At 36.6% G+C, this 287,158-nt stretch overlaps 19 protein-coding genes, 3 long non-coding RNA genes and 1 pseudogene across 32 annotated transcripts; 4 read left to right on the top strand and 19 right to left on the bottom strand.

The window, feature by feature from the left end:
• Window positions 1–6,136: 6,136 nt before the first annotated feature.
• LOC149690130 (uncharacterized) lies at window positions 6,137–10,652 on the bottom strand. Of its 2 annotated transcripts, XM_089869621.1 has the most exons (7): window positions 10,072–10,652; window positions 9,956–10,009; window positions 8,035–9,052; window positions 7,681–7,815; window positions 7,477–7,611; window positions 7,130–7,361; window positions 6,137–6,490 (listed from the first exon to the last, which is right to left on the bottom strand). In XM_089869621.1, exons 1-7 carry the CDS (start codon window positions 10,120–10,122, stop codon window positions 6,292–6,294), a joined length of 1,824 nt encoding a protein of 607 aa, XP_089725747.1. In that variant the 5' UTR covers window positions 10,123–10,652; the 3' UTR covers window positions 6,137–6,291. The 2 variants fall into 2 exon arrangements, with proteins under 2 accessions (XP_089725747.1, XP_089725748.1); XM_089869622.1 differs by lacking the exon at window positions 7,477–7,611 and having other exon boundaries at window positions 7,130–7,331.
• A 1,812-nt stretch (window positions 10,653–12,464) lies between these two features.
• Window positions 12,465–29,422, bottom strand: LOC149690131 (dermonecrotic toxin StSicTox-betaIB1i-like). The gene is made up of 7 exons (XM_089869623.1): window positions 28,888–29,422; window positions 21,362–21,530; window positions 15,957–16,203; window positions 14,252–14,383; window positions 14,056–14,178; window positions 13,555–13,783; window positions 12,465–13,449 (listed from the first exon to the last, which is right to left on the bottom strand). Exons 2-7 carry the CDS (start codon window positions 21,398–21,400, stop codon window positions 12,960–12,962), a joined length of 1,260 nt encoding a protein of 419 aa, XP_089725749.1. The 5' UTR covers window positions 21,401–21,530; window positions 28,888–29,422; the 3' UTR covers window positions 12,465–12,959.
• Window positions 15,648–74,629, top strand: LOC149690132 (uncharacterized). The gene is made up of 3 exons (XR_016383623.1): window positions 15,648–15,868; window positions 15,933–16,208; window positions 73,676–74,629. It is a non-coding gene; the product is annotated as an uncharacterized LOC149690132 (long non-coding RNA).
• Window positions 42,779–60,247, bottom strand: LOC149690133 (sclerostin domain-containing protein 1-like). 2 transcript variants are annotated; one of them, XR_016383622.1, is made up of 4 exons: window positions 59,531–60,247; window positions 43,229–44,454; window positions 43,124–43,162; window positions 42,779–43,070 (listed from the first exon to the last, which is right to left on the bottom strand). XR_016383622.1 is itself a non-coding variant. In XM_089869620.1 (2 exons), the coding sequence occupies exons 1-2, from the start codon at window positions 59,754–59,756 to the stop codon at window positions 44,150–44,152; spliced, it is 531 nt and encodes a 176-aa protein (XP_089725746.1). In that variant the 5' UTR covers window positions 59,757–60,247; the 3' UTR covers window positions 43,172–44,149. The 2 variants fall into 2 exon arrangements, 1 of the variants encoding a protein (XP_089725746.1); XM_089869620.1 differs by lacking the exons at window positions 42,779–43,070; window positions 43,124–43,162 and having other exon boundaries at window positions 43,172–44,454.
• A 3,544-nt stretch (window positions 74,630–78,173) lies between the features above and the next one.
• LOC149690134 (uncharacterized) lies at window positions 78,174–80,249 on the top strand. Of its 2 annotated transcripts, XM_089869628.1 has the most exons (3): window positions 78,174–78,372; window positions 78,458–79,270; window positions 79,331–80,249. In XM_089869628.1, exons 2-3 carry the CDS (start codon window positions 78,466–78,468, stop codon window positions 80,206–80,208), a joined length of 1,683 nt encoding a protein of 560 aa, XP_089725754.1. In that variant the 5' UTR covers window positions 78,174–78,372; window positions 78,458–78,465; the 3' UTR covers window positions 80,209–80,249. The 2 variants fall into 2 exon arrangements, with proteins under 2 accessions (XP_089725754.1, XP_089725753.1); XM_089869627.1 differs by having other exon boundaries at window positions 78,174–79,270.
• LOC149690135 (uncharacterized) lies at window positions 80,182–83,804 on the bottom strand. 2 transcript variants are annotated; one of them, XM_089869626.1, is made up of 4 exons: window positions 83,045–83,802; window positions 82,704–82,978; window positions 82,472–82,635; window positions 80,182–82,384 (listed from the first exon to the last, which is right to left on the bottom strand). In XM_089869626.1, the coding sequence occupies exons 1-4, from the start codon at window positions 83,559–83,561 to the stop codon at window positions 80,329–80,331; spliced, it is 3,012 nt and encodes a 1,003-aa protein (XP_089725752.1). In that variant the 5' UTR covers window positions 83,562–83,802; the 3' UTR covers window positions 80,182–80,328. The 2 variants fall into 2 exon arrangements, with proteins under 2 accessions (XP_089725752.1, XP_089725751.1); XM_089869625.1 differs by having other exon boundaries at window positions 82,704–83,804.
• A 3,186-nt stretch (window positions 83,805–86,990) lies between these two features.
• On the bottom strand, window positions 86,991–100,811 carry LOC149690136 (ATP-binding cassette sub-family C member 1-like). Its single transcript, XM_089870483.1, has 22 exons — window positions 100,764–100,811; window positions 96,555–96,735; window positions 95,848–95,999; window positions 95,672–95,785; window positions 95,455–95,592; window positions 95,253–95,393; window positions 94,614–94,672; window positions 94,124–94,240; window positions 93,890–94,051; window positions 93,648–93,822; window positions 93,257–93,511; window positions 92,470–92,673; window positions 92,145–92,312; window positions 90,156–90,246; window positions 89,721–90,085; window positions 89,468–89,635; window positions 89,203–89,405; window positions 89,008–89,089; window positions 88,423–88,947; window positions 88,090–88,289; window positions 87,899–88,025; window positions 86,991–87,764 (listed from the first exon to the last, which is right to left on the bottom strand). Exons 1-22 carry the CDS (start codon window positions 100,809–100,811, stop codon window positions 86,991–86,993), a joined length of 4,449 nt encoding a protein of 1,482 aa, XP_089726609.1.
• A 7,265-nt stretch (window positions 100,812–108,076) lies between these two features.
• LOC149690137 (ATP-binding cassette sub-family C member 1-like) lies at window positions 108,077–110,319 on the bottom strand. The gene is made up of 4 exons (XM_089869668.1): window positions 109,890–110,319; window positions 109,557–109,756; window positions 108,437–109,492; window positions 108,077–108,367 (listed from the first exon to the last, which is right to left on the bottom strand). The coding sequence occupies exons 3-4, from the start codon at window positions 108,916–108,918 to the stop codon at window positions 108,256–108,258; spliced, it is 594 nt and encodes a 197-aa protein (XP_089725794.1). The 5' UTR covers window positions 108,919–109,492; window positions 109,557–109,756; window positions 109,890–110,319; the 3' UTR covers window positions 108,077–108,255.
• A 1,496-nt stretch (window positions 110,320–111,815) lies between these two features.
• LOC149690138 (ATP-binding cassette sub-family C member 1-like) lies at window positions 111,816–124,224 on the bottom strand. 2 transcript variants are annotated; one of them, XM_089869663.1, is made up of 14 exons: window positions 124,070–124,224; window positions 121,589–121,765; window positions 121,414–121,527; window positions 121,196–121,334; window positions 120,994–121,134; window positions 115,648–115,706; window positions 115,158–115,274; window positions 114,924–115,085; window positions 114,712–114,856; window positions 114,321–114,575; window positions 113,534–113,737; window positions 113,191–113,376; window positions 111,933–112,023; window positions 111,816–111,863 (listed from the first exon to the last, which is right to left on the bottom strand). In XM_089869663.1, the coding sequence occupies exons 4-12, from the start codon at window positions 121,307–121,309 to the stop codon at window positions 113,257–113,259; spliced, it is 1,317 nt and encodes a 438-aa protein (XP_089725789.1). In that variant the 5' UTR covers window positions 121,310–121,334; window positions 121,414–121,527; window positions 121,589–121,765; window positions 124,070–124,224; the 3' UTR covers window positions 111,816–111,863; window positions 111,933–112,023; window positions 113,191–113,256. The 2 variants fall into 2 exon arrangements, with proteins under 2 accessions (XP_089725789.1, XP_089725790.1); XM_089869664.1 differs by lacking the exons at window positions 121,414–121,527; window positions 121,589–121,765; window positions 124,070–124,224 and having other exon boundaries at window positions 120,994–121,147; window positions 121,196–121,219.
• Window positions 124,225–127,756: 3,532 nt separating this feature from the next.
• LOC149690139 (ATP-binding cassette sub-family C member 1-like) lies at window positions 127,757–136,818 on the bottom strand. Its single transcript, XM_089870484.1, has 24 exons — window positions 136,693–136,818; window positions 136,156–136,278; window positions 135,112–135,276; window positions 134,801–134,968; window positions 134,627–134,740; window positions 134,409–134,546; window positions 134,060–134,188; window positions 133,933–133,991; window positions 133,741–133,866; window positions 133,518–133,673; window positions 133,288–133,462; window positions 132,926–133,180; window positions 132,647–132,850; window positions 132,437–132,583; window positions 132,274–132,367; window positions 131,845–132,209; window positions 131,136–131,303; window positions 130,894–131,069; window positions 130,409–130,502; window positions 129,825–130,349; window positions 129,257–129,456; window positions 129,069–129,198; window positions 128,238–129,007; window positions 127,757–127,941 (listed from the first exon to the last, which is right to left on the bottom strand). The coding sequence occupies exons 1-24, from the start codon at window positions 136,816–136,818 to the stop codon at window positions 127,833–127,835; spliced, it is 4,716 nt and encodes a 1,571-aa protein (XP_089726610.1). The 3' UTR covers window positions 127,757–127,832.
• A 1,527-nt stretch (window positions 136,819–138,345) lies between these two features.
• On the bottom strand, window positions 138,346–139,384 carry LOC149690140 (uncharacterized). The gene is made up of 3 exons (XR_016383869.1): window positions 138,916–139,384; window positions 138,763–138,836; window positions 138,346–138,695 (listed from the first exon to the last, which is right to left on the bottom strand). It is a non-coding gene; the product is annotated as an uncharacterized LOC149690140 (long non-coding RNA).
• Window positions 139,385–143,092: 3,708 nt separating this feature from the next.
• LOC149690141 (uncharacterized) lies at window positions 143,093–145,235 on the top strand. Its single transcript, XM_089869672.1, has 2 exons — window positions 143,093–143,804; window positions 143,886–145,235. Exons 1-2 carry the CDS (start codon window positions 143,364–143,366, stop codon window positions 145,164–145,166), a joined length of 1,722 nt encoding a protein of 573 aa, XP_089725798.1. The 5' UTR covers window positions 143,093–143,363; the 3' UTR covers window positions 145,167–145,235.
• LOC149690142 (uncharacterized) lies at window positions 145,154–148,205 on the bottom strand. Its single transcript, XM_089869671.1, has 6 exons — window positions 147,357–148,205; window positions 146,463–147,217; window positions 146,170–146,394; window positions 145,874–146,102; window positions 145,625–145,683; window positions 145,154–145,542 (listed from the first exon to the last, which is right to left on the bottom strand). Exons 1-6 carry the CDS (start codon window positions 148,072–148,074, stop codon window positions 145,222–145,224), a joined length of 2,307 nt encoding a protein of 768 aa, XP_089725797.1. The 5' UTR covers window positions 148,075–148,205; the 3' UTR covers window positions 145,154–145,221.
• Window positions 148,024–154,577, bottom strand: LOC149690143 (uncharacterized). Of its 2 annotated transcripts, XM_089869670.1 has the most exons (3): window positions 148,875–154,577; window positions 148,226–148,811; window positions 148,024–148,161 (listed from the first exon to the last, which is right to left on the bottom strand). In XM_089869670.1, the coding sequence occupies exon 1, from the start codon at window positions 154,575–154,577 to the stop codon at window positions 148,893–148,895; it is 5,685 nt and encodes a 1,894-aa protein (XP_089725796.1). In that variant the 3' UTR covers window positions 148,024–148,161; window positions 148,226–148,811; window positions 148,875–148,892. The 2 variants fall into 2 exon arrangements, with proteins under 2 accessions (XP_089725796.1, XP_089725795.1); XM_089869669.1 differs by having other exon boundaries at window positions 148,226–154,577.
• A 1,298-nt stretch (window positions 154,578–155,875) lies between these two features.
• On the bottom strand, window positions 155,876–159,311 carry LOC149690144 (uncharacterized). 3 transcript variants are annotated; one of them, XM_089869674.1, is made up of 5 exons: window positions 159,118–159,311; window positions 158,984–159,033; window positions 156,610–158,713; window positions 156,433–156,549; window positions 155,876–156,359 (listed from the first exon to the last, which is right to left on the bottom strand). In XM_089869674.1, the coding sequence occupies exons 3-5, from the start codon at window positions 156,815–156,817 to the stop codon at window positions 156,316–156,318; spliced, it is 369 nt and encodes a 122-aa protein (XP_089725800.1). In that variant the 5' UTR covers window positions 156,818–158,713; window positions 158,984–159,033; window positions 159,118–159,311; the 3' UTR covers window positions 155,876–156,315. The 3 variants fall into 3 exon arrangements, 2 of the variants coding, with proteins under 2 accessions (XP_089725800.1, XP_089725799.1); XM_089869673.1 differs by having other exon boundaries at window positions 158,984–159,053; XR_016383636.1 differs by lacking the exons at window positions 155,876–156,359; window positions 156,433–156,549; window positions 156,610–158,713 and adding an exon at window positions 158,721–158,877 and having other exon boundaries at window positions 158,984–159,125.
• A 921-nt stretch (window positions 159,312–160,232) lies between these two features.
• Window positions 160,233–163,331, bottom strand: LOC149690145 (uncharacterized). The gene is made up of 3 exons (XM_089869675.1): window positions 160,967–163,331; window positions 160,790–160,906; window positions 160,233–160,716 (listed from the first exon to the last, which is right to left on the bottom strand). Exons 1-3 carry the CDS (start codon window positions 161,172–161,174, stop codon window positions 160,673–160,675), a joined length of 369 nt encoding a protein of 122 aa, XP_089725801.1. The 5' UTR covers window positions 161,175–163,331; the 3' UTR covers window positions 160,233–160,672.
• Window positions 163,332–169,894: 6,563 nt separating this feature from the next.
• Window positions 169,895–171,390, bottom strand: LOC149690146 (uncharacterized). Its single transcript, XM_089869676.1, has 3 exons — window positions 170,629–171,390; window positions 170,452–170,568; window positions 169,895–170,378 (listed from the first exon to the last, which is right to left on the bottom strand). Exons 1-3 carry the CDS (start codon window positions 170,834–170,836, stop codon window positions 170,335–170,337), a joined length of 369 nt encoding a protein of 122 aa, XP_089725802.1. The 5' UTR covers window positions 170,837–171,390; the 3' UTR covers window positions 169,895–170,334.
• A 1,544-nt stretch (window positions 171,391–172,934) lies between these two features.
• Window positions 172,935–173,848, bottom strand: LOC149690147 (uncharacterized). Its single transcript, XR_016383870.1, has 3 exons — window positions 173,701–173,848; window positions 173,567–173,627; window positions 172,935–173,111 (listed from the first exon to the last, which is right to left on the bottom strand). It is a non-coding gene; the product is annotated as an uncharacterized LOC149690147 (long non-coding RNA).
• A 915-nt stretch (window positions 173,849–174,763) lies between these two features.
• Window positions 174,764–177,249, bottom strand: LOC149690148 (ATP-binding cassette sub-family C member 1-like). The gene is made up of 6 exons (XM_089869680.1): window positions 177,150–177,249; window positions 176,564–177,088; window positions 176,215–176,414; window positions 176,025–176,151; window positions 175,122–175,891; window positions 174,764–175,052 (listed from the first exon to the last, which is right to left on the bottom strand). Exons 2-6 carry the CDS (start codon window positions 177,080–177,082, stop codon window positions 174,941–174,943), a joined length of 1,728 nt encoding a protein of 575 aa, XP_089725806.1. The 5' UTR covers window positions 177,083–177,088; window positions 177,150–177,249; the 3' UTR covers window positions 174,764–174,940.
• A 55-nt stretch (window positions 177,250–177,304) lies between these two features.
• On the bottom strand, window positions 177,305–187,334 carry LOC149690149 (ATP-binding cassette sub-family C member 1-like). The gene is made up of 16 exons (XM_089870485.1): window positions 186,510–187,334; window positions 183,044–183,220; window positions 182,864–182,977; window positions 182,627–182,764; window positions 182,434–182,574; window positions 181,883–181,941; window positions 181,387–181,503; window positions 181,154–181,315; window positions 180,912–181,086; window positions 180,537–180,791; window positions 179,760–179,963; window positions 179,461–179,607; window positions 178,304–178,394; window positions 177,867–178,231; window positions 177,614–177,781; window positions 177,305–177,547 (listed from the first exon to the last, which is right to left on the bottom strand). Exons 1-16 carry the CDS (start codon window positions 186,552–186,554, stop codon window positions 177,305–177,307), a joined length of 2,601 nt encoding a protein of 866 aa, XP_089726611.1. The 5' UTR covers window positions 186,555–187,334.
• Window positions 187,335–189,665: 2,331 nt separating this feature from the next.
• On the bottom strand, window positions 189,666–202,219 carry LOC149690150 (ATP-binding cassette sub-family C member 1-like). Of its 3 annotated transcripts, none has more exons than XM_089869677.1 (22): window positions 202,028–202,219; window positions 197,241–197,417; window positions 197,062–197,175; window positions 196,817–196,954; window positions 196,617–196,754; window positions 196,168–196,226; window positions 195,648–195,764; window positions 195,414–195,575; window positions 195,180–195,354; window positions 194,813–195,067; window positions 194,127–194,330; window positions 193,823–193,969; window positions 193,550–193,640; window positions 193,115–193,479; window positions 192,872–193,039; window positions 192,606–192,808; window positions 192,407–192,488; window positions 191,825–192,349; window positions 191,476–191,675; window positions 191,286–191,412; window positions 190,357–191,126; window positions 189,666–190,287 (listed from the first exon to the last, which is right to left on the bottom strand). In XM_089869677.1, the coding sequence occupies exons 1-22, from the start codon at window positions 202,070–202,072 to the stop codon at window positions 190,176–190,178; spliced, it is 4,374 nt and encodes a 1,457-aa protein (XP_089725803.1). In that variant the 5' UTR covers window positions 202,073–202,219; the 3' UTR covers window positions 189,666–190,175. The 3 variants fall into 3 exon arrangements, with proteins under 3 accessions (XP_089725803.1, XP_089725804.1, XP_089725805.1); XM_089869678.1 differs by lacking the exon at window positions 202,028–202,219 and adding an exon at window positions 197,502–197,671; XM_089869679.1 differs by lacking the exon at window positions 202,028–202,219 and having other exon boundaries at window positions 189,667–190,287; window positions 197,033–197,175; window positions 197,241–197,270.
• Window positions 202,220–245,628: 43,409 nt separating this feature from the next.
• On the top strand, window positions 245,629–246,444 carry LOC149690151 (very long chain fatty acid elongase 6 pseudogene; annotated as a pseudogene).
• Window positions 246,445–255,914: 9,470 nt separating this feature from the next.
• Window positions 255,915–258,896, bottom strand: mAChR-B (muscarinic acetylcholine receptor). Its single transcript, XM_089870796.1, has one exon. It carries the CDS (start codon window positions 258,660–258,662, stop codon window positions 256,326–256,328), a length of 2,337 nt encoding a protein of 778 aa, XP_089726922.1. The 5' UTR covers window positions 258,663–258,896; the 3' UTR covers window positions 255,915–256,325.
• Window positions 258,897–287,158: the final 28,262 nt, after the last annotated feature.

Consider the following 287,158-nt stretch of genomic DNA (forward strand, 5'->3'; position numbering starts at 1 on the left):
TAACTCGAAAACAGTGGCCTGGGCGGCAAAATGTCATAGAAATTGCATTTTCAACTCAAAATCGCTCGAAGAACATCCCCCTTAATTTATGCCAGATTTATCAGAAACACCCGGTATATAGAGTTATCTAGTGTTAATAATTGAAAATCGCTGTATCGTTAAAGTTTGAGTTACGTCATTTTAGCCTGCAAATCAAGAGAGAAAAAAAAAAGCGAATTTTTATTTTCTTAAAAACTATTTTTGGTTATGATGCCAACCGGTATTATAAAAAAAGTTTAAGAACTACACTTCCTTAAATCTTTGAATCCCAGAGGAAGTTAAGTAAATAGTTTAAAGAAAGCACCAAAATATTCTTTACGTTACCTCGAGTTTACCTTCAAAAATATAACAACACAAAGTTAACGCGTTCACCGATATTACTTTGAGGAAAATAATTCTTTTTTCGTCATTTTTACCGTGAATGTCGACTATCGAGAACTTCCCGGCGGAAAACTTGAACTTTTAAGGAAATTCCAGTCGAACCAAGCTCATATAAATGACACGTCGAATAAACATTCTGTGTTTATAAATGACATAAACGCTCGATATCACTATGTGTTAAAATTACATCTATCGTGGTGGTTTTGGGAATTATAATTATAAACAGTATATTTCGTTCTGCCTCACCTACATAGGAAGAACTGTAATACGAAAAAATCAACTGACGATGCTTAACCTTACTACTACAATTTTATTCAACAATTACCTTACTGCCATAATCCTCTCCCTTAAAAAAATGAAAGAATCAACGAAAAATATCTCATTCTCAAGCCTTTCCCTTTCATCCTTCCTTGAGAGGAGAACGAAATATTTGGTGCTACTACTACTACTACTTCAAGCCAGGTCAAACTAATAGCCACATAGCAATTACACATCTTAAGATGTGGCTAAAAATTCCAGGCTTGAATTGCCCTCTGACCCCAGGTTGGGTGAAGGATAAATGATAAGCATCTTTTTGTTTTTACCTTGGGTCAAATCGAGTGGACGTCTAAAGAGGTGCAGACAAATAATTAAAACAAACTATAGCAAAAATCATTAGTTCGTAAGATAGTTCATTAAGTTTGTCACTGGTTACTAAGAGCTTGTCATGAAGTGACGTAGGTGAAACTTCACAGATTGATTGAGGCGCGGTCAAAAGCTTAATTGAACGAACGATTTAGTTTGTGTTCTTGTAAAGCCGCATCACAAATTTTCATGCACACGACCTAAGGTCAAAGAGTAATTCTGTAAGTTCATAAGAGGTGCTCCATAAGTTTGTCACTGGTTACAAACTGGAGATTGTAATGAAGTGACGTATGATAAAAGTCATAGATTCTCGTTAAGGCTTAGTACAGAGTAAATAGAGAGATGAACTGCAAAACTAACCAAGTGTAGTCAATTCTCGCTTGTCGTTCTCGAACTAGCTCTCATAATAAAGTCTCTACCATGACGAAGTATAGGTAGTGTCATGGTTTTGGAACAATCTTATAAACTTTTGAAATATATATTATAGTAGTTAGAATCTTACCCTAATGTTTGAAAACTAAAATCTTGCGCTGCTTTCGGTCCTTTTCTTAAAACCTTTAGCTGATGAAACAAGCTCTTTAATTAAGTCGTGTCATTAAGAAAGGGTTTTTTTTCTTCAAAGGGAAAATCTATTACGTGGTCTTACTCAGAAACGTACTCAACTAGATAGTAGTAGGGGTTGTTTCTTTAATGACAGTATTTGAATTTCAAAGAATTTTCGGTGTCTCTGGTTTTCTCCCAGAAATGAGATAAGCGATAAAATATTATTCATTATATTTGCTTCCCGGTATGAGGTTTTCGATTGAATAATAAGAAGTTTGACTGTTAAAGAGAGAATAAGTACTAAAATTTAGGGTGAATCACCTGATTACCACATTTTGAATCGTGTTTAACAGTTATTAACACGTGTTTAACGGATTGAGGTGACAGTTACGTTAACACCAAAACCAGGGCAATGCTGGCACGTGTGTTTTTGTCCCACAGTTTTAAATGACACCTTTTAAATAAGCTATTCCGTAATCCCAAATCATCACTAATTTCTAAAGTTATTAGTTTTTAAAATGTTTCTGTTCAGTATTTAAATATCTAAGTCCAAAAGATTATTATCTGAAATTTGCATCAGCTTGATTACTTTTTCCAAGAAGTTTATGTTGAATAATTAAGTTCTAATAGTACTAGAAAATTCGTTTCCCACATTATTTAACCAGGGATAGATGTAATTTTAGAAGCAGGAATGGAGAACGGTTAGTATTTACTTCAGTCCGACTCATAGCCCAGTATAGAGCCCCTCCCCCCAACACGTAACGAAAATTTTAAATTATCTTATTGGCTCACTTAAACTAGGTTTTGATGACGTTGCTGACGGGGACGGCGAAAAATACTTAATTCCTTTTCACCTCTGTCGCTATGACTCGCCTCTTCTTTCGTACTTCCCCCCCCCCGTCCAGTGGAAAGGGGTCCGGGACTTTGACGCGCGCCCAGATTACTCTGTTCTCCATTCCTGCTTCTAAAATTACATCTATCCCTGATTTAACATTAAGGTCTATGCGATTTAGCATCGAAAATGTTTGTTTTTCCCAAGGGCCACCGTTTTCATGTTATGATTTAATTGGTATTTTATTTTAGTTTCTTAATTAAGGGGTCATCCGTAAAACACTCAAATCTTAACTTGAAAACGTTGACCCAGATGGTAAAATGTCTACAACATTATCGACTCGAAATCGCCCAAATATCACCCCCCATAATTTCTTACAGATATTTCAAAAACACCCTGTGTAATCTAAGCTGGATGGGCAAATTTAAATATGTTAAGTATCTCATTTCATATATGCGCTTCCGGTTTTGGGTTAGGTTAAATTAGAATAAACAAGCGTGTAATTTTATCTTTTTCCACCAGATAAAATTATGTACTAAATTTTCATCTTTCTCGAGTATTGTTATATAGAGAGATAAAAATACGAGATTTGAAGTAATTGAATGAATTTAATTTAACGAACAATTAAGTATGAAATTAGTTCTCTTCTTCATATCATAGACTTTCATATTTAAATCCCTTAACCCTATATTTTTTTTAACCCTGCTGCTTGGGTTTTTCGCTAAAGGTTGCAGTTTGAATTAACAAAATTATAGTGTATACTTTTGTTATATTTATATATATTGCATTTTTTTATACAGTTTAAAGTACACCAAGAATTATTTGACTATGGAATATTTATAAATTTCAAACTGTAAAATGTTTATAGATAGATTGTCATTAAAACTATTTGAGGTTATCTTTCATTTTGACTTCATTTGCTCACATTTTACTATCATATCTTTAAATTTATCCAGACTAATTCAAGATAAGTCAATTATCTATGTTTATACAGTTAATGGTAAATTTCAAACTAAAAGAGATTTACAGGCACTTTTAGTAATACATTTTTTATCATTAAAATTATTAGAGGTTATCTCTTATTTTGACTTCATTTTCTTACTTTTTACTATCTTATCTTCAAATTCATTCAGAATTATTCATGATAAGTCAATTATCTATGTTTGTATAGTTTTAAAGTAAATTGCTAAGTACAAGTGATTTATAAATACTTTTAGTAAAAAGTGAGAAAATGAAGTCAAAATAAAAGATAGCCTCTAATAGTTTTAATGATAAAAACTATTACTATCTTGTCTTATCTATATTTATTAATGATAAGTGAATTATCTACGTTTATTGGTATCAACTCTCAAAGATAACCATTTAAATTTGCGCAACATTTAATAGAAAAGCAGTGGATTTTGCTGATATTTAATTTTCATAATATTTAATTAAAATGCACGCAAAATTTAAAATTAATTGTTTTATCTTGGATTTATAACTTTTTTTTTATATAATATTTATAACTTAAAAAAATTTTATTCTTGGAGTCTGTCCTACATATATATCAGGGTACCGCTTACCAACGCCTGTTTAAATACCATATTTTTATGCCATAAAAGCGAAAAATCAAAGATAATTAAAAAGGAAACGCAAATACCACATCATAATATGTTAAAGCAAGAATAGTTAATTATAATTTTAAAATTAGACTTAAGGTGAATATAAAAAACTAAAATACTCATGCATAAGATGGCCTAACGTACTATTAAATTAGAATAAAAAAGTACCGACTTACCATAACACTCTCACACGAGCAATTTGATGTTAGACTTGTTCCCAAATTCTTGAAGTTAACTTAGTTTAAATATAATCCAGTTTGTGTTCTTGGAAAGTGGGTTTTCACCCTGCTAAATGACTTACACGTTATTGTTAATACGAAAAACAAATTTCTCATCTACACTTTGGATAAATTTGTATTTCCACTTAATCCTTTCAAATGGTATGACGAAAAAGCGGTTGACCTTGGTCGTAAGCTAGTATCATGTCTTTAAAAATTACAAATTCACTTAATCTCTAAGGGGAGAGAAAACGCGTGTATCGCGGGGCATATAAAGAACCGAACTCTGGTCGTGCAGGGCTAGTGGAGGCGAAAAACTGGATGGTTAATACATAGAGACCTTAGTCTCGTTTAAATTAAAGCATTAGTAACTTTCTTCTGGGTCTCGCTTCCTGCAGACTGACGAAACGATTCGTTCAAACAACCGGTCCTAAAGTACGCCCCTGTATAATAATATATACATAAAGACCTTGTAGGGTTTACGCGCTACAATTTTGATTTCTTTTCCGGTCTTTTCGCGTCATTCGTAACGTCACAATTGCTTTGTATTAATCTAAACGCACTAATGCTTCCATGCGTTTCTCGAGAAGGCTTGATTCTTTGTGATATATTTGTTAAAAGATTGTTTAGTAGGTCTATAGTGCATGTTTGTAAACTAGATTTTGACCTCAGATAAATAATCAAAGCCCGCGGTCAAAGTAGAAAAACATGTAAACAAGATGAACTGGGTCAGGGATAGCGATAAAAGATATTGTTTATTTACTTTTGGTCAAAACCATTTTGCCTTCGTGTTAATTTACTTTGAGTGAAAGGTATTTTCTTGAAAAAGGGTTTTCGTTTGGAGAATATATTTTTACTTCAATAAATATTGGTTTCACCGAGATTTGGTGGAAATTAGTAATTATGAAGCTGTCAACAAAGTCGCCTACCGGTCCTTACTCGCATCGGTTCCTATCCAAGGAGATGAGGCAAACTGAATATATTGTAGCCTAGCCCTAATTATTGATTTACTTCAATTGACTGGTGAAAATTAACATTATGACATAAGTTTATAAGATGACATAAGTATGACACGACCTATACTTCGTAATGATAGAAACTGAGAGCTAGTTCGAGAACGACGCGAGAATTGACTACACGCGGATTTTGCTGTCCATCTTCCTATTTAGTCTGTACTAAGCCTTTACGAGAATCTATATCGTTTAACCTACGTCACTTCATGACAAGCTCTCGGTAATCGGCGACCGACAAATTTATGGAACATATCATATGAACTTAATGTTATGGCCATAATAGAGTTAGACTAATGAGTGAATGTCAAAATTCTTAAAGAAAACTGTCCGTTCGTTTCTTATAAATTTTCGAGATTTCGTAAGTTGATCTTACCAAGTTGCATTTTCCAAACAGCTATCTGATCTTCAGCAAATACATCGTGGGTCATTTTATTACACTCATAAGTTTATAAGATGTGTTCCATAAGTGTGACAGTACCTATACTTATTAATGCTAGAGGCTTACTGAGAGCTAGTTAGAGAACGACGTGAGAATTGACTACACTCGGTTGTTATGCAGTCCATCTTCCTATTTAGTCTGTACTAAGCCTTTGACACCGCCTCACCAGGCATCGCTTTAAGGGAATCTATGAGGTTTCGCCTACGTCACTACATGACAAGCGTTCAGTAACCAGTGACAAACTTATGGACATATCTTATGAACTTATGGTACCCTCTCATTGACATACTGTATAACCATAGATCTTATGTACGATGTGGCTAAAAAATCGCTATCGTTTCAGCTGTTCCAAACTCACATTCATGCAGTGTGAATGTAAAATAACACTTCACATTTTAACAAAAGAATTATTATTCCACTTTTCGTTTCAACCTAATTATAGCCGGTTGTTATTCTTATAAAATGAGATTTATTTTAAATACTATACACGTTTTAGGAATAAATTATATAGTAAAGTATTTTGATTCGTAATTCATCAAAATGGAGTGTTTTAGAAATAAATAAATAAATAAATAAAGACACCTGGTCAAACATTTACAATTTACAGATCGAATAACTCGTCAAAAAGTTTGAAAATAGATCCTTTCTTGCATAGCTTAGAGACGTCATTGGGGTCAATGTATTTCTCCCATGGACTATCCTCAATGGTGGCCACTCTGTATTTGGACGAAAATTCCACTTCTTTCAAGATAAATCTTGTCACTTGTGGGAAATTAGTTACGATGACGTCCACGGATTTTCTGCAAAAACCGAATGATTATGAATAGTTGATCCCTCATTCACAATGCAGTTATCAAAAGCAAATAGTTTTATCGGGATATTATTTTGTATTTAAAAAGATGTCGACAATTCGAACCCCAAAAGCCATAAGGCGCTTCAATAGGTTATAGGAAATCAGTGGTGAAATCGATTGAAACGCGGAAGTTTTTCCATAATAAAGGTTTTAACATTTTGAGCCGCCATTTTGCAAGATGACGGCGCATAAGAAATATATTTCATAATGTGTGACTATTTCTTATGTACAACGTCTCTAGGTAATGCGGTCAAGGATGGGCCTTGGTTATATCAATCAGTGATGATGTGTCATCCACTATCAGTAGGTTTTAAAAATTGTTAAGAGCTCAAGGAATACGAGGAGTTTAAACCCAGTAAGTGAGAAGAAAGACAATCAGAAAATGAACCGTCTTATAGTCATTAGAATCTTTGTTAACGCTAAGCATTTAGCTACAGACATTTCTGTTAATTAAAATTTCAAAATAAGACGCGTTTATGCTCTAGTCTGAATAAATGAGGGATATACAACTTCTATACGACTAATTACATACGTATTTTCCCACACATACATCCAAATTCAACACAGAAGTGTTTGCCTTGTTTACCTTAATAGGGTGCGAATATCTATGGGATTATCAATGGTCCAGCGCACAACTTTAGACGGGACGTTAGTCTGTTCACGGTTGCAAATAGCGTCGTCCAGAATTCCATCTCCCACTAGAAAGGCGAACATGTTTGGGGCCCCGTAACCTCGCCAAATGTTGCGGTCGATTCCAACGGCTTTCCATACAGAAGCCGCTGTTGATTCTGAAAAGCCATCTCCGTCAAAAGACCAACCTGTTGATGGTGACATTTATATTAATAACCCACATCTTGCCGAACTTGTGAATCAAAGCATCAGTTTTGTTTCTACTTAATTTTAATCTGCATATTTATAACGGTGCCTATTTACCAATGTGCTTGTAGTATAAATCATCACTAAGCAGTCTTCTCAACTCCCTTTTAAGCCCGAAGAACACTGGATGGAAACTGGGGTATTCGATTGAAAACAACACATTGACAACTGATTTTTCTTTTGGCTTAACGTCTAAACATAACAGATATGACAATTAGCAACGTGTGTTTATTAATTCATTTCTTAAAAGATAAAAATTACTTTTGCGCCATCCTAAATGATGCACTATCTTGACTGCCAAGTTTTCTCCAGCATATTCCATATGCCTCGTGTCCAAATTGTGCAGTTTTAGATCAATATAGAGCAGGACTAAACGTTTTCTGTATCGTATATTTGCTAACAACAAGAATAGTTCCTTATAACCTCACTTTATGGAATTAAAGAAAATTGGCAGTGGACGCCCACTAATTTTCTTTGAGTATACCGCCCATTTCGACTTAAGAGTGACGTTGCAGTTTCAAATTTAAGTGCATTTTTGTTTTAAGTTTTTAAGACACTGCAAAGTATTTTTACTCCGCTAAAACTTTAAGTCGAAATGGGTTATTACTTACTTACAAGGCGTTGTCATGTTAGCCAGAGCTTCCATATATAAGTCGAATTTTTCGTAGCGATCGCATATCCTTCCCAAATCACACAAATAGCCGTGAAATACGTGTGTTGGCGTTCCAGATGAGTCAAAGTTCAAATCAAACTCCAACGCATTAGCTCCCCTATCCAACATATACTTTACTTCTTCCAAGGAATTGGTCATGTGACCCACGATGTACAGAGGTCGCCTTTTATCAACATCAGTTGAGATTTGGGTAGTTTCTTGTACAACCTCAGTTGACGTTTGGGTAGTTTCTTGTACAACATCAGTTGAGGTTTGGGTAGTTTCTTGTACAACCTCGGTAATAAGTGGTGTGGTAGTGATTGGTTGAGTTGTATTATCGTCTGCATCAAACGTAGTAGTTTGGGTCGAAGCAGGTTGTTGGGTTGTAATATCTGATTCGTTGGTTTGATTTGTTAGTTCAGTTGTTTCGCTAATTAATTGGGTTGTAACGTCCAAATGGTTCTTTTCGTTAGTTATTTCGGTTGTAACATCTAGTTCGTTGGTTTCGTTAATTACTTGGGTTGTAACATCTAATTCGTGGGTTTCGTTAATTAATTGGGTTGTAACGTCTAATTCGTTGGTTTCATTTGTTAGTTGGGTTGTAACATCTACTTCGTTGGTTTCATTTGATAGTTGGGTTGTAGCTTTTGAAAGGCTAGTTTCAGTTGTCAGTTTTGCTGAAAAGTCCGATTGGTTCGTTGAATGGCTTTGAGATTGCGGTGTTGTTAATTCCATTGAAGAGGGGGATGTGTCTTCTCTTGTCATCATGTTTGAAACCTTTGTACCCACATTTACAGTTGTTGGGTAATCATCGCCATGCATAATTGTGGTTGGAACTTCAGTTGTTTCCATCATTTGCTGCGTTGTTATTTTATCTTCTCTTGATGTTACATCAGACAATGTTGGTGAAGTCTCTGTAGTACTAGTATCAATTGCTCCTAAGCTGATGAACGTCGTTGTAGGCACTTCCGTTGCCATATTCTGTAATTAGAAAAAATATTCGTTTACATTTCACTGCGGTTTTAAGTTATAATTATTATATTGGATCAAAATTCTACAATTCCTATAAATGGGCATTTTAATAAAGATTATTAGAGTATAGAAAATTGATTATATAGGCGTTGTCATTATTATTGATTCTTAATTGCAACTTCAATTATCCTTAGTGATTCTTAAGCGCAACATCAATTATCCTTAGTGATTCTTAATTGCAACGTGAATTATCCTTAGTGATTCTTAAACGCAACATTAACTGACCTTAAAGTGATTCTTAAACTCAACATCAATGATTTTTGAATATTCATGAAATCAAGTACTCCATGGCACGTAAACAAGTTTAACTCGATGACCAACAACATCGTTTTATGATTCAATTTGCGTTCTTTTAAATTTATAAGATATGTTCCACAAGTCTGACACTGGTTACTCATTACTGAGATGTATTCGTTTAGTGGTGTAGATGAATCATCACAGATTCTCGTAAAATTACGCCAGGGGAGGGTGTACAAAATCTTAGTACCGACTAAAAAAGGAAGTGGCACTCAAAACCGCGTACAGTGAATTTTCACCACTTTCTCAAACAAGCTTTCCGTAAAACTGTAGCATTACAATGTATAGGCTACCACTGTTATGGAACCTATTCTTTAACCTTATGCGTTATGAGAAAAATCTTTAATGCAAATAATTGACAGCGGTTCTTACAGCAGCGTTTTTCCTTCTTCTTTGACTCAAAAACAGCGATTGTCAACCTAACATTTGCTCATTTCAAGGTCTACTGTTATTTACAACCGCCATTTTGAGAACGATGCTGTTTTGTAAATCGCAAATCTACTAAAACGATATTCTGGCTAGATACCGATTGAATTTAATAAAATTTGCTCTCACCTTTGGTTCATCTGTTCTTATCATATCAGCTTGTGTTGAAGCATTTTCTTCACACTGAAAAGTGAAATCAAACTTCAATCACGACAACCACAATACGACTTCGAACGATTTAGTACCTTTATAAATAGAAACAGTCCAACTACTAAAACACACTTAAACGCTTTCATAGCTGTTCGCACCGATCTAATCCTCCGCAAATGAATTATAAGACAAAAGTAGTCGGTTTAATCCATGGAAAGTCTCGTTTTAAACGCTATAGCTAGTTCTTATCGCTCCCAGATACCTTCTGAGAAAAACGGTGTATCAACGTTTTAAGGAAGAGAGACATTTAGTCATAAAACTGCTTTTCAAGAGCAAAGACCTATTGATTATGCAACTACTTAAGGATAGCGAGAACTCGATCATTTCTTTCACCTGGAGGTTTTAAATTCCATATCCTGGTTTTATAGCTTGGTTATTTTGTTTGTAATCTCTTACTTAAGGAGTGGCCTCAGGAAGTAGGGCCCCCGCAGCGCTGGGTCATTGACTTTGCCATTCGATCTTCATTTAAACTCATTGTCTTGTCTATTTGAAATCTTATAATATCACTTGTAGTTTTTTTCCCTTGTCCTTGGGTTTGTTTAGAACACTGTAACGTTCTAAGTGGTTTCTGACCTCAAAGATAAATCTCGTAGAAATAATAAACACGTATATAACTGATTTAGCGTCGCAGTTAAAGAGTGGGCGTTTTGGCGAGGCTTGTAAAGCGTGTATGAAACAAATGGTGAAAGATTGGTGGAAAAGCCTTGAAATTGAAGAGTTCAGGCAGTTTGGGGGAAGTCGCATTCGAAGTTTTTCTAAGCTCCTTTCCAACAGGTGACTATAGATTGCGATCTTAGTCATACTTTAGATCAGACAAACGTGTTTCAAGCGGTTAATTTTTGGCAAATATCTGTGTGGCTTACTGGCTCAATGAAAACTTAATGTGCGGGGCCATTCTCGTATTTTCTGACTACCAAACTGCATTTTTGGGGTTATGACAGATTACTTTACATAACTGGTTTTCAGTTTTCTGTGGATGCTTTATGAGTTAGGTGCCTAAAATAAGATACTAGAACAAAATGTAGGCAATGAGTATGCTTATTCTTTGACCAAATAGGACGCCTTGGACCAGGCTTTGTCGTCCATAACCTGAATTTGCTGTCAACAGTGGCGTCAATAGGCTTTTTTCAGGGGGCTATAGCCCCCCAAATTTCAAAGTTAGCCTCCTCAAAATAATCCGTAAACTCTACCAAAAAAGTGCTCGTAGCATCCTAAAATTCTGTAGCAATATAGTGTATAAAAATTATTATGATAAGTTCGTTAAGTTTCATCTTTGTAGAGATGAACTTCAATATCAAACAGTAATGGGGACTAAAAACTAAACTAAAGACGAGTGAAATTCTTTCATCCACAATTGTCTCATAGTCAATAACTCGGTTCCGTACTTTTTATCAATAAAAGTTTGTATATTTTTAAAATACGAATAATTTCACGTTGACACAAATTTTCGGATAGTGATAAAGGTCTACACTTCTTCCAATGAACCAATTATGTTATTAATTTCATACAACAACTTTCAAATAGTTAACCCAGATTAAGCCCCTCAAATTTCAAAACCCTAGCAACGCTACTGGTTGTCAAAAACCATGAGTCATGGCACATCAAATTTCAAAACCCTAGCAACGCTACTGGCTGTCAAAAACCATGAGTCATGGCACATGGTGGCAGGCTATGAACAGGCCAATGAGTGTTCATTGAGCCTAGGGCTAAAATTTTTCTGTTACTATAGGCTTGGGGCTACAAAGTTTCTTTTGCTATCAATGCCCAAAACATTGTGATCATGGGTCTTCTTTACACGCTTTTTCATTTTTTGGGGTTGATGATGATCTCCCTTGTAGGTATAGCGTTGTGCTTTGACGACGAGACATTTCCACATATATTCTGTGTGTGCGAGAGTATTCCACAAAGAGGTAAAAAATATTTCTATAAAGCAAATTCTTACCTTCGTCTTTAACGCAAAAGACCTTTGATCTTTGCACTGACTTTCATAAAATCTGACTAACAGTATTGCTTAAAGGGGCTTGTCGGACCATGGGACAAACGACGATCTTCCTCATAGAGCTTAGCACAGCAGGGGGGTTAAAACGGAGAGGGGTTATACATTCTCGTAGTGCGACGCCTGCCGCCTGGTAAGGCGTTGTCAAAGGATTAGTACAGACTAAATAGGAAGATGGACTTCAAAACCAAGTGTACTCAATCCTCACGTAGTTCTCGAACTAGCTCTCAGTAAGTCTCTAGTATTGCAACGTATATGTAGTGTCACACTTAAGAAACATATCTTATAAACTTATGATTATACATATAGTAATCTGAATAGTTAAGGATATGAACCTTTTAGCTCGTGTTGTTCTTAAAGTACCAAAGTTTTATGTCTTCAAAGTATAGAAATTCAAACTAGGCATCGGAAAGTGGAATGTCAAGACAAAAATTTGAAACCTATGAAATCTTTAATACCATAAACAACACATGAATATTAAAATAATGGGACGAACAATAAATAAGGAAATAACTTATACACAATAATTTGAGTCTGTTGTACGTGTAATCTTAACCTAAGATAAAGTTCACGTTTGTCGCAACACTTCGGAACACATATAACCCGCATTTGTAAAAATATATGCAAATCCAAGTCTTAAATTGACACCCGGTTGTCGTGTTGCTTTTTTTTATAATTGAGAGTTCATGTGCTAAATGGTTGAGCTGTCGCTAGAGATCTTAATTATTTTATCCATTATCCATGATAATTTATCTTTTTAATTTCTGGGAAACTATTCATAAATTTAATATTGTATCCTCAACTTTGTGGACAATGTTGCAATTTGCCACAAATTTTTGAATAACGAACATTGAAAAGTTAAAGGCGAGCTCCAGCTGTTGGTATGCTTTTTGACGTAGAGATAGCTCTTCCGGTTGCGATTTGCAATTAATGCAACCTTACATTACGAAATCTATAAAAATTAATTAATCTTGGATCAAAGGTCATCATTTGTCTTGCATCTCTGGCTTCGATGTTCATGGGTCTTGGCTGTCTATTGATGAGTCTGGGATCTCTGTTCTTCGGGTCCCTTTTCATGGCATTCATGAGACGTCTGGCATTTTCCCTCAAAAACCTCAACCTTGCTTCTTGTTCAGCCTTGGCCCATTCTTCCGAGCGGAAGTAGTACCTGACTGAATCGCCAAGGAAACTACTCATTGAGTAGAAAAGTTCCATAAAGGAACTCATCAGATTGTACAAAGGGTTGGTACCGCCTCTGAATAACACGTTTCCGCTCTCTTGTTGGAACGTGACGTGAGATCTTTCAAACGGATTGTCATGGATGGTGGCTGCTCGAACTGTTGGTTGGAATTCAGATTCACCCAGAACTAAATTAACCCGTTCAGGGTGGTTGGTCACAATGGCGTCAACTCCTCTCCTGAAAAGAGTGATTGATATTATTAGTGAATTAGTTTACAACTCGATTTTTTAAAAAATACTTTTTTTTAAAAAGTGTTTTTCCATTCGTCGCAAATTAACTAACCTTAATGAATCTCTAATTTGCGACGTCAAGTCGATAGTCCATCGATAAACTTTAGTGAAAGTATCGTTATTGTTTCTATTGTCAATTGCCCTCTTCAGCCTTTCAGTTTGTCTAATCGGGTTTACGCAACTAGATGCTCCGTCCCCTTGCCATAACCTTTCTCTTACTCCAAGCGATCTCCACAATCCCGTGATTTCGCTGATTGTGTCTCCGAGTCCAATATCCCATCCTAGATAAAAATCATTTTAATTAATTTGTAAATTTAAATGCCACAAATTAAAGCAACAGGCGGCTCCATTATCACCCCTAGAATTCTGGCTGATCTTTTGAACACGAATTTTACCCTGCCAAAGGCAGGAACCAATCAGACCTATTGTATTAGGTCTGATTGGTTCCTGCCTTTAGCTTAACTAGCCTTTACCAAGCTTAGCCCCTGTGTAGTAGAAAATTCATCTTTAAGGGCAACAACGGAGCCGTCCGTTGCTTTATTATGACTCTTACCAATCCTTTTCTCCAAATGCTTCATCTTTCGTTTCTCTAACGTGTCTTTGAAGCCTTTAACGACGGGTGAGTCACTGGTGTGTCCAATGGATAGGATAACGTTCACTTGAGAAGCATTACTTCCTGTAATTAGATTCATACTTTAAGCTTGAAAGTTTTTACAGGAAAGTTTTACGGTTATTCAAATGTAAAATACCTTGTGGCCATAAGTTATCTATTAGTTTCTCAGCTAGAGTGTCTCCTGCTCTGAATTTACTGTGACCTGGAAGGTCTGATACTTGTAAGTCCAAAAACAACAGGGCCATGTCCTTCCGATATCTAGGACTAGCTGCAAAAAGAAAGATTAATAATGAGCATTTATAATTTACTCAGAGAATCTTTCAATTAATAAACTCTATAGATAAATTCGTTTATTATAAACAGAAGCCAGGCCGCCATTGGGGTATCATCCCTCTGGTAAAGAAGCTTCGCCAGAGGCAGTGCGAGTTGGTTAGCCTCCCACGTGTAATGAACTTGGGCTCCATCTGGCGTTGCTTCTTTGGCGATTGGGAGGATACCCCAATGATGGCTCGCCCCTGTGCGTTGGTTTCTCTATTTGTAATAAACGAATTTGTCTATTAACATAGTACGGGACAATTTTTAAAGGGTTCCACAGATCGCTTGCGGACCAATTTGCACACCCCCCTCCTGGTAATTACTGCTTTTAGTTCCCTGGAAATCCTCCAGTGGAAATAAATCGGTTTACTGACTTTACTCCCGTCAATCGACTTGTAGAACCCTTTAAGTGACCTATTTTGCCAATCATAAGACCCGTTCTATTTAGAAATAGACCCTGTTCAAAAGAGGGTCTCGCAGTATCGTCTGCTTCATATAGTGTTAAGACTAGATATGGATAATTGAAGAAGGATGACACTCTGTATCCTCTTAATACTTTAGTTATCTAACATGACTCTCCCCTGGCGCACCCTTTTTGTTTGCTCTCCTGTTCGTCAAACTTCAGAAGGGCATCGCACCGTGGGGTGAATTCAATAACTGTTTGGTACTAAATCCTGAGTAATAAACCCACAAATCTAGTCTTGACGTGGGGCAAAAATCCACCCGCACGCCTTGGCTAATAGAGTAATGATAAGGGAACTATTTATCGCGTACGTGATTCGGTTTAGTAACTTTGCACTAAATGTTGTGATTTTCGGAAGAATCATGTTAAAATTACCCAGCTTTGTGGTACACTTCTCTTCAAGAGAAATAGTATATACTTCTGTTAAAAGTCTTAAAAAAACGTAGTCAAACACCACACCGTATTTTCCCCCCAACGTTTGAAAACGGTCCATACTAAAAAGTATAATTAATTTTTTATTTCAAAATTCAATTTCTTCTATTTTTTAATTGACGGTGTAAGTTTTTTAGGCATTTAAAAAACTGCGGTTATGTGAGGGGAGTGATCGCTGATGAAGTAACAGCCATCGACTTCCGACATTTACTGTTTTTTAGGCGAAAATAAGCAAAAAACGAGGGGTGTAACGATATAGGTCTAATAAAATTAAAAGGGAGTAACAGCCGTTAACGGAACAGCACGTCTTCAATCTTTTACTCGGCTGTCATTTAATGAAACGTTACGAGGTCAGAAGATTCGTATTATAGCAGGATGGCTTTTTCTTAAATTAAGCGTGGATTTTAACTTTGCTTAAATTAGGGTTAATCTTTTCGAAGTTATTCAAATTTACTTCAGTTTACGCTGTATTTTTGTCAGTAAAATTCTTACAAATCAGTATTATACTAAGCCTTGGCCTTTACAAATTTTTTGGAATTTAATGTAGGTGAAGACCAAATTAATTACCGTTGTGGTATGATTGTAATTTTTAATAATTTTGAACTAGATGTTAGAAATGAGTGGACCGTACCTGGACTGGTGATTTCTCGGACGTATCTCAAGTACTTGTCGATGGTTTCCTTTTCGTTACACAAACGGAAGCAATCGCATGGGGATCCGTGGTACGTCTCTAAGGCATCGCCCTCATGGGAAAAAGTGACGTCCGCTTCGACCGCGTTGGCACCACGGTTCAAGTAGTAATTGATCTCCCGGATTGAATTCACCATATGGGCGATGTTGTAAATTGGTCTTTGGTCAGCTGATGTGAATTTCAGAACCTAGGGTGAGTCCATGGGCTTAGTCAATTTCTAATTTTTGGGTTTCATTACGTATATGGCGCTTTGTAAATTTGTCTGATATATTGAGGTTATATTTGAGACTTTAAAATTTCAAGCGAACTTGAAAGTCTTATATAATGTAAAGTTGGGTTGAATATAGAAGTACTTGCAGTTGCTAGTAAGCCCATTATCGCCTTTTTAATACTTCCTGATATTTATATGTACACATAATCACATATGATCTCTGAAACTACTGCTATTATTGTAGACCAATGACCCCCATGTCCTCGACGGTTCTATTATTGTAGACCAATGACCCCCATGTCCTCGACGGTACTAATATGGTAGACCAATGACCCCCATGTCCTCGACGGTACTATTATTGTAGACCAATGACCCCCATGTCCTCGACGGTACTATTATTGTAGACCAATGACCCCCATGTCCTCGACGGTACTATTATTGTAGACCAATGACCCCCATGTCCTCGACGGTACTATTATTGTAGACCAATGACCCCCATGTCCTCGACGGTACTATTATTGTAGACCAATGACCTCCATGTCCTCGACGGTACTATTATTGTAGACCAATGACCCCCATGTCCTCGACGGTACTATTATTGTAGACCAATGACCCCCATGTCCTCGACGGTACTATTATTGTAGACCAATGACCCCCATGTCCTCGACGGTACTATTATTGTAGACCAATGACCCCCATGTCCTCGACGGTACTATTATTGTAGACCAATGACCCCCATGTCCTCGACGGTACTATTATTGTAGACCAATGACCCCCATGTCCTCGACGGTACTATTATTGTAGACCAATGACCCCCATGTCCTCGACGGTACTATTATTCTAGACCAATGACCCCCATGTCCTCGACGGTACTATTATTCTAGACCAATGACCCCCATGTCCTCGACGGTACTATTATTGTAGACCAATGACCCCCATGTCCTCGACGGTACTATTATTGTAGACCAATGACCCCCATGTCCTCGACGGTACTATTATTGTAGACCAATGACCCCCATGTCCTCGACGGTACTATTATTGTAGACCAATGACCCCCATGTCCTCGACGGTACTATTATTGTAGACCAATGACCCCCATGTCCTCGACGGTAATATTATTGTAGACCAATGACCCCCATGTCCTCGACGGTACTATTATTGTAGACCAATGACCCCCATGTCCTCGACGGTACTATTATTGTAGACCAATGACCCCCATGTCCTCGACGGTACTATTATTGTAGACCAATGACCCCCATGTCCTCGACGGTACTATTATTGTAGACCAATGACCCCCATGTCCTCGACGGTACTATTATTGTAGACCAATGACCCCCATGTCCTCGACGGTACTATTATTGTAGACCAATGACCCCCATGTCCTCGACGGTACTATTATTGTAGACCAATGACCCCCATGTCCTCGACGGTACTATTATTGTAGACCAATGACCCCCATGTCCTCGACGGTACTATTATTGTAGACCAATGACCCCCATGTCCTCGACGGTACTATTATTCTAGACCAATGACCCCCATGTCCTCGACGGTACTGTTATTCTAGACCAATGACCCCCATGTCCTCGACGGTACTGTTATTGTAGACCAATGACCCCCATGTCCTCGACGGTACTGTTATTGTAGACCAATGACCCCCATGTCCTCGACGGTACTGTTATTGTAGACCAATGACCCCCATGTCCTCGACGGTACTGTTATTGTAGACCAATGACCCCCATGTCCTCGACGGTACTGTTATTCTAGACCAATGACCCCCATGTCCTCGACGGTACTGTTATTCTAGACCAATGACCCCCATGTCCTCGACGGTACTGTTATTCTAGACCAATGACCCCCATGTCCTCGACGGTACTGTTATTCTAGACCAATGACCCCCATGTCCTCGACGGTACTATTATTCTAGACCAATGACCCCCATGTCCTCGACGGTACTGTTATTCTAGACCAATGACCCCCATGTCCTCGACGGTACTATTATTCTAGACCAATGACCCCCATGTCCTCGACGGTACTATTATTCTAGACCAATGACCCCCATGTCCTCGACGGTATTATTATTGTAGACCAATGACCCCCATGTCCTCGACGGTACTATTATTGTAGACCAATGACCCCCATGTCCTCGACGGTACTATTATTGTAGACCAATGACCCCCATGTCCTCGACGGTACTATTATTGTAGACCAATGACCCCCATGTCCTCGACGGTACTATTATTGTAGACCAATGACCCCCATGTCCTCGACGGTACTATTATTCTAGACCAATGACCCCCATGTCCTCGACGGTACTGTTATTCTAGACCAATGACCCCCATGTCCTCGACGGTACTGTTATTGTAGACCAATGACCCCCATGTCCTCGACGGTACTGTTATTGTAGACCAATGACCCCCATGTCCTCGACGGTACTGTTATTCTAGACCAATGACCCCCATGTCCTCGACGGTACTGTTATTCTAGACCAATGACCCCCATGTCCTCGACGGTACTGTTATTCTAGACCAATGACCCCCATGTCCTCGACGGTACTGTTATTCTAGACCAATGACCCCCATGTCCTCGACGGTACTATTATTCTAGACCAATGACCCCCATGTCCTCGACGGTACTGTTATTCTAGACCAATGACCCCCATGTCCTCGACGGTACTATTATTCTAGACCAATGACCCCCATGTCCTCGACGGTACTATTATTGTAGACCAATGACCCCCATGTCCTCGACGGTACTATTATTGTAGACCAATGACCCCCATGTCCTCGACGGTACTATTATTGTAGACCAATGACCCCCATGTCCTCGACGGTACTATTATTGTAGACCAATGACCCCCATGTCCTCGACGGTAATATTATTGTAGACCAATGACCCCCATGTCCTCGACGGTACTATTATTGTAGACCAATGACCCCCATGTCCTCGACGGTACTATTATTGTAGACCAATGACCCCCATGTCCTCGACGGTACTATTATTGTAGACCAATGACCCCCATGTCCTCGACGGTACTATTATTGTAGACCAATGACCCCCATGTCCTCGACGGTACTATTATTGTAGACCAATGACCCCCATGTCCTCGACGGTACTATTATTGTAGACCAATGACCCCCATGTCCTCGACGGTACTATTATTGTAGACCAATGACCCCCATGTCCTCGACGGTACTATTATTGTAGACCAATGACCCCCATGTCCTCGACGGTACTATTATTGTAGACCAATGACCCCCATGTCCTCGACGGTACTGTTATTCTAGACCAATGACCCCCATGTCCTCGACGGTACTGTTATTCTAGACCAATGACCCCCATGTCCTCGACGGTACTGTTATTGTAGACCAATGACCCCCATGTCCTCGACGGTACTGTTATTGTAGACCAATGACCCCCATGTCCTCGACGGTACTGTTATTCTAGACCAATGACCCCCATGTCCTCGACGGTACTGTTATTCTAGACCAATGACCCCCATGTCCTCGACGGTACTGTTATTCTAGACCAATGACCCCCATGTCCTCGACGGTACTGTTATTCTAGACCAATGACCCCCATGTCCTCGACGGTACTATTATTCTAGACCAATGACCCCCATGTCCTCGACGGTACTGTTATTCTAGACCAATGACCCCCATGTCCTCGACGGTACTGTTATTCTAGACCAATGACCCCCATGTCCTCGACGGTATTATTATTCTAGACCAATGACCCCCATGTCCTCGACGGTACTATTATTCTAGACCAATGACCCCCATGTCCTCGACGGTACTATTATTCTAGATCAATGACCCCCATGTCCTCGACGGTACTATTATTCTAGACCAATGACCCCCATGTCCTCGACGGTACTATTATTCTAGACCAATGACCCCCATGTCCTCGACGGTACTATTATTCTAGACCAATGACCCCCATGTCCTCGACGGTACTATTATTCTAGACCAAATGACCCCCATGTCCTCGACGGTACTATTATTCTAGACCAATGACCCCCATGTCCTCGACGGTACTATTATTCTAGACCAATGACCCCCATGTCCTCGACGGTACTATTATTGTAGACCAATGACCCCCATGTCCTCGACGGTACTATTATTGTAGACCAATGACCCCCATGTCCTCGACGGTACTATTATTGTAGACCAATGACCCCCATGTCCTCGACGGTACTATTATTGTAGACCAATGACCCCCATGTCCTCGACGGTACTATTATTGTAGACCAATGACCCCCATGTCCTCGACGGTACTATTATTGTAGACCAATGACCCCCATGTCCTCGACGGTACTATTATTGTAGACCAATGACCCCCATGTCCTCGACGGTACTATTATTGTAGACCAATGACCCCCATGTCCTCGACGGTACTATTATTGTAGACCAATGACCCCCATGTCCTCGACGGTACTATTATTGTAGACCAATGACCCCCATGTCCTCGACGGTACTATTATTGTAGACCAATGACCCCCATGTCCTCGACGGTACTATTATTCTAGACCAATGATAGTGGAACAGTAAATTTTTCAACCTTACATTTTATACTGAGATGGTAGTCCATGACATATAAGACATAAATATTTGTATGTGGCACATAGTTTCGCCACTTTTTGTCATCACTTAGCTGTTAAACACAAGTTTTCGCTGAACCTCAAGGGTGTGGTGTCAGCTATTCCGTTTTAGCTCTGCCTTATAAAACCAAATAGATAACATTGAAACTACTTCAATTCTAGCACAAAAACTCCTGGTTCTGCACTGCGTTTCTGCTTGCCTGAACTTTTCAGTACTTCATTGCAAGTAGAATGATCCTAGAGCTTGGGACTACTTCAGTGCATGCAAGCACAACGATCCCTGAACTTGTTTTTACTTTGGTGTTAGTACAATTTCACTCATGAATTAGGTCCTACTTTAGTGTTATTAATCAACTCTAGGGTCACTAAGTGTAAGAGGATGGGTTTAAGATCTTAGTCTAGTCATTTTCTTAACAAAATTAATGTTAATTATGACATACAAATTTATAAATCTATCCATAAATATCCTTCACGTGTATACTTTTGGTTGTAGCGACCTATAAATCTACCCTAAATTACTTTAGCAAAAATTCTTACATTTAAACATCCGACCCATAACAGTAGTACTATCTTCATGCTGTCCCTCGTATACGTTAAGTTAACGGTGTTTTATAATTCCAGTCTCGTTAGCTCATTAGACCCAAATCAAATCGATCAGATTAGAAGTGTCTTGCTTCTTCAGGTGTCTTGATTACTCCTCGATAACCTGAAAAAAGGGAAACAGATTAAGACACATTAGCTTATAAACTAGACCTTTGCCATAAGCCATATCTATTTAGGTTCGTCTTAAAGACTTTTTAAAGGAAAGCTTCAGGTACAAAACATTATACTTTAAAAAGAACGGCCTTTTTCTAAGTATAAAAGGAATTAAATGTTAGAAAAATAAATTATCTTTAATTACAAAATAATTAGCATTCAATTAGTCTTAAAAACGAGGACTCTTGTCTTGTGTCACTATTGGTTTAATGGCGTCTGCTAAACCGAACCTCTTACCCCTACCTTACCCTTACATCTCTCTCAGAATGTGAGAGTTCAACCAATCCCGTAGTGCTAAGAGATTCGGGCTAGCAGACGCCACTAAGCCAATGGCGGCACAATAGTCCTCCCTTTTAAAACTAGTTAAATGCTAATTATTTTGTAATAAGAGATCATTTACTTTTTTAATAGTTTTCCTTTCATATTTAAGGTATAATGTTATGTTACGAGAAATTTTCCTTCAAATGAAATTTTAAAGGAAACTTTCAATAAAGCTAGATTTGACTCCAATGAATAAAGTATAAGAAGTGAATCGAGACGGTGTGTGTAGAGGTGGATATCGAGTGAAAAAATTGACGAAATTTTGTTAGGAATTACTAAAAGTATCCATTACTAAATAAATTTTTAGTATTAAAGCAAAATAATCGTTCTCCTAGATAATTCCCACGGCAGTCGCTCGATATGTCTCATATCGTTACCATAGAACGTCGCGTGTTATGTAATTAATAATTCAAGCGTTCTATGCGAAAACCTTTCATAAAGGTGTTTTGCTCGCATTCACTTGAATCTTTTAGCAGTCAAAAATAGGCGGTATACCATTTGGAAAAAAAGTATTATCTTTTTAATAGCTCTAAAGATTTAAGACGGAAAGTAGAAGTAGCTCACTTAAGTCCGCTATTTCTCAAAGTGCATTTTGAAGAATACGACGCCGACAAGTGTTAAAGAGGGGAATTTATTGTCAATGGCTTTCTTGAGTTTCCATAAAAAGCTAAATTAAAAGCTGTTGAAATAAACATTTCCAATGTGCTCTGGGAAAATTAGATCACGCTAGGAAACTTTCTTTCTTAAAACTGATCTCAGAAATGTGTAAGAGCTGTAGCCAGTATTATTATAATAGACAAATGTGTATAAAATAATTTTCGTGAAATCATACAAGATGTTTCACCATTACGAAACAAATAGCTTCCACGCTGTTAGTATTTTACCTACTGAGATCTAGTGATTTTTCACTATTAAGAAAGTCGACATTTAAATATAACTTCTGCTTTAAGTCAAAATAATAATTTTTGATTAACTTAGCACGTTTGTTTGATGAATATATTTCGAAAACTAATTGATACATTTTATTATTATAATTCATCGTCACTGGGGACCCGGAATCTTGACAAATATTAGATGAAAATAGTTCCATTTAGAAATTACTGGCCTCGAATAATAAATAGCCACCCGAAGTCCAAAACTCTTAAAGGAATTCGTACATTTAGAAATGTTGAACATCAGTTCAATTCTCTTTAATCTGCTAGACACGAAAAATCTGTAGACGGATGTTATTCAATAACCCTTTTTCATTCCGATTACATACAATTTATCTGATTTTTGTAGGGCACAAAACTTAATGCCTATCCTACCCCGAATTCAATATCCTTATGTATAAATTTCTTTAGAAAATAATAAAAGAAAAATGCTAGGGATGTCCCGACCTTGAAAAAGAAGTTAAGCCTGAAGCAATTTCTTGGTTTTAATTTTATTACCCGTTAATATTTATTTCTTTATCCGGTTTCCCAACTTCAATTATTATCTTTTCATCGCGTAGTTTGGTCATTAGAGCCTCTGATAATGGATTTGACTTATTTGCATATGGTCTCGCTTACCCATCTTTTAAGTATCAATTATTAGGTTTGTCACAGTTCACTTTTAATTATGGTGTTTATTTTAATTAAGATCAGGTTTTATTTTTAAACATTTTTTATAATATTGGGGTTTATGTTTTCTTGAAACATAAAAAGATAATAATTGTACATTGCACATTTTTTCTGGATTTAGGTTGGGACTTGGGGTTAGGAAAGGAAGGTTGAACGTCATTAGCTGAAGTCACGTTGGTTTTTGAGGTTATTGTAATTTGTAACTCGAAAGTTTTGGTTGTAGTGCTGGGGTCAAATAATGAATTATTTATTTATTAAATTGTGGTAGTATTTTCGACGATTTTTTATTAAATATTTATTTAGTTAAAGGGGTCTAATTTCGGCAATCATGAAGTTTCGATAGTTTAATTATAGTTCAATTTCAAAAAAAAAATTTCGGATTTCTTGGTTTTTAAATGCAAATCGAATTTACTTCGAACACTTAAAAAATTAGTGGGTAAATTATACCACTGTTTTATGATAACATAATTGCGTCGCCATCTTGGTAGATCTTAACCTTGCAAACAGCGTTTGCTTTAAACAGGGTGTTTCTGAAAACTCTTTCAGAAATTAAGGCTATTTCATTTTTTGGCAAATTACATTATGCCGTCCGGGCCACTTTTATCAAATTAAAATTTTACGGGTGACCTCATAAATCTGAAAGATAATGCCGATTTAATTAATAGATAATCTGACAGACCTTTCATAAACGCCCTGTATAATGAACTCAATCATGCGTATTAATCTCAAATGTGAACTTAAACCTGATTTACCCTCTAGTATCGACCTTCGGATAGCAATCCTCTAAATGGACAGCGAATTTATTTTCTAGTTAAAACGGCAATAGGACAGGACAATCGAGAGATTATTACTATGATTTCTATCTGTAAATCAAACAGAGCTTTCTGTTTATTCTAAGTTCGGCAACAAAAGCTTTTCACGACTGTCATTTAACTATATAGAGCACCTCGGAAGCGTGATAGAGCTTAGCAGCCTATATTCGGTACTATAGACATATTTTCTGATTTTCAGTTGGCCTAGAGCCTTTTTTCCTTAAACATCGGTCTTCACTCAGAGTTTTGTCACTGATAAAGTCGAAAGGGTTTAATGCTATCATAAGTTTGTAAGATATGTTCCGAAAATATGGCACTACCCATGCTTAGTTATGATACAGACTTACTGATTGGAGATCAACGCGAGAATTGACTACAAACGGTTTTGCAGTCATCTTCCTATTCAGTCTGTATTTTGACAGCGCCTCACCAGGCGTCGCTTTACCTCGAATCCATGACCAACGTCACTTCATCACAAGCTCTAAATAACCAGTACTTAACACATCTTACGAACTTACGATGCAATCAATAACGAAAACCCCGATATAGTACAAAAACTAAATTTAATGATCAAACCTAAGTACATAACGTGGCTTTCTACCCAATTCATTCACGTACTTCGTAAATTGAGATATGCCGTGTTATGATACAATTTGTATTGTATATCGGCGTATTAATTAACCTTGAAATCTCAATGATCTGTAACAAGTAAACTCTTATCTGTATTATCTATAAACAAGCTCGAATAGTATAGAAACCAAGTGATTCTAAGATGATTCTGGGATATATGCATACAACCCCTGTTACTTGAATGTAGTTCCGTCGGAACACGCACGCGATGATATTATATTCGTTGGGGGTGCGTCGCGACGTGCGTTGATTATCTCGTGATACAAACTTGAAAATACTCGAAAGAAGTTACTCGGTCATGCGGGTAATAATAGGGTTTCGGAACTAGCCTTCTTCGGCCTTCATCCCATGCCGCCCGCAATCTTAGCTGCATAAGTATTTCCTCCACTGTAACTATTATATTGCAAATTATGACGGGGGAGTTCCTCCAGACGATATATATTCCGATCGCCAAAAAGTACTTGTGGGTGATTTCCTCTTTCAGCTATAATTTGAAACTATCATGGTATAGGATTGCTGCTTAAACATTCAATGAACCGTAACGAGTTAGCGATACCACTTTTAAAATTCATCTCCGATGGATCTTTTAAATGAAACTACAAACTGCAGTAGTTGGTTGATTACGTAGTTAAATAATTATCTCTCTTGGTTTCCACTTTCTAGAACGTGTTACAAGAACAATAGATCACAAGAAATTCAAAGACAGATTCATCTCTCAATATATACTATTTGACAAAATTATAATTTACCACTAAATTAATCCATGGCCATAGACCTTTCTTTTGCGTAACCTCAAAGTCTTGGCGTTAACGTTTTACTAGAGCTGAGTCTACTATTTTAGAACATTTACTTAACGATTTAACTATAGCTGAGTAAAACATTTAGTAAATGATCCTGTTACATTTTAATATGGGAAGGCTTATTACAAAACCAGTTGAAAATAAAACTAACCTAGCTCATGAAGATTTTCATTACAAAATTCTCCTTTAAAAAAAACTGTTTAAGTTTTGGTTTGAAACGTTTTAAACCATTTCATATTTTTAAATGATTGTTTAAAATACGCTTATGTTTAAAAATTTGGCTTTAAAATTGCCTAAACTTTTCTCTGACTAACATTAAGTTTCCTCTTTATATTATTGTGCACTAACTGAAAATCTTTCAGCTTACCAAATAGCTAATAGTAGGTCTAACAATTAAAATTTAGGTTGGTTCTGAACATTGTACTGAAACTTGCACGCTCAAATTAGGTAAACATCAACTCTATCAATTAATATGGCAAAGAATGCTCAACATATGCATGCCGTCAGGTGTTTATACAGTTTAGAAAAGATTTAGCAAATATACACCACAGTCTACAGAGGTGACTCAACGAAGGTTATTATTGACAGGGTTACCAGACCAAAAAACCAATCTGAATTTCAAATAGCTATAGATTCCTTTGAATCTCAAAGTGTTATAATATAAGCGTTAAGCACTCTTGAAAATGATGAGCATTTGGGTTGTGGGTGCGACTTTCTGTAATAATTTAGCAGGAAGTTCCCCCGGAAGCTTTCAAAATAATGTTTAAACATAGAAGGAATGAATGCCTTCCTCGTGCTTGCCTTCTGAGTCTCGCTTTACTTCAGTGTTATTTGAAAATCGTGAACTTCTTTGACACTTTATGATGATTAAGGCGATAATTTATTATTTTCCCTTCGATTCACCTTTTTAATTCATGGAAAAGAAGTATAGTAACACGAAGTTAACGTGTCGCGTTGTTTCAATGCTAGCTAGGATCGTGGGATTGTGGGATTGAGCGAGGTATAGACTAAAAATAGACTTAGATCACCTGAATTTATGTTCAGATTCGATATGATACATGAAATGTTACGCAGAACGTGTTTGCTATGTTATAGAGGTTCTTTCTGAAATGTCGGACACAAATTAAAAGGGATGTTATATGGGCTGCTTCGTGTCGAAAATGTTAGATGACATTTTGTCGTTGCGATCACTGTTTTTGTGTTATGATTTGAGTGTTTTAGGGACGGACCCCTAAATTAAATTATCAATCATTGTCTTTCAGTTTCTTAAATAAATTTAAGGGGTCATCCGTAAAACATTCCAATCGTAACTTGAAAAAATGTCATGGAAGTTACATTTTCGACTCTAAATCGCCCAAAGAACATCCCCCTTAATTTGTGCCAGGCTTGCCAGAAACAGCCTGTAAATTCTTCACAAATCGACAATAGACTTAATAAAACAATGGTGTTCTTAGAACCTTAACAATTTTCGATCGATAAGGAGACTAGATAAACACAAACTCACCCTATATTATCAATTTCAAATTTTATAAGGTGCTCAAAATCTAAATATACCCTTTAAAAATGAAATATTGGAAACAAAAATTTATTTATCTTGGCTAGATCCATTATACCCATCCATGTGCTAAAAATGGCGCTAGTTACCTACAAAAAGAAGTTGCTGCATATACCGAAGTTTTAAAACTTCATAAAATTAACACTTATTATGAGTATAATTCGTGGTGCAGGAAGTTGCCATCTTTTTTTCTTCTAATAGTATCGCGTGAGTACCTTAAAATGTAACTGGTTTGATATATTTATTTTAACCCAAAAAAAAAGTCCCCAGGATTTTCCTTAAGAAAAATTGTTTATACTTCATTTTATATTAATATTTTAAGTAAAGATGAATGCATAAAGGTAAAAACCTTTCCAATTTTTGCTGGATAACTTTTATCTCATCTATTTCTGATGGAAGAACCAAAATGTCAAGAGCTCTTCTATTTACTCTCGTTAGGAGGTCGAGACGTGTTTTGCTTGAAGGTTTCAAGGGGAGACGCATGCACGAGGTGAAGAGGGTTTTAATTCGTGCAAGTGATTACTCGAAGACTTAAGCAAATATCCGATTGAAAACATGAATTGAACGGTGAATTAGTTAATGGGAGGTCAATGAATCTTTTTGCACTGCAATTATACTTGTATGCTTTTATTCCACAAAATGAGCACGACTGAGTTTTTCAAATATTTCAATTTATATATAATGAATCATAATGATGTGTTAGTACTTAATAGCGGTTCGCGATGTTATAACACGCCTATGCGTTTGTGATTGATATTGATATTAATATTAATATTAATTTTAAGTTGGGAAAATCAAAGGTGGGAAGTAACAATTATTTGAATAAATAGAAAACTGCAAGTTACTACAATTTGTTTCAAATTGTCTTTCACTTGGAAAATATGAATTTATCTTAAACATTTGACTAATTAAAGCATTTAATTTGTGGGAGAAGACGATCGATCGACGTACTGATTAAACGCTAAATAATCTGTGGTTAACACTTCACGCCATTGAAGTTTTAATACTTCAAGAAATTATTTTTAAAGATATTTGCGGCAAGATAAAATTAGAAAAAAAATACTGAATGACAGCAAAGCTTGTTGTAGCTATATTTAATAATTTTTATAATTTTAATTCATTTTTATTTGTTGTTAAAAATAATGATATGTTAGAGTTTGGATGCTGTCAAAATTGGTTTCTTAATTAAGCCAAGCTAGTTTCTCAATTAAAACCTTTTTCAAGAAAAAGATTTGTTCCTTCATGGATTTAATCTTTATTTTGAAGTTCATATAAAATTTCACGGTCATTTCGGTGATATATCAAATTAATCCATGAGGTAGCAGTTTTTTTTTAAAAAAAATAAGGTTTTTAATAAAGTAATTAACCATGGAACAAATTTATCACATTTACGACTAATTTCTTAAACTTTCATTAATCAAAGCGGTTTCAAGAAATATGAACCAAACTTATTCTAAGCTAATTTAAAAATACACAATATTATAATTAATGCTCCTTTATAATTAGCATCCAAGCTGATATGCAAGTTAATTTTAAACTAAATAAATTTATAAATTTATTAATTATTGAAGAGAAAATTATATCTTACCTCACTGAACTTGAATTTAAAGTCCTTTGATGTCAATATTCCGCTAAAATCCGTTAAAATAACAGTAATCCAATTGTTCCAGAAATGAATTGGAGAGAGAGAAATTATTAGATTTGGTCACTGATATAACACTTAGTAAAATTAAGCAACTGTTATGATAATTTCTTAAATATTGAAAACGTTTAAATATCGTAAGTCAGGATCGTTGTTGTTAGCTCGACTTGTTGATTTGAAGTTTAGGAAATATCTAAATAGATCTTCTATAGCGTTCTATCATTTAAAGGAAGTAAGGTGCAGTTCTCCGGCAATGTTTGGGGAAACGTCTTTTGACTTGAGTACGTTGGTGGACTCATTTTTTTTTCGGTCCCCAATTTCTTTCGGAAGAGACTTACCTATTTCGTGACGTCGTATACTCAATCTCCTCCAATAGGAGATAGGTTTTACCGGTAGCGGCAGCGGCGTACCGTTATCGCCTCAAGTTCAAGATCATGGTCGATCTTTTTAATTCTTTTATTTTTTACTTTATTTTACCCCTATATTTAAGCTATCTACGGAAAAAGGGTTATTACCAGGTATTAGTAATTATAATTGGCGGATTGTTTTAATATTAGGAATTTAGGTAATGAGATTCGGAGTAAGGCGGGGATTGAATGAATTCGTTCGTCTCTTGCATGAGCAATTAGGCAAAATTATTATATTCTAGATATTATATAAATTCATGTTTTCAAGGGAGGTTGAAAAGCCATTAATCTTTTAAAATACTCCCCAATTCAGTTGCGTATTTAGAAGAGTGTTAATTAGTTTCAAGTTTAAATTTGGCCATTAAGTTAAATGACGTTTGAGTGTATGTGCTCTGAAGGTAAAGAAACTGTTAACGTTATTTGTAAAGTGAGAATGGTAGAAATTCTCTAACGTAAGGAAAATTTAGTCTAGATCTGACGTCACGTATTTGTGTGCGTTGACCAACGTTTTCATGGTTGAATGCGTTTTGTTCGAGTTGGGAAACTTTGACATGGGCTTACCACTATTGTACAATATCTGTGAAAGTGTGTTCTTCCTTACGAACGACCATGCTCACTCATTACATGGCATAACTCTGACAGTATATTAAGTTTCAAAATTAGAAAGAAGTGCTTAACGAAAATTAATGTGAGCACAAAGAAACGTGATATTTAGTGTTCTTATATAGAAAGTTGAAAAGATCCTTTAATTATTTTAATTATTTTTATAATTTTTTTGCGCTAGAACGCATTGCATTAGCTGCAATTACCGTGAAATATGACATACCAAGTCAATGTCAGTTTGGAAACTATGACGTTTTTAGCTTTTATTAACATGCGAAAAAGTTCATTAACTAAGCCATGTTGAGCCCCATTTCTATTCCATGTATTTGTATTTACATTTCAATTCATTTGTAAAATCGCAATTGGCAAAGACTGATTCTTCATGGAATTTATTAAAATAAGTTTATTTACAAATTAAAATTGTTTTAAGATTTAAACTTTGCTGAAGAAGGACCGTCAGTGGCGTCGCTAGGCCTTTTCTGGGGGGGGGCTATAGCCCCCCAAATTCCAAACTTAGCCCCCCAAAATAATCCGTAAACCCTACCAAAAAAATTGCGGTTAGCAACCTAAAATTCTGTAGCAATATATAAAAAATTATAATGATAGATTCGTTAAGTTTCATCTCTGCAGAGATGAATTTCAATATCAAACAGTACAATTTTGAAGAAAAGAACAGATGGAGACAAGTAAAATGTTTCAGGTTCTTTCGAAGGGAGTCCCATTAGTGTGGACTAAAATCCTTCATAATAGGTTCCGTAGTTTTTATCAATAAAAGGTTGTATATCTTTAAAATACGAATAATTTCACGTTGACATTTACGGATAGTTTTAAAGGTCTACACATTTTCCAATGAACCCATTATGCAATTTTTTTTTATTAAGTTCTTATAATGACTAGTTTGCCCAGATTTAGCCCCCCCCCCCAAATTTCAAACCCTAGCGACGCTACTGAGGACCGTTGTCCAAAATATCCCACAATAATTTTATTTAGTAAATAAACTTATAATTTTAATAAATTCCATGAAGTATCAGTGGTTAATTAAGCCAAAAAAATTTAAAATTGAAACACCATGAATTAAGAAGTTAACATCTACGTGTCACCTTCCCTTCGTAGATTAAAGAGTTGATATTGTAATTTTTTTCCCTCAAAGTGTCTGCAGGTAGATAAAATTATACCTGTATTGTTGTCTCATTATTATCCAGATCGGGTAAGGAAAACCGGTAGCTATACTGGAGATTTTAATGCCGGCCTTGTCCAAATGGCAATTTTTAATTTCATTTGGAAATATTGATGTCAAAGTTAATTGAAGATCTTAAGGGGTAGAATTTGACATAGTTTAATGTTAATTTTAATAAGAGGGCGCTTTTGCTCCATTAAAATTAAAACGCATTTTTAAGGAAGTCAAGTATATTTAAATGATCTCTTTTTATGAGTAATTAAGTTTGACCAAATTGTAGCTCATTAAATCATATTTCGGCACATATACTATGAAATTTCTATTGGTATTTTTAAGCGTATGTTTTAATGCGTAAAAGAAATCGATCGCTGTTTGATATAAAAAAATTGCGAAATAAGGGACTTAATTAATTAAATTTTACAAATACAATTTGGTATATACTCTTGAAATTGTATGTTAAGAAAAATTTCTTTTATCAAATATTTTGAAGCGTTTGTCTTGAACGGAAGTAAATTGCTTATCTCTTCTCTTAAGATCATCTCAGTAAACTAAAGCCGCGTTTACACGAGACAATTTGAAACCGTGTTAAATCGTTTTGGAAAGTACAAAAACGAATATTACGCTGTTAAAAACAGGGATCTTTCACGAGATAATGGAAATATTACTTTTCAGAAAGGGTTAGGCCTGTCCAAAACGGTTCTGAAGTGTCTCGTGTAAACGCGGCTTAACACTTTCGTATTACATAAAAAGGTAAAGTTCAAAGTGCCTTGCAGTTGCAATTAAAATGGCAAGGTATAGTGTGAGGTGCAGCGCTTTTTATTGAAACCAGCGTCTCCCAACTACGCTATTGCTAGGAATTAAATTGCTGTTTATCTGTAATTTATGGTAATCCAATTTAAGTGGTATTCCTGAAACTTCTCATTGCCAAGATTTCAAAATATTGGACTATTGTTTTCCATTTAACAGTCAAAATTAGTGTGCTATAAAAGAGTAAGTTACAGTTGTAAAATCACCTTTCTATCATTGGGTAGTCTGATATAAAAATATATAATTAATTGAATAGCACGTGTTAATAACGTCAACAGATTAATATCCACTGTAGGAATTGAATTGGTTCTTGGCAAGAAGCGATATCTAGTTTACTAGGGAGAAGGTATAATTTCGCCACATTTCTAGCCTTATCTGCAGTCCAAACGTAGGTCCCGAGTTAATCCCCGCGAAATTTCAACCAGCATCTCATTGGTTCTTGGAAACTCACGTCAGCGCGACGCGAATGACGAAAATTACGTATTTTCCGACTGAGGAGAGGCGAAATAGCCCGGCCTCTTTTAACGCCCCCCCCCCCACTTGTATTTTGAAAGGGGGACTGGGACTATGGCGCGCGAATACTCCCTAATCGCTTCTTGTTCTTGGCTAGACAGGTAAATTACCATGGTAAAATTATGGTGTGCTATGGAACGCTAATTTGCCTGCCTAACATTGCATAATTTGAGAGATAACAAGTAATTAATTAAATATAACAGTGTGAAAAACGTGAACAGTTTAATATCGACTATAAGAATTGAACTGGTTCTTGGCTAGACAGTATAGATAAAAAATTGGAAGCTGGTTTATTATTAGCTTTGTCTTAGATTACGGAAACTGTCAAAGAAATCAATCAAAAAAATTACATAAATTCAACCCAAATATTGATGATGTAGGCTCCTAGAAACCCATTTTCTTTCCTAGAAAATGACACTTTGTTTTACCTATAGAAGGTATCCGATTTTAACGTTATTATTAATATAGGGCGACTTCTTTGTCGCTTCATCCACGTGTCCTCAATTGCGCAGCGACATTATATCTCAAAGGCTTGTGAAAATAATAATAAAATTTAGATCTGAAATTCATTTTTTATTTAATGTTCTCAATTGAACATGCGAAATGAATCTAAACTTGCTGGGAAAAAAATCGAAGGGAGTGGGAAATTGTATCATATTTATCCCTTAGGGTCGATGTCGATGTTATACCACTTTAGGGTTGGGGGCGAAAAGAGAAATAAACGAACAACCTTGGCCTTCCTTGCTCGAAGGCTTCTTCCCGGACTTTAACGAAATCCGACTGGAAGCTCTAGGCCACGAGGTCTCCATAAAACAAAATCAACGTAACTCCTTTTCCTACACCAATGTTTACTTGGAAGTTATGTTACTGTTCTTATAGGTTTTCATTATAACTGCAATCTAAGACCATTTAAACTGTGTTTTATGGTCTTAGCTGCAATTGAGAAAGTGCTTATTTATTGAGAAAGCTTATTTGTTATTCACAGTCACAGTTCATAACCGAATTTGACTAAACTTCATGGTTGATATCAACATAAGTTCATAAGATATGTTCCATAACTTGGGCACTGGTTACTGGGAGTTTGTTTTGAAGTGACATACGTGAATCGTGATGGACTGCAAAACCGAGTGTTGCCAATTTTGGCGTCGTTCTCGAACTATAGCTCACAGTAAGTCTCTAGCATTATGAAGTATAGGTAGTGTCATACTTATGGAACATAGTTTATAAACTTATGATATCAGAAACACCAGGATGTTTTAATTGTTTGGGTTAGTTCCAATAGGTTGCGTTCACGACCTAACTAAGCCACTAAGCCTTAAAGAACGGTTTAATTTAGACCCGACTGTTTAGCTTTATGAATAACCCCTAATTATGTATTATTTACAGATACTGATTAAAAATCAATTTTTTTTAAATTGTAGAGTGCATGCTATTTTTCAAAGATTGAAGGTTTGCAATGATATTTTTAAATTGAGCTTTAAATCTGTCGATGAATACTTCTTCTCAAAATTGATATAACACAAAGAGACGTCAAAATCATGGTAACTTGAAGTTACTATGATATCGCTCACAGGCGCTATAATCGGCCCCTTGTATTCGATAGACCATTTTGGAAATTACATACAGATAAACCAACACACAGGGACGAGGACATCATTGGGGTATTATCCCTTTCGTCAAGAATTACCGCTGGGGGGGGGCTACCATGTGTAGTGAACTCTGGGCTCCTTTGTCGTTGCTTCTTAGCGAGATGGGAAAATACCTCAATGGCGGTCTCCGCCCCAGTGTGTTCGTTTCTCTGTATGTAATTTCCGAAATAGTCTATAATGTTATTTAATAGACATGAAAATAAAAAAGTATATGAAGACTTTATATTCGGTTATATATTGAATGTAAGGAATTGTCACATGAAATTATTGCATTTTTCTCGTTGGGCAAACTTTAACTTGCAATAAACCTATGATGCTATGTCGAGGGGTCAGTCATTTATGAAATCCCGTACGCTACCCGTGAAATCCATTTTAAGAAATCCGAAATCAATGCTGATTTCGAAATCAAATAAAAAATCCGAAATCAGCAACGAAATCACAAAAACAGTAAAGAAATCATAAAATCAGTAAAAAAAATCACAAAATCAACATAGAAGTCACGAAATCAGAAGCAAAATCAGTAAAGAAATCGTGAAATCCATTATAAATTTCACGAAATCCAAAATCAAAAGAAATCACAAAATCCGACGAAATCACGGGGGAAAATCTCAAAATACGAGGAAATCACGCGAAAAACCTCAAAATCCAACGAAATCAAGGGAAATATCGCAAAATCAATCGAAACCACGGTAAAAATAGCAAAATCCGACGGAATCACGGGAAAAATCTCAAAATTCGATGAAATCCATTGGATTTTATCAAATTCTGAAATCAAACAAAATCCGACGAAATCAAACGAAATCCGACGAAATCAAACGAAATCCGACGAAATCCGACGAAATCAAACGAAATCAAACGAAATCCGACGAAATCAAACGAAATCCGACGAAATCAAACGAAATCCGACGAAATCAAACAAAATCCGACGAAATCAAACGAAATCCGACGAAATCAAACGAAATCCGACGAAATCAAACGAAATCCGACGAAAGCAAACGAAATCCGATGAAATCAAACGAAATCCGATGAAATCAAACGAAATCCGATGAAATCAAACGAAATCCGATGAAATCAAACGAAATCCGATGAAATCAAACGAAATCCGATGAAATCAAACGAAATCCGATGAAATCAAACGAAATCCGATGAAATCAAATGAAATCCGATGAAATCAAATGAAATCCGACGAAATCAAATGAAATCCGACGAAATCAAACGAAATCCGAAGAAATCAAATTGGATTTCGAAATCCCGTACCCTTTTTCCTAAACGTCCGACCCCTCGTGCTATGTTCATACCGAGAAACTAATGAAAATATTTAAAAGTCCTGGTGTTGGAGGGACTTTGTTGGTTGGAGTGTTAATTTTAAAGAAAAACTATGACGCGTAATCACTGTACTTATTAAGTAAAACGTTATCTCTTAATTTCGAAGCATACGTTTTGAGATTTTAATTAAACAGATGCACTGAAGTGCTACACTTGCTGAAGTGAAGCATAGCGGTTTTTTTGTTGTTGATGTTTTTGTTATGTATTCCCTCAAATCTGACCTAACGTCAACCCGTTTTCTCATGGTTCAAATCAAAATTTCGTGTCCAGTCCAAGCCCGAATTTTGTTTCTGACCAGTAAAAATGTCCTTAACTAAAAGTCAATCTTATAATGAGACAAACATTTAAATCGAACGCAAGAACGATCTTGTAAATTGATTTGAAATATTGACGTTTTTATATAACAATTTCTTGCCATGTAGGACTAACCTGCTCCTTTAGAAATATGATTCATTGAGTAACGTCACTTATTAGTAAGAGCATGAGTATATAAGGTATGTTCCATAAGTAGGACATTACAAATACTTGGTAATGCTAGAGATTTAGTTACTAAGAGCTAGTTCGAGAACGACAAGAGAATTGACCACACTGGTTTTTGCAGTCCATATTCTTATTTTAGTCTGTACTAAGCCTTTGACCGCGCCTCTACGGGCGTCGCGTTCCGAGAAGCTATGACGTTTCATTTTCGTCACTTCATGACAATCCCTCAGTAACCAGTCACGAACCTATGGTTAGTGTCAGTTTCACCTATCCTATCGACCTGAAACTTATCACACATACGATGACAACACAATCATCTCAGTTCATGAATATTATGCTCGGGTCGGGAACTTTCCCATGGAGAGGAAGTTACATTTCGTCATTAGTTTAATACAATTTTTAAAAAAAGGAATAATTTTAGAATCAAAACTCTCATAAATTGCGATAGCCTTCAATTCTATATTCTGGTTATAATTTCATAAATTCTTATTTTAATTTCGTATATAGTTTGGAAAAAAAAGTTTTTATGGGAATGAATGAATAGCCATACACAGTTATATTCATCCGATCGTGCTCTTGGAGTTTTGGTCCTCGGGTCATCTACCTTGGGGCTATATCATTTTAATCTTGGATTTTTATTTAGCTCAGGTGTACATGCATTTATTTTTTTTCCAAGTAGTTTGCTATCAATATTTCTCTTTGATATCTTGATAATATTTTTTTATTTTTGCTACTCGGATTTAGTGGCGGAAATAAATATAGCCCGTCCAATTTTTCAATCGATGGATTTTTTTGGCCCGGGTTAAAAAGGTTTGATTGTATCTTCAGAAAAGAGGCACTCTTCTTATAAGCTGTTCCATGGGTTTTGGCCCGTGTCATACAAATTTTCTATTTTCAGGTCGGGAATTACGGTTTAAGGGATAGTCGTAGATAATTTAGAGTAGGACTTATTTGTGGAAGAAGAAAATATATAGGGTGTTAGGACCAAAGTATTGTGGGCGTTTTGAGCCGAAAATGATCCATGAGATTTTGTCGAGTTCATGATTAGATTGTTTTACGGATGGCCCCTTAATTCAATTAGCATTGTCTTTCAGTTTCTTACTTAAACATAAGGGGTCATCCCTAAAATGGTGTTAGGATCGAAGTGCTATGGGTTGTATCAGAAGTGGTATGAGACTAGAAGTGAAGGGCTCTAGCATTGGTAATAGATCCTGGCACTAGTGAACAAATTTGAGGATTTTATGCCGCTTCCCACGCGCTAAAACTAGAGAGAGAAAAATTGGTCGAGTTCCAAAAACATTTCCCACCCCCTTCCCCTCAACCCAAAGCCGCAGAACACGGACCCGGCTCCTTGAATCTAGTTCGGCCGTCTACCACCGCGAGCGTCTCACGTTTTGGAGGGAAAATTCTGAAACCTCCACTAGAGGGCCAACCGTTTGTGTTTTATCAAGTCTTTTCACTAATGCCGAGTGAAGAATTTGGTAAGCTCAATACTTCTAGTATCATACCACTTCTGGTTGTATGAACGATTTTGAGTCGAAAATGGTCCAGGGCATTTTGCCGAGTTCATGATTAGATTGTTTTACGAATGGCCCTTTAATTAATTTAGCAATGTCTTCACGTTTCTCACTTGAACTTAAGGGGTCATCCCTAAAATGGTGTTAGGATCAAAATTCTATAGGTTGTATGAACGATTTTGAGTGGAAAATGCTCCAGGACATTTTGCCCAATTCAGGATTGGATGACTTTATGGATGGCCCGTTAGTTAAACTAGCATATTCTTTAATTTTCTTACTTATTATACTTAAGGGGTCATCCCTAAAACTAATCAGAACTGGTGATCCTAGGGAAAATTATCGTGGAACAAGCACCCAAATTTCAGTCCTAGCACCCTTTGTGAAACACCTACTACAGTTACCAATCAAAACTGCTAGTTTCGTCAAAATAATTGAAATTAATGTTTAGTAAAAATAGAACACGTAGTGCCCTTCAATAACTCTATTTCGTTCGAAACAAAATTTTCATCAACTTCTACAACTATCACTTCACTTTTGGATTAGTGAATGGATAGCTTTTCTTTTTTGAACAACTTTTAGATCCTGGGAAAATAGTTCTACGATGGTTATAAATTTACGCTATTACATGCTGTACTCCAGTGAACTTTGACTTAACGGAAGAAGTTTGACATAGTTAAAACGTTTAATTGAATTTAATATAGATAAAGCAACCTATATTGGCATTCTTCATTAAGACTAAAGCTAATTATGGAGTATAATTAATTGAGGCATGCTCAGATTATTTTTAATTCAGGTTAGGAAGGCTTGATCTTAATTGATTTTTTTTTTAGTTTAATGCATTCACGAATATATGTTTTAATCTCTCTGTGAACGTGATGGTATAATTTGCTTCAATTTATAATTAAAATAACCAACGAATATAGCTAGATAAATGTTTTAGTAAAATAATGAACTAGAGATACTGAAGTCCTATAATTAATGCCGGCCCTATTCGTGATTTACCGAGCAACACTTCAGATTTTAAGTTTAGGAAAAATTATATTTCAGTTTGGTCGATAACAACCATTTTCCAAAGAGGTTGAGAGCGCAAAAAGATACTGAAGTAATTGACAAATAATATTGCCAAATTCATAAGATATGTTCCTTAAGTTTGTCACGTGTTACTGAGAGCCAAACTTGTCATGAAGTGACGTAGGTGAAACATCGTAGCTTCTCGTAAAACGACGCCTAGTGAGGCGCTGTCAAAGGCTTAATACAGACTAAATAGGAAGGTAGACTGCATAACCGCGTGTAGTCAATTCTCGCGTCGTTCTTGAACTAGCTCTCAGCATTACGGTGGCGATAGAGAGGGGCGTAGACTGTGTATCGCCCCAACTGTACATGGCCCAGTAGAGGGATGACACTGAGCTAAGAGATAAAGGGGTGTGACGTTTGCATACGTTGTACTGCCATTAAATGTCTTACTTATGGAACATAAACTTACGGTGCTAGTTAATTAATATCGTTAAAATTTTAAGTTTCAATTATTTATGGTGGTAAGTTAATTGTCGGTAAATTACCAACGGGAAATGATTAATTTCAAATTAATAACTGATTTACTATTAGTGAAAATTTTTTAATTTAAATTGAGTACGACCACAATTTGTCTACATTTTTGAAGTAACTTTTCGATTTTTCGAGAAATGGAAATAGATATAGACCAAGGTATTTTGGATTTCTGATTATTTCTGATCCGTAGAAATTTGTGTAGATCTTAAATTCTTAGTATTGAAATTTGCATGATCCTTCTGCTTTCTTAATTATTTTAAGTGATGGAACAAGAATCCATTTAGCTCTTTTTATCGCTTAGAAATTCGTCACATTTTGAAGCGTTAAAGTGTTGAATAATTAAGTTCACCACGATGATTAACAATATATACTGACCTGAATAATACACTCGATAGGGAAAACGCGTTAATACATTCAATTTTGTCTCGCGGGAAAAGAATTTCCTGAATTTCTTCTCTCTGGCACACTAAAGATCATTGCCAAAAGTAGATTAAACCAGAAGTAGCCTGAAACTTATATTTTGTAAATTCTATTTCAGATCAGCTATTTATTCCTAGAGTGTTTTAAAATTAGCCAAGTACCCTTTTGCAATAGATGTGTTCATTTATAGAATATTTTAAGTATCCTTTTGCAGTAGGTGCGACTTAATACATGAAATCACTGTTAGAGGGACAGGTGAAATTGAAATATTATATGGTGTTGAGATTGGAAAATGAATTTAAAATCTAAGACTTTTATCGAGTGATGCACAGATTGAACCATTAAGTAGCGCGATTCATTGTTTAGCAGGGATAGATTCAATTCTAGGAGTAGGAATGGAGAACAGAGTAATGTGGGCGCGCGTCAAAGTCCCGGACCCCCTTCCACGAGACAGGAGGGGGTATGAAAGAAGAGGCGGGTCATAGCGACAGAGGTAAAAAGGAATTACGAATTTTTCGCCGTCCCCCTCAGCAACGTCAGCAAAACGTAGTTTAAGTGAGCCAATAAGATAATTTAAAATTTTCGAGGGGCTCTATACTGGGCTATGAGTCTGACTGGAGTAAATACTAGCCGTTCTCCATTCCTACTTCTAAAATTAAATCTATCCCTGACTAAAGTAAAGTACTTAGAAACCATTTTAATTATTTTCAATAACGAGATGCATTTCTTCAAGATTGATTTGGGCTGATTACGAAAAAATATAGTAAGTCTGTTTATAGCGAAAGGCACTTTATTTGTCAGCGAACGTTTCCAGTCTATTTCTGAACTACGACTTCATGTCTTGTCTTATTGTAACATATCGTGAGCCTCGTTTTGGCGTCGATGTAGAAATTCAAGGTCGAAATTTGAAATTGCTGAAATAATTTCAAAACTATGGTCCATAGACTGAAGTTTCAAAATATGTGTGTCTAAAGGCTCTTTCAGACGATCCAACTTTTTGACTTAGCTTGATGGGTCAACTCGAGTTGAATTAGGTAGTTGGATCGTATGAATAGACGCTGGATGAGTTGAGTCACCAAAAAAGTTGGCTATTAAAAATTGGATCAATGATCCAATTTTTGCTGATTCAAGTTTTTAATTTCATTTCTCCAGCCAATCAAAATGAATTACAAAAAAAGCCTTTTTCGCGGGTTATTTCGTAAGTGCCAAGGTAGGTGGCGCTTAAAAAGTTCCATTTGGCGGTAAAGGTTTAGTCGTGTGAAAAGGAAGGATTTACTTCACTTTTCCCTTCAAAAGTTGGGCAATTGGGCAAGTTGATACTACCTTTTGACCCATCGAGCTGAGTCAAAAAGTTGGATCGTCTGAAAGAGCCTTAAGTCTATTTATATATTGCCTTGAAGAAAAATACTTTAAGTGTTTCCTATTTATTTACTTCTGATAAATTTTATGTGCCTTTTCCGAGTGATATCCCTGTTAAATAACGCGGAAAAAACTCACGTTAATTTCATATTCTCGCAACGAGGTTAGTTTGCAGTGTTATTGAATTCATTTCTTAAGGATTTTAAGGTAAAATCGGGGACAACTGGCTATGTAGGTGTAATACAGACAAGCTAGTTCATCATTAAGATCTTGAGTGTTTTAGTTCAGGAAAAGATCATAGTTTGTTAGGGTTATTTCTCTGTTTTTGGGGTCAGGGCCGCGCAACAGGGTGAAATGATCGTGGGTGCCCTTTTCTTTCGATTATTTGAAGTCACGACTCTTTGTAGGTATGCTTATTTTGGGGAGGTAGATGGTACTTTTGACTTGTAAAATAGTGTGGGATATTTGGGTTTAAGGAAATGCCTTCCCTGTGTGTAAGGTGGCTTGGCTACCAAAAGCTAATATAATCTATAGTGGTTTAAAAAATTGTACATCCTTAGTTCAGTTTAGTTAATTATAAACGATATTAACCTGAAATAGCTAGAACTGCCTTGAACAACTCGTTTTTCTAAATTTCTGCGAATTTACAGTAATTGGCCAGACCCACATCTTAAGTATCGTTAAAGAATAGTTCATATCAGATTTATATATTTGACCCTTTTGGTGGCTAAGCACCTAGGATATTGATCATTTTTATATGTTAATAGACTCTGAGAGGAGCCGCCTGGTGAGCAAAGGTCTGGACTTAATTATTACTTTTTGTTTATTTAAATAAGGAGCCTAAACTTCATGAAAGGGAACAATTTTATCCCTAAGTCAGGTATTGGGAGAAAAAAAATTTGATACTGGACAGTGGAGTAGCATACTATATAGAGCTAACACTAGAGCCCCTTCTCATTCGTGGCCGTAAAATTTACCCATAGTACCCTAGTTTTCGGTTGAGCATAAGCTTCAGGTACCACCTGGTTATATCAACTAGAACCTTCATTTACACATGACTTCACAAAGTAGAAAATAAAATAATTCCACCGAGAGGTGGCTGCACTGACTGATGCTCAAAAACGGAAAGCCTTCAGGGTGTTTTGAACAGCTACAGATGGCCAACTATTCTACTCGGGAATTAGACTTTCCTCCTCCAAGGCCAGGTCAGAAATTTACAATCTACGGCCCTTTCAATCATATTACTATCAATCTCGGGAATTAAACATGTTTTACCAGGGATAGATGTAATTTTAGAAGTAGGAATGGAGAACGGTTTGTATTTACTTCAGTCCGACTCATAGCCCAGTATAGAGCCCCTCTCTGCAACACGTAACGAAAAGTTTAAATTTTCTTATTGGCTCACTTAAACTAAATTTTGATGACGTTGCTGACGGGGACGGCGAAAAATACGCAATTCCTTTTTACCTCTGTCGCTATGACCCGGCTCTTCTGTCATACCCCCCCCGGTCCCGTGGGAGGGGATCTTGAACTTTGACGCGCCCAGATTACTCTGTTCTCCATTCCTACTTCTAAAATGAAACATATCCCTGGTTTTACATTATTATTTTGAATACTATTAAATTAATACTTAAAAAAATAACCTTAATCACTGGGCTGATATTTGAGACGAAGGTTCATTATTTCTGTCTTTTGAACGTTAAAATTGAAGAATATCTCGACTTATTCTGCTTTACTATGAGGCCAGATGGCGACAGCAAAAAATACTGATAAGCAATGGCTGCCGTAAATTATTTCACTCGAAAAACGCGTCTTATTTGCAGAGTAACATTCGTAATAATAGATGTGCAAGATTAAGAAATCTCTAGATGGAGCCAGAGATCAGCTTGATTATCTTAGTCTCTGCATTTAGAGAACTCAAGCTCCGTGTAGGGTACTAGGGTTGCCTCTTCCCATATCTAATATTACCTCTAATACCAGACTTGCTGCTTTTCGAATGTTTCTCTGTATGTAGAAATTTAATATTCAAAGTTTTAGCTTTAAGATAATCAGCATTAACTGATTTATTTTTATTCTGAAAATCTATTTATTTTTATTACAAAAGATTAGAAGTTTAATGGTTAAAATTGTAGATGGCAGCGCAGAATTATCCATCAAGGAAAAACTTGTCTGAAATGCTTAAAAAAACCTGTCCTCTTGAGTTTGTATGAAACAGTGAAGAAACGAGACTCATCCATAGCTTAGTTGTATTGGAAAATTATAAAAATTCCCTTCTTAACTAATGAATATTTTAAAGGCGTATTTCCGACCAAAGAGGTGTAATCTGAAATTCATTGGTGGTAGGTAAAATGGATTTTAGTTTAATTACAAGCTTACCTGTAATTTCGCACGCCTTTCTAATTTACCCTTCAAAACCTTCGGAAACAGACTCTCAAATGAAATTTTATTTTTCAAAATACAAATCAAATACATTGTACTTACAAAAGCTCGCGACCTCATATCACGTAGCTTAATTATTTAGGCAAATAAGGGCAAATGTTTTATAAATTTAAATTGAAATGACTTAAATACATCTGAAGTTTGTTTAAAGTTTCCACGAGCGCTGTTGAATTTCGGTGCTTTCGAGATTACATTAGGAAAAATTCTTCCGGAAGAAAACAAACAAATTATTTAAATATTCATAAATCAATTTAGGTAAACTTATTAAATTACAAGTTTTTATTACGGCAAGATTTCTTTCCTTTCCTCAGTGCTCTTTAGTAACAATTTAGCTCTAAACAACTGTTATTTGTAGATTTTTATATCGAATTAAGGTATCAAGACGTTGCCTTTTGAACTGCATTTATGAGTTCACTGTAGTTTTTATTCTAGTGGTTACCAATTTGTTGAGTCATTCTCGGTAGCATAATAACCCGTTACTTTTAGGAGTATTTTATGAAAGTTTTCAACAAACTGAGTCGAGAGTACCAGATCTCGAAAATAATGGCCCTTGACTCAAGTCTGTTTTGATACAGTGTGGCTCAGTTCACAGAAACCGGTAAAACTAGCACATTAAATACAAAATCAAAACTTGTAAGGCAGGCAAGATATTAAAATATGTCCAATAACTACTTAGTTTATGTGAGCCACATAACTTAATTAAGAATCAAGCAGTAGTCAGTTCACGATTCAAGACGTATTAACGTATGGGGCAGAGAAAAAGATATACAGTAGAGTTACGTCAAGTATGCGTGTTTTAATTCTGCCTTCCAGCTCTACTGTACGAACCTTAGGTTGCTTAGAAATAACGCTATTTACACCGCGTGTCTATTTAGTGTTATATCTCTTCTTATTCAAATAATTCAAAGCACATATGGCACAAGTTTTAAATTTATATGTTCACAAAATCAACAAGACTGTTATTTATCCTTGATTTTTAACAAATTTCTTGCATTTGCACGAGCGAACAGTTCGTATTCTGTAACTCCTTCTTTCGCCATTGCGGCAAAGAAGATGCACTCTTTTACGTCTAACAACGTCGTTGACGCAACGCCATTCCGTAGTTGACCTCTTACTCCATTCGTCCACTACTTCGCTGTACCATGGTAGCTCGGAGACGGGAAGGCAAATTCCGGAGCACACTACTTCCGTGATGGGTTTTATGGAAGTACAGAATCCGTCCGAGATGTATCGTTTGGAACGTAACTCTTTGCAACCTAGTTGCACGTCTGGAAATGAAGAAATATATATTTCAGAATGTATCGAGGAATTTTAGGAACGTCAATGATTATTAATATTTAACAGTTTTCTAAATGAGATATTCATGCGGTCTTGCGAAACAGTTAAACACGGATTTTGTTATCTTCCGGTATTTGACGCCCCCATTTTGAATCTATGAATATGTAATGTTATTTTTGAGAGTATCGGATTTAAATAATGAAATATGATTAAGTTTAGGGGTGTTTGTCTATAGCCTGGTTATAGTCGGAGCGTAGGATGTTTCACTGTATATTAATGGTATATAGACACTTTCGCTGTTATCCAGCGTCGTTACCATATTACTCGTTGACCATAAATTTATGCAGGGAAATTTGTGATGCGGTTTTAGAAGCACACATAAAATAAAAGTATTTCTTAATTTACTGAAAATATTGCAAAGTAAACGACAAAATTCTAGTCGTGTTTTTCATCTTTGAGATCCTGATCGACAATATCCAAACACCTCAAAGTTAAATTCCATTTTAAATTATAGATACTAAAGTGTATGAGGCATTTGCTGGTGCAATATTGTAAAAGGAAACTGGGGTATATGGCCTATTAGTTGACTGACTCACTTATGACGTAACCATTTCTTGCCATAGATATTTAACTTCTCGAGTGGTTTTAATAATGAAAAGAGTGGCCATGACTTATGGTAAAGTTGGATAATTTGTATTGAGAACAACTGTACTGCCAAAAAAAAATTGTAAACATTTCAAGTGATATCTAAAACAAGTTTCGGAGGCAATTACGATTAAGATTTGGTAATTTACATAAATTGAGCTTCGTTCTACTGCAAATCGCCGTTAAAAGTCTGTATGACCGACTCCTCCTAACTATGGATAAGGAAAAGCATTCTGAAGAGACTATGCATTTTTTACAGTCAAGAAAATTCGATATCATTAAATGAACTAAATGCTAAAAAAGTTGATGAAAAATAGGTCGTTTTGAAAGTTACGAGACTGCGAAAAAACATTGCTTAAAAAGAGCAGAGTTTGTCTTAAAAGGAATAGTAGCTTATACAGTATATCAATAGTAACATTTTGGATCATAAAATGTTTTTAATACAATATACGGACAGAAAACAATTTTGAGAAATATAAATTTTAAAATTGTAGTTTCAATAATCTTAGGTGGCATGCATCTTGAAAAATTCTTCCCTAGCTCAATTTTCACATTTTAAGAAATTAAGACTACCGAAATTAAACGCTACTATCCCTTTTTAATCTAAGGGTCCCTCCCTTCAATCAGGAAACGATACATTTTCCGAATATAAATGGTTAATGCAATCCTCCCTAAAGCTATGTTCACACTTGCATGGGAGTCGGTTGACAACTCGTCTTGAAACACTCCTTTATTTCAACAGCCTCGGTTCCCACTTTAAAGCGCTTCTGTTAGTGCTGTCAGCTTATGTTTTCGTTGGTGATTTCTGCCAATGCAGTTGAAAATACCTTTAAGACTAGTCTCATCCCAGTTAAAATAACCCTGAAAACTTTAAACTAGCCACCAAAACCGCTTTAAGTTGGTTCGCAAGCAACTTAGAGAAACCGTGTTTGAAATTAGCTTCTCGATCGAGTATCAGTTTTGTTCACACTTAACTTTGGAACCTTGGAATGGATTTGAATTGGTTTCTAATGTGAGTGTGAACGTGGATTTATAAGCTTGTAAATCCATTCACGTTTCAAATCGCTCTGAAATATAGATAATCGATTAGGGCTGTCATTCATTTTATTCAATTAAGATAAGGGATTTAGTGGGTTCGTGTTCATATCCCTGTTTCGTTTCCCATGGACAAGTGCGAGAACGAGATAAAATCTGAACCGAATATGTAAAAAATTGTCTCCGAAGACAGTTTTAATTTATAAAATATCTGTGAATGGTTGATGGCAATTTGTTGGCTGATTTCTTCTCGTTCAATTCATTTAAGAGTCGTTCTATCATCCGCTATCGAAGCTCCCACCTGTTCTCTCAATGCAGGGCCTCTTATTTTTTATTAGGAGGCTTGTCGGGAATTACATCGTCACGCTGATTACCGATAACCAAAAATTGCCATTTGAAAATAATTTTTCACAACCCACGGATATTTTTTTTTGCTGCCTTTCTTCGTGAAACCAAAAAAAAAAAAATACTACGATGTGGCTAAAAAACGTGCTTTTCTGCATCAGTGTAGGATTTGAAAGGAAAAAGTATCTGTTTTGGTCTCGTCTCGGTTTTGGTGTTGGTGCTCTTTTTATATATGTTGCGTCATGGGTTATTTCATGGTGGAATTATTGTAAAAGATTATGTGGGCACTTATAAGTGGTTGGTAAAATAGGGGGTTTTTTTAATTCTTTTTTTTTTTCAAAACCGCATGATGCGTAATTGAGTTTAAATTTTATTAATTTTGATGAATTCATTTTATTTGTTCACTGACTTCATTTATCTAAAGAAATTGCTCAGAAATATGTTAACGAATTTCAAATAAGTTTGCAAATTTGTGCTGAAAACTGTTTAGTAATTTCGAAAATTTCCCTGAAAATTGTTTTATAATTTCGAAATATGCGCCGAAAATTGTTTTATAATTTAGGAAATTGCACCGAAAATTGTTTTATAATTTAGGAAATTGCCCTGAAAACGGTTTTATAATTTAGGAAATTGCCCTGAAAACTGTTTTATAATTTAGGAAATTGCCCTGAAAACTGTTTTATAATTTCGAAAATTGCGCCGAAAATTGTTTTATAATTTTGAAAATTGCGCCGAAAATTGTTTAATAATTCAGAAACTACCAATTAATATATTTCAAATGTTTAAGTAAAATGTTAAGAAGGATTTTAGTTACGAATAGCTGGAAAGACTAAAATAGAGCGTAATTTATTAGTTTTATCAGTTAAAAATTAGACATAGTTCTAAAACGGAAAAAACAGGCATATACAAATTGCTTAGAAACATTTCACAAAATTTAAGGAACCAATACTAGAGGGAAAATTAATCCCTTAAATTTGAAGCATCAATTAAATGACCTTAAATTTTAGATTTTTGAATAGATTTTTAAAGCTTCAGACCGCGCATTTGCATATTAACACACCCACTAAAACTCCTGTATAAAAATGTATTCATAGCAGAGCCTTTCTTTTGACAAATTAGTCTTCATTACGAGAATCTATTAATACTACTTAAAAGTTAAAGGAAATGACAGATGAAGGTTGAAGAAGTGCAGGTACCGACAAAATAATTTAATCTCGATGACGGAGTATTGTTTTAAACATCTTTCATTCTGAGCTTGGAAGGTCTTGTGTTTTTGTGTCAGCGCAAATGAAAATGAACGTGGTGGGTAACAAGTTTGAAAAATACAGGGGCGTCCTGCGGTGGGGTGTACTAACCATAGAGGTTTGCGTGGCACTGTTCCAAATATAACTTCTCATCCCCATCCCTTCTCTTAGACTGTTTCTCGAGTGCTAAAGAGTCTTTTCCAGTCTTCCAGACCTTTCAATAACAGTGGAAAACCTCAAAAACGGTTAACCCCCAGTCATAAGTCATTTCGGTAACATATTGTCGAAATCTGCGCGCAAAATATTACTTTTTTTCGCGTTAAACCCAGGAAAATCCCCTCCTTGAGCTAAATCTAAAGTTAAACGCTTAAAGGGGCAGTAAAACTTCAGAGCTTAGGTCGTTTTTTGTTCCACGCAGAACCGCGATGAGAGAGATAGAATGGGGTGGAACAGATCAGAGGGAAATTTTCCTCTTTTGTCAATTGAAAAATAATCGGTATGATAAATGTCAGACACCGTGTTTAAAGCTAGAAATAAGAATGACTGATCTGATTTCACGACGAGTACAGGAGAATATCACTGAAAATAAGTGTTCAACATATCTGTTCCACTCTGCTATAGGTTTGTCCCAAATTCTCAGGGAAAAATCTTCTTTCTCAAAGGGAATAGACACAACCAACAAATCTTTTGAATTTCTACAATGGCTCAGATCTTGTTCTCGGGTTTTGAGGAGAGGAAAAGATAACTTGAAAGGCTTTGATTTTGCCATGCGCAGAACCTGTTTCACCGCAAGAAATAGACTCTAATCCAATCAGAGAATATTTGTTGCTTGGGTCTATTTAATATGGCCAAACTCAATTTGCTTCTCGATCAGGCCTCAAGGTGAGGTAAGAGATCAAAATTCGGCCTTCGCGAATTCGATGCCAAACTCATTTGCAAACGGAATACCCTATCTTCAGGGAAAACTGGAGAACACCAGAATAATATCTTATATATTATATTTAACTTTCATTTGTACTTACGCGGTGTGACAATAGTTTTAAATGACTGAAAATGTGAAAATTAAGCCTAATAAGTTAATTATATTCGAATGTGAAACAAACACGTTATAATCCCTTCAATAAAATTAATCTATTATACAGACACCACCACTTTAAGAAATCTAGCTATTTTTAGAGTTTAAAAATAAAATAAACATGACTTCAGTTCAACCCTTTCTTGAGACTGTTTAAACATTAAGGCCTGTTACTCAGCTGTTAAACCTATTTCAACTAAATACCTAATTTTAAAACACTTTAACCCCTTTTAGCTGGGAAATCCGTATAAATTTTAGAGTGGAATGTTGATGTGTCTCGTGACGTTGGTTACTATAAATTATCAGAGTTGCTTGTGAACAGTTTATTTTTTAAACATCTGAGTAATACGTAAAGGGATAGAATCGATGTTTTGGCTACTAATGAAAAGATTTCATATTTTAAAATCAGATAGAACCTAAAATTACGTTTTCAAAAATATATATATATTGATACTTTTAATAACTTAACTATTTTTAATTAATTTTTAAAAGTATTGTTTTTTGGGACTGCTCCGATCACTACCCCCTCCTGCGTCGTTTGGCAAAAACACGGTTGAAACATCTACCCACCCCTCCATACGCTCCTCTTATTTGAAGATATGGTAGCTTTACGACTAACAGTAGTTTTCATACTATTTCACTTGTGGATCACAAATAAACTTGGCCTTAACTTTTATTTCGATTTACGTGTTTTGAGAGGCGTGAAAGAAGCTAAATAGTTTCATAGCAATTAAATCGTTTAAGTAAGAGGTTTAGCACATTTAATTTGAAAAATAAATCTTAAAAGCTTGAATTTAGGGCCACTTAGAATAAAAAAATCGATCATGGAAACTAAGCCTTTGCCAAAATGTCGTAGAAAGTGCGTTGTTTTTGACTGTACTAATACAGACTCGGACAAATCTCTGTCATTTCATAGTCTACCAAGTAACGAATTATCCGAATTTGAATTTTCCTCACTTGACTCACGAATTTCGAAAGATTCAACCGAGTCTAAACTATCGGATTCTACTACAGAGTCAGGCCCGTCTGATATTTCGGATTCCGAGCTACGACTCGACGTCGACGATGACATTTTCTATTTGGCTCCTGTAGCAGACGACGGAAAAAAAAACCTACTATCCTCAACTTGAGTTCCCCTATATACTCCTATTTCCAAACAACCAATGAATGAGTGGACGTTAGCAACGTCACTAGGGTAACAAAACAAGTTGGACGGTATTCGCGGCTAGTTTGAATTTCAAAATATCTAACGTACTTTTCTTAATTTTAAACGTTTTAATTCGATTTTTTTTTTGGCACACATAATTTTAGGCACATTTTTTTACCTAAAACTGCCCTCATCTTGTACTAGTCGGAAATCCTTGATTCTATCCCTTTAAACAACGTTTGGGACAGACCATATCATCATCCTATGTTTTTCTGTTTCAAATTGAAGACAAACACTTTTCTTCTTGAAAGACTGATACAAGAACCGGTGAAGTTTTAATTATTTTGAGACATCCGCTGACGTGACGGCAAATAATAATAATTATATAAGCTTTGTTTGAGATATTCCTTTCGGAGAGTTCCTGATTAACAAACTCCAACCGTATTTATAAGCACTGAGTTTTTAAATTTCTTGAATAGAGCGCTGGTGTTAAAAGTTTTAATGTAACGTGGAATAGGTCATTCCATGATTTCGTAAGGCTTTGTTCCAGACTGGCGTTGGCAGGTTTTCGTTTTCAAAAGTGGTGCAGGGCACTGGGACAATCGTAATAGCTGTGAACATGTTTTAGCTTATTAAAAAACCTTAAAAACGATGACAAAAAATTCATATCACATATTATAGTCATAGTTCTGATTTGCAGGTGACATTTTAGAAGTTTAAAAATTAAAGGTGAACACGATCACCTTTTTTCTGAGAGTAAAGGATTTCTCTTTGAATGTTGGAAAATACTGCTGTTGGCTATTTAGGAAGATGGAGCATTAAAATTCAACTCAAATTCTTGAATTCTGAAGTACAAGTTTTTCAATAGTAATAACTAAAGAAAAATGGTAAAATTGCCATGGTGTTCAGCATAAGATGTTGAAAATACGATGAAAGGAAATTGCGCAAGCAATCATTTATACTAATTTATATACCATATATTTTTTGGCAATTCATTTTATATATGATGTGTTTGAATAGTAAGCGCAACTTTTAATTACGTATGGTAATTTCATGGTTTTTTTCCATTTCACATTAAAACTTAATCGTTCAGAATATTTCCTATATATGAAAGTTACTAGCTAAGTTGAAAACCTTTTCCCTCGGAACATTGTTTTTAACTTTATGTGAGAGGAGCATAGAAATCATTGCATCTAGTTTAATATAGAAAACTTAATTGATATTCAACTAATAATCTAAGGTATTATCATAATATGTTCGAAAAAGATGGTATCATATGATGAAAGGCAATATAAAATTTATTTATTTATTTTTTTGAATTTCATAGTTTTGTACATTAAAATTTTTTAAAATTTAGAATATAGCAAAGTTTAAAACAATCTCCCACGGAACAATATTTTCAACTCCATAGAGAAGATATAGAACTTCATTGCTCATAGTTTAATATTAAAAATGTTAATACTCTATTCTGAAAAAAAAAATGCCTAAATTACAGAGTGTTTTAAAACATTTTTCTCGAACTATAACCATTACTATCTATCCTCTAGGGATATAGCAGCTTCGACCTAAATCGCTCGTAGACAATAAGATCTCTTTAAAAGATTTTTTAAAGCGTTCTAACAAGTATAGCGCTAATAGTTCAATTACTTTACATGAACTCGATGTTTAACTTATCGGCATGGGTTTGATCTTTAATAGCGGGGAGGAGGTTGGGTCGACTTGGGGGTCTTCGGCGTGTAATGGGTAGTTTTCTTGCCTCGGGGCCTTTTTTCAACGAGCCTAAAACGTATGTTTTCAATGGTCTACTTCCTATACCGATATATTATGGCATGACTCCTTGTAAGCAAGATGTAAAACCTTGTTTACGAAAACTTCGACGTTGAATTTCTTTGTTATAAGTAGCATTTACAGTGCATTCAACTTTTACGGTCTAACAGAATGAAGATGGCTGCCAGTCCCCTTTTCTAGTTTGTTGTCCAACTGTCCACCAGGTCAATGGTAATAGAGCCTAAGGTATGACTACATGTCTTATTGGCTGTACACGCTAGACTGAGTGTAGTTTTCAACACATAAGCTCTCGAAAGATTGCAGAGAATCGAATGAACACATTGCGAAGACCAAATACATTATAAGATTTAGTGTGCGAATTTATGTTTTGTCCTCGTGTGTTAGAATTTTAGAAACTTCCGTGTGTTGATAATAAATAACTGAATAGTGTAAAGTATAAATATTCAATATTGTATACAGACTAGCATGCGCGTAGAGGCACACCGGTCGTAATAGAAATGTCAAGATGGAGTCCGAGTTCACAAAATACAAAGATTTGGGATTGGAGCTTCTGGAAATAGCGTTGCCTCTTTGCATTTCTATTATTACCTCCAGGAATACATGTATTTCTTCTACTTGGATTATGTGAGAGTATATAGACCCCATACTTATATCTGGTTGAAGATAGTTTTTTTATTTTTCTTTTAATTCTACCAAGTTAAGATCATTAAAAGGATATTTCTTACGTCGAATCTTGTGCTATTACACTTTGAACTACTTTACATTTCCAGCTTAGGCAAACTTCTACCTTTAAAAGTACACTTCTGCCTGATAAAGACTCATTAACGTTCTTAGATTGGAGGCTAGTGAAATAGACCCAACCAACAAATCTTTGAATTTTTATAACGGCTCAGATCTCGAGCTCGGGTATTGAGGTGAGAAAGGGATAACCTGATTGGCTTTATTTTGCCATGCGCAGAACCTGTTTTACCCAAGAGTCAGACTCGAATCCAATCAGAAAAATAAGTGATTTATTTTCGTCGCTCAACGATAGATGGTACTAGAGTCAACTTTGTTAGTCACGTGATCCTATCCCTTAGATGGAGGCGAGACCAGACCAACTTGTTTATTTGTTGGTTGGGTCTATTGTCAAAACAAGATGGGCACTCTGCTGTGTTTTACTTCACATGTGTGCCAATTTCCTTGTTTTATGGGCTAAAGTTTGGGGATCGTACCTCTGATGCAATGTTTGAACCCATATTCTTGGACACTTTTCACTCAGTGTGATCCAAAAAAACTCCGTTAATTTCTGGCAGACTTATCAGAAACACCCTGTATATAAATAAATAATAGTTTGATTCCTTTAGGCTTATAAAGATCCATTAAATATATCCAATATCTGTAAGAGTTTATACGTCTTACGAAATTTAACATTTAACGAAATAAATTTCCTTATACGTCATTTAATATGAGAAGAATTAGATAATCCAGCTTATGATATGACAAGAAACCCATTTTTCCTCATCACGGACTGATGCTCTTTAAAGCTGCTTTGATAGTTAGCGCAATCCATTGACACTCCGTTTAAATCAAAAATGAATTCACCCTGCATATGGAGCCTGCATGGGCAAGTCGAGAGGTCTAATACACAGTCAGTTTTTTATTTCAAGTCTTGCGCGAAGAAATTGTGGTACTTGAAGCTCTCAAAATTATGAAATTTTAGCTTTCACCAATTGCAATTTCGTGTATAAGCGTTGAAAATCAAGAACACCACGAAACAATGGCGAGATAAATACCTTCATATCTCTAGTTTTTAATTCTGTATGATCGAATCGTGAAACTATGGCAAGGGTCTAGAAACTACTCCGACGGAATTACAGATTGCATATTAAGCAACTCATACATTATGACAATGTTTTGTGGAATCAATTACTTTTCTTTTAATATTTCAAATGAATATTGAAATATGCTGAAAAGTGTTTAACTATTCAATAATGGTTACCGGGTTTTTTTATCGCATTGTCTACTCTTTGAAACTTCGCACTGTTTGCTGGTAGTTAAGTGTGATCACGAATCTTGGGAGATGCGGATGTCATTAAGGGATTCAATTATGCACCTCAAAAAAAAAGGTGATAGAACCGAAGAACAGTTCGTACTCCGTATGGAGGAATTGGACTCAAAAATGTTTTATGTCATTTTTCTGTAGGGGACACCGTTTACGAGATATGATTGGAGAATTTTACGGATAACTAACCCTTTAGAACGATTTTAACTTCTTTGATTTGGGTCAATGTCTTTGAGGTATACGTGAGTGTCCATCCCCTCTGAACAACCGAATTTATATTTGATTGATTGATGATATTTCATAATTGACGATGAGGAATGAATACATCCCAACAATAGATACCATATTGGAAATGTATACCCTATCAGCGCTTCTCTTCTTTGACAGTTCAAATTTGCACGGGTATTAAGCGTTAGATGCCATTAGTTATGTTTTCTTCATGCCCAATTTCATGATTACTTCGCTCCATTACCCGTCCATCACAAAAGCTGGCTGGGTGTTAAGAAAACTTTTGATTGCCTGCCCAAAATATCTTCATAAGCCTATAAGATATGTTCCGTAAGTATGACGCTACCTATAGAGCTATTTCAGAGGGGGTAATGGCTACGTCACCAATGCTATTTGCCCATAGAGAAAACCCTCATAAAATGTCCGCCCTACACTCAAAGGCAGGCCCAATTTTCGTAGCAGACGAAATTTTCCCCCCACTGAAATAGCTCTATACTTCGTAATGCTACAGACCTACTGAAAGATAGTTCGAGAACAACGCGAGAATTGACTACACGCGGTTTTGCAGTCCATCTTCCCATTTAGTCTGTACTACGCCTTTGACAGCGCCTTACCAGGCGTCGCTTTACGAGAATCCATTGACGTTTTACTTTCACCTACGTCACTTCATGACAAACTCTCAGGAAACTTATGGAACATTTCTTATGAATTTATGATATCTTGTATAGAGCGATAGGGTTGGAAGTGATGATTTGGCTCTCTAAGTGAACCCTGCTTTGAAATTTATAAACCTCTTCAAGTACTTAATTTTGGAATTTTAAGTACCTTAGGGGCTCCATAATTTTTACAACACTCTACGAAACTAAAATATAGAGTGACGTTTTTGATTTATTTTCTGGTTTCAAATTGTTTGTTAAAATTCGTTACACAACCTCTTACAACGATACTTATTTGCATAAACGTGAATTTTTAATTACGGGATTATAGCAATTAAGACCCAACAGTCTTTGAGGTTACGGAAAAATTAAGAATTAAATCCTAAAAGTAGTTTGGAAAATGAAACCCTGAATGATATTAGATCATTATACTATTTCTTTAAAATTAATTGAAATTGATATTTTATAATTCCCCTACTTCTGAACGGGAGTTTGTTTTTCAGGTGGTAGTGACATCAAAGTTTGACATTCAAACTGGAATTAGTTAACGGTTAAGTAGAAGCACATCTTTTCTTTAAAGCGACTCTAAGCACTGGTAATCAAGAAACTGGATATGACGTCATTATTTCGGAAAGATACCGAAATCTTTCAGTAAAAATTAATGTGTTTTTTGCCTTAAAACAATAAACTACTAAAGTTTATTCTATAGTAAACCAACATAGCAGTATTTTCGCAATCAAAAAGATGTTCGAATCGAGGAGCTAGTCATTCGCCAAAATTTTGTACACCTGATTTTTGAATTTTTATGTGAATTCCGTTGATTACTGAAGGAATTCCTTGATTTCCGTGATTACGAATATTTTAGGTGATTTCTATAATCTTTACACCGATTTCCCGTTATCAGTTCTGATTTCTGTTCGAATTCCAATGAATTCCTGTCATTTGTTTTTGGTGAATACCGTGATTAGCACAGGATTCTTCGTGGATTAAGATGAATGCAGTGATTATTTCTATTTCAACTGATTACGATTTTTATTTTGGATTTTCTAATTCATCGATTGATTATATGTGATTTATTTCATGAAATGGGTGATTTTCTAGGTGATTACAAAAGATTACTAGTAAATCATTTGATTATTTCCGATTTTCTCAATATTTCATGTGATTTCCAGTGATTATCGGAGATTTCTGATTACCTTTGATTACCCACAAGAATGATTTTGATTACTGCTGATTTTCCAAGAATTCTAGAAATCAAGTAATCGATTTCTGCGGTTTTGTACACCTGATTATTCAAGTGACTAACTCCTCGGTTCGAACTAATTAATTGTGGTATATTTAGGACCTATTGTCCCAATATCATGAAGTCAAATCATACTCTTTTAAAGAAAAGGTGATTAGATGAAACTTGTTAACAAATTTGCTAATTATAACACTTCCAATTACAAGTCTTGTTAAAAAATTTAAATACGTTAAAGTTTTGTTGTAAGCCTATATCGGGCTAATAGAACTAGAGGTAACTATATTTATAGAGCTACTTGATAAAACGAAGTAGTAAACCTGAACAGTCCCAGAAATAATATAGTTGGGAATTTTCAAAGATGATTAAAGTTGGCATCATCTCAACTCTCTTTTTAAAATTCCAACATGAACCGGAAATAATAAATAATTTTTCGTCAAAATTTGACGTCAACACGTCGAGAAACGCCGGTTAGATAAATTTAGTTCAAATTATGTCGAAGTTAAATATGCAGTAGTATTAAAAACATTTTGATATTAACACTCAGAATTTGAAGATTTTTAAATTAGAATACTTCCCATTTTATTTTAGCAAACCTTCAAGTCATGAGTTTCAAAACTGTTTTTATAGTAAAAATGTAATTCTTAAATAATCCTTATATAAATTACCAACCTACTTTTATCATATTCATATAATTTCTATTCTCCAGAAATTTCATATTTCACGTTAAATTTCTTGATATTTTTAGCGGAATTTCATGTTTTACTGGAATTTGGTGTCCTAAATCGATTCCGTTTGTACCGTAAATAATGTTTTCATTGAAGAAAATCATTAAATATATTTCGTGTCGAAACGGGAAAACGTTAAGTGAATTATTATTTCATGAACATAATTTACATTTAGGGTCCATTTAAAAAACATTTCTTATAGCAGAAAAAAAGATTAAATCCACCTGCTTCCTTACACGAGTAAGAAAACCTCCTACAATATTTGAAATTCATTTTTATCTTGAAAACTTAAGATAAATGTATGAAAAATTATAATTTATTGCTGGTAAAAAATTATGAAGAGAAAAAAGTACAGGAGAAAACATGTATTAGAAAATCGTGGGAAAAAATCTAGGCCGCGGTGTCTTAAATTTCACTGTTATTTGGAGACGAGTTAATATCATTTTACTAAGAAAATTCAATCGCGAAATTTATAATTATACACGTGACTTTATCGTAATTTTTCAAGAAAATTGACCATTAAGTTTTGGAAAAAATTTGTTTATTTGTTGCTCGATTTTGATTAGCAAAATAAACTAATTATGGTAAAAGTAATTTAAAGTAATTATGTGTTGATCGATTTTCATGGAAGAAGTGATTTAATTACAGATTAGCATTAATTAACTTGCATATATCTAAGATTTGGTCCTTATTAAGTTCTTTTGTAATTTATTTCATATTAATACGGACCCCACTTTGGATCTGTACGGCCTCTACTTAGTATAAATATAAACCTACAGATTTCTGTTGCTTTTATTTCTTAACTTAATCTCAGTGCGGAGTTGTTCCATATAGGAGAAGCGAGTCGACGTCTATGCGTAGATTTATTAATCATGACTGAAATACCCTATAATTATGTTTAATTGCCTATTTACCGTTTTCCTGTTTTAATTTCCCCAAACAACCACTATCAGTCAGTAATCTAATTGCTCTGGCCCACCCGAACTATTAAAGTGAAGATAAACTGTATGTCTTGTTTTCAATATGTCTTGTTAGGTTTGTAATTCGTCATAAAATGATATGAGCGCTTGCCTAGGATTTTTGTATTTCAATTGCGCTGATCAAATACGCCTAAATTATCCCCTAGTAAATTTGGCTTAATTAGATCAATAAGTTCATCATAAGACATGTTCCATAAGTTTGCCACTGGTTACTGAGAGCTTGTCATGAAGTGACGTAGGTCATAGATTCTTGTAAAGCGACGCCTTTAGAGGTGCTGTCAAGGCTTTGTAAGGAGTTAATAAGAAGATGGACTACAAAACCGCGTGTAGTCAATTCTCGTGTCGTTCTCCAGCTAGCTCTCAGTAAGTCTCTGGCATTATGAAGTATAGGAATTGTCATACTTATGGAACAAGTCATATAAACTTATGTCAAAGCTTGAAATTATAAGAAAGCCATATTACTAATGTTTGTTTTGTCAATTAGGTCACGTAGAATGTTTTCTCAAATAAATATGTTGTTGTAAGAATGTTTGTTTTATTCCATATCCCATAATTATTATTAATATAATAATTATTACTACTATTCTTTCATTAGATATTTATGAGGCAGGAATGTAAATTAACATTCATGGGCTCTCACTATTTAGGATCGGGCTTTTTATGGTACAGCAGGGAAAGAGAGGCATATTTAACTTGCATTACGCAACTGGGTGGTATTTTGCCCCTTGTTTACCTCGATGTAGATTGTAATAAGGTTTGCTAAGTAATTTTTAAGTAATGGATATTGTTGGAAGACCACCAGGTAGGCTAGGCAGTCTGCTAGTATGAGATGGGATCTTGAAATTTCGCATTTTTCTCTGCTATTAAGACAATGGGAGTATTTCAAAAACACATGAATTTTTTGGGATGAAAGTCGATTGAAATGGTTTTTCGAAACAACTAGCGACCCTAGGACAGAAATATACATTTTTGGGCCGAGCCTATCATTGGAGACTCGAAAGGTCGCAGACTTAAGCATAACCGCTCTGCTGGATACAAGAGAAAGTAGATTTTGCTGCAGTTTTTTGTATTTTTAAAAAAGCAGCGACATAATAAGTTCTGACTAGTCAACTTTATCAATGGGAAAGTTTTACATGCCGAGACAGTTGTGCAAATTTCAAAATATATTTAAATATTAGTACAATTCTATAGTCTACTAACTTAACTCAACTCAATGTTAGCTTTTTAAAAACACGGTAATTGCTCAGGAATGGTAAATATTTTTTCATCTCAAGTATAACAATACTTTTGTTTTTGTAGACTTTAAATCTATATGGTAAATTTCCAAATGTAACTGACTATACGAAATTCCAATAGCATTTCTTAGCTGTATTCTGACGAATGTCGAAATTTTGTGTTGAATTATCAATCATTTTGCAAAAATAGGGAAACAAGAAACTCAATTTAACCTAAATAAACCTAATTTAATCCAAGCCAAACTAAACTAACCTTTACACACCATGAGAGGTCAGGTCTTATCCATGTTAACTGTATAACAGCGACTGGCTTTAGCAACATTCTATTAGAAATTACATTTAATAAATAATGATCTGCTAACCTTACTTTTACGAGAAATTTCATTACTGGAATGAAATATGAAATATGTAAAATTGAATAACGCTTTTAATTTCAAGGGTTATAAATAATACCTCCGTAGTTTTAACACTTCTCTTTCCTTTGCTATTAATTTTAGAGCTTCAATTATGCGAATTAAATTCAAGTGAAAAAGAGCTTGAAATCGTCTCAAACTTACAGTATTGACATAAGCAATGATGCGTTAGTTAACTGAATTAAACTTAAATGAATTGATCCCGTATTTCTTCAAATGAATTAATGAATTAGCAAAACCAACCAGCAATATTAAACTCTCACCTTTTACACTATACGAATGCGAGAAAAAATCGTCCTTTTTCCACAACTTTGTATTTAACCTGGACGTGTGATTAAACCTAGAGTGTCCAGTTGTTTCGTGAGTCCTTCCAGCACCCGGCATATTAGCTGTAGAGGGTGGCTTGACCGCTGATACCACAAGGCCTAGCACCATCACAATCGCGACGGGACACAATCCTTGACGCGCGCGTTGCATAATAGTATACATGCTGGCTACCTTTGAAAATGTCAACGAGGCAATGCCAACTTTCTAAAGTAAATGTTGCACCAGTCTCAAAGCTGATATTAAATTTTACCAATGAGAAGGCCACAAAATAATCCCGAAGATTTAGTTTTGAAAATCTTTGCTAAATCCCTTTGGGGATAAACTTGGCACTGCTGTTGGTGGATAGACACTTCTTGTCGGCATTTTCTTTTATATTAAAGAAAGATCTATGAGGTTTTGTTGTTGAGACAGGGTATACGGTACGAGGCTTTTCGCTGCCCGCTTCAATGCCGAGTGTGAATTGAGTGAGAATTTCTTTTAGCTCCAATAACTTCTTTTCCTCTCAGACTCTCGTGATGCTAAATCTTTCAGTGTGGGTTGCATCCCTCGGTCTCTCTCCGTGCCTGTAGTTAATGCTCCCTATACGTCTTACCATTACGTCTCTTCCGAAAACTTTCTTTTTTTAGGCAAAGCTAAAGGAGGGGCTGCAGCACACCCCCTGTATTTTTTTCTTCTTAAAAGTTTCTTTCTAGGAGAATCTCGGTTTGGCCAGGGTTAATTGAATAAATGGTTAAGTAACTAATAATATTCGCCTACATGATTTTATTACCAAGCGATCTAGGTTACAACTGGACGACTTAAATATTGCTTTTCTTTCTGGGGGTTTTAATGTCGATAAAATAAATTATGGTCAAGAAGCGATATCTAGTTTACTAGGGAGAAGGTATAAATTCGCCACATTTCTAGCTTTATCTCCAGTCTAAACGTAGGTCCGGAGTTTATCCCCGCCTCTAAATTGAAACCAGCATCTCATTGGTTCTTGAAAACTCACGTAAGTGTGACGAGAATGACGAAAATCGCGTATTTTCCGACTGAGAGGCTATGAAATAGCCCGGCCTCCTTTTACGACCCCCTTGTATTATGAAAGGGGACTGGGACTACGGAGCAAATACTTAGGCATCTTAGAACTTCTACCTAGTAAACTAGATATCGCTTCTTGTTATGGTAGATTCAATGCATACGTTAACAAGTTTTCCACATCAATTATTTAAATATAATTTTATTTTAATATCGTTTCAGTTATGTCTAAATTTTAACCAATTATCAAATGTTTAATAGTTAAAATGGAAACACATTATGTAAATGAGGATTTTTTGTTAAAAAATATGGAGTTTCTAACACATATGTGTGAAGTTTTCTTACACCCTGTCCATAAAAGTATAAGGGTTAACATCTCACGAAATTTCTTACTTGTTTTATCTTCAAAAGTCCGGGCCATGTGTGAAGGGCAGTTCATTATTCCGGAGTCAATTTGTACCTAAAATTAAGCTTTTCTCACTCTGCAATGCAAAATTATATGGTTATATTCTGCCTATTGATAGAAATCGACCCCTTTTAACCATAAATAAAATTTTTTTATTGGATATGTATTTGGCTTAGAAATATGGTAAATTAAAACCTAGCATATCTAAAACAAGGAAATAAAATTTAATTTAAAAATTTAAGTGATATTCAGTAATATTTGTTTTGTTTTTTTGTGAAATTCGGTTGTTCTCAGGAATATTCAGGGAATTTCAGAAATGTTTTAGTGATACTTAGGTAATCACCAGAAAAATTTAATTGTTTTAGTAATATTTAGGAATATTTTAATTTTTTAATAGTAAAATTCGTTTATTTTCAGGAATATTCAGGATTTTTTAGTGGTATTTAGGTAATTTTCAGGAAAATTTAATAGTTTTAGTAATATTCAGGGAATTTTCAGAAGTCTTTTATTTTATTATAATTATTTTTATTTTAAAATTCAGGCAATTTCAGGAATATTACATTTTTTTCAGTAACATTGAGTATTTTTGCGTCCTTGAGTAATGTTTTTTTTTTTAATGAAAACCAAACCACTCCCATTGTTGTTAATGCATCGGATAGAGACTGACAGGCCTAATATGATGATAATGAATATAAAAAATTTAGTGAAAAAAATATAGAAATAGCAAAAAATCCTCGTGACTCCATGAATTTCACTAATTGTTGTTGTGAATTTTAACTAACTGCAATAATTACTTGGATTAATTTCCATGAATTATTGCTCTGTACAAATTTCCGGTGAAGCAGAATGAATTATGACGAACCAAATAATTCTTCAACCATCTAAATAAGTAGCCATGGACAGACCCTATATAATTTTTGACAGAGTCTTTCTTCGGGTCTAGACCATTCATTGCCCTGTTTTGTAAACTTAACTTTTTCGGGCTTTGAGACTGTATGATGTAGCGTAGCTAAGGTTATAACTTAACTTTTCGTTATATAGAGCCAATCAACTGTATATATGTATGTTTCCCCGAAATGAAATACTGTTAATTACTTAGCTCATTTTTAAAAAAAAATCTTTTGAGATACACCCTAAGATAAGTAAAAAAGTAGTACTTTTTTTTGGAGTGGCTTTTAAGTTAACTTTTTAAAAATTCTAGTCGAAACCATTACCACTATAACCAGAAACTTTAACTAGAAAAATTAGTAATTTACGTTTGAATGTTGGAATTTACCGTGCAACTTAATAGTCGAGCATTAGTACTAATTCCATAAATAACCATAGAGGGTAATTATAAATTGAAATTATCTCTTGTAAATTACCGAAATTCGTATTACATCCTTCTGCTTAAGGGAAAAGATGACCTTTTTCTAAAAATAAATGGGAAAATATTAGAAAAATAAATGATCTTTCATTATAAAATAATTAGCATTTAAGTCTTAAAAACGCTGACTATTGCCACGCCATGTTTAGAGGTGTCTGCTAGCCAGAACTCGCACGGGATTGGTTCAATTTATTGGTTCTAGCTAGCAAGCGCCACAAAACCAATGGTGCGACACTAGTCCCAGTTTTTAAGACTAATTAAATAATAATTATTTTGTATTAAGAGATCATTTATATTAATTAATATTTTCCCTTTTATATTTAGAAAATATTTAGAGGCGTCTGCTAGCTAGAACCCCTTAGGCCTACCAGTACGGTAATGGTGAACTCATCCCTAAACATGGCGAGGCAGTAGTCGGCCTTTTAAAGACCAAATAAATTTTAATTACTTTTAAATAAGAGATCATTTATTCTTTCAATATTTTCCCCTTCTATTTTTAGAAATAAAGGCTGTTATTTTAAGGTAAAATGTTATGTTGCCTTAACCTGTACTTGAAAAATTGCCCATTGAAAATTTTTTTGTGTAATATCAGCTGACCTAAACATCTACCTTCTATTGAATTTTTTCATTGAGGAATTTCTGCATAGTTTAATCACGTCAAAATTGAGAAACAAAGCCTTAGTTTGACAAGAATCTTAAATTCAAAACAATCCTTAACTTACAAATAGACACTTCATACCTAGACAGACAGCATCGTATCAGGACAATGTGCCGTTTTTTTTCAGTATCTTACACTTCATAATTGAACAAGCATGCAAATGACCACTTCTGCAATAAATAAAAAAAAAATATGTATTTCCGTTAATTTGAAGAGCTTGCTAAATTTCGACTTTAATTCAGAATTACTTAGGTGACGCATTTTTAAATGCCACACTCCTTTCGCGGATTTGAATGATTTTTGATTGTAATTGGCGGATTCGGCGGCCATCTTAGGAAAATAGTTCCTTGATATATACACGTTTTCGTAACTTGATTTAATAGTTAAACAAAATCTAAACTGTGAGCCTTGCATAAAGCCATAACTCCTGCATGCACTTTGGAATTTCAGTACCCGAGATTGAAAAAGTTTAACCAGTCTTCCCGTAAGTTGTGATATTTTTGACGCTAACCATATACAAACTGTATATTACCTTTAACTATATTATTGTCGAGTGAATAAATACGTATGCCAAAGTGTACTTTGTTCTTTAAATGTCTAACGGATTTTCACTAGAAATATAAAAGGAATGGTAGACTATAGCTATTTACCATGGAGCTTTACACTGGGTGGTGCTGAGAAAGTCATGTGACACTAACGTCATAGCAACAGTATATATACTGAATTTAATTATCCCCACTAAACATGGGTACGTTCAATTATGCTCAGTTTCAAGAGTTCGGTTTCCCGAAAACCATTGACTCTTTGTCCTTGACGTACGCCTTTTCTTGTCATATCGGTTTTAAAAAATGTACTCTTAAAATTTCTGTTTTGCTTTCTGCCCCGGAAATCACTTGAAAAGAAAACTGCTTTTTCCACTATTAAATGAGTTCACTAGCAAAGAATAGTAGATTACGTTTTGGATAAAGGTATTAAGATTAAATCATTTCTGAATAAAGAAACCTTTGTTCAACAGCAGGCCTTGCTATAGAAAATAATAATAAGCATTACTTAAATAAGTAAATAGACAAGTTGTACATAAAACCACAGAAGAGTCTTCTTCCGCAGTCGGTCAGCAACCGCTGAGCAAAATGACGTCAAAACCGGAAACGCAAAAAAATCACGCAATAAGAACCCTGCGAAAGCGACTATACACAGCGATGGAATAGCTGAGTGTTTGGTGTTACCAAGAAGTGATATCTAGTTTATTAGGGAGTATAGGTATAAATTCGCCTCATTTCCAGCTTCATCTCCAGTCCAAACGTAGGTCAGGAGTTAGTCCCCGCCTATATCTCATTGGCTCTTGAAACTCACGTCAGGGCGACGTGAATGACGAAAATTACGTATTTTTCGATTGAGGGGAGGCGAAATAGCCCGGCCCTCTTTTAGTCCCCCCTTGTATTTCGAAAGGGGGACTGGGACTATGGCGCGGGAATACTTAGGCATCTTATACCTTCTCCCTAATAAACTAAATATCACTTCTTGGTGTTACTGAACTTTGCCAAAATTTCTGTGGTATTGTAGCATTTAATCGTCAGCTAATATTTGCATGTCCTCAGACAATTTAAATTGAACCGACTGCCAATGCATCGTTGCTACGGCAACAAAGGCGGGGCTTCTGAATATGTAATTCTCTTAAGCATCTTAATCCTCTTTTATTTAAAAGAAGTATGCCGAAGGTAGTTTGAAGCCCGATTCTATTAACTTTGTAGGTGGGCAGTCTAGGTTATTGTTGTCTCTGGTTTGTAAGACTCGGATTAAGTTCAGGAAATAACAATAAAAATTTCGCCATCTTATGTATACGATACGTTCAGTTCAAGACCACTACGCTTATACGCGCTGTATCTATGAAAGAACTCTTTTATTGTCTGCATGTGCCAATACACGTTTCATCCTTCTTCTAGCTTCGAAGTTAAAAAAGATCAAACAGTGCAATATGTAAAAGTCAACGGTCTTATCCATCCACGTCAGAAGTGATGCACAGCCATAATGATATATTGATGAATAGACCATTTTCTATTATAAGCGATCCTGTATTTCCGTTACAATAGAGCGTTCTTTCAATTTGAAGCACTCTTTTCAAGTTTATAACCTTTCGAGGCTAATACTCGAACTTTTTACCAAGTTCAGATTTTAAACGTTGGTGGAATAAAGGAGTGTGTTTGTTGTTGGTAGATTTTGGATATCTCTTTCACCGAATCCAAGTAATGGATATTTCTGGTGATTGACTGTTAGCGATAAAGCATTGATTTTTATCAATTTCGATAGAATATTTTGCCATCCTAAATACAGCCTTTTAGTACACTGCTAGTACCCTTTTACTGTCTCCTCGACAAAGTAATGCAGGAAAACATAACTTTGTACTAAACTTGAGAAATTGTTTATCAATACAATCGTTGTTTCTTGAGGGAAATGTTCAGGTAACATAACATTATGCCTTGAAAGAACGGCCATTTTCTAAATATAAACGGAAAATGTTTAAAAAAAATTAATGATCTCTTATTACAAAATAATTAGCATTTAATTTGTCTTAAAAACGAGTACTACTTTGACGTCATTGGTTTAGTGGCGTCTGCTGAACCGAACCTCTTACCCTTACATCTCTCAGAATGTGAGAATTCAACCAATCCCGTAGGAGTAAGAGGTTCGGTTTACCAGACGACACTAAACCAATGGCGAATGGCGTAGTAGTCCTCGTTTTAAGACGAATTGAATGCCACACTGTAAAAAATAATGGTTTGAAAATGGTGTGTTTATGGTTTTGAAAATTCAAAGAAACCGTACATGGTTTAGAAAACGACCAAACTTGGTCTAAGAAGGGTTTCTCCAAAAGTCTGAACCATGAATGGTTTTGATATTTCATTTCCAAAACCAATAATGGTTTATATAGAGTACTACCTACTTAATGGTTTAACGAAGGTTTCAAATTAATAAGAAATAATTAATTTTTTTAATATTTTTGCTAATATATTTAGAAAAAGGCAGTTGTTTTAAGGTTTAATGTCGTATAATGCTAGGTTATCTGAACTTCCCTTCATGTTTTAAGCGATGGCAATTTTTTTTATTTAATTTATACTTTAACGCTGACTTTCTCAGGTTTTAATCCGGTGTTCAAAATCGCCAAATATCAAACACAGCTCTTTATTTTCTTGCATGGAATAATTTTGAGATGTTTTGAAGATTTCGTAACATAATTATACGATACGAAGCACGATTTAACGTGTATCTTTGTACAATATTTTAAGCTATAAATCGCCCTTAAGAACTCCCTTTTTATATTCGGTATATATCTCTTTGACGTGCTTGGATATTATCCAGAACTTTAACAATAATAAGAGATTTCATTTACACGAATTTGTCCAGGGGTTTACGTTTTAAGGAAGTACTTTTCCAAGGATAAACATATTTTATTATGCAAATTCTTATAACAAAACTAGTTTCAAACTTACGTTGTTAATTGCGTATACGTAATTATGAAATGCGTCGAGTGACAAAAATAATATGAACCTTGAATAGATAACATGAAAAACAAAACAAATATTTTAGCGTCCTCGATAATGATTATTAAACTAAACTGCCTAAGCTACGTTAGCTACTCGGATCTGAAAACCGGGAAAAGCAAGTTCTTTGGGTCTAAAATCTGTATGTGTGTGGGGTTTTCTTTCTTTCTTAAAATATAACGTTCTTTTCAACTTTCAAATTCAATAAAACGATGCGTAATTACGAGTAAATCATAAGCTGCATGTTACGGGTTTATAATAGGTTAAACCAAGAAGTGATATCTAGTTTACTAGTGGGAAGGTATAAATTCGCCACATTTCTAGCTTTATCTCCAGTCCAAACCTAGGTCCGGAGTTAATCCCCGCCTCTAAATTACAACCAGCATCTCATTGGTTCTTGAAAACGCACGTCAGCGCGACGCGAATGACGAAAATTACGTATTTTCCGACTGAGGAGAGGCGAAATAGCCCGGCCTCCTTTTACGTTCCCCCTTGTATTTTGAAACGGGGACTGGAACTATGGCGCGCTAATACTTAGACATCTTATACCATCTCCATAATACACTAGATATCCCATTTTGGTCAAGCTTAACGCTAGTCCGCCAACCAAACAAGGTTTAAAACAATGTGCTAGTGTTAATGATATCAGCTAATTAGTTTCATCAAATTCAGTAACGAATTGTGACTTTGCGTAACAATCAAACATATAAAAACAAACAAACCACTTTCCCAAATACACATTAGATGGATGGTCGAATTTGGTAATGAATTTTAACTGTGCATAAAGGTGAAACATACAAAGAAACCACTTTCTCAAATACACGTAAGATTGCGAAATCTTGAAAGAGAGGGATGTAGTGGTAGACCCCATACCTATAACGTTGCCTCTGTACCCCCACCTACGGCACCGAAGTCCTCCCAGCATCATAGGGGCATGTGCAAGGTACACTGGTAGTTTCAGGTCGCTCATCATCATTTCCAGTCCATCTTACATCATTTTTCCCTGGCGAAATTCGGTAACGAATTGTAACAGTGCGAAAATGTGAAACATCCAAAAATAAAAAAATTAATGACAACAAATAGGCGTGAACTACTTGGTATAAATAATTCTAAATGATACTTTAGTGCAAGATATAGTAAAATGCAATTACTGTTGAGGACTCAAATTTCTAACGTATTTAAAGAGAAGAGCGGTGTCTAATGTATCTCTAAGATGTTACATATTTCACTTTATAAAATCTAAATAACTAAACGATTTAGTTGCTGTACTTTAATGCAAATATGTAACTAATAGCACAGTGACAATAAAATTTGGAACAGTATCTGGGTTCAAAGGTTATCTTTTTAAGCGTAAACAGAAATAAGATACACCCTTACATATTAGAGATCCATTTTCCAAGATGGCCGCCGTTTAAGAATTATATCTTAACAGAAGTTCGTAAGTTTGTCACTGGTTACTGGGAGCTTTTCATGTAGTGACACGGGTGAATCGTCATAGATTCTCGTAAAGCCACTCCTGGCGAGGCGATGTCAATGGCTTAGCACAGACTAAATAGGAAGATGGACTGCAAAACCGAGTGAAGTCAATTCTCGCGTCGTTCTCGAGCTAGCTATCATTAAGTCTCTAGCATTACGCTGAATAGGAAGTGTCATACTTATAAACTTATGACCTTAAGTACGGTGATATAGTAGTCAGTAGTTTTTACTTTTTTCGTCAAAACGCATTTACATATGTAAGAGAGTTATAATTTTTAATTTCTGCCGTATAATTAAATTAAAATCTAGTTAGTATGCGTTTTGAAGGACGTGAAAACACTATAGCGCTTCCGTCCGTCCATCTTTATGGTAATTAACATTAAAAGCGAGAGAAACATATCTATTGCGCATTTTCCAAAGACATACGGCATTTTTCCTCTAAAACTAAAATACAGTGTGGGATACAAAATTGCCTTTCTCATCCCACATATTTTTCTTAACAATACCCACTTTAACTCACGCAAGGCACCTACCTAGTTTATAGTATGTTTCACTTTTTTGGCTTCGCGCGTGTTTACGTAGGTTGTTTGTGTTATGAAGTATGTATTCAGTTTTCACACGAATAGTAAGCCCTTTTTGAGAAGATGGAAAAATTACTTCATTAACGTTATTTAGAAGTAAACGAACTATAGAGTAATGGCACCTCCCTTAATTCAGTACATAACGTTCTATTAGAAGTAAAGATGGAGTGTCACTATTCTATTACGATAGGAATATGTTTTAGCAAGCGACAAATATTGTAATATTTATCGTAAATCCTTGTAATCATATACACTTGATTTATCTCGAATGGTTAAAAATAAGATTTTGCTCTACACTTTCATTTATAATATCTAATTAAAAATGCTTTGGGCCTTTGTTAGCATATTGCTTGTTTTGCTATTACATTTACTTGATTAAATATACAAAACTATATACAACGTAAAATAAAACAAGCTGGTCCAGCAACCAGAACATTTTGCACACCCAATCAATTTATAGGACATTGGTCCAGTGAGGCAGTGACCCCTATAAGTGTCTCAAAGTTATCTTACTTCTGTCCCTGCTTAAAATAAAACCGACGAAATAAATCACAGCAAGACAAGGTTGAAAAGGGGCGGAAATAAGTCAAATACTTTGAGCCTCCTGGAAATTCGCGAGAGCGGAAATAAGCAGAACACTTGAAATGTATCCAGGGACACTATTCTCTAAAAATTTCAATGATTAAATACCCAAATCCAAATGTAAACATTAGGGTTGGTTCCATAAGGAAAGAGAGCTTAAAACCTTATTCTCTAACCCAAATCCAAATCGACATTTGAATCTCCCGCCAAACATTTCACCATCTCAAATTATTCTCTTACTTCTTTAAACCAATTCGACATTTGAATCTCCTGCGAAACACGCAAATGTACGTCACTTCCTCTTTCATTGCATAATTTTATTTCAGCATAAATAACACTAAGGCAGTAAATTAATTACCTACGATAAATTAATTTATTACTTTAAAATTAGAATTTTATTCATTATAAAACTAAGCTTTTCCTGAAGGTTTTGAACCGTTTAATTGAAATTATTTAAACTATTAGTGATGATCAATTGGCCAATATCGTAAATTAACCGATGTCAATACCAATTTATTTAAAATCAATGAAACGAAAATATCAATATCAAACAATTACCCACTGGAAAAGATATCAAGCTATTCTTTAATTTAAATTTCTCAGGTTAAGTTTCAAAAGATGATGAATTTTATTATTTTCTGACACCAAAATTGGCAGCTTCTTTGCATAATTCCCGAAGTTTTTCTATTCCAAAATAGAAATGTTAACGTTTTGTGATATTAAAGGAGAAATATAAATATAATTTTCGTTTCTTTTGAACTAGTTTCTATAAAGGAACTTTAATCAAATGGGCATTTGTATGAGTACACTTACCGATAATGGATTTTACTAATCTAGACAATTACTACGTCTTTTAATTAATATTTTATAAATACTACCTGAGTATTTTTTTAAATATGAAAGATTATATTTTTATTTTAGATTAATGAGTTAAAAAAAATTGGTATCCGTGTTTCAGTTAAGCTTTGATATTGACATCGATTAATTTACGATATCGGCTAACGATCCTAGTCTGTTTATAACATTAAATCGGAACTTCAAGTGTCACTAGACAGTATATAACTTCAAAATCGAGAGTTAGGAACTTTAAAACAATCTCAACAGGATATCCGTGGTTAAACTTATCATTATATGTAATAAGATAATGTGACGAAGCGGCTCACTGAACGTTGGGCAATGGCCTCAGAGTTTTGCTTGCAATGGTCAAGCTAAAATTCCTCACTAAACGCAATCTTCTAAGGAGCTATTAGTAAACTAATATATTACGAACAAAAATGGTCTCACTTAGACAACAAAAATTATACTTAAATGTCCTAAAATATTAATGAGAGGTGTATCTAAGAAGGAGATTGACATCCGTTAATTTACAATATCGGCTCGGCTAATGATGCTAATCTGTTTATAAAATTATATCGGAACTTCAAGTAGTAAATAAACAACACTTGAGCTATTAGTAAAAGAATATATTACGAACAAAAATGGTCTCACTTAGATCACAAAAATTATACTTAGCTTAAAAAATTAATATTTTAATCAAAGTAGAAAATTCAGTTAAGCAAAGGCTTAGAGCTGCCGACTGAAAATATTAGCTTCCCGCGTACATTACTATAGACTCCCGTCTCCCGATAAAGCTGAGGCGCCCCTAATAGCGCGCGGTTCTTCACAGCTGCAATCTCCACTCAGTATCATCTTAAGCTTAAAATACGAGGTTACCTACGTGCATAATATCGAATCGCCGTGATAGCGAGGCGCCTAGGCGAACTTCGCGAGCCCCGAACATCGCTCGAAAGAGTCGAAAAGCGAACAACCTCGTCCGAGGGATCAGCCACTGGCGTATTCCCCCGGTATTACCTCTTTGGAAGTTTTAATGCCGTAAATTCGGGCGATATGCCTTTAATCCGTTCTAATATTGAAATAAAAACTGTAAAAAGTAATCCCGAGTGTATTTCCGCGTTAAATGGCTTTATACGCTTCCCATCTTACACCCTCAGAAAGACTTTATTACAGAGTGGCTTCTCCCTCGTCAAATTTTCCGTATATAGTAATATTTTGCAAACGCCATCTAGATGTCGTGTGCAAAATAAAAATGCAGCTTTTTGGGTCTCGTTTATGAAATATATGATAATATTGTCTTGAAAAGTAGGAGTAGAATTAATCGACAAAAATTAAAAAATAGAGTAATTCATGAAAAAATTAAATGTTTTAGAAATCAAATATTTTAAATATTTAATTACAATTAAATTTAACATTTAATTCCAAATTTAAGTTCTTCCCATGTTCTGAATCGACTATTAGCTTTGAGATTAATCAAAAATAAATACCGATCAGGTATACGTCAATTAGACAGTCACATAATATTAAAATAAATTAATACTTCATGAAAAAAACTGACATTGGGCGAATATGCAACTAGATACCAAAGTGACCAATTCGTGTAGAAATTCTATATTCATGTGAAAAATTAATGCATTTACGGTAGAAATTTCGCTTGCCTCTTTATGATAAATTGTATCGCTTCCTAAGGGGTGTAAATTCATTGCAAAATATCGTCAATATACGTTAATTTTTAATTTTTTTTATATTTGGACCCGAAATTTAAAAAAAATATCGGGCTGTTGACTTGTAAATATAGAGAGGGAGTCTGAGACTAAAAACCCGTTTTTGCGTTGGCGTTCGACACCCGAATTTTAATTGCTAATGACGGTTTCACTCAAAACTCGGGGCTAATTTTAATTCATAAATCATGTACACTTTTATTTTTAATATACAGGTTGTTTCTGATAAGTCTCCCATAAATTAATGGGCGTGTTCTTTGGGTAAAACCATTAGCTCATCAGATATAGTCCATAAGTTTGTCCCTGGTTACTGAGAGCTTGTCATAAAGTGACGTAGGTGAAACGTCATAGATTCTCGTAAGGCGACTTCTGATGAGGCGCTGTCAACGGCTTAATACAGACTAAATAAGAAGATGGAGGTACTGCAAAACTGAATGTAGTCAATTCTCGTGTCGTTCTCGAACTAGCACTACGAAGTGTAATAATTAGCTTTAGTCTACAGGCGTGCGTCACGTGTACTAATATTATACTTTTGCTGTATAAAGGTTCAATAACGTTTTTAAATTGAAAACTACTGAAAGCTGATTTATCTTACACCCCATGCGTGATTTATTTCCTTGTTTTAGAGACACATTGTTTTGAGAACCCATATCTCCGTAACAAAAGGTTGTAGAGACTCCATATTATCTTTCACTTTCCATTCAATTTCAAAGAACGGTTAAGGCAGACTTATCAGAAAAACTCTGTACATACGTGTATGTTAAGCACTGTTGGAGTTGTTCCGACATTTCTTTGGAGTGGCTATCCTAATAAATTGGGTAAAGAGGTGGTTCCCCATCTATCAAAGTATAATTCAATGATGAAGTTAACGTGGGAATTTTCTTGCATTAATCATAAATTAAATGATAAAGACGTAAAAAAGTTCCACCCTTCAGAACATATTAGAATGCACCCTATTCAAAGGGGGCTGCAGTATCGTGTACTAGACATATGGATAAGACGGTACATCAGGTATGTAGACCCAAAGACGTTCAATTGGCTTCAACGTTACCAGTCCATTTAATTCCATATTGTTTGAAATATTTGGATCTACATATCAGATGTTACATCTAAAGACAACAAGGTGGTCTAACTATAAATTCTATTTTACCACCAATCTTTCAAAATGGTCTATTGTGTCAAACAAATTAATTGAAAGTAACAATGTAACTTCAAGTTTTGAGGGTTATAAAGTTAAAGGTAGAAAAAAAAACCTAATTTCCACATCTTGGCACCATATTTGGCAAACTTTAAGGTGAAGTTGCACTAAATACGTTAAAAAACAACCCTACTCATGTTATTGCGGTATCTGGATAAGTCAGAATTTTTAAAATTGGGGGAAAAGGTCACAGCTTAGTAATGGATTTAAAAACGTTTTCGTAAATATTTCAGGATAAGGCGGGGATTTCTTTTGGCCCATCGAATCAAATCTAACCATGGGTCGAGCAATGCGAAGCATAAGCCCCTTCGATGTAAAAAAAGGTTTAGGCATTCCTCAGGATTGAGCCATAGAAGTTGGTTGACTCATAGCCGTTTTGTGCGCACTCTCTGGACCCAAAGCGCCTCGAATCCAGGTGCCGAAAAGCGAGATGGAAGGCAATATTCTACTCTGTGTCTTTCCCTCTTAGAGGCATGTTGGTCAAGTGTTCTAGACAGAAATTGATCAGGGATAACCTTAGAACGTCAGGGATTTTAATGCAAAGCACTGGCATGAAATGATATGTTTATAAGCACAACAAAGTGACTTTTCTACAAATGAAGGGACGTGTAAAATTGGTCGGAGAGAAATATGATGGCGTGATCGCTATATTTTCAGAATACATAATGAAATAATAGTTACTACAAATTGAATTTAATTTCAGGTCGTTATGCTTGACTGACCCATGGACTGACTGAGATCATGATGGAAATTTCTTCGTTGGCCATCAGCGAGAGATCAGATGGTCTAGTGCAAGCACGCTCCACGTGGAATAGCAGGAACGAAATCGCGTTTGAAACTACTTCACTTCACGATGGTTCCCGTATCGGATTGAATCAACTATTGAACTTTGTGTGAACTTTGACTTTTGCGGTGCGGTTTAACGGTTAAGTACATGGAACTTTGCGTGTTTTTTATGGTTAAATCTGGATTCATTTACGGTTATCAGCGAATTCATAGGAGTGCCAAAACTAGTGGGTGAGTAAATTGTTTTCCATACGCATTAGCAAACTTTTAGGTCAGAGCGTTGCGTCTCGTAGTCCCTTACCCTTTCAGGTCAGCTCACTGCGTCCCGTAGTCCCTTACCCTTTCAGGTCAGATCATTGCGTCTAATGCAATGCTAGTTGTAACTAGTGAGAAGTACCAAATGTGGCAACGTGCAGTAAAAATTTTCAGATCAAAGCGCAGCGTCCCATAGTCCCTTACCCTGTCAGGTCAGATCGTTGCGTCTAATGCAATGCTAGTTGTAATTAGTGAGAAGTACTAAATGTGGCAACGTGCACTAAAAACTTTCATGTCAAAGCGCAGCGTCCCCATAGACCCTTACCCTTTTGCGCAAATTTGGAGGTCACATGTTCATGTCACCTTGAAAGGACCTGTTAACATTGTTTTCTAAAAGTCATCGATGGAACAGCTAAAGGCAGACCAACGAGGATCCATGTTTATTATAGTGATAGCTAGAGCATCGTGGGACTACCTATACTATGAACATATTGTGACACTGCAATAGAATTTGGAATGTAAAATTGTGCAAACGGTTTCCTAGTCGCGCTAAAACTTTAAAAAATATACATTTTAGTCGCGTCATAATTAGTTTAACCAAATTTAGCTTTGTGAACTTTCGCGTGGTATGTGAGCGTCGTGTTTATGCGCGCATGTGAGGCGTCACCATCTTTGGTTAACTAAATGTAAGACCCATTTTTTCAATGTTTTTGTTGTTTGTCGCTAGCTCAATTACGTCCCTGTACACTATTTGATTATGAATGACGTCACGAATTTCCTATGGTTCATCAAACCATACATGGAGCAGTGCTAAATATGAAACCAAGGCGATCAACTAATTTTGGTAATCGCCTAAAAGTGGTCGGGGATTTTTGGAAAAATTAGTCGGCAATATTTTGGGATATTTTTAAAAAATTCATTACGAATAACTAGAAAGAGTGGGATGTTTGGAAAAACTCCTTAGGAATAACCTGGAAAGTCTGGACTATTTTGAAAAATCCCTTAGCAATAGACTTAAATGTCTGGGATGCTTCGAAACATTCCTTGGCAATAACCTAAAAAGTCTGGGATACTTGGAAAATTTCCTTAGCAATGACCTAATAAAAAGTCAGGGATACGAATCCCGTGTTAGGAGACGGGTTTTCGACTAGCACTTTACTCAGTTTAAGTACCAATTGTAACTTGTTTTTCTTAGGAATTGCGGAAATATATCCGAAATGACGATAATAACTAAACGTGGCTTATGCCTCTTAACCTTTCAATTAAATCTTCTTAGGATACCTTAACTATTATTGATTCAGTTTCGTCCTATTTTCTATCTACGTCTTAAACCATAATCTAAATTATACATAGAAACGGAGTTTCGAGTGGCCTTGACTCCTTGAGATTTATACTTATGGGTTTGGTTTATGTAGACTATCGGATTCACGAAAAACAATCATGAATAAGTGAAACTAGTTATGAAACAAATTACTACTCCTTTCACTCTGGACGTTTTGTCGTCGCTCAACACTTTCTCCCATTAACCGTGGCTAATTCCGTACCTCATCCGAGTCTTCCATTAAACTGTTCAAGTTCAGAAACGATCCATTACACCAAATGAACAGTTGTTCGTTAAACTATATGATCTGGATTGGGCCAGCTTTCTCAGGAGGGCTAGGAAGTAGGAAATGCCGCAACTAGTCCATAGTGTTTGCGCTGTTGCGATTTCTTGCTTAGGTAACTTATATCCAATCCAATATTTCATCAATAATATGAGGATGTACTGTTTAGAACGACGCTAACGAACTTAGATATTACGATGTACAGTGTAAGAAAATGTCTAACGCTCAATACGTATGATCTTAATTCAATTTGGCGATGCGAGAAAAATTACCCTTGACCTGGTATTCAATTTGGGCTTAATATATTTTGAATGTTGAAATAGGGGAGCTAGATTGAAAACGTGAAATCATTATTGTCGACGGGTGAAAGAAATTCTGAAGGTAGTAGAATCCCATAATCTTCTCTCTCTCTCGCGCTCTCTCTCCTTTTAAATATGTCGAGCAAACGTAAAACACAATTCACAATGCTTAACCTTACTAGTACAATTAAATGATATGCTTCAACTTTTATAATTCTCATCCTTTTAAAATATCACCTCACCACACCACAAACCTCTCCCTTCAATGATGAACGAAAGCTTTTATACTGCCAAAGGTGGTAGTCTGGCAAGCCACCGCCGACAACAACATCAAGTCAGAGCCTGATCGTATACATCATACATACGATTATACATACATTAAAACATATGTAACCTTATGGACATTTTGAAATATCCAATATGATTATTTTAGTTACATTTTTTTTACAATTGCGTGAAACCCATATTAGAATAGCAAACTATATTCAGCACATATTTCGCTTAAGCAATTACTTGTCTAACCCATAAATTTAGAGTCCACCTCAATTCCCTTGGGAAAAGCAAATTCTAAAAGTGTAACTAACTGACTGACAATAACAAACATATAGTGTATTTTTCGCCGTAATCTCGGATTAAACCTACAGAATGAGTCTTGTTAAATAATAGTTTCCATTGACATTTAAGTTCAATTTATCCCTTCTTTCTAAATGGGTTTTGTTTAGAAACAATGGCGCCTATTTTACTATAAACATTTAAGAAAAAAAACTGAGTTGATAAAAGCGGCGGAACGCTTCGCGCATGCTCGAACACATAAATCTTGAAAAGAATGGAAGAAACAACAACAAAACTGTTTAAACGTCTTAGGCGGCAAAGAGAGCTCGAAGAGATTAAATTCGCCTTTCGCGCCCGCCGCTGAAAGATATAGTATCCACCGCGCCGCGACATGAAGTTCGAGCTTAGCACTCTCGAAGCAAAAAAAGAAATATCTAAATATAAATTTTTCCTCCAGTAGCTGGGAATCAGATCCTCTTGGGTCTTCTTTCTTCCGTTTTAAGTCTCTCCTGGCTCCCAGCCCATCACTCTATCTCTACGGCCGTCTATTATTCTATCTTTCTAGTCTCTAGAGAGCGAGGGGTGCTACCAACTATTTATAGATCCTTAAAACTCCTTCGCCATGGACTTTGTCGAGATACCAGGACGAATTCGTGTTTTGGAAAACCTTTTAAATCACAAACGTAGTCGTGACTCCTGCAAACTGTCTTTCCACTTTTCAAACGAGACGAAAATAAGGTCTAATTGACCGGCGACCGCTAGTCTATTGTGTACATAGTTTTCAGACTAGTAGTATTAATACAATGTACACATACAAGGATTCTAGGCTACTTTGAGGACAAAAATGCAGACTACTTTGTCGTCAAAGTAGCCTGGCCTCCTTGTTTAAATGGTATGAATCCTCCTATTCTGAAAAACGATGTGTCTACAACGTGTTTCTGAATGGTCTGTAAGAAACTATAAGAGACGTTTTTCAGACTATTCTGAGTTTAAAATGTTCTATGACATTATCGACTCTAAATCGAACAAAGGACACTTTTTACTGTCCTTTCAAAAACACTTTGTATGTTTGAGAAATCGACTCTAAATTACTGATCACCTGAAAATTGATCGTTAGTATTAGATGCTCGGTAAGAAGACAGACATTTAGAAAGTGGTACTGGATAGGTTACTAAAACATCTTGCCACTATATCAGCCACTAGTTTTTGTCTATACTATCACGTGCTATGTAGTACCTTGTAGCGCAACTAGGTCGTTAACTATCTTGAATTAAAAGGTCACTCAGATTTGTTCATATCGAGTCAAGTAACTTAATGTGATGAAAAACGAAGCGCTTGACTTCCTTTCGGTCCAAAAACATGAATTTTCAACGGTGAAACACGACATTCCGTATTAAAACGTTACGAATGTCTTTAAAATTACATTGTCTATATGAAACTCCGAAATTTGCATTGACCTAGGCTGTAATATCATTGAACACCGAAGCCAAGGATCCAACCATTCTTCACACGCTGTGCGAAATCTCTCTTGCGTTGTTAAATTAAAATTTCGTGAAGAAAATATTCCTTTACTATAGTTCTTAGAACAAAGTGTAGCACCACAATTCGATAGGATAGCTTGGTATCCCTGTCCTTCGTAAATGGGGAGTCCCTGATAAGTTTAACTTCCAAAACTTATGAAAAAAACTTTAAATAATTGCAGAAGTAAATAGGGGGAAGTAGGTTTCTCTATGTATTTTTTGAGGCGTCACTTTACGTGATTTTTCGCGCCACGCATTAACCACACTTTTTGGCGGGAAACCGCGGAGGAACACATAGATCACGTGACAGACTGAACTATTTTCTAAAGTTCGTCTGCTCTTGTTTATGTTGGTTCTCTGATCTCTGACCCAAAACGTTGTTCAGTATGTATTTTATTTATATATTTTAAACTTAATAATAGTCTAATTATTAAAGTATAATATTCATTATGATTAAATTAAATTTTAGAAGTTGAAATGGACCTAAACGATATATTAAAACATTCTAAGGAGGAATTCAAAGTGATTTCCATTTACAAAAATCGTTTTGAGTTGTTTTCCAAATTAAGAACAACAGGTGAACTAGAAAAAGTATCGCAGATAATGTTTTTTGAGTTAATGAAGATGAAAGAAGTTAACACAGTTAATGAAGACTATGGATTGTTATTAAATTCTTGGCAACAGTGGAGGACTGATGTGATATCTTTAGCCTTTGGGTTTGACAAAAGTGAAGATCAGAGCCAATCAAGTCAGGCGGAAATTATAGAAATTGTGCGGAAAAATTTTAATTCTAAATCTGACGGAGTCATTGAGGACATAGTGATCATTTTGAATTGGATGGGGCATGCAATTCTTGATTGCTATAACCAACAACAAACAAATGCACAATCTGAGCTCTTATCTGGATCAGAAGGCAATGCAAGCGCTGGTGCAAATATTGAAAATGTATCTTTGAGGCACAAAGAAACAGACATTCTATACGCAGCTTACAGATTAGGGGGAGGAACCCTTGGGGAGATTATTAAAGTTAATAAGGCGCGAATGAACAATTCAAACCTCTCTTTCTCCCAAGTCAATAAAGCCTCACATCTTTTAAATATTTCTCAGCTACTTTGTGACCCCATTAAAACTGCCAATACAATACCAAAAGCAATGCATAACAGAGACAATGGTGGCATGTATTTCTTGCATGAATCACTTGTTCAGTATGCAAATGAAGTAGCTAATATCATTGCTGTCCATTACAGAAGTATTAGCAAAATGGATGAGAGGAATGTCATAAGTAAGTTTGTTAGAAACTGATAGTCATAGCTTTTTACTAATAATTTATGTTCTGTTTTAGAAAACACAATGAATCTTCTTAAATGTAATGAAACTTTGAAAGAAATGTTTTATTCAGCTGTGTCATCAATAAAAGATTTTGAGAAATGTTGCTTCCCACAAGAGGTTCTGGAAGAATTTAGAAATGTACACTTAAGGAAGATGGGCCATGCACTTTTAAACGATATAATCTTAGCTAAATGTGATAAAAAAAACAGGAAAAACAAAGACCGTGGTCAAGGAGGCCAACTGTTGAGAGACCAGCTGTACACCATTTCATCGGGGTCAAAGAAGGTAGAAAAATCAAAGACAAAAAGTGCAAATAAAAGGAAAACTTCTGATCCAATTCAAACAAAAATAAACTCGAAACAAACTATCTCAGTCAAAACAGCCTCAAAAGAAGAAAAATCTGTTTTAAAACAAACCTTAAAAAAACGAAAACTTTTTCAAAATGATGATGACCCAGTTGAAAAAGTCACACCAAAATTAATATTAAAGAAACCAAACCTTTTTGAAAACGAAAATGACGAGGACCAAATCAAAATAGTCACAAGTTCAGTCAAAAAAGATGCAAAAGAACAAAAACGTCTTTCAAATTCAGTATTAAAGAAACTAAACGTTTTTGAAAACGATAGTCAGAAGGATCTAGTCAAAGCAGTCGCAAAAGAAAAAAAAAGTCTTTCAAAGTCAAAGAAACGAAACGTTTTTGATAACGATAATCTGGAGGATCTGGCGAAAATAGTCAAAACAGCCCCCAAAGAAAAAAAATGTCTTTCAAAACCAACCTGTAAAAAGATTTGTGATAAAACATATCCCTTAAAGGACGACCAAATTTGTGAAAATACTTCAACTAGAGGAAGAATTAGGAAAAAAAAATTTAATAATGATTTTGTTTATTAAACATTAGTTCCTAAAGCCAAGCTAAAACTAAGAAATAAGTTCCTATATAAACATTACAATAATTTGCATTGGCTTTGAAATGTATTAGGATGTTGAAAGATTTTGTTTTCTCTCGTTTTATTAAACAGTCTCTTGACCCACGTTAGTACAATCCAATATTGACGATACGTCTAACTCAACATTCCTATAAATATTCTCACCAGTTTTGACAGTTTTTGCGGGACTTTTCATATCAGCACTAATAAGAAGCGATCTTCGCGCGGTTTTGTAATTAATGCTTGTAAGTTTTCCAGCCGTTATAAAACGTAATTGGCTAAAAAACGATTCTACAATACTGCCATTAACTTTTACAGGATACATATAAAAGGTTTTATATCTTTCATGAAAGTCTTTGACAAAGCCAAAAAATCCAAAAACCATAACACGCAAAAGATCCCATGTTTGCCATGCTAAAAAACACTTTCCTTCTTTTCCTGACAACAGTTTCCCACTCTTAATAGTCTCTATCGCCCAGCTTTCAAAGTATTTGTAACCTTTCAAAATATTTCTAACTGGTTCGGAGTCAAGAGAAAACACCTTTTTGTGGGAAAGAAAACCAGCTTCAAATAAATTATGACATGCCGAAAGAAAGTCATAGCAAGCCATGACTTCCTTGCTATCATGGGGTGATTCAACTATTGTAGTTTCTTTATCACATGGAAAATCAGGTGTATTGTTTTCATTTCTTTTAGCTTCATCATTATTAGGTAAGAAATGAGAGTTTGGATTGGCATAATTAAAAAGTTCGTTTAAAAATGGTTTTTGTTGAAGTATTTTTGCCGGAGTCACGTTTAATTTGGTCCATGCATCCCGCTCAATGTAAGAGTGGCGCAAACCTTTAACTTGAGAAAGTTCAAGATTATCTTTTCTTATATCTTCCCTGGCTTCAACATCTTGGACCTGTTTCCAACCAAACGAAACTCCCCCCTTTTCAAACGATCTAGTTCCATCTTCCTTAGAATGACTTAATCCATTAATTAAATTTTTTAATTGGTGGCTTGGGCAAATTATCCAGTAAATCCATCTATCCGGTAAAAGGGGGTTTTTAAATCTTGGTTGAACTTCGAAGTTGTAACTTCCATTATCTTCAGTCGCGAAAGAATATTGACCCGTCACCCCGTGCGTAGATTTAATCATTTTCAAGTTGGAACTAGCTCCATCACAAATGATAGCCGAAATTAAAAAACCAACCGATTGAAAAGCGAATATGCACTTCTGGGTTAATACAGTTAATTGTTCGTGGGAAAAGGGAAAAGCACTAGGAAAAAAAGGACCAATGACGTCAAATTTATCTCCAGTGCAGCGCCAAATGTATTGTAAAACATATTGGGCTGCCAGGCATTCATTCAGAGACTTTGATTTGTAAAAATTTTGAAGTGATGGGATTTCATTCTTATCCATAGCTAATCCTATGAATTCATTGGTATTGGCATTCCATACCATTTTGCCAATAACTTTAACTTCATCTAAAACTAAGAAACCGTCTTGTGGTGGTTTCTTTATCTCGTCATATTGTTCAAACTTGCTCTTAAATTTCATACTTTCTTTCTGGAGGTGTTCTACATCTATTCCAGCACCACATTTAAATTTCTGTACCTTTCTTTTAATAGTGTGAACGCTTGGCAAATTTAATATTCTGAGAGACTTCAAAGCTCTATACGAAGCCGGTGATCGTGAATATAGTGTTAGGGCAAGACGATATGTTAAAGCGCTCCATCTATTTCCTGTGCTTGTGCCTAAATTTTTCCCCTGGTCTTTCAAAATTTCCCCTAGTCTGGTGTTTTCACTATCCGTGTCCCAAGATATCTTAAATGCTTTGGCTAGAAGAGGGTTTTGTTTCTTGACCTCTAAAATGATTCTTTTTACGTCATTCTTGTGGTTTACATTTATGTCACTTAGCACTTGTGCTAATTCATAACTTTGCTCTGTGTTAAGAGTTACTGAATTTTCCTTGATGTCTTTCTCCAATTTTCTTAATCTTTTCTTTTGTCGGTATCTTTCATTACGTAAGTTCTTAATTCGGATATTTCGGCTTTTGGGTGTTAAATCTTGGATGGGAAATTTCGAACTGATACATCTTCTTCTAAGCTTGGTTCTTGGGGTTGCAGGAATCGTTTTCCGTCTACGTGTAAGGTACCTGTAAAAAGTGAAAATGCAATGGATTTAACGACAACATACTTGAGTTTATTAATGCCCTTAGCCTGTGTTAGCTAACAGTATTTACTTTTCTAAAGCAGAGCACTTAGGACACATTGATCCTTTTTCTGCCGATGCAACTGAAGATTGTACTTTAGTTTTCCTGAATAAGACTGGACAGTGCTTTGACTGCCACCTTTCACAAGGATGGTGAATTATTTCTAAACTCTTAGGTTTTGCAATTGGAAGATCCTATAATATATGAAACCAGTTGTTAATTTTTTGCACTGTGCAATAAGTATCCATTGGGGAAGACATACCTTTTTAATTCCTGAACAAAACATGTTAGTTTCCTTAAGATAATTGAGAGCCCTAAAAACAGGCACTGGATCCACATCCATTATTTCAGCATCCCAATATGTCTCGTGTATAACAGGCTTGAAAAGCAAATTGACAGAAACAATTCCTTCCGATGAAAACTTTATTCTAACTGGAACTTCATAGACACCACCAATATCTTGCAGCGAGTCTTTTCGGAAAACTTCCAAACAATAACATGAGCCAAGAGAGTTTCGTATAAAAACAAACTCGAGATCTGTGAAAATCATAGATTGCAATACCCATATATGGTTGATGAAATGAAAATTAAAACTTTGATTACCTTTTCTTTCTTCAATAAGAGGAAGAACACTCCGAATAGGGTCAGATATTTTAGGGTTATTGGAAGAGTAAAGTTTTGCAGGACTTAGCACGGATACTGATTCTAACGGATTGTTTAAAGTGGTACCGCTAATGTTTGAGAAAGTTCTTAAAAGGTCTGACTGTGGCTCATCAAATGATTTATCAACACTATTATTCTTCTGATTAATTTCTTGTAACGCTCCGATGCATCCAATAGTTAGTGCATTTTTATATTTTGGGTTACGCTCACATTGTTCACTGTCATTGTTTTTCCTTTTTCTATTTGAATTTAGAGTTTCCACTTTCTTTTCTTCCTCCACGCTTAGCTTAGAGATAGGCTCGCAAAGGCTTAACTCTTCGCTTGTCTTGTTTACAGTTGAGGAAATATTAACTTGAATACCTTTATGTTTACTGTTGGTTTTAAATTTAAAATTTGCTTGAGTTTTCTTCTCACTGGTTTCTCGATAAGTTAAATTACATTGAACATATTGATCCATCGTTAACCTTAAGTACGCAGATAGCGACGGACGATGCAGACGACAACGATATTAATACAGTTTCCCAACCCCGGTTGAACTTTTATAATTCGCTTTATATCCGAACGATGGCGCGTTGACAAAAAACGAGGTAAAATCTCAGACTCTCGCTGATTGGACGAATTCAAATTTTTGACTACTCAACTTGTTTTTAAGGGTAAATGGACGACTTACACTAGTTAACCATAGAGAAACCTACTTCCCCCTATTTACTTCTGATAATTGTTAGTAGAAGACAATAATTAGGAGTTTAGCTTGTCCTTGGGTTGTCGAAGCTTAATTTTTAGGGTTCAAATAAGATTCTTAATTTGAGATGAACCTTGTGTAGTGAGCTTGGTTTTATTGTGAACTAGAGAAAGTTACCCGGCATTGCTTGTTCCTTTAAGATGTAGAAAAGGGAAGGTTTTTCCTGTCAATGCTAACAATAAACACATCACTCCGTCTGACCCAAAGAACACTCCCTTTAATTAATGGCAGACTTAATCAGAAGCACTCTGTATAGACTATCCCAATTACATTGTCGATAATATCCCAAAATGTTACTGAAATAACATAATGAGGTTTTCAATTTTAACGAAGATTGCCATATCAAATACAGCTAACACTTATCATTGTGCCCTCATAAACCATGCTAAATTCTATGCGAACTTAGCTTAAATAACATTTTCTGTTTAACGAGCAGCAAAATATGTTATGCGTAACACCTATAAACGGGGAGTTCTTAATGCATAGGTGCTCCCTCAAAATTCACTAATACATTTTAGAAAATGACTTTAAAATAATTCTTTGTTGGTAGAATTTGAAGTCAAGTTTCTTTTAATCGTACCAAGTTAATATCGTTAGTTTAAGTTCTTGTTCAAAATGCCCACTACTATGCTATTACTTTAAACTACTTCATATTACCAGCTTAGGCACACTTCCACCTTTAAACGTGCTTTTGTGCCAGGTAAAGGCTCATCAGTATTCTTAGATTGGAGGCTATTGAAATTGTCTAAACAAGAGGAGCAATCTGATATGTCTTACTCCTCATGTGTGCCTATTTCCTTGTTTTAGGGGCCATAGTTTAGGGGGCCATACCTCCGACACTAAATGTATCAGACCCAATGTTCCTTGACACTTCGCTTAAGGCATTTTAAGACGATACAACGTTTGACTCAACTAGATGGGTCAAAAACTTGAGTCAGCTAAAATTGGTCAGTGATAAATTCAACCTGTCCAACTTTAGTTCACAAGTCCCAACTAGTTTACTCAATCCAAATTGACTCATCTTAATGAGTCAAAATGTTGTAGTCTGAATAGGCAGACTTATCAGAAACGTTGAATTGTGAGCACTTAAAACATAACTTAGCTGCTTTACACATGGCGAAATAATGGTGAATCGAAGTAAAACAACCCCAAAGTAAGAAGAGCAAATTTTTATAGTCTCTGGTAGTCCAGTACACTTAGTTCTACTCAAAAAGGTTTCGATTATTAGTACCTCCTTCTCAACAGTCAGTCAGGACCTTTTATTTAGGTAAATATCGAGTTGTGAAAACCATTTAAGATAGGAAACCGTGCCGTTTATTTTCACATTGGAGTCTGTATCAAAGTAATCGAATCTTCCTGGCTTTGACTGCCATCTATTCAAACCCTTGAATAGGACACTTCTTAATTGTGCTGTTTAAACTGTATTGATAACATTAACTATTGATTAATTTTATATCAAAATTAAATTGTTTTGATAAAATTCATCCTAAATAAAGAAACATTTTACCCGACAGATGGTAGCAATTTCAAAGTATATTCATAAAAAAATTCAGAAGCTTGTAAACCAATTTTCAATATATTGTCTGTCTAAATTGTTCGAAATGAATAAAAACACGTAAATTCTTAGTTGCCACCAAAGAGGAAAGTTTAGTGAAATTTTAAACGTGTCCCCATAATTATTGAACCTTATTTTAAAACATAAAAGGAAAGCTTTGTATTTAAGTTCAGTATATTTCGCTGCAAGGCCATAAATGATGAACCCATTTTATATCTTTGCCTGACTGTATGAAAAGCCAAGTTAGGTTCCTTGAGCGCTTTCTTTTGCCAATATTGTGGCTATCCAGGCTATGCATAAGGGTAGTATGTAGAATAATGTAAGATTAGGGAACTAAAGATCAATTCCGTTTTGAATGTTCTCCGTTCTTATATGGACTCTATATACTTAATGCCGCGGTATAAGTTTCAATGATAATAATTTAACGTTTCGGAAGTTGATGTGCTATGACTAACGTTTATATGTTTCGTTGCAAGGCCATAAATGATGAACCCATTTTATATCTTTGCCTGACTGTATGAAAAGCCAAGTTAGGTTCCTTGAGCGCTTACTTTTGCCAATATTGTGGCTATCCAGGCTATGCATAAGGGTAGTATGTAGAATAATGTAAGATTAGGGAACTAAAGATCAATTCCGTTTTGAATGTTCTCCGTTCTTATATGGACTCTATATACTTATTGCCGCGGTATAAGTTTCAATGATAATAAGTTTTTAACGTTTCGGAAGTTGATGTGCTATGACTAACGTTTATATTTGGTAAACCATCCACCTGTAATGTAATTTAAAAGAAAGAAATATATTTTTAGGCTTAGCTTCAAAATGAAAAAGCATGGTATTTTAAGTGAAATGGTTTCTGTCGATACACAGAAGGTAGTTTTCGGAATACTTTTAAATTAACAAGTTTTTATTAAATGAGAAACTGTCGAAGATTCATCAAAATCAATCCAGGAGAGATCTGTGTAGTATTGATCTGCTTCGAGCTGATCTAGGGTCGAGAGCTCCGGCAATGGACTAAGGAAATTGAAGCGCGTGGAACAAACAAAATGTTTCAGAGAGTGCCTCAGAGCAGTAAATGGAATACGCTATTAGTTAAACTTACATCAGACCAATTAAACCACAAGGATCTTTTACAAATGAAAATCGGGCGCTGTCTGCTGAAACCTCACATGATGTCTAGTCCTTAATTCTATTAATGTTTCCAAAAGTAAGGCTTAGAAATAAACGGAAGCTTTTTGTTTATCTATATCGATTTAAAAATTTATTTAGCTCTTACATTTTCACTTTAAAAATTAAGGGTAATAATTCTGTGAGTGAGTTAAGTGCTTACGAAGTTCTGTTAACAAAATGAGAATAAGATCAGTTTAAGATAAGGGCTTCGAATTTCCCATTGCAGCAGTGAAAGTTTAAATAATCTAGATAATTTTAGAATTTTTGGCCAGTTCATGGAAAATTGATTGATCATTGTTCAGAAGAGTTTGTGGAGAGTCAGGCTCCATAATTCGGCCCTGTTCCAAGACTATCACTCTGTAAAAGTTAAGAAGCAAAAGTCAAAAACTTTGTAGTCTTAGTTAGTAAGTTTGTTACACAAATTACTTGTCATAGTCCAAGATAGTGTTTATTCTGTGCGCGATGGTGATGACTGTGGAGCCCGCGAACTCTTTCCTGATGGTGTCTTGAATGAGGTCATCGGTATCCATGTCAACAGAGGCCGTTGCTTCGTCTAAGATGAGGATTTTCGTGTTCCTTAACAAAGCCCTTGCCAAGCAGATCAACTGTCGCTGACCGACGCTCAGGTTCTGTCCACCTTCGGCGACTGGGTGATCGAGTCCTTGCTCAAGCGACGCAACCAAGGGCTTGAGATGCGAGTGTTCGAGAGCGACCCACAGTCGTTGGTCGTCGCATTGCTCAAAGGGATCGAGGTTGAGTCTGATTGTACCCGAGAACATGACGGGCTCTTGGGGAATGATGGTCAGCCTCGAACGCAACTCCGACAAGCCTATTTTACTTATATCCATTCCGTCCACCACGATATTGCCGTGCGCAGCTTCGATCAGGCGAAACAACGCCAACGTCAACGACGACTTTCCCGCTCCTGTTCTACCCACCACGCCCACCTTCTCCCCTGCCTCGATCTTCAAATTAATGTCCTTCAAGACAAAGTCCAATTCTTCACGATATCTTGTGTTGTAGTCTTGAAATTTGACTTCTCCCCGTTCTGGCCATTTTGGAGGTATCTGAGCTCCTGATTTGTTATATCCAGCTTCTGACGGTAAACTACAATACTCGTCAATCCTCTCGACTGCAACAATACTAGTTTCTAAAGCTACACCAATGTTCGTTGCCCTTATTATGTGTTGTACTAGCTACGGAACAAAAATGTACATCAATGGTAAGAAAATTTCTATGGACCACTGAAACTGCCATAATTAGAACAACGAAAGCTAAATATGTGAAGATCGAAGGAATCTATTGAACATCTAAAAAATATAATTGATACCATTCTAGCGTTGCTTATGATAAATCCAACAATTCCTGGTGATAAAGTGTCTTTGCCCAAAACAGTGAATAAAGAGGCGCAAAACAGTAAGACATTTCCCAATAAATTGAACCGTAACCCTAGCCATCTTAAACATAAAGGCGTGATTTCACTTGGTTTCATTCAGCAAATCATAGATGAACACCACTAACCTTTCACACATGTACAAGGCATAATTGGTGGCAACGCTGTCGTCAATTAGTTTTTCAAACTGGTTTTGAAAGTTTTTTCCGGCACTGCAAGTTCTAATTACTGTGATACCAGATAACGACCCGGAAACGTGCGAGAACAGAAAAGAGTTTCTCGTTGCGTAAATTCTTTTCAGTTGGCGATTAGTTGCTATGAAAAAACGCTGTTAAACACTTAAAAATTAGTTACGTGAAAGTTGAACTTTATGATTTGGACTAGGAATTTAAAATAAACATGCAAGAGAAAACTTTGGATAAAAGTAGTGTATTTGAAGAAGAACAATTAATCAGACTTACCTGAAATAATATGCAGGCAAAAGATACTGTCAATAATGCAATAATAAACGCCGGTATGCGAACCGCAACAGCGATAGAAGTTCCAAGAGTATTCATCAAATTGATACCAAACGCTCTTAGCATGGTGGGTATTTGCTGGTCTACTGCATCCATATCTTGAGAAAAGCGATTTAGAACGCGGCCGGTCGGAGTAGTGTCAAAAAAGGACAATGGTGAAAGTAAAAGAGCTCTTAGCATATCAGTGTGTGAGATCATCGAAGCCCGTAGAGAACCGCGTAAGGAAAATAGCCCTGCCACGCAGGACACTACTATTTGGCAAACTGATAAAAGCCCATATACTGTCAGACGAACTGTTCTTAAATGAGGGTCCACTTGATCTCCCTCTTTCGTGTCCTCGCTCCACAATGATAGCCAATAGCCTGGCACTACGTAAAACACCGCCGTAGAGGCGTGAAGAATCATCATCATTACAAATGAAAAGATGCCCATAGCTTTGATGTATCTTATATACACTGTCAGTGAGGTCTGAAAATTTTAGAATTCATTTAAAATATCCGGGGTGTAACTCGTTAGTAGTAAACGTACCTTGCCTTTTTTCAAAACTTCTTTAGTTGTTAGCTTCGCTTGCAACGAGGGCAATTCTGATACTTTTGGTTTTGCTTGTCCGCTGTTTTAATAATTAAAAGAAAATAAAATTATTTTTGTGATTTCAAAATATATTAATAAAAATGGAATCAAAGCCATAAATGCCTAGTGTTTAGATAAGTGTCTACAAATAACCTTTGGTAATTGTCTAAATTTGGGTTCATGTCAGCTTTTTGCTCATTGTTGCTCATGTGTTGGGTGAAATACTCTTTCGCAATTCCTTCAACCCGCATAATTTCTTCGTAAGTTCCTCTCTGTATTATTTTTCCATCTTTCATGAAAAGAATTTCGTTCACTTCTCGCAGGAACGTTAGGTTATGCGTCACAAGAATTCTCGTCTACAACCGTAATTTTGTATTTATTTTAATGAAAGTAAGTTTCGTTTTAATCCAAGACCAACCTTATCTTTAAGTAATCCATTTGGTCCAATTACTTCATTGAATATATGTTTGGCTACGTGAGAATCCACTGCCCCCAAAGGGTCGTCCAAGAGATAAATATCGTCATTCCGGTAGATTGCTCGAGCAACGTTAACTCTTTGCTTTTGACCACCACTCAGATTGATACCCTATGTATTTAACTATCTGATCAGGAGTCTTATCTTAACCATGAAACAAACAAAACAAAACGCAAGGATTTGAAAGTATACAAACTCTTTCCCCGATCTCCGTCTGGTCGTGGGCTGGCAAATAGTCCAGATCTGATTCTAGGGCGCACGCCTGAATGACTTGGTTGTATTTTTTTTGGTCCATGTCATCAGTGAAGAGGATATTCTTCCTGAGTGAAGTGTTCTGTATCCAGGGTTGTTGCGTGACGTAGCCTACTGTCCCTACCACCTTCACTTCCCCTTGCATCTTCTTCATATCACAAACCAAAGCGGACAATAATGAAGACTTGCCACAACCCACTGGACCCACGACGGCGACCAAAGAACCACGAGCAACTTTCAAGTTGATGTCTTTTAAAAAACCTCCTCCTTCCGCGTCCCAACTAAATGCACCGTTTGAAATATCGATACCTGGAAGGTAATGGTTTTTAATTTTATTCACTGAAGATTCTTTAAAGTTCTAAAAGGTGTCAAGTGTTACAGTTTTTATTGTCGTTCCCGTTGCGACATATATAATCTTCAGTCTCGTTGCTGTTTAATATGTGACTTATTCTCGAAACAGAAACTTTTACCTGAAATGATTGATATTTTCCGAATGAGTTATGAACACTTAAAAACAATGCACAAAACAATGCACAAAACATTGCAGCTTAACAAAGTTACTGACTAAATAAAGACTATTCCTTAAATTCTGAAACAGCTTCAATTCCTTTACCGTACGCAGAGGAGATACTCGATAAACACAATCTCGACTTGACACTTTTTAGATATAAATAATCCCGTTGCATCGAAAATCTATATTTATATAAATCAAAGTCCTGACTGACTGATAATCAATGCCCAGCCCAAACCGCTTGCCCTAGAAGGCTGAAAATTTGCAGGAACGTTACTCATAAGTAGTAGGCGCGTACAAAGAAAGATTTTTCCAATCCGCCGCCATCTTAAAAAATGGCGCCAGGAATGTAAAAACTCTTCTCTATGCAACAAAGTCCGCGCGTTTCAACCGATTTCACAGATATTTAGTACATGGGTTTCCTTTAACCTATAGACGGACTGAATGGTCTTTTAGGTTCGATTTGTTAATTGCTATGGCGGCCGAAAAATAAAAAACCCTTCTTTATGGAACAATGTCCGCGTGAAAAGTAATAAAAAATGTCCCGACGGTCTGACTGGCAACGCCGAGTGCCTTCGCTCCAGGGTGCTACAAAAATATTAGTCATCAGTAAAATCTACCCATTCTTTGTATCATTTTGATGGAAGTTCTTATTACACGCGAGCGACGCCGCGGGTAACAGCTAGTTATGATATACAAACTCGTGCCAAGGGCAAATCTTTGCTGCGAATGAGGTCCTAATAAATGTGTGATAAACCGCGTTCTTTATGTCATAATATATTTGAGCTAATTGTCAAATTTTTTCTGAAGAAAAACAGATCAACAAAATTTGGTTTTCTGAAAAACTGTTGTACAAAATGTTTTCTCTTTTAAAAACGGTTCATCGTGATTTTTGCCTTCTAGAAAAACTGTTCGACGAAATTGTCTTTAACATTTAAATGTGACTTCGAGCTATATTTTTTCTATTTGTTGTTTCTTTGATCTTTTGCGCTTTGCGTTTGTGTCGCTCAAGACTGTGTCTTTCGAGATTGCATTAAAAGCGAAATTTATAATTTATGCATAATTATAGTTTTAACCAGATGAACCTAAAGACCAAAGAACTAGAGACGAGTCGGGCCCCCGATTTAATCGGGCTTTTTCCGGGTCGGGTCGGGTCGGATTTTTATTTTAATTTTTTTTTTCCAGGTCGGGTCGGGTCGGGTTTTTATTTTAATTTTTTTTTCGGGTCGGGTCGGGTCGGGTTAAGTTTATAATTTTAAAGTTGGACTCGGGCCGGGTCGGGTCGAAAAGAAAGTCGACCCGACTCGTCGCTACACCTAACTAGAGACGAGTCGGGCCCCCAATTTAATCGGGCTTTTTCGACGAGACCCGACCCGAAACGGGTTCGGGTCGGGTCGGGCAAAATTAATTTCAAAATTTTCCGGGTCGGGTTTTTATTTTAATTTTTTTTTTCGGGTCGGGTCGGGTCGGGCTAAGTTTATAATTTTAAAGTTGGACTCGGGCCGGGTCGGGTTAAGTTTATAATTTTAAAGTTGGAGTCGGGCCGGGTCGGGTTAAGTTTATAATTTTAAAGTTGGACTCGGGCCGGGTCGGGTTAAGTTTATAATTTTAAAGTTGGACTCGGGCCGGGTCGGGTTAAGTTTATAATTTTAAAGTTGGACTCGGGCCGGGTCGGGTTAAGTTTATAATTTTAAAGTTGGACTCGGGCCGGGTCGGGTCGAAAAGAAAGTCGACCCGACTCGTCTCTACAAAGAACGAAGCTCAATATACACCATACTTTTATAAAATTATTTTTAGTTGTCAGTATGATAATTCAAAGCTGAGTTCTGTAGTCTCTGTGGGCCTGGCGGTGGTTTAAGTCTCTTGTAGATATTTTACCATTACTACAGCATTAATTGCTTCGGGTAAATTAAATACTGTTGAGCCTAAAAGCCCAAACAACTGCAAGGAAACGAAGGCTTTTGTCGAAGTGAGAACGTTGATGTCGTCAATCAGCACGAACATGGCGAAACTTGCCAGAATAACCTTGAAAGTACACGAGAAACATATTTTCTATAAGATAGAATTTTATTCTTGAACTTACGGGCCAACATAAAAGTAAATTGACAAGGAGTAGGGAAAATACTCGCTATGGAAGCTAACTTCGTGACCAATAAACGAAGAAATTAAGGATACAACTTACAAGCGAGTTTGTTGCGTAAAATGACGAAATAGATGCCAGTTTCAAATATAATAGTTTCTTCAACTGTATTATTTCTTTACTTCTAAGTTTCTCGATGATTCTTTGGAAAGATGATTCCCAGGCGTTCAACTTCAAGACGCGAATTCCGTTCAATATTTCACTCATTAGTTTTATTCTTCTATCCTTTCTTTTCATCAGCGTTACCTATGAACAATTTAATTTGTAAACATAAACGGAAAGCGTGATGAAAGCCTTCACAGTTTAATATTTTCAAATTTCTATCAGTAATTCCATCCTCTAAGCAAAGTGTCGTCGTATTGCACGCGTATAACACTTTCTTTTGAAACCATGTCCCTTATACACATATAAGCGCCTCTCGAAAGGCACATCAATGGAATCATCCTGCTGACATTAATGAGATTAGATCACTCATGCCCACTCCCTACCCTATTGTTTCAATCACCGTTGTATGATTGTGAAATAAAACTTATGCTATTGTTGAAGGGAGTGACGTGTTCCGACGTCATGCACCTATACTAAAGGTTTCCGCTTCGTCCGGGCACCATCAGTGCCCATTAAGTGCAGATGTCTAATGAGCCGACATTGTCCAGTAAGAAAACTAGTGATTAGCCCGATATAAATAATAAGACCACTTGTGTTGTTTTCAAGGAAACTAGCCTAGGTCTCCCCGACGACTCCTTACGCTTTACGCATGATAAAGTTGGTTTTTCAAGCGAAGCGCAACGTCTTATAACCTTATTAAAAATGGTTCTTTTAAGATTCTTACCTGGGCCTGTTTAAGTTTCCAAGATATTACGAAGTTGAATGGTACCAGTAGTATTAATATTCCCGTACTGGCAAAGGCCGAAACACCCAGTTCTTGGTATAGGAAGTACGTGCACAGACTAACTTGGGCCGGCATTGACCAAAGGCATCCCGTATACTGGATCAGTAATAGGAATTTTTCCGTATCAACGTAAATCGTATTTAGAATGGCGCCCATGTTTAGCTTGCTTATGTCTCGACTGGACAAGCGAAGTGTCTGTGAAAAAATATTATTGCGTATATTAGTTTTCGTGCTTGGCTGCTCTGGATTTCTCGTCAACACATTGACTACTCAGACAATAACGTTTATCCTCTGACAAGCGTTTGAGAAAAAACGTTCTTCGTAAATTTACCTTTTTGTAGAGTGCATTCATGGTTACTGATTTAAGTCTAAGTCCTAGTTTGGTATGAAAAAAGGCGCTGCCTTCCAGGAAAAACGTTTGTAATATACCGGCCAAACCTATTAGACAAGCGTAGAATATGCCCACCCACAGTGGCTCTTCACTCGACGAGTAGGCGATTGTCCATCTGAATACGTATGTAGCATAATGTATTTTTCTTGACTAGTTTAAAATCAGTTTTTTAATTAAAATACCTGACAATTGCCGTGCTACTGTATGCTACAACGTCGGCCAAAATTTGTAAAATTCCTCCAGCCAAGAAAAAGGGCCAAATTGTTTTGAATAAAGCAATCCCAATAGAATAGTTTTGATTTATTGATCTCTTGGATTTCATTTTCTGGTCACCCATTTCATCACTTTACCCACGAAAATTAAGTCTCATTATTAATAGTTTTCTTTGGACACTCGTTACTTTTAAGGACACATACCGATTGTATTGCCAATACTTTTCAAACATAAGCGAAACTGTTAGCGCTTTCTCTGAATCATTTAACTCGTATACGTCCGATGGCTCCATTGGTTCTCTCCAGCCATTTAATATGAAACTAAATGTCATATTAAAAAATATTTAAATCATCCCATGATAAACCTTAAACCCGCGGGAATTTATTTATTAAAAAAGAAAATTGGAATGAATAGCAGAATTCATTGTTTGAGCGTCGTAGTTCTGAACCCCTTTAACTAAGCGGCGGTGGGGCTAGGAAATATTGTGTAAAACTTATTTTACAAACAGATTATACGTGTTTTTGCAGTTACGTCATATGTTGAATGTAGATTTACGATATCTAAAATTATGTTTCAAAAGTTTCTTGTGCTTTTTAATGGGTAATGAGTAGGACTGAATTTAAGTTAAACTGTTATTCATTTGCGTTTCATTTAAATAATCTGAATACACCCCATATAAAAAATTATATTTACCTGTTCAGCCAGGAAAAAGACATTCTTGACAAAAATGATGCTTCTTCTTCGGGAGATTTCTAAAATTAGTTCTTATTATTTACAAGAAAATGATAACAGATCTTGATATACAGGTCTACCACAACTGGGTGAAAGACATTTGGGTGACAACGACTGGGTGTCTAACAATTTCGAGGTCTTAAAATTGTGTGTCCGACAACTGGGTGGATATAAAATCGACTGAACGTGATTTTGGTGAATCGAAATTTAATTTCTTAAAAATTGCTAAATTGTAGAAAAACCTTAAGTTTGGTGAAATACAATACAAACCCAAACCTAACCTCACCTAACCTAACCTGACCCAACTGAACCTAACCTAGCCTAACCTGACCCAACTGAACCTAACCTAGCCTAACCTGACCAAACTGAACCTAACCTAGCCTAACCTGACCCAACTGAACCTAACCTAGCCTAATCTAGCCTGACCTGACCTAAGCAACGTGAAATTTTGACCATCTGAAACTTTTTCAAGGTGTATGCATTTTTACAATCACCCAATTGACGCTCGGACTGTTTCATTGCCACACAATTTTCGATCGTCCAAATTGTCGTCGTCACCAAAATGTCTTTCAATCAGTTGTGCTCCCGTGAAATACAGACCTTAATTGACTCGCCCATTTCGTAAACATTCTTATAGTCCCGTGTTCCGCTGTCAGTCATCATGTTCAAGAAAAGGGTGACTACTATAAGTGGGAAGTTGACCATTTCCATAACAAAGGCGGTATAATCATCTTGATGATTCTATATAGTTGTTCTTTTTTAATGGCAATTAAAATTTACACTTCTAAAATTGTAAACTCACTTTGAAGTAATATTCTATTATGGCTGATCTGTACGTTATTGTTTCGGCGACTGTCGTTAGAAACCAAAATAACAACTCAATTCCCGAAGACACTGTGCCAACCTTCTTCCCATATATAGAGAAAAAGCTTGCCAATAACTGAAAAGATGATATAGTATAGAACATAAGGTAAATGTTTCTGAAATTAAGTCATCGCTTTTAATAAAATCATTCTTACGTAAGTTGCCAGCTTAATCGTTGCTGCTAAATTGTCAACCACGCTGAAATCACCCTGGTAAACTTGTCTCCCGAATTTCAGTGCACTTAAGATTGCAAGCAATAATATCAAAAACTGAAAACATTAGTGGAGAAAAAAAATTAGCTTTGGTTGTGGCCATTTCACCATATTCTCACAATTTTTGTGATGTTGAGGCTTGAAAAATGGACACGTCTTTGCTTTGATTTTAACAGTAGGTATATTTCTAAAGGAAGAAATAACCAAAGCACCGCGCATGGCATCCAAACCAAAACTGTTTTCTGGAAGCATGGCGTGAAGTCGGGATTATCTGTATACCACGTTAAATTTGCGTCCTGAAATGTGTCAGTAACGTACGTTCAATTTTATAAATTTGTTGCTAACTGGCTTATTTAATACAAATTTCCAGATTGGTTGAGTTAGTTGTTGTTTTAGACACCTAGGCAAATGCGCAGTAAACTTCTAAAATTGAAAGCGTACTTTCAAAATCTAACTGAAAGGTGAAAACCAGAGTGTTTAAGATTTGTTTAGATCGATTAATTGTTTTGATTGGGAAAAATTTCTTTTGTAGTAAATCTTTTAAAATTGTTAAAATATCCCTGCCAGTTCGTTTTGCTACTTATTCTAGTCAACACGAGTCACATTGTCTAGTCTTTCGTCTATGAATTTTATTGAAAATTGAAAAGAAATATTTTTCTGTGAACAATTTTTTTGTATATGTAAATCGTGGAATAGGGTCTATAATAGCCCTCCGTTTCACCGATTCATTGGAAAAAACTTGCAAAAAACAAGAAGGGTAAGCCCAATTGAAGCCACATCGTTTACGTAGTTATAAATTTACTTTTAGTGGAATATCCTAGTATACCAGTGAGGGAAACGACGTTTTCTTTAGCCGCTTGGCAACTGGAATCACACTTTGCCAACGCTTTACGTAATTTCACACTTCTGATAAGTCTATTCGTCTTTGTTGATACTACTACTACTACTACTACTACTACTACTACTAGTATTCGGGTGAAAGTTTTAGTCCCATCGATACTATGCAGCTTAAAAGAAACCAATAGACCTTCGGGCGTAATCGTCAAAGTTCGTAGAAACCTCGCCAGCCCGGAGCACTTTTATCTCCTTTACCATAAGTGGATCATATTACAGCTCCCTATAAGTACTGAACGTAGGTTATGCTTTTGTAAACAGCGTTTTCTTCCAAGACATCCAAGCCCGCCATCTATAGCTCTGTTTTGCAAGTATAGTTTGACCATTAGCCCAGATCTAGAGTTATGTTAACCTACGGAAGTTCCGGTTGATGGTAATAGCTGTCAGACCGCCGTCAGTGTCGTGCTTAGTGTGAAGCATGTTATCGCCTTATAATTTTGATTTAGAATGGCTTATGTTTCTTCGCTAATTAGGAAATCTATTTCTATATAAATCAGTCCTGACTGACTGACAGACTGACTGATAATCAACGCCCAGCCCAAACCACTTGCCCTAGAAGGCTGAAAATTTGCAGGAACGTCACTCGTAAGTAGTAGGCGCGTACTAAGAAAGATTTTTACAATCCGCCGCCATCTTAAAAAATGGCGCCCAGAAATGCAAAAAATCTACTCTATGCAGCAAAGTCCGCGCGTTTCAACAGATTTATTTAGTACACTGGTTTCCTTTAACCTATAGACGGGCTGAATGATCTTTCGGGTTCGATTTGTTGCCATCTTTTCAAATGGCGGCCAGAAATTAAAAAACACTTCTTTATGGAATAATGTCCGCATGAAACGTAATAAAAAACGTCCCGATTACTGTTTTCTGAATTTTTATGTGAATTCCGATGATTACTAAACGAATTCCTCGATTTCTGTGCTTACGAATATTTTCGATGATTTCCATAATCTTTAGACGGTATGGTCCCATTTCTCCCAATTATGTGTTTCCCAAAATACATTTTTATCCCAAACTTTCCGATTCCCAGTTCTCCCAATCTTATATTTCCCAATCGGAATTTTTATCCCAAACTATTCAATTCTCATTTCTCCCAATCGAATGGTTTCGTCTAATATTTTATGCTGCAAAGGGTTGCTTTCAAAACGACTTTGATTATTTTTAATGCGAATAGGTTAGGTTAGGTTAGGTTAGGTTAGGTTGGGTTAGGTTAGGTTAGGTTAGGTTAGGTTAGGTTAGGTTAGGTTAGGTTAGGTTAGGTTAGGTTAGGTTAGGTTAGGTTAGGTTAGGTTAGGTTAGGTTAGGTTAGGTTTGGTTAGGTTAGGTTTGGTTTGGTTAGGTTTGGTTAGGTTAGGTTAGGTTTGGTTAGGTTAGGTTAGGTTTGGTTAGGTTAGGTTTGGTTAGGTTAGGTTTGGTTAGGTTAGGTTAGGTTTGGTTAGGTTAGGTTAAATAATTTTCCTACCAATTAATGTGAAGTGTTATTCTAAATGTATTATATTTTTCTGCTAGATCCACGAGAAAGTTCGTGTTTTATAAATCACTTAACTATGGTACGCCTTTTCCAAAATATTAATGTTTAACTTCATTGACTTCTCAAATAATATGCCTTTTCCAAAACATTACTGTTATGATAGGTTAGGTTTGGTTTGGATAAGTTAGGTTAGTAATATTTTATAAATCATTTAACAATGTTACGCCTTTTCCAAAATATTGACGTTTAGCTTCATTGACTTCTCAAATAATATGCCTTTTCCAAAACATTACTGTTATGTTATGTTAGGTTAGGTTTGGTTTGGTTAGGATGATGTCTCTTCCTCTTTGGAGCGGTTATACACTTCAAGTAAGTGTATCCCTTATGAAATGAAAAAATAAATAAATAAATAAAGCCATCAAATTCTACTCTATTTGAGTCTTTTTGGGTATGCAATATTGGGTTTATTGGAATAGGAGAACTGGGAATTGGGTGTTTTAAATTGGGTGAAACGGGGGGTAAACCTGTTCGACCACCAAACAGAAAATACAAGATTCAGGAGGAAAGAATAAAACAACTAAAAAGGGAACTGGATGCGGGGAGAAAAACTCCATTTGAATATCTAGAAATCATAAAATGGAAATTCAAACTAAACTGAATATGTAAAACATATCATTGTTAATAAAACCAAAAAATTCTCTTGGAATTTATTAACATATGTTTTATGCTGAATTGGGAGAAAAGAAATTGGGGGAAAAGACATAGTGTTGTGTCAAATGGGATTGGGAGATATGGGAATTGGGAGAAACGGTTTGGGTTAAATGGGAGTAAATCCTTTAGACTGACTTTGAATTCCAATGAATCCCGGTGATTTTTTTGGTGAATGCCGTGATTACCACTGAATTCTTCGTGAATTTCGATGAATTCAGTGATTATTTCTATTTCAACTGATTATGATTTTTAGCCACATCGTTTGGTGTACATCTAACGATGGGGGTATTAGTTTGGCTTGGTCTGAAGAAGAAGAAGAAGTATCGTTCGTCTTTTTAAAGGGGGAGTGAAAAAGGGATTTTTGATTTTCAAAGGGTGGGGATTATGATTTGTCTATAAAAGTGCAATGCGAATGTCACTTGTTTATGAACGTACTTAGAGTGAAAAGGGATAAATTGTGTTAAGGTGATATTTTTCATTAATTGGTGATTTTAAAGGGGAAAGGCTTATGATCTATCTCTAACAGTACAATGCGGATGCATTGTGAAAATATTAATGAGCAAACAGTAATATCTGTACTATTTTATGAACACACAAATTTATCATATTGCCTTACCTAAAACGAAAAGTTTTAGTCTCTCTTTAAAATTTCTCATACTTTAAGCCATGACTTTTCTAAGAATCCGAACAACTTTCTATACAATAAAAAGTTTGGGGTTTACACAAAGAAAGAACTAAAGTTGGGTGTTGTACCGAATTAATTCTCTTTCAATACGTTCTGGGCATAAGTCCATGATAGAAATTTATAAGATCCGATAACTGTGCATCGGCATAAGTCTATGTTGTAAACAATATTGTAGTATTACAATTACAGCATAAGTAAATTTATACGGGAAATAATTTTATAACTGTTTAGAGAAGGACATCGAAGGGCTATTCACTCTGATTTTGTGCACGGTAAATCATTTAAGCATTGTAAAAGATAGGGTAAGGTATAGAGGGGTTATCCACTCATTAGGGTAAGGTATAGAGGGGTTATCCACTCATTAGGGTAAGGTATAGAGGGGTTATCCACTCATTAGGGTAAGGTACAGAGGGGTTATCCACTCATTAGGGTAAGGTATAGAGGGGTTATCCACTCATTAGGGTAAGGTATAGAGGGGTTATCCACTCATTAGGGTAAGGTATAGAGGGGTTATCCACTCATTAGGGTAAGGTATAGAGGGGTTATCCACTCATTAGGGTAAGGTATAGAGGGGTTATCCACTCATTAGGGTAAGGTATAGAGGGGTTATCCACTCATTAGGGTAAGGTATAGAGGGGTTATCCACTCATTAGGGTAAGGTATAGAGGGGCTATTCACTCATTAGGGTAAGGTATAGAGGGGCTATTCACTCGTACGATGTGGCTACTATTACGAGCCCTTGGGTCGTCTTGTTATTTTGGATTTTCGGATGCCTCGATTGATTATATGTGATTATTTCACCAAAGGTGTGATTATCGAGGTGATTACAAAAGATTACTAGTAAATCATGTGATTATTTCCGATTTTCTCAAGATTTCACGTGATTTCCAGTGATTATCGGAGATTTCTGATTACCCACAAGAATGATACTGATTACTGATGATTTTATTGTATTTAGCTTTGCTTGGACCTAGGGTGTAATTAATATTTGATCCAATCCGAACCGATCCAACATCAATGGAAGCAATGAAATTGTTATTTTCCTTTGCAACTGTGTTCTAATCTACGTTTAGACTATATATGTAGTAAATCTAAATTAAAACGTCAACATCATATTTGAAATATTAATATTAAAATATGAAACATCTCTTTATAGCTACAGAACTGCTAAAGGAATCGACATGTTGAAGCATAATTCCCATATTTCCATTTTATAAATACCCATTCGACAAGCGTTTAATTACCCACTCGAGTTGATTCGACGAACGCTTACTTACCCAAAACCTCGATTGACAAAATTGATGGAAAGTAGGTAACGATGCCATTTTGTTTTGCGGAGTAGAGAGGCGGTATTTCTAGACGTAAAACGCGTTATACTTGTGAAACGTTTCACACTCTATACTGAAAACAACATGTGTTTAATTTAGTTCCAGTACACTAGACGGTGATAGAGGGCATCGATGCTAAGATACTCTAACAGAGCGACATGTGTTTTAGCATACGAAAATGAACCCAAGGACAGGTAATAGTAACTAGTAATAAGGCACTAGTAAACTTCGAAACTAGGCTATCTTCTTAAACATAAACTTGAGGAACTTTTCTATTTATAATGTAAACGTTTGTATCGAGGGTGGTAACTATCTTTGCCAGCGTGTCAAGTTACAAATATTTCCAGATAACAAGTCTTTTTGGAAAGAACATTGGCGATTCTTAAAGCAAAGCGCGGGTCACGTGGATCTCCTACAAAGTGACTTTCCTCCTGAACTCGGGTGAATAGGTCCAAAAATATAGGGGGTTTTGTGGGTTCCTTTGGCTTCCTGCTCTGTGGTATCACTGATTTTTTAAGACCCGAGGATTTGCGGCCAAAGCGGCATACCCAGTCCAAAATGCCCAAGTGAGTAAAGTGGCAACAAAAATGCAAGGTTTTTAAAAGTATTCTTTATTAGTCAACTACATTTTGTCGTATCATGGTTTAATAAGAATAATAATAATAATAATAAAATTACAATTATTTTGAAATTTCATGGATAATTTAAAATAAGTACCTCCGACTAATCGCTCAACGGTAACGCCCCGCCTTAACTGTGCATATTTTAAAATAAACAATTTTCTGTTTAGTCTCAACCAAACGCTTGTTTTTAGCCACATCGTAGTATACGATAGGTTCTTAGTTTGACCCGAGCCGTAGTAGCTGTAATAGTAGTAGTGGCCGGGGTTTTCACTTTCGTTATCGTTAGATTTTAGCTTGAAAGGAATTCGATAGTACCTCAACCCACCCGTAGGAATAACTGAGCTCGGTTAGATATTTCATTTCAATAAAAAAATTTCTTGGTCGCAGCCGGGATTCGAACCCTGGTCGCTCAAGCAGTAGTAAGACATTGTACCACTGAGCCATGGAGACTTGGTAGAAACCCCGAGTCTTTATCGTTAAGTTTTATCTCTAAAATGTCGGGGTGATGTGGGGTAGGGTACCTCTTAATCTGTGGGGTCGGATACTTTTGAATTTTTATCTGTGGGGTCGGACACTTCTGATTTTTTTAGGGTCTTTGATTTTTTTCTCTTTTTATTTATGTGCTAATTAAATAGATAACGATGTGGCTACTATTAAGGCCCTTGGACCATCTAGTTTATATAAGCGAAGATTGCTTTATAGCGATTTCCACTGACTGCTCGCGGAGCGCTCCCATGGAGCCATATAAATGGGAGAAGTAGCTCTCGGCTTCGTTAAAGACTGTTTTTGCTAAATCAGGGTCTCCTATATTTATTGCTCCATGGGAGCGCTCCGAGAGCAGTCAGTGGAATTCGCTATAAGATAAGAAACCATGCAGTTCATTCTCCTAGTTGCAACGTATTTTCGAACACCGCGGGTTTCGAAAATATAATCGAATCTTCCTGTCGTTGACTGCCATCTAATCGATCCCTTGAAAAGGACATTTACATCTATACTGGACTGTTTACGTGATGTTGATAACATTAACTAATTATGTATTTTACTAAAAAGATAAATGATTTTGATAAAATTCATCCTAAATTAAGAAAGACTTTACCCGACAGATGGTAGCAATTTCAAAGTATATTCGTAAAATTTCGGAAGTTTAAATCTAATTGACGCTTTATTGTGTGTTTAAACTCTTTGAAGTGAATAAAAACACACGCATACTTAAGGGACACCAAAAGAGGACAGTTTAGTGAAATTTCATACTGGTCCTCGGAATTATTGAACCTTATTTTTACATAAAAAAGGATAGATTTCGTATTTAAGTTCAGTATGTTTTGTTGCAAGGCCATGAATGATGCAAAGTACGGTTCCTTGAGTCCATGCTATTGCCAAAATTGTGGGTATGCAGTACCGGATTAACACCATCGGGGTCCCCTAGACACTGCCATCCCAGTCAGGACTCAGGAGCAATATGACTGTAATGAATTTGGGGGTCCGCACCTCCGGAACTAAATGTATCAGACCCCATGTCCTTGACACTTCGCTTAAGGCATTTTAAGACGATACAACGTTTGACTCAACTAGATTGGTCAAAAACTTGAGTCAGCAAAAATTGGTCAGTGATCAATTTTTAATTTGGTAATTCGACCTGTCCAACTTTAGTTCACAAGTCGCAACTAGTTTACTCAATTCAAGTTGACTCATCTTAACAGGCCTTAACCCAAACAACACTCCCTCCAACTTATGGCAGACTTATCAGAAACGTTGAATTGTGAGCACTTAAAACATATAAATTAGCTGCTTTACACATGGCGAAATAATGGTGAATCGAAGTAAAACTACCCCAAAGTAAGAAGAGCAAATTTTTATAGTTTCTGGCAGTCCAGTACACTTAGTTCTACTCAAAAAGGTTTCGATTATTAGTACCAACTTCTCAACAGTCAGTCAGGACCTTTTATTTAGGTAAATATCGAGTTGTGAAAACCTTTTAAGATAGGAAACCCTGCCGTTTTATTTTCACATTGGAGTCTGTATCAAAGTAATCAAATCTTCCTGGCTTTGACTGCCATCTATTCAAACCCTTGAATAGGACACTTACTTCTTAATTGTGCTGTTTAAACTGTATTGATAACATTAACTATTGGCAGAAGGGAATAAGAGAGAAGGTAGACATTAGAGCCTGCTTTGGTAACGAGAGTCCGACCAACCTCAAGAAAACCGCGAAAACTTTGCGCAAGTACACAGCTTTTAACCAATTCACTGCAAAAATAGTTCTTTAAGTTCTCCGCGGTATCAGGCGGCCTATTTGTCTGCTAGATTTTCATTCTCCAAAGGCTTAGGCTGTCGATGTTTCGTTCTTGTGTAATTATAACCTCAAGTATGTATTTTATTGAAACTAATTTTTACCTCTCCGTGTGACGTAGTCCAGGAGAGGTTCTGTAACGGCCGTGTCTGTCTGTGTGTGTGTGTGTGTGTGTGTGTGTGTGTGTGTCTGTCTGTGTGTCTGTCTGTCCGTTGTTACACCCACGTGACCGCGTTCGCAGTTTGCGTATCGGAGCAAACGTGTTCCCAATTTCCGGACCGCATTGACAGTTCACAGAAATTTGGAAAATTGTATTTCTCTCCTTTGGCTAATCTATACTTGAGTTCTCACACCACCATGTTTGGTCTTCGTCCATCCCATATGAACACCGGTCTGGTACTTTTCTGGCTTCCACCACCACCATCTTCTATTCTTTGTCAATCCCACATTGACACCAGTCTGCAGTTACACTGGCTTCTAACACCACCATCCACAAAGTCTATTCCACATAGACACCAATCTATATCATTGGCTTCTACTCCATTATCATCGTTTGGTTTTAGGATATACGCGGCGATCAGCTAGGGTTACGAGAAACGTCTAACCTCCCTAAGGTGGGATCTCCACCAAAGGTTTTCGCAATTGCGCTTTTTCCTTACTATTATAATGGAAACGAATCGTATATATACCCCAAAATTTGAAGAAAGTGGGCAAGAGGGGTACCCTTCACTTTAAACGTCAATATTAGCAAAGTTTGAGATGATAATAGGTATAACTTTATTTTAAACGATTTAACTATTATTAATGTTAATTATTGAAGATTAAAATAATTAAAAATAATTATATTTATTTAAATATTAAAGATAAACCTCTCGTGCAAAGAGAGAGATTATCATTGCCTCCTATATCTACCAAGGCCCGTGCATGCGATATATTTCCTTCATTGCCTCCTATATCTATCAAGGCCCGTGCATTGCGATATATTTCCTTCATTGCCTCCTATATCTATCAAGGCCCGTGCATGCGATATATTTCCTTCATTGCCTCCTATATCTACCAAGGCCCGTGCATGCGATATATTTCATTCATTGCCTCCTATATCTATCAAGGCCCGTGCATTGTGATATATTTCATTCATTGCCTCCTATATCTATTAAGGCCCGTGCATTGCGATATATTTTTCAAAACAACAACAAAAATGGGAAGCTCCTCTCAGAAACATAATAATTTCTTTTCTCTGTATATGAAATGAAAATATGGATAATATTGCTCTCCTTCTTTAATGGTATGAATCCTTGCCTGTCTATTAATATTTTACGTAAGAGAAATACGTATTTAGCGAAGCCTAGAGAGGATAAACATAAGCGAGATTGTTTCGGAAAAAAAATACTGCTTCCACTAATGGGTTTATACTCCTTGTTACTGTTGTTTAGAGTAATCTTGATAAAAGCTTAAAAAATTACGAGAGGACAGATCTTTTTTATCCTCTTGTTTTATTCTTAATAAGAATATAAAACATTTATTTTGTATCAAAAAAATTTTTTGGTGCTGAGATTCCTTAGAAAAATCCAAACGGTTAGGCATTGGTAAAAAAGACATGTGTAAGCTATTTGCAGAGATGATAATTGTTTTACATGTTTTAAATAAAACTGAAGCTTCCATTATTGTGTTTATGCTCCTTGTTTGTTTCACTGAAAACCATCTAGGTGTAGATAACAGTTAGACCAAAAATTTCAAAAAAACCTAGTTGAAAATTGACCTTTTAAATTTGCGGGAGCCATTCTTGAGAATTTTTCTTTGCTTGTAGGTTAACAATTTATCTACCAGTAAATATTTGTGTTTGGAAGTTGGATATTAAGTCAAATTAAGTGGTAGTAAAGAGCCAGCAGGTTTTTGCCGCTTCTTTTAGTGAGTATTCGATTTTTGTATGTAAAATGGAGGAAGATAATGTTGAGAGTAAGGATGAAATGCGGAAGCGCAAAGCGCGGGAAAGGATGAGGGCAAAAAGGTCGACGTTTTCATTGGACACTTAAGTTTATATAATCTTCTCGACACGGAGAGGTAATATTTTGGTTTTCCCGACTTGTTTAGTATTAATTCAGAGTAATTAGTTTTTATCTATTTAATACCTTCAAATTATCTGATTTTGGTATGTTCTCAATTCCCGTGTATCTAAATTAATTGCACAGCTTGATTTCGTTTATCAACATGAAATTCGCCATTTTTATCTCCTTCAATGTAAAGTTGTAAACAAAACTACTTTTTATTCGTCAACCGAGACGTCACCCTCTTATATGACGTCACAGCTAAGACAGAAGTTAGATAGCCAATCAGTGAACGGTAGTTGATTTGAGGTTAGTAAGACTGTTGTTACGAGTGTAAAGCATTATGGAGATATAAAGTGGGTCCCTTCTCTCTTATTCCCTTCTGCTATTGGTGTATTTTATATCAAAATTAAATTATTTTGATAAAATTCATCCTATATTAAGTTACGTTTTACCCGACAGATGGTAGCAATTTCAAATTATATTCATAAAAATTCCGAAGTTTATAAACCAATTGACAATATATTGTCTGTCTAAATTGTACGAAATGAATAAAAACACGTACATTCTTAATTTCCACCAAAGAGGAAATTTTAGTGAAATTTCAAACGTGTCCTCATAATTATTGAACCGTATTTTAACATATTAAAGGAAAGCTTTGTATTTAAGTTCAATATGTTTCGTTGCAAGGCCATCAATGATGAACCCATTTTAGATCTTTGACTGACTGTATGAAATGCCAAGTTAGGTTCCTTGAGCGCTTGCTTTTGCCAATATTGTGGCTATCCTGGCTATGCATAAGGCATTATAAACTTATGATAAGGGTAGTATGCAAAATAATGTAAAATTAGGGAACTAAAGGTCAATTCCGTTTTGAATGTTCTCGGGTCTTATATGGACTCTTGGCAATATACTTAATGCCGCGGTATAAGTTTCAATGAAAATAATTTTTTAATGTTTCGGAAGTTGAAGTGCTATGACTAACGTTTATTTTTGGTAAACCATCCACCTGTAATCTAATTTAAAGGAGAGAAATAACATATTTTTAAGCTTAGCTTCCCAATGAAAAAGCATGGTATTTTAAGTGAAATGGTTACCGTCAATACAGAGAAGGTAGTTTTCGGAATGCTTATAAATTAACAAGTATTTATTAAATGAGAAACTGTCGAAGATTCATTAAAATCAATCAAGGAGAGATCTGTGCAGTACTGATCTGCTTCGAGATGATCTAGGGTCGAGCGTTCGGGCAATGGACTAAGGAAATAGAAGCGCGTGGAACACAAAATGTTTCAGGGAGTGCCTCAGAGCAGTAAATGGAATACGCTATTAGTTACATCAGACCAGGCCTGTGCGAGTACTCGATGAAAGGCGAGTACTCGATCGAGTGTCGAGTCGAGTACTCGACTCGAGACTTGAAAATCAAAATTTTAGGACTTGAGATTAATTTCGAGTCCTCAAAAGTCGTCACTACTGGACTCGAGGAGGACTCGAACCGAGGTTTAACACCATATCAAGTCCAAAAATATTTACCATGGATAAAGAATTTATTCTTCTTTCGTCTCTTGTCAGCACGCACAAATCTACATTACATAGTGGCTTAATTTTCCCGTGCTGACAACCGAAGCTGTAACAAAGTATATATCGAATAAGCTGCCTTCGGAGATAGGGGGTTGCCTACCCTCTAGCGTGAAAACAAATTTCCTCACTCTCATTCTTTATCCATGTATTTCCCCTGACCTCGTTGACCCGGAATTTCAAGTAAAGCGTGGCATCTAGTGGGGTTATACTGATTACGATTATAGGGAAGACAGGTAATTGGACAAAAATTTGACGTCAGCCAGAACAAACCAAAACCAAAAGTTAAAATTATGTTTATTGACGTTTGTTACTTTTTATATCCAAGCTGTGATATTTGAACAAATGAAGAGTAAAAAATAAAAGATATGAAAATATTTAGCCTTGATTTTGACATGAAATAATTTATTAGGACTCGACTGGGACTTGATATAACTTATCAGGACTCGACACTGGGCTTGAGACGTAGTTTTGTAGCTGAATTTAGGACTCGAGGACTCGATACCAGTTAAAAGACTCGACTCGAGATTCTATATGAGCTTTTTTTAGGACTCGAGACTCGACTCGAAGCCCAAAAAACTGGACTCGCACAGGCCTACATCAGACCAATTACACCACAAGGATCTTTTAAAAATAAAGATCGGGCGCTGCCTGCTGAAACCTCACATGATGTTTAGTCCGTAATTCTTTTAATGTTACCAAAAGTAAGGCTTAGAAATAAACGAAAGCTTTTTGTTTATCTATATCGATTTAAAAATTTATTTAGCTCTTACATTTTCACTTTAAAAAGGGTAAAAATTCTCAGAATGAGTTAAGTGCTTACGAAATTCTGTTAACAAAATGAGAATAAGATCAGTTTAAGATTAAGGCTTCAAATTTCCCATTGCAGCAGTGAAAGTTTAAATAATCTAGATAATCTTAGAATTTTTGGCCAGTTCATGGAAAATTGATTGATCATTGTTAAGAAGAGTTTGTGGAGAGTCAAGCTCCATTATTCGGCCCTGGTCCAAGACTATCACTCTACAAAAGTTAAGAAGCAAAAGTCAAAAACTTTGTAGTCTTAGTTAGTAAGTTTGTTACACAAATTACTTGTCATAGTCCAAGATAGTGTTTATTCTGTGCGCGATGGTGATGACTGTGGAGCCTGCGAACTCCTTCGTGATGGTGTTTTGAATGAGGTCATCGGTATCCATGTCAACAGAGGCCGTTGCTTCGTCTAAGATGAGGATTTTCGTGTTCCTTAACAAAGCCCTTGCCAAGCAGATCAACTGTCGTTGACCGACGCTCAGGTTCTGTCCACCTTCGGCGACTGGGTGATCGAGTCCTTGCTCAAGCGACGCAACCAAGGGCTTGAGATGCGAGTGTTCGAGAGCGACCCACAGTCGTTGGTCGTCGTATTGCTCAAAGGGATCGAGGTTGAGTCTGATTGTACCCGAGAACATGACGGGCTCTTGGGGAATGATGGTCAGCCTCGGACGCAACTCCGATAAGTCTATTTTACTTATATCCACTCCGTCCACCACTATATTGCCGTGCGCAGCTTCGATCAGACGAAACAACGCCAACGTCATAGACGACTTTCCCGCTCCTGTCCTACCCACCACGCCCACCTTCTCCCCTGCCTCGATCTTCAAATTTATGTCCTTTAAGACAAAGTCCAGTTCTTCTTGTGTTGTAGTCTTGAAATATGACTTCTCCCCGTTCTGGCCAATTTGGAGGTAGCTGAGCTTCAAATTTGTTATATCGAGCCTCTGACGGTAAACTACAATACTCGTCAATTCTCTCGACTGCCACAATACTAGTTTCTAAAGCTACACCAATCTTCGTTAAAGCTATGACATGTGTTCCTAGCTACCGAAAAAAAATGTTATGTACGTCAATGGTAAGAAACTTTTCTGTGAACCGATGAAATTTCCATAATCAGAACAACGATAACTAAATATGTGAGGGTCAAAGGAATCTATTGAGTTGACCACAGAACCTGAATTTAATTAACCTATGAAATGTATAATTGATACCATTTTAGCGCTGATTATGACAAATCCAACAATTCCTAGTGATAAAGTGTCTTTGCCCAAAACAGTGAACAGAGAGGCGCAAAACAATAAGACATTTCCCAATAAATTGAACCGTAGTGCTAGCCATCTTAAATATAAAGTCATGGTTTCAATTGGTTTCATTCAAAAAACCATTGATTAACACCACTAACCTTTCACACATGTACAAGGTATAATTGGTGGCAACGCTGTCGTCAATTAGTTTTTCAAACTGGTTTTAAAAGGTTTTTCCGGCACCGCAAGTTCTAATTACCGTGATACCAGATAACGACCCGGAAACGTGCGAGAACAGAAAAGAGTTTCTCGTTGCGTAAATTCTTTTCAGTTGGCGATTAGTTGCTATGAAAAAACGCTGTTAAACACTTAAAAATTAGTTACTTGAAAGTTTAACTTAATAATTTGGACTAGGAATTTAAAATAAACATGCAAGACAAAACTTTGGATGAAAGCAGTGTACTTAAAGAAGAACAATATATCAGACTTACCTGAAATAATATGCAGGCAAAAGATACTGTCAATAATGCAAATATAAACGCCGGTATGCGAACCGTAACAGCGATAGAAGTTCCAAGAGTGATCATCAAATTGATACCAAACGCTCTTATCATGGTGGGTATTTGCTGGTCTACTGCATCCATATCTTGAGAAAAGCGATTTAGAACGCGGCCGGTCGGAGTAGTGTCAAAAAAGGACAATGGTGAAAGTAAAAGAGCTCTTAGCATATCAGTGTGTGAGATCAGCGAAGCCCGTAGAGAACCGCGTAAGGAAAATAGCCCTGTCACGCAGGACACTACTATTTGGCTAACTGATAAAAGCCCATAAACTGTCAGACGAACTAAAAACTTCTTTAGTTGTTAGCTTCGCTTGCAACGAGGGCAATTCTGATACTTTTGGTTTTGCTTGTCCGCTGTTTTAATAACTAAAAGAAAATAAAATTATTTTTGTGATTTCAAAATATATTAATAAAAATGGAAGCAAAGCCATAAATGCCTAGTGTTTAGATTAGTGTCTACAAATACCCTTTGGTAATTGTCTAAATTTGGGTTTATGTCAGCTTTTGGCTCATTGTTGCTCAAGTGTTGGGTGTAGGACTGTTCACGAGCTCGAGCCAGCTCGGGCTCGTGACGAGCGAGCCGAGTTCGAGCCGAGCCGAGCCGCCACTTTTGCGGCTCGATTAATTAACGAGCGAGCTTTTTTATGGTCGAGCCGAGCCGAGCCGACTCGCGAGCCGGCTCGCGAGCTTAGTCACTGATATAGTGCTTTCCTTTTAGTCTTTATTCTCTCCACCAATAGCGTTCCGTTGTATCTTTACATGAAATAAAGCGTGGGAAAAATCTCTCGTCTCTAACCTTGAGCATATTTTAAAGAGCGGGTTTTACTGAACCACTACATTCCTAAACATGGGATGGCATTTATAGTCATTCTCAAGTTTGACGTTAGTAGTAGCAATTTTTTTTAATCATGTATATGTTAATCGAGCCAGCTCGGCTCGGCTCGATCATTTTCGAGCCGAGCCGAGCTAGAGCCGAGCCAAGACCCAGCTCGGCTCGAGTCGAGCCGAGCCGCCGTTTTTTTGACTCGAGCCGAGCCGAGCTTTTAAAAAGCTCGCTCAGCTCGGCTCGTGAACAGTCCTAGTTGGGTGAAATACTCTTTCGCAATTCCTTCAACCCGCATAATTTCTTCGTAAGTTCCTCTCTGTATTATTTTTCCATCTTTCATGAAAAGAATTTCGTTCACTTCTCGCAGAAACGTTAGGTTATGCGTCACAAGAATTCTCGTCTACAACCGTAATTTTGTATTTATTTTAATGAAAGTATGTTTCGTTTTAATCCAAGACCAACCTTATCTTTAAGTAATCCATTTGGTCCAATTACTTCATTGAATATATGTTTGGCTACGTGAGAATCCACTGCCCCCAAAGGGTCGTCCAAGAGATAAATATCGTCATTCCGGTAGATTGCTCGAGCAACGTTAACTCTTTGCTTTTGACCACCACTCAAATTGATACCCTATGTATTTAACTATCTGATCAGGAGTCTTATCTTAACCATGAAACAAACAAAACAAAACGCAAGGATTTGAAAGTATACAAACTCTTTCCCCGATCTCCGTCTGGTCGTGGGCTGGCAAATAGTCCAGATCTGATTCTAGGGCGCACGCCTGAATGACTTGGTTGTATTTTTCTTGGTCCATTTCATCAGTGAAGAGGATATTCTTCCTGAGTGAAGTGTTCTGTATCCATTGTTGTTGCGTGACGTAGCCTACTGTCCCTACCACCTTCACTTCCCCTTGCATCTTCTTCATATCACAAACCAAAGCGGACAATAATGAAGACTTGCCACAACCCACTGGACCCACGACGGCGACCAAAGAACCACGAGCAACTTTCAAGTTGATGTCTTTTAAAAAATCTCCTCCTTCCGCGTCCCAACTAAATGCACCGTTTGAAATATCGATACCTGGAAGGTAATGGTTTAAATTTTATTCACTGAAGATTCTTTAAAGTTCTAAAAGGTGTCAAGTGTTACAGTTTTTATTGTCGTTCCCGTTGCTACATATATAATCTTCAGTCTCGTTGCTGTTTAATATGTGACTTATTCTCGAAACAGAAACTTTTGCCTGAAATGATTGATATTTTCCGAATGAGTTATGAACACTTAAACACAATGCACAAAACATTGCAGCTTAACAAAGTTACTGACTAAATAAAGACTATTCCTTAAATTCTGAAACAGCTTCAATTCCTTTACCGTACGCGGAGGAGATACTCGATAAACACAATCTCGACTTGACACTTTTTAGATGTAAATAATCCCGTTGCATCGAAAATCTATATTTATATAAATCAAAGTCCTGACTGACTGACTGACTGATAATCAACGCCCAGCCCAAACCGCTTGCCCTAGAAGGCTGAAAATTTTGCAGGAACGTTACTCATAAGTGGTAGGCGCGTACAAAGAAAGATTTTTCCAATCCGCCGCCATCTTAAAAAATGGCGCCCAGAAATGTAAAAACTCTTCTCTATGCAACAAAGTCCGCGCGTTTCAACCGATTTCACAGATATTTAGTACATGGGTTTCCTTTAACCTATAGACGGACTGAATAGTCTTTTAGGTTGGATTTGTTGCCATCTTTTTAAATGGCGGCCAAAAAATAAAAAACCCTTCTTTATGGAACAATGTCCGCGTGAAAAGTAATAAAAAATGTCCCGACGGTCTGACTGGCAACGCCGAGTGCCTTCGCTCCAGGGTGCTACAAAAATATTAGTCATCAGTAAAATCTACCCATTCTTTGTATCATTTTGATGGAAGTTCTTATTGCACGCGAGCGACGCCGCGGGTAACAGCTAGTTATGATATACAAACTCGTGCCAAGGGCAAATCTTTGCTGCGAATGAGGTCCTAATAAATGTGTGATAAACCGCGTTCTTTATGTCATAATATATTTGAGCTAATTGTCAAATTTTTTCTGAAGAAAAAAAGATCAACAAAATTTGGTTTTCTGAAAAATTGTTGTACAAAATGTTTTATCTTTTAAAAACGGTTCATAGTGATTTTTGCCTTCTAGAAAAACTGTTCGACGAAATTGTCTTTAACTTTTAAATGTGACTTCGAGCTATATTTTTTCTATTTGTTGTTTCTTTGATCTTTTGCCCTTTGCGTTTGTGTCGCTCAAGACTGTGTCTTTCGAGATTGCATTAAAAGCGAAATTTATAATTTATGCATAATTATAGTTTTAACCAGATGAACCTAAAGACAAAAGAACGAAGCTCAATATACACCATACTTTTATAAAATTATTTTTAGTTGTCAGTATGATAATTCAAAGCTGAGTTCTGGGCCTGGCGGTGGTTTAAGTCTCTTGTAGATATTTTACCATTACTACAGCATTAATTGCTTCGGGTAAATTAAATACTGTGAGAACGTTGATGTCGTCAATCAGCACGAACATGGCGAAACTTGCCAGAATAACCTTGAAAGTACACGAGAAACATATTTTCTATAAGATAGAATTTTATTCTTGAACTTACGGGCCAACATAAAAGTAAATTGACAAGGAGTAGGGAAAATACTCGCTATGGAAGCTAACTTCGTGACCAATAAATGAAGAAATTAAGGATACAACTTACAAGCGAGTTTGTTGCGTAAAATGACGAAATAGATGCCAGTTTCAAATATAATAGTTTCTTCAACTGTATTATTTCTTTACTTCTAAGTTTCTCGATGATTCTTTGGAAAGATGATTCCCAGGCGTTCAACTTCAAGACGCGAATTCCGTTCAATATTTCACTCATTAGTTTTATTCTTCTATCCTTTCTTTTCATCAGCGTTACCTGTGAACAATTTAATTTGTTAACCTAAACGGAAAGCGTGATGAAAGCCTTCACAGTTTAATATTTTCAAATTTCTATCAGTAATTCCATCCTCTAAGCAAAGTGTCGTCGTATTGCACGCGTATAACACTTTCTTTTGAAACCATGTCCCTTATACACATATAAGCGCCTCTCGAAAGGCACATCAATGGAATCATCCTGCTGACATTAATGAGATTAGATCACTCATGCCCACTCCCTACCCGTTTGTGTCAATCACCGTTGTATGATTGTGAAATAAAACTTATGCTATTGTTGAAGGGAGTGACGTGTTCCGACGTCATGCACCTATACTAAAGGTTTCCGCTTCGTCCGGGCACCATCAGTGCCCATTAAGTGCAGATGTCTAATGAGCCGACATTGTCCAGTAAGAAAACTAGTGATTAGCCCGATATTGATAATAAGACCACTTGTGTTGTTTTCAAGGAAACTAGCCTAGGTCTCCCCGACGACTCCTTACGCTTTACGCATGATAAAGTTCGTTTTTCAAGCGAAGCTCAACGTCTTATAACCTTATTAAAAATGGTTCTTTTAAGATTCTTACCTGGGCCTGTTTAAGTTTCCAAGATATTACGAAGTTGAATGGTACCAGTAGTATTAATATTCCCGTACTGGCAAAGGCCGAAACACCCAGTTCTTGGTATAGGAAGTACGTGCACAGACTAACTTGGGCCGGCATTGACCAAAGGCATCCCGTATACTGGATCAGTAATAGGAATTTTTCCGTATCAACGTAAATCGTATTTAGAATGGCGCCCATGTTTAGCTTGCTTATGTCTCGACTGGACAAGCGAAGTGTCTGTGAAAAAATATTATTGCGTATATTAGTTTTCGTGCTTGGCTGCTCTGGATTTCTCGTCAACACATTGGCTACTCAGACAATAACGTTTATCCTCTGACAAGCGTTTGAGAAAAAACGTTCTTCGTAAATTTACCTTTTTGTAGAGTGCATTCATGGTTACTGATTTAAGTCTAAGTCCTAGTTTGGTATGAAAAAAGGCGCTGCCTTCCAGGAAAAACGTTTGTAATATACCGGCCAAACCTATTAGACAAGCGTAGAATATGCCCACCCACGTCCATCTGAATACGTATGTAGGATAATGTATTTTTCTTGACTAGTTTAAAATCAGTTTTTTAATTAAAATACCTGACAATTGCCGTGCTACTGTATGCTACAACGTCGGCCAAAATTTGTAAAATTCCTCCAGCCAAGAAAAAGGGCCAAATTGTTTTGAATAAAGCAATCCCAATAGAATAGTTTTGATTTATTGATCTCTTGGATTTCATTTTCTGGTCACCCATTTCATCACTTTACCCACGAAAATTAAGTCTCATTATTAATAGTTTTCTTTGGACACTCGTTACTTTTAAGGACACATACCGATTGTATTGCCAATACTTTTCAAACATAAGCGAAACTGTTAGCGCTTTGTCTGAATCATTTAACTCGTATACGTCCGATGGCTCCATTGGTTCTCTCCAGCCATTTAATATGAAACTAAATGTCATATTAAAAAATATTTAAATCATTCCATGATAAACCTTAAACCCGCGGGAATTTATTTATTAAAAAAGAAAATTGGAATGAATAGCAGAATTCATTGTTTGAGCGTCATAGTTCAGAACCCCTTTAACTATACGGCGGTGGGGCTAGGAAATATTGTGTAAAACTTATTTTACAAACAGATTATACGTGTTTTTGCAGTTACGTCATATGTTGAATGTAGATTTACGATATCTAAAATTATGTTTCAAAAGTTTCTTGTGCTTTTTAATGGGTAATGAGTAGGACTGAATTTAAGTTAAACTGTTATTCATTTGAGTTTCATTTAAATAATCTGAATACACCCCATATAAAAAATTATATTTACCTGTTCAGCCAGGAAAAAGACATTCTTGACAAAAATGATGCTTCTTCTTCGGGAGATTTCTAAAATTAGTTCTTATTATTTACAAGAAAATGATAACAGATCTTGATATACAGGTCTACCACAACTGGGTGAAAGACATTTGGGTGACAACGACTGGGTGTCTAACAATTTCGAGGTCTTAAAATTGTGTGTCCGACAACTGGGTGGATATAAAATCGACTGAACGTGATTTTGGTGAATCGAAATTTAATTTCTTAAAAATTGCTAAATTGTAGAAAAACCTTAAGTTTGGTGAAATACAATACAAACCCAAACCTAACCTAACCTGACCCAACTGAACCTAACCTAGCCTAACCTGATCCATCCCGTTGTGTGGGCTAATCGGATACGCGTCCTTCTCAAGCCAAGGTGTTGAGGCATCGTGCAGAGGGCTGCTGGGGGTGCGGCGGCTCGTGACAACCCATTGAAGAGGCCTAGAGCGGAGTATTCGACTCCCTCACCCAGTATCTCGCAGGCGGCGTCGAAAAAGGCCAAGTCCTATAGAGACGCCGCCAGCACAGAAAAGATGGCCATTGTTAAAAAAGGCTATCCGAAGGCGGTCATCACGGAGGAAGACGTGGGCCCAATCCAGAAGGCGATTCTAGGGGTGCTGGACGGGATACCCTCGGGGAGCCGTCTACCGCGCCTGGGGAATTTTAGCCTGACGGCCGGGGCCCTGGTATACTCCTGTGAGGATACGTTCACCGGTCAATGGTTGAAGGATAACTTAGCCTACTCGGTGGTGGGGGATGCGGTGCTCTCAGTAATGAGAGCTAGCGAACTCCCTAAGCCGTTTAAGGTAATGTTCCGCACCAGGGACCAGATCACCAAAGAGCCGGCGGTGCTGTACCGGCGCTTAAAGGCTCTTAACGATGGCTTTGCAACCGAATATTGGAAATGTATCCGGACATACGTGGACAGGGCCGTGCGGTACTGGGTACTGTCCATTGATGGCTCCTCGCTGGACGCCATTAAGAATGCTGGCTTCGTGGGCTTCACTGGAGTGGACAAGGGTTCCTTCAAACTCCTACAGCACACGGAAACCACCAAAACCACTGCAGCCGAGTCTACGGCAGGGGGTGGGACTAGCGAGATGGGGATCTCGCTGTGGAGCTCGCTGGTGTCGCTCTAGGCTCAGAGGGGGAGGGGGTGGCTTATTCGGAAGCTTGTTCTTCCATGGATGAGTCCAACCTACTGGAAGAATCGGATGGGACCCTTCGGGATCCAGCCGATGTGCGTTCTAGTGGTCCTGCTGAGGGGGAGGATCTTGGGACTGGGAGCTTGCCTGTCGGGGGGGTGCCACTAGCCCTCTCGGGACCGATGAGTGTAGCTAGGTCCCTTCTGAACCCCTCTCTTAAGGACCATGGGGACGCTACGTGCAATTCAAATCAATCTGCACCATAGTAAGGCGGCCTGCGGTACTCTGCAGGAGGTTTGCTATAGAGGGTCTGGATCTGGCCCTCATACAAGAACCGTGGATTTGCCATGGCAAAATCCTCGGTCTTGACGCGGCGGGGTCACTATTTTATGACCATATTGCTGCTAGACCTAGGGCGTGTATTCTGGTTCGGAGGGATCTTTGTTGTATCTCTCTACCGCTGTACACGTCCCAGGACACGGTGGCCGTGAAGCTAGTCTTGGCCACTGGGCATGCCAAGTTGACTATCACGGCTGCCTCTGCATACTTTGCCCACGACGCGGACTCTCTCCCGACAATTGAGGTGATCAATTTGGTCAATCAATGTGAAAAGAGAGGGGACAAACTAATCATTGGCTGCGACGCCAATGCCCATCACATCACGTGGGGCAGTTCTGACTGCAACAGGAGAGGTGATGATTTACTAGAATATTTAGTTGGTTGTAAACTCTATATTCTTAATAAAAACAATGAACCTACTTTTGTTACTTCTAATAGAAGAGAGGTCATTGACCTCACGCTAGCCACGGAAAACCTCGTGTCTTCCGTGTCTAACTGGCATGTGTCTAATGAGCCGTCTCTGTCGGATCATAGGCACATCTGCTTTACTGTCGCGACTACCTCTGTCCCGGCGAGGACGGAGATACGCAATCCAAAACGGACTAATTGGAAGACCTAATCCTACGCTACGGAGGGGGTCACACTCCTAAACTTACTTCACCTAAGGATCTTGATAGGGCTGCTGGTGATTTACAGTACTCCATCATGGAGTCGTTCCACCGGAACTGCCCACTTAAGACCGTCAACCGCTCGAGGCTTGTCCCTTGGTGGAACGCGGATCTCAGCCGGCTTCGTAAATACACGCGCAGGCTCTTTAACAAAGCCAAGCGCACGGGTGACTGGGCTGGATACAGGCAGTCCCTTAACACCTACAACAGGGCCATTAGAGCTGCTAAGAAGGACTCCTGGCGGACCTTCTGTGAGCAAGTCTCCAATGTCCCTGCTACGGCTAGGGTCATGAAGATTCTAGCGCACGACAGCACACATCGACTTAATGCTATTAAGCTGCGGGAGGGTGTGTACACTAAGTCCGGGGCTGAAACTCTCAAGCACATGCTGGAGGTCCATTTTCCTGACTCTACTTTCATCAATCCAACAAACCCTGACTCTCTCTACCCTGTCCTGCACAGGGCTAAGAGGGAAGACTGGCTTGTAGCCAGACAGGTTGTCACGATTCCCAAGCTTCGGTGGGCTGTCAACTGTTTTGAGCCCTACAAGTCTCCGGGACCCGATGGGGTCTTCCCTCTGCTTTTGCAGGAGGGCTTAGACCACATCGCCTCTTCGCTATGCAAGATCTACAGACTCTGCATTGCTCTCGGTCACATACCTCGTGACTGGAAACGCTCTAGGGTCATCTTTATTCCCAAGCCCGGGAAGGCTTCCTATCTCGAGGCGAAGTCATTTAGGCCCATATGCCTGACCTCCTTCTTCCTCAAAATTCTGGAGAAGCTGGTGGACAGGTACATTAGAGACGAGGTACTTTTGGTAACTCCTCTCTCTTCTTCACAATTTGCTTACCAAAAAGGCAAATCCTCTGAGACGGCCCTTCACGGCCTTACGAATTGCCTGGATAGGGCATTCGAGTTTCAGGAAATTTCACTGGCCGTCTTCCTCGATATTGAGGGGGCCTTTGACAAGGTCTCTAGCTCGGTTATTACTGAAGCTGTTAAGAGATTTGGCATCAGCGACACTCTTGGCCGCTGGATCAAGTCCATGCTTACCGACCGCGAGGTGTCGGCGTCCCTCCTTGTGGACTCTCTAGGGGTGACTACCAGCAGGGGCTGCCCTCAGGGTGGAGTGCTCTCCCCCCTGTTGTGGTGCCTGGTGGTGGACGAACTCTTGGGGAGGCTCGGGGGTGCTGGGGGCTGTAGCTGCTTCGGGTATGCGGACGATGTAGCGATAGTCTTTACCGGGAAGTTCCCGGATACTGTTACCGCGCTTATGAGATCTGCTCTCTCTAGCGTGGAGCAATGGTGTCAGGCGGTTAACCTCACCGTTAATCCTGATAAAACTGTCCTTGTTCCGTTTACGAGGAAAAATACTAAGGATCTGTTCAATGATATCTCTTTCTTTGGCCAGGTCCTGACAAAGTCCTCCGAGGTGAAATACCTGGGGTGACCTTTGATTGCAGACTCACATGGAAGCCGCATCTTGATCGGTGTATTAAGAAGGCCAAGATGCTCTTCTGGAGGACCAGGAGCTCTGTCGGCAAGACTTGGGGCCTCAACCCCAAGGCTGTACACTGGCTCTACACTGGGATCATCAGACCCATACTATCTTACGGGGCACTTGTCTGGTGGACAAGGGTCCGGCTTAAGACGGTGCAGGCTGCCCTGCGCAAGCTTCAAAGGCTTGCCTGCATTGGTGTTACGGGGGCCATGAGATCGACCCCAACTGCTTCCCTGGAGGTGCTCCTTGACATGCTTCCTCTTCATTTCTTCATTGAGGAGGAGGCTGTCATGGGGGCCTACAGGCTCAACATTAGTGGCTGCTGGGTTCCAAGACTTTGGGATTACAGCCATACGAAGCTCTTTCGGGAGTACGCCGCACTTGAGTCGTCGCTAACGATGTGCTCTGACAAAACCGTTACCGGTTTTGACTTCACTAAGCCATTCAGCATCCACTTCCCCAGTCGGGCAGAGTGGACTAACCTGCTGCCTCTTGGCACTGAGGGTGAACCTATTTGGTTCACCGATGGTTCCAAGACTGATTCCAGCGCTGGCGCCGGCTATTACTGCCAAACCACAAGGGTCGGCTTTTCTGCTTGCCTGGGCACCTTCGCTAGTGTGTTCCAGGCGGAAATTGCCGCGATCTGTTATTGCGCCGATTACTGTATTAACAAAGGGTATACCGGACGGACTGTGAGAATTTATTCTGACAGTCAGGCCGCCCTGAACGCGCTGAACCAGTGTCAGATTACCTCTCAACTGATGCGCAGCTGCCTTGATCTGCTAGCGCGACTGGCATCCTGCAACAGGGTTCTGTTGTACTGGGTGCCAGGGCATAGCGGATATCATGGCAATGAGCAAGCCGATAGATTTGCGAAAAGGGGTGCGGAGGCCAAGCTCTTGGGGCCGGAGCCGGCCGTCCCCATCCCCTACAGGCACGTCAAACGGTGTCTGCATGACAGGTTGACTGTCATACAAAACCAGCTCTGGCATAACATGGAGGGCCAGAGACAGACAAAACTGTTAGTCAATGCAGGTCTCGTGCCAGAGACCTAATTTCGCTCAGCAGATGGGATATTAGGCTGGCCACTGGTCTCCTGACCGGGCACTGTCGGCTTAATAGGCACCTCCATCTGGTGGGTTTTGCCGACGACCCTCTCTGTAGGTCGTGTCAGGAGAAGGAAGAAACATCCGCTCACGTACTTTGCGAGTGCGACTGCTTCGCCTCGCTTAGACTAGAATATTTTGATTCACACACTTTGGAACCCTCGCGGGTCTCCTCTATTACGATGGAGCGAATTCTTCGCTACGCTGCTGCTACGGGCCTTTTTAAGGCCTGTATACGAGGATGCACAATATGCCTTTGGCATCGGTGCTAGGGCGCGTACCCTCCTCAACAACAACAATAATAATAATAACCTGACCCAACTGAACCTAACCTAGCCTGACCTGACCTAAGCAACGTGAAATTTTGACCATCTGAAACTTTTTCAATGTGTATGCATTTTTACAATCACCCAATTGACGCTCGGACTGTTTCATTGCCACTCAATTTTCGATCGTCCAAATTGTCGCGCTCCCAATCGTCGGACACCCAGTCCGACCAGTCGTCGTCACCAAAATGTCTTTCAATCAGTTGTCGTGCTCCCGTGAAATACTGACCTTAATTGACTCATCCATTTCGTAAACATTCCTATAGTCCCGTGTTCCGCTGTCAGTCATCATGTTCAAGAAAAGGGTGACTACTATAAGTGGGAAGTTGACCATTTCCATAACAAAGGCGGTATAATCATCTTGATGATTCTATATAGTTGTTCTTTTTTAATGGCAATTAAAATTTACACTTCTAAAATTGTAAACTCACTTTGAAGTAATATTCTATTATGGCTGATCTGTACGTTATTGTTTCGGCGACTGTCGTTAGAAACCAAAATAACAACTCAATTCCTGAAGACACTGTGCTAACCTTTTTCCCCATATATAGAGAAAAAGCTTGCCAATAACTGAAAAGATGATATAGTATAGAACATAAGGTAAATGTTTCTGAAATTAAGTCATCGCTTTTAATCAAATCATTCTTACGTAAGTTGCCAGCTTAATCGTTGCTGCTAAATTGTCAACCACGCTGAAATCACCCTGGTAAACTTGTCTCCCCAATTTCAGTGCACTTAAGATTGCAAGCAATAATATCAAAAACTGAAAACATTAGTGGAGAAAAAAATTAGCTTTGGTTGTGGCCATTTCACCATATTCTCACAATTTTTGTGATGTTGAGGCTTGAAAAATGGACACGTCTTTGCTTTGATTTTAACAGTAGGTATATTTCTAAAGGAAGAAATAACCAAAGCACCGCGCATGGCATCCAAACCAAAACTGTTTTCTGGAAGCATGGCGTGAAGTCGGGATTATCTGTATACCACGTTTAATTTGCGTCCTGAAATGTGTCAGTAAGATACGTTCAATTTTATACATTTGTTGATAATTGGCTTATTTATATACAAATTTCCAGATTGGTTCGAGTTTTAAAATACAATGTGACTTTTGTTGTTGTTTTAGACACCTTGGCTGCTAAAATTGAAATCGTACTTTCAAAATCTTACTGAAAGGTGAAAACCATAGTGTTTAAGCCTTGTTTAGATCAATTAATTGTTTTGATTGGGAAAATTTCTTTTCTAGTAAATCTTTTTCGGAGACAGAAAAAACTTATCTGCTTGATCTTAATACAGAGGTGTTTAAACTTTTAAATGTTCTCCTGATTGTCCCTGTAAAGCTGCTTTTAAAATCGTTTAAATATCCCTGTCTGTTCGTTTTGCTACTTATTTTGGTCAACACGAGTCACATTGTATAGTCTTTCGTTTATGAATTTTAGTGAATATTCAAAAGTAATATTTTTCTGTGAACCATTTTTTGTGTATGGAATTCGTGGAATAGGGTCTATTATAGCCCTTCGTTTCACCGGATCCATCGGATAAAACTTGCCAAAAACAAGATGGTCAAGGCCATAACAAAGCCACATCGTTTACGTAGTTCAATAAAATGGGGGTCAAAAAATAATAAGCCATAAATTTACTTCTAGTGAAATATTCCCTAGTATACCAGTGAGGTAAATTATGCTTTCTTTCGCTGCGAGGCAACTTGAATTACATTTCGCCAACGCTTTACTTAATTTCTCATTTCTGATATTTGTATTCGTCTTTGATGATACTACCACTATTCGGGTAAAAGCGTTAGTCCCATCGATACTATGTAGCTTAAAAGAAACCAATAGGCCTAATCGTCTATAGAAACCTCGCCCGCCCGTAGAACTTTCATCTCATTTTCCTGTCTCTTGGAACTCAGCTCGGACCGCAACTATCTCCTTTCCCCCTTCTCTTTGAGAGGGCGAGGGTAAATAGAGCTCAAGCTCGCAACGTTCCTATAATCTCTGCAAAACTGTCTCAGCTTTGCAGTATAGTATCGGGCTCTCGAACCGAAGGTGGAGGGAAATAAATTATAAATGACAAACCAACTACAGACCAGGTCAAACTAATAGTCCGTCGTATGTATACGATGTGACTAAAAAGAACTTAATATACATGTATAAATTGTGAAACGCCTGTGAACGACACGTTTCGAACTGAAATGTGTTACGCAGAATATTTTCGACGGAATAACCTTTTTCACATGGATGAAAAAAATATTAAAACTCCGGGTCTGGTTACGTGTATTACCAAAAACGTAAGTAACCATGGAATCATATTTTACAGTGGAAAGAAGGAACAAATTAGTGCTATAGTTCAGTTCACTTCCCCTTTCATGAAGTAAAAGGGAAAGTAGAAGCAGACGAAAACTATTTTTCTTAGTGTGTAATATTCGGCAAGTAACGTAACAACAAAGACTTTAATTTTAAACCCATATCTACAACTAAAATGATAAAATGAAATATCTTCCGTCGGGATCTGATTTTTTATTGAGATTTAATATCAGCCACGCGCGAGGGGCCAGTCATTCGCCAAAATTTTGTACACCTGATTACTGATTTCTGAATTTTTATGTGAATTCCGATGATTACTGAACGAATACCTTGGTTTCTGTGACTACGACTATTTTCGGTGATTTCCATAATCTTTAATGACTCCCCCAGTGATTTTTTGGTGAATGCCGTGATTACCACTGAATTCTTCGTGAATTTCGATGAATTCGGTGATTATTTCTATATCAACTGATTATGAAATTTATTTTGGATTTTCGAATTCCTCGCTTGATTATGTGAATTATTTCACGAAAGGTGTGATTACCGAGGTGATTACAAAAGATTACTAGCGAATCGTGTGATTATTTCCGATTTTCTCAAGATTTCACGTAATTTCCAGTGGTTATCGGAGATTTCTGATTACCTTTGATTACCCACAGAGATGATATTGATTACTGATGATTTTCTAAGAATTCTAGAAATCAAGTAATCGATTTCTGCGGTTTTGTACGCCTGATTACAACCTGACTAACCCCTCGGACCAGCGTTTTTGAAAGACCGTTAGTCCGTTACAAATGACTAAAAATAGTATTTTCCATTTTAAAGTGGAGAGATGTGATACGATTAGTGGAAGGCTCTTTAGAGCTTCTAGTGATCTTTTTGGCAGGGGACTGTCCACTTCAATTCTACACAACGCGTATTTGTCATAACCACGGTAATATTTTTCAGCGTTGCGGAGTAACTTCGATTAGATTATTTAGTAACGTATATTAGTTACATATTTACCCAAAACTTAGAATGGCAGAAATTATCCATACTTTCCCATGCCATTTTGTGAACTATGCAGCACTGAGTCGTACAATATTATTTATCCCGGAAATAATATCCAGTCTCTCTCTATACGCGTTTCAAAGTTACACGTATTTGGATGATGAGTAGTAGTAAACCGCAACTGGTTTCGAGAGACCAAACGAATAGTGTTACTTTTTATATAAACTTGGAAATATTATCTGGTTTTTATCTAAATATAGATTGTATGCAGTACGCGCGAAAAACAAGACTATATGAAGAACTGGATAAGAAAAAAAAATTATGTTTTTTAGGATTTTACTTAAACTTCAATGTAGAGTATAAGCTTACTGTGTATTTGTTTCATACTTTTTATAACGTAAAATATTGATAACTGTATCTGACCCGCCCCCTCCCCCTTTTACGATGAAAGTACTTCGTTGTATGATGAAAAAATGGTCCTTCGTAGCGTCAGTAGAACATGTGTGTAGGCCTATTAAATTTTGCATTAATTATTATTTATTAACGGCGTAGATTTTAACTAAATGTCTGGGCTTGAAAACAAATTCAACCGCTTTTGGTTGCCAAAATGTTTCTGTGGAAGTTATTTCAGCGTTTAAACTGTTAAAATAAACATATTAACGTAACCTAACCCAACCTACTAGTTTATACCTATAAACGCGATTAAAACATTGAATTTCACTATACTCCCTTACTTTTTACCTCTCCGTGTGACGTAGTCCAGGAGAGGTTCTGTAACGGCCGTGTCTGTGTGTGTGTCTGTGTGTGTCTGTCCGTTGTTACACCCACGTGACCGCGTTCGCAGTTTGCGTATCGGAGCAAACGTGTTCCCAATTTCCGGACCGCATTGACAGGTCATAGAAATTTAGAAAATTGTATTTCTCTCCGTTGGCTACTCCTATATTTGAGTTCTCACACCACCATGTTTGGTCTTCGTCCATCCCACATGGACACCAGTCTGTACATACTGGCTTCTAATCACCACCATCTTCTGGTCTTCGTCCATTCCACTTGGACACCAGTCTGTACATATTGGCTTCTAATCACCACCATCTTCTGGTCTTCGTCCATTCCACTTGGACACCAGTCTGTACATATTGGCTTCTAATCACCACCATCTTCTGGTCTTCGTCCATTCCACTTGGACACCAGTCTGTACATACTGGCTTCTAATCACCACCATCTTCTGGTCTTTGTCCATCCCACTTGGACACCAGTCTGTACATACTGGCTCCTAAACACCACCATCCACTGGTCTTCCGTCTACTCCACATAGACACCAATCTGTATCATTGGCTTCCAACACCACCATCCACTGGTCTTCCGTCTATTCCACATAGACACCAATCTGTATCATTGGCTTCTACTCCATTATCATCGTTTGGTTTTAGGATATACGCGGCGATCAGCTAGGGTTACGAGAAACGTCTAGCCTCCCTAAGGTGGGATTGCCACCAAAGGTTTTCGCAATTGCGCTTTTTCCTTACTATTATAATGGAAACGAATCGTATATATACCCCAAAATTTGAAGAAAGTGGGCAAGAGGGGTACCCTTCACTTTAAACGTCAATATTAGCAAAGTTGAGATGATAATAGGTATAACTTTATTTTAAACGATTTAACTATTATCAGAAGTACAATGCTCGGAAAAATTTTGCGTCTTCCATGTGTAGAACAAGACCAGCGCACGCTCAGATTGTTTTCCATTTATTTGGAGGTTGATCCGAGATCTCACGTATTTACTGATCATTGTATAAAAAGACCGTGATAAGTACGAATGACTTCTTGCTAAATATGTAGTGTCGGGAAGAAAAAAACTAACTTATTTTGGAAGCCCCAGAAATGATGCGCATTTTATTAATCCAGAGCTATCTGTAACTTATTAATAGTGAATTCCACTCATACCTGTCCACCATCGCTTGGGCTCAGCTCAGCTCACGTTACTTTATAGAAATTGACAACGAGCTCACCTCAAGCTCAAAATTGAAGCAATGTTTCCTTAGAGCTCAATGTGAGCTCAAGCTCAGTTAGTTTTTATAAATGAGCTCGCCTCGGGCTCGGGTTCATTCGCATAATTTTGATGGGCTAAGCTCGAGCTCAAGCTCTCTCTAATATCTTTCGCGGGCTCAGCTCGGGCTCAAAACTGATAGAATTTAAGGCTCACCTCGAGCTCGGGCTCATTCAATTTAGTAAGCTCAAGCTCGAGCTTGGTCTCATATTTCCGGAGAATATTTCTTTCAAACAGTGTAGATGTTGAAATAAATAATTTTGCAGCTATTTTTACGCGATAAATGCAAAACTACAATACATATTTACTATCCAAATGACTTGCACTTCATTTGTATTAAAAAAATTTCAATCTACCAATGAGTTACGCTAGTTTCTGTTGGCACTGAATACGGCGCTGAGCCAAGCTGAGCGCAGTCTCAAAACAGTGAGCGCCCTTTCAAAATGAGCGGTCTCATAGTTTTCAGTTGGCCTCGCTCGAGCTCAGGAAAGCCAAAACATTTGTAAGAGAGCTCAGGGCAAGCTCTCGTTGATTTTACAGTCGAACCTGGGCTCAGCTCAAGGCTCACTTTGTTTGTGACGTATTGTGAGCCCGGGCTCAAGCTCAGAAAACTTTTTCATAAACTTTCGGGCTCGGCTCGGGCTCGTGACTTAATCAATTATTTCGAAGAGCCTCGCTCAATTCGCGCTCGGGCTCGCTAAATTGAGGTGAGCGCGGACAGCTATGATTCCACTGAGAATGCACTGAAAAGGTTTTCACATGCCATTGTTAAACCGAGATCACCTCTCACTCGGTTTCCATTCATTCATTGGTCGCCTGCTCAGCCAGAGTTCCACTCGGAACGGATCGCTTTGTAAATCAGGCTAGACATTTTTCGACAAATGAAGCTAATGTTAAAACCGCTCCGAAAATCACGCGTATTTTTCTTCATGGTGAAACTGAGAACGATCTTGTTGTATTTTTACAATTTTGCTAACAAAATAGAGCAGACAAATTGTATACGCTGAAAGAAATGTTTGCGTGTTGACGGTGTTGTTCCGTGTCGTGTTTCAGATGTTGGGGTTACTTGGGTGAAAAGGGAATTAAATGGGATGGGGTGTACAAACTCTAACCCGCAGAATATATTCCTTCACTTGGAGGTATACTATTCCCTGAAAAAACTACTGTTCAGTCGCAACAAAGGTATCTAACATGTTGCGTTTAAGGTGAAATCGTATTTTACTCTGAAATTAACATAAAGAAATCTCAAGGATGATGGGGTAATCTGAGAGAAATCGGCCCGCAAACTGTGGAACGTCTCGGGTTCGGTGGGACGATAGAAAATGAGGGGGAATACACGGAAAAATGGCGGGCGCTCTTCCTGATTCGTGTGACGTAGACCGCTCACCATTTTTCTGAGTATTCCTAACCGGTTTTCTAGCGTCTCTCCGGACCCCTAGGCGTTCCACAGTTAGTGGGTCGATTTCTCTCTGATTACTCATCACCCCCCCCCCCCCCAATAATTCTTGGAAATCTTACGCCACTTTTCCAGGCTTATATATTAATTGACGATAGAAATTTCAGAATTGTGGCTTGGGAGTTCAGTTCGCTACAGGCGGTTAAAATATAAAATACCTTTTCTATGAGACATCCACTCAAAGACTGCGGATAACCTTTAGTGAAATTACACTTTTATTCGAGTAAAATTATCATTGGAACAATTTAAGAACAACGATCCATAATTAAAAAAAATTAATGTTTAGCGTCTTTGGCCAATTTGTAGAAGAGCGTCTGATTGTTCTTCAACAGAGTTTGCGGAGAATCCATCTCTGAAATTCGCCCATCGTCCAAAACCATAACCCTGTCAAAATATAATCAGTATATAGGTCGGTAATTAACCTCGTATAGGCATGCCAATTAAGTAGGATAAGCCAAGAAACAGGACCTTCATATTTTGACGAGTGACACACTGATTAAAATTACTAAAGTACTAAACATACATATAAAGTTTAACAATTACACAGTGAACTATTTACATCTTAAGTCAGCGTAACGTTTAAGTATTTTCTTTTAGATGAAGCTCCAAAAGCTAGCAATCGAGCGCAGTCTTGTTTTCCACATGACGTTTTTGTTTAACTTATAATTATTATGACATACCTGTCGTAGTCCATGATAGTGTTTATCCTGTGGGCGATGGTGATAACAGTGGCTGAAGCGAACTCGTTTCTAATGGTTTTTTGGATGAGATTATCAGTATCCATGTCGACCGAAGCCGTCGCTTCATCTAGGACGAGTATCTTGCTATTCCTCAGCAAGGCGCGGGCCAAGCAGACCAACTGACGTTGTCCGACACTCAGGTTGCTACCTCCTTCAGCCACCGGATGTTCGAGTCCCTGGTCAAGAGACGTCACCATAGCCTTCAGATGCGATTGTTCGAGGACGGACCACAGACGCTGGTCATCATGCTCCTTAAAGGGATCCAAGTTCAGTCTGAGCGTGCCCGAGAATAGAACAGGATCTTGCGGGATGATGGCCATTCGCGATCGCAATACTGTCAAGCCGACTGTCGACAGATCAACTCCGTCCACGACTATGTGACCTCGCGCACCTTCGACCATCCGAAAGAGAGCCAAGGTCAAGGAGGACTTTCCCGCCCCGGTCCGCCCCACCACGCCCACCTTCTCACCCGGTTGAATCATCACAGTGATATTCTCTAAGACCAAGTCCAATCCTTGGCGGTATCTCGTGCTGTAATCTTGAAATATGATTTCTCCACGTTCTGGCCAATTATGAGGCACTCGAGTCTCGGGTTTGGCCCAGTTGCCTTCGGTCTCTAATTGACAGTATTCGGCTATTCGCTCAACAGCTACAATATGCGTTTCGAGAGAAGCCCACGAACTTGTCACGCGTTTCAGATTATTAATAAGCTGTTAAATAATTAGCTTAATATAGGTGTTAGCTTAAGTGAAGTAAGCGTCTTCGTATTACCAAGTCAGCACTCGTCATGACAAATCCCACAGTTCCCGGTGATAATGCCCGGCCTTTACTGAAAACTGAAAAGAGGGAGACCCAGAACATTAAGATGTTACCCAATATATTATACCTGACTGTCAGCCATCTGAAATTAAAAACTTTTCAATGTTGGAATTGTCTCGTGTCTACTATAAAGCGCAAACCTTTCACACATGTTCATGGCGTAATACGCGGCCATACTTCGGTCGATTAAATCAAGAAACTGCTCTTGGAATTTGTTGGTGACGTGACACGCTCTGATGTGCGTCGTCCCAGCCACCGAGTCAGAGGCGTGTGAGAAGAGAAAAGAGTTCCTTGTCGAGTAAATTCTTCTCAACTGCACGTTACTCGCCACGAAAAAGCGCTACATTCAATTCGAAAACTCAGATACTTTTCGCTGACATGACGCCGGCTCGGCCATTCGCGCATCGTTTGACTTTTTAAAACATTTGTTAGCCCTAAGACCGTTAAACACAGATGTACTGGAATGATAAGGTAAAACCCCCGTTCTTATATCGGCATTATTATTGCCAGTCGTCGCCCCTACTGGGAAAGTCCCCAAACTTTGCGACTCGTAGACCATGTTATGGCTATTGTTTGAGTCGAAAAAGTTTCAACATTGGTCGTGGCGTGGCGCTAAAGAGGCACTGCCCCAAAAGAACCACACGCCATATCGCCATTCAGTCCATCTGTGTTTAATGGTCTTAGGTTAGCCGCAGTCTGCCCTCTTACCTGAAGAAACACGAATCCAGTAGCGATAACTATCAGGGGAACGATGAGAAGCGGCATACCCATTATGATAGAAATGGAAATAACTGCTAGTTGTATGATATTCAAAGATACTGTTTTCAGGGAACCGGGCAGTTGCTTGTCCAAAACATCCATGTCTTGTGAGAACCGATTAAGTAGACGTCCAGTCGGTGTACTGTTGAAGAAGGACAAAGGCGAACGCAAAACTGTCCACAGCATATCTGAGTGTAAAGCGCGAGTGGCACGAAGAGTCGCCAGGTTAGAGACCAAAACGTACAAGCAACTTATTGCCATTTGGGTAAGTCCAAAAAAGGCGTACACCGTCAAACGCGTAGTTCTTAAATGGGGATTAGCTGGTTGCCCTTCTTTCCGGTCTTCGCTCCACAAAGACAGCCAATAAGGGATGATTTGAGCCAGTGCTACCGAGCTGAACTGACCAACGAACACTGTCATACAACTATAAAATCCATATGCTTTCAAGTACTTTTTGTAGACTGATAGTGGGGTCTGAAAGTATCAAAACATTCGAACATCGAATAACAAAGGCGCCGGGTAGCAATACGTACTTTGCCTTTTTTGCGCACTTCCTTGCTCGTGAGTTTCTCGTCAATATTCACCTTGACTCGAGCAGTTACGCTGACTTTATTTGCTCCTTGGTTACTGTAGCATTAAATATAATATTAGTAGGCCTAAAAGCAGTATTAAGGGCTGAATCAACTCTCTTTCAAGTGGCCGTGAGCGAATTTTACAAGCAGCTATATAGATTGATCGCAATCTTTAACCCTTCTAAACGGCGCTATCGTTAAACAGCATGACTTAACTATGAACATAATTGTAACTACACTACGTGTCGTCCCTCTTATTGCATAAATTTGAAATATAAAAGCGCCACCTGCGTATTGTAAAATAAACCAAGGAAATGCCGTATGACGCAAGCAAACCGATTTTTAACAGAATTGGTGAAGTCTCGGATAAAAGCAACAACCGAAACGATACTATCCGGAAACCTTAAGTATCGGTCTCGGTTCTTCCCTCGTAATAACACTGATACCTTTCCGTAGGTGGGAAGATCGATTCGTTGTAGTGATTGGCAAAATAGTTAGTGGTCATTCCCGGGCTCGTGAGTTCGTGGTAACTCCCCCTGGCCAAAATTCGTCCCTTATCCATAATCAAAATCTCGTCCATTTCTCGTAGAAACGACTCGTTATGCGTCACTAGAATTCTTGTCTAAATTGATGAACATGAATGCTGATAGCTGCGCGTTGTTCGATACATAGAATTCTTCAACCCAACCTGGTTTCGAAGCAATCCGTTTGGGCCGATGACTCGATCGAAGAGGTGTTTGGCCACATTCGAATCGAGCGCGCCCAACGGATCATCCAACAGATAAATGTCTTCATCTCGGTAAATGGCTCTGGCCACGTTGACCCTTTGCTTTTGACCACCGCTTAAATTGATTCCCTTAAAGGGAGGGTGAAGTGGAAAATCAGATGATGGTTTATAGATTCTTCTACTTATTGCAAGACTAGTCTGCATAGTGAAACTTCCTGGAAATACCCCCGAATTATTTTAAAATTCAAATTAAGTTGAGATTTTAAGGATAATTTGAAATAAGGACTTCCAACCAATTGCGTAACGCTCTTTCTTCTTGTTAACAAAATTTTCGTGGCACGCTCCACGCCGAATGAATTTTATCGCGAGATTTGATAAAATTTGCCCGCGATGTGAAAATCGTGGCGCGAGATGTAGAGCAACGGGAATTTTGTTAACAAAAAGGCAGGGCGTTATGCGATTGATCGGAGTGGCTAATTTCAAATTATACTTAAAATCTGAAAATAATTAGAATCATTCGAAGGTATTTCCTGAATGTTTCACTATGCAGACTGGTCTTATAATAAGCAGAAAAATCGATTAAAAGGTCACGTAATTTTCCACTTCATCCTCGCTTTAAGATGGCATTGTTGACGTCAATCGCAAACAATCAGTATTTTTCTGAACTTACCCTTTCACCGATCTCCGTCTCATCGTCAGCGGGCATGTTGTCAAGATCGGGTTGGAGGGCGCATGCGCTGATCACCCGCCTATATTTCTCCTCGTCCATGTCGTTCACGAAGAGGATATTGTTTCTTAATGAGGTGTTCCTTATCCAGGGTTGTTGACTGACGTATCCCACAGCGCCCGACACCATGACTTCGCCTGTCACCTTTTCCATCTCGCAGAGCAAAGCGGACAAGAGCGAAGATTTGCCACAACCCACCGGACCCATCACGGCCACAAGAGATCGACGAGACACCTTCAAGTCGATGTCCTTCAGAAATTCCGCTTCTCCCGACTTCCAACGAAATGTCCCTTTCGTCACTTCGATACCTGCCAGTAAAGACGAAATTACTTCCACAATCAAGGAGGAGATACGGGGCCTAGATAGTTTTACTTAGATTTCCTTCGTCAACTGGAACTCGAAACCTGTATTCTCCATTTTCGTCGCTATTTAAAATTCCACTAATTCTCGAAACGGAAACTTTTATCTGAATATGCACATATTTCAAGAGAGTTACTTGGAGAAAACGCCAATTGATATAATACCGATATTATACCATTATTAAAGCGTTAATCGAGTCACTAAAAAATCTTATTGGCGAACAGAGCGTCCGAAACAACTGAAATGAAACGAAGGCTTTCGCCGAAGTTAAAACGTTGTCATCGTCACTCAGCACGAAGACGGCAAAACTTGCCAGGATCGCCTAGAGACGAGAAATTGCGCTGAAATGACTAATTTGCAACGGTTCAACCCAAATGATATTTACAGTCGAGTTTAAGGCGTAATTCATGAATGTTGATACTAGTGTTAAGTTGTATTGTTTCCTCAACAATACTATTTCATGTTCCTTTAGTCTCTCGAGCATTCTTTCAAAGGATCTTTCCCACGCGTAGAACTTCAAGACTCGAATCCCGTTCACGATTTCACTCGTCAGCTTTACCCTTTGGTCCTTCACTTTCATCAATTTCACCTTAAATGAACGTTGTCTTCCATTAAAAGTTCGAAATTTTATTATTGGTGATAGAGGTTCGTTCAACAATCTGACCTGTAATTTCTTAATTTTCCACGAGGTCAAGTAGGAGAGGGGCAGAAAAATGACTACTATGGCGGAGCTGACCAAACCTGAGGCACCCAATTCCTGATACAAAAAGAACGTGCAGAGGAGGACCTGCGTCGGCACTGACCAAATGGAGCCGAGGTTCGGGATCAGTGAGAGAAATCTTTCCGTGTCGATGTACATCGTGTTGAGTATCGCACCCATCGAAAGCTCGCCTCGTGCACCATTTGACAAGCGAAACGTCTGACAATACAAGAAACGTTTAGTGTCCACTTCTTGGTAATTAATTACCTAAGGATAAGAAGGTAACTCGATCCAGTATAATTGTGTTCGAAAATATTGATTGTTACCTTTTTGTAGAGCGCGTACGTTGTTATTGATTTAAGCCTAATTCCTAGTTTAGTATGAAAGTAGGCGCTGCCTTCCAACAGTAAAGACTGCGTCACCCCGGCTAGTCCAAATAATGAAGCGTAGAACACCCCTTTCCATTGTGGCTCGTCACCCGACAAATACCCGAGTATCCATCTGAGAAATTTCATGTCAACTACTTTCTTGGTAGCGCTTCATTCAATGTGTTTACCTGAGTATCGGTGCGCTCATGGAACCTACAATGTCTGAAAAAATTTGCAACAGTGCTCCGCCCAAGAATAAAGGCCAGACAGTTTTAAACAAGGCCATCCCAATGGAATTGGCCTTTTGTTTCAGTTGGTCACCACCCTCGATGTTGTTGCTGCTTCTGTAATCATTTATGGTTGTGTAAAGCCACCACCATGCGCGTTTGCAAGGATTAGCCCGTTTATTACCTGTGGATTGATGTGTATTGCCAATATTTGTCGAACTTGCGTTTGACAGTCGCGGCTTTGTCCGAAATGTTAAGATCGTAGACGTCCCAGGGTTCAAGTGTCGTCTTCCACCCTTTCCACATGAAACTGTGTCGTTCATGAAAAGAACAAAGTTGAATGAAAGCCGAGTGCATTTTGTTGATGAGCATGTACCTGTGCATCCACGAATAGGACATCCTCGAGGAGAAGGGAGCCCATTCCTCCGGCGATTTCTAACAGGATCCAAAAGAACATGTTAATGTCACTTTAAACGTAATCGTTTTTATTTGGACTTATTTACCATTGGCTTTTCTTTTTCCTGTTTGTCCAGTGAACGCCTGTCGCTTATTGTGTTCAGCACAAGGGTGGCTATGACGAGCGAGTAGCTTAATGTCTCCGTAATAAAGCCATAGATGTCATCTCGAATATCCTGCCAAGTTATTTGGGACCGTCCATAAACTACGTCACGCAAAAAAATAAAGAATTTTTCTGAACCCTCCCCGTCCCCCAGATCACGCTTCATCGTGTTAAATGTGACGTCACGCATGGAACAGCCCCTCCCTCCCACCTTGTCACGGACCGACACAAATTTAGAAACTCCTTCCCTTCGTAAGAGTGCGACGTAGTTTATGGACGGTCGTTTAACTCACTTCGAAATAGCGATTAATCATGGCCGACCTGTAAGTAATGCTTTCGCAAACTGTCGATAGAAACCAGAACCAGAGTTGAATTGCCGAAGAAACTGTTCCCATTCGCCGACAGTAGATGAAAAGGAAAAGCGCCAACACCTGCAACGTAGACCGATGTTATCACTTCAATTCAGGTGGAAGCCTGATCTCTGGCCCAAACATATTTTGAATATCCTTACGTAAGTCGCGAACTTCATGACTGTGTTCAAATTATCGAGAGTCTCGACGTTGCCTAGATAAAGTTGTCTCCCCAACTGGAAGACGTTTAAGAATGCCAGTAACAGAGCTAAAACCTGCAAAGCGCTCCGATTTGCGTCACGCGTGCTTGGACATCCATACTTTCTAATTCTTACCATTTTGGTCATGTCAAGGTTTGAGAAGGTTCCACTCTCTCGCTTGAAATTTTTGAAAAGTGGTATAGAAAGCGGCCATAAGACGGCGCACGGCAACCACACCAAAACTGTCTTCTGGAAGCATGGTGTCAAGTCCGAATTATCCGTGTACCACGTTAGATTAGAGTCCTGAAATCAAACCAGGATTGTGCTATTTTATAGTCTTGTAGGACTAGATTGTACTTTTCTATAGGACCTGATTTACCTTTTCAAGGCATTTTTATTTATATTTTAAGCCCTTTTCCGACTTTTAACTATAATTAGGGTATTACGTGAGAAAATGAACCTTTTTCAAACGTATTAGTTACGTCTAATTCGGAACAATTGCATTTAATTCGGGAATAGGATGGTTGCAATTCGGAACGGGGTGGTTTTAATTCGGGACACAGCCTAAACCAAAAATCAGATGGGGCCTTTTTCGGAGTGTCAATTTCTGCCTAATATTTTTATTTCAAATAAGTTGCGAAATAAAAATATGACCTCTCCGAACCGAACTGAGGACTATCTAACCGCTTAATTACATAAATGATACAGGCTTTAAAAGTTTAAGTAATGAATTATTTAAGCATTATTAAGAGTTCTATTGAAAACTTGATTCACCTGTAAACAATATCCACTTGTAACGCTTCAATATTCTTACGTATATAGCATAATTAGACCTTCAGTCACGGCAATCTGAATCCGGGATATTTTTGTTCAGTCAAGTTTCATTAATTTCAAATATGTCAAAGATGTTATCAACGTCATGAATTGACTTGGAATGTTGACGTGAGCTATGTGTAAACCTTTAGCCTTAGCAACCTTTTCTGTCTTTCCAAAACGTGCCATATTCCCCTAAAATTTGACCCTGGCGACGGCCCTGATTGGCGAACCATTAGTTACCCATTTAACGAACGTTTAAAGCAAGTCTCGACTGTGGCTTAGTTTAAACAAATGGCACTAGATGCTCCCATAAGCGAAGTGCGGAGTTGACTGGCCCTCTAAGCTTAGCAAAGGCTAGTCTTATCTCAGCCCTCGTAAATTGCGAGTTCTGATTGGCTCCTGCTTTTGGCAAGGTAAATTTTGTGAGTAGAGGATTAGCCAGAATGATAAGGTGCCACAGGAGCCAACAATTGAGTTATTTACCAATTTAACAAACATAGACCATTCTTTTAAATACTTGTAGAGAAATCGACGCACAGGGGCGGGTGTCAGAGTTCAATACATGCGGGAGTCTAGCCAACTTGCATCGCTTCTAGCGATGCTCCTTGACGCAACCCTACGCGCTGTATAGGTCTCTTCGCCCATGTGAATAATTGAATGCTCTATTTACTTACCCAAAACTTCGATTGGCAAAATTCATGGAAATTAGTTAAGGATGGCATTTGTTTTGCCGAGTAGAGAGGCGATGCTTCTAGACGTAAAACGCGATACAATTGCGGAACCTTTCTCACTCGATACTGAAAACCAAAGGTAATTAGTTTTGTACCAATACACTAGTGTGTGGGAGACGGTGTTGACGATATGGTACCCTCCATGCATACAGACATGTGTGGTTTATATTTACAAAAAATGAACCCACGTTATGTCCTTCTATATCTCGAAACCAGGCTATCATCGGAAACATAAACTTGATTAACTTATGTAAATTTCTAATGTAAACGTTTGTATCAAACGGGTAACTCTCTTTACCCGTGTATTGAGTTACAAAATATTTCCAGATAGCAAGTCTTTTTATGGAAAGGACATCGTCGATTCTTAAATATTTTATATTGCATGTATGATGTAGATGTGTTTTTTTATTTTGGAATGAGTTTGTGTTACATAGTTTTGTTTAGGTTGGTGAACGAGTCTAACGTTAACCTTCAAATTGCCTGGGCGCTGAGATCGTGCCTGTGCTTGTTGATCTGGACTTCGTGGGCGGGTTTTCCGCGTGTCTCGAAAATGACACAGTGCGTTTTGAAGGATTTGCTGACGAAATAGAGCAAACCCCGAGCCATCTCGGAGCCGTCAAATGGAATACGCTGAAAGAAATGTTTGAGTGTTGTTCCGTATCGTGTTCCAGATGTTTAGGTTCTTTGGGTGAAAAGGGACTTATGGGGTATTCAAACTTTAACTCGCACCATCAGAATTTATTCCTCGACTTGGAGCTGGTTACACCTATTCCCTGACGAAACTACTGAAGTTATTTAACATGTTGGGTTTAAGGGGAACTCGTGTTTTACTCTGAAATTAACACGTCAACAGTAACATTGCAATCTTACGGCACTTTTTTAAGCTAGCTATTAACAAAAGCGGATTGTGACTACATACTGAATTTAGAATTCTGGCTTGGGCGTTCAGTCCAAGGAGAACTGGATGGGGGAGGATGGCTCAGGATGCGAAATCTGAGAGAAATAGGCGCTCTAACCTCTAACTTAATAATGGGGGAGGAATAGTCGGGCTCAATTGTAATTGGTCAAGACGGGCTACAGACGAACCAATTACAATTGAATCCGACTATTCATAAAACATTTTATGCGTCCCACACAACCTGAGCCTTTCCACAGTTAGCGCGCTTATATCTCTCATATTTCGCCTCTTCCCCCCCCTCCCTTGTTAAGTCCACTAGATTAAATGCTTTATTACGGTTTGAATTCCAATGAATTCCGGTGATGTTTTGGTGAATGCCGTGATAACCACTGGATTATCCTTCAATTTCGATGAATTCAGTGATTATTTATATTTCAACTGATTATGATTTTTATTTTGGATTTTCGAATTCCACGATTGATTATGCGTGATAATTTCACGAAAGGTGTGATTACCGAGATGATTCCAAAAGATTACTAATGTGATTATTTCCGATTTTCTCAAGATATCACGTGATTTCCAGTGATTATCGGAGATTTCTGATTATCTTGATTACCCACAAGAATGATTTTGATTACTGTTGATTCTCTATGACTCCTAGAAAATCAAGTAATCGATTTCTGCGGTTTTGTACACCTGATTATTCAAGTGAATAATCCCTCACACCAGCGTTTATGAAAGACTAACTGGACGAATTTTTAGCTAGGTTTCCTTACATAGAGATGTGAAATTGCCACAAAGCGTGTAGCTTTTCAGTATCATTTAAAAAAGAGGTAATAAAAATAGGAAATATCGACTTGCTAAAAGCCTGTGAAATTTGATCCCCACATACACTGTTAAAAATAAAGGTATTTTGAAGGTACTACAAAATACCTCCGCGATCTTTTTAGTACCCATGAACGTATTCTATTAGTTGTCTCACAGTGCGGGTATAAAATGACTTCGAAAAAAGGTACTTTCGAAATATAAGGTATATAATGAAACCTTTTAGAGTTTCAGCGCTTCTGGTGGTATGTTATCGTTCCCTGGATGTACAAACAAGATGGCCCCGGCCAGATTACACTTTTGCGCGCCCTCTAGTGAGTAGAATTATGACCCCGGCAAATTTAAAATTTTCCGGTTTTTTTCCCATCGTTTATAAAATAGCATTCCGATTATGAATAAAACCAATCTAGTAAGAATTTGGTTTACAGTTTAATTAAATAAGTAATTAACAAAATCTGTTCTGTGAGTGAACTGGAACCTGGGTTTGTTAATTTAAATATAAAATAATACTCCGATTATGAGAAAATCAATCTAGTATGATTTTGGTTTACAGTTTAATGAAATTAGTAACAAATTTCTGTCCAATGAACAAATTCTTGACTTTTTTCTTAATGCAAAAGTAGCATTTGTAGCATAATATATGACTGATGGCTAAAATTATTCAATGTTTGTACTATTATACCAATATACAACCATTGCCTAGAATTAGCCCCCAGTCATGTTGTCTGAAATTTGATACCAGAGAAAACAAATAGCCTGTCTAATGAGTAAGAATCATACATTAGTAGGTTTCTTTCTTTATCAAAATTGTTAGATTACTTTCTTACTAATTGAAATTAAATTGAAAAATTAGTAGTTGTACAGTTTGGAAATGCTTCCCTCGTTGGGGGGCCTTGATTCCCTTATTTACAAAAAGATTAATTTGCAGTGTTGGCTCTATTACAAGTATAATGTATTTTTGACCTCGTAGTTTTACTTACTTCAATCTCGAAACAGTGCTGATTTCTTAGTTTTATCTGGATTAATGTTGTTGTTGCAGCTTATATGGGGGGCCTCTTTTTCCTATTATCTGAAACGTAAATGGGTGTCTTTCTCAAGGATCCCAAGCCTTATATGGGTGTCTTTGCCAAGGGTCCCAAGCCTTATATGGGTGTCTTTGTCAAGGATCCCAAGCCTTATATGGGTGTCTCCCTCAAGGATCCCAAGCCTAATAGGGGTATCTTTTTCTGGGTTCTCAAGCCCACTGTTGATCTTGACAGTTGTAGGTAGCTCAATCTGGACATTGTAGATCAAGTAGTTCTATTTGGGCTACCATAGTACCGTTCAACTTGTAGCATATATGTGGACTTCATTTTGTAGGATCCTAAACCTAATATGGGTGTCTTTCTCAAGGATCCCAAGCCTTATATGGGTCTCTTACTCTAGGTTCCCAAGCCTAATAGGGGTATCTTTTTCTGGGATCCCAAGCCTACTGTTGATCTTGACAGTTGTAGGTAGCTCAATCTGGACATTGTAGATCAAGTACTTCGATTTGGGCTACCTTTCATCTTGTAGCATATATGTGGGCTTAATTTTTTAGGATCCTAAACCTAATATGGGTGTCTTTCTCGAGGATCCCAAGCCTTATTTGGGTTTCTTACTCTAGGTTCCCAAGCCCACCATTGACCTTGTAGTTGAAGTTTCATCTTGTTAATGTAGATCTTGAAGTTTCATCTTGTTACTGCAGATCTTGAAGTTTCAAGTAGCACTTGTAGATTCATCTGGAATTCTGTTAATTACTTAAAAAAATATGATTATAACATTAGATCATGTTTTATTGCGAGTGAGAGCATCTTTCTCTAGGGCGACAAGCCTAATTTGGGTTTCTTTAACTAGGATCCCAAGCCTAATATGGGTTTCTTTAACTAGGATTCCAAGCCTAATATGGTTTTCTTTAACTAGGTTCCCAAGCCTACCATTGACCTGTAGTTTCATCCAGACAACTGTTGACCTGTAGTTTCATCCAGACAACTGTTGATCTTGTAGCTTCATCGAGATCAATGTTGATCTTCTAGTTTCATCCGGAACAATGCTCATCATTGAAAATTTGAAAAATTGGTTTGAGAAGTCAGATGATGTCTTAGATTCTAGGTTATTTAAAATGTAAACATATTCCTTTATGATAAGAATAGTAACATTCTCGATAACTAGCGCTGAAAATGGTGGAAAATTTCTCATCGCCAAATGCTAAATCCAGTTGAGTACCACCATCAGTTGATTGCTTAAAGTTAAGACCTTGTAAAAGTTGAAACCCATTTAGGGCTCGGGGTTTTTTGGTCGATTTTTTCGAAAAATACGATTAACTACAAATAATCGAAAACTATTCAGAAGTTTATTCGTTTAAACAATTCAACAATTTTAGATGATATTTTTTGACATTGAATAATCTTAGTAAGATTTTAACCGACAAATGTATTCAATCGACAAAATTATTCGAAAAAAAGTGATGTAGAAAAAAGGGTCTTACTCTACATTCGGTTAAATTAAAAATATTTTCTATTATAAAATCCACATGCTTTGAAGTCTAACTTTTAGCGTAATATTTTGTAATTTAAGCTTTGTAAAAAATATCCAAATCATTTTTTTGGAGTAGACTTTCGTCTGGAATATTGCCACTAATATTTTTTATTAGAATTTAACATGTATACGTTTTTCTCCGTATCAGTTATTTATGATCAGATCGCCAAACTCAATTATTGTTACAATCTTTTCGATAAAACCCAATTCCAAAAAGCCCTAGTTATTACGTTAGTGGACTCTATAGCAAAATACTTTCCTCCAAGCGCCAAAAGTGTATATCTGTGATATTTTTGCCAGGGATCTCGCGATACCGCTTACCGTATGGTCGAAATGGCGATACAAGCAACAACTATTAATGTTTAACATCAGAAGGGGATAATAGATAATGCTAGCTTTAATTCTAAAATGGATGTCTTCGATTCTTGGTGCGAAACCCATCCATATTATCTCAACATAAACGCCCTAGACTCGAACAAAGAAGTTTTAGTGTAATATAAAAGGGTTAAGGTAAAAAGGGGAAGTGAAATAAAAAAATATTTGAGAATCACCAACATACCTATTTTCCTAGATATGCAATAATTTCTCTTTATTGATAAACAATTGCAGAAGTTAAAACAAAACACAGACAGACACGTCAGGCACAAAGCCTATCTCTCAGGAGAAGTAAAAATCCACTGGTTCCTACCGCCAACTATATTTCAGAAAGTCACACTCGAAACATATTTTGATCATTTACTTGAAAACGACTTCTCTATTCCGTTTTTATAAACTAACGATATCAATACTCGTCCTATATTAACTTTGGAGATAGTTTCGTGGTACAGTGGAGTAAAGACTCAGTATCTCGCTTTATAAAACTATTAAATGTATCCAGTCTTTCGACTTCATACCCAATCTTCGTTACTCGTCCTTTATAAACTTTGACTACAGATTTTTCAGTTAAGAGAGGTTTTTCTCAAATAATTTATTAAAATTATATGATATTAATTATTTTTATCTGAAGTTACTTATTATTCTTCTAGTTGTATCGTTTTAAGAGACGTTTTTCCTAGAGTATGCCTCTTTCGCGAGTGTCTGAAAGACCATAAAATGGTGTAGTTAGATTGTTGATGTCAGTTAATAGAATAGTGGTCAGTACAGTTTTTCAGATATCCGTCAACTGTGAATACGATTCGGAAATTGAGAACCCTTTTGTTCAGATTAGGAAACTGCGAACGCGATCCCCTGAGGTGTAACAACAGGCAGACAGACTAACAAACACACAGACAGATGAACACGTCGTGAACAGAACGTTCCAAAACAATCATCACTCGATGAAATAAAAAATCTAGCCTCTATATTGGCTTCATGTGACTCCAATATTGTTCGACAGTTGTCCACTGTCGGTTAGATATTACACCAATATGCGCTCGATATTAGTCCAATATCGGTTAGAAATTGTCCAATGAGGGTTTGATTGATGTGTGAATAAAATCTTGACCATTTCTGGGTAATAATCGATCCCTTAATAGATGATTCTGGATCCAATTTTGGAAGAGGCTTCAAATCTGGCTTTTCGTTCGACCCTCCCTTTTTGGACACTAGTTACGTTATCCAAAAATAGATTAAAAACTGTGCTGTCTCAGAGCCAGCCGTTTGGATCCATTTACATCCGATTTTGGACAATATTTTTTAACAGTGCACGTCTTAGGAAATAGTCAAGTGCTAATAGAGTAGTGATGAGGGTACTATTTTTCGCGTATGTGATTCGGTTTAGTTTGTTTTTATGTTCTCATGTTACCACACTTTGTGGTACACTTCTCTCGAAGAGAAGTATTATATACTTCTGATAGTATTGACAATCACAATGTTTTTATTGATAGTTCTTACCATTATCAGGTTTTTAAATACAATCATTTTTCAATGATTTAAACTTTGCGTTTTTTCGTTAATATATAGCTATAACAATTTAAAAAAGATCAAAGTTTATCGTAAAAAATAATAATGGCGGTTACTCGTCCAAATACTAATCGATAAAAGAAACCAAAACCACATTTGTATCAAGAAACGTATGGATCATAATTTTTTATTCGAAATCGAATAAAAGGTATCGCAAAAAAGGTTTTTGGACTAAAATTCTTCTGATTATGTTAAAAATTTTAGTTTTTCGGAAAAAATACTTACGATTAATAATTGCATCACTCTACCTTTTTCCGAAAAAAATCGAGACGAAATACTTTTATATAATCTTCGTTTTACAAATTTTGGTATGTGAATATATTTGAATAATAGTTAACCGATCCCCGAGCCCTAAACCCATTATCAGAGAAGAAATCGATTAGCTTCTTGGTTTCAAGAGATGATGTCTCAAGAAGGTTAATGTTGAAGTCACCAACAATGACGCTGGGAATATCTTCATCATAATATTCCGCCACGCATTTCCCAATACCATATATTATGTCGCGAATGTTGCAAGCTGGGGAAGAGTAAACTGCTAGTACAGAAAGGCGTAAATCATTTAACGATCCATCCAGCCACAAGCATTCAATATGAGAGGTTGTTGTTGGTTCGGAAGTGTACATACGAATTCTGGTGTGAGTTACAGTTTCTTTGATATAAGCTGATACCATAAGTAACATAATAAACATAAGTATGACATTTCGTTAAATTTCTTAGTCAGTGTGTGTTTCGGTGTACAGTATAATGTCCGTACGACCCAGCTTGTTTGTTTTCCTAATAGAGACCCCTAGTGGCAAAAAGTTCCAAAATCTTGCGCGGCGGTGCGACCGCGTTTGCGGAGTTAGAAAACCGTGAATCGTCTAGCACTCTAGCAGACAGCTTTTAAATCTCTGCCGGTAAAGTTCGGGCCTTTGCTGCTCTCTGGTAAATAATGAATCCCCTGGAACCGGAAGACTTAGAAGTTCGGGATATATATAAAAATCTATCGTCACAGTCAATTATGAAAGTATTTATTAGTCCGAGCATACGCGATTTGCATGATAATATTTACAAAAATACCAAATTAGTCGAAAAACTTATTACCAAGCTTAGAAGCCAATTCTATGAAATTCATAATAAAAACAAACCAAAGAGCCTGAAGGATTCAAGATTTAAAACTGCTGCAGTTCAATACCAGTTCATAAAGTCGGTTAGACAGAGATATGGAGAGTTTCTTAATCTTGTTGGCCAGTTTGAAAACATAAATGGCAATGATTTGTTGTTGCTTCTACAAAAGTATGCTGAAGAGGTCTTTAACAGCTTCTGTCGTAAACAACGAAATGAAGTAGAAGCGGCACTTACCAATGAAAATACCCTTATTAATAGTGAACAGGTAAGGGAATCAAATTACTTAAAAGTGAAACATATACGGACGTTACCATAAGATGATTGATGATATTATTATTATGAATAGCAGGATGACGAATGTCATGAGCGTTCCATTTTGACCATTGGAGGTGGATGCATGGGAGAAGTGTGGAGAAAAAGTAAGCGGCATACCGTCTTCCAGAAAAAGATATCCCACTTTTCTAACGACCAAAAGGAAAAGGCAAAATCCCTATATGACTCTGTTTTGAAATTGCGCCGGACACCTGAAGAGAAGTTAGAGATCCAATATGCAGGAATAAAACTAAGAGATGAAGGTGGACTTTTCATTCCTAAAGAAACTCTTAATCCCTATTTCTTATATTTGAACAAAGTATGCCGTAGTATTTTACAAGAAAATGGTATTAAGAAATTTGGACATAAAATCTTACAAGCAGTCTCAGATGAGGTTACAAAGAATTCTGAAAAATTACGTGAAATCTTCTTACAATGTGTCAGTGAAGTTATAACAGACAACCAAGCCTCTACGATACTTAAAGAACTGCAAAGGAAATTCATGCATGCCCTAACTAATGAGTTTGTTACTGCTCGCGACGAAAAGGAAAAAGAAGACAAAAACCTTCAGTCTAAAGGTTGTAGTGCACTAAGAGACAAACTTTATGTATTGGCCAAGAAAGGTAAAGATAAGAGCGAAAAAAACGTTCCTAGAACACCCTGCTTGAAAAATGTTCCTAGAAAGAAAAAGCTATCGAAGTCCGTCATGGCTTCAGTGATATCAGTTATTGACGATGTTGTTTCTAATTATAAATTAAATGACGATACCTCAGATATTGACCTACCGCAAATTATTTCTAGTCCATATGTACCAGAAACAGGTGGTTTGGTGGAAACCACACAAATGGGCGAAGAGCAAAAAGGAACGACAAACTGTGATATCAATAATTTTGTTCAGATGAAGAACCTACGACAATCACCCACTAAGGTCAGTAGGCCTGATGTCTCAACCACTCCAATTAAGGAAAGAATAAAAACCAAAGAGTCACGTCATTCAAATGAAATTACTCCCACGAGGAATGTGCCAAAGAATAAGAAATTAACCCAAAAAAAACTCTGCGATAATTTTGATATTGACCCCGAAACTCCACCAAAGAACGACAAAAGAAAAATATGTGATAGAGATGATTGTGTGCCTTTAAAAAATTTACCACTGTCAACATCGAAAGAAGCTAATCAGCCTGTTCCACCTATGTCAAATTGTTATAAGAAAGTGAAAACTTGTGATAATTCAGTCATTGAACCCCAAAATAATTATGAACGTAGTGGTAGGCAACGCAGAGCACCGCAACATTTACAAAATTATTTATGGTAAAATTTTTTTATTAAAGTGTTATTGGGACTGGAAGCAATAAAATTTGTGATTTTTACTATTTGGTTTTAAGTGGTTTTTTTTTCGATCCAAACTTATTTTGAAATGCTTGCTTAAAATATAGTTTGGTGTCCCTATATCCACGTCCACTGTGATGTCCGCTAATATCACGATTAGTTAAGGTATTTTTTCGTGCTGTGCTAAAGTTCACGCCAGATACCTTTCCACCTGCGTTATGTTTAATTTGTGAAAAAAGTGTTTCTACTGCGCTGCCGTTTATTCTTAAAGGGCACAGGTAGTAATTGTCCTTGTAAACTTGAAAAAATTCCTTCACAAGGCCTTCCATTCCAAAAACCATAATTCTTAATAGACTCCATGTCTGAAACATTAGTAAAAATGAAGATTATGCAATAACTCTTGGAAGGGAGAATGAAGTCTATAATTTGTCCATTTTCAAATACCTGAAAAGAAATGAATAATTTCTGGCGTGGACTACTCGGATTGAAGTCTGGAAATTCACCTGTATCGTACATAAAAGAATGTAAATGAAGCAATAGGCGATTTTAATAATGACGTTTCACAAGTGCGCGCGTAGAAATTAGGGAGGGAAAAATGCCTTCCATCTCTGCTTTTCCCCCCGGCTACATATTTTGTATAGGGGACTTTTTAAAAAGGCTTATTATAAATGAAAAATATTTGTAGAATCTTACGTAAAAGGTATTTTAACCAAACCGAGAAGTAGTTAAGGCCCTCTCTTATGTTATGAATAACATCACTAGATGGCGATTTAATTGCAGTCTTGGAAAGCATCCCCTTTTCAAAGAGATTTTGACACGCTTTCAGATAAGCGAAGGTAGCCATACTCTGGTCGTAGTCTTCAGGTTTGACGTCTGATTTAGGGTTGGCGTGTTCGTATATCGCAGATAGAACATCATTTTGCTAAAAAATAAAAGCATTTTAATAAATTAGTAAAAGTTTATGCCTTAATCTGGAAAAACCAAAATACTTGTAAAATTCGAGCAGGTTTAACGTTCAACTTGGTCCAAGAATCACGCTCCACAAAACTTTGAAGTAGCTGTGGAACTTTCCGCGCCACTCCTCGGCGTCGGTTTTCATCATCCCTTGCCTTTAGGTCAACAATCTGCTTCCATCCAAATTCCACTCCTAGGTTTAAAAATTTCTTGGCTCGTAAAGGATCGGAAGAAAATAATGCGTTTATCATATTTTTAAGCTAAATAAAATATTAGAAAAATATCATTATTAAGGTTCCCAAAAACAAATCAAAAGAAAAAACTATACCTGGTGTGATGGACATATAATAAAATATATATTTCGATCCAGATTAAATGGATTGGGGAATGATGGGTTTATGGAAATGTCAATCTCTCCATCATTATTTTCAAAACTGAATGTTCCGTAAAGCTCAGCGAGGAGTTTTATTACACTAAGATTGGAACTAGCTCCATCGCACACCAAACTCGCCACGTTAAATCCAGTGAACTGAAAAGCTTTCAAAACTTCGATTAAACACGCAAGAGTAAATTGAATATCAGCGGTGGAAGCGAGAGCAAAGTATGGTCCTATAATGTCATAATTCGCAGTGAGGTCACGCCACAAGAACTGGAGCATGTAGTTAGATTTTTTAATGTTTTTGTCAGGATTGATTTCTTCATATAAATCTTGAAGATATGGATATTCGTAAGATGGCATTGCAAGACCCATGAATTCATGGTTCTTGCTATTCCATACGACCTTAGCTGCCACGTTCACTTCGTCAAAGATTAAAACTCCATCGGCTTTCGGCTCATTAAACCCTAGTCGCGTTTGTTCTTCAACAAATAAATCATAACATGATTTTTGTTCTTGGAGTTTTTCATAATCAACACCAGGTTTATCCAAGTTCTTGGCTGTTTTTCTTTGGATTGAACGCCATGAAGGGAGGTTCAAAAATTTAAAACTCTGTAACGCTTCATACGCAGCTTTGCTCCGACATGCTACAGCCATTACTAATCGGTATGTGACTAAATTCCATCTATTCCCTTTGGAACCAGAAACTATAAATAAACAATAATATATGATTACATCTCACCCAACAAAATCAAATTGAAGGGATGGAGATGAGGACAATAAAGTGATATGGCTGAACATTTAATTTTCCTCTTAACTTTCCCTTCAATTACTAGCGATAAGTACCGTTTCTTGTTTGATCGTCAAAGAATGCAGCTTTTTCCTCTTCTAAATGCTTCTTGCAGTCTTTATCATAAGTTTCGCGGAGGAGTTCACGACATTCTTGTTGTTTTTCCATATCGTCAACTGTCAAAACTTCATCAAGGACGTGCGAGAACCTTTCTTTAACGATTCTTGTAACTGATTTCATTTGCTCGTGTTGTTTATTGTTTAATGTTATTTTCATTGCATTAATTTTTCCTTTAAGTTTGTCCACTTTTGTTTTAATATTTCGATACCTGTAAAGGGTTCGCCTTCGTTTCGTGGCTAAGCTTTCCGGGGATAAGAAGTCACTGCGGCAAGTTGAACTAGGATCAATTCTTCTTTTACGCACTGGAGATTTTAAACTATCATTTCTTCGTTTGACACAAACTTTTAAATACCTCGCCAAACCCTTACAAGCGACACAACAATTTCCTAATACGTTGTTTGGTCTTAAAAATAAGCCTTCGCATTTTTTGGCTTTGTAACATATCGCGGGGGTATTGTAAACCAGCATATTACTGGGAGTTCTGGATAAATTCTTCAAAACATCACCAGTGTCAAATCCCAGACCAGTACAAAACACTTGTTTTTCATCAGCGAATTCCAATAATACCTTAGAAACACCTCTATTGTCAAACTTGTCATCTCTTAACACGGAAAATTCATTCACAATTCCAATAAAGAGCACGCAGAGTTTCATTATTCCGGCTGAATCACAAACATATTTAAATGGTTCTTGATTGAAGTGCGAATCAAATGAGCCTTTTTTAGTTATTTCTAGAATGACCTGAAAACAAATTATGTAAATACTAGCTGTTTTTCTATTTATTTGAAAAGAGGAAACTACTAACCTGATTTGTCGATGATAATTTCACTGAGAATAACAGATTCATATGTAAGACACTGAGTTTTCTGAACCCATTACCAATTTCAAAAGGGAATAGCGTAAATTTATCATCTGTTTGTAAACAAACGTTTGAGGTACATTTATCATTTAAACAAACTTGATGACAAAAATCCGATGTTGAAACTCTATCCGTTTGTTGAAATTGTGACAAAGGCTTCGCGATAATCTCCTTTAGAGTTTGAGTTTTAGCTACTTTACATAACACCGGCTGACGTATTTGTAGGTTACATTGAGTAGAAACCGATTTCTTAGCAAGAATCATTTTAAACTTTACAATAATGAAATAATTAACTTAAAGAAACCGTAAACCGAACTTGTTTTCGTTCCCGACGGCCGACACCAGACGTGCGATAGTATGACTGCAGAGTGCAGACGACGAGCACTATTTTATAAGAGGACTATTTTTATAAACGGCTGTAATTGGACAAAATTGAACTACGTTTCAGCGAGAAAGAGCCAATGGCTATAAAGACCAAGGATTCATGTATGATTTGTTAGTTGCTCACTCTTTTCTTCTTAAAAACATTTATCTATACTAATGAAACACACAGTGACTTACAAATTTAACATTGAAACAATGGGAAGTGTCATACTTATGTTTATTATGTTACTTATGCTGATACTCCATATGGTTTTCGTCGAGACTGACGAGGAAGGCATATACCATTTAGCTCCGAAAATCCAGGAATTTTAAAATTGTCAGTTTCTTTGGCCCAGGTTTCCACAAGAAATATCATATCCGATTCCATTATCTTGAGATCCGAGGTTACATCTTGTAAATGACAGTTTAAAGACTGTACGTTATGCACATAAATAGACGTTTTTTGATCCAAAATAGGTAGCATCAACGGGCAATCTTTTCGAAGTCGCTCCATCTCTAAGGCAACAGAGTCTTTACTTTTAACCACTGGGTTAGGCGCCGTGAACTTTCCCACGATGAACAAACCGTTTGAAGTTTTGGCTCTACTACAAGCGACGTATAACTGAGGCCTTTTCATCTTTCGCTTTTGATTAAGATGAACAACTACTTCGGAATAGGTGTCTCCTTGGCTCTTGTGTACAGTAATAGCTTCGGCAATTACTAGAGGATACTGCTTTCTTGAAACGTAGATGTTTTTTTGTCCTGAACGTCTAGTGAAACTTCTGACAACCTTCTCAACAGGCGTCCATAATTCATTAATATTATTGGCTATCATTAATCCTTGAGACTGGGCTCTAGTCTCTTTTCCAGTCTTGTTATCGTTAAATTCAATCCAAACTCGAACGGGGACTTGTTCACCTTTTTGATTTTGACCATACTGTATTTTTCTTAACCTTCCAGTTGCACCATTTACTAGACCATCGGCGGTGTTCAAATTATTGGTGATCATGTACCTGATACCAACCATTAGGGTTAATTCTCTTGGTAAACCGCTGGTTTCTTGGGGTTTCAAGGTTTTTACGGCTTCAAGAATTCTTGTTTTGATTTCATTGCTAGCGTCACCCGTAGCCGAGTCAAATGCGACAGAGCATATCTTTTCAGCATTCCGTGAACATAACTTTGATTCATTGAACGCATTTACTTCATCATTTGTTGCAAACAAATGAAGGGCTTCCAGAGGTAGGGGCCTTGAAATAGATGTTTCCAGGCTTCTAAACAAGTCAACGTCGGCGGGTGTCATCTCTCCCATGGACATTCGATTTAAAGCCATAGCGAATATTTTGTCATCTTTCTGTCTCATAATTTCATCAAGCTCATACAACTTAAATTCCTCCCACAGTGGACTTCCAATTAGGGCCGCATATGGGTTGTTCTTTTCTTTTAAGGGCATAAATGTGTAATTATCCCCAACAGGGGGTAACTGGTTGAAGTCTCCCACGAGAACAACTGAAATACCACCAAAATGCTTTGGAGATCCGAAGATTTGTTGGGCTCTTACATTAATATAATTGAAGATTTTGGCTCCACACATAGATATTTCATCTATTATCAGAAGTTTCAGGCCTAAAAGTGAACATCTTTTTCTGTTCAAAGTGTCGTTGTCCAAAGGATTCATCTTGCCAGAAAATTGATTTGTTGGCAAGTTAAAGGCAGAGTGAAGAGTGACACCATCAATATTAAAAGCCGCTTTCCCGGTGAATGCCGTTCTTAGAACAGATAATCGTGATGGATCGGCACCGGGTTTATTCTTTTCATGCCTGGATACGGCTTCAAAAATGGCTTGAATCAAGAGACTTTTCCCAACACCAGCACCGCCTGTTATCAGAATCCTCAGAGGTTCTTCTTGAGATGTTTTGAAATGATTTAGTACGTAGCAGAAAATTTCTCGCTGCTTTAAATTTAGTTTTCGAAGCATGCTGTAATATTCTTCATTGTTGACAAGAGTAATTGTTGGAGTGAAGTCGGCAGCGCTAGACTGTTGAATATCAGAAGTTACGTCACAAACGGCTTCTTGAAGAGAGTTGACAAAAAATTCCGGGTCATCCAATGTGAAACTTCTATCACGCTCGTTTTGATGTTCAATCATAGGTTGAATATTTTGAACGTCATTTGAGTGTTGGTTTTCTCTTACTTCTTGAATCATTTGGTCCAGATCCAAGTCATCAACTTCACTTATAAATTCCCTTCTAGCTTCAGATATTTCCTGCTTATGGGCTTCATAAATTTCTTCTACGTTAGCTTCTAGCAATTCGGTTTCCTCACAACGCCAAGGTAAAAATAACATAATTTCCACTCGACAGTAGTTTTTGAGATCTTTCACCATACTGTACTTTTTGAATCTGATTACTTTAGCCTGCATCCTTTTCCTGACGTATCCTGAAGAATCTTTCAGCTCAAGAGACGTTTCCACATTAGTCGTTTCAATTTCTTGGTCTTCATCTTCGTTCAAATTTTGGGTTCTCCTATTGCGTTTGGTTCGGGAAAACTCATACCATGAGGCGAAAGCGGCTAGACTGAGATTTTCCAGTTCATCGGGCCTCACAATGTAGTGCTCGATGATTCCATCAGAAAAAACGTTAGTACTATCATCAGGCAATAATTCCAATTCAGATGGTCTTTTCAAAATGTGTACCCTTTCTTCAGGGGGTGAAGTGTTTATGAAAATATGAGCACGACTGCTCCGGCAAATTGGAATGGAAAGTAGTATGTAACAGCATTCTTGGGCGCTAATTTCTTCACAATGAATAAACTTATTAGCAATAACTTTTAATCTCTCTTTTATACCACTGCCTTTATTTTTCGCTTCCTTGATTGCCTCCCTCAAGAGCTGTGACATCCCCTTTTGGGCTTTGCCGATGTAGGAAACTATATACATGAGGCAGGCGTACGGGTCTAGGACGTATTGAAGATCCATATTAGCGTTCCATAACTCCAAAATCTTCTTGTTGTATGGATTAATTCTTATTTCCTGCGGCGACCTTTTCAGAAGGACAGTGAGCCTTCTAATTGGATAAGTTATAGCTGCAATATATTGCTCTTCCGTTATGTTCAGCGTTTCCAAAAATTCTTCAAATGTTTCCGGTGCAGTTTCGACTTTCAAATTCTCGATAGCATTTCGCACCAATTTGCTTAAGGCTTCAACCTCTTCAACGTTTTCGTTTTCATCACGCTTAGAAGGGTCGTAAATAAGGGTTCTTCCCATTGGCGGAAAAGGTATGCCAAAACGACACAATGACTGTCCACTATCGTTCTTCTTACGACAGGTTTTGGAATGCTTGTGAGTTTGCAGCTTGACCAAGTTGTTCCATTTTTCACTTCCATCCCCTTTCGAGCAGGTAATGTTGGAATCAATGAATATGATAACCTCTTCTAGATTGGAGTTATCGGTTCTCAATTGTGGGGCGTTTTTATTCCATAGTAGAATATGGGCGTGTGGTGATCCCCTCATTTGGAACTCTATTCTAATGTAGTAATCATCAATGATTCCAATCGGTGACTCCTTGCTTCGCAGAAACTTGAAAAATTCTCTCAAACGATAATCAAAATATCGGCTGCAGGTGACAGGGTCCTCGTTGATAAGCTTAGCTCTCTCCATAAATCCCAAGGTTTTTACATATTCTTTCGCAGTTTCTCGAGGGTGCCCGGCAATGACGCACAAGGACCCCAAAAGCTCTTCCCATTTCGTCTCAGCGGCACTCAGCGTGAGGAACCACGTAGGATTACCAAGTTGGCGAACCATAGCCAGAAGATCTTTCTCACGCTGTTGTAAATAGCCAGGGGAAGATCTGACGCTTTCCAAAACTTTGTAACCATCATCGTGTTTCACCAAAGAATCCAAACTTCCAGGCGCTGTTAATGCTCCCGCTGTGTATGCTTGGCCAGCCTTGGACTTGGTTTTTCTCATGCAAATATTAGTAGCGCTCCGTAGTTTTGACGATACTAATTTAACATAGGAATAAAATATTTTTGGAATACTAGAGGCACAACGCCTATCGCTGCATCTGAACTCCCATTTTATTTGCTGTGTGTACGTTGCCTTAGGTGGTAGCTTCAAAGCTTGGCCAGCGTAAATACTCGGGAAAGAAAGGTATTCGGAGTCCTCATCATAAAGAATTGATTGTGGTGTCTGCCCTTCTCCAGGAGCGTAAGCAATACTCTCAATCTGGGGCGTAATTAGATCTTCAGATGAAAGCAAAAGGGTATCACTGTTGCCATTGTTCAATGCTGTTTCTTCATCAATTTCGTCCCATTCCTGGTCGCTGTCAGGTGCTTGTTGAGGTTCTACAGCAAAATTACTTGGTTGATCTGTACCAACAGGGGGCGTGTGCTCTACTTCAGTTGGCATATCTTCCTCATTCGATACGAAATTTACACTATTAGATTCGCTGAACTCCAAAGCCACTTCATCTGGAACTGTAACTTCATGTTTCAAATACAAAGGAGTTGTTATTAGAATCTTTAAAGCATCCAGTATTTTTCTGGGACGAACTGTTTCAAACATATAGTGGTGTTGATATTCCTTCTTCCTCATGAGTTTAATTTGAATAACTTGAGTGTCAGTGGGGCCTCTGGGCAGAATTGAAACAGAAGAGTCGATTGAAACTGGTACATTTACGACATTACCGCGAATGCCTCTTTGCTGATCAACTCCTAGTTTTCTTATTTGCATAAACGGTAATCGCGGAGAAATCATTCTACATTCAAGTTCTGTAAGATCTTTCAACTCCATGGGCAAATCAGGAAAAAAATAGCCGTTTTCTCTGGAGAGTGGTGGTACTTTCCTTCTATAAACGTAGCTGTGGCAAGAACCACACAACAAAATATGTGACGGAAGCACTCTCTCATGTACTCCTTCAACTGACAAGTATTTCACCGACTCTGTTTTTTTAACAGAAGTACGGAAAAATAGTCCAGAACAGCATTCGCATTTATAATCTGGACCATATGATATATTTTGCAGATAGGCGTTTTCGAAATATTGTGAGTGTTGTCTCCTAACGGTTCTCCTAGCATACTCTGTCATAAGCTCGAATTCAGCATAATTTTCATCAAGTCTTCTAATCTGCCTTGTAGCGTTGTCCCTCTGCATTTCAGCTTCTCTATAGTTGGGATCTTGACGCCGATCAATTCTTGACAAAATATCTCTCTGGTTTTCGGCTTCACGGTACACAGAATTTTCACGCCTAATTTGCCTTGTAGAATTATCTCTCTGGATTTCCGCCTTAGCATAATCCATATTTCCTCTTCTTTTCTTCCTAGAAAGATTATCCGTTTCTAACTCAGATTGAGCATAATTAGAATCTGCTCGCTTTTGTCTCCGTTTCAAAAGATAATTTTGCATGTTATTAGTTTTCTGATCCACAACTGAAGCTAAAGGATGCTGACCAGCTGATGGGTCCTGACAAGTAAAGCCCACACTAGTTGATGGGTCCTGCTGAGTTAAAGAACTCTGACTAGTCGATGGGTCCGGCAGAGTTGAAGAACTCTGACTAGTCGATGGGTCCGGCAGAGTTGAAGAACTCTGACTAGTTGATGGGTCCGGCAGAGTTGAAGAACTCTGACTAGTTGATGGGTCCGGCAGAGTTGAAGAACTCTGACTAGTCGATGGGTCCGGCAGAGTTGAAGAACTTTGACTAGTTGATGGGTTCTGCAGAGTTGAAGAACTTTGACTAGTTGATGGGTTCTGCAGAGTTAAAGAGCTTTCACTGGTAGAAGGGCCCTGACTAGCAGGAGATTCTAACACCAACTGCCTCTCTAGCTTCTTTTTTGCCGCATATCTCTCTCGTCTTTGATTTTTTTCTCTTTCTCTGAATTCTGGATTCAAACGTAGCCTTCTCATCTTTTCCGCTGCTGTTTCTTTCACATTAGATGCCATTTCTGAACTCTCTCGTATTTGTATAACAGCCGAGTAAAACGGCACAAGGTCAATTTTGATTTCACACCGTTGAAAATGTCCTAACTTAGTTCATAACTTGTTCGATATCCTGAAAACAATCTTGGTTTACGCGTAAATAGGCCTAACAAATAATAAAATATGACAATGATAGAAAACAAAACTACCCGTTGAAATAAATACTTACTTGAAATTAATTCTGAAAATAAACTATAATTAGTGGTAAATTAATAGGCCTAATAAAAAATGAGAACTATGGTAACAAAATTCAAAACAAATACTTATTTCGAACAATAAGTTTTCAATTAGCATTCACAAAAAGCAGAAGAAATCTTCCACAGCCGTTAAACACAGAGTTCGCAAGAGAACCAGAGTAAAGGAAATTCAAAGCAGTGATGCCAGGTGGGACAAATGAAATTTCCCTTTCTAACCCTTAAAATTTCCCTTTTTGGACCAAAATTTCCCTAGTTCAGGGCTGCCAGATTCCGCGCCTAGAACGAAAAGTTTCACTAGTGCCACCGTGCGGAGAAAACACGAAGCTTGATCTAGGGGAAACCATAATGGCAAGCCTGAGACCTGTAGCAGCATCAGCGGCAATGTGTATGTGATGTTTAAACTGATATTTCAGTGCCAAATGAAAATTAGTTCTCGAAATTTCTTGCAATGAATGAACCACAATTTTCAGAAGAGAATATTTTCAAAAATGGTAAGTGTTGAAAACCTAATCACCCTAATATTAACCAAGTTAGTTATGTAAACTCTTAAGCCTTGGTCATAACATTAGTATAAAAATTGGTAATACTGTTTTCATTTTGTTTAGTACCTGTTGCTCTCTCTCTCTTGTCAAAATTGCTACAAGTATTACACATATTTTCTAAAAGATACTACTGAAAAAATTCGAAAAGCTCTTCAGTCAAACTTTAAGGGAAATGAATTCACACAGTATGGAATTATAAACAAAAAAAACTCTTGTTGCTTGAAAAAAAAGTCTAATTTAAAAGTAACGAAGATTGGTTTCGAAGTCAGCCCTTCTTATCCATTCTTGGGGTGTTCCCCTGACGGTCTAGTCAACGATAATTTGGTCGAAATGAAGTGTCCAGTCATTGGTGAAAAAGGAAACTTAGAAAAGTCCTCAAGAAAACTCCTTACGTAATCAAGAAGGACGGAACATTTTCTTTGAAACCCAAACAAATGTATTATGGGCAAGTGCAACTTAGTTTGGCACTTTTAGGACTTCAAAGTTGTCATTTTGGAATTTATTCTAAACTGGAAGATGACTGTTTTGTTATTGATGTGCCAAAAGACCAAAAATTTATTAACAATCTTTTACCAAGATTACAAATTACTTTTTTCAAAAGGTTTTTTGCTTATTTTAATTACTACATTCCAAATTATTTGAAATGGAATAAAAAGGACGGAATGTAATGGCGCAAATAAGGCTGAAGTGATATTTTTAAGTTCATTAAAATGTGATAGAACCTTACAAATTTATTAAATAAAATTGTTTTTCAAAATTTATTATTTAATAAATAATAAATAAATTTATTTATTTTTAATGCATTATTTATTTGCATTTTTTTTCACGGGTTTTAACAAGCTTGGGAACTGCGTAAGAGTTAATTTAAAATGATTTGAGGTCTGAACTTTACTTATTCCAAACAAAGCTGATAGAGCGGTGAATGAAATGCCAAGTTTTAGTTTCATGAGTGTCAAAAATACCCTATCTCGAGACTCGTAGTTTCCCCCATTCTTGGCCCTCTCTACCTTATTTGTCCATGAAAAAGGGGTATGAATTTACTGTTAATATTTTTAATGATCGCATCAAATAGACCCTTACTTTGTAATCCTGTTAATGAAATTATGGAGGTGGCATTCAATATTTGTTGATCATGTTTCCTTAACGGCAGTTTTTTGGAAGGAACAGCCAAGGGTCTGGGAGGGTAACTTAACTTATCTACAATAATAACTCTAATTATAATTGGTTTTAAATTAATATTATACGCTTAAAACATACCTGAATGTTCATATTTCGGTTGAGGGCGGTAATAATCTTCTTTAAAATGAAGGGAGCAGACAACCATGGACTTGGTGTGTGGTTTACCCATTTTTAAAGCTATATCCCATTGTTTCGACAATTTAACGTCGCGTGGAAATTGGTGAAAGCGGACACCACTCATTGTGGCATTATTTCTACACCCATACACGCTGCAGTACTTAACCATTGTTTAATTACGTTAAAATAAACAGCAAAACTGACAAAAACTAGCCAAATTATCGTTGAGCCGATAGTTGAGTTGTTGATTTAATTTTATAATTATCTTTGAGCAATTCAATTTAATTAACTTTAATTAAACCATGAGTATGTTGACTGCGTTTGTCATTAATGGTATCGCCGGAATTAAGTTACATTTAAACACCTGATTAAACTATCTAATCATCAATCATCTTAGTAAATCAACCATAGACATTAGAATACTATTAATAACCTAGACACACTTATCGGAAGAGAAACACGCGCTTTTTGGATGCCGATTTTACGCTATTTACCCATTTTATATGCTATGGGGAAAAACAAGACGTTGGCCACCTAGCGGCGGACGGAGAAACTAAAAATCAAAATAATTCCAAAAAGGCGGTAAATTTATGTTGCATTTTCTGTATTTTTAAAAGAGATGGCATAAAAATAGACAAATTATATTCAGAAAGTTAGGTTTTATTAAGATAAAAAAGCATTTGCTATTTATTTCTGTTACATTTTCTGTATTTTTAAAAGAGAAGGCATAAAAATAGACAAATTATGTTCAGAAAGTTAGGTTTTATTAAGATATAAATGCATTTGCTATTTATTTATGTAAATTTCAATTAAATAAAAGCGGGAATTTGGCATATACCAGACAGGTGAAGTAGATTCATAAATAATTACACTTTGCGAGCATGAGGTTTCTTAATGTATGGTGATATACATAAAATAATTATATAATTTATTTATTTCGACTCGTACTTAGAAGCCTGAGGGCTAATTTCATATCCCAGGTATCGATATTTTACTCTTATTACTACTTTTAAAGAAAGGACTATACTGTAAATGACTCGCTACCATGAAGCTGTTGAACTTGTACCTTGTAAGTGGTATTCATATTGGATTTGTGTAATTTTTACTTGGAACAATAACTATGTGAGGCCTACCATAAACCAGAGAGGCAAGCCTGTTTGTGGTTATTTACTTGTTTTGCATTGGCACAGAAAGGCTACTTGAGACTTGTGTAGACCGAATAGTAAAAGTGAATAATACGAGAGTTAAGTTAACGGCTTACAATAAAACAGACACACACAAAAGCTGATATACGTATGTAAAATTAGTATGATAAAATAAATTGAATGATGAATTTTCTTTGGCCAAATGTTAAAGGAACAATATAAAACTTGACACAAATGTTTAGATAGAAACTAATATTGAGTACCTTTATCATCTATACTAGTATACTCTAACAATTTTTACCAATCCAGACAATTACCAAGTAGTTGTATAAACACTAGATTAAAACACTTATTTTGATAAAAATACTCGGATAATATATGTTAAATGACTAGCTGTCACGCTGCTTCGGACAAGAATCTTTGGACTCAGTCATTTAATCACAAAGAATATTCTGATAGAGTAGTGCTCATCGAGAATAATCAACTAATACTCTTAAAACAACTTTGGTAGGCCTAAATACTCTTAACTCATTCCTATAATAGGTTTATTAAAATGTAGAATTTCGGTAAATAAATCAATAAGAAAACACAACACTACTGGTAAAAAGAACAAACTTTGAAGAACGTCACAATCTGGAAAATTAAGACCAGTTTATCAAGGCTAACGATAGTGAGATTCACGCTAGAGGACAATTAGTTAATGATGACACAATTATTTCGTTTTTTTTTAATGAAAAGATTTAATGAATCCAGTTGAAAAGTGTACATAACGATTGAATAAAGAGTTTAAAAATTTAACACAAAGACACATTACATTGCAATCACGAGTCACGATCCAATATCTCCCAATAACGTCTTTATAAATCCCAGATAATTGTCTTTCTTTAACCACGAAATTGTTGTTGCCAAGAAGTAAATACCTTTAAGAATATTTAAAAAGACCAGCTTTGCTAATACTATTTGAAATGGGAATTCTGAGGGTATCGGTGTATTGGAGACGAGTAGCTCATTGATACTGATTTATCGATGTTGTCATCGGTTGATGATGTAACTACGCTCCCAGCATGATGGTATCATCTCAACGCTTTGATAAAACGAATTGATACGATTTATTTTACTTTTCGTCAACACAAAAACTACTAAAAACATTTACAACGAAATTAATAGAGAAACTCTAAGGAAAAACCTACCTTACAAATTTACCAAGTAGTTAAGCCTTTGACAAGGGCAGTAGCCCTAACTTGAAAAGAGTTGATTTTGCTTTATAATAAATTATATATTTCTCTCTCTCTCTTTAAGGAGAAAATCTATTAAAGTTGCTTACCATTTATTTTCTTTTATCTTGAACATTAATAATTTAATTTACTTGAAAAAGTAAATAATAATGCCCTACCGTATAATTAAACTGTATTTTTTTTTACACTCTCGGCATTTTTCGTTCGTGACGCTGGTGCGCATGACTTAAATAAGTTAACCAATCATATTCCAGCATTAAATTAAAAAAATATATTTTAGTTACCGCCGCCGCCGCAGAGTGTCGCATGGCCTTTTTTTCCCCATATGACGTAAAATACATAAATGCTGTGACGTCAGCAACAATCGGCCTCAATTGCGGGAATTCAACAGTGACTCTATGTATCTCTATGAAATCAACCTCCCTAACTTTTAAGCAGACGATTCTTCAAAAACGATATCATTGGTGAAATTAGAAAACTCTCTCTGCTTATCGCGCCTTCAGTCGGGGAGAACTTTAATTTCTTTTTTGATTAATATGATAGTATTAATTGTAATGTTTATGTTCCCAAGTAGAAATCTAATCTTGCCTAGGATTAAAAAGATATATAATAATTATTAAATAGCAAAAAAAATTGCAAGGAACACAGCGCTAAAGGCAGTCTGGCGCGCGTGCGAAGTCTGTCTGTCTCTTGGATCTCTCCTCCTCTAGCGCGATACAATATATATTCGACAGCATCCAGTGGCGGGCGTCGGGGAGGTGGGGGGGGGGGGGGTCCTCTCTCTCGTCTCGTGGCGGGCGTCGGGGAGGTGGGGGGGGGGGGTCCGTATCGTTGTACCTCTCTCTTCTCTTCACTATAAATTATCTGACTCTATATTACAAGCAAGCGTGGCTTCGTGGTAAGGCGCGCGCTCGGGCGTTCTTCACTGACGTCTCGTATGGATTGGGACATTGCGGGTTCGAGGCCCGGCGCCGACAGAAAAATAATTTCAATTGAAATTAAATACGTTACGCCACCTATGAGGTGTGAGGTGTACTACGGATGAATTTCGAGTCAAAAATTCGCGGGAAATTTGAAATTCAAAAAGTTTATTTATGACGAAACTTATTATGCGGTTACACCAAATCCAGCCAGCCGTCCAGCCAACAGAGGTCGGAACAATACTTTCGCTGCTCTAAAGAGCGCAAAGACTGGAAGATGACTGTTTTGTTATTGATGTGCCAAAAGACCAAAAATTTATTAACAATCTTTTACCAAGATTACAAATTACTTTTTTCAAAAGGTTTTTTGCTTATTTTAATTACTACATTCCAAATTATTTGAAATGGAATAAAAAGGACGGAATGTAATGGCGCAAATAAGGCTGAAGTGATATTTTTAAGTTCATTAAAATGTGATAGAACCTTACAAATTTATTAAATAAAATTGTTTTTCAAAATTTATTATTTAATAAATAATAAATAAATTTATTTATTTTTAATGCATTATTTATTTGCATTTTTTTTCACGGGTTTTAACAAGCTTGGGAACTGCGTAAGAGTTAATTTAAAATGATTTGAGGTCTGAACTTTACTTATTCCAAACAAAGCTGATAGAGCGGTGAATGAAATGCCAAGTTTTAGTTTCATGAGTGTCAAAAATACCCTATCTCGAGACTCGTAGTTTCCCCCATTCTTGGCCCTCTCTACCTTATTTGTCCATGAAAAAGGGGTATGAATTTACTGTTAATATTTTTAATGATCGCATCAAATAGACCCTTACTTTGTAATCCTGTTAATGAAATTATGGAGGTGGCATTCAATATTTGTTGATCATGTTTCCTTAACGGCAGTTTTTTGGAAGGAACAGCCAAGGGTCTGGGAGGGTAACTTAACTTATCTACAATAATAACTCTAATTATAATTGGTTTTAAATTAATATTATACGCTTAAAACATACCTGAATGTTCATATTTCGGTTGAGGGCGGTAATAATCTTCTTTAAAATGAAGGGAGCAGACAACCATGGACTTGGTGTGTGGTTTACCCATTTTTAAAGCTATATCCCATTGTTTCGACAATTTAACGTCGCGTGGAAATTGGTGAAAGCGGACACCACTCATTGTGGCATTATTTCTACACCCATACACGCTGCAGTACTTAACCATTGTTTAATTACGTTAAAATAAACAGCAAAACTGACAAAAACTAGCCAAATTATCGTTGAGCCGATAGTTGAGTTGTTGATTTAATTTTATAATTATCTTTGAGCAATTCAATTTAATTAACTTTAATTAAACCATGAGTATGTTGACTGCGTTTGTCATTAATGGTATCGCCGGAATTAAGTTACATTTAAACACCTGATTAAACTATCTAATCATCAATCATCTTAGTAAATCAACCATAGACATTAGAATACTATTAATAACCTAGACACACTTATCGGAAGAGAAACACGCGCTTTTTGGATGCCGATTTTACGCTATTTACCCATTTTATATGCTATGGGGAAAAACAAGACGTTGGCCACCTAGCGGCGGACGGAGAAACTAAAAATCAAAATAATTCCAAAAAGGCGGTAAATTTATGTTGCATTTTCTGTATTTTTAAAAGAGATGGCATAAAAATAGACAAATTATATTCAGAAAGTTAGGTTTTATTAAGATAAAAAAGCATTTGCTATTTATTTCTGTTACATTTTCTGTATTTTTAAAAGAGAAGGCATAAAAATAGACAAATTATGTTCAGAAAGTTAGGTTTTATTAAGATATAAATGCATTTGCTATTTATTTATGTAAATTTCAATTAAATAAAAGCGGGAATTTGGCATATACCAGACAGGTGAAGTAGATTCATAAATAATTACACTTTGCGAGCATGAGGTTTCTTAATGTATGGTGATATACATAAAATAATTATATAATTTATTTATTTCGACTCGTACTTAGAAGCCTGAGGGCTAATTTCATATCCCAGGTATCGATATTTTACTCTTATTACTACTTTTAAAGAAAGGACTATACTGTAAATGACTCGCTACCATGAAGCTGTTGAACTTGTACCTTGTAAGTGGTATTCATATTGGATTTGTGTAATTTTTACTTGGAACAATAACTATGTGAGGCCTACCATAAACCAGAGAGGCAAGCCTGTTTGTGGTTATTTACTTGTTTTGCATTGGCACAGAAAGGCTACTTGAGACTTGTGTAGACCGAATAGTAAAAGTGAATAATACGAGAGTTAAGTTAACGGCTTACAATAAAACAGACACACACAAAAGCTGATATACGTATGTAAAATTAGTATGATAAAATAAATTGAATGATGAATTTTCTTTGGCCAAATGTTAAAGGAACAATATAAAACTTGACACAAATGTTTAGATAGAAACTAATATTGAGTACCTTTATCATCTATACTAGTATACTCTAACAATTTTTACCAATCCAGACAATTACCAAGTAGTTGTATAAACACTAGATTAAAACACTTATTTTGATAAAAATACTCGGATAATATATGTTAAATGACTAGCTGTCACGCTGCTTCGGACAAGAATCTTTGGACTCAGTCATTTAATCACAAAGAATATTCTGATAGAGTAGTGCTCATCGAGAATAATCAACTAATACTCTTAAAACAACTTTGGTAGGCCTAAATACTCTTAACTCATTCCTATAATAGGTTTATTAAAATGTAGAATTTCGGTAAATAAATCAATAAGAAAACACAACACTACTGGTAAAAAGAACAAACTTTGAAGAACGTCACAATCTGGAAAATTAAGACCAGTTTATCAAGGCTAACGATAGTGAGATTCACGCTAGAGGACAATTAGTTAATGATGACACAATTATTTCGTTTTTTTTTAATGAAAAGATTTAATGAATCCAGTTGAAAAGTGTACATAACGATTGAATAAAGAGTTTAAAAATTTAACACAAAGACACATTACATTGCAATCACGAGTCACGATCCAATATCTCCCAATAACGTCTTTATAAATCCCAGATAATTGTCTTTCTTTAACCACGAAATTGTTGTTGCCAAGAAGTAAATACCTTTAAGAATATTTAAAAAGACCAGCTTTGTTAATACTATTTGAAATGGGAATTCTGAGGGTATCGGTGTATTGGAGACGAGTAGCTCATTGATACTGATTTATCGATGTTGTCATCGGTTGATGATGTAACTACGCTCCCAGCATGATGGTATCATCTCAACGCTTTGATAAAACGAATTGATACGATTTATTTTACTTTTCGTCAACACAAAAACTACTAAAAACATTTACAACGAAATTAATAGAGAAACTCTAAGGAAAAACCGGTAGGATTGCACTTTACGTGACCCACCCAACTAACAATGGTTTCTAGTTAATTCGACCCTGAGGAGTCCGAAAAAAATAGTTAAAAAATTATTTGGCCGCCGCAAGTTGGTCAAAAAAATTTTTGAAAATTTTAAAATCCACTCACTTACCGCCATTGAAGCCGCTATCCGCTTAACGCATTCTGCACTCAATCTTGCAAAATAAGCCGAGGAGGTCTGTGAAAAATTGCCGGACTCGCGCCGGAGTTTTATAGCTATGGATTTTTTTAAGCTTACGGAAACCGTTCATTTCTGATAAAAGGAGGGAAATATAAATGCGAGAAAAACTGAAATGTTTTGGGAAAATCGTTGAATTTTTTGGGAATTCAATAATTGATAACGGTAAATTTTGAAAAAAGCCGGCAAATTATTCGGGGTTTTTTTTTAATTCACTCAACATTATTTTTGGGAAAATGTGTCAAATCCTTGGTAAATATGATTTTTTGTAAAAAAAAATTGAAATAAAAGGCGTAGAGAAAAGGTGTCAAAATATAGGGAAATTAGCAAATGTCAACGTCAATATTTCAGAAAAGGAATCTAGTTTTTTTGCAACTATATTTTGGGAAAGGCGACAAATTATTGAGAAAGAACCAAATGTCAACATCAATATTTTGGAAAAGGCGTCAATTTATTTCAACAATATTTCGGAAAAGGCGGCAAATTATTGGGCAGTTAGCAAATGTCAACATCAATATATATGAGGGGTAAATTTATTTCCACTTTATTTTGTAAAAGGCGTCAATTTATTTCAACTATATTTTGGAAAAGGCGTCAATTTATTTCAACTATATTTCGGAAAAGGCGTCAATTTATTTCAACTATATTTTGGAAAAGGCGTCAATTTATTTCAACTATATTTCGGAAAAGGCGTCAATTTATTTCAACTATATTTTGGAAAAGGCGTCAATTTATTTCAACTTTATTTTGGAAAAGGCGTCAATTTATTTCAACTTTATTTTGGAAAAGGCGTCAATTTATTTAACTATATTTCGGAAAAGGCGTCAATTTATTTCAACTATATTTTGAAAAAGGCGTCAATTTATTTCAACTATATTTCGGAAAAGGCGTCAATTTATTTCAACTATATTTTGGAAAAGGCGTCAATTTATTTCAACTATATTTTGGAAAAGGCGTCAATTTATTTCAACTATATTTCGGAAAAGGCGTCAATTTATTTCAACTATATTTCGGAAAAGGCGTCAATTTATTTCAACTATATTTTGAAAAAGGCGTCAATTTATTTCAACTATATTTTGAAAAAGGCGTCAATTTATTTCAACTATATTTTGGAAAAGGCGTCAATTTATTTCAACTATATTTCGGAAAAGGCATCAATTTATTTCAACTATATTTTGGAAAAGGCGTCAATTTATTTCAACTATATTTTGGAAAAGGCGTCAATTTATTTCAACTATATTTCGGAAAAGGCGTCAATTTATTTCAACTATATTTTGGAAAAGGCGTCAATTTATTTCAACTATATTTCGGAAAAGGCGTCAATTTATTTCAACTATATTTTGGAAAAGGCGTCAATTTATTTCAACTATATTTTGAAAAAGGCGTCAATTTATGCAGTAATGTGTGGCACTTAGCGTTACCCGAGAAACACCACTTGGAGGTGGCCACACGTCGTTTCTCATGGGGAGTTTTTGTATGGCAGGACCCCTTGCCTACTGCCGGCAACAATGTCCTGGGTAGTCTTCACTCGGCAAGCCCTCTTGCCTGCTGCCGGCTTCGTTACCCTGCGGAGTTTTGAATTACTCCGCAGGGCAACGAAGCCGGCAGCAGGCAAAAGGGCTTGCCGAATGAAGACTACCCAGGACATTGAAGCCCTTTTGTCTACTACCTGCATCACTCATCGCTGACTTCAAAAGTGTTTTCAGCGTTTTGCCCTGCAACAAGGAACGCCGGCTCTGTTTCTGGATTCAGAGTACTTAACTCTTCCTCCGACACGCCAATTTCAATTAGCTCAAGGCCTTTTCTTCCTGGACCAGGGTAGCATTCCTTGACGTCCTCCAAGAACCGACGGAAGTTGGTTCCTGGAGGAAGCCAACTGCCATCTTGGTCCTTGAAAAACAAGCACCTGTACCAATAGGTCGCCATGTAGCTGTTCAATGCCCTGTCAGTTCTATATGACTTAATGCTGTCCTTCAAATGCCTGTTCCTATTTTCTATGTTATTGGTATGAGCTCGTGAATCCTCAGAATTCACAAACTCATACTTATGAAGGACAGTCAGATGCTCCTGAAATCCCATCAAAGTACAATTCATGTACATTGGGGCACCGTCCGAAACTATAACGGACCCAGGGGCTATGTACTTAGACATTTGCGTCCATAAAACGGCCCTGGACTTATTTTTGACCCTTAAAAAGAGACCATCTTTTGTATCTCTGCAGTAAATGCCAAAGATACAGATGGCCTCTCCAGCCAATTGAGCCCCACGATGGTATTTTCGACAGTGTAAATACGTTTCGTCCACCTCTACGAACAATCCTGGTCCTCCTATCTGAACCTTGTCAGCCCTGTTCGAGATTACAATCTCAGCTACCTCGCGGCACATGGAAAAATAGTCCACGACGGTATGGGCGGAACATTCACTGTGGGTAACAGCGTCAGACACGCTCATGTTGCACACCCACAGGAATACCAAAAAGAGATTGTCAGTGACCGACAAGTTTTGATTGTAGAACCAGGTGTTCTTTGAGGGGACGAAAGCCTTTACACATTCGCTTACCAAGTACTCTGGTACTTTTCTTTTTTTCGCCTTTAAAGCTTTTCGCTTATTGTCGCGAGATTTGGCGGCTGAACAGCGGATTAAATATCCAAATCGCCTTTGAGCATCCTGAACGCCCACAAGATACCCATTTATCTCCCCATCTTCAGACCTGTTCCCGCATTCACAAACTATCTTTCGTTCATTGAACGAATCAAGTCGCGGGACAAGATCCAAAGAAAGTACCAGAGTAATGGCGTCCTTCTCTGACCTCGCCTTAAGGGCATCATCCATACACGGGAAAAATCCTCCCCAATTCCTCAGTGAAACCCTTTTAAAAAAATGCTCCACATTCCCAAAATTAGGGTTTTCAAAAATATCTCTCTCCAAATTAGCCTCGGCCATTGAAAAATATCTCCTTGAATCCCAAATATATCCAATATCACAGCAAAAATAAATGCCTTAAAAAAGCCTCCTGAAAAAAAAACGTGTCTTAACGCGTTCGTTTCCAACGAGTCTCTGCTCCATGCGAAGGACGTTGTCATAGCAACCAGCCTGGCGGGAAGAGCCTAAAGTCCGGGGGCGGAAAATTGGCGCCAATTTTACAGGGGGGGGGGACGTCAAAGTTCTTCCAACATCTGTTTTCACAAAGTGTTTATTAGAAAGTATTCAGTGCTTTGGAATTATTTTAGTTACAAGAATCGTTGCAAGAATACGAGAAGGTAAAATTATGGCTTTCAAAAACAATCGTGTTGCGGCCATGAGACGCTTATTAAATGGAATGGATGTGACTAATTTTAGTAGCGTTCCGGACCACATTGTTTGTGCATTTTTTGACGAATGCACGTATTTGAAACGAATGCAGGTTGTAGCATTTTGCATATTGAATGGCATATCCGAGTATAATGCATGGCGGTTAATACGCTGGAGAGATTGTTCTAGGGAAGACAAACGTAAGGTAGCGGAGCTTTTCGTTTATATGAAAAAATCGGAAAATTGTGGGAGGTTTTATTCCTACGAGATCCATTCTGGGCTTATAAGATATTTGGATGGTGCTACTAGGTATTTTGGTTCTCGAATTGAGTAACCTTTTTTTAAACTGTCTACTCAATTTTTATCAAGATGATAAAAAATTTGAATATGAAGCATTCATTTAGGGCAGTGGATATGGGCAGTAGGATAAGGGGGCCTGCCATAAAAAACTCCCCACGAGAAACGACGTGTGGCCACCTCCACGTGGTGTTTCTTGGGTAACGCTAAGAGCCACACATTAATGCTTACCATTTTTAAATTTCAGTGCATACTTTCAAATTGTATTGAGTCCATCCCCAGTGAACCACTTTCCAAAATATCATTTATCAAATTCAGGAATAATTTGACACCTTTTCCAAAATATCATCCTTCACACTTATCAAACTCCCGAATAATTTGACACCTTTTCCAAAATATCATCCTTCACATTTATCAAACTCCCGAATAATTTGACACCTTTTCCAAAATATCGTCCTTCACATTTATGAAATTCCCGAATAATTTGACACCTTTTCCAAAATATCATCCTTCACACTTATCAAACTCCCGAGTAATTTGACACCTTTTCCAAAATATCGTCCTTCACATTTATCAAATTCCCGAATAATTTGACACCTTTTCCAAAATATCATCCTTCACACTTATCAAACTCTCGAATAATTTGACACCTTTTCCAAAATATCGTCCTTCACATTTATCAAACTCCCGAATAATTTGACACCTTTTCCAAAATATCGTCCTTCAGATTTATCAAATTCCCGAATAATTTGACACCTTTTCCAAAATATCATCCTTCACATTTATCAAACACCCAAATAATTTGACACCTTTTCCAAAATAACGTCCTTCAGATTTATCAAATTCAGATTAATTTGACACCTTTTTCCATGATATCGTCCTTCACATTTATCAAATTCCCGAATAATTTGACACCTTTTTCATGATATCGTCCTTCACATTTATCAAATTCCCGAATAATTTGACACCTTTTCCAAAATATTGTCCTTCACATTTATCAAATTCAAGAATAATTTGACGGCATTTACCAAAATTTGCCGTTATCAATTATCGAATTCCCCAAAAATTCAAAGATTTTACCAAAATTTGCCGTTATCAATTATCGAATTCCCCAAAAATTCAACGATTTTCCCAAAACATAGCAGTTTTTCTCGCATTATATTTCCGTCCTTTTATCAGAAATGAACAGTTTCAGTAAGCTTAAAAAATTCCATAGCTATATCTCCGGCGCGAGTACGTCAATGTTTCCGGCGCGAGTGCGTCAATTTTTCACAGTCCCCCCCGGCTTATTTTGCAAGATTGAGTGCAGAATGCGTTAAGGGGATAGCGGCTTCAATGGCGGTAAGTGCATGGATTTTAAAATTTTCAAAAATTTTTTTAACCAACTTGCGGCGGCCAAATAATTTTTTAACTATTTTTTTCGGACTCCTCAGGGTCGAATTAACTAGGAACCATTGTTAGTTGGGTGGGTCACGTAAAGTGCAATCCTACCGAAAAACCTACCTTACAAATTTACCAAGTAGTTAAGCCTTTGACAAGGGCAGTAGCCCTAACTTGAAAAGAGTTGATTTTGCTTTATAATAAATTATATATTTCTCTCTCTCTCTTTAAGGAGAAAATCTATTAAAGTTGCTTACCATTTATTTTCTTTTATCTTGAACATTAATAATTTAATTTACTTGAAAAAGTAAATAATAATGCCCTACCGTATAATTAAACTGTATTTTTTTTTACACTCTCGGCATTTTTCGTTCGTGACGCTGGTGCGCATGACTTAAATAAGTTAACCAATCATATTCCAGCATTAAATTAAAAAAATATATTTTAGTTACCGCCGCCGCCGCAGAGTGTCGCATGGCCTTTTTTTCCCCATATGACGTAAAATACATAAATGCTGTGACGTCAGCAACAATCGGCCTCAATTGCGGGAATTCAACAGTGACTCTATGTATCTCTATGAAATCAACCTCCCTAACTTTTAAGCAGACGATTCTTCAAAAACGATATCATTGGTGAAATTAGAAAACTCTCTCTGCTTATCGCGCCTTCAGTCGGGGAGAACTTTAATTTCTTTTTTGATTAATATGATAGTATTAATTGTAATGTTTATGTTCCCAAGTAGAAATCTAATCTTGCCTAGGATTAAAAAGATATATAATAATTATTAAATAGCAAAAAAAATTGCAAGGAACACAGCGCTAAAGGCAGTCTGGCGCGCGTGCGAAGTCTGTCTGTCTCTTGGATCTCTCCTCCTCTAGCGCGATACAATATATATTCGACAGCATCCAGTGGCGGGCGTCGGGGAGGTGGGGGGGGGGGGTCCTCTCTCTCTCGTCTCGTGGCGGGCGTCGGGGAGGTGGGGGGGGGGGGTCCGTATCGTTGTACCTCTCTCTTCTCTTCACTATAAATTATCTGACTCTATATTACAAGCAAGCGTGGCTTCGTGGTAAGGCGCGCGCTCGGGCGTTCTTCACTGACGTCTCGTATGGATTGGGACATTGCGGGTTCGAGGCCCGGCGCCGACAGAAAAATAATTTCAATTGAAATTAAATACGTTACGCCACCTATGAGGTGTGAGGTGTACTACGGATGAATTTCGAGTCAAAAATTCGCGGGAAATTTGAAATTCAAAAAGTTTATTTATGACGAAACTTATTATGCGGTTACACCAAATCCAGCCAGCCGTCCAGCCAACAGAGGTCGGAACAATACTTTCGCTGCTCTAAAGAGCGCAAAGACTGGAAGATGACTGTTTTGTTATTGATGTGCCAAAAGACCAAAAATTTATTAACAATCTTTTACCAAGATTACAAATTACTTTTTTCAAAAGGTTTTTTGCTTATTTTAATTACTACATTCCAAATTATTTGAAATGGAATAAAAAGGACGGAATGTAATGGCGCAAATAAGGCTGAAGTGATATTTTTAAGTTCATTAAAATGTGATAGAACCTTACAAATTTATTAAATAAAATTGTTTTTCAAAATTTATTATTTAATAAATAATAAATAAATTTATTTATTTTTAATGCATTATTTATTTGCATTTTTTTTCACGGGTTTTAACAAGCTTGGGAACTGCGTAAGAGTTAATTTAAAATGATTTGAGGTCTGAACTTTACTTATTCCAAACAAAGCTGATAGAGCGGTGAATGAAATGCCAAGTTTTAGTTTCATGAGTGTCAAAAATACCCTATCTCGAGACTCGTAGTTTCCCCCATTCTTGGCCCTCTCTACCTTATTTGTCCATGAAAAAGGGGTATGAATTTACTGTTAATATTTTTAATGATCGCATCAAATAGACCCTTACTTTGTAATCCTGTTAATGAAATTATGGAGGTGGCATTCAATATTTGTTGATCATGTTTCCTTAACGGCAGTTTTTTGGAAGGAACAGCCAAGGGTCTGGGAGGGTAACTTAACTTATCTACAATAATAACTCTAATTATAATTGGTTTTAAATTAATATTATACGCTTAAAACATACCTGAATGTTCATATTTCGGTTGAGGGCGGTAATAATCTTCTTTAAAATGAAGGGAGCAGACAACCATGGACTTGGTGTGTGGTTTACCCATTTTTAAAGCTATATCCCATTGTTTCGACAATTTAACGTCGCGTGGAAATTGGTGAAAGCGGACACCACTCATTGTGGCATTATTTCTACACCCATACACGCTGCAGTACTTAACCATTGTTTAATTACGTTAAAATAAACAGCAAAACTGACAAAAACTAGCCAAATTATCGTTGAGCCGATAGTTGAGTTGTTGATTTAATTTTATAATTATCTTTGAGCAATTCAATTTAATTAACTTTAATTAAACCATGAGTATGTTGACTGCGTTTGTCATTAATGGTATCGCCGGAATTAAGTTACATTTAAACACCTGATTAAACTATCTAATCATCAATCATCTTAGTAAATCAACCTCCCTAACTTTTAAGCAGACGATTCTTCAAAAACGATATCATTGGTGAAATTAGAAAACTCTCTCTGCTTATCGCGCCTTCAGTCGGGGAGAACTTTAATTTCTTTTTTGATTAATATGATAGTATTAATTGTAATGTTTATGTTCCCAAGTAGAAATCTAATCTTGCCTAGGATTAAAAAGATATATAATAATTATTAAATAGCAAAAAAAATTGCAAGGAACACAGCGCTAAAGGCAGTCTGGCGCGCGTGCGAAGTCTGTCTGTCTCTTGGATCTCTCCTCCTCTAGCGCGATACAATATATATTCGACAGCATCCAGTGGCGGGCGTCGGGGAGGTGGGGGGGGGGGGTCCTCTCTCTCTCGTCTCGTGGCGGGCGTCGGGGAGGTGGGGGGGGGGTCCGTATCGTTGTACCTCTCTCTTCTCTTCACTATAAATTATCTGACTCTATATTACAAGCAAGCGTGGCTTCGTGGTAAGGCGCGCGCTCGGGCGTTCTTCACTGACGTCTCGTATGGATTGGGACATTGCGGGTTCGAGGCCCGGCGCCGACAGAAAAATAATTTCAATTGAAATTAAATACGTTACGCCACCTATGAGGTGTGAGGTGTACCTTGGATGAGACTGTAATGGATTGGAATATAGCATACATCTAACACGGGCGGCGGGTACCTCACCTCGGGACAGAAGGGGGGCTGTTTGGGGGTTTTTAGTTCGGTCGTACGACTTGAGAGACACCTACTGTAGAATTTTTTCAAAACTCGTCTGTTTTTTTCACAATATCTTTTTTAAAAGTAAAGTGTTAACGGTTTTAACTTGGATGAGACTGTCTCAGTCTCAGGTTTGAAGAGATATTAACTTAATAACGGTATAAAATATTAATTCAATTTAGTATGTACTAAGAAATTATTGAATTTGATGTAGATGAACATTTAAGTCTGAGTTAGGATTTTTAGTTCAAGGCTTAGAGACAAATTGCCGAACCTACGTCATTTACAAGGTGAAATAATTTCTCAAATTTAAAATTCTTCTCCATGATGGCAGCACTAAACGACGACCGAAATAAAAACGATATTGCGCAATCACGTGTCCCGAGCTTAGGTACCGAACTTTTCCAATCCATTACAGTCTCATCCAAGGGTGTACTACGGATGAATTTCGAGTCAAAAATTCGCGGGAAATTTGAAATTCAAAAAGTTTATTTATGACGAAACTTATTATGCGGTTACACCAAATCCAGCCAGCCGTCCAGCCAACAGAGGTCGGAACAATACTTTCGCTGCTCTAAAGAGCGCAAAAGTAAAAAGGACTTAACAGACTCCTTTAGAGGGATTTTTTTAGCTCCGGCGTGCTGATTATAACTAACACTACTAAAGTAAAATACATGATATAATACTTCTAGCCCAAATTCTCTAACACTGACTGTTTACTTCACCATTAGCACTAGTAATGGCAGCGTAGAAAAAATCTCTATTGGAATATTATATATAAACATAAAGAATAGGTTCGGTAGGGTAGAATAGGGTAGTGGTTTTCTACTCGATATTCTAATTTCAATCTGAAGTTTCCTAGCTAGTGGTTTTTCTTAAATATTTAATTACATATAATTAATATTTGACAGTTATGTACACTAGCATACGTAACATCATTTAAATGCAATACAATTATGATATAAGGCATACTTAATTAATATAAAGGTTTGAATCCGAGCTTACGCCTTCAGTCGCCATTCAGAAAATATCCATGTATATGTGACTCTGAATTATCTTTACACTATAACAGTATCACACTTTCCTTAACAAGGGGAAGCAAAATTTAGTGTCGGGAAATCTAGAGTGGTTGATCCTTGCTTACTTGGTGAACTCTCACGTTCCCGCAAGCCTACGGCGCAGACAGTAAAAGGCGAGATAGAAGGCAAAATTTTACCCTCGTCCCGCAAGCCCACAACACAGACGCTAAAGTTGAGATGGAAGGAAAATTTTACTCTCGTGTCTTTCCGTCTCTTTTACATCGAAGTGATGTATTGCTTTCCTTGTCTGAAACTGATTCAAGCCCGGGGTAACTAAGGAAAAGTTTACCAGTTGCAAATGTGCCGCAAATATTTTGATGCCGCGAAAGTATAATTTAGACCTGTTTGTGGGTTATTTCACACCTAATTCGGTAGCACAAAATTCCTTTAAAAGAATATTATCGAACCATTTTGAGTGTTAACAGGTACCCCTTTCGGAAATAAGGAGTACCTTTCAAAATTTGAAAGTTTTATTCTGACCTTTGTTGAGGTTTAAATGATACCGAATTACGGGATCATAAAATACCTAGTAGTCCTCAAAAGTACCTTCTTTAAGAGGTATTTCAGAGTACCTTAACACAACGGTATTTTGTAGTACCTTTATGCATCGAAAAATACCTTTAAAGGTACTAGACAGTAGGATTATTTTTTACAGTGTATGTACAGTAACAGTAACCATGAAAATTTATGAAAAAAAAATACCTTTCTTTTAATGATTCGTCCTTGCCATACCTTATCCCATTTTCCTACGATTATTAGCGCCCTTACGAAAAATTCAAGTATTTGAAGATAAGTGGAGTTTGAAAGGGAATTTTTTTAATAAAAGTTTTTGATACCCTCAGCTCGAAAGAGTACAAGTCCCTTGACGGGATATTGTGTTCCTGGCTAATGCATTAATTAAAGCACAATCTACCCTCCCTCATAAATATAGTTTCCTTCCTCGCCAATGTTTGGTAGTTTAGGGACTAGAGTTTACCATTGACTTGAAAAATGCCTGTTCTTTAATGACTGCTCTCATTAGCACCTGCTTAACATCTAGTAATGGAAACGTTTGAGTTTTCAACTACCTGCACTTTCAATTGTGGTTCGCATAAGTTTATCAAAGCCAGAAAAGTATTATTTAGTCGATTAAGGCAATTGAAGATCATAAATATCATCATACCAAAAATATCAGTTCACTTTAAATTATTTTTAAATGTTTGGAAAGTTAACATGCAACGACTAACGTTCATTTTTGGTAAACCATCCACCCGTAATGTAACTTAAACGAAAGAAATCATACATTTTTAGGTTTAGCTTCCCAAAGAAAAAGCCAAGTAATTCTAATAATCAAAGTTTTGTGTGAAATGGTTGCCGGCAATTCAGAGAAGGTAGTTTTCGGAATACTTTTAAATTATTAAGTATTAATTAAATGAAAACCGGTTGAAGTTTAATTAAAATCAATCGAGGAGAGATCTGTACAGTACTTATCTAAAATTAAGCGCACAACCCATGAAATAGTGAGACCCAAGCTCTTGGATGATTTGAATCTCACTAAAATTTTCAAAACCCTCGGGGAGTACCACAGAGCAGTTATTGGAATATGCTATTAGTTACATTTAACCAATTATAGCACAAGGATATTTTAATAATAAACTTCGGGTGCTGTCTGCCGAAACCTCAGATGATGTCTAGTCCTTAATGTTTTAATGTCTCCATAATAAAGGCTTCGCAATTAACGGAAGATTTTTTGTTTATCTACATCGATAAAAAATTTATTTAGCTATCACATTTTAACTTTAACAGGGTAATGACTCTCTAAGTGAGTTAAGTGCTTACGAAATTTTGTTGAAAAAATGAGAATAAGAGCTCCAGTGGATCCCCTACAAGTTGACTTTCTTTACGAACTCGACAAAGCTAGAGGCATTTGTGGGCGGGGTTTATACGTGCATGTTTAAATCCCGCCCACTAGCCTTTGCCAAGCCAAACCCGGAGTTTAGGAGGAAAGTCCCCTTGTAGGGGATCCGCTTTGCTTTAAATATCAGTTTCAGATTATGGCTTCCAATTTCCCATTTGAGAAGTGAAAGTTAAAATTATCTAGAGAATTTTAGAATTTTTGGCCAGTTCACGGAAAATTGATTCATCATTGTTCAGAAGAGTTTGTGGAGAGTCAAGCTCCATTATTCGGCCCTGGTCCATAACTAACACTCTGTAAAAGTTAAGAAGTGCAAGTCAAAAACTTTGTCGTCTTCGTTAACTAGTTTGTTAGACCAATTACTTGTCATAGTCCATGATAGTGTTTATTCTGTGTGCGATGGTGATGACTGTAGAGCCCGCGAACTCTTTCCTGATGGTGTCTTGAATGAGGTCATCGGTATCCATGTCAACAGAGGCCGTTGCTTCGTCTAAGATGAGGATTTTCGTGTTCCTTAACAAAGCCCTTGCCAAGCAGATCAACTGTCGCTGACCGACGCTCAGGTTCTGTCCACCTTCGGCGACTGGGTGATCGAGTCCTTGCTCAAGCGATGCGACGTAGGGCTTAAGATGCGAGTGTTCGAGAGCGGCCCACAGACGTTGGTCGTCGCATTGCTCAAAGGGATCGAGGTTGAGTCTGATTGTACCCGAGAACATGACAGGCTCTTGGGGAATGATGGTTAGCCTCGAACGCAACTCCAACAAGCCTATTTTACTTATATCCAATCCGTCCATCACTATATTGCCGTGCGAAGCTTCGATCAGACGAAACAAAGCCAACGATAGCGACGATTTTCCCGCTCCTGTCCTACCAACCACGCCCACCTTCTCCCCTGCCTCGATCTTCAAATTAATGTCCTTTAAGACAAAGTCCAATTCTTCACGAAATCTTGTGTTGTAGTCTTGAAATTTGATTTCTCCCCGTTCTGGCCAATTTGGAGGTACCTGAGCTTCTGATTTGTTATATCCAGCTTCTGGCGGTAAACTACAATACTCGTGAATCCTCTCGACTGCAACAATACTAGTTTCTAAAGCTACACCAACCTTCGTTGTAACTATGACATGGTGTACTAGCTACCAAAAGAAAATGTACATCAATGGTAAGAAAGTTTTCTTGGAACCGTTGAAACTGCCATAATTAGAACAACGAAAGCTAAATATGTGAAGATCGAAGGAATCTATTGAACATATGAAATATAATTGGTACCATTCTAGCGTTGCTTATGATAAATCCAACAATCCCTGGTGATAAAGTGTCTTTGCCCAAAACAGTGAATAGAGAGGCGCAAAACAATAAGACATTTCCCAATAAATTGAACCGTAGTGCAAGCCATCTTAATGTAAAGACATGCTTTCACTTGGTTTCATTCAGCAAACCATAGATTAACACCACCAACCTTTCACACATGTACAAGGCACAATTGGTGGCAACACTGTCGTCAATTAGTTTTTCAAACTGGTTTTGAAAGTTTTTTCCGGCACCGCTACTTCTAATTACTGTGATACCAGATAATGACCCAGAAACGTGCGAGAACAGGAAAGAGTTTCTCGTTGCGTAAATTCGTTTCAGTTGGCGATTAGTTGCTATGAAAAAACGCTGTTGAACAGTTGAAAATTAGTAACATGAACTTAATAATGGTACCAGTGATTTAAAATAAACATTCAAGGTAAAACTTCATCAGCTTGAATAAAAACTTTGGATAAGAAAATCACTAGTGCATTAAAACCAAGATATACAAGTTTTACCTGTAAAAACATGTAGGCAAGAGTTACTATCAATAATGCAATTATAAACTCTGGTATGCGGATCGCAACAGCGATCGAAGATCCAAGAGAAAGCATCAAAGAAATGTCAAACTGTCTTAGCGTGTTAGGTATTTGCTGGTCTACTGCATCCATATCTTGTGAGAAGCGATTTAGAATCCGGCCGGTCGGAGTGGTGTCGAAGAAGGACAATGGTGAATGTAAGAGAGCTCTTAGCATATCCGTGTGTGAGATTATCGAAGCTCGTATAGCACCGCGTAAGGCAAAAATCCCTGCCACGCAGGACACTACTATTTGGCAAATTGATAAAAACCCATATACTGTCAGACGAACTGTTCTTAAATGAGGGTCCACTTGTTCTCCCTCTTTCGTATCCTCGCTCCACAACGATAGCCAATAGCCTGGCACTACGTAAAACACTGCCGTACCAGCGTGAAGAAAGATCATCATTGCAAATGAAAAGATGCCCATTGCTTTGATGTATGTTATATACACTGCCATTGAGGTCTGAAAATTTTAGAATTCATTTTAAATTTCCGGGACAGTAACTCGACACTACTATACGTACCTTGCCTTTTATCAAAACTTCTTTGGTTGTTAGCTTCGCTTGCAACGAGGGCAATTCTGTTCTTTCTGGTTTTCCTTCTCCGCTGTTATAATAATTAAAAAGTCGGAAAATTGTTTTTATTATATGAAAATATATTAATTAAAATTAAGCAAATTTTAAGTCCAAATTTGGAAAACCTTTGTCTGCAATACTTGCCTTTCGTATGGGTCTAAATTCTGGTTTGTGTCAGCTTTTTTCTCGTTGTTGCTCATGTGTTGGGTGAAATACTCTTTGGCTATTCCTTCAACGCGCATAATATCTTCGTAAGTTCCTCTCTGTATTATTTTTCCATCTTTCATGAAAAGAATCTCTTTGACATCTCGCAAAAACGTTAGGTTATGGGTCACAAGAATTCTCGTCTACATACGCAATTTTACATACAGTTTATTTTGAAGTAGTTAATTTCATTATGAGAAAACACCAACCTTATCTTTAAGTAATCCATTTGGTCCAATGACTTCATTGAATATATGTTTGGCCACGTGAGAGTCTACTGCCCCCAAAGGGTCGTCCAAGAGATAAATATCGTCATTTCGAAAAATTGCTCGAGCAACGTTAACTCTTTGCTTTTGACCACCACTCAGATTGATACCCTATGTATTTAACTATCTGATCAGGGGTCTTATTTAAACTATAAAACACACAAAAAACAACGCAAGGATTTGAAAGTATACATACTCTTTCTCCGATCTCCGTCTGGTCGTGGGCTGGTAAATACTCCAGATCTGATTCGAGGGCGCAAGCGTGAATGACTTGGTTGTATTTTTCTTGGTCCAAGTCATCAGTGAATAGGATATTCTTCCTGAATGAAGTGTTCTGTATCCAGGCTTGTTGCGTGACGTAGCCTACTGTCCCTACCACCTTCACTTCCCCTTTCATCTTCTTCATATCACAAACCAAAGCGGACAATAGTGAAGACTTGCCACAACCCACTGGACCCACGACGGCGACCAAAGAGCCACGAGCAACTTTCAAGTTGATGTCTCTTAAAAAATCTGCTCCTCCTGTGTCCCAACTAAATGCACCGTTTGAAATTTCGATACCTAGAAGAAAATTTTTAATTTTGTTTTGTTTAGTGAGGATTCTTGAATATTCAAAACAATGACAAGTGTTACAGTTTTTTTCGTCATTCCCATTGCGACATATATAATCATCATTCTCCTTCCTGTTTAAAATTAGACTTATTCTTGAAACTGAAACCTTTACCTGAAATGATTAATATTTTCCGAAGGAGTTATTTACACTTACAAAATGTACAAAAGATTGCAGTTTAACAAAGTAACTGACTAAATGCATATTATTCCTTAAATTCGAATACAGCATCCAACAGCAAAACTAAGGCAGCCCAAATTCTTTTACCGTACGCGGAAAACAAACTCAATACGCACAATCTCGAATTAACATTTCGAGATATCTATAATTCCGTTGCAAATTAAATCGAAAATTATGATATAAAAACTCGTGCGAATGGCAAAATTTTAAGTTTTTAACGTTATTGGTCGTCCGTTGGCGCTGCCTCGAATTAGGTCTTAATAAATGTTTGATAAACCACCTTCTTTATGAGTAAGATGTCAAATTTTATCTGAAGAAAAACAGATCGACGAAATTTTGTCGTTTAGAAAAGCAGTTCGACCAAATTTTGTCGTTTAGAAAAGCAGTTCGACCAAATTTTGTCGTTTAGAAAATCAGTTCGACCAAATTTTGTCGTTTAGAAAATCAGTTCGACCTAATTTTGTCGTTCAGAAAAGCATTTGGACGAAATTTTGTCGTTCAGAAAAGCATTTAGACGAAATTTTATCGCTCAGAAAAGCATTTTGACGAAATTTTGTCGTTTAGAAAAGAATTTCGACGAAATTTTTTCGTTTACAAAAGCATTTCGACGAAAGTTTATCGTTCAGAAAAGCATTTCGACGAAATTTTGTCTTTTACAGTTAAAGGTGACTTCGATCTATCTATTATCTCGTTGGTTTCTCTTTGAGAATTTTACTCCGTTGGTTATTTTTCCCTATAATTTGTGTCGTTCAAGAGATTCCATTAAAACAAATATTTATTATTTATGCATAAATTATAGTTTTAAGACCGTATAACGAAGCTTGATGATAACCTTAATTTTTTTAAATTTGAAATCGGGATGAGAAAAAGAAACGGTTCAGAACTTTTTTTTTATGAGGGTTAATTTTTCTCAGGAAAATGTTTAGTTATAATTCAAAACTGGGTTCTGCAGTCTCAGTGGGCCTGGCGGTGGTTGAAGTCTATATTATAAATATTTTACCATCACTACAGCATTAATTGCATCGGGAAAATAATATACTGTTGCGCATAACAGTCCAAACAACTGAAAGGAAACGAAGGCCTTTGTCGAAGTGAGAACATTGATGTCGTCAATCAGCACGAACATGGCGAAACTTGCCAGAATAACCTTGAAAATACACGAGAAAAATTTTATCTATAAGATTTTATTCTTGGACTTATGGGCCAACATAAAAGTAAATTTACAAGGAGTAGACGAAAAACTCGTTATGGAAGCTTAATCCGTGACCAATAATCGCAGAATTTGAGGATAAAACTTACAAGCGAGTTTGTTGCGTAGAATGACGAAATAGATGCCAGCCTCAAATATAATAGTTTCTTCAACTGTATTACTTCTTTATTTCTGAGTTTCTCGATGATTCTTTGGAAAGATGATTCCCAGGCGTTCAACTTCAAGACGCGAATTCCGTTCAATATTTCACTCATTAGTTTTATTCTTCTATCCTTCCTTTTCATCAGCGTTACCTATGAACAATACAATTTGTTAACCTAAACGGAAGACGTGACGAAATCTCCAACAGTAAATCCACCCTCTAGCAAAGTGGCATCGTACTGCAAGCGTATAACTCTTAACCCATTATAGTGAAACCATATCCCTTTTTATCGACCATACGTCTCGAAGCGCCTCTCGAAAGGCTCATCACTTAATAACTTTGGTGACCATAGTGAGATTAGATCACTCGTTCCCAGTTCCTACCCGTTTGTTTAAATTACCGTTCTGTGATAGTGGAATGAGACTAATGTTATTGTTGAAGGGGTTGACGTGTTGCCTTGTCTTGCACCGATAATAAAGGTATCCGCTTCCTCCGGGCACCAACAATGCCCATCAAGTGCAGGTGTCTATTTAGCCGACAATGTCCAGTAAGAAAATATGTGACCAGCCTGATATTAATAATAAGACCACGTGTGTTCTTGTGATCTTTTCGAAGAAACTAGCCTGGGTCTCCCCGGCGACTCCTACGCTTTACGCAAGTTTGTATTCCAAGCGAAGCTCAACGTCTTATAACCTTATTAAAATGGTTCGTTTGAGACACTCACCTGGACCTGTTTAAGTTTCCACGATATTACGAAGTTCAATGGTACCAGTAATATTAATATTCCCGAACTGGCAAAGGCAGAGATACCCAGTTCTTGGTATAGAAAGCACGTGCACAGAAAAACTTGGGCTGGCATTGACCAAAGGTATCCCATATACTGGATCAGTAATAGGAATTTTTCCGTATCAACGTAAATGGTATTAAGAATGGCGCCCATGTTTAGATCGCTAATGTCACGACTGGACAAGCGAAGAGTCTGTGAAATATATTATTGCGCAGCTTAGTGCACGTCCTTGGTTTCTCGTCTTCACTCATTTACTAGGCCCTACTCGGTCATAAACGTTTGTCAGAGGAAGATCGTTCCTTGTAAATTTACCTTTTTGTAGAGTGCATTCATGGTTACTGATTTAAGTCTAAGTCCTAGTTTGGTATGAAAGAAGGCGCTGCCTTCCAGGAAAAACGTTTGTAACAAACCGGCCAAACCTATTAGACAAGCGTAGAATATGCCCACCCAAAGTGGCTCGTCGCTCGACGAATAGGCGATTATCCATCTGAATACGTATATAACACGTTGTACGTACTTTTCTAAGTTTAAAGTCAGTTTTTTAAATAAAATACCTGACAATTGCCGTGCTACTGTATGCTACAACGTCGGCCAAAATTTGTAGAATTCCTCCAGCCAAGAAAAAGTGCCAAACTGTACTGAACAAAGATATTCCAATAGAATAGTTTTGATTTCTTAATCGCTTGGATTCTAATTTCTGGCCACCCATTTCATCACTTTACCAACGAAAATTAAGTTTCACAATTATTTTTTTCTTTGAACACTCATTGCTTATAAGGACACATACCAATTGTATTTCCAATACTGTTCAAACATCCGCGAAACTGTTTGCGCTTTGTCTGGATCGTTTAACTCGTACACGTCCGATGGCTCCAGCGGTTCTTTCCAGCCTTTTAATATGAAACTTAATATCATATTAAAATAAACTTTAAATTATTCCATGAAAAAGTTTTTCCTGTTTAACTACCGGAATATATTTATTAAAAAAGAAAAAATGGGAATGAATAACAGAGCGTCATAGTTCACAACCCCTTTGATAATACGGCGGTGGGGCTAGGAAATGAAGTGTGGATCTTATTTTTCAAACAGGTTAAAAGTGTTTTTGCAGTAACCTCATATATTAAACATAGATTTAAGATGTCTAAAATGTTTGAAAAATTTCGTTGCGCTTTTCATTGGGTTATAAGTTGGACTGAAGTAAAGTTAAATTTACTGTTATTCATTCCTATTTCGTTTAAATAAATACATTTTTGACTGCACTATGTAAGTAAATGATATTTAACCTGTTCAGCCAGGAAAATGACATTCTTGACAAAAATGACGCTTCTTCTTCGGGAGATTTCTGAAGTTGGTTGATAGGGAATAATATTTCATATTATTTAGTAAGAAAATGATAACAGGTCGTGAAATACGTGTCTACCATAATTGGGTGAAAGACATTTGGGTGATGAACGCAGGGTGTCAGACGATTGGGAACGCAACAATTGGGAGAGTTAAAAATTGGGTCTTCGACAATTTAGAGAATATGAAACCGACAGAGCATCAATTGGATGAATAGAAATGTGTTTTGAAAAACCATAGAGGTTTCGTGAAGTTTAAAACATTGCCTGACCCAACTAATCTAACCTGACCATCCAAATTTTATGAGTTTTAAGAAGTAGCCTAAGTATTTTTTGCAAAATATTTTTCTAATTCAACCAATTGACGCTCCGTCGGTTTCATTGCAACCCAATTGTCGATCCTCCAAATTGTCGCGCTCCCGATTTCTCGAACACCCAGTCGTCGTCACCCAAATGTCTTTGGACCATTTGTCGTGCTCCCTTGAAATACAGACCATAATTGGCTTGTCGATTTTGTATACATTCTTATAGTACCGTGCCCCGCTGTCAGTCATCGCGATCAAGAAAAAGGTGACGACTATAAGCGGGAAGTTGATCATTTCCATAACAAAGGCGGTATAATCATCTCGATGATTCTATATAGTTGTTTTTTTTAATGGCTGTCAAAAGTTACACTTCTAAACTCACTTTTAAGTAATAATCTATAATGGCTGATCTGTACGTTATTGTTTCGGTGACTGTCGTTAGAAACCAAAATAACAACTCAATTCCCGACGACACTGTACCAACCTTTCTCCCATATATAGAGAAAAAGCTTGCCAATAACTGAAAAGGTGATATTTTTCAATAATTTAACGATTATTAATAGAGCATAAGTAAATGTTTCTGAAATTATACAATCGATTTCTTTAAAATCATTCTTACGTAAGTTGCCAGCTTAATCGTTGGTGCTAAATTGTCAACCACGCTGAAGTCACTCTGGTAAATTTGTTTCCCCATTTTTAGCGCACTTAGGATTGCAAGCAATAATATCAAAAACTATAAACCCTCAGCGGGGAAAAAGAAAAATGAACTAGGATTTTAACACTTAAACTATATTCTCACAATTTTTGTGATGTTGAGGCTTGAAAAGTGGACACGTCTTTGCTTTGATTTTAACAGTAGGTATATTTCTAAAGGAAGAAATAACCAAAGCACCGCGCATGGCATCCAAACCAAAACTGTTTTCTGGAAGCATGGCGTGAAGTCGGGATTATCTGTATACCACGTTAAATTTGCATCCTGAAATATTTTATTTTTTATTGTAGTATCTAACTTCGAAAAGTATACATTTGTTGTTTACTGGCTTATACTGTATATATATACACGAATTTTCACACTTTTTCGAGTTTTAAAAATATAATGTAACTTTCGTTGATGTTTTTAGACACCTTCGCGAATGTGCAGTGAACTGCTAAAATGGAAAGCGTACTTCCAAAGTCTTACTGAAAACCAGAGTGTTTTAGTTTTGTTTCGGTAGAGTATTCGTTCATTTGATTGGGAAAAGTTTTTTATGAGTTAATCTTTTTTGAAAACATACAGCTGATCTGACTGATCTTAATACAGATATGTTTAAACTTCTATTTTGTAAACGTTCCCCTGATTGTCCTTGTAAAGCTACTTTTAAAATTGTTTAAATAACCCTGTCTGTTCGGTTTTTCTACTTATTCTGGTCAACACGAATCTCCTTAATATTGTCTATTGTTTCATTTGTTAATGTGTGTGCATATTCGAAAGAATCTGCGAACAAATATTTTGGTGGAAGGAACCGGGTTCGTTAATAGAATGTTAACGGAATGTCTTCGGTAGAAACTATTGAATCGCGATTTCAGCAATTAAAATCTTCTAATTGATCCTGAAACTAGTTGGCCTGTTAGCCGGATCCATTGCCAAAACTTGCGACAAACAAGATGATCTAGTCCTTAATTATGCCACATCGTTTACGTACTTTCGCTATCCCAACTTCCATAAATTGTTATCAAGTGATATATCCTCTAGTATACCGGTGAGGAGAGACTACTTCTTACCTCTCCGACTGACGATGATGTCACGGAGAGGTATTAAACTGGACCTGTCTGTGTGTCTGACACTGCGTTCGCAGTTGGCAAATCGGAGCAAACGTGTTCGAAGAAAGCAATTTTTGGCTTTTACTCCCATCGTTAGGATTATGAGTACGCGGCGATCGGCTAGGGTTACGAGAAACGTCTAGCATCGCAATGGCAGGGCTTCCACCATAGGTTCACGCAATTGCGGGTTTTCTTATCATTTACAGAGAATCAATCGCCTTATACACTAAATTTCCAAAAAAAAATCCTAAAGAGATATATCCTACAATTCAAACGTCAACAATAGCCATGTTCAAATTATTTAAGGAATAACCATTTTTAAAGCGACCTAACGGTAAATTACTGACGATTAAAATAATTAATATCAACAATTATTTATTTGAGAAAGACCTCTTAATTTTGTCTGGACTTGGAGAGGTTTATTTGTGTTTCCCAATCAAAACTTCTACTGCTACAGCCTAGGGCAAACTAATAGTCCGTCGTATTTATAAGATGTGACTAAAAGAAGTTACTGTACATGTATTAATTGTGAAACGCCTATGAAGAAAAACTGAAATCTGATTTCGAGAGAATGATCTTTGATACATGAATGAAAAAGATTTAAAATTCCGAGTCTGGTTACGTGTATCACTAAAATCGTAAGTAAGCAGGAAAATTTTAAGAAGAAATAATTTAGTGCTATAATTCAGTTCAGTTTCTACTTTCATGAAATAGAAGGTTATTTAAAAGCAGACCAAAACTATTTTTCTTAGTGTGTAACTTTTGGCAAGCAACGCAACAACAAAGACTTAAATGGTAAACCCATATCTACAACCAAAATGATAAAATGAAATTATTCCGTCGGGAGCCGAATTTATTGGGATTTAATATCAGCCACGCTTTATGCTAAGATCAGCGCGAGGGGCCAGTCATTAGCCAAAATTTTGTACACCTGATTACTGATTTCTGAATTTTTATGTGAATTCCGATGATTACTGAACGAATTCCTTGATTTCAGTGACTACGATTATTTTCAGTGATTTCCATAATCTTTACACTGATTTTCCGTTATTGCTGCAGATTACTTTGAATTCCAATGACTCCCGGTGATTTTTTGGTGAATGCCGTGATTACCACTGAATTCTTCGTGAATTTCGATGAATTCAGTGATTATTTCTATTTCAACTGATTATGATTTTTATTGCATTTTCGAATTCCTCGATTGATTATGTGTGATTATTTCACGAAAGGTGTGATTATCGAGGTGATTACAAAAGATTACTAGTAAATCATGAGATTAATTCCCATTTTCTCAAGATTCCACGTGATTTCCAGTGATTATCGGAGATTTCTGATTACCTTTGATGACTGTCAAGAATGATTTTGATTGCTGATGATTTTCCGAGCATTCTAGAAATCAAGTAATCTATTTCTGCGGTTTTGTACACCTGATAATTCTAGTGATTAACCCCTCGGACCAGCGTTTTTGAAAAACCGTTACAAATGACCAAAAATAGTGTTTTCCGTTTTAAAGTCGAGAGATTTGATACGATTAGTGGAAGGGTCCTTAGAGCTTCCAGTGACCTTTTTGGCAGGGGACTGTCCGCTTTAATTCTACACAGAGCGGATTTGTCATAACCACGGTAATATTTTTCAGGATTACCGAGTAACTTCGATTAGATTATTTAGTAACGTATATTAGATACACATTTACCCAAAACTTGACAGAAATTATCCATAATTTCCCATTCCATTTTGTGAACTATGCGGCACTGAGTTGTATAATATTATTTATCCCGGAAATAATATCAAGTCTCTCTATACGCGTTTCAAAGTTCAACGTATTTGGATAATGAGTAGTAAACAGCAGTTGGTTTCGTTTCGAGAGGCCAAACGAATAAATAGTGTTACTTTATATATATACTTGAAATGTAATCTGGTTTTTATCTAAATATAGATTTTACGCTGTACGCGCGGCTGTCTGTCTGTATGCATGCTGAGAAACACGAAAAACAAGACTTTATGAAGAACTGGATAAGAAAAGAAAAATGATGTTTTTAGCACTTTACTGAAACCTCAATGTAGATTATAAGCTAACTGTGTATTTGTTTCATACTTTTCATACAAGGACAAAGATGGGAAACACGTACCTACAACCAAAATGAAACTATGAAAAAAACTTAATCCCGTGAGGAGCTGATTTTATAACGCGAGTTATTGTGTTCTGAATGGCGTGCCATAGTCACGTGTTCCATTATGACCAGCGTTTTTGAAAGACCCTTTATAAGTACATATGACGAAAAATAGTGTATTGAATTTTAAAGTCGAGGGATGCAATACGAGGTTCCTCACAGCTGCTAGTGACTTTTTTACGGAAATTGTTCATAACGAGTTGTTCTCATAATCATAACCACCAAAATATTTTTAAGGGTTGTCGAGTAACTTCGATTAGATCATATAGTAAGATACAATAGATTCATATTTACCCAAAACTTAGAATGACAGAAAGAGTCCATACTTTCCCATGCCATTCTGTGAAATACGCTGCACTGAGTCTTCCAATATTCTTTATCCCGGAAATATTTCAGCGACTCTACTCTCTATACGCGTTTCAAAGTTCACCGTAATTGGATGATGAGTCGTAAACAGCGAGTGGTTTTTTTGGAGTGGCCAAGCGAATAAAGAGTTACTTTTTACATAAATTTGTATTATTATCTGGTTATTATCTTTATTATCTCGGACCCCCCCCTCTTCAGGGTACTACTAAAGTTACGAATAGAACAGTTTCATTGTGTGATGACAAAACGGTCGCATTGCCTTATGCCGTAACTATAACATGCGCAGATTTTAACTAAAAGCGTGTGCTCACAAACTTATCGGTGCTGGACGGTTTGCTACTTAGGATGTGACAGCTATTGTTTAAATATTTAATAATAATATATTAACGTAACCTAACGCAGCCAAATAGTTTTTACTTTAAAAAGTAGTAATAAAATCAAATTTCAGTAGATTCCTAGATTATTTATTCACAAGTTTTTAAAAAACCCCGACATCGAAGTGATCGCTACTAGAATAACCCAGACCAGAAGTGGATCATATGTGGAGCTGTAATATGATCCACTTATGGCCAGACACCGAAACATTCCATAACAACACGGTCTTGACACCGAATCCTCCGGCACGTAACTTTCTGCCTGTATATATTGTTATGGTCGCGTAAAAATATTTGGCTTATTAGTTAACTACATAAATTTTAACATCAACCAAACGCTTGTTTTTATTACCAATCGACTTTTTCCTTCCATACTTTTTTATCAAAGGGTTTAAGAAATAACCTTGCCCTTGCAAAAATTTTGCTTATCTGTCAAAAACGCTCTAATCTTATCAGGAATGCATACGGCTATTAAGAGTTACTCGATGTATCTAGGCGGATTTTGTGGTAGTATCTGTGGACTAATAATTATGAATTTTACCTCTTGAATAATTTATCTCGCTGCGCGTTGAGCCTTGACCTCGCGTTGCTACCAACAACTGAAATTAAAGTTAAAAGGCGTCCAAATTGTGGGGCGTGTCGGAGTACACAAGCCCGGTCCACAAAACCAGTATAGAAATTACCATGGGATATGTGTCACAATAATTCTTATTAGCTGTATTTATTCCTTATCTTATGTAAATTTGAGAAAGTGGTTTCTTTGTTTGCATGTTTTATGACTGGTATAGGAACACATAAGGGAGATACAAACTTATTAATTATATACAGGGAGTTTCTGAAAAGTGTGCCAAGTATTAAAGTCAGACTGAGTGAAAAGAGACAAACAATATGGAGTCTAAAACATTTAGTTTCGAAGGTAAGAGCCCCAAAAATCGGTCCCTAGAACAAGGATATTGGCACACATGTTGAGTAGGACATATCATAGTTCCCATCTTCTTTAGACAATTTCAATAGCCTCCAATATAAGAACGTGAATGACTCTTCATCTCGCTGAAGTCTATTTTTAAAGGTAGAAGTGTGCCTAAGCTGGTAATGCGAAGTAGTTGAAAGTGTAACATCGCGAGAGTTTGATTTCGATGTTTCTTTTCTTCGTACTAAGTTAACATCGTTATTTAAAGGTACTGTTGAAACTTTTCACAGTTGCTAATTGTACTTTGAACCACTTTACATTGCCAGCTTAGGCATTTATGAAATAGCCAGTCAGGACTTTTCATATAAGCGAAGATCGAGTTGTGAACGTTGCCATGCAGTTCATTCTCCTATTAGAGCTGCAAGTTGAAACGCATTTTCGAACACCACGGGTTTCAAAAATTTAATCGAATATTCCTGTCTTTGACTGCCATCTAATAGAACTCTTGAAAAGAAAATTTACTTCTTTATTGGACTGTTTACGTGATGTTGATAACGGGAAGTAATTACATATTTTACAAAAAAGAGAATTGATTTTGATAAAATTAATCTTAAATTAGGAAAGGCTTTACCCGACAGATGGTGGTAGCAATTTCAAAGTATATTCATAAAATTTCAGAAATTTAAATCTAATTGACACTATATTGTTTGTTTAAACTCTATGAACTGAATAAAAACACATGCATGCTTAGGCGACACCAAAGAGGAAAGTTTAGTGAAATTTCATACTGGTCCTCGGAATTATCCCATTCAGGACTCGGTAGCAATATGACTGTAATGAAGTACGAAACGAGTTAAATGATCTGAAGTTATTCTCAACTTAACGGTAACGCGTTCATTGTCTAAGCCCAAGAGGGAACTCGAAGAATTTTTGGCTAAGTTTCGTTATAAGGAGATGTGAAATTAGCGCAATTTTTAATAAACTGTAGTTTGCCGGGTAAATCCATGGCGCGTGCAGCGTTTCAGCATCCATTTAAAAAGGGGGTTAGAAAAAATAGGAAATATCGACTTGCTAAAAGCCTATGAAATTTGATCCCCACATATGCACAGGAACAACAACCATGGAAATTGATAAAAAAAAATACTTTCATTTAATGATTCGGCCTTCCCGTACCTAATCCGATTTTCCTACGATTATTAGCGCCCTTTCGTAAAATGCAAGTATTTGAAGATAAGTGGAGGTTGAAAAGAATTTTTTTCTAATAAATGTTTTTGGTACCCTCAGCTCGAAAGAGTGCAAGTCCCTTGGCGGGATATTGTGCTCCTGGCTAATGCATTAATTAAAAAAACACGCTCTACCCTCCCTCATAAATACGGTTTCTTTCCTCGCCAATGTTGGCTATTTTAGGGACTAGAGTTTACCATAGACTAGAAAAATACGAGTTCTTTAATGACTGCTCTCATTAACGCCTGCTTAACATCTGGTAATGTGAACTTTTGAGTTCCGAAATTTTTAACTACCTGCACTTGCAATTGTGGTTCGCATAGATTTTTCATGGCCAGAAAAGCACTTTTTAGTCTATTAAGGCAATTAAAGAACATAAATATCATTAAGAAACCATACCAAAAGTATCAGTTGATTATATTTTATTTTTTGATGTTTCGAAAGTTGACGTGCTACGCCTAACGTGTAATGTAACTTAAACGAAAGAAATCATACATTTTTAGGCTTAGCTTCCCTTAGAAAAAGTATGGTATTTCTAAAACTCTAATTTTTTTGGTGAAATGGTTACCGTCGATACAGAAAAGGTAGTTTTCGTAATACTTTTAAATTAACAAGTATTTATTATATGAAAAACTGTTGAAGTTTTATTAAAACCAATCGAGGAGAGATTTGTACAGTACTTATCTAGGGTAAAGCGCACAACCAATGAAGTCCGGAAATACAAGCACTTGGAACACACTTAATGTTTCTGAATCCTCAGAGAGGACCAAAGAGCAGTTATTAGAATACGCTATTAGTTACATTAAACCATTTACACAAAAAAGATCTATCGAAAATGAAAGATAGTGTCTAGTCTTTAATTGTTTTTATGCCTCCAAAAGAAAGGCTTAGCAAATAACGGAAGTTTTTCTTTGATTATCTATATCAATTAAAAATTTTATTTAGCTATTACATTTTAACTTTAACAGGGTAATAGCTCTCTGAGTGAATTAAGTGCTTATGAATTTTTTTTAACAAAATGAGAATAAGATCAGTTTCAAATTAATGCTTCGAATTTCCTATTTGAGGAGTGAAAGTATAAATAATCTAGAGAATTTTAGAATTTTGGGCCAGTTTATGGAAAATTGATTGATTATTGTTCAGAAGAGTTTGTGGAGAGTCGAGCTCCATTATTCGGCCCTGGTCCATAACTATCACTCTGTAAAAGTTAAGAAGCACAAGTCAAAAATTTCGTCGTCTTAGTTAATAAGTTTGTTAGACCAATTACTTTTCATAGTCCATGATAGTGTTTATTCTGTGTGCGATGGTGATGACTGTAGAGCCTGCGAACTCTTTTCTGATGGTGTCTTGAATGAGGTCATCGGTATCCATATCAACCGAGGCCGTTGCTTCGTCTAGGATGAGGATTTTCGTGTTCCTTAACAAAGCCCTTGCCAAGCAGATCAACTGTCGCTGACCGACGCTCAGGTTCTGTCCACCTTCGGCGACTGGGTGATCGAGTCCTTGCTCAAGGGACGCAACGAAGGGCTTGAGATGCGAGTGTTCGAGAGCGACCCACAGTCGTTGGTCGTCGCATTGCTCAAAGGGGTCGAGGTTGAGTCTGATTGTACCCGAGAACATGACTGGCTCTTGGGGAATGATGGTCAGCCTCGAACGCAACTCCGATAAGTCTACTTTACTTATATCCACTCCGTCCACCACAATATTGCCGTGCGCAGCTTCGATCAGACGAAACAACGCTAACGTCAACGACGACTTGCCCGCTCCTGTTCTACCCACCACACCCACCTTCTCCCCTGCCTCGATCTTCAAATTAATGTCCTCTAAGACAAAGTCCAATTCTTCACGGTATCTTGTATTGTAGTCTTGAAATTTGATTTCTCCCCGTTCAGGCCAATTTGGAGGTAGCTGAGCTTCTGATTTGTTATATCCAGCTTCTGGCGGTAAACTACAATACTCGTCAATTCTCTCGACTGCCACAATACTAGTTTCCAAAGCTACACCATTCTTCGTTGTACCTATGACATGGTGTACCAGCTACGGAAAAAAATGCAAATCAATGCTATAAAACTTTTCTATGAACCGTTGAAACTGCTATAATTAGAACAACGAAAACTAAATATGTGAAGATAGAAGGAATCTATTGATTAGACCACAGAACCTGAATTTAATTAACTTATGAAATATAATTGATACCATTCTAGCGTTGATTATGATAAATCCAACAATTCCAGGTGATAAAGTGTCTTTGCCCAAAACAGTGAATAGAGAGGCGCAAAACAATAAGACATTTCCCAATAAGTTGAACCGTAGCGCTAGCCATCTTAAACATAAGGGCGGGATTTCACTTGGTTTCGTTCAGCAAATCATAGATGAACACACTAACCTTTCACACATGTACAAGGCATAATTGGTGGCTACGCTGTCGTCAATTAGTTTTTCAAACTGGTTTTGAAAGTTCTTTCCGGCATCGCAAGTTCTAATTACTGTGATACCAGATAACGACCCGGAAACGTGCGAGAACAGAAAAGAGTTCCTCGTTGCGTAAATTCTTTTCAGTTGGCGATTAGTTGCTATGAAAAAACGCTGTTAAACAGTTCAAAATTAGTAACTTGAACTTAATTATGGTACCAGCAATTTAAAATAAACATTCAAGGTAAAACTTCATCAGCTTGAATAAAAACTTTGGATAACAAAATCACTAGTGCATTAAAACCAAGATATATCAGACTTACCTGTAGAAATATGAAGGCAAGAGTTACTATCAATAATGCAATTATAAACTCTGGTATTCGTATCGCAACAGCGGTCGAAGAGCCAAGAGTAAGCATCAAAGAGATATCAAACAATCTTAGGGTGTTGGGTATTTGCTGGTCTATTGCATCCATATCTTGAGAAAAGCGATTTAGAACGCGGCCGGTGGGAGTGGTGTCAAAGAAGGACAATGGCGAATGTAGAAGAACTCTTAGCATATCCGTGTGTGAGATCCTCGAAGCCCGGACAGAGCCGCGTAAGGAAAATAGCCCTCCAATGCAGACAGCTACTATTTGGCAAATTGATAAAAACCCATATACTGTCAGACGAACTGTTCTTAAATGAGGGTCCACTTGTTCTCCCTCTTTCGTGTCCTCGCTCCACAGTGATAGCCAGTAGCCTGGTATTACGTTAAACACCGCCGTAGAGACGTGAAAAATGATCATCATTATAAATGAAAAGATGCCCATTGCTTTGAAGTATTTTATATAAACTGCCAACGATGTCTGAAAATTTTAGAATTTTAAATTTCCGGGACAGAAACTCGACACTACTATACGTACCTTGCCTTTTATCAAAACTTCTTTGGTTGTTAGCTTCGCTTGCAACGAGGGAAATTCTGATACTTTTGGTTTTGTTTGTCCGCTGTTATAATAATTAAGAGGCAATAGAATTAGTTTTGTTATTTGAAACTATATTAGTGAAAATGGAAGCAAAGGAAAACCTATGCTTCTTGTTCAGATTAGTGTCTAGAATCATTGCCTTTGGTAATGGTTTAAATTTGGGTGTATGTCAACGTTTTCCTCTTTGTTGCTCATGTGTTGGGTGAAATACTCTTTCGCTATTCCTTCAACGTGCATAATGTCTTCGTAAGTTCCTCTCTGTATTATTTTTCCATCTTTCATGAAAAGGATCTCGTTCACTTCTCGCAGAAACGTTAGGTTATGCGTCACAAGAATTCTCGTCTACAAACGCAATTATACATACAGTTTAGTTTAAAGTACGTTTCATTTAAACTCGAGACCAACCTTATCTTTAAGTAATCCATTTGATCCAATTACTTCATTGAAAAGATGCTTGGCCACGTGAGAATCTACTGCCCCCAAAGGGTCGTCCAAGAGATAAATATCGTCATTCCGGTAGATTGCTCGAGCAACGTTAACTCTTTGCTTTTGACCACCACTCAGATTGATACCCTATGTATTTAACTACCTGATCAGGGGTCTTATCTAAATCATGAAACAAACAAAGTACAACGCAAGGATACATACTTTTTCTCCGATCTCCGTCTGGTCGTGGGCTGGTAAATACTCCAGATCTGATTCGAGGGCGCACGCGTGAATAACTTGGTTGTATTTTTCTTGGTCCATATCATCAATGAAGAGGATATTCTTCCTGAGTGAGGTGTTCTGTATCCAGGCTTGTTGCGTGATGTAGCCTACAGTCCCTACCACCTTCACTTCCCCATGCATCTTCTTCATATCACTAACCAAAGCGGACAACAGTGAAGACTTGCCACAACCCACTGGACCCACGACGGCGACCAAAGAGCCACGAGCAACTTTCAAATTGATGTCTCTTAAAAAAGGTGCTTCTTCTGCGTCCCAACTAAATGTGCCGTTTGAAATTTCGATACCTGGAAGGTAATGGTTTTTCATTTTATTGAGTGAAAACTCTTTAACGTCCAGAACGGTGTCAAGTGTTACAGTTTTTATCGTCGGTCGCGTAGTGACATATATAATCTTCACTCTCGTTGCTGTTTAATATTAGACTTATTCTCGAAACAGAAACTTTTACCTGAAATGATTGATATTTTCCGAATCAGTTATACTAATTCGCAATTAAATACAATTCACAACACATTAGAAAAACTTTTCGAGAAATTTTTGTCTTTTAGAAAAACTATTCGAGGAAATGTTATTGAATTCTGTAGTCTGTGGGTCAGGTGGTGGTTTAATTCTGTTATAAACATGTTTTACCATTACTACAGCATTAATTGCTTCGGGTAAATTAAATATTGTTGCGCTTAACAGCCCAAACAACTGCATGGAAACGAAGGCTTTTGTTGAAGTGAGAACGTTGATGTCGTCAATCAGCACGAACATGGCGAAACTTGCCAGAATAACCTTGAAAGTACACGAGAAACATTTTATCTCTAAGAGAGAATTTTATTCTTGAGCTTATGGGCTAACATAAAAGTAAATTGACAATGAGTAGGGAAAATACTCGTTATGGAAGCTTACTTCGTGACCAATAAACGAAGAAATTAAGGATACAACTTACAAGCGAGTTTGTTGCGTAAAATGACGAAATAGATGCCAGTTTCAAATATGATAGTTTCTTCAACTGTATTATTTCTTTACTTCTAAGTTTCTCGATGATTCTTTGGAAAGATGATTCCCAGGCGTTCAACTTCAAGACGCGAATTCCGTTCAATATTTCACTCACTAGTTTTATTCTTCTATCCTTCCTTTTCATCAGCGTTACCTATGAACAACATAATCTGTTAACGTGAACGGGGCGTGGCGAAAGCTTCACAGTTAAATTTCTCAAATCTCCAATAGTATTTCTATACCTGTGTCGTACTGTACACGTATAACACTTAGCTAAGACCACACAAACCCTTAGTTCTAGTGAAACCATATCCCTCTCAACTGACCATACATTTTAATCAGGCATATATGGGCCTCTCGCAAGGCGTATCACTGGATTAACTTTTTTTTACTGAAGTGAGATTATATCACTCGTGCCCAGTCCCTACCCGTTTGTTTATATCACCGTGCTATATTAGCGGAATAAGCCTATTGCTTAAGGGGGGTGACACATTATGCACCGATACCAAAGGTACATTATGCGCACAGAAAGTCCCCCTCGACGAAATCTTACGTTTTGAGCATAACAAAGTTTGTATTTCAACTTAAGTTCAACGTCTTACAACGCTATTAAAATAGTTCGTTTAAGATTCTCACCTGGATCTGTTTAAGTTTCCACGATATTACGAAATTGAATGGTACTAGTAGTATTAATACTCCCGAACTGGCAAAGGCCGAGACACCCAGTTCTTGGTATAGGAAGTACGTGCACAGAGTAACTTGGGCCGGCATTGACCAAAGGCATCCCGTATACTGGATCAGTAATAGGAATTTTTCCGTATCAACGTAAATCGTATTTAGAATGGCACCAATGTTTAGCTTGCTTATGTCTTGACTGGATAAGCGAAGTGTCTGTGAAAAAAATATTATTGCGTATATTAGTTTTCGTGCTTGGCTGCTCTGGATTTCTCGTCAACACATTGACTACTCAGACAATAACGTTTATCCTCTGACAAGTGTTTACCTTTTTGTAGAGTGCATTCATGGTTACTGATTTAAGTCTAATTCCTAGTTTGGTATGAAAGAAGGCGCTGCTTTCTAGGAAAAACGTTTGTAATATACCGGCCAAACCTAAAAGGCAAGCGTACAATATTCCCACCCACAGTGGCTCGTCGCTCGACGAGTAGGCGATTGTCCATCTTAACAAATAAGATGAAGTATTTTTCTAAGTTTAAAATCAGGTTTTTAAATAAAATACCTGACAATTGCCGTGCTACTGTATGCTACAACGTCGGCCAAAATTTGTAGGATTCCTCCAGCTAAGAAAAACGGCCAAACTGTCTTGAATAAAGCAATCTCAATAGAATAGTTTTGATTTCTTAATCGTTTGGATTCCAATTTGTGGCCACCCATTTCATCACTTTACCAACGAAAATTAAGTTTCATATTTTGTTGTTTTTTTTTAACACCCGTTACCGAAAAAGACACATACCGATTGTATTGCCAATGCTTTTCAAACATCCGCGAAACTGTTTGCGCTTTGTCTGAATCGTTTAACTCGTACACGTCCGATGGGTCCAGTGGTTCTTTCCAGCCTTTTAATATGAAACTTAATATAATATTAAAATTAACTTTAAATTATTCGATGAAAAAGTTTTTCCTGTTTAACCACGAAAATTTATTTGTTATAAAAGAAAAGAAAAATGAGAACAAATAACATAATTCATAGTTCACAACCCCTTAAACGATACGACGATGGGGTTAGGAAATAATGTGGGAAACCACATAAATCCGTTTTTGGTGAAACTTATTTTACAAACACATTATAAGTGTTTTTGCAGTATATATTGAACTTAGATGTATGATGTCTAAAATAATCTTTCAAAAGTTCCGTTGCGGTTTTCATTGAGTTATGAGTTGGACTGAAGAAAAGTTAAATTTACTACTGTTCATTTCTGTTTCGTTTAAATAAATACATTTTTGACTACACCATATAAGTAAATGATATTTACCTGTTGAGCCAAGAAAATGAAATTCGTGACAAAAATGATGCTTCTTCTTCGGGAGATTTCTGTAGTTGTTTTAGAGGTAGTAATATTTCATATTATTTACAAGAAAATTATAACAGATCGTGCAATACGGGTGTATGACAATTGGGTGACGACTGGGTGTCTCGCAATTAGACTAGGAGCGCTTAAAATTAGGTGTCCGACAATTGGGAGAGTTCAAATTGGGTGCGTGACGATTGGGTGCAAATGAAACCGACAGAGTGTCAATTGGGTGAATTGAAATTAAATTTTTTTCAAAGAATCAAATTTGTTAAAAACCTTACTGGACCAAAACCTAATCCGACCTTACTGGACCAAAGAAGAGGGTATTTTATCAAAAATTCTTGCTCACTAATTTTTAAATTTTCCCAATTGCCGGACACCCAAATGTTGTGCTTCCATAAAATACAGACCTTAATTGACTCGTCGATTTTATAAACATTATAGTCCCGTGTTCCGCTATCAGTCATCATGTTCAAGAAAAGGGTGACTACTATAAGCGGGAAGTTGATCATTTCCAAAACAAAGGCGGTATAATCATCTCGATGAATCTATATAGTTGTTCTTTTTTTAATGGCAGTCGTAATTTACACTTCTAAAATTGTAAACTCACTTTGAAGTAATATTCTATTATGGCTGATCTGTACGTTATTGTTTCGGCGACTGTCGTTAGAAACCAAAATAAGAACTCAATTCCCGACGACACTGTACCAACCTTTCTCCCATATATAGAGAAAAAGCTTGCCAATAACTGAAAAGGTGATATTATTTAATAAATTTATGACTAATGACTATAACATAAGGTAAATATTTCTGAAATTAGGCCTACGTCATCGCTTTTATAAAAATCATTATTACGTAAGTTGCCAGCTTAATCGTTGCTGCTAAATTGTCAACCACGCTGAAGTCACTCTGGTAAACTTGTTTCCCCAATTTAAGCGCACTTATGATTGCAAGCAATAATATCAAAAACTGAAAACATTGGCGGAGAAAATTAAAAATGAAGTTGGATAGTAACCCTTAAATTATGTTCTCACATTTTTCGTGATGTTGAGGCTTGAAAAGTGGACACGTCTTTGCTTCGATTTTAACAGTAGGTATATTTCTAAAGGAAGAAATAACCAAAGCACCGCGCATGGCATCCAAACCAAAACTGTTTTCTGGAAGCATGGCGTGAAGTCGGGATTATCTGTATACCACGTTAAATTTGCGTCCTAGAATACGTTAGTAGTTATTGTAGTTATAAGTTTATAAGATATGTTCCATAAGTATGACATTTTGTAATGCCAGAGACTTACTGAGAGCTAGTTAGAGAACCACGCGAGAATTGACTACACGCTGTTTTGCAGTCCATCTTTGTATTTAGTCTCTGAAGCCTTTGACAGCGTCTCACCAGGCGTCACTTTACGAGAATCTATGACGTTTCACTACGTCACTTCATGACAAGCTCTCAGTAACCAGTGACAAACTTATGGAACATATCTTATGAACTTATGATCGTTACTACAATATACATTTGTTGTTAATAGGCTTATTTATATACCAATTTCCACAATGGTTTAAATAACCCTGTCAGTTTGTTTTTTGAACTTGTTAGGGTCAATACGAGTTGCTTCATTGTCTACACAGAAAAAACGATGTTTAGATTCTAAACGTTTTCCTAAACGGGAAAATGCAACGCCCTTTTAAACACGAGCCCAGCCTATACGCGTTTAGTTCTGAAATTTTTATTTTTCAAACGCGTATAGTTTGAAAGGTTTACGTTTCAAACGCGCATAGATTGAAAAAGTATCTGTTTCAAACGCGATTAGATTGAAAACGTTTATGTTTGAAACGCGTTTAGATTGAAAACGTTTATGTTTCAAACGCGTTTAGATTGAAAACGATTATGTTTCTAACGCGTTTAGATTGAAAACGTATATGTTTCAAACGCGTTTGTTTGGAAAACGTTTAAGTTTCAAACGCGTTTAGATTGAAAACGATTATGTTTCAAACGCGTTTAGATCGAAAACGTTTATGTTTCAAACGCGTTTAGATCGAAAACGTTTATGTTTCGAACGCGTTCAGATTGAAAACGTTTATGTTTGAAACGCGTTCAGATTGAAAACGTTTATGTTTGAAACGCGTTTAGATTGAAAACGTTTATGTTTGAAACGCGTTTAGATTGAAAACGTTTAGGTTTCAAACGCGTTTAGATTGGAAACGTTTAGGTTTCAAACGCGTTTAGATTGAACACGTTTATGTTTCAAACGCGTTTAGATTGAACACGTTTATGTTTCAAACGCATTTAGATTGATAACGTTTATGTTTTGAACGCATTCAGATTGAAAACGTTTATGTCTTACCAGCATGTAGTTTTCCAACGTTAATATACAAATGTTGTATAGCTTAAGTAATATATAAACAACTATTTCAAATAATAATATACAAAAAATTCTAGGAATATCAAAATAAAACGGATCTTTATAGCTACAAAACTACCAAAGGCATCGAAATTACGAAAAATATATCTATATATTACTTTTAAATTATGAAAAAAGAAAATATTAAGGTTTTGTAGGACTTCTTTACACGAAGCGAACTGCTAACGCGTTGCACTAGTGTAACAAGTTGGAAAAACCAAAATATTACCTCTCCGAGTCAAGAGGAGGACTACTACTACAAACTTATTAACCTAGATATAGAATTATTTCTCTTTCTTGAAGTAAAAATTTACGAATTATTAAAGCAGTATTCCAAGCATAGCGAATATACAGTAAAGCAGACGACATTTACATCCAATAAAGATATGTCTTGGACACATTTCAATCAGTAAATGGGAAAAAACAGGAAATGAAGTGTATAGATTTTGGAGAGATATAACCTTTGTGTTTGAAAAGGCTCAATTGTCTACGCCTCAACTGTTAACCCTATATTCTTATAGCTACATTCACAACTGGTTAGCAGTATAAACACTACTGTCTCGTTTGACCTCAACGATTTTCTTAGTTTGCCAACATAAGTGTTAACGTTAAATATCAATAAAGCTGACTTGTGGTTAGACGCACTGAAAGTCAATACGCACCATAATAAGAACGAAAACTTCTAAGCTATAACCCGATAACGATTAGCCCTTTCACTGATCTAATTGCCACCGTGATGCATTCTTCTATTATTAAATCTGAACCTTATTTTTTAAACGTGTAATTAACTTTCGGCTCACTATGAGCCGTTAATGTCCCTTCATTACAGACACGAAAATAAAAACCCACAGTTTAGTTCCCCTCAGGTCTCAATTATTAACTCTTGGGTTCCCTAAGCCTATTGCGGATAATACATGATGTACCCGATTGAGTCCAGACCTAAGCTTCCTTCTTGAAATCTTTAAAACAAGGATTATTCTATATACAGATGTAGTATAGCTTAAGTAATACATAAACAGCAATTTCAAATAATAATCTTAAAAAATATCCTTGGAATATCAAAATGAAACAGAGCTTTAAAGCTACAAAAGTACTAAATGCATCGTAGTTACGAAAAATATTTCCACTTATTCACTTTATATTATGGAAAAAGTGAATATTAAGGTTCTGTAGGATTTCTTTACACATCAAAGCAAAGCGAATTGCTAACGTAGCGCGCTAGTGTAACAACGGACGGACACACACAGACAAAAACATAGACTGATTTTTAACTCTTTCCGATTTAATTTTGAATTGAGAAACAAGATTATCTTAAATATAAAATAAATATAATTAATATTTAATATTTTCTTCGTTAGTTGTTCGCCTTATTGAGCGTTACATCGTTTTAAAAAAGAACAATTAAACATTCTTGAAAGACTTGACTAATATTGACGTTTGAAATGAAGCATACGCCTGTTGCTTCGCCTCACTCAAATAGGTAGTATATAAAGGATTCGAATCGCAGCTGTATATAAGAACATCGCAATTGCGTGAACCTTTGGAGGAAGACCCCGCCATTGGAAGGCTAGACGTTTCTCGTAACCCTAGCCGATCGCCGCTTACAAATTGATTATAATTACTAAATCTCTGATCTTAACTTACATTTCACAACAAAAATGGCACTGAAACATTTTTGAAGGCAATTTTAGCGTGAGTCAAACCGTTTTATGATCAACACTTTTCTAAAATTAGAATTCATAACTCAAATTTAAACCCAGTTATATTATAAACCTAACTAATATAAAAATAAAATTTTATTTACTTACTAAATATGGGCGAAGTTCTAATATGGCTTTTTTGTGAGTAAATTCTGACTTTTGACGTGCCAAACACTAGCGAATGAATGTACCCCATTCCAAAATTTCTGAACCTTGGCCTCTCGGCATGAGAAGGGGTAAAAACCGATTCACCAAATAAAATATTAATAATTCTTCCTCAGACGCTCGAGTTAACTACATGACGCCAATATGTTTATATCCTCTACACCTAGAGTAGGTTTTGAACACGTTTAAACCCTGGCGTTTCGGTTTATGCCCACTTTACGATAAGTTTAGATTTTAAACGTGTTTTAAAAGACTTTCAATGCGCTGTTGTGTTTAGTTTTTATATGTTTAGCTATTACACCCATTGGTACTAGTTAGTGTTTAGTTTTCGCACGTCAAATCTAGGGGTTTAGATTTTCAACATGTATAAATCAAATGGATGTGCTCAAAACCTATACGTTGTTTTTTCTGTGTAGTGTTTCGATTATTACATTGAGTGTATATTAAAAAGTAATATTTTTCTCTGGAGATTTTTTTAAGTGTATGGAAATCATGGAATAGGGCTCATATATAGCCCTTCGTGAATAAATTTACTTCTAGTGAAATATTTTCTAGAAACCCGTTAAGGGGATTACTATTTCTTTGTCTGAGAGGCAACGTGAATCATACTTCGCCAACTTTTAACTTACTTCTTCATTCCCTTTATTTCTATTTGTCTTTTTTAATACTTCTACAACTACTATTCGCGTAAAACTGTTAGTCTCGTCTATACTCTGTAGCTGAAATGAAACCAATAGACCTATGGGCCTCATCGTCAAAGCACACGTCTATGAATCCTTGCCCGCTGGAGCACTTTTATCTCCTTTCCCTCTCTATTGGAGAGGAGTGTAAAAAAGCTAACTCTCGCAATGCTCCTATCATCATTGCAAACCTCTCTCAACAAGGCAGTATAGTATTCGATCCGAAGGTGGAGGCAAATAAATTATAAATGACAATCGAAAACTTCTACTACAGCCCAGGTCAAACTAATAGCCCGTCGTATTGATAAGATGTAACTAAAAGAAGTTACTGTACATGTATTAATTGTGAAACGCCTATGAAGCAAAACTAAAATCTAGACTATTTTCGAGGGAATGATCTTTGATACATGAATGAAAAAGATTTAAAATTCAGAGTCTGGTTATAAACTTAAGTAACCAGGAAATCGTATCTTACAGATGAAAGAAGGAACAATTTAGTGCTGTAGTTCAGTTTAGTTAACTATTTCATGAAATACAAGGGAATGTAAAAGCAGACGAAAATTGTTTTTCTCAGTTTGCACGACCTTATTTGCACTCAAAATGAAACGATAAATTAACTTAATTCCATCAGGAGCTGATTTTATTGGGAGTTGAAAAGGGAGATAATATCAGCTACGCTTTCTGCTATGACTAGCGTTTTTGAAAGTCGAGAGATGTGATACTAGGCTCGTTACAAGTGCTAGTGGCTTTTGGCAGGGGACTGTTCACGGAAATTGTACAAAACGAGGTGTTCTCATAACCACGGAAATATATTTCAGGGTTAACGAGTAACTTCGATTAGATTTTTCAGTTAGATATATAATAGATAGATATTTACCGAAAACTTAGAACGGCAGAAACTGTCCATACTTTCCCATGCCATTTTGTGAAACACGCGGCACTGAGTCTTACAATATTCTTTATCCCGGAAATATTTCAACGACTCTATTCAGCCTCTCTCTATAAGTGTTTCAAAGTTCACCGTAATTGGAATATGAGTCGTAAAAAGCGAGTGGTTTTGTTTAAAGAAGTGAAACGAATAACGAGTGTTAGTTTTTACATAAATTTGAATTACTATCTGGATTTTATCTCCTTGAGTCTATATGTACCGAAGTATAGATTGTAGGCTGTACGCGTGGCTGTCTGTATGTATGCCGAGAAACATGAAAAACCAGACTACTTGAGGAGCTGGATAAGAATAGGAAAATGGCGTTTTTGAGATTTTTATACAAACTTAAAGTAACCTAACGCAACCTAATGGTTTTTACCTATAATAACCGCAAAAACAAATATCATATTTCACTAGATTCTTTGATTATTAGTTCTCAAACTAAAATAACCCAGAAACCGAAACATTCCGCAACAACATGGTCTTGACACTGAATCCTCCGGCACGTAACATTTCTGTCTGTATATATTGTTATGGTCGTGTAAAAATATTTGTGTTGTTAGTTAACTACGTAGATTTTAAAATCAACTATATTCTGTTTAGTCTCAACCAAACGCTTCTTTTTATTACCAATCGACATCGCTCCCTATTTTAAGAAAGTACTTCCTTTAATTGTATATATATAACCACTGCGCGGAAGCAAAATATTCAACCTTATCTCAGCCTTTATTATAATAAGAGTTTTTATCATAGGGTTTAATATGTAACATTGCCCTTGCAAAAATTGTGCTTATCTGTCAAAAACGCTCTAATTTTATCAGGAATGCATACATCTATTAGGAATCTTTGTGTAGCCATTTTCTCAAAATATCTAAGCGGATTTTGTGGGAGTAGATATGGATTAATAATTATGTATGAGGAGTTTTATCTCGCGAATAATTTATCTCGCTGGGCATTGAAAGTAGCCACACCTGACCTCGTGTTGCTACAAACCAATGAAATCGCAATTAGAAAGAGGGCTGAATTATGACTCGTGACGGAAAATACTCAAGCCGGGCCCACAAAACTCGTATGCAAATTAACATGAGATATATGGGGGCACAATTATTCCTAGTCATTAGCTGTATGAAAGTGGTTTGTTTATTTCCATGTAACACTAAAGGAAGGTTTTCGAAGTGATTTGGTTAAGTTAATCGAAGTAAGGTCCGCTAACTCCTAACCATAGAGCCTGTAAATATCGTCCGATTCCAGGTCCGTATCATTTTAGCTAATACTATCAATATAAAGACTATTCAGTGTCTTCATAGACAGGCTACTCTTCCCGGCTTCATCTCCAGGGCAGCATCAGTCACCCCAAACTCTTTCAAAGCTGCATTTCTGCAGTAGGTACGCACTGGAAAACCAGACAATTCATAAAAAAAAAACCTAGAAGTTCTTCTAGGATTGAAAGAATGTATCTATTTCATCGTATAATACTAAAATTGTTTATAAAGTATATTAATCTCTTTAGAGATATGATTTCTTAACTCCAAATATTTGAAAGCTGTCACTCAGTATCGCATAAGCCAAGATAGTCGAAAACTTGGGAGTCTTATATTTGCGGTCTTGTGATATAGGAAAAGTCTGAAAAGCGAAAGTTAAGATTAAACTATATAAAAGCCGAAAGAACTCTAGTTATCTACTCGTATATCAGCTCAGAGATGTAATAGACCGTGTGAAACTAATACATTTGCAAACAAATACGGTTTCCTTGTCTAGTCAAACTTTTTTGAAAATAGTCATACACTCAAAGGCTGTGACGGATATTCCAAACTGCTACGAAAAATGCCCATCATTCATACCACTAGAACGTCAACAGCTCTCCTAGGTATAGCAATTCCATCATAGACACGGAATGGACCCACCAAGAAATAATATTCTGCATGGTCCGTATGCAACACCAGGAGCAGATAACTCGTAGCTAACAGCTGATATACTTTCTCATGTCGGGCAATATTATCCAGTAGAAATACATTCGCCCTAACACCTCACCTCTCTTCAGCACAACTTCTGTAGGAAACCCTCAATATCGGGTCATACAAGGATTTGATCCATAGCCGTCTCACCGCACTCTCTGGACCCAAAACGCCTACAGCGCAAGCGCCGAAAAGCGAGATGGAAGGCAAAGTTTTAGCCCCGTGCCTTTTCCCTCTTAGTTACTCGATTCGAAGAGGCTTATTAAAGAGGAAGCGCAGCCAAATATAATACATCGTCAAGAAGAGGCAAAAGCCGTGTTTCGTTGCTGCTGTAAGTTCAAATTTGACCCGGCTTTTTACTCCAAATCAACCGCTCCGTCGTCCAAGACGTTTTATCCGTTATAGGAGCTCCTTAAATTTTTTTCTCACCATTTCTTTGAGCTTAGTCTACGATGTAATAAAAGTTGAAACTTCTAGCCTTCGGCCAAGATTTTGTAGACTTTTCACGCCAAAAGCTTCGGCGGACTGTTGAGCGAGATATTTGTTCACCAAGGATGAGGTTTGGAGTTTCTTCTCAGAAATAGAAATTTTCAGTTCCCGTATAAAGTGTACTTGACCAGTTCGCTCAATGGTGAAAGGGCGAAAGTCTTCTTGGAAATCCATCTTTTCAATATTGTATATCAATTTCATTTGAAGGATTTATTGTGAACGTATATGTTGTTGGTCTTTTTGTCAAACGTTTGATTTATTTTAAAAAGATTTGTGATATTCAAAGTACAATTTAATAATGGTTTGCGAAAGGTAAACAAATTGAAATCAATGGTTTTGTGCTGTAGTTAGATAATAGCATAAGTTTAGATACGTTCCATAAGTATGATACTTCCTATGCTTCGTAATGTTAGAGACTTACTGAGACTGAGAGCTACTTCGAGAACGACGCGAAAATTGACTGCACTCGGATTTGCAGTCCATCTTCCTATTTTATTTGTACTAAACCTTTGACAGCGCCTCACCAGGCGTCGCTTCACGAGAATTTATGACGTTTGACCTTCGTCAATTCATGACAAGCTCTCAGTAACCAGTGACAAACTTATGAACTTATGATGCTTATCCTAAACGTGGATGATATTTCATTGAATAATTTCAACTCTAAAAAGCCCAAAGATCAGGCTTTAGAGAAAAAAACTGTATTTAGGACTTCAGGTAGAGGGTCTAATTTACGTAGTTAATTCATTAATAATTAATTTGGCATTCGAATTTTTGAACCACGTTTCAGAAATGCATTATATTGTATCAGTTAGCCTTTACCATGACATGGTTTAAAATTCATGCGAAATCCGTTCATGAAATCCTCTCTCGTATATGAACAGATGGCGTTACATTTCTTACGCTCGTTGACTAATCTTTACATGGAAGAGAGGCACGCGTTGAAACCTTTACTTAATACAAACTTATGTTGATAATTATATTATGGGTAAATTAGGTTCAATTTCCCGTTCAAATCTTGTTAGTTTATTCTATGCTACTATAACGCAAACATGAGAGGGCCCTACCCATGCATTCCGTAAAATTTACCTATAGTTCACCAGCAACGGTTTTAGGTTGGGCATAAGCTTTAGCTGCCACCTATAGGAACTAAAATGTTCACGTGACTAAGCTAGCAAATTATTTACATCGAGACGTATTTGCACACAATCATGCCAAACCTTAAGAAGCATGGTATGATTTTTAAACAGCCACCATGGCCCCCAATTATACCACTCCAGTATCAAACTTCCCTCCTCTAAGCTCAAACAGATAAAGGGTCCCTGATATTGGTGCGTTTAAAACTTTTTCTCCGCTAATATGGTGGGTCTGCATAGTTTTTGAAGTTGGCAGCACTGCTTGTTTTGAGCGCACATTTTTGAGATGGGGGGGGAGGCTAAATCTGGGCAAACTCTTTGAAAGTTATTATAAGAACTTAGTATAAAAAATTGCATAATGGCTTCATTGGAAAATGTGTAGACCTTTAAAACTATCCGTAAATTTGTGTCAAAGTGAAATTATTCATATTTTAAAAATATACAACCTTTTATTGATAAAGACTACGGAACCGACTATGAAGGATTTTCACTCGTCTTGGGTTTATTTTTAGTTTTGGTTAGCTTTTAGTTCACACTATTGGGACTCAATTCGAAAGAACATGAAACATTTTACTTGTCTCCATCTGCTTTTTTCTTCAAAATTTTACTGTTTGATATTGAAATTTTTTTATATATTGCTACAGAATTTTAGGTTGCTAACAGCAATTTTTTGGTAGGGTTTACGGATTATTTGGGGGGGGGCTAAGTTTGACATTTGGGGGGGGGGCTATGGCCCCCCAAAAAAGGCCTAGCGACGCCACTGAAGATAAGTATTACCTACGCCCTCGTGTTGATTGCAAACGGCCTACTAATAATATTGCCTGAGTTGACCGTGAATCTATGTACTCAATGGAGCCACCTTATCAGGGGGAAATGGTCGGAGGAAAAACATTTATAGAATTTAACCATTTCTTCGACTTTCAATGGAAGTTAATTGAATAATTAATTGTTAAACTCTGACCTCCCGTAACTGTTTAGTATGTCATGGTTCTTACAAGTTTTCCTCATTACTCTGAAATATAACTGAATATCAAAACATATTCAAAGCCATGTCTAATATAGAGTCAAGCCTGGGGTTAAGCTTATGCCATTCTTCTTCGTTAAAAGGTTGTTTTTCTTTACCTGGTATAACTTTTAACTTACCTTTCCCAAAGTTTATGTTTGACGCAATACACGTCCATTCAACAAACAATCTACTGATCATAAACGAGACGAACGAAAGAGATTGTCTTGAGCCAAAGGCAAATAATGGCTAAAAATAAAAACAGTGCAAACAAAAGATAATGCTAATCTTCAGCATTCTATATATAGTCTTTCTATAGTCTGAGAGTCTAGAACTCTAGAATAGGTGCGCGAAGGTTGGGTGAGTCCTCGGGATACATTTTACGGTCGGTGCGTCGCGGTCCACGAGAAAATCTCTGGGCCGAAAGGCGACGAAATTTAACAGGCCACCGAGTTCTGTCAGCGAACATAATGCCTTGGCCTAAATGGATTTGACCCTCAACACTCCCAGGACTGTGTTAAGACATAGTTCTTCGAATAACAGGTTATAATGTTGAATAAATCAGACTAATTATTGAAATTAGGTTCCATGGAGTGGCATTACACGCCTACTGGATTACCATTGGAGATCTAAAACTGTATTTAACTTCAAGAATAGTAAATATCGACAATTTTTCGTTAAATATTCGTAAACTGTTAAAGTTTTAAAAATACTCAAACCTTGAAAAACAATGTAAATGATATCATATTTAAGTGACTTGCAGTTCTATAAGAGAATCAGTTATATCAGAAGGGAATAAGAGAGAAGGGACACACTTTATATCTCCATAATGCTTTACACTCGTAACAACAGTCTTACTAACCTCAAATCAACTACCCTTCACTGATTCGCTATCTAACTTCTGTCTTAGCGGTGACGTCACATAAGAAGGTGACGTCTCGGTTGACGAATAAAAAGTAGTTTTGTTTACAACTTTACATTGAAGGACATAAAAATGGCCGAATTTCATGTTGATAAACGAAATCAAGCTGTGCAATTAATTTAGATACACGAGAATTGAGAACATACCAAAATCAGATAATTTGAAAGTATTAATTCGATGAAAACTAATTATTCTGAATTAATATAGAAAAATAAAAATTAGTTTCAATAAAATACATACTTGAGGTTATAATTACACAAGAACGAAACATCGACAGCCCTAAGCCTTTGAAGAATGAAAATCTAGCAGACAAATAGGCCGCCTGATACCGCGGAGAACTTAAAGAACTATTTTTGCAGTAAATTGGTTAAAAGCTGTGTACTTGCGCAAAGTTTTCGCGGTTTTCTTGAGGTTGGTCGGACTCTCGTTACCAAAGCAGGCTCTAATGTCTCCCTTCTCTCTTATTCCCTTCTGGTTATATCAAAGGGAGAATATGACTCGCATCACATTAAAAAGTGTCAGCGTCTGAGCAGTTATTGTAGTGAAATCAGAATAATAAGTTAGTAACAAATATTCCGTTTAGTGCTCTTTTCTTTTGCACATTTCTTTTTAAAATATGGATCCATCTAAGAGTATAGCATCGATCTATTGTGGTTTAATCTGTTAGGTTTTTTGTTTAATTTACTCTACGTTGTATAATTTAATCATTACCATAACTAAATTATGATGGATCCCAAAATTGGTATTGAAAACGATATCCAAAAGCATCTTCGCTTGTAGGTTGAAGAAGTAAATAACCTGTGTGTGCAAGAGCCATGTTTGAGGCTTTAAGGCTCTGTTCAGTCTCTTTTGTCAAGCTTTAATTTCCTTATTCCATGTCTTTGCCTGGCATGCGTTGGATTTTCTGAATTTTAATAAATTCCGGGGATTTTCATAACGTCTTGCTCGATATTTTAAACTCTGTTTAATACTAAGCCAAAAAGTGTTTTAAAATTTATTTTTCTTCTTTTTATCACAGTTTTGTGACGCGAGACTGCTTGCTAAAACCTGAAAGACAGTTTTGGGATTTTAAGCGAATTAATTGGACACCTTGAGAGATTAATTTAAAAGTCAAAAAGGGGAGTTTCAACGACGACCTACGAAAAGTTTCGAAAATTCAACGCGATTGAACCTACGTTTAATAATTTAAGGCGAAAGGAATTTAGCACCATTTTGTGTTTAGTTTATATATTTTAGCAGGGTTCATACGGAACCTGGAAAAGCTAGAAAACCTAGAAATGTCCGGGATTTGGAAAATATGGGGAAAGTTAGGGATTTTGATAAAGGAGGAAAGTTATATTAGTTTCCAAAAATATCTAGGGATTAAGTTAGGGATTTAAATTAGTTTCCAAAAATGTCTAGGATAAGTTAGGGATTTAAATTAGTTTCCAAAAATGTCTAGGATAAGTTTGGGATTTAAACCAGTTTCCAAAAAATGTTTGGGATAATTTAGGGATTTAAACCAGTTTCCAAAAAATGTCTGGGATAATTTAGGGATTTAAACCAGTTTCCAAAAAATGTCTGGGATAATTTAGGGATTTAAATCAGTTTCCAAAAAATGTCTGGGATAATTTAGGGATTTAAATCAGTTTCCAAAAAATGTCTAGGATAAATTAGGGATTTATTTGAATTTATTTCCTAAAAGTCAGGGATAATTTAGGGATTTATTTAAATTTATTTCCTAAAAAGTCAGGGATTTGGTTTGATGTATCAAACCATGCCAGGTGTGATGAAGTGGACTTAAAAATGTCAGGGGTACTGGCAAAATTGGTCAGTGATAAGCTGGGAAAGTCAGGGATTTTCAATGTAAAAATTTCGTCCTAATCCAATTTGAGAAGAATGAATTTATTACTTGAATATATTTAAAGCAAATCCCGAAGTATAATTTGTCTGTCGAGGCGTTAAGCGTTCTGAACAGATTACTGTTAGAATTTTAGTTAAAATTAACTTTTAAAATTTACCAACTTATCATTATCAAGGCTATTGTCTGCCGCACAGTAGCTCATCTTCTGCGGCAGTGGATACCGACTACTGTTCAAATATTATTTGTATGCCATTAAGTATGAAATCAAGGATGATTAAAGACCGGGTAAAAATAGAGCACCTTAAAGTAGAAAGCCAAGAATAATTATTGATATTGAGGGAAATAAACTTATAGGGGAACGTAAGGTTAAAACATAAAGAAAGTTCCTTCGTATGATGGGCTAACTTTCTAGTTTATAAGTTTCATGTCATAAGAGTTGTGCAATGCATTATGTAGGGAAATGTCAAGAATCATGTGTTGTAGTACTAGTGTTACTATTTAGTGGATGGGCAAAGTCCACGTGACTGTAAGCGTCTCTGAATTATTAATGCAACAAAGTTCAAGCATGCCAAGTAGAGCCCTGTACACAGCACATTGTACATCCCTTGAAAGGATTCCTTAAGTTACATATATATCCGGATTCACCATCGGAATGATGATGGTCCTTGTTTGCTTCTTATTTTGAGCCAACATTTCGTTCAGATCGGCGAATATTTTGCATAAAATTTTGACAATAGCTTTAAAACCCATAGCTATTAAAATAACATTCCTTTTACGATAACTACAGTGTATTCGATACTTAGTGGACGCGTCCATCTATAAATGAAGTCCCCATCACCCAAAATCCTCTAATACCCGTCTATTTTTAATACAAAGGTTTTCAGCGCGAAGACAATGAAAATTTACTCCCACACTCAATAAAATTTCGAATAATATATTTCGGCGCTTATACCGCTGTTACAGCAGATGAGACGGTTAACTTTTAATTTTGCAACTACACTATTATTTTATTTTATTACCTCTCCAAGTGACAATGACGTCGCGGGGAGGTATTACACTGGACTTATGTGTGTGTCTCTCACCGCGTTCGCAGTTGGCAAATCGGAACCAAAAGTGTTCGCAGAAAGCAATTTTTGGCTTCTTCTCCCATCGTTTGGATAAAGAAGCTAGCGGCGTTCGGCTTGGGTAACGTCATTCGTCTAGCCTCCCAGTGGCAGTGCTTCAACCAAAGGTTTACAAAATTGCGGGTTTTCTTATCATTCTTTGTGAATCAATCGCCTTATATACCCTAAATTTCTAAAAATTGTTAAAGAGGCATACGTTTGAATTCAAACGTCAACAATAGCTATGTTTAAAATTATTTTAGGAATAAAGTTTCGTAAAACGATTTAACCAGAATTAAGGTAAATTAATGACGATTAAAATAATATCATTTATATTTATTTAATTATTTAAGAAAAACCTCTCAATTGCGTCTCGACTCGGAGAGGTTTATTTGGTTTCCCAACTTGTTTTATATAGACTATGGGTTTCAATGGTTTTAAGGTAAGAGAGTTGCCCCTTTTTTACGATTTTGGACTATTCTATTAATTAAATGTAGAGAAGCGAACACGCAAAGCCCGGACGTTATTCTTTAAAGAAAGTTTTTACTTTTAGGGCTGCCATTTTAAAAGATGGCGGCAAATCGTAACGCGAAAGCCATATAGCCCGTCCGTAGAATATAGGGAACCAGTGTATTAAATGTTAAAGAAATATGTTGTAACTCAGGGATGTTATTCCATAAAGTATGTTTTTACGTTTCTGTCCGCCATTTTTCAAGATGGTGGCGGATTGGAAAAACCTTACATAATGCGTTCCTACTAGTTAAATTTCAACCTTCTTGGTAAAGCAATTTGGTATGGGCGTTGATTACATTTATAGAAAGTATGATTTGTACTTTATCATAAAACAATATTTTAAATTAAAACTTGATTTATATAAACTAAATTTCGTTGTTTACCGTAGCTACTAATGGAGTGAAATGGTAATTTTCTTAATTCCTCCACAATTTTTGTCGACCTTTTTACACATAAAGTAACGTGCTCTAAAGGTCTGATTACCTTTGCCATTCTAGGGGACCAATTACGTTTTTTAACACTAGAGAAGCGATTCTGTTTGAGGAAAGACCCTTTTGTAACTGAAAGACCGAGATCAATTATTTAGGTCTTTGATTCTCAACCATCTCCTTTTCTAAAACCCAAGTTTCCCTTCAGTCAACAAAGCCAAAAGCCAAATAAAAGTTTGTCCGGTCGCGTCTTACTAGTACTATATGCCCGAAATCTCTAAAGTTTAATTAAAATGGCCGAGGATTTTCTTGAGAAGTGTTTTGGTGGTATTGCTAGCCCTTAGGTTCTCCTCTCCTGTTTATATTACAGTTCCGTAGTGTTGGCCCTGAGAATAATAACTCGAGAACAATACCAGGATTTCTTATTGTCTGACTTGGACCAATAAAAATCATCTCGTTTAAAAAAAATGCCTCCAAAAAGACAAAAACTCGGATTGTCTATGTGTGTGAAGGTAAAACATTGAAGCATAAGTTTATAAGTTATGTTCCATAAGTTTGTCACTGGTTACTGAGATCTTGAAGTGAAGTGGCGCAGGTGAAACGTCATAGATTCTCGTAAAGAGATGCCTGGTGAGGCGCTGTCAAAGGCTTAGTACAGGCTAAATACAAAGATGGACTGCAAAACCGCGTGTAGTCAATTCTCACGTCGTTCTCGAACTAGCTCTCATTAGTCTCTAGCCAAGGATTATTTATAATGTCTACATTTTAAATACTCCTTGCTCTAGCCTTGCGAAGTATGTTAAGTGTGTCATACTTATGGAACATATCTTATAAACTTCCAAAAACTACCGACCAAGTATACTTACTTTCACGAAATAGCCATTCATTTGATCTTGCTGGAAAAATAAAATAGTTAAATACTGTTTCATAACCAGTTACTTCTTTTCAGTATCTCCGCGTATTATCTTGTCACATGAATTATGTATTGAAAGCGGATTCTAAGGTATGACAATTGAATGATCAAAATGTGCACCTTCTGATTGTTCGTTGGAAATTATCTCAAATTATCCTAGTCTAGATGAATAGTAAAGAAAAAAATTATTGTTTTACCAATTTTATTTGAAATATAAATTTTGGTGAGCACTTATGAGAAGGAAACTCGGCGAGACTAAATTCTCTGTCAGCCCTCACTCCAAAACCGGTACCAAACTGTACCGGTATCAGAGTTCGGTACATGCGCAATTGGCGCAACAGAGAGGAAAATAAAGAAGTTAGTTTACGATCAGTATTCTTAACGGATCACGTTAGGTCTGGCTCCTCGGTCGTGCGCCGAGTTAGGTGCGCGTGAGACAGATATCAGGCTGTGCCCTTTCATTTACCTTCCCTTTTTGACTCTCCTTCTTATACGTGCTCACTGGTTAAACGCAATGGCCTTCTTTAAATAAATAAAAAGAATGAAACGCATTTTCTGTTTCAATACCGTTGAAGTTAAATGTATTCTTTTCTTCTTAAATGTTTATGATGTGGCATATATTTCTGACTTTTCACTCTATCTTTAACACCCCCAAATTTAACTGTGGCTCATTTAGCGTGTCTTCTCTAAATGACTCGGAAACTTTTAACGATTAAACGGATTCTTTTACCACCGGGTTAATGTCCTTCGTTCCACTTTAATTTTAATGAAAAAGAGTCCGACTAGAAATTAAAAATTTAAGTCGCTGTGGTACACCATCATAAAGGGAATGCTTTTAACACTTTAGCAAAGGAAGACTAGTATGTTAATTGATCATAAAATTTTGGATTGAATCTTTTGTTTCAAATATAATATAATATAATATAAGGTAAGAGAACTATTGATGTTTTGAGAAATATTTATTAAAGATTGCGTTTTAAATACCTTGGAAAACATCCTGGTGATAACGACTTTGTTATGAAGTCGCCTTCTTAATCTTTCGAAATATTTCTATTGTTGTTAACGATAGTACCAGGGATAGAGTTAATTTTAGAAGTAGGAATGGAGAATAGAGTAATCCAGGCGCGCGTCAAAGTCCCGGATCCCCTTCCTCGGGACGGAGGGGTATGAAAGAAGAAGGCGGGTCATAGCGACAGAGGCAACAAGGAATTACGTACTTTTTGCCGTCCCCGTCAACAACGTCATCAATACGTAGTTTAAGAGAGCCAATAAGATGATTTAAACTTTTCGTTACGTGTTGAATGGAGGTGCTCAATACTGGGCTATGAGTCGGACTGAAGTAAATACTAACCGTTCTCAATTCCTACTTCTAAAATTAAATATATCCCTGATAGTACTTAAAGTAAATGTCACAGGCTTTAGAAATCAATTTTAAAATTATTCTAAATTTAGATTTAGAATCTACGGAACCAACTTCGGTTAATATATAGCGTTCATGGCAACTGGGCATTAATCAAATTTATTTTAAGGGCTCATTATAAATTCTATTCTGGGTGAAATTGGACCTTTAAAGCCTTTAGGTAGGCAATGGTTATATTTAGACATACTCAAAAGAGAAGAAAATGTGTGTAAAGGAGGCTTCCTTTCTTTACTGCTTTCGAAACTCCAACCCTAGGTTCGTAAACGCCAATCAACGCCCCTATGCATGAGAAGCAGGGCCAAGCATTGTTATGTAGATGAGATATTATGATCCCGTTGTGTCGTGCAAGGTGCCTGAAGTTCAAATAACGTATATTATCATTAATCAGGTTGGAGTAAGGGAGATGCTTAAGCTAAAATCAAATCTCTCTTGTTGTTATAACTCCATCGGACAAGGAAGCTTGAAAAGCTGCCAACGTTAATCAAGGCTTGTGCGCGGTTTTTTCGAAGGGGACGACTTTTAAGAAACGACTTTTTATTTTCTCTCTATTTTACCGCGATATGGCATTGATAGCTGGACCGAAACGCGCGCGATAATTAATATTTCAAATTCCAAGCGCGAGAAGATAAATATTTCAAATTCTTTAAGTCCAGCTAACAGCGCTCTCAGGTGAAAGAATTCGGCAATTTAAATTGCCAAACGAAAAATAAAATCGGCGCCTCGCACAGGCCTTGATTAACGTAGGCAACGCTTGAAGTGGTCACGCGTGAAAAATCCCTGGAAAATCAGGGAAATTAGGTTTGCAATAATTGATGGAAATATGAACCTTGTTTTTAGTGGTCTGGGCCGATTTCCTCGGAAAAAAAATGTGTGAAAATCTGAAAAAAATGTGTGAAAATCTGAAAAAAATGTGTGAAAATCTGAAAAAAATGTGTGAAAATCTGAAAAAAATGTGTGAAAATCTGAACATATATTATGCAGAAAAGTATAAGATAATAGTTTCAACATAAATACATCAAGTAAGCACAACCATAGTGAATAGTACAAGCACCTTGATGTGAAAGCTATTCCCATTTTACTAATGGCCTTGCTTTTCTCATTGGGGCATTGGCTCTGTATGATATGATGAGACTACGCGAAGATTTAACACAAATACATAGAGTAAACACAACCATAATGAATGGTACAATCCCCAAAAAGAAGGACCTGATTCACTGAAGGTGAAAGACATTCGCATTTTACTAATGGCCTTGCTTTTCTTACTGGGGCATTGGTTCTGTATGGTATGGGACTAAAGGGAGCTGAGGGAGTTCGTCCTAGCAACCTTTAGGTATTTATTAGATTCTCAAGATAGGTTTCCGAGGGAATTTCCGATTTGAGGCTTGCTGGCATTCTCGCGATCTTCTAGCGTGTCAAGCATTTTCACGCAAATTTAATGCACTTAGGTTTTGAGTTCTTTTGGTTAAACAATAATTATCTCAATTTACTGTGTGGTCATAGTTTTATTGGTTAAAAATGTCCCTAGAAACCAATTTCTTGGCATGAATAGTTGGTTTTATAAAAGAAGAGGAGCTTATAGTGAAGATGTTGCCCTCGACGTCATTGTCTTCGTCATCTCGCTAAAGCGATTGAAAGTCAAGCATGTCCTTAACGCATAGCTCACTTGCTCGAGCAACAAGCGTGATCGAGTAGACTATACTTAAAATAAATACTTTCTTATTACCATTAAGCCTTGACTCTCGGTACCTAAATATTTTTGGAATCGGAAATGCTACTTTGCAATACATCTAGGTCACATGACTTAGAGATGAAGCAAAATTCCAACAAGATGGCCAAGACAAAAAGTTTTTTTAAAAAAGATTTTAAAATAAAATAAAATATTTACTCAACCTTTGAATACATATCGAACTGAAAGGCATGTTGGTATTAAATATTAAAAAAATTCAAATTGTGTGAACTATATATTTTTGGGGGGGGGATTGAATATTTATAATGTTTTGAACTTAAATTGACTTATAAAAGTCAGAAATATAGTTTTACTATAGAATCGATTTTCAAAACGGCTTCGTACTAAACTCGTTACTTCGTCACGAAAATCAATTATTATTTAAAGGGATATTTTGGGCTAGAATTTTTCTTTTTTAATCAAAATAGCGTATGAAATAATGCGTATGTCAATGGGTACCATGTTTCTATCTACAATATTAAAGAAGATACTAGAAATTAAGTTTAAGTTATGGACTCTACGCGTTACGCTTTTCCGTCAGATTCCAAGTGTCCAATAAGGGTACTTCCCAGTGCTTTTTGGGAAAGCCTAACGCGTAGTGTCCATTAAGCGCCATTACGGAAACTTAATTGCTCGCATCTTCTTTAATATTGTAGATAGAAACATGGATTCAATTGATTTATTCATTATTTAATATGCCCTTTCGATTGAAAAAAGAAAACATTCTATAGCCGGAAGTGTGGTGGTTTGGGTTATGTCACAATCGCTGTTATATTTTGACATAGGTGTTGTAAACCCTTGTCATATACTCACAATTCATCGTGATAAAATCTTGGATTTAAAAGATTAATCGTTTTCAAATCGCTTTCTCTTTGTCGAAACAATTTTCATTGCCGTAGGGACTATTAATAACTTTTGAACTAGGGAAGTTCCACGACCAGTTAATTTTTTAAAAAAAGTTTGAGCTATTGTTAAACACTTATAAAAGAACAAAAAAGACAAACCAGTCTTTCAAGTCAATCATGAACCCGTTTTAATACGGGTCTACCATAGACATTTTTACTGGAACAGCAATGTAAAATCTTCACACACAAACACCAATAAATTAGTTTTGTTCAACTTTTAATTGAGACTTTAGTTAATTATTTCGTGATATTTCTTACAAATACAATTCTTGGTAGTATGGAATAAATTCCTTGTCCACTCTAAAAGTGGCAATGCAACAGTGATGTCCCAGAAGAGTTATCCGGTAGATAGGCGTTTAGTAATCCACCTTGCTTAGCTTCCTACTTGGTAACCCATAAATCTTGAACAACGTTTAGGGTTTCCTAGTAGATCCTTAAGGACTCTTCTGCATTATGTTCGCCGGGGAAAATATTGTTTCTAATGACTGCCGCTTCTTTTCCTTTTTTCCCGAATTTATCCGTCTCTTCATCCCGGGCTTCTTCTTATTCTTGGTGCTCGCTTCCCCTCAATATTGGAAGCTCGAATGCCCTTTAGTTCATGCCCTAATGACGAAGGGTCATCCTTAGTAAAAATGCCTCCAACAGACTTCGGTTCTTCTTCTTCTTCTACCTACCCCGCAGTCTGCCCCCCCCCTCTCTCTCTCTAGCTAGTTCGGACTATCTATTTTTTCCACTCAATAGGTTACCCAAAAAGGCGAACTGTGGGAGAAAAAGTTTATTTTTCGGTGCCCAATTAAGATCTTTCCAGCTGCTCCGTTAAAATAGAGAAAGAAATGAGTCTAACTCAAATGTTAAAAAAAGAACGTGGTATTATAGGCTATGGATTGAAAACTTCGACAAGAGCATAATAGATTAAGGAAAAGGTAGGATTTACTAAGTAGGATCCGATGAAGGATTATTAGTGTTTTTTTGTCTATAATACTGCTTCTGATCCGAGCCAAGAACAAATGTTGAACCATTGCAATTTTAGTCTATTTGCTGTGGTTAATGACCATTCCTAGAAACGTTTAATTTGATTTCGTGATTCCATGATTAGAGCGGACCACGGACCTGAAGCAAATGCAACATGTTGGGAAACAGAAATAAACCTCTCCGAGGCCAGAAGCAATTGAGAGATTTTTCTTAAATAATTAAATAAATACAGGGTGTTTCTGATAAGTCTGCCATAAATCAAGGGGCGTGTTCTTTGGGTCAAACTGAGTGGAAAGTGTCAAAGAACATGGGGTGTACAAGAATTTGCAACGAAGATATGGCCCCCCAAACATTGGCCCCTAAAACAAGAAAATATTCGAAAATGTAGACTAAAACAAATTCAGCCTTATCAACTTGTTTAGAAATATGAGACAATTTCAATAGTTTCCCTCTAACATCGTTATTGAACTTTCACCTGGCAGAAGTGTATTAAATGAGTAGAAGTATGCCTACTCTAGTAAAGTAAATTCAAAGTATCATGGTACCTTTCGGTTGGTATTACTTTTATTCTTAACAAGTTAACATGGACGTTACAGGTATTGTTCAAAATGTCCACCAACGGCGTTAAGACAAACATGAACCCGTCTTTCGAAAGATTCTTGGACATGTTGGAAGATTCCTGGCATGTTCCTGATTGTTTGACAACCTTCAATAATTCGTCTTCGCAAGTCTTCCTCATCACGGACTTCATTCTTGTACACGATGTCTTTGAGATGACCCCAAAGATAGAAATCGCACGGATTTAAATCCGGAGATCTGGCTGGCCACGCAACTGGTCCTCCACGCCCAATCCACCTCAAATTAAACGTAGCATTAAGATGTTCTCTAACTGCACGGCTGAAATGTGGGGGTGCCCCGTCGTGCATAAACCACATGTCACGAAGTAATGCTAACGGTATGTCCTCGAGTAGTTCAGGTAAAGTGTCTCTTAAGAACGTGAGATATGCTTCACCATTTAGTCTGGGTGGAAGAAAATGCGGACCTAGTAAATGATTACCGACAATGCCGCACCATACGTTTAAAGAAAATTGCTGTTGGTGACTTCTAACACTAGTTGCGTGTGGGTTTAATTGGCGCCATTCGTGGTGGTTGTGATAGTTCAGAATTCCATCCCGGGAAAAATGTGCCTCGTCGGTTACTAAAAGGACCCGTGGAAATTGATTGTCCTCTACTCTGGCCAAAAACCACTCGCAAAAGTCGATGCGTCTTGGATAATCTGCCGGGTTAAGAGCTTGCACCTTTTGAATATGATACGGGTGAAACTGATGTCCGCGGAGAATTCGCCAGACCAAAACGTGATTAACATGTAATTGTCGTCCAACTTGTCTGGTACTTGTCGAGGGGTCCTCATCAAACATGGCAAGGACGTCTTCCTCGATTTCCTCCATGTCTTCTGGAATGTCTCGCTCTCGAACGTTGTTGGGTTGTACTTGTCCGATGTCCCTCAAGCGCCTGTCAATAGCCTCGAACGTACGACGATTTGGTATGCGTCGTTGCGGAAATTGTTCCTGGTATCGCCGCTGTGCTTCCACTGAATTGCCCTGCGCCAGTCCATACATGAGATGCATGTCTGCATATTCTGCATTGGTATACGCCATACTGTACTACCACACGTTCGTTCGAAGTGATACTGTGACGTTATCAACAACATCGCGTTACTTTATAGCAAACCACCGTTTAGTTTTTACGTTTGCGTCATGACTGTCAGCATTGTTTTTATTCACAAACGTAAACAATAAACGGTGGTTTGCTAAAAAGTCTTTGGGGTCATCTCAAAGATTTTTTTGACATCGTGTACAAGAATGAAGTCCGTGATGAGGAAGACTTGCGAAGACGAATTATTGAAGGTTGTCAAACAATCAGGAACATGCCAGGAATCTTCCAACATGTCCAAGAATCTTTCGAAAGACGGGTTCATGTTTGTCTTAACGCCGTTGGTGGACATTTTGAACAATACCTGTAACGTCCATGTTAACTTGTTAAGAATAAAAGTAATACCAACCGAAAGGTACCATGATACTTTGAATTTACTTTACTAGAGTAGGCATACTTCTACTCATTTAATACACTTCTGCCAGGTGAAAGTTCAATAACGATGTTAGAGGGAAACTATTGAAATTGTCTCATTATTTCTAAACAAGTTGATAAGGCTGAATTTGTTTTAGTCTACATATTCGAATATTTTCTTGTTTTAGGGGCCAATGTTTGGGGGGCCATATCTTCGTTGCAAATTCTTGTACACCCCATGTTCTTTGACACTTTCCACTCAGTTTGACCCAAAGAACACGCCCCTTGATTTATGGCAGACTTATCAGAAACACCCTGTATAATAGATATTAATTATTTTAATCGCCATACCTTAATTCTAGTTAAATCCTTTTAAGAAACTTTAATTCTAAAATAATATTAAACATAGTTATAGTTGACGTTTGAATTGAAGCGTATGCCTCTTTAACAATTTTTTGAAATTTAGGGTATGTAGGGCGATTGATTCAAAATAAATGATAAGAAAACTCTCGCAATTGCGTGAACCTTTGGCGGTATCTGTGCCATTGGGAGGCTAGACGTTTCTGATAACCCTAGCCGATCACCGCGTGCTTCTTAATCCTAACGATGGTAGTAGAAGCCAAAAATTGCTTTCTGCAAACATGTTTGCTCCGATTTGTCAACTGCGAACGCGATGACAGACACAACAACACAGACACGTCCAGTGTAATACCTCTCCATGACTTCATCGTCATTCGGAGAGGTAAAAACGGGTCCTCTAAAGAATATGGTGAAAACAAATGTACAATAATTCAAATGATTGTCTAAAAATTATGGCAATAATCACCGTAAGAAATTTTGATTTCCAAATGCAACAGCTGCCATAATTACTTGTGATATAAATGTTTTTGAATTAAAAATTTGATATGTAAAGTCGTTAACAGTCTTCTAGCTCAGAATGCAAAGTTTAAAATACAGAAAACATTTTAACGAAACCGTTTTTGTTGACCCAAAACGCTTACAGATGATCTATTATGAACTGGTTGGAATTGAACATAAAAGTTCTGTATATACACCCTGACAAAAGTATAGTTTAAAATTTTTCATGAAAATCGTAATTAAAAGTTTATTCAGAGATAGTAGCTCATTCCCATTATATCATTAAAACAAATATTAAAAATAAAACTTTTATATAAACACAAGAGTCCTAATCTTTAGACCGCAAATAATATTTTTATCATTCTGCTGAGAATGTTCTCTTTAATTCCCATTCGTATAGGAATATAAAAGAGGGAAATCAGATGAATATCTTTTGGAGAAATTCTTTCTCTTTTCTATTCTTCAAAACCACCACCAAGCACCAACTCGAGAGTTACTATTCTTAGCCCTGGACGTGAAATCCAATCTTTTCTTTTATCAGTTTCTTAATTCGCCAGGAATAACTTCACTAAGAAAATCCACTTTCCCTAGATGAGATGGCTTCGAAGTTGAAACTACGTTATAAATATTAAAATTTCATAAAGACAGAGACGATTCATAATAGCGCTCTAAAAGTCCTCAAAGTTGAACCAGAAGTATTATAAGGGACTAGAAGTAATGTGCTCTAGCATTGGTAATAGTGAACAAATTTGAGGATTTTATGCCGCTTCCATCGCGCCTACACTAGAGAGAAAAACAATTGGTCGAGTTCCAAAAAATTTTCTTAACCCCTTCCCCTCAACCTAAAGCCGCGGAACACGGACGCGGGTGCTTGAATCTAGTTCGGCCGTCTACCGCCACGAGCGTCTCACGTTTAGGAGTGAAAATTCAGAAACCGCTACCAGAGGGCCAACCGTTGGTGTGTTATCAAGATTATTCACTTTCGCCAAGTGAAGAATTTGGTTACCTCGATACTTCCAGTCCCTTATTCTACTTCTGGTTGAACCTAACATTCCATAGGAACCTGTCACCCTTCAATAAAATTAAAGGCAAAAAAAACTGAAAGTAAATTTCATCTTTAATAGTCGATTTATTTTAGCTACTATGAGACAAAACGTCTTTAATTTTCAGTCAGCCACTAAAATATTCATCTAAATATCCATCTTTCATTAATATTAACAACCTTAAATTTTAATGATCAACTACTTGTATTTACTTAAATAATTGAATACAGTCCAATTTGGGTCATTTAACTGTATATTCAGTTATCACTACAAATTCGGTTGTACAGGGTGTAAACCTTCGACGATAACCATTCTAGATACTTCTCCTAAGTGTTGTGTACGGATAATTTGTAAGGGTTTTTGTAGAGTAATTAAAGTAGTTGTCACAATATCGCTAACTGATATGGGATCAATTAAATTTTTCTGACACATCTCAACACTAAGTTTTTATGCAGCTCGTTAAACAATGGGTTACGGACACATGCTTTGTAATCATTGCAACTTGTCTGTAAGTTCCACACAAATTTTTCCTCCATAACAACAACGCATTAAGTATTTAGACTGGTCGCCGGCGAAGGTCTCTACCCTTTATACATGAATCGACGGATATAACTCTATATTTATGCCTTTGGTCAAATATAATGGACCTTACATACAGGATAAGGTACGCTAGACTTTAATTACTGTCCGAGACATAGCCAATTTTAACCTACTAATATTGGAACTCTATTTGTGCCTTGCGATCTGACATATTTAGCGGATTTTAGCTGGTTTTACATAAACGCATCGTATAGGTTATAGAAAATTGGTAATTTGTAGAGTGTGGTTGTTTGTGAAGCTGAGAAGCAAAGGATCGTTGAGGCAGTTTGAATAGAAATAAATGATGCTTAAAGATAAAACGTTAAGGGTCTAGACTAGGACGTTCTTAATAGGTCTTTAGGGGTTCGCCAAAAACATCTGAAACTTCCGCCTATATAGTGCTGTTAATACCAACTATAGAGTATGATCTGTCTGATTCTGTCTGTGCTTGAAGAACAAAGAAACAAACAACTTTCTGAAATATGTAAACGATTACTATATCTGTTATTTCTAATTTCTTAATTCGTTAAAATAATATGTTTATTTACAAACTAAAAAATATTTTGGCAGCTTTCCGACCGCAATGTCACTATCGATCACTGTGAAAAAAAAATGGAAAACAGTTACTTGTGAATTTAAACTTAAATTTGTATAGATTTAAAACTTGGCTGAAGAAGGACCGCGGTCGGTCCTTAAGCTCCCAAAATACTTTTTAGTTAACGAATTCCGTGAAGTAGCAGTTTATAATTTAAATTAACAAAGATTGAATTAAAAACACCATGGATCCGAAATTTAATATCTACGATATAAACGATTTATTTCTCTCTTTTTTTTTTTTACTATTTTCCCAACAATTTCATCTACAAAATCTGAAACGAAACTTATCGTAGGCACAATTCCATAAGAAAGAAGACACTTAAAGTGTAGGCTCGAGTGAATCCCTTCCTTTGTCTTGGACTTTCAGAGTGTTACTAGATTTCGTATTACCGGGGCGGTGAAAAGACACAATCTATTCTCAGGCGAGTTAGCGATAAATTAAGTTTCATGGCGTTTCCACCTCGCCCCCTTTTGACTCTGCTCAGAGAATCAAGACCTACAGGAAATTAGTTAATAGTCGGAATATCCCAATTCCTCGAAGCTAATTAAGTGCGGGAAGGTATGCGAATGGCTAGAGGACGACGCTCCGATGAAAATCTAATTTATAATCAACAGAATTGGGCTTTTAAATAGGCATGTTAATAACAACGTGAAGAGTTCAATTAACTTCATTGCATTACGTTCTAAAATTGTTCCAGGGCTTTCTCGGAAGTAATTTTAGATTACTTCCGATTTTAGTCTAAAGCCCATTCTTAGATGGTAGAATTCTAAAGATTATGCGCTCTTTAGACGAAAGTTTAGATTAGTTTGGTTGCAATGAATGTTGTTGGGGTCAATATATACAATACAGAGTAACTGCGTAGAATTTTTATAATTCTGGGTAAGAGTATAGTTTTTCCACCCAGCACCACTAATTTGGGGAGAGGTTTTATGTAAAGTGCAACAATATGATAAATAACTTCCCATCGCGAACGCGTTAGTGTTACTTCAGACCACCTAACCCATGGACTGGACAGGCAAAGCCATGTTAAACCCGCGTTATCAAATGGCAATTCGTGTAGCACGCACCCTCACGCGTCTACCGACCACAATTTATCGCGAACTGCCCCGTAAAGAAAAATTCGTCTGTAATGGTGTGGGATATTTTTTAGCCAAGGCTTAATGTGAAACAGACTTTATAAACAATACCTGAGTGATATTTACAAACACTAACTTGATAGATCGTTTATGAATATTTAATGAGAGAAAGAGGATAAAATAGATAATGAAATCAACTCACTTTTATAATAGATTTTCGCCCCATATCGGTGACTGGAGGCCTCTACTCCTCAAAAAACAAAATGGCGGAAAATTTACTAGGGTTTGGTGAAAAACTTCCAACATCCGTCACCACAGCGCTAGTGTCAGTCGTTCTTCTAAGCAAACATAGCTCCCTATTCAGTTGCTTGTACATGGGTTAGGTGGTCTGACGTGTTACTGCATAACCTGCAGACCTCCAGTCTTACTATTCATCGGTTAGTAGAGTCAACTCACGGTCAACACCCAAAGTGGACACTGAAAAGATTGACCACAAAAATTCATACTCAATAGCGCCAGGAAAGGAATGCGATGCCTGCTATTAGAGGTTATAATAGAAATTCTAAGATCAAGAAGAAACTCGAATCCCCTAACCACTCCGCATTTATGGAACTCCATCTAGAATTGTATCGTGGCATTTCTATTATTACTTCTTGTAATATGAATTTTCTGGTGTTCTCATGGTGTGTTATAGTGGCAGCCCAGCCAAATAAGAGAATAATTTGAAAAATTATTGCCCAATTAGTCTTTGCGATGTGTCACACCGTTTCACTTAATTGGAAATCTTCCAAATACCATTACATTTTGACATCGTCACCAACTAGATTTTTGAGAAATTGGTGACAGTCACATATTTTAACCGCTTTGACCGATATTTGCGGTTTGACATATATTTCTTAAACATGGAATTCTTGGTTTTTGTTTTGAATCAGCACCCATCTTGCAAAATGAATGAAGAGAGCTTTACTGTCTAGATAAAAAATTTATTGAGCAAACATGATGTTGGTAGTATCTGGGTGCACGGCAGTGCACCCGCCAAGTTGTCGTGCACTACCAGCAATCCTTTACCCGAAACATTTCAGCCTCATTTTGACCCCCTCTTAACTCGGTACTGGGGAATAGTACACCACTCATATTTGCACCTCAAGGGCACAGTGTTAATCCTAGGAAGTCCTCCAACTTCCAGCTTTCTAACTCATTTGGTTTCTATGATAATCCTATGTGAAAATGACACATTATGAGACTGACTGACTGACTGACTGACTGACTGACACATCATCAAAACCTCTAGGGCATTTCCGGTGGTGCTAGAATGATGAAATTTGGCATACTTGTACCACTAAGCATACAAGCAAAGGGAAAAGTCCCAAAAGCGGGAGTTTCCCCCTTTTAGCCCCTGAAATGGGGGTTTAAAATTAGAGTCATCATCTAAACCTCTGGGGCATTTCCGGTGGTGCTAGAATGATGAAATTTGGCATACTTGTACCACTAAGCATACAAGCAAAGGGAAAAGTCCCAAAAGCGGGAGTTTCCCCCTTTTAGCCCCTGGAATGGGGGTTTAAAATTAGAGTCATCATCTATACCTCTAGGGCATTTCCGGTGGTGCTAGAATGATGAAATTTGGCATACTTGTACCACTAAGCATACAAGCAAAGGGAAAAGTCCCAAAAGCGGGAGTTTCCCCCTTTTAGCCCCTGAAATGGGGGTTTAAAATTAGAGTCATCATCTAAACCTCTGGGGCATTTCCGGTGGTGCTAGAATGATGAAATTTGGCATACTTGTACCACTAAGCATACAAGCAAAGGGAAAAGTCCCAAAAGCGGGAGTTTCCCCCTTTTAGCCCCTGGAATGGGGGTTTAAAATTAGAGTCATCATCTATACCTCTAGGGCATTTCCGGTGGTGCTAGAATGATGAAATTTGGCATACTTGTACCACTAAGCATACAAGCAAAGGGAAAAGTCCCAAAATCGGGAGTTTCCCCCTTTTAGCCCCTGAAATGGGGGTTTAAAATTAGAGTCATCATCTAAACCTCTGGGGCATTTCCGGTGGTGCTAGAATGATGAAATTTGGCATACTTGTACCACTAAGCATACAAGCAAAGGGAAAAGTCCCAAAAGCGGGAGTTTCCCCCTTTTAGCCCCTGAAATGGGGGTTTAAAATTAGAGTCATCATCTAAACCTCTGGGGCATTTCCGGTGGTGCTAGAATGATGAAATTTGGCATACTTGTACCACTAAGCATACAAGCAAAGGGAAAAGTCCCAAAATCGGGAGTTTCCCCCTTTTAGCCCCTGAAATGGGGGTTTAAAATTAGAGTCATCATCTAAACCTCTGGGGCATTTCCGGTGGTGCTAGAATGATGAAATTTGGCATACTTGTACCACTAAGCATACAAGCAAAGGGAAAAGTCCCAAAAGCGGGAGTTTCCCCCTTTTAGCCCCTGAAATGGGGGTTTAAAATTAGAGTCATCATCTAAACCTCTGGGGCATTTCCGGTGGTGCTAGAATGATGAAATTTGGCATACTTGTACCACTAAGCATACAAGCAAAGGGAAAAGTCCCAAAAGCGGGAGTTTCCCCCTTTTAGCCCCTGGAATGGGGGTTTAAAATTAGAGTCATCATCTATACCTCTAGGGCATTTCCGGTGGTGCTAGAATGATGAAATTTGGCATACTTGTACCACTAAGCATACAAGCAAAGGGAAAAGTCCCAAAATCGGGAGTTTCCCCCTTTTAGCCCCTGAAATGGGGGTTTAAAATTAGAGTCATCATCTAAACCTCTAGGGCATTTCCGGTGGTGCTAGAATGATGAAATTTGGCATACTTGTACCACTAAGCATACAAGCAAATGGAAAAGTCCCAAAAGCGGGAGTTTCCCCCTTTTAGCCCCTGAAATGGGGGTTTAAAATTAGAGTCATCATCTAAACCTCTAGGGCACTTCCGGTGTTGCGGGAATGATAAAATTTGGCATGCAAGTAGGACTTAGCATACAAAGAAAGGGAAAGTCCCAAAAGGGGGAGTTTTCCCCTTTTAGCCCCTGAAATGGGGGTTTAGAATTAGAGTCATCATCTAAACCTCTAGGGCATTTCCGGTGGTGCTAGAATGATGAAATTTGGCATACTTGTACCACTAAGCATACAAGCAAAGGGAAAAGTCCCAAAAGCGGGAGTTTCCCCCTTTTAGCCCCTGAAATGGGGGTTTAAAATTAGAGTCATCATCTAAACCTCTAGGGCATTTCCGGTGGTGCTAGAATGATGAAATTTGGCATACTTGTACCACTAAGCATACAAGCAAAGGGAAAAGTCCCAAAAGCGGGAGTTTCCCCCTTTTAGCCCCTGAAATGGGGGTTTAAAATTAGAGTCATCATCTAAACCTCTAGGGCACTTCCGGTGTTGCGGGAATGATAAAATTTGGCATGCAAGTAGGATTTAGCATACAAAGAAAGGGAAAAGTCCCAAAAGCGGGAGTTTTCCCCTTTTAGCCCCTGAAATGGGGGTTTAGAATTAGAGTCATCATCTAAACCTCTAGGGCACTTCCGGTGTCGCGGGAATGATAAAATTTGGCATACAAGTAGGACTTAGCATACAAAGAAAGGAAAAAGTCCCAAAAGCGGGAATTTTCCCCTGTTAGCCCCTGAAATGGGGGTTTTATAATTTATATCCCCTCGTAATAGGACATTATAATTTAATTTTTTCGTCTTTTAATATTAATATTTTTTACTAATATGATTCTTTCGTATTATTGCAAAATTTATGTTTTTTACATAATGTTTTAGTAATTAAATTTTTTACTCATTTCCTTTTCATTTCGTCTGAAATGGTTCTAAGCGTGTTTTGATTCATTTAGTTTTTCGTAAATCTATTCTGTTGATTAAAAGTGTTACTTGCCACAATATTGTGTTCTTCGAATAGAAATACGGTTAACAATTATCACAGCCTGAGAAAAAAAAAGAAAGTTGAATGCAAAAAAGTTGAAAAAGGCAAAGCCAAGTAAAACTCTTGGAAAGAACAAATAAAAATCTAAAAGTACAAATGTTTATTTCACTTCATAATCCTACTTCTATAAATCTACAAGAACATGCACGTACAAAAAGGAGTGAAATCTCACAAAAAACATCTCTGTAAAAATATGCCAAGTTGTTTGGCCGTAAAAAGAAGTGAGATCTAAAATACGGCCAAGTTATTATCTCCAGGTGAACCAACATTTTATTCGACTTAAAACTTCTCAAGAATGTTTTTCTGACTTGGCCATTAGCATTCCAAACTTGCATCCTTCTTCTTTGCACCCGTGAAGGTTAATAACGGAAATTACAAGTTTAACCACAAAGGCTTATCAAGAATATTTAACCAATTTGATTTAATATTTTAATTTCGATCCATATCTGGAATTAAACGAATCCTTGATATGCAAATGGCCAAGTCAGAAAAACATTCTTGAGAAGTTTTAAGTCGAATAAAATGTTGTTTCACCTGGAGATAATAACTTGGCCGTATTTTAGATCTCACTTCTTTTTACGGCCAAACAACTTGGCATATTTTTACAGAGATGTTTTTTGTGAGATTTCACTCCTTTTTGTACGTGCATGTTCTTGTAGATTTATAGAAGTACATGTATCGAGTACGTACATGTACTGTCTTTTATATCGTCTCGTTTAAACAAGACCAATTTTGAGATTCGGTAACATCGGTTTTCCCTCTTTTTTTTTCCAATAAAGTCAACACATTAAGTAACATTAGAAACTCAATAAACGCCCGGCAAAGAGTCACATTAATAGCTCATCTACGTTAGCACCTAAAGATAAAAGAAAAAAAATACACAGAGAAAAAGACATTCATGCTTTCCTTAATGGGCCCTTCTTTCGCCATCTAGTACTATACACTCTTGGTAGCCTAGCTGACGGCCAACTGGTATGATTGCCGTGGATAAGTCTGTTTCTAGTTGGCCCGTCATCCAACAAGGAGGTAAAAAGCAGTCCCGAAGGGGTATTCTTGATGAGATGGATAAGGAACAGAGATCGGTGGACTTCTTTTTTCAAGTTTACCCTTAATAAAAGTAGAGTACTATCTTCGATTTCGAGGAACTTAATTGTTGTATACGCTGTACCGATGGCTGTACTTCATATTTAAAAGTCCTACCCTGAGTATTACTGAAATGATCCTACAAAAATGGTGGTAGTATCGAAGCACAGTGGGTTTACTGGGCGATATTGAGTCGAAAATGTTCTACGAGCGCTTTTGACTCGAAAATGTTTTGCGAGCGCTTTTGACTCGAAAATGTTTTACGAGCGATTTTTACTCGAAAACGTTTTACGAGCGATTTTTACTCGAAAACGTTTTACGAGCGATTTTTACTCGAAAACGTTTTACGAGCGATTTTTACTCGAAAACGTTTTACGAGCGATTTTGACGCGAAAACGTTTACGAGCGATTTTGACGCGAAAACGTTTTACGAGCGATTTTGACGCGAAAATGTTTTACGAGCGATTGTGACTCGAAAATGTTTTACGAGCGATTGTGACTCGAAAATGTTCTACGAACGATTTTGACTCGAAAATGTTCTACGAACGATTGTGACTCGAAAACGTTCTACGAGCGATTGTGACTCGAAAATGTTCTACGAGCGATTGTGACTCGAAAACGTTCTACGAGCGATTTTTACTCGAAAACGTTTTACGAGCGATTTTGACGCGAAAACGTTCTACGAGCGATTGTGACTCGAAAATGTTCTACGAGCGATTGTGACTCGAAAATGTTCTACGAGCGATTGTGACTCGAAAATGTTCTACGAGCGATTGTGACTCGAAAATGTTCTACGAGCGATTGTGACTCGAAAATGTTCTACGAGCGATTGTGACTCGAAACCACCCATAAAACTCAATGTATTTAGGTTTACCACCCTTTATGGAAAACATTGTGTATAACCATAAACGGTGTTCAGGGAATACTAGATTGGTTAAACCCTTTTTGCACATCTTCTGAAACTTCTCATCCATCTCATTTACTAATACTACATTGGCATTGGCTGTTAACTGTCTACAGTGGAGTGCTTCTAAAAATGTTCTAGCCTTCGGGTGGTCGACGACCGCCTAGTTTCCCATGTCAAAGCCAGTTTCCCAAATCTCTACTCGATTTCATTCTCTCCTTGACAACCGTTGCTAGTAATTTCTCTCTTACCTCCTTAGCTATATTCCTGCGGAAAGTAAAAAAAAAAGAAGAAGAAAAGAAGAAGAATAAGATAAAGTCTCCAGGAGCCTTAATGTTTTTTACTTGGCCAAGGCTTAGTTCGTATTTCGTGAGCTGACTTACCTTTTCGCTTTTTAACCTGCAGTCATAATTAACTTGTATTTTTGTCTAGTGAAAATTTTAATAGGCATGCTTTATCGCAGTAAAATTCTCATCCAAAGTAATCAGAGTGAAGAACTTATTTAGGGGTTTTAATCTTAACGTATTTTATATGGGCGTCTGTAGAACTGTTTACCTTGCATTACATCCGAGTCTAATTTGCAAACATCTAGTGAATTCCAATTGCAATTCAAGGTTGGCATTTCTAGCAAATTATAATTAAATTGCGATTCAGGTCTATGCTTGAAATGATCCTTTATTTTATAAAGAATAGATGAACCAGTAGTAATAATCTTAAATGAAATGACACCCTTGACTGTTTCATTTCTAAACCTCTGCGAAGGTGAGGAAAGAAGGAGTATTAGTATCATCTGACCAGGGATAGATTTCAGTTTATAAGTAGGAATGGAGAACAAAGTAATCTGGGCGCACGTCAAAGTCCCGGACCCCCTTCCACGGGACGAAGGGGTATGAAAGAAGAGGTGGGTCATAGCGACAGAGCTAAAAAGCAATTACGTATTTTTCGCCGTCCCCGTTAGCAACGTCAGCAAAACGTAGTTTAAATGAGTCAATAAGATAACTTAAACTTTTCGTTACGTGTTAGAGGGAGGGGCTCTATACTTGGCTTGAGTCGGACTGAAGTAACTACTAATCGTTCTCCATTCCTACTTCTAAAATTTAATCTATCCCTGATTTGACGTACACGCCCAATAGAGTCAAATTATGAACCTCTGTGATCAGTGCCCTTTCGCATATAGGTCTAACATGTAGGTGTAAAAATATTCACTCCTTTTCATGCTCATTTCAATGAAATAGAAAACTTTTAGCATGGAACACATACTGTTTACTAAACATTCATCATGTTTCAAAACCCGCGTCAAGTCATGGATGCCGAGAAACGTGTTTAAACATTTATTTTTCAGAAAGTGATCGATTCTCCAATGAACGAGATATTTCACGGTCATCCCATACCTTTCTTAAAATTGATTTCGTCTTGTAAATAGAACAAGACCTCTGTTGTCGTATCGGTCAACCGGCAAAAAGTGTTGATGCGGTGTCGGGGTTTTTGGCACGCTCTCGCTTCTTTTTTAGCTACAGTAGCTTTAAAAAGCTTTGCGTCAATACATTGGATTTTTCGCTTAGAAGGACTTCCAAACGCGATTTGATATATATCAAGTTTTAGAGGGAGAATAAACCGCCTTGAAATAAAGAAACCCTCTTTTAAAGATACTCCGGTATTGTGGCTATACTTTTAGAAGCTCATAACCTAAGATAGGCTATTCGCAGTGTCGTGAATGTTGCTTCTTGCCGAGTTCGTATCACTCAGTCCCCTGTTAAAATCTAGATAATCATTAAGTTAATAGTACAACATATTTCGATTTAGATTTTGAAAGGGTTAAATATTGAAAATATAAAAATTTAACCTAATGACTTGGATCTGTTGAAAATCGAAAATGTTGGGTAATAAAATAGGCAAATCGCCTAGGGTGTCGCCTTATGGCGATTGTTCCTTAGAACGTGCCGCGTGCGATGCAACACTATGACAACTGGGTGACACCGTTACTTCAAGGTGTCGCTAAAGATTATTTAAACCACAATTTGAAACAAATATTACTGAGTTGTAGGAATTTATCATCCTAAAATTGAATGATGATCAATTCCCACAACTGCAATCTCTTTTAAGTCGAGGCTTAGATAAGTTAACCATCTTATACAGCCATAAATTCACAAATACCCTCAAAAGACGCCTGTGATCAAGGATTTCTTTAAAACCATAAATACTCCAATGTACATACATAAGGTATTTAATCAACGATTTCTTTCAAAATATAAACAGCCATACCTCGTAATTTTTTTGTGCTTATCCCCTTATCTTTATGTTTAAGGGATATACAACGCGTTATGTAGAGGCGTGCCAAGAACTATATTTTGAGTATTTTTCTGGAGTACATAGTTATTGGGGAATGTCACCTGACTCTGTCTTCTGCTTAAACGTAGTAAGCATGGAACGACACTCCGGAAAGATTCAATGAAAATGCCGGTGAGTGTTCCCAGTGCTCTGATAATTCATGAATGACGTCACATGCTATGAGCCTTTTCAACGTAAAAATGTTGTAGGCAATCCTCTGCAGTATCAGGACAAGGGGGTTGATACTTTGTCGTCTCTGTGCGCACACATGATACGGAAAGTTTACAGCGCATGCGCCAATTAACCGAGTTGGAAGGCAAATTTTTACCCCCGTTGTCTTTCCCTCTTAGTTCCATCGAAATGGTCTATTTGATGGAGGATAAGCTCGATATAAGCCCCACCCTTACATAACACATAGTACATCCCTTAAATTGTCGTTTAGAATTAATACAAAAGGTGAAGTTATACTTCATGCTGTGAACTTTCACGAAGAGGTGAAAAAAGTATGTTTTCTTTAGTCACGGTAGCACGCAGTGATAAATGGGTAGGGTTATCCTTACGGCGAAAATGATATTTCTGGGATTTCTTTTGGCACTCGACTGCTCTGGAAGATGTCTCCCTCGAGGACACTTTTCAGCTCATTCCTTTTCCCTCCATTTTGATGTAAATATCCTTAGATGACTTCGGTGGATCCAGTGGTATTTCTGTAGGCTACTATATCTTACATAATACAGCCAGAACGTGGACCGCTTTTAAAAATGATGACCCTTATAAGTTTGATTTCCAAAAGGTGTCCTATTCTTAGATCCTGATTTATTTTTCAGGAAATTTATCCACTTCAAAGATACCGAGTTTCCTTTTTGTGGAACTATTTTTATTCGGTGGTGTTAAAAATGTTGGTGCGTCATGGATATGTATAAACAATAAGTATTGTGGATTCCCAACTAGGTAGAAAAGCTCGCCACCAAATACGCTATACACCCGCTCACTGATGTGAGGTGGCTCTAAATTGAGTCGGAAGTAGCTAGTTCTCGTGGGGAAAGAACTATAGTTCTGAGGAGAATCCTAAGTGGTGAGTTTGAAATTTCGCCCATGCGCAAAGAGAAAAAATACGAATATCAGTCATATTTTTCTATGCTGAGTGGGCTCATAAGCAAAATGCCTTGTGGAAGGTAAGAGATGGTAATCCATAATACGTAGTTTTCATACAAATATATATCCATGAATGAATTGGTCCTTTTTATTACGAGCTTGCATCCAAAAATGCATATTGGATCTCAATATTCGAAGATAGTATTTATCACGAAGTTTAGAATTTTTAAAGATAATCAGATCAAAAGTTCTACACCAAATTAAATTTTAACACTTCGAGATCTACTTTTGTTAGATAAAGTTAGATAATGCCAGTTTTTCATCTCACAACACTTTTTTTGTTCGAAGCTTACATTGATAAAAAATAGATTGAGGTCGGAATTTTCACTATGCCGACTGCAAGTTATTACTCTTTTTTTGATCTGTGAAACAAAATTTTTGGTAGCCTCTGTTTTCTTCATCGGCTTACGTTTTCATTTGCACTGATTGCTAGATCGGAGCCTCCGAAATTAACTAGGCCCATGCGTGTCGCGAAGCGAGAATATTTTTTAACCAATTTAGTTCGCCGTGGTTTTACGCTTGGGGGCGCTTATATTACCGGAAAATAAACAAAGATCAACCCCGTGACCCTGTCGACTGCTTAAGTATTTGGGCCAAGGTCGCGGATTGTAAGTATACGTTTTTATTACTCTTACTGAATTATTTTAATTGAAATAATTTATTTTGTTGTCATCAATACAATCTAACCGAAAGATTCAATAAAACGTGAATAGCCCCAAAGACATTTACGTTAATTTTAGGATGAAATTTTTCTCCATCATAAAATTTTTATGACTGACCCCTAAAATATTAACGATAATTTAAGGAAGACCCCTGTCACAACGGTAATATAAGCTCCATCTCGTACACATATATGGTGAAAATATTTTCCTTAACAAACTGGATATTTCCCCACATAAAATTTGACTGGCATGGGCCTAGTTCATTTCGGAGGCTCCGGCTAGATATACTGGATTAGACACTATTCAACTAACTAAAGTTCCTGATAGGGAAAATAAAACTTGACACTTCCTGTAATAATATTTTAACTAAATTACATTAAAATCCAAATCTTCTACAGTAAGAAAAAATATGAATATTTAAAGTTGATGTGGATTCGATTGCAAGCGTTCATGTTTACTTCAGAATGGAAATAATACAGTTATAGTTTAAAATAATGAAAATATGTGCAATACATACCTTGTTCCTCGTTGTTGGCAGAATACAGCGACGCAAAATTTCAATCTGAAATACAGTCAAATTCAACATCAGGTGCAAGGTTTTTAAATGGTTAGAGTCATATCAAAATTGTAACTTAATTATTTATTTATAACATAATTATACATATGGGGATATTTTTCTTGTTCAAACTTTGACAAACCGTAGGGATCTTTTATTTTATTTACTTCAATTAAATTTAATAACCAACAATTTTGTACCATAAATTAACAAGTATATTGAAGAGGATGGGTTGGTTTAATTTTTTTTGTTGTTGTTTATTCACAAACAATTTGCTTTTAAAGTGGTTTTTCTTCTTTTACACAAACGATTTCATGTTTCATGTTTTATTTTTTAACTCTCGGATTAATATTTTATTCATATTAAAGCTTGGGTGTGTTGTAGCCATTACACAAACTCTAAAAATCTTTATTAACTTTTTTTCTACACAAAACCATTTTCGTTAATTTAATTATATATTTATTTATTAATTATTTATTTATTTATTTATTTATACATAGAATATTTTTCCACACTTAATTTTATTTTTTTTTATATATTCTATTAATTTAAATTTAAAAACAAAAATTAGCAATTCGCTAAAATTATTTATTTAATTATTAGTTAATAATAATTTAATCAATGAAAGTCGGTGAAGTCGGATATCAAATTACAAGTAGTGATAGTGTTAATTGAATTTTTTTTAATATACTTAGCTTTCATAATGCGCGTAATTTATTTTGTTTTAAATTCATTTTAATATGAATTTAATTGTCTTAAAAATTGAAGATATTTATCGCGAATTTTCATTATTCAACTAACATAACCACTCGAGCCCCTTACTTGCGTTTCTATATCCTCTAAACCGAATATTTAATACTTCTTTTACTTAATTTAATATTTTAATAACATTTCGTTTTAATATTTTAATCCTATATTTCAAGCCCCATATAATTTGACAGTTAATTATTCACAACCTATTTTTTCCACATTCACATTCACACGTTTTCTTTACTTTTTATTTATTTTTTAATTTTATACAAGGTTTTCAATATTTACTGTACAGAGGAACAAGTTTTTTTTTTCATTCAAATATTAAATGTATATATTTAAATACTATTTATTGGTTAACATTTTCATCAATTCAAATCCATATTTTAATTTCTTAATCGGATTCTTTTTATTTAATTTCAAAGAGGGAGTGAATTAAGTTAATATTTAAGCAGTCGTTATCTGTATCGTCAGGGCTATTAGTTGCCATGGTTGAAAAATTCAGAAGCTAAATTGAAGTTTCTAAACAATCAATTTTACGTTTTGTCAAGAAAATAGGAGGTAATAACATAATCTGAAGAATTCCAAATAGGCTGTACTTATACCTGCGGATACGTGACGTTTTATCTGTAGAAAACGGTTTTTGATGTTTTTATTTACAGAATATCGACAACGTTCACAATTATCATAAGTAATTGTTTCTAATTTCAAAATTATCTAAAAGCCTTTTCTCATCAACGTTTTAATTAGTTACTTGAAAACGGTGATATCCCACTTTTAATTTTTAACATCCAGTTTTTGCCTGCGTCATTTTTGAAATTTAAAAAAAATTCAGGAGTTCCTCAACCATTCATCTATTAACTCTGACTGAATTAAATAAATTATTTATTTGACATAAATCACTTTTGCTCTAAGTTAAGAATATTTTCAATGTAATTCAGCGTATTCGGAAGATATTTTTTTTAGTTACTTAACGCGTTATATCACATTTTGCTTCTTTTATATTTTTTTTATATTAGTCATCTTGATATATATATTTTTTCTTAATTGGCACGGGATATTTTAGGTGATATAATAAATTGGCTTCTGTCGGCTGCTATTGTTTCTGGTTTTAATAGCACTGAGCACCCTTATATTTTAATGCATTGTTGGAATGTTTAATCTATTACAAGCTTTTAATTAATATGAGGAATCAGGGTTTATATTTTTGTGAAGCACCAATAAATTATGAAGCGTCTATTATTAAGAATCTACTGAAGAAATGTTTTCAGTGTTTACGCTTTGTTTTGTAATAATTAATTGTTTTTAATGGATACAATATGGCTTTGAAAAGTTAATGGTTAAACAGTATTGATTGATTGATTGATTCAATGAGGGTTATTATTAAATTTAGAAATGGCAGTTAAAATAAAATTACATAAATTGAATTAGATTCATTAGTTTTACGATTTCGGCAAAAATTTAATTTACTGAATAAGTAATAAAATTTTGTAATGTTTATTAATTTTAAAATATTTTAAGTTTTATCGTCTTTTTATTATTAAAAGCTTATTATCAATCTTTATATTATTTTATTTCGGATGACAATATTTACGATGTCAAAATTTACCGAAAAAATAGGGTTTTTATGGACAACCATAAATTTTCCTTATTTTCTAAATTTAATTTATTAATTAATGTTCATTACTGTTTATCCAACAACCTCTAACCATTAGACTAAGCTAATTTTCAAGATATGGTATACACAAAATTCAATATCCGTGAACGCAAAATTACCAAAATGTAGTCGCATTTGTAACAATCTTAAAATTCTTAGCATTCTTAGCCCTAATCGCAAATTCATTCAATCTAAAGCTCATTTTCTTATTTGAAATAGAGAGACTCTCGATTCTTTTCGAATTTTTTTTTCCCCCACTTCGGTCTTTTTGGTAATGTGGCAAGTCTTGTGCCCGACAAACTTTTCGAGGAAGTGTCTTCGTAGGGTAAGGGGGGTTTAAGGAAGAAGATCTTTGGCGCTCACCGGAACCGAAAAACACCCTTTTTTCTTTGGGATAGACCTAGTATTCTGGCACTACATTTTTTTAGTCACTGGGATGTCTAGTTCTTTTGGTTCGAGGAGGAAGTCCAAAGAAACGATTGGGAAGAAGGGAAGTTCTGTCGATTTCTTTTAGGTACGACTAACGTTCCTTTTCCTTTGCTCTTTAAGGACGTTTAAGGAAACGTACCCTGGATCCGAATTTATGAAGGAAGGGTTTTCTATAAGTAATCCCCAAACGGCATAACCATTTTTGTTCACTAAAATATTGGATATCTCTTTACAAATATAACGTAGTCGTGCTTGGCACTAGAGAGAGTTGTGTTTCTTATCATCGAATAAACGTTTGGATAATAAGTTTGCCTGTAATTTTAGCATCATTAAGCAATTAATGGAAAACGCGTAAGAAGTTAAGTTTAAATAGCCCTGGCTAGATTACCACTCGACCGAAAACACAACGGAAACCCGGCCGAAAGGGTTCGACCGAAAAAATCTTACGACGAGTATGTCGGAATTTCCGTTCGGCTAGGCGTAATTTGTGTTATTATTTTTCGGTCGTGAAAGGTGTTACGCCGGGCTCTCAGCCAATGACATTAATCGGACTAACGACGTCACACCTTTCAAGAGGGCATGCGTATGAGGGATCGATCAATGGCCGCTATTTATTTATTAGCTGTTGGAAGTAGTTGATCAACCGTTCTTGGAAACAATGTCACCAAGAAAGAAAGATGTCGTTTCAGTTTGCATCCTCGGGAAACCACTCCCATCTGTCACTTGACCCAAACTCAAAATTCGGTCGTAGTGTGGACAGTCTACCATGGCTGCGTGATTGCCGTAGGTATTTTTCGGTCGAGTGGGAATCTAGATTAAGCCTAATTTGAAAAATTAAATAGGAAACACTCGTGATTTACGTCGCGCCATACTGGGAAGATCCTACGTTAGATCATTAATTCATAAGATATGTTCCATAAGTTTGTCACTGGTTACTGAGAGCTTGTCATGAAGTGACGTAGGTGAAACGTCATAGATGCTCGTAAAGTGATGCCTGGTGAGGCGCTGTCAAAGGCTTGGTACTGATTAAATAGGATGATGGACTGCAAAATCCAAGTGTAATCGATTCTCGCATCGTTCTCCAAGTCTCTGGCATTGCGAAGTATAGGAAGTGTCATACTTAAGGAACATATCTTATTAACTTATGGTTAGATATTTTTCGGTGAATTCACACGGGTTTACTCAAAAGTTTAAGAAAAAATGTTTACATTTGATGAAAGCGTGGTACAGTTATTCACAATAAATTACAAATATCAAGCGCCAATTACAAATCCAGAGCATACCTTAGTATCTATCATCCACGGTAAAATTTCGCATCTTCTTTTTAGCGTCTCTCTATCGAGAACTTTTCAGTGGAAGCTTCCAATAGAAGTTCCATCCTCGAGTCTCCGATACTTTTTTTTACTAGGGATAGCTTTTGTTAGTGTCACGTTTCTCAATAAAGTTTTGAAGGTGTAAAGCTAGTCGCAGTAGTAGTTCTCAGAGCGACCTGAACGATCGCGCTACGTTTGCATTTTTCCCCTCGTCCCGATCTTTTTACTTTTTATCCGAAAGTGCTAAACCTTTTATTCGATGAATTAGAAGCAATTTTTTTTTTTATTTTGGTTCCGGCGACTAAGGACGGTACCGGAATGAATTTATTGTATATGTACCTGTTTTCAAGGGAGAATAAAATGACCAGACAATCATTATAGATTGGAAAATAAAATAAAATTTATCAACATAACAAAAGATAGGATTAATTTCTGTGAATTCAAAAATATCAAGCTTTTAATTCTCCGATTTCTGGTTATTTGGGAATATGCATTTGAAAATGCTTCATATAAAATTATTTGAAATCCTCTTTTTAAGAAAGGCTAAAACGTTTCCTGTAGTCCGACGTCACAGATATATTTTTTCACGTGAGAAGGTGCCACTCTCTCTGCTATCAGACCCAGAGTTTAGACTGGCGAGAAGCTCGAGACGCGTATACCTCACGCGTATAGGATTCCCGCTCTTTTTTCCTCACGTCATAGTGATGTCATAAAACAGGCAAACAATCTCGACAAGACAATATTATTGATATATCGAAACTGAGTTTTCGTGATTTTTCAATGCATTTTAAAAGTAGAAACTTTTGGTTCAATTAAATTATAAACTTGATATTTTGAAAGTAGATAATTGAAAGTGTAACATAATACCACTTTCGTGGTAAAATATGGTAAATTCGCATACCCTTTAAAGAAAAAATCCCGGTTTTATACATTATACCTTAAAAGAAAGGCCATTTTCTAATTGTAAAAGGGAAAATATTAAATAAATAAATAATCTCTTATTACAAAATAATTAGCATTTAATTAGTCCTAAAAATGAGGACTACTGTCCCGTAATTGGCGTCTGCTAGTCAGAACCCTTTACCCCTACGGAATTGGTTGAACCAATCCCGTGCGGGTTCTGACTAGCAGATGCCTCTAAACATGGCGAGGCAGTATTCAGCGTCTTTATGACAAAATAAATGGTAATTACTTTAAATAATCAGATCATTTAAGTTTTTTATTATTTTCCCTTCTATTTTTTGAGAAAAAAAACTTTCTTTTAGGTTTAATGCCATATTGCCTGCTCCTTTCTTTTAAAAGTAAAATGAGTCTTGACTTACTGACAGATAATTGGCCCCCAGCCCAAACCGCTTTAACTAAAAAACTGAAGTTTTTCGGGGATGTTAATTTTAAGTAGTAGATAAACATTAAAAAAAGATTTTTCCAATGGCGGTTGGGAATGTAAAAAATATTTTTATAATAACTTCTGCCCGTTAGTACCAATTTCACTCAATTACCGCCCGAAAAATAACACAAACGTCCTTGCGGACAACGCCCAGTCAATTTTTGGTATAGTTTCAGAAAAAATTTTCAAAGTTTGAAAAGTTGGACATTCTATACCAAACGCTCATTTTTTCAAACATCAGGTTTATATTTTTATGAAAAAAAAAAGGTGGGACAGGGACATTTAAATAATTAGCCAACGCAACACTTCGTCACGCTTTCAGCAGACAACTTGTTCTTCTTTTACTAGCAGACGCCAGTTGGTTATATTTCTTGATGACGGTTAATATTTTGAAACAAAAACTTATCGTATGGAGAGTTTTATTTTTTAAGAGATGAGCGGATAGTCCTTGTAAGATTGTTAATGATTTTTCGGTTAATTTATTAACTTAAATCAATTAAAAATGTCTGTCTCTATGTTTCACTCTCCCTTTAATGACCATTTGAGATTTAACTAGGCAACAATTAAAAAAATTTGTGAATGGCCACGAAAAATCCATAATTAAGCTTATGCTGGCTCATAATTGGCGAAGGTGCTTTCATTTCGCGAATTCGGTGCACATTCTTGGTTGTATTCAAAGCGGAGTTCAAATGATTTAAAGTGAATTACATAAAATGTTACGTGAAATTTTTGAGTTTCACAAATTTATTTCATGATTTCTCTGACTTATACTGCTTCAGTTTAATTTCCAAAAATTAAGATTAATTCAAATTTGTTCCCAGTTAAGTATTTTCTGGTATTACTAAAATATGTCCACGAATTCATATACACCTCACGTGAATTCAATGCAAAAAATCGATAAATCGGAGAGTTCAATGGTTTAGATAACAATCGAAAAGTTGAAAAATTCAATTAGAAATTTGACCAATTCACAAGGAATTAATTTAAAACGGTTGAATTAAGATATTTTGAAGACTGAAACCGACGAATTCACTTCGAAATTGAGACATTTAAGCACGAAGTCAGTCGAAACGTTGCTGTATTTCATTTTACATAAATTTTGAATTCACTAAAGTGCAAATAATTCCGTGACTTATTCACTAAAATGCAAATAATTCCGTGAATATTTCACTGAAATGCAAATAATTCCGGGAATATTTCACTGAAATGCAAATAATTCCGTGAATTTTTCACTGAAATGAAAATAATTCCGTGAATTTTTCACTAAAATGCAAATAATTCCGTGAATGTTTCACTAAAATGTAAATAATTCCGTGAATTTTTCACTAAAATGTAAATAATTCTGTGAATTTTTCACTAAAATGCATATAATTCCGTGAATGTTTCACTAAAATGTAAATAATTCCGTGAATGTTTCACTAAAATGTAAATAATTCCGGGAATTTTTCACTAAAATGCAAATAATTCCGTGAACTTTTCAATAAAATGCAAAAAATTCCCTGAATTTCTCTTTGAAAACTAGATAGATTTTAGTCCCCATCAAATCGTATCTCTTCTGAGATAAATGAACTTTCATAGCAATTGGAACGACACGATTATAAACCAAACTTAGAAACAACTACTACTACACACAATAACTGTTTAGTAACAATATTTATTGTTTTAAAACGAATATTTCAACTCCAAGATCGAAATAAAAAATACCGGAAACTGAAAATTTCCATAATGATACTAGAATAACCTGTCAAAACATATTTTAGGTAGTAAAAAGGTTGAAGATAAATAGATTTTAACCATATCCCAAATACTCTAAAAACTACCCTATAAATATTTCTATACACTCAGAAGCTCATAACATAATATCAGGGATAGATTTAATTTTAGAAGTAGGAATGGAGAACAGAGAAATGTGGGCGCGCGTCAAAGTTCCGAACCTCCTTCCACGGGACGGAGGGGTATGAAAGAAGAGGCGGGTCATAGCGACAGAGGTAAAAAGGGATTACGTATTTTTCGCCGTCCCCGTCAGCAACGTCAATGAAACGTAGTTTAAGTGAGCCAATAAGATAATTTAAGCTTTTCGTTACGTGTTGGAGGGAGGGGCTCTATACTAGGCTATGAGTCGGACTGAAGTAAATACTCACCGTTCTATATTCCTACTTTTGAAATTAAATCCATCTCTGTTTAGAATAAATGCAACTTATATATTACTCCACCTCAATGGAGGGACGTCTGTTCTTATCTGCGTAAGGAGTTCTGAATTGTATGATAAATGCTTTCTATTTTATAAAAGGATGCATGCACTTATAGAAAGAGGTTCGCCGCCATAAATCCTTTTAAATTTAAAACAGTACCAAACTATGTTAGCACATACTGTATTTTCAGTTTTTCACCTGGGAGTTTCTATTGTTTATTTTCTTCCATTACTGTTCTTTAATTCTTAACGGATTTTGTCCTATTTGAAAAAATATGAAAAATGTATCTGCTAACATATTTCACCAGTCATTTTATTTGGTTTACGTATAGTTGAATATTTTCGGGATGGTTCTTGGGAAAGTTTTTTTAAAATATTGAGCTCGTAACCATACAGTGATTTTATCAGGGAGTAAGGAACGTTAGAGGGAGTATTAAAGTGAATAGGCGCGTTCGTTAGATTCGTGGCTAAAATCGTCTCTCTCTGGCGCTGACTCGGGGACTCAACGCGGTGTCCGCGCGCATGCGTCAAATTTAAAAACCGTCGTGCATCTGTTTTTTAGGGAGGTATTTTTCTGTTCTCGCCGTTACGGCAAGCCCGGCCGCCGGCGGCTCGAGATGCGCCGCTCGGCCTCAGCCGATGATATCTAACCAAGGCTTAGTGTAGTTATCGTGTCTAATTTTATTCTCAGAGCTATATTTATGTTGAAATTTAAAGAAAATGTTATAATATTTAGTTGAAGACTTGGTTAATGTCTCAAAAAATTTCGAAACTTGAGCTTTAAAACGTTGAATATTTTATAACGTCTACCGAACGATACCGCAAATTCGCCTTCCGGGCTTCCCGGTTATCTCGACGGCGAGTCGAACAGAGTGAGTGGGGCAGCAGTCGATGGAAGCGGAAGCTGGCGCTGGCTGCATAGAGAATTTTTAAATTCTCTCTGCTGGCGGTAGTAAACGACGTCACTCGCGCCTGCGCGTTAGCAAAAATTGAGGAACGGAGATAAAAATTCCTACCCCCCACTTTCTTTACCATTTTCCACTGTATGACGGTTTTTTTAGCATTAGATCAAAACTCCCTCTAACGTTCCTTACTCCCTGATTTTATACTCTCTACTGAAGTACTTAAATATAAGTTCCACCATAAGTTCATAAGTTATGTTCCATAAGTTTGTCACTGGTCAGTGAGAGCTTGTCATGAAGTGACGTAGCTAGGTGAAACGTCATAGATTCTCGTAAAGCGACACCTGGTGAGGCGCTCTCAATGGCTTTGTACAGACTAAATAGTAAACTGGAGTGTAGTCAGTTCTCGCGTCGTTTTCGAACTAGGTCTCAGTAAGTCTCTAGCATTACAAAGCATAGGAAGTGTCATAATACTTCTGTGACTCATCTTATAAACTTATAGTCCCACTGTAACTCTATAATAAAAAATGTGTGGACTCGCTGTAGGGGTTTGTGGTACGAGCATTGTCAATGCCCCTCTACCTTATTTTCAAGAATGTGTGCTCCATGGTGTGCCCTTATAAAATATCCTTCCGACAAATACTTCTAGTGAGAATGATGATTTGTAAACAAAATGATACAATGTTTAAAGGAAAAGATACCGGTACTACACATTATACCTTAAAGAAAGGCTTTTTCTAAATATAAAATGGAAAATAAATATATTTACTGCCACATCATTGGTTCAGTAGAGTCTGCTAGCCTGAATGCCTTACCTCTACGGGATTAGTACGACCAATCTCTTGCGGGTTCTGGCTAGCAGACACCTCTAGATATGGCGAGGCAGTAGACCAATTAAATGTTAATTACTTTTAAATAAGATATCGTTTTTTCTAATATTTTCCCTATTATATTTATAATTAAATTATGTTCTTTTATGGTATAATGTTAAGTTGTACGAACCTTTCATTTAAATATAATAAGTTTAGTTAGCGATAAAATTATTTCAAGATCCTTAGCAGGATCCAATGAGATGAAGGTAATTATGTTGATAAAACTATAATAAGTTTTCACCAATTTAGATATATCTACGTTTATAGACGAAAAACTTTTAAGTCTTATTATTTTAAAACTCTTTTTTCTAAAATCAAATGGAAATCATACCCGTATTACCACTTGTGACATACATATATATAAGATACAAATATTTAAAAGTTACGGATACTTGAACCATTTCGAAACAAAATCAAAGTGAAACTTCCTTCATAATTGATCAAACCTTCGAAAAAAGATTAGAAATGATTGACAATGTCTAGGGTATCAGAGCCCTCTATTCTAAGACGTCATAGTGGTACCCCTCCCATTTTAAACCTCAGTTTAAGCAGGACAGGATGGAGGTTCTTCTAAAAATAGAAGGTAAAGGCCATTTTGACGTCGCCTTCTATATCTTGATTCCTCGATCCCGGAAAAGTGTATAACCTCATACCCATTAATCTTTTGGGGAAAAGTGCTATGTATGGATCCATACGTAGAGTAACAACATTGGAAAGGAACTTTCTTGTAATCAAGGGAAACGTTGATTTCTAGTTCGAAAGTGCTTTTTAAGTTATTCATTAGTCGACAGTAGTATAGATAAATCCACTGACTTGAGACTAACATGTCAATTATCAGAGGTGCTAGGATAATAGATAAATTCACATAAAAGGTTCTAGTAAGTATATTTAATATAAATTCCGATGGTTCTTTTTCATTTTCGAACATGAATTATACCAGAAGTAGGATGAGACTAGAAGTAAAGAGCTCTAGAATTGGGAATAGATCCTGGCACTAGTGAACAAATTTGAGAATTTTATGCCGCTTCCATAGCGCCTATACTAGAGGGAAAAAAATTGGTCCAGTTCCAAAAAATTTCCTATCCTAAAGCCGCAGAACACTGACGTGGGTGCTCGAATCTAGTTCGGCCGTCTACCACCGGGTGCGCCTCACGTTTTGGAGGGAAAACTCAGAAACCGCTACCAGAGGGCCAACCGTTGGTGTGTTATCAAGAATATTCACTGTCGCCAAGTGAAGAATTTGGTTACCTCAATACTTCTAGTCCCTTGTCCTACTTCTGATTATACTAATATCAGAAGTAAGATAAGGGACTAGAAGTATCGAGGTAACCAAATTCTTCACTTGGCAAAAGTGAATATTCTTGAGAACACACCAACAGTTGGCTCTTAATAAATAAGGTTCTTTGAAAGAAGCATTTATCGCAATTGAAAAAATGTCCACCCACAGGTCGCCCGTCATCATTTTCAATCCGTCTTACCTCATTTCTCCTTGGGTATACTTCGAGAATATTTAAAATACCAGAAATATTTTTCGTGGTGAGCGGAATTAATATTCAGAAATATCCTAGCGTTAAAATCAATCTGTTTGCAAAGGCTTTAAGTGGCTTTAAAACAGGACTGACGTGAAATACTTTAATTAAGTTTTTAGTTAAAAATCAGGAAAAAGTTGAAATTTAGATTTTCGCAAGACCTTTTCGTGGTCATTATCAGGACTTTTGCATTTTAATTTTTCCTGGATCGTTTGTTTGGCAAGAGAAACCTTCAATTTTACCTATAGAACATAAATATATTGCAAATTACAAAAATACATCCTATCTGCAGTTAAGCGTACGAATTGATCATTCGGATTAAGATTTTTGGAAGAAGCACTAAGTGCAATTGATGAAATGTCCGCCTCGGAGTTAGAATACACTGGATATCCACACTACTCCTTCGTTCACAAATTTGAAACTGGAATTACTCCCGAATGGGTTCAACAATGGTTCAAAAACAACTGGCATTACAGTCTTTACTTGGCTTTGGTTTACTTAATCACTATATTCGGCTTGCAAAGATATATGAAGAACAGAAATCCTGTGAAAGTTCGAAAAGCGGTCATTGTGTGGGACTTCTCCCTGGCCGTATTCAGTATCTGCGGTATGTTAAGAATGGTTCCAGAGATAATCTACATCTTGAAAAACTTCGGTATGGAATTTTCCGTTTGCAATTCAACCATCAACTCGGTCACTTCGTTTTGGGCTATGGCTTTCGTGTTGTCTAAAGCTCCCGAACTTTTGGATACCGTTTTCATCGTGTTAAAAAAGCAGAAACTAACAACTCTACATTTGTCGCATCACGTTTTAACTATGGTTATTTTGTGGGCATACGCGCAAAATATGCCAGCAGTTGGACGCTGGGTTATAGCGATGAACTATAGCGTGCATTCACTCATGTACAGTTATTTTACGTTAAAAGCGGCTAAAGTTAATATACCGATCAAGTTTTCTATGATTATGACCATCGTTCAAATTGTGCAAATGGTTGTAGGCATTTTGGCTAGCACGTATAGTTTAAAGGCGAATATACAGGGACACGAATGTACCGCTAGCGCCCGCGAATCTCTAATAGGTATGGCTTTTGGAATATATTTAATGTATATGTTTATCGAATTCTTTCTGTATAGATATAATTTTTTTAAAACCGACCCTAAAAAGAAACATTAATGAATTGTATAACTAAAACTATATCTAATATTTTTCCGTTTTTATGTGAATCAAAAATAAATTTTACGGTGAAGGTATTTATTCAGGTGATTTTCCCATTTTTGACCTTAACGTCTATAGTTTTATTTTGTAACTTTTCTCCGAAACTTTACCTCAATGCAACGACTTAAGGATTCAATCATTCAGAACTATTCTTGAAGATTTTATAGGGGTGGTTCTAATGGTTTAAAGTTATGGCTGGAATATTTCTGGTTTAAGTGATATGTACTTCCAAATGTATTATTTTCCATAAAATGTTTCCGCATTTCAAACTTGTTCTCGTTTTACTTCAATGAGAATTAAATTCAACAGGTCATTTAAACAACTTTTTACTGTCTTTTTTATAATAATCAGTTTTATGAAACTGGTCATTTGAACAACTGTTGTCAAATAATCTGAAGATCCCATAATCTCAAGATACAGCGGTATATCTTAAAATGTGAGAAATAAAACGAACAAAAGCTATTGGGATTATAATCAAGATTACAATTAAAATTAAAATTAAATGAATTACAATTGATTCTTGGCTTAGATGTTTCGACCATAATTGACTAAAATATATTTGAAATACTTCACTGGCAAGTGACCAAGGATAGGCTTGGTTCAAACTTATAGGAGGAAAGTTTGATTATCTTATGGAGCGAGGGGATAATCACTCACAGGATCCCTGGACACCAACTACGAATTACTAGTAATCATTTAAACATTGTCAAGGGAAGGGGATTTAAAGATTAAGAAAAGGATACAACGCTGAGAGGTTGGCCCCTCTTTCTGGAATAGCCTAGTTGGGGGTCATTTGTTGGTCTTTAAAATCCCAGCATACTTTTCATGACTGGCCATCATAGGGTGCAGCCACCTCGTGGTGGAAATATTTAGTAGCGAAAGCACGTGTAAATATAAGTTCTTGCTGCTCTATCCAGATGGCACTAAATCTTATGCCCAAGCCAGGCTACTAGGCATATGGGTAAATTTTACCCAAATCTATGGAATGGCCATAGTTTCCTAACTCCAGAATCAAACTTTCCTCGTCCAAGATTAAAAAAAAATCATTTAACTCAAAGGGATGAGAAAGAACTCACATCAGTAATTTACTGAAGTGTTTCATTCCGAAATATATAGAACTAAATTTTAGTAATACCAGAAGTGAGATGAGACCAGAAGTACTGAGCTAGCCAAATTCTTCACTCGGCGAAAGTGAATATTCTTGATAACACAAGAACGGTTGGCCCTCTAGTAGCGGTTTCTGAATTTTCCCTCCAAAACGTGAGACGCTCGCGGTGGTAGACGGCCGAACTAGATTCAAGGAGCCGCGTCCGTGTTCGGCCGCTTTAGGTTGAGGGGAAGGGGGTAGGAAATGTTTGGGACTCGACCAATTTTTTTCTGTAGGCGCGTGGGAAGCGGCAAAAAACCTCAAATCTGTTCACTAGTGCCAGGATCTGCTATCATTGCTAGAGCCCTTCACTTCTAGTCTCATCTCACTTCTGGTAATACGCGTCTATAATTAGTCATGTGTTTGATACTTATTTCAAATGTTTCAGTCTATGACAACATTTTATTTCCAGTCCCTTTATGAAGGTTCTGTGTTGTATTTCTACTTTAAATGTTTTTTAAACCTAATAGTTTCTGTGGCTCTTTATCGGTCTGATACTTTTCTTTTTTCCCAACCTTTTCTACACGTCAGTATAGCTTTAGTTTTTAACGGGTGTTACTGCATAATCGATTTGTGTCGGGAAAAAAAGGAAGTTTCCTACAGTTTTCTCCATTCTGCTTGTTTTAAAACTTAGCCATTTTTTATTTAAGGGATTTTTTATTGTTTAAAATGGGCTAATTTACCATTTGAAAGAAATATCTTTAATACCTTATTTTCAGCGTTGTTTTTTAAGCTACACTCTGCCCCGTCAAGTACAGAGCTTTTACGCTAGATGGCGATACCATCAGGGGGCGTGTATGCTTTATTTTAAAAATGTGCAGTTGGCCAATTGAGTCACGTGGTGGGAATAAAACGTACTGTACTCCTTCTGTCTCACGCAGGTATCAACCGGTTTTTCGTTTAAAATTCTCTATCCGCCTTTTTCATATAATTCTGTTTAGGTTTAGGTCTAATGGTTTTCCGTACATTCGTCTACATTGTGTAGAGGAAACTTTCTGTTATGTAATTTGAACCAAGTGTTCAGCACATAATTACTGTTAGTCAGAAGCCTACTGTATCACTCGTTCAAGCTGCTCATGGTGTAGTGGTGTACTTTACTAAAAAGGTTTAAAGTTGTTAGAATAGATAAGTTTTCTTTTTTCAAAATAAAACACTCTCCACACTATCAGTTACTGAGTAAAATATGGTTAATATCTTGGCTGTCAATGGCTACTAATTTTTATATGCTTATGAGAGATCATTATTTTAAATGAAATGAACTAGCCATGGATTAGAGACAATATTTTGTAGTTAATGGTTCAAATAGTCAGACATGCAAAACAAAATGTTGCTGCTTTAATTATATGCTTAACTAAACCTTGTTTTCAAACCACATGTATTGACATGCCAGAATTTGAACTAATAGGCTTATGGCAATCTGGGCTTGGCTTAGCTCCACTCCCAGCACCACTACGGTATTTCTTTTTTATAGAACGGAAGCTATTTCATAGTCTCCTCTGGAATGTTTTAGTACTAGTGGAAGGTAGCGTGACGTTGTGTGATGTAGTATTGACAACTTACTAAATTAATTAAACAGATAATTTCACTCATAATCGTATTATGTTCACCCTTTCATATTATCATGCCGTATGTTTTGAAAAACTATAACTGTAGCAAAGAAAGTAGTGTTTATCAAGCGTAGGTAAAAAGGAGTATAGATATTTGTGTAAACAAGCTGCTTATTTTTATTTGAATAAAATTAGTACGGGAAATCAAAACTAAATGTTCAATGTATTATGGAAACGTTATTGCTAGGATATTTTCTTAGGGAAGGTTATAATATACGCCCTTTTTTTATGGAGAAATAGGGTCTAGGTTTGTCAAAATCTTACACACGCTAACAGTCAAAACGGATGGGAGAAGATTTTACTTCTTCATGCATTTAGGCCACATGAAATCACTTTGGCAATCTGTAACCTTTATTTGGGAGAATAACCATCCCATATCTCTTCGTCATAACCTCTTTACTTCAGTATCCGCCAGGTAAATTGTCTTATACAGGAAGCTGGGACAGGACCAATTAATAATTGGAATAATTTACTACATTTCTCATAAGAAGCATTAACTGTAATCGACTTACAACAAGATGTCCCTTTTTTTCCTTGAGTCCAATATAGTAAATGGTTCAATCATTCTGTACTCTTATATTGTAGAGTGTGAAAGTCACTTTTTAAGCAACATAACTCGTAACCCTTGTCCGTTAATAATTTTTTTCACGTGTTTCTCTACTAGAAACACTTCGATATCATCGTAAATGTTAAAAAATTTGTTCCATGGTTCATTAATTTATTAAAAACTATTTTAGAAAAAGAACTTTTTCATTGCATGAAAAATCGGAAAAATAAATAAATATATAAAAATAAAATAAAACCCATAAAATTAACTGGAACACAACGAAGGTTTTATGCCAAGAAATTGGATGGTTTAAAATCAATTTCGAAGAAGCATTATTTATTAGAGATAGGGGAAAGTTAAATTTATGTCGTTTTCCATCGGCTGCCAATTTTTTTCCACAATTTATCAATGTTCTTCTAATGAATTTTTAATTATCACTCCTTGAATGTTATTCCATGCAGATCGCCAATGGAAAACGATATTGGACAGCGGGGAAATAATTATAAACGGTTGGGGGAGGTGGGGTTCCAGATCTGTAAAAAATAATCGGACAAAGATTAATGCACATAGAGTTCAAAAATATAATAGGAGAAAATTATTTTCAATTTATTTAGATATTGTAGCGGCTAAAGAAGGACTACGGTCCGAAAGCTCCCAAAGTTTTAAATGTAATTTAAAATTCATGAAGTAGTGGAACAAGTCCTTTTGGTATGATTATAGTTTGTGGGTAATCAGCCGTAACTGACGTAAATCGCTGAGTATTAAGTGGAAACTATTTTTACAGTATATATCAGACCTCGGGGACGTCCGGAAAATATGTCTCAAAAAAAAAAAAAGAAAAAATTTCTTTTTTTTTGGCAATAATGTTTGGGAGTGACGAGCTAAGGCTTGAGAAGCCTTAGAGCTCCATAGGGAGGAGATAAACAACAAAATTTTGGAAAGGTGTAATATTATTTGGGAAGTAAATGAAGAGAAACAACAACATTTTGGAAAAGGCGTAATATTATTTGGGAAGTAAATGAAGATAAAGAAAAACATTTAGGAAAAGGCGTAATATTATTTGGAAGTAAATGAAGACAAAAAACAAAATTTGGAAAAGGTGTAATATTATTAGGGAAGTAAATGAAGATAAAAACAAAATTTTGGAAAAGGTGTAATATTATTTGGGAATTAAATGAAAATAAACAACAATTTTGGAAAAGGTGTAATATTATTTGGGAAGTAAATGAAGATAAACAACAACATTTTGGAAAAGGCTTAATATTATTTAGGAAGTAAATAAAATATTTTTTTTTTGAGACATATTTTCCAGAAGTCCCCGAGGTCTGATATATACTGTAAAAATAGTTTCCACTTGATACTCGGCGTTTTACGTCATGGCTGATTACCCGCAAACTATAATCTTACCGTCCTTTTCCTAAAAAATGTTTTTAATTCGATATCAACCTCTGAAAACTTTTTTGTCAATTTTATAAGAATGAATTTAATTACATGTTATTTAGCAAAATTATTCGTATTTTTACAATAAACCTCAATGCTTAAAATAAACCTAATAAATTCATTCATAGACGCTTAATAAACTGAGCCCAATATCCCAAAGTAATTAAAAGAACCCTCCGGGTGGTTATATTGGTAATTTTATGTGAACTAACAGGTACTCGACGTAGCGCCCACAATTCATAAGCTATTATTGTTCATTTTTGCATCGATTTCTACATTTGGTGTAAGATTTTGTTTTGATGTAAAATATATTTTTTCATCGTCTTTGTAATCGATATTTTAAGCAAATAATATCTTACCTACAATATAAATTCATCTACATATTTATCAATACCTTTTGAGCGAGATATAATTAAAAAAAAAAGAAAATTGATATTCTAGTAAGGATTTAATCTACAATATGAGCCGGTAATTGGTATTTTATACAAAACCAATAGTACAACCCGGATGAGAGTATTCAAATTAGTAATGTAAGGTAACGTACGCGAATTTTTTATACTCTTAAAAATATTTTTTTTTCTTAGTTTTGGACGGACATTTAGATATAATGATATTTTGAATACGTATTTACTTTAAAAATTAAAAATTAAAAATGAAATTAATAGAATATTTTAGAAGCTATCAAAATCCAGATAAAGATGATTTTGGGATTTTCCAAGCCACGCGTATAGTTAATGAAAATTAATTAAAAATTGAAGGTAAATGTTAATTTATGGTCATTTTCAATTCAAAGCGATAAAAACCTGAAACTTAATGCTTCTTTTTTTTAATTTCGTGGAAACTGTTAAAAACGTACTATAAATGAAGATCTTTTTTATGGTGTATTAATTTTAAGACTCAAACTAATTCTAGAAGAGGTGTTTCAACCGCTAAGGGTGCAAACTATAGTTTCTAACTAAGGCGACTTCAAAAATTAAGATTGTGAACGTGTGCTCCTTTTTTTGGCCTATTGTAGTGGAAAGACGAAACGTGTAGAATTACAACTGAAGAGGAAGAGAAATAGGGAAGAATTACCACAAATGTTATTGTTATGCGATGGCTATTTCATCTTAAAATTAGTTTTGATTAAGCGGGAAAAAATTAAGGAATTTCCAAAACACTAAAAGTGATTCCCGAGAAGTTAGAAGTGGTTCTAACATAACATTTAACTGTCTCCGGTAGGCAAAGTAGGTAGGCTAGTGTTTATTTTAAATAAAGAAAATTTTGAGGCCAGAGTCAAAGCAGGAGAAACTTTTTGGGGCTTTTCGAATATTTTTTCTTAGTTTTTTTTATAAAAGCTAGCCTCATTTAGTTAGAATCTTCTGGGGAACATTTTTGGGGGCTTTATATTTTGATAGGCCAGTATCAAGATAAGAGAAATCTTCAGGGGAACACTTTTTTGAGTTCTATCTTTCGATAGGCCAGAATTGAGCTAAGTGAAAACATTTGGAACTTTTAGAATTTTCGGTTTCACGTAGTTCTTTCATAACGGTTAGAGAAAATCTTCGGAGGGGGGACACTATTGAGGCGTTCATGATTTCTTACATCATTACAGGAGTCTCGGGAAACGACTTGCCTAATTTCAGCCCTGTATTTCATCAGGAAGTTGGATAAAAATTATTTCAAAGAAAAACCATACTGGCATCCAACTTAGGGATTTAAAATAGATCAGTTTAAAAATATAACATTTCATTCAGATGGAAACGCTCATCACGATGAAGCATAAGTTTATTTGTATTACTTTAGACCATAATTAAGACCGTAAATTAACATTTTCCTTCGTATTCAAAGGGATTTTATTACTGACTGGTAATCGATACTTATGAAAATTTATACTTAACATATTTATATCTTTACTGTTTTTCAAAGAAAGCCTGTCAATTTCAGTTAAGTGTCATGAGGGTTAGGCATGCCTGGGACGCCAAACCGAAATTATAATCACATATTTACTTTACCTCTAGTTGCCTTTTATAATAGAGAACCATTATAATCAATATGGTTTTCAAAGATAAACAAATTTTATAATTAAGATACTTCGTTATACGATGGCGTAATATTATTATAGTGGTCTTTTCGGAAGCGCTCCACTATCTACTTATACATATTTATATTAAATTAAAAATGTCAAAATATCATAGTTGAGATTCTGCCCTAGGTTTTTTTAAAGGGAGTATGAATTATTCCGGCAGTTTTTCATCGATTAAGATGGGTAAACAAAGCGTATAAAATCATCTTCCGTTAAGTCTCAAAACTCATTGTGATAACCGTAACGGTTTTTATTAAAAAAAAAACACGAACCTTTAGCTAATCAGCTGGTACTTTCCTTACCCTTTAATTTATAGAGACGTTGAACACTAAACTGTCATTTTCAGTTTCTGCAAAAACACAAACAGAGACTTGACAGACCTCAATGTATAGCAAGTTTCCACTAAAGCTAGAAAACATACCAGAAAATAGTTAGAAGGATTGAATTAGCTTTCTGTTTTCAAAATTGTGGCAGGTTGTGGAGCTAAGCATTAATTGCCAAGCATCGATTCAGACTCTAGGAGAAACTATTTGTTAGGCTTACCGCGTTTCAGGCATTTAAATTATAGTCTAATATTAAATGAAGGCCTTTGGAAAGATCAAGAAGCGATATATAGTTTACTATGGAGAAGATATAAATTCGCCACATTTTTAGCTTAATCTCCAGTCCTCACGTAGGTCCGGAGTTAATCCCCGCCTCTCTATTACAATCAGCATATCATTGGTTCTTGAAAACTCACGTCAGTGCGACGCTAATGACGAAAATTGCGTATTTTCCAACTGAGGAGAGGCGAAGTAGCCTGGCCTCCGTTTACGTCCCCCCTTTTGTTTAGAAAGGGGGACTGGTACCTAGGAGGATATAGCTGGTACTATGGCGCGCGAATATTTAGGCATCTTAAACTTCTCCCTAGTAATCTAGATATCGCAATTTGGTAAGATGCGATATTGAATTTGACAATTAATAATTCTAAATAGATAAGAATTGGTAGCTTAGTCATTTTATATCCCTTTAAAGGTGCTGCTCTATACAAACATTCGAGAAAGACTTCGGGTAGTTTACCTTTGAGAGGCTGCCTTTAGCCAAATTTTATTTTCGAAGAAAATTTATCATTATTCAAAAATATATATACTCCACATTAAATGGTTAAGTACTCCTTTTTTATCTACCGTTATAATGACACTATAACTATAAATTTATATTAAAGAGTTTTATTTAAGAAACGAGTTTTTCGATGCTTAGCACTAAATCTACATTGTCACATTTCAAGCTTTTTCCTAGTGAAATAATTAGCGTAGAAAATTAGGGTTCAAAATTTATTTTGAAGCTTTTTTTTAGTTGTAACCTTCAGTAGATTAAAGGCCGTCTTCCAACCTACTGAAAACTGAGCATCGAGAGTAACAATAGAGCGACAGTGCCGATTTTCGAATCCCCTCTGGGGCAAAAGTTGGAAGGGTTCTAGCTAACTGAAAGCTGTGCTATGTGGTTCTAGCTAACTGAAAGCTGTGCTATGTGGTTCTAGCTAACTGATAGCTGTGCTATGTGGTTCTAGCTAACTGAAAGCTGTGCTATGTGGTTCTAGCTAACTGAAAGCTGTGCTATGTGGTTCTAGCTAACTGAAAGCTGTGCTATGTGGTTCTAGCGAACTAAAAGCTGTGCTATGTGGTTCTAGCGAACTAACGATGAACAGCATAAATATTTCTAAATTTTGTTCCTCCCAAGTTTTTGCTTTCCTCTGAAGGAAGTTGTTTATTGTGCGTCTTAAATTCGCTAAAACCACACTACACGACTTTCAGTTAGCTAGAACCTTTCCAACTTTTACCTCAGTGTGGATTCAAAAATTGTTAGTCTAGATTCTCGATTTTTAATTCGCTGGAAGTCGGCCTTTAACAACAAAGTGCCACATACTGTACCTGTGCCTGACTTTGCTTCAAAGAGATTTTTCCAGGTATAAAAATGTTCATTAGATCTAATTATCAGACTAAGTAAATATCGGAATTGATTCGCAGCTTCAGTCAATAGGCTTTAGAAATTGTGTTTGTATTTAGAATTTATTTTGGAGCCAGTAATATGAGCGAGAAAAATCACGAGCAAGATAGAAGTCGGTATTATTAACATTTTTGGGGATACTCCAGCTTTCATAAGAAGTAACAAATATGCTAGGGCACTGAACACCTGTCCTCTCTCTGATTGGCTCGTTCGTAAGATAATGATTCATAATACGATCAGATACAGACTGAAATTTAGTTGTAAGAGAGATAACCTTGATACCCTATGGAAATGGTTTGATAAAAATTTTGACATCCATCATCATTTATCAATGATATTGGAAAAATGTCCTCGTTTCGTTATTGAAATTGGTTTGATCTAGCAATTGTTCCCCCCAATTTCATTACACTGTGTAAAACCTTGATTATATTAATATAACATTTGTGGAAACTACATTTGATTCTGATTGGTGAACAATATGATTCTAATAGTTTCTGTCAGGGTCAATTTCGGATTCGGTTTTTCTCTTCTGTTTTCGCGGAGAAGATTAGAAAAAATGAGAGCAATGAAAAAACAAAAATAATAAATAACGTTCATATAATCAATTCAATACTTTTGTTCTGGATCGAAATTCATTTGAACTGATCATAATCATTCAAATATTAACTTTTTATATATTTACCTTCTTTCAATATTTTTAAATACGAATTTAAATTTGGTAATTTTGCGTTCGATTATACCATGCAACAAGTAAAGGGCTTAACACCACTAATTTCGTCAATAAGATATTCCGATGAAACATATATATTCGAATACTGATATTTTTAAATGTAAAAAAACCACCTCCAAACCTACCTTCTTCTGATCAACGTTAATGTGGTCGTTACACGAGTCTGGTCTGTCGTGATATATGATCAAAATTTGTTGCCCGTTTAGTGTAATTTGTTTTCGATAGTTTTTATAGCTCAGACACCATTTGTCATATTTTTGGTTTTCACCGCGTAATTAATGCCACAAGATGCAAAATATTTTCTATTCAAAAATTATTTACGTTCTATGCAGATCTCCTCTTAAAATACGATAGAACGCCTTCTTAAATTGTTGGTTAGCCAGGGCGTAACAAAACGGGTTGATGGGACTATTGGCGTAGCACAAAAAGTAGGTGAAGTAGAAAAGATGACCGTTAACGCAACCAGCCGCGTTTGCGCAGAAACCCTCCACCAACGCGCAAATATGGTACGGGGTCCAGCATACCACAAATGCCCCCAAAATGAACGATATGGTACGCAAGGCCTTCCGTGCTCGGTTTTCTGATTTGGATTTCTGCCGTTTTTCCCCGCGCTTCTTTTTCCTTTTCAGCTTCTTGCTCAGTGTTGTTACAATAGCTGCTCTGGACATTGAAGTGTAGTCTTTCGAAGTTCCCGTCACAGCGGACGAGTGCTCATGGTCGATTATGGGCTGAAGTTCTTCCATCTTAACTACCCTGGTCACGGTTTTGGTCATTCCGACCTGGTCGACCTGGGTAACCACGGGGTAGCTCTTTTGAGGGTGAGCCTTCGCGGCGGCCGCTGAGGAAGACGTGGTGGCAGCAGTTTCTGCCCCTTGTTGATCGAGTGCTGAGGTGGCCTTTGGACTTCCTTGGCCAGCTACACTGGCTGCTTTACTGGGGGATGCAAGACCTGCACCCTCCTGGTCGATGTATTTAATGTCATTCGCGTCTTTAGGGGCCCAGTTGGTTTCGTCCACAACCGGCGTGATGTTGAGCGAGTTCGGTGGCACTGGTCTCGAGCTTGAAGAAGTTCCGGTTTCGTAACCTGGCGTTGCCGGGGCTGACGTTGAAGTTAATTGAGGCGGTACAGTGGGTACCGAGAGGTTGTTATCAGTATCCAAGAGGCTCTGTTGGTTGGTAGTAGAACTTGTACCCTCAGTTTTCGGAGGTGGCTTGGGCGGTGGGTCCAGTTTGGGTATAACAGTTTCAGATCTGGGCCTCATGCTTTCGGTGACTTTGGATACAAAGCCTTCGGCGTGTTTAGCGGCGCTTTTCTTCTTCTTTTTGGGCTTAGTGGCCGGTTTTTCTGGCTTTGGATCCGGGTTAGGGTTATCAATGGTGTCATCGTCCGAGTCGAATACTGGGCTAGACGACCGGTCCTGGTCAGAATTCTCTTTCTTGTCCGAAAAACTGGTGGTTTCGGTGGTGCCGGTTTTGTTTGATGACGTTTTTTGACTTGAATTGGAATCCCCGCTACCTTGTCCGGACCCACCAACCATTAGGGTTTGCCCTGTTTGAGGATTGACCACTGTTGTGGGCACCGATGCTTTGGGTTTATCCTGACTCAGTAGAGTACTTTGAGTCTTCGACATACCCATCCCTGTTCTTGGCTCGTTCACGGTCTTTTGGGCCATGGACACAAGCGACTGCATTTTCTTTTGTTTGGCTTCGGAACGTTTCTGCATGTCGCTCGCCGTTTTATATATCCCTCCGTACAGTATGAACAGAACAAATAACGTCATGTAAAAATAGACGAAGATAAGAGATGTGTTGAAGACAGGGTCCTTCAAAAATTGCACGGCGCATATTCCGGGATCTAAGTCGCGAAAACCGATAAAATATTCCCAACCCATGATACTGATGAAGAAGATAAGAAAGGGTAAGATCCACGTAATTGCTACCATGAATATTACTTTTCCCCTGGTTCGCCAGCTACGGTACTTTGTGGCTATTTTGACCGAACAGTAACGGTCAACCGTTATTAAAAGTACGGTGTATATTGAAACTAGACACACAGTGTGGTCGGTAGCCAACCATAAGTCGCAGGGTATGGGACCCAAATCCCAAGTACCCATAAGAACGTAAACGGCGTAAAATGGCATTGAAACTATCCCTATCAGTAAATCGGACACGGAAAGAGACACAATGAAGTAGTTACTAGGTTGCCGGATGGCTCGTTCAACCACGAACGCGGTTAACACTAAGATATTTCCGCCTACCGTCAACACGATACAAAACCCGATACAAACAGCGATGAATATGGTTGCCCATAGTTCGAAAGGGGCCTTGTTTTCTTTAATGAACGTTTCGTTGCTCGACAAGGTGGTCGTCGCGTTACACAAAGTGCCATTCGTATCATTTCCGCATAAAACGCTAGCATTGTTGATGGAATCTAAAACAATTTCTTGGAGTTCCTCGAACCACGATTTACTCGCGTTGCTCGTTTGACCTTCCAGGTCGTCCCTCATTAGAGATAATGGTTGCAAGACGTCACTTATACCGGAAGTGAGATTCCGGCCACCGATTTCATCCTCCGTTTGGGAATTTAATTCCGATAATTCGCGATTGCCGAAGAGTTTGATGACCAACATCGATGGTCCAGCGAAGTTTGCCATGATGATGATGATGACTCGTTAATGGACTCGGTAGGGTTGATCCGGTTTTAGTAATTACACTCCGACAGCAGCCGTGTCCTTTCCTTACTCGCCTCCATGATCGTTAAAAACCCTGTTTTTAAAAAGAAAGAAAAATAATAGAATAATAGTGAGATTTCGCTCGTTCAAATTCAGCTGCCTGGAAAAATACTTTGACTCGCGCGCTTTCTCTTGCCCATTCTCCTTCTCTAATTAACACTGATTAAACATTCAACTAGCACCCTAGCGAGCTAGCTCATTCTGGAAATAATGGTTCGGAGAAGACCCGGGGTATTTCTCATACTTCGGTTTTTAAACTCGTACAAACTAAGGCTTCGGGTTGTCGTACCTTAAACCCACAGGTGAAAACGAACGCAAGTGGCATTTATGAGCAATTCTAAACGAGCTGACGTAGTTCCCTTAGATACGATGGAATTTTAAAAAAAATGATTATTTAATATAGTTAATGCATTTTAAACTAAAAATGTGAATATCTGTGAATTTATTTTTTTCCACTCATCTTTTCCTTTTTAAGTCTTTTTCTGAAAAGACAGTTCTCATTAATATATCAAGGGTATCATGCTGATGTCTACGAGTTGAAATTCACATTCCAGGCAATGATCCTCAAATTCTTAACGAGTTCCGGTCGGCAAAATCAAAGAGCACTGTGCAAATATAATTGCCAGTGACAAAATGTTATCATGCTAACTACGTACTGACGTAATCTTATGTTTGAAACAGAGATTATAGTACAATCAAAAAGGCATAACAACCTCGTAAGGTTAGATACTATGATGGCTAACATATCCTAAGTTTATAAATGGTTGAAATTCATTACACCGTTTTCTGGTTACACGTTTCTGCATGTCACTCGCCGTTTTATATATCCCTCCGTACAGTGTGAACAGAACAAATAGTCATATAAAATTACGCGAAGATAAGAGATGTGTTGAAGACAGGGTCCTTCAAAAATTGCACTGCGCATATTCCGGGATCTAAGTCGCAAAAACCAATAAAATATTCCTAACCCATGAAATATATGAAATATAGTGTCACGAAAACAACCGTCATCATTCATTCACGTTCTGGGGTTTAAACATATAGACTAAACCCTCTTGTTTTTGTACGTTCATTCAAATTCCTCTTATGGAATGCGTGCCCACCACGCCATCCGTAGTTTTAGGACTTTCCTGCAGTGATGGGGTAAACGGGGTTTGGTAGGATAATTTAAAAGCTTTAGCTCTCCCTTGTCTTCGAAATCAAGGCGTGACTTTCAATCACGCCTTTAATTTTATCCATCAGAGACGCGGCGGCGATGCCCGAGTTAATTTTTTTCTTTATTTTTTGTTTTATCGAACCTTCTCTCTTTCTAAAGAGAAAACGAAAGGGAGTTCTCCTTGTTTTAAAAATCTCAGTAATTAAACGGCTGGAGGTTTTTTGAAAGGTTAGCCGCGTTGAAAAGGCGGATTTGATGTCAACTTAGTTAGACTTTTGGGTGGAGAATGAAGTAGAATGTGATTTTTTTTTTCAATTTTGAATTTTCAACAGTCCAATCCCTTTTTGTTTTAGCTAGTTTTATAAACTCATTTTAGAAGGTTTATAGGAACATACATGTAGTCGGATTTGTTGGATAGTAATTTGAAATTGGATAAGGGGACAACTGTCAAAAGCAGAAAGTTGTAAGAGTATTGAAAGTTAAATAATTTTGGAATGAGATTAACTCGATAAACCATTTCAAAGTGTAGTACTATTTCGAATATAATTTCAACGGAAGTACTAGCCTTGCAGTATTAATTTTGTTGTTGCATATTTAAACTTCAGTTCCCGTTAAATGCGGTTATTACTCCATGTTAAATGTGTTTAACCCTTGTCTAAGGAAAGTGGATTCAAGGATCCCTTCGTAATGGATAGGAAATTCAGCGTTTTGCGATACAAAACCGAATTACGAGATAAAGGAACTTAGATTTGTAGTATATCAAGGTCGATGCACAATTCACAGAGCTGTTTAAGACTAGGTGTTGAAAATTACTTGTTTATTCCAGAGTATCTATAGACCGAGGCCAAAAATTAGGTCAATCTTATTTTTGGGGAAGGAAATGGGGCACGCATTGTGTGTTTCCCCTTATTGGTTATAGTTAATTCTTCTAGTGTCTCCATCTAAGTTCCTAATCTGGTTGTATGAAAAATATGAACTATGTGGACATAAACCGATTGTCGTAAATAGTAGAGTGGGATATAGACCGAGTGGGGAAAGGTGAAGCCCCGCCCATTGACATGCGCGGTAACCACTGGATGTTTTACTTCCAACAGCAACACGTAGATGGCGGGAAATTCTACACGTTGGCGCGAAATTTAAAATGCTTCGTTTTACAACATTGGTGTAGATATAAATAATGTTAGTTCAAATCTTAATAAAAAGGTGAATATTTGTGTTAAAATATAGATTTTAAAATATATTTCCCACCATGTTTTGAACACAACATACACATTGTTTATTTCTAAACAGTAAAGGATTTACATGTAATATTATTAATCCCGACGTTAGGAAAAAATGGTTAAAATTATTTTTTGACCGAGCGATGATGCCTAAATTGGAAAATACCTGCACTTGCTTCTTTGCAAGATCATGCCTTGTTTTTTCGATGAAAGACATAATAGTTTTGTAATAGCTATTTTGTTTCAAGGATAATTTTTCTCTGAATTTTCAGTTAATTCCAGGATGAAGAGAGTAGTTTTGTAAAGTGCGTTGCTTAAAGTCAATTTAGTTACCAAAAACATTAATAATGACGATAATGAAACAGACTGAATGTATGTTAAACTTTTTTTGTTATTGTCTTAACTTTGCATTAATATAGCCGAAGCAAAACAAGTTTAACATACATTCATTCTATCTCATAATCGTGATTATTTACATTTTTGGCCAATTGAAGTAACTTCAAGCGCCGTACTTTACAAAGCCTTTTCTCCTCATCCCGGAATTAACCTCAATAAATCACAAAAACAACCCTGATAACAAACAAGCAAGATATGTTATTAAATCTAATTTTATTATACATTTCCGCTGTTTATTTTTTTATTCATCATAGGGGCTTCAATTGATCTGCATTTGGGAGTTACTTTATTATTTCTACCAAAGAAATTCAGAGAAAAATTATAATTGAATGTTTATTGTGTATAAAAAAAGTTGTAAAACAACTCACGAGATTATACACTTGATACACATTTTCAATACAAAATATCAAGAGAATTACGCATAAATGAAATAGTCACGCGTACAAATTTAAATTGGAAAAAATAAAGTAGTAAATCAGTGAATTTTTTCTCCCTCTCTTCTTTTAACATTCAGTAACCTTCAATAAGTTGAAGTCGAATTATTTTATGTACATCAGATACGTTGTTCGAAAAAAGATCAAAAACGCTAGTTTAGGAATTGAATTTGCATCCTAATTGTAATACTGCTATTGTAAAATGTATTTTGGGCTGCGCAAAAGTTTAGGAACAGGAACATTAAGAGCATTTAATAGAGTTAAGGGCTGGAGAATGTTATGAACTAACTTGTGAATAAAAGTAATATGATTCAGTCATTAATTTTGAGGAGATCAAGGATTGCCAAAAAGAGTCCATATTTATATGTATAGCTTTAGGTAAAAAGTATTTATGCCCGAACTCTATAAAATTACGCTGTACTGCTTCTACTTACAAACAGCAACCTGGAACGAACTAGGCTTAAATATAAGATGCGGAAATGACGCAGAGATTTCAACTGACTACAAAATTTAAACGAAATCTCTAGGAACGACGACATAAGCTAATAGTCTTGGTGACGTTCCTACAAAAATGTAACTTAGCGTCGAATATAGTTCCCAAATCTTTAGTTTGAGTTGCTGTGCGGATGTGTTAGGAGTCAATTAAAGCATAGCGCGGGTCCATCGGATCCCCTACAAGGTAACTTTCCTCCTGTACTCCAGTTTTGGCTTGACAAAGGCTAGTGGGCGGGATTTATAAGTGCACTTATAAATCCCACCCATAAATGCCTCCTGCCTACACCAAGCCAAAACTGGAGTTCGTAAGGAAAGTCAACATGTAGGGGATCCGCTGGACCCGCGCTTTGCTTTAAGTAGGAGTTCAGCGACATTCAAACGAATTGGTTATTAGAAAACTAATATTCTCTCATTGATGGAACAAAACATTACCAAATCAAGCTATTTAAAGGGTAAGGTAGGAAAAGAGGCTAAATTCAAGAATAGCTCACGGTGACGGATTTAAAAATTTTCTTTATCTTCTGAAAGAGAAAAATGCGACAAAAATTACGGTGCAAACATTTTTTGGGGGCAAACAATTATTAAGGAAGATACAGCTAGTTTTAATTTTCATTGCTCTGGACAGAAAACAGCACAATTTAAGCTATATTAACTTACCTTTATTACCTTTTATTGCCTTTTCCAAAAGGTTCTTGTTTACAGTAGGTTTGGTTTGGTTTGGTTTGGTTAGGTTTGGTTAGGTTTGGTTAGGTTAGGTGAGGTTAGATGAGGTGAGGTTAGGTTAGGTTTGGTTAGGTTTGGTTAGGTTTGGCCGAAAATAAGCAGACGACATTTTTTATAGCATAAATTGTGCCGTCTTCTGCCCTGGGCAATTAAAATTAAAACTAGCTCTATCTTCCTTAATAATTCATTGCCCCAAAAACTTTTTGCACCATAATTTTTGTCGTATTTTTCTCTTTCAGAAGAAAGAAAAAATTTTAAAATCCGTCACCGGGAGCTATTCTTGAAAACTCCCGGAAAAGATAATTTCCAGAGAAAACTAATTTTCAAAATTCTTTTTATAATTAAAGATAATTTAAAAGTCTGTGCTCTAATTGAGCTTAATCTATGAACTTAGACATTTTAGAAGAAAGGTCTTAGGCAAAGTTCAATTGGAACGCAGCTCAGAATGCAAAGTAATTCATATACTTTAAAAATTATTTAAATTCAATTATGGAAATATCCTGAGCGAGCGAAGCGAGCTCCGCGATTTTTTTATGTGACCAAATGAGATCTCGCTGATTCTACGTTTAAAACGTCATGCAACTGGGATTATAAATAATTACTTCAAAATCCCAAAAATATAGGACTTTAAAGGACGATTTGTGAAATTGTAGGATACTTTCTAAAATATAGGATTTTATTGGAATTATAGGATCTCTGGGTGCTGAAGCGTAAGTGGCAGCCACAACAAGAAGCAGACTATTAAGATGCAAAAGACTAGGTTTCGTCCTGCATACTTTATTGCTGCCATTGCCTTTAAAAAAAGGTTTCTCCGTGTCCGCTTTATTTTCACAATAGATCATTTCGGTATTCATCTCTGCGCAGGCACGAACGGTCTTCAGCGCCCCAAATTTGTGAAGCTGTCTTTGATAAGCTAAATAAGCTCTCTACCTTTTTATGCCTTACCCAAGACGGGCTTGGCTTCTACGACGGAAAACGGCGCTGCGCCTAATACCGAAATGGTCTATTCGCCTCTTTTTACTTCAGTATCATTTTGGCGCCCTTTGATTATAAATTTGGCGCCCTTTCTGATCCATTTAGGCGCCCTAGTAAAATTTTAGGGGGGTACAACCCCCCCGTTCCTACGCCACTGATTTCATCCGAGCTTTAACACCTTTATTTGGATTTTCTAATGAACTATAACGCCCTTAAAAACCAAAATTGTTTTCATCAGGTCCAATTTTCGTCTAAAAAAGTAATTCAGGTAAATAATTACAGTTAATAGAGGTTTTAATATCGTTTGAAGTAATTTTTCGACGTTCGTTTTGACCAAGGCTTAAGTTGAATTTTGGTAAGTGTGTGTAATATACTCTTTATAGCGTCTTTCGTCCTTTATGATTATAAAAAAAGCTGATTTCCAGCTCTGTTTTGGAATTTGATTTAGTCTGCTTCGTTTCATGCTAGAAACATATCCTAAGTTCCCAACCCTAGGTTTTACACTTTAAAATACTACTGGAAAGATGACAAAAAGTGTTTTCGCTTGGCAGTTAAGACAGTGGTGTTTACGTAAGCGCAGTTAATTCAACACTTCCATATGAGGTATACAGGGTTTCATTATTTTTTAATTTTTATATTAATTTTATTTTGGCTATTCTCAGTGAGCATTCATATGTTAGAACGCAATTTCAGATTTTTGTGGTCTCCCAAGTCTCCAAAACTGTAAGTTTAACATTTTAGGGCAAATTATTATAATAATCAAGAATATGTATAGATCATCAAGGGTATAAATAGGCAACCTAAGACCCATTTGATTTATGATGTAATAGATCATGTTTGGTTTAGATACAGGGTTAAGCTTATGTTAGGCTAGGTTGTTATGAGCGGCTAAATGTTCACCTGTTTTTGGAATTATCAAGTTTTATCAACTGAATATATTTCCCCTGCTCCAAAATTTTACTAAATTGGATTTGTTTTTACCCCTGATTATTGCTAATTATCTTGTTTATTGCCACAAATTTTCTAAAAAAAAATGGTATTTTAGCTTCTTTCTACCCTAAAAAGAGGCGCACTTTTAGCCATAATCAATGCACTTATTTAAGAAGTAAACAGTTCTACGAAATTAACTTTACGATTTTGAAAAGGCTATTAATTTTATTTAATACTCACTAATATCTCGTGCCATCATTATCAATAATGTATGACAAACCAAAGATGATTTCGATTTATATTTTATTCCAAACCGCTAACTAATAGCATTTTTGGTTCCTTAGATAATAGGGACGGGAAATGACATTTTCAGCCTGTTAAGAGTTGACTACTGCCTTAAGACTGAAGTGACAGATATTATACAAAAACGTCTTTGTTTGGACCAAGACCGAAAAAACCAACGATATGAGTGAGGTTTATCAATTGACTGAAGTTTCAGATATTGAAATTTTTCTTTAAGTATTTCTAGTAGTTTAATCCTTAATCACTATTTAATTCAATCAACTGATTTTACTCTTAATCGATCTATTCCCTCTAAATTTATTCAAAAAATTGCATATCTCCGCTTTTTCAAGAACAATTCCATTTTCCGAAAACATTTTATCTTGAAATGAATTATGAAGGGAGTACGTTTAGAGGGATCAATAATTAATATTTGTAATATTCTACTGAATTTCTAAGAAGAGCACGGATGACTGCAAAGTAAGTGAAGTCATTTACTTATTAATTCCGCTGAAAGGAATATAAAATGACATTGTACAGTACTGAGTAATTTTTCTTTTTATGGAATCTTTACACTAACCTTTGGTTATTTTTATGCTTATAAAATATTTTTCCCGTCCATGAAAGGAGAGCTACCTACTAAAAGGTACCATATGGGACAAAAGTTGTTCCTTTTCCTTTGATAAACAACATTATTTTATTAGTCCGAGCAAAATAAATTACTCTTCTCAACAAATTGTAACCATTGAAAAAACATTTTTTGGTGCAAACTTGAAAATTTCTCAAGCCACTAACATTTAAACCAATGTCCGTCAAGGTGCTTACAAGTTAATGTGCATCGACACGAAATCCCTTCAAAATAATTAATTTCATGATAAAATGTTTTCGGAAAATGGAATTGTTCTTGAAAATGCGGAGATATGCAATTTTTTGAATAAATTTAGAGGGAATAGATCGATTAAGAGTAAAATCAGTTGATTGAATTAAATAGTGATTAAGGATTAAACTACTAGAAATACTTAAAGAAAAATTTCAATATCTGAAACTTCAGTCAATTGATAAACCTCACTCATATCGTTGGTTTTTTCGGTCTTGGTCCAAACAAAGACGTTTTTGTATAATTGCTATTATGGGGTTATTTCTGGAGGACTTATTACAACAATACTGTTCTTCGCTGGGTCTGTTAACGTGGTTGCTTGATTTGATTTTAATTCTTTATTTAGCCTTGTTATAGCTGTTCCAAAAATGTAATTTCAGCTAAGCTTAACTGAACACAATTTAAATCAATTTTACTCATCATTTAAAAAGACCAATTATCTATCTCAAGTTGGTCTTGTCTTAACCCATACTATTTACAAAAACAATTAGCTTTATTTTATCTAATGGAGCTTGTGCTCTTGAAACAATTAGCGCAATCCAATTAGATCGTAGTAATCCGTGCAACTTGATCCACTCAAGGTGGATATTCTTTAGCGATTCATTAATAGTTACTTTCTTGTTGTCTTTAAACTCCCTGGGCCTGATGAGGTACTCATCCTAAATACTGTTAAATACATAATCGAAAAACGATCCATTAATTATCTAAGAGGCATTAAGGTCCCAAGCAAATAAAATATCATTTCAGGTTGCTAAGAGAATATTCAGTTCGGTAGAATTAATTTTACAGGAAGAGACAGAAGTAACAGGTATTGCATAAGCGGAAGAGCTTCCTAAACTCATTAATTACTAGAGTTTTAGCTAAAAATTTTAGATTTTTCCTCGTGAGCTCTTCATATTCAACGGACCGGACTATTCAGTTGAGAGGTTGTCGATAATTCGGGGAGTACTTCGAAAACGTTTCTTTCGTTTATGGGTTTAGAAGAGGATTAATGCCAATTAATATTTTGCCTTATCCTCTTAGAGGACTTTGAAAATTAATTATTAGCTAATTAATCACTTTTTGGGGATTGTGACTTTTGGTAAGTCTCCGTAAGAAGGTATAAAATTGATCGTTCATGTCTTAATAACAATTGAGTCAAGTTCTAAGTCTCTTTTTATGGATCAGGGTTTATTTGCTTTGCTCATTGGTAGTACGAGAATATCCGTAAGGCTGAACAAGATTTATTTAGAATATTTAGGTTTATCTAGAAGCCCTCCGGGTTTACGAGAGCCATGAGCGCTTCATGATTTTTGTTACGATTCATGTAGTCCTGCTAACAATAAAAGTCCAAATTTAATACAACTATCGAATTAGATAAGGGTGTCTCTGAAAGGTCTGTTAGAAAATATGGGGGGGGGGGGTTCTTTTGGGCGATTTCAAGTCGACATTTTCGCATAACACTTGCCGTCCGGCCATTGTTTTCAACTTAAGATTCTAGTGTTTTTTAGATGACTCCTTAAATTCAATTTAGAAATTGAAATTGAAACGCAATGCTAATTAAAGATATGGGATCATTCGTAAAACCTTCCAATCATAACTCAAAATGGTGGCCCGGATAACAAAATGTCATAGATCATTTTCGACTCGAAATGGGCCAGAAGACCCTGCATAATTTAATATAATAATAAGTTTTGATGATATTTACTGTTTCAACTTCACAGTGTTTTTAATAACAGTTCTTATTGTATTATGAAACATTTTAAAACTTTGTTGAGTAATCAGTGGCATTTGAATGGCGATTTGTACAATTCACACAACTGCTAAATATGAAAAACCCAATAAAACTTCGAACCCTGTTAAAAAGAGCGAAGTACCAATGTGGCGAAGTGTCTTCTTTCATATGGTGAATATTCAATGAAGAAGCGCTACTAAATTATAGAAAACACTGGCCTCAAATAGCTTAGTCACCCTGTATACCTAAGAACCAATATGGCGTGTAGTGAATCTTCACAGAAGCTCTAAGACATTTATCTCAATGTCCGTTTAAAAAACCATTGCCTGGGCCATTGTTCTCAGCCATGCTTTTATTCCTAAAAACTATTATATAAGCTAAATGTCCCCATCCACTTTTTAATAGGGTTTCCCGAAACGATATATCAAAGGGGTGACCCAGTCGGCCTTGCTGTGAGTAATAGCTATCGCCGGTTTTTCTTTGTTGCCGTCTTATAGGTTCCCTTACAGGTAGCCTTTAATGAAGAGAACCCTTTTTATGGTTTTTGTACTTCATCCTAGAAGGAATGGGTAAATCCGAACTTATCAAAAACTGTAGCATTTCCCCAATAGTATATTAAAGTCTCATAAGTTAGTGCAAGGTTTTCAAAAAAGTGGATTCTTTTTCCTTGCGGCTATAGAGAGGCCAGAGGGGTGTAGTTTAATATGGCTCCTCCCCTTCCCACCAAAATGGCGACAAACTTTACAGAATGGAAGGCTTTTGGGGGAATGCATCTGATTGAGTAAAGCGGAGGTATGACGTTTAATGGGGGATATTTTCATCCCTTTTCCCACTCCCTATAGATGTGAGACCGCAGTTTAGCAAAGTATATACTTTTGCTGAGTGGTTTTAGTGTTCTTGCCACACAATCTTTGGGAATGCAACTCAGTGTTGCCGATGTTTCCGACTGAAAATTCCCATAGATAGTGCTAAAAATCGCCAGAAGACCAAACCCGCCTAAACTGAACGCTCTAGTTTTCGAATTTCGAGAGAAATCACAAGTATTTTTTTTAATTCAAAAATTAACGAAAACATATTTTTTTGGTGAATAATTGTTAAAAATAGCTACCATATCCACAAACATTCTCAAAATACTTTAAAAGCCCATTATCCCATTTCCATAAAATATACTTTAAAAATCCCACAATATGGGATTTACCACACGACTTGGCAATGCTGATAAAAACTAATAGATAGTTTTCACACATGGAGGATTCATACCATTTACACCAGAAAGCCGGGCTATCTGGAGGACAAAAGCAGACGGATTTTTGTCCGCCAGATAGCCCGGTCTCCTGGTGTAAATGGTATGAATCCTCCATGTATGAAAACTATCAATACTAAACTTGTACTTAGTATAAACTATAGAAAAACTCTAATTTAAATTAATTTCACAAAGTCGAACCAGTGATGTGCTCGGTAAAACGGTGGTTTCACATCTCTACTTTGGGATCTCCTAAGTTTTTTGGCTCAACTGGATTTGTCTAAAATGAATCAATGACAAATTTGGTTTCGTGATTCATCTCAATCAATACCTATTCACGCGACCCAACTAGTTCATTCAACTTGAGTCAAAAACTTTTATCAAGACTACCGTCTGGAAAGGCCTTCGAAAAACTATGAAGTCGGTTTCCTCCAAAAATTTGCTTAAGTTTCCAAAGAAATAAAATCTGAAGATTTTTGCAAGATGAATAATTATTAAACAGTTTGTCGTGTACTGCAAAATTTAACGCTAGAAACTTTCATAGTTTCTATTTCATTTAAGCCTGCGTTTTTGAGTAAAATGATAGACCTTGCATGTTGATAGAGATCATCTTACTCTAGTTTTGTTTGTCTCGCAAGGTCTTGACCATATCGTCATAAAACTGAGGAAATTTCCAAAAACAAAAGGTGAATTTTTGGAGATTTTAAGTACAGCCAGTCGTGTGTGTGAAAAATGTGTTATTTTTTAAAAAATTCTCCAACAGGCTATAAGCAAAATTACGCATTTTTTCTGCGACTATCCCTTTAGGAAAAATGACTCTCAGATCTTATCACAAGTTCATAATATATAAAGGCTAAGTACAGACAGAAGTAGGATAAGGGAGTAGAAGTATTGAGGTAACCAAATTCTCCACTTGGCGAAAGTGAATATTCTTGATAACACACCAACGGTTGGCCCTCTGGTACCGGTTTCTGAAATTTCCCTCCAAAACGTGAGACGCTCGTGGCGGTAGACGGCCGAACTAGATTCAAGCACCCGCGTCAGTGTTCTGCGGCTTAAAGTTGAGGGGAATGGGGTAGGAAATTTTTTTGGAGCTCGACCAATTTTTTTCTCTAGTGTAAGCGCGATGGAAGCGGCATAAAATCCTCAAATTTATTCACTAATGCCAGGATCTATTACCAATGCTAGAGCTCTTCACTTCTAGTCCCTTATCTTACTTCTGGTACAGGCTAAATAGGAAGATGGACTTCAAAACCGCGTGTAGTCAATTCTCGCTTGTCGATCTCGATCTAGCTCTCAGTAAGTCTCTAGCATTACGAAGTATAATTTTTGTCTTATAAACTTATGATACTGTAACTGTATACATTAACTGATGTTTCTTCGTCGATACTTCACGATAATCTACTAAGAACCCTACGTACCTCTTTATTCAACGAAAGATATAAAAGCTCGTATAGAAGTCTTACATGTAGTTTTTCCTTTAGTTGGAAGAAAAAAGAGAGATAAAACATGGGTGGAAGAAGTAGGATGAAATACTTCCTTGTCAAAACGAAAGAGCCTCTATTTTTTTCAATCGTTAATTACTGGCGGACCAAGATGAATAAAAATGGAAGTGAAGGTTTTTAAAACGATATAAATCTTCCCATTTTAAGGCTTAAAAAGTCTTTCGATGTGACATCTTTGATAAGAAATAGTTCAAAATAAGTTTATGGCTGTGCTCTCAGAATTTATATTTGAAATGTGGACTAAGGATTGAAGGAATAGTTAGTTTATGAATTTGAAAACACTGCAAGATATGTAATGAATTTTAAAAGCGCCACTAAAAATAAGGAAAACTCGAAATTTTAATATCCAACAAAATATATCAGGAAAAAAGAGGGAAACTGGGAAAAATAATTAGATGGTTGTTGTGGAAAAAGCGACTTATGAAAATCTTATGCAATTGGGAAGGAAATGCGAGGGATGTCAACGCAAAAACATTGTCTTGGGGAAAAATGGTATTTAATGCATAATTAAATAAAAGCTTAGGGGTATCTATGAAATATATTCTATCAGAAGTAAATAAGGAACTAGAAGTATCGAGGTAACCAAATTCTTCACTTGGCGAAGTGAATATTCATGATAACACACCCTATGGCAGCGGTTTCTGAATTTTCCCTTCAAAACGTGAGACACTCGCGGCGGTGGACGGCCGAACTTGATTCAAGCACCCGCGTCCGTGTTCCGCGGCTTTAGGTTGAGGGGAAAAGGGTAGGAAATTTTTTTGAGCTTTACCAATTTTTTTCTCTCTAGTGTAGGCGCGATGTAAGCGGCATAAAATCCTCAAATTTGTTCACTAGTGCCTAGATCTATTACCATTGCTATAGCACTTCACTTCTAGTCCGTAATCTTACTTCTGATTCTATTCATCTTAACAGTACATCAACACTTCATTTGTATTACTGACCTAGTGTTACCCTGCATTCCGCAAATTCATTATGAACGTTTCGTTGCCTAAGTTAAATCTCATTTATTGTATATGTATAATTTCAAATAGTAACACCTTGAGTCGTCTCGATTAAGAATCTCTGTAACCACGGGGAATTCCTAAATATTTTAGCCTTAATTAATATCAAGGCAAAAATTTAACCAAATACACCTAAAGTAGCAACGTTGCATGTTGATTATCGATCAACACTGGGTCATGGATCCGAATGAAAGCTGAAGTTGTAGCCTTGCTTTTAAGCCTGACTTTGTTTGGCACAGCGTATGGCCTTAACTTTAGTAACTTCGCATAGTGAAGAAATACTTGCGGAAAAGAGTAATGTCTTTCCCTTGAGTGGGTCCCTCTTAACTCTTCATCGAGACTAGTGGTATTTAATGGTTTTTGAACCAAAGACTCCAAAGCTTAAAGAAGTTTTTAACGACTCTTTTACGCCGTTGCCTTCGACTTGTTCCAGTCAATGTACTCAAAAGCTTAGGTGGAAGTTTTTTGTCTTTTAAATAAATGTGGTACTCGTTCAGCTGTTGTGCCACAGAGAAGTCGATGTTTCATTGAATGTTGTCAAAAATAACATTCTCTAACACTTCCGAATTCTGATGAGGATTTGAAATTGTGTGAATCTCTCACAAATTTTGGTAAATTTCCCATGAGTTAACCTCTCACGAAATTCTCAATATTTAGACGCTATTTTATGCTAAAAGAAATTGCCCAATGAACAAAGAGCATCGTTGGAGCTCTCACGATCTGAAGAGGAATTATCGGAAACTGAAAGGAAACGCTTGCGAAATCAGACCTTTTTCCCATAAACTCTTCATGTATTTCCAAAAATTTCGCAAACTTTCAGTAACTCAGAGTGACTTTACTATCATAAACTTAAGTGATTTGAAACGGGCTGTACACTGACCGAGAAAACATGTATCTGCCTTTCCTCAAAAATACCTTCCTTACTTCGTCCTAGACGTGACGTTTTCACTTTCCCCACCTTCGACGCAATTACGTCAGTGAAATCGAACAGAACTCAAGACCGGGGTTTACTGGTGGGGTTATATTTTTGTTGTCGTCGACCCAAAGAGTCATCTTGCACTAAGTCTCTAAACATTTGGCTTTTAACCTACCAATGGTTTGTTGTTATCGTGAGTTCTAGCCTTCGTTGGTTTAATGCTCCTTTAATCCTGTCTCATATTTTTTCTCCGAAAACCGTTAGATCCCGGAAACTTTGAACTCTTCTTTCCGACTTAGGCTGGCGCAACTATCGGTGCCGTATTACGAGATTTGTCAGGTCAAAGAAAGAAAATAACACAAATACCAGAGTTTCGTAAAGTCCTTGACAAACAAGTTTTGTTTTCGACCATTTAAGCCACTGAGTGGTCAAATTCGTAGTTTTTGTCTAAAATTCGGGAACCGAATATTTTATTTAGGCTGTTAGCCTCACCACTAACACAGTTGCTCCATGAAAACATCGTTATTCTTAAACACAGAAATTTTTCAAGAAGCAAAACAAAGCAAAGTTCTTATGCCTATCTTGAATCTGAAATAGTTCAGGACAAATTCGTCCACAATACTATGTTTAAAACGATATTTAATTCACTCGTTTTTCGTGCATAGGTATCATTCCGAAGTAACTGTGTTAATTATAAACAAATTATTGAACGAGTTTTTACAATTTTCATTAAAAAAACCTCGAAGAAATATATTTTCAATGTGATAAATGTTAGTTCAGCTACAGTTTATAGCGCTTATTTTATGTCTAGTTATACAGTATGAAAGCCAGCAGTTGATTGGTTCCTAATAGCCTTGGTAGCTGCTTATAGACTTTCCAAAGTCTGACCCAACCAAGTTTCCTCTGTTGAAATGGCCTTATTCCATCCAAATAGAGACTTCAAATGATAATTGCCTGTCCTTATGATAAGATATGATGATGTTCTAAACGGATATAAATCTGAAAGCTCGGGCCTTCCTTTAGAATTCGAATAACTATTGGTATAAATCCATACAGATTAATTAATTAATTTGGGGTGGGAAGTTCGATATGTTTTGAAATAGCAATCAGATTAAGAGACACCAGGAGGTCCGTAATCCGTCAATGATATCGACTGTATCTCCTCATTTAAGCGACTACAAGATTCGCGAGGACAATTGGAAGGAATCAAGCACCTTAACTCTCGCTTTAATTAAGATTCCGTCCTCCATAATCGCCTCTTCCTGAAAGGGTTAGCGCAACTCCCATCTTTCTCGGCGTCCTTAGCTATTATACAGTATCTGACTGTCTGGTGATAACTTGCCAGCCTCCTGCGTTGGACTAAATAGACTGTATTAGGCGTTAGGCCAGTGGTTTCCAAACGACACATTACTATGTCGTAAGATTTTTATATCAACTTTCGTGTTTAGCTATCTAAATTAGGGTTACTGGACAATATTTATCCAATATATAACTGAAAAACTTGTACAGTGTGTAGTTCTAAAGGAAAGGGTCAACTTACATAACATTATATCAGAAGTAAGATGAGACTAGAAGTAAAGAGCTATAGCATTGGTAGTAGATCATGGCACTAGTGAACAAATTTGAGGATTTTATGCCGCTTCCATCGCGCCTGCACTAGAGAGAAAAAAATTGGTCCAGTTCCAAAAATAATTCCTACCTCCTTCCCCTCAACCGAAAGTCGCGGAACACGGGACGCAGGTGCTTAAATTTAGTTCGGCCGTTTACCGCCACGAGCGTCTCACGTTTTGGAGGGGAAATTCAGAAGCCGCTATCAGAGGGCCAACCGTTGGTGTGTTATCAAGAATATTCAATCTCGCCAAGTGAAGAATTTGGTTACCTCGATACTTCTAGTCTCATCTTACTTCTGATATGCCTTAAAAGAACGCCCTTTTTCTAATATGAAAGGAAAACTGTTAACAAAGTAAATGATCTGTAATTTCAAAATAAATGGCTTTTAATTAGTCTTAAACAAGGATTACTATGCCGATATTGGTTTTATTGCGTCTGCTAGTAAGAACCTCTTACCCCTATGACATTGTTTGAATTTTCACATGCTGAGAAAGGTGAGGGTAAGAGAGGTTCGGGCTAGCAAACACAACTAAACATAGTAGTCCACATTTTTAAGGCTTATTAAATTATTAATTATTTTGTAATAAAACATTTATTTTTTTTCATATTTTTTTATTTTAATTAGAAAAAGGCCGTTCTTTTAAGCTATAATGTTATGTTACCTGACCTTTTACTTTAAGCATTTAACTTGTTATTTGAAAAGTTCGGAAACCCCTGCTGCGCAAGGCTTTGTATGAAATTCCATTACGAATTCGTCTATCTAAAATTGAACGCCAGCTTCGAAATTTTATAAATAGAAGAGTGGTATTTGTTGGTAAATTATTTTGAAACAGGGTTAACCATGTGGGGCTGATTGAAGGACCGGTGCAGAACCTCAAATTATATCTTGATACAGACCAACTCGACCATAAAAATATTTAGTTGCAGTTTCTACCATCGTATATAAACGCTATTTTTTCGCCAAATTAAATTGTTATTCCCTAAACATTTTCTGAAATTATTTTATCTAATCTATTAAGAATTTTGAAGCATCTGTTAAGATTTCCTTAATAAGTTTGTTAAATACGTCGAATCTATCAGAACAATAACTGAAAACCTATAAATCTCATCATATCAATGTGTAGTTATTTTAGTATCTTATAGCCCAATGTGGAAAGACTTTTTTTAGTTCAATATAGAAAGATTTTGAGAATCTTTATTGAAATCATTATTATATAACCTGCAACGACCTTCGAATCATTTTGGTCAATCGCTCAAAAACTTTCATTCATTGATTTTAACCTATATATCAAGTTACATTATATTAAATGATACTTGAATCAGGTTGTGGACAGTTTCAGTTGTTTTTGTAAAATCTCTGAAGAAATCTGAAACTTTTTTTAACGAATTATAGATGAACGAATTTTTAGCTTTTCGGTTTCTACGTCAAAAATGTTTCTGAAAATTTCATTTTGCGCTCCCTTTGGTATTCAGGTATAACTTCCTTAACGTTTTTGTCAAAATCCTTAACTTCTAAACTGAATTATCCGGGACAAAAGACAAGGGATTAAGATCTTAAGTTATCTTGAAAAAGAGGGCAAACTCTTCTTAGCCTAGAAAATATTTCCATTACAATATTGACTGTCACTGAGAATCAAAGTTGATTCTAATCGAACATGACTATGTAAAAATATTCTTAAATTTAGGGTCGAGTGTAGGGACAACCGACTTAGTTCGATTCAAGCAAAGTCTTGGTGAGGTTCCCCACCGATCACTCGCGCTGTCAGACTAAAGATTGGTGGCACTTTATAATCTGTCTTTTGTTTGCCCAGAAGGCATTTTTTTGATAATAGGGTTAGCGTTCTTCTCAGCGTATCATCTTGGGTTAGGGAATATTACAGGCAAAGACAGTTACTGTGACACTATTGAAGGTCAGGGTTGTAATAAATAGACTAGGACATCCACCTATATAGGTCCGAAAAATCTATTTAAATTTTGCAGAAAATTATTCTGTCCAATGTAATTACTTGAATTTCTCAAGTGTGATAGCCATTTTATATTCTTTTTGAATCCTTGGGAAACAAATAAGCCCTAACATGAGCGGTTCCCTAAATAGTGGTTTGCCGAAAACGCAGTTAACCCGTTACCGTAGTTCAGCTATTCTCATAAACGTGGTGTCCTGTTTCAGCAGTTGCCTGAAAAGCAGAACAACCGGGATCTGAAAAAGATGTCGTTTATGATGGTATAGATTGGGTTATTCGAACTCAAACAGTACTAGGTCTGGTCAGGAGTTCATAAAACCCGAAGGTCTGGTTAAATTTTTGTTATTTTAAACCCAAATAGTTTTAGGTTAGCTTAGGTTGTACTTTATAGGTTATGATTTTTTTCAGAAATATGCGAGGGAAACTGAAGCATTAAGTCTTTTAAAACTGTATAGATAAATACTGCTATTTCTAAAACAGTAGCCTCTATTTTTGGGTCAGTTATGGCCTCAATCATGTTTTGACAAACGTAAGAAAGGCGCTGATCGTAGGCGTATTTGAAGTCGTAATGCTGTTATAATGTTATTGTGTAGACGTAGAAAAAGAGATATTTTTGCTCTCTCGACAAATTTTTTAAAACCATATACTCTCATTAACATTTAATGAGTACCCTGCAATAATATTAACTTAAAACGCAATTTCCATTTAAAGTCTCAATCAGAATTTAAATGCCTCTAATAATTCTGAACATGAATTAGCTGTCCCTTCAAGGGAAATCTCCGCTTAACTTAGCTGCGAAACTTTGCCTATAACCCATCTACCTCAAATTTAAAACAATTACTTCACTTGTCTTTCCATAAAAATCAAATAGCCCTCTTGAGTGGTCCGACGGAAATTCCAATATCCCATCGATGCGGCAAACCGTCCAGAATGTTTATCTTCCTTGAGCCAATGAAGTAATATTGGGGTAAAATGGAATATATCCCATAGGAGTGTTGTAGGAAAACCAACCCCCCCCTGTTAAGGTTTTTACTTAATGTTTCTAATATAGTGAACCTTCTTGGCTGTCATCGCTAATGTCCCGCTAAACGAATTCCCAGGCCTTTTTTCTGCCGATGAATATTCATGACTTCATAGCCCAAACAGACGAAGTTTTATCCTCCCACGGCCTTCCTCTCTCATTAACAGAAAATTTCCTTAAATTGTTACATTTTTCACAAGCGGTCGCTCACTTAACATAAAGTTTTCCTTAGACATAAAAAATGTTGTGTTCATAAGAAATAGCAGAACCCTGCATAAAGTAGCTTCTCAATTTTATAACCGAAATCCATCTTTTACGGTAAAATTTCAAGGAACTACGTGATGGGTCCGACATTTAGAGAATCTCATCCCAAAACCCTATACTCGAAATCTTTTTGCAAAGAGAAAAATCACGAAATCTTCAGGAAAGATTCTAAAGTAAGAAATCGCAAAATCTCTACATAATTTGGGATATAGTGAAACATTTGACGAAATCGGCTAAAAAATGTCGAAATCATGTAGATGAAATCCGCAATCACGAATTATTTAGCAAAATTCATGACAAATTCACGGAATGCTTTACACTTTTTTCTGAATATTTAAAAGAATCTTCAAACTTATATTTAATCAATTTGATGTTGTGGTTTAAAGGCCTTTTCAAGTACACTTTTTGACTCATTTAAATGAGTCAACTTGAGTTGAGTAAACTAGTTATAACGTTTGGACAAGTTGAATACCCAAATCAAAAATTTATATTTGACCAATTTTTCCTTTCAACTTTTGAACCCATCTAGTTGAGCCAAAAGTTGTATTGTCTGATAAGGCCTTTACTTGTTTCGACTTTTAAGTTGGCGTCCGATTGAAATTTAAAGCCTTAATATTTTTAATCATATCGATTTCTTTCCTGTTCTTTATTAATAATTAATTAATGCTCATTTATTATATGTCCTAACCTTTTAACATTTTTAAATTAAATTCTACTTAGTCAAGAGTATAGGTGCAATCACCGCAAAGTTAAAAATGTCCTATCTCTCCATTTTATTATTCCTCTGCAACGAACTTCTTGTTACCGATTCAGAAAATGTAATTTTTTTTTCTTCTCGTAAAGCTGTATTTTCAATTACGAACCTATTTACATAATTTTTTCTTTGACAAAATTTTTCGGCCTCTGCCGCAAGTCCAAAATTATGCTAACGCGAAATGTCATCGCCAATTAGGCTTAGAATTTAGAAACCTTCTGTACGCGGGCGGGCGGGTATTGGGCGTTCTCCATCCACCCTTTTCTAGCAACGTTGTTAAATGGTTTAGGCCCAAGTGATTGGACTTTGGGAAATGTGTCTTGAGCAGGATATTCTAAAGATAGATGCTCCATGCGTTTGGCCGCAACTCTTAGCGTTATTATGTAACGAAATTGGAAGTTGATTAACGAAAAATCATCAGTCCTTACAATTTTATATTCACTTTGGGAAAAGGTTAAGGCAACATAACATTGCACCTTGGTTTGGCCTATTTTGTTGGACCATCGAGTCCATTTAAAGAAAAAGATCCCGGTTCTACGCATTATACATTAAAAAACGCCCGTTTTCTAAATGTAAAAGGGAAGATATTAGAAAAATTAATGATATCTTATTGCAAAATAATTAGCATTTAATTAACTGTCTTAAAAATGCTGATTGCTGTCTTGCTATGTTCAGAGGCATTTGCTAGCCAGAACCCTTACCCGTACTCAATTGGTTGAACCAATCCTCAAATATCATCATATTTACAAGTTTGTTACTGTTTAAACAACGCAATTTGATATACCTACTGCCAATTACAACGGTATCATGAACAAATACCGCTAAAATTGCCAATAATTTAAAAAAAGCTGCTTTTAAGTTGCACTTTTATAGTATACCATATAGAAACCATAGTAAACTTTAAAATCTCGGAAATACTGTAACTAACGGTAACTTAATTACAAGTATAATGTCACGTATTTACTAATATTACGTGAAATTTAACTTTTCAAACGGTAAAGAAGGCAATTAAAATTTTTCGAGTCGAAATACGCGTAACTAAGCCCTAGCCTCCACTTGGTTGTTAACGTAGCTAACGCCACTTTCAAATAATATTTTGCTGAGTTTGATACGTGACCACATTTTACACCTGTAAAAAAAAGTCTGGTAGAGCCTGGTCTGCGGTTTCTCCTCCTTTCTGTTTTAATCCATGCCCTAAATGTTGGTCTTCGTGTTCTCTATAATGCGGCGTCTTAGCTCGCTGAAGATGAAGCTGTAGCAGGAATAAGGAATTTCATAATTTCGGATTTATTGGTTTCGAGATCTTTCTTTGATTCGATAGTAAATGAATTTGCACTGAGAATAATAGCCGTAGTCGGGGGTTTGGGAACCTTTCATTCTCACATGTTCTTACTTAAGAATATTTCTTTAGTTCACCTGGAATCATTTACAATGTCTAGTTGACCCCTGTATTTTCCATTTGATATTCTCAACCAATATTGCATATAAGTGTAGAAATGCATGGAAATTCTAGTTTTATGATATTTGCCTGGTAATTTGTTATATTACACTCGTTCCTCGTACCTTTTAATTAATTTCCTAATTGTTCTTGATCATTGCGATTCTACTAATGAAGTTTTAGTGGGAATTTAATTTATCATTTGCCAACATAATTTAATCTGGTGATAATTTATCGTAAGAGGAATCCAACTCGTGGAGAAATTTAACCAGACCATCTATTTATATCTGGTTATATAAATTTTATAGATATATTATAGATTAAATAGGAAGTCCACAACTTGAGAAATGATGATTTAGCAGTCTAAAAGTCTAGTATTGTGACCTTGGTTATAACAGGCTGTGTTCATATTTCACCAAAGCTAAGAAACTCTCTGAAATCAAAAACAAGTTTGGTAACCAAAATAAACCTCTCCGAGTCTAGACGCAATTAAGAGGTTTTTCTTAAATAATTAAGTAAATATAATTGATATTAATTTTTTGATCGTCATTAATTTAGATTAATTATAGTTAAATCGTTTTAAAAGACTTAATTCCTAAAATCATTTGAAGCATAGCTATTGTCGACGTTTGAATTCAAGAGTATGCCTCTTTAACAATTTTTGGAAATTTAGGGTATATAACTTAAGGCGATTGATACACTTTAAATGATAAGAAAACTTGCAATGCGTGAACCTTTGGTGGAAGCCCTGCCAATGCTGCCATTGGGAGGCTTGAAGTTTCTCGTAACCCTAGCCAATCGCCGCGTAAATCTTAACCCTAACGATGATAATGGAGTAGAAGCTAATATTGCTTTTTGGGACCACGTTTGTTCCGATTTTCCAACTGCGAACGCGGTGACGCACGCGCACACACACAAACAGACACGCCTAGTATAATACCCCTCCGTGACGTCATCGTCACTCGAAGAGGTAAAAAAGGACGAATCAATGAAAAACACGTTCTTGTTTTTTTAAAAAGTTTCGAATCGGACCTCGTTTTGCGTTCAAAAGACTCCAAATTTGCGTCTGTAATGGAAACAGGCGAGCTAACATCCCACTAAAGTACCATGCACTATGCGTGATACTTCATAGAATCAGAAGTAATTTATGGGACAACTGTATATTTTCTTTATTCTGGAAACGTTCCCGATATGCAATAAATTTTTCTTTCACTATTCTTAAAGCTCACGTAATTTTGGAGAAAATTAATATTTCCGGAAGGACATCGTTCGGGTTGTGTCTTGTCTTTTTACTCGATGATAAATTTCTGCATTTATACCTACTACCATTGGTAACAGATCAATAAGTATGACACACGTTATGGAGATGGTTGTTCAAGTAAATCATAATTTCTCTCGACCAACATGTTATTCCTTCAAACATTAACAAAAGCCATTAGGTAACATAAGTTTATAAGATATGTTCCATAAGTATGACACTCCATATATTTCGTAATGCTTGAGACTTACAGCTCGAGCTAGTTCGAGAACCACGCGAGAATTGACTACACGCGGTTTTGCAGACTCTCTTCCTAATTAGTCTGTACTAAGCCTTTGACAGCGTCTCACAGGCGTCACTTTTCGAGAATCTATGACGTTTCACCGACCTCACTTCATGACAAGCTCTCAGTAACCAGTTACAAACGTATGGAACGTATCTCATGAGTAGGGGTGTGCGAATACCACTTTTTGGGTATCGAACCGGTTATCGAATACCAAAAAATTTTCCTTATCAAATACCGAATCGAATAGTTTATTCCAAATCGAATACCGAATAGTTGGGCCTTGGTAATTTTTTTCCTTCCCGAATAATCGCGAATAGTTAAGCCTAGTAACCGCGAATATTTAACCCTAATATTCGCGAATACTACGCCAACTATTCGCGTTTAATCGGGTAGTAACCCTAATATTCGCCAATAGTCAATGCAAAGCAAGGAGAAGAACATTTTGAAGCTCCTAAATTTCAAAATACCTCTCCTCATTGGTGTCCAAGTATTCCTTAAAATTTTCCTATGCACTTGCTGGTAGTTTTTGTTGGGAGACAAATAAAATTGGGATGAAATTTTTTTAAATAAGGTGGGTCTCTCTAGTCAAGGACCTAAATCTGTGGTAGTCGAACTTTAACCGAATAGTGAAAATGGGCTTATCGAATACCGAATCAAATTATTCGGTTCGGTATTCGATCGAATTATTCGATTGAAACGGTTAACCGCACACCTCTCTTCATGAGCTTCGGGTTAATTTTGGTTTCAGAATACCAATCTAATTGGAAGTGTCAGACTTATTCTCATTAAATGTTACTAATGAACATTACAGGTAGGCAGACAATCTTTGTAATTAAATACTTTTCAAAAGGCGCTTTATTATAAAGCTCTTAATTGAAAATAGAATTAAGGAAGTACTCAGATAATGGTAATATGTCATGAGCATAAAAATTAGGAATAATGTCACTATCTCTTAAAATAGTTCCAAGGCTTTGTTATTAATTAAAAATGATACTCGACCTCGTTAAGAATATTTCCTCGTCTGAAATATTTTGGACTTCTTAAAAATTTGAGTGAATAAAGTTTGACCGGATGTCAACTTTCCCCGTTGATAATGGATTTCGAAGGAAAGCAATTAATTGGCATCAAAAGATATTTCAAGCTAACCGTAATTTAATGGGTCAGTTTAATGGAACGTTCATCGACGTAAGACAAGAAAGGAAATAGTTAAAAATATGCTTTGCTCATTTCACGCAAGGATAAGCCGTTCTGCAAGGGATGGTAATTGCAAGACTCGTATAACCGGTAGGCCTATGTGACTAATTGGTCCCATTACATTCAAATGTTGCAGAACTTCGGGTTTTGGAGTAGAAACAATGCAAAGTAGCGTCCCGATAACTCTCTAATTTTTAAGGTGGAACCGTTGAAACGGTTTCATTTGTTGTGCAGATTTCGGGAAGCAATTTTCACAAACTAGAGGAACAGAAAAATTATACTTTTATTTACATTTACATTTCATAGTATTTTGATCATTCTTAAAAATATTTGTGGTAAAAGAGTCGTTACATCGTAGTTTCTACTTATTGGGTCACTACCTTATGATGACGTTGCTGACGGGGACCGCGAAAAATACGTGGTTCCTTTTTACCTTTGTCGCTATGACCCGCCTCTTATTTCATACCCCCCACCTACCGGGGAAGAAGGTCGTGGACTTCGACGCGCGCCCAGATTACTCTGTTCTCCATTCCTGCTTCTAAAATTAAATCTATCCCTGGTTATACTTAATGTGTTTTCACAAAACAATTAAAAAACTATGAATACACTATTGCAAGCTAACCTTTTGAACAATGATTTTATTAACACTTAGAACAGTACTCTTTAAACCAAAATTTAATTTGAAAACCAACTTTTTACTATAATAATATTGGGCAAACCAAATTCTCTATAACATCCCTAGTTATTTCCTAAACAAAAATCAAAAATACGATATAAAAGTTTGCAATGTTTTGTAAAATAATCAAAATTGAAGAAAGATACCTGCGTATTTTAAACAAAAAAGACCTCGGTTTATTTTGTGCGAAGTACAACATTTCATTTTGAAGGTTCTCGCTTTTATCCCACTCTTGCCATGGGATTTTAGAATTTTTTTATTTTTTTATTAGAAATCAAAATACCTCGTACTCTGTCTAGGTGTTTTTCCCTCGATTTTGAGTACCATCTCTCTAGGTCCCTCGCGCCTTATAGCTGATTAAGCTTGCAAAAATCCCAGTATACATCACCATTAACATTCGCGACTTTGTAAGATAGGTAAGACCTACATTGGTAGGACGGTAGAGAGGAGGCTTAACCAAGGTGTCTCTAGAGGCTCATCATTCCACCATATTTTGACACCTTGATGGTGAAAAAGAGCCTTCAAGCGCCTTTAATAGCGCGAACGAAGGCATATAGCTGGTTTGGATTGACTGAGAGTCGCTTAGCGCTAGCTTCGGGGTTCTGAACGCCCAATTCTGTTGGGAAATCATCATAGAAACAGTTGTAGGAAAATTAGAAATCTCCCTTCTTTCGCGGTGCGTGGTTTAGGTGGGAAAATTTATTGGGAAAACTAGCTAATCAAGGTAACTTCTAGCTCCGAATAACAGCTTTTCTATACATTAGTTCAAAAGTAGAAACATCGGGTTAAAGGTCATTTTTAAATGAAATAGAAAATTATACGTCTGCAGGCATAAGCAGCAACTTGTTTTTTAAGCGATTGGTGTAAGCATAAATTAATAATCTACCATTAAGTTTATATGTCTAAAGGGGATCTATAGAGGACTAGTCTGTCCCTTTGCAGCCTATAATCCGTCTCATCCAAACCTGATATTAAATTATGAGACACTACCGACGTGAAAGCCTCAGCCTTTAGTGTAATCTTACTATGAAACCCTAGAGGTGATAAAAACCCTTCCTCGATTGGAGGGAGACTAGGTTTTCGGTCCGTAATTTTCTCGAACTATATGACTATACCAAAGCATGATCTCTTAAAAACCATGGTAAAAAACATGTTTGTCTTTGTTTAGTTTGTATAATCAACTCTAGACGTAAAATAATGTCCTATAAAATTCATGTAACTTATATAATACAAAAAGTACATCAATAAAAACCAAGTGTGTACTATACATTTAAAACTAGCAATCGCTTTTGACCCATTATATTACACATAGAAAAAAATTAGAGATAAGCTATTGAGGTTGTTGTGTATTGTGATGTTGCGCGGAGAGGATTCGATTTATTCTGAGGTTAAGGGGATTTCTCGTATTACAAGGAGCAATAATGTTTTATCGTTGTACCAAGAAGTGATATCTAGTTTATTAGGGATGCCCAAGTATTCGCGCGCCATAATCCCAGTCCCCCTTTCCAAATACAAGGGGGGGGGACGTAAAAGGAGACCGGACTATTACGCCTCTCCTCAGTCGGAAAATATGTCATTTCCGTCATTCGCGTCGCGCTGACGCAAGTTTTCAAGAACCAATGAGATGCTGGCTGTAATTTAGAGTCGGGTATTAACTCGGACCTACTATACGTTTGGACTGGAGATAAAGCTAGAAATGTGGCGAATTTATACCTTCTCCCTAGTAAACTAGATATCACTTCTTGTTTGTACTTTGAGTAAACCATGCAATATTCTCGTTGTTATCCTTTCTAACGGATTTTTTTTTTTTTGAAAAACCCAAATTTAAACATTAATTGCTGAGTAACATTTCTATACTCTTTGATTTCTTACTAATTATTTGACAATTTAAAAGTGAGCACATTCAACACGGGGTGACATTTGCTCATCACTGCCTCACCCAGAAATCGGATAAAGATACCTCTACGGATCAGCATTTTAACGAGGCCTCATAGGATGTATTTATGAACGTTTAGAAATATAGAATCTATATTTAAATCAATATTTCTTAGTCTATTTTAACATACTGTAAACTATTACTTGATCGATGGCTTGATGACCTGAACTTTCAAAGAGGTCAAGTCGATCGAAACCTTGCAGCCTCATTTTCAAGTACTTATCTCGTTACTTGGCTTTTTACCCCATTGTCCTTTTTTTCCCGCTTAACCACTAGAACGGTAAATATCATTATCTAACGTTTAAAGTAACGTTTTATTGAAAGATGGTGTATGTCCCGGGAAAAATGACAAAAAAAAGAAAGCTCTTTTTTTCCACTGCAAAAATCTTGCGCTGCTTGAATAGGGAGCTACATGTACACTTGGTGCTATGCTGAAAGGACAAACCTCCTACTATTTTTATGGGATAGACACTACTCTTCCAAAGAGGTTCTTAGGTTTAAATATCCTTTGGCTACGGATGAAAATAGCTAGAGTGAAGGACTAGGTGGAAAGCGAAAAGTGCAGTGCTGTCAATTAGCGTTAAAACAGTGCAAATATTGGTTTTTGTGGGTGTTCCATATTTTAAGGCCAAGTTATGTTTTAAAATGAATGGTAAGAAGTATGTGTTTCTAAATATCATCACGGTGTTGTTTAGAAGGAAAATTAAACTAATTTATATCGTTGAAAATGGGATAGAATAACATTTGATAGTTGTACACGCTGTACCTTCAACTTTACTAAAGGAAGTGCATATAATCTTCAAAATACCTACCCTTGATAGTGCTAAGGTACATGAAAATAATTGGGTTTAGTTGGCATACATGTGAATCGTAGTGTAACTGCTCATTACAAATTTATTAACGCATTACTCATACGCCAGCCTCTAAGCCATATGTACTGAGCAAACGTACTCTGTGTCTGGTAGCTGCGTGCTGTAGGTGTTTTAAACTTGGATTTTATCCCACTCTACCTTTATCTCCTTGCGACACGTACTCTCATTCGCATAGCTCACAAGTGCACCGAGCAATTTCGACGCAAAATTCATTTCTTAAACGTTGTATGCAATATGATAGTCTTGGCTACATTAAATGACTAGAAGTTATTGTTGTCAAGTCGTTCCTGCCCTTTTCTCTCACACATACTCTCCTGGGAAATTTCATCTGGTGGCTGGCTAGCTTGAGCCTCAGGTTCAAACTGAATTGTGCACCTGGATTTTCATAAATCCTGGACTAACACCTGCATCCTCCCTATCTGACTCAGACGAACAACTTAAGTTGATCGAAAAATCTGACAACCATCGAAAGGATTATCTGACTCATTACTAGAGTTTGAAGACATTTCAGGTTAATTAGAGAAAATTTCCGCAAAACTTAGTAAGTAGGTCTTTAACAAGTTTACGGTAAGTTCCGTGACCACCTAGATTAATTTTGTAAGAATCAATGCAGACGACGTATCATATGATAGTGGTGGTGGGAAATCTGGCCTGTCTCAGATGCTTTGACTACCAATCCCGAGCCCCAAGACTCCCGACCCAAATGCCCCCTAGTGAAAGACAAGTTGGGTAACCAAGATGAACCTCTCCGAATCCAGATGCGTCTATCTAGCCAATTAAAAGGTTTTTCTTAAAAACTTAAATAAATGTAATTGATATTAATTATTTTAATCGTCAGTAATTTACCTTAATTCGAGTCTAGTAGTTTTCAAGAAACATTATTCTTAAAATGATTTTAAATATAGCTATTGTTGACGTTTCACTTATAGAGAACACCTTTTTCACAATTTTTGTAAATTTAGGGTATATAACGCGATTCATTCACAGTAAATGATAAGAAAAGCCGCAATTGTGTCAGATTTTGGTAAAACCCTGCAATTGGGAGCTAGACGTTTCTCGTAACCCAGGACGATCGCCACGCACATTTTAACCCTTACGATGATAATAGAGTAGAACCCAACCCAATAGGCCTATTCCTTTCTGTGAATTGCGAACGCGTTTCGGATATTGCATATACGTTCGCTCCGATTCTGTATATTGATTTTTTTAATTAGAACTTATAGAAATGCCTAAGAAAAACAATATCGCAATACCGAATTTCATTGAATAAACTTATTTTG

The sequence above is a fragment of the Phalangium opilio genome, unplaced genomic scaffold (assembly GCF_054372755.1).
Source record: "Phalangium opilio isolate 3A_F unplaced genomic scaffold, DU_Popi_V2 ptg000031l_1, whole genome shotgun sequence".
In the NCBI taxonomy this organism is placed as follows: Eukaryota; Metazoa; Arthropoda; class Arachnida; order Opiliones; family Phalangiidae; genus Phalangium; species Phalangium opilio.

Bases quoted from the DNA above. Each gene is read 5' to 3' on its own strand.
- LOC149690149 (XM_089870485.1), bottom strand. From the start codon at position 186,554: ATGGCATGGGAAAGTATGGACTCTTTCTGTCATTCTAAGTTTTGG. The intron at 182,765-182,863 runs GTAAGAATGATT...TCACCTTTTCAG, and splicing joins CGATTAAGCTGGCAACTTAC to TTATTGGCAAGCTTTTTCTC. The intron at 179,964-180,536 runs GTGAGTGTCTCA...TATTGTTCATAG, and splicing joins GGAAACTTAAACAGGTCCAG to GTAACGCTGATGAAAAGGAA.
- LOC149690133 (XM_089869620.1), bottom strand. From the start codon at position 59,756: ATGTATACTATTATGCAACGCGCGCGTCAAGGATTGTGTCCCGTCGCG. The intron at 44,455-59,530 runs GTGAGAGTTTAA...CTTCATTTCCAG, and splicing joins GCATTCGTATAGTGTAAAAG to ACGTGCAACTAGGTTGCAAA.
- LOC149690148 (XM_089869680.1), bottom strand. From the start codon at position 177,082: ATGGCAGTGTATATAACATACATCAAAGCAATGGGCATCTTTTCATTT. The intron at 176,152-176,214 runs GTTGGTGGTGTT...CTTTACATTAAG, and splicing joins GCCTTGTACATGTGTGAAAG to ATGGCTTGCACTACGGTTCA. The intron at 175,053-175,121 runs GTAATTGGTCTA...TAACTTTTACAG, and splicing joins ACTATCATGGACTATGACAA to AGTGTTAGTTATGGACCAGG.
- LOC149690141 (XM_089869672.1), top strand. From the start codon at position 143,364: ATGAATCCCCTGGAACCGGAAGACTTAGAAGTTCGGGATATATATAAA. The intron at 143,805-143,885 runs GTAAGGGAATCA...TATTATGAATAG, and splicing joins CCCTTATTAATAGTGAACAG to CAGGATGACGAATGTCATGA.
- LOC149690134 (XM_089869627.1), top strand. From the start codon at position 78,466: ATGGACCTAAACGATATATTAAAACATTCTAAGGAGGAATTCAAAGTG. The intron at 79,271-79,330 runs GTAAGTTTGTTA...GTTCTGTTTTAG, and splicing joins GGATGAGAGGAATGTCATAA to AAAACACAATGAATCTTCTT.
- LOC149690142 (XM_089869671.1), bottom strand. From the start codon at position 148,074: ATGAAACTCTGCGTGCTCTTTATTGGAATTGTGAATGAATTTTCCGTG. The intron at 146,395-146,462 runs GTATAGTTTTTT...TATTTTATTTAG, and splicing joins TTATATGTCCATCACACCAG to CTTAAAAATATGATAAACGC. The intron at 145,684-145,873 runs GTAAGATTCTAC...TGTACGATACAG, and splicing joins TTGGTTAAAATACCTTTTAC to GTGAATTTCCAGACTTCAAT.
- LOC149690139 (XM_089870484.1), bottom strand. From the start codon at position 136,818: ATGGCTCGGGGTTTGCTCTATTTCGTCAGCAAATCCTTCAAAACGCAC. The intron at 131,304-131,844 runs GTAAGTTCAGAA...CCTCCCTTTAAG, and splicing joins AGACGGAGATCGGTGAAAGG to GGAATCAATTTAAGCGGTGG. The intron at 129,457-129,824 runs GTAAGAGGGCAG...AATTGAATGTAG, and splicing joins CTGGATTCGTGTTTCTTCAG to CGCTTTTTCGTGGCGAGTAA.
- LOC149690135 (XM_089869625.1), bottom strand. From the start codon at position 83,561: ATGGATCAATATGTTCAATGTAATTTAACTTATCGAGAAACCAGTGAG. The intron at 82,636-82,703 runs GTATGTCTTCCC...CATATATTATAG, and splicing joins TTTGTTCAGGAATTAAAAAG to GATCTTCCAATTGCAAAACC. The intron at 82,385-82,471 runs GTAAATACTGTT...CACTTTTTACAG, and splicing joins AAGTGCTCTGCTTTAGAAAA to GTACCTTACACGTAGACGGA.
- LOC149690146 (XM_089869676.1), bottom strand. From the start codon at position 170,836: ATGGTTAAGTACTGCAGCGTGTATGGGTGTAGAAATAATGCCACAATG. The intron at 170,569-170,628 runs GTATGTTTTAAG...TTATTATTGTAG, and splicing joins ACCGAAATATGAACATTCAG to ATAAGTTAAGTTACCCTCCC. The intron at 170,379-170,451 runs GTAAGGGTCTAT...TGGACAAATAAG, and splicing joins TTCATTAACAGGATTACAAA to GTAGAGAGGGCCAAGAATGG.
- mAChR-B (XM_089870796.1), bottom strand. From the start codon at position 258,662: ATGGCAAACTTCGCTGGACCATCGATGTTGGTCATCAAACTCTTCGGC.
- LOC149690144 (XM_089869674.1), bottom strand. From the start codon at position 156,817: ATGGTTAAGTACTGCAGCGTGTATGGGTGTAGAAATAATGCCACAATG. The intron at 156,550-156,609 runs GTATGTTTTAAG...TTATTATTGTAG, and splicing joins ACCGAAATATGAACATTCAG to ATAAGTTAAGTTACCCTCCC. The intron at 156,360-156,432 runs GTAAGGGTCTAT...TGGACAAATAAG, and splicing joins TTCATTAACAGGATTACAAA to GTAGAGAGGGCCAAGAATGG.
- LOC149690131 (XM_089869623.1), bottom strand. From the start codon at position 21,400: ATGAAGATAGTACTACTGTTATGGGTCGGATGTTTAAAT. The intron at 14,179-14,251 runs GTATTTTACATT...ATCTAATTACAG, and splicing joins AGATAACTTATGGCCACAAG to GAAGTAATGCTTCTCAAGTG. The intron at 13,450-13,554 runs GTTAGTTAATTT...CACTCTTTTCAG, and splicing joins CAAATTAGAGATTCATTAAG to GAGAGGAGTTGACGCCATTG.
- LOC149690138 (XM_089869663.1), bottom strand. From the start codon at position 121,309: ATGGGGAAAAAGGTTAGCACAGTGTCTTCAGGAATTGAGTTGTTATTT. The intron at 115,086-115,157 runs GTATGTGTCCTT...TCGTGGGTAAAG, and splicing joins AAGTATTGGCAATACAATCG to TGATGAAATGGGTGACCAGA. The intron at 114,576-114,711 runs GTAAATTTACGA...ATTTTTTCACAG, and splicing joins TGAATGCACTCTACAAAAAG to ACACTTCGCTTGTCCAGTCG.
- LOC149690143 (XM_089869670.1), bottom strand. From the start codon at position 154,577: ATGGCATCTAATGTGAAAGAAACAGCAGCGGAAAAGATGAGAAGGCTA.
- LOC149690130 (XM_089869621.1), bottom strand. From the start codon at position 10,122: ATGAAAGCGTTTAAGTGTGTTTTAGTAGTTGGACTGTTTCTATTTATA. The intron at 10,010-10,071 runs GTACTAAATCGT...TTCACTTTTCAG, and splicing joins GACTGTTTCTATTTATAAAG to TGTGAAGAAAATGCTTCAAC. The intron at 7,612-7,680 runs GTAATTTTTATC...TGTTATGTTTAG, and splicing joins TCATTTAGGATGGCGCAAAA to ACGTTAAGCCAAAAGAAAAA.
- LOC149690150 (XM_089869677.1), bottom strand. From the start codon at position 202,072: ATGGCATGGGAAAGTATGGACAGTTTCTGCCGTTCTAAGTTTTCG. The intron at 195,068-195,179 runs GTAAACACTTGT...TTTTTTTCACAG, and splicing joins TGAATGCACTCTACAAAAAG to ACACTTCGCTTATCCAGTCA. The intron at 193,641-193,822 runs GTAAAACATGTT...CAATCATTTCAG, and splicing joins CAATTAATGCTGTAGTAATG to GTAAAAGTTTCTGTTTCGAG.
- LOC149690136 (XM_089870483.1), bottom strand. From the start codon at position 100,811: ATGGCATCGTTACCTACTTTCCATCAATTTTGTCAATCGAGGTTTTGG. The intron at 92,674-93,256 runs GTAAGAATCTTA...AATTGTTCATAG, and splicing joins GGAAACTTAAACAGGCCCAG to GTAACGCTGATGAAAAGAAA. The intron at 88,948-89,007 runs GTACGTTTACTA...TAAAATTTTCAG, and splicing joins AAGTTTTGAAAAAAGGCAAG to ACCTCACTGACAGTGTATAT.
- LOC149690145 (XM_089869675.1), bottom strand. From the start codon at position 161,174: ATGGTTAAGTACTGCAGCGTGTATGGGTGTAGAAATAATGCCACAATG. The intron at 160,907-160,966 runs GTATGTTTTAAG...TTATTATTGTAG, and splicing joins ACCGAAATATGAACATTCAG to ATAAGTTAAGTTACCCTCCC. The intron at 160,717-160,789 runs GTAAGGGTCTAT...TGGACAAATAAG, and splicing joins TTCATTAACAGGATTACAAA to GTAGAGAGGGCCAAGAATGG.
- LOC149690137 (XM_089869668.1), bottom strand. From the start codon at position 108,918: ATGACGTTGGCGTTGTTTCGTCTGATCGAAGCTGCGCACGGCAATATA. The intron at 108,368-108,436 runs GTAATTTGTGTA...TAACTTTTGTAG, and splicing joins ACTATCTTGGACTATGACAA to AGTGATAGTCTTGGACCAGG.